This window comes from Leptosomus discolor, chromosome 7 (assembly GCF_034619465.1).
Source record: "Leptosomus discolor isolate bLepDis1 chromosome 7, bLepDis1.hap2, whole genome shotgun sequence".
NCBI lineage: Eukaryota > Metazoa > Chordata > Aves > Leptosomiformes > Leptosomidae > Leptosomus > Leptosomus discolor.
The window spans coordinates 21,545,218-21,833,575 of NC_141397.1; the positions used below are offsets into that span (position 1 = coordinate 21,545,218).

At 39.1% G+C, this 288,358-nt stretch overlaps 7 protein-coding genes across 8 annotated transcripts in view; 5 read left to right on the plus strand and 2 right to left on the minus strand.

Annotated features, from left to right (window-relative positions):
- LOC104343580 (prostatic acid phosphatase-like) overlaps window positions 1-8,399 on the plus strand; it is a 14,003-nt gene extending 5,604 nt beyond the window's left edge. The window contains exons 5-10 of the mRNA XM_009947503.2: window positions 1,465-1,563; window positions 2,682-2,777; window positions 5,346-5,478; window positions 6,731-6,813; window positions 7,663-7,773; window positions 8,247-8,399. Coding sequence (XP_009945805.1) covers window positions 1,465-1,563; window positions 2,682-2,777; window positions 5,346-5,478; window positions 6,731-6,813; window positions 7,663-7,773; window positions 8,247-8,399 — 675 coding nt within the window. The remainder of the gene's footprint in view (window positions 1-1,464; window positions 1,564-2,681; window positions 2,778-5,345; window positions 5,479-6,730; window positions 6,814-7,662; window positions 7,774-8,246) is intronic.
- An 8,993-nt stretch (window positions 8,400-17,392) lies between these two features.
- On the plus strand, window positions 17,393-36,603 carry LOC104343579 (prostatic acid phosphatase). Its single transcript, XM_009947502.1, has 11 exons — window positions 17,393-17,506; window positions 23,383-23,478; window positions 24,880-24,966; window positions 25,894-26,046; window positions 28,645-28,743; window positions 30,244-30,348; window positions 31,357-31,489; window positions 32,806-32,888; window positions 34,704-34,810; window positions 35,377-35,546; window positions 36,485-36,603. The coding sequence occupies exons 1-11, from the start codon at window positions 17,393-17,395 to the stop codon at window positions 36,601-36,603; spliced, it is 1,266 nt and encodes a 421-aa protein (XP_009945804.1).
- Window positions 36,604-65,018: 28,415 nt separating this feature from the next.
- On the plus strand, window positions 65,019-115,560 carry DNAJC13 (DnaJ heat shock protein family (Hsp40) member C13). Its single transcript, XM_086468720.1, has 56 exons — window positions 65,019-65,086; window positions 69,437-69,512; window positions 70,001-70,150; window positions 70,501-70,542; window positions 71,671-71,871; window positions 72,983-73,189; window positions 73,287-73,382; window positions 73,531-73,622; window positions 74,434-74,600; window positions 74,702-74,781; window positions 74,861-75,030; window positions 75,893-75,992; window positions 76,240-76,347; window positions 76,886-77,041; window positions 77,776-77,832; window positions 79,117-79,238; window positions 80,433-80,508; window positions 81,493-81,588; window positions 81,739-81,882; window positions 83,058-83,072; window positions 83,579-83,661; window positions 85,259-85,412; window positions 87,604-87,707; window positions 87,782-87,941; window positions 88,994-89,056; window positions 89,386-89,487; window positions 89,650-89,754; window positions 90,153-90,355; window positions 90,822-90,906; window positions 91,386-91,540; window positions 92,475-92,520; window positions 92,740-92,894; window positions 93,503-93,704; window positions 94,425-94,540; window positions 95,386-95,464; window positions 96,038-96,173; window positions 97,310-97,494; window positions 98,949-99,023; window positions 99,221-99,340; window positions 100,226-100,405; window positions 101,748-101,915; window positions 102,546-102,659; window positions 102,993-103,109; window positions 103,660-103,837; window positions 104,914-105,005; window positions 105,331-105,430; window positions 105,888-105,962; window positions 106,111-106,223; window positions 106,630-106,799; window positions 107,172-107,214; window positions 108,151-108,324; window positions 109,351-109,530; window positions 109,770-109,910; window positions 110,402-110,545; window positions 111,368-111,467; window positions 114,711-115,560. Exons 1-56 carry the CDS (start codon window positions 65,019-65,021, stop codon window positions 114,806-114,808), a joined length of 6,738 nt encoding a protein of 2,245 aa, XP_086324846.1. The 3' UTR covers window positions 114,809-115,560.
- Window positions 115,561-116,853: 1,293 nt separating this feature from the next.
- Window positions 116,854-148,723, minus strand: ACAD11 (acyl-CoA dehydrogenase family member 11). The gene is made up of 20 exons (XM_086467545.1): window positions 148,572-148,723; window positions 146,471-146,570; window positions 146,111-146,236; window positions 144,313-144,474; window positions 143,672-143,836; window positions 141,929-142,076; window positions 141,097-141,218; window positions 139,951-140,057; window positions 139,686-139,809; window positions 138,044-138,121; window positions 137,510-137,648; window positions 137,290-137,397; window positions 136,032-136,130; window positions 123,124-123,190; window positions 121,553-121,638; window positions 121,283-121,354; window positions 120,266-120,420; window positions 118,245-118,361; window positions 117,688-117,797; window positions 116,854-117,216 (listed from the first exon to the last, which is right to left on the minus strand). The coding sequence occupies exons 1-20, from the start codon at window positions 148,706-148,708 to the stop codon at window positions 117,102-117,104; spliced, it is 2,337 nt and encodes a 778-aa protein (XP_086323671.1). The 5' UTR covers window positions 148,709-148,723; the 3' UTR covers window positions 116,854-117,101.
- On the plus strand, window positions 132,050-133,117 carry ACKR4 (atypical chemokine receptor 4). Its single transcript, XM_009950575.2, has one exon. The coding sequence runs from the start codon at window positions 132,056-132,058 to the stop codon at window positions 133,115-133,117; it is 1,062 nt and encodes a 353-aa protein (XP_009948877.1). The 5' UTR covers window positions 132,050-132,055.
- Window positions 148,724-149,098: 375 nt separating the features above from the next.
- UBA5 (ubiquitin like modifier activating enzyme 5) lies at window positions 149,099-157,517 on the plus strand. Of its 2 annotated transcripts, none has more exons than XM_086467868.1 (12): window positions 149,099-149,259; window positions 150,377-150,422; window positions 150,515-150,604; window positions 151,725-151,834; window positions 152,262-152,348; window positions 152,689-152,773; window positions 153,587-153,691; window positions 153,869-153,996; window positions 155,211-155,346; window positions 155,824-155,899; window positions 156,677-156,783; window positions 157,353-157,517. In XM_086467868.1, exons 1-12 carry the CDS (start codon window positions 149,114-149,116, stop codon window positions 157,434-157,436), a joined length of 1,200 nt encoding a protein of 399 aa, XP_086323994.1. In that variant the 5' UTR covers window positions 149,099-149,113; the 3' UTR covers window positions 157,437-157,517. The 2 variants fall into 2 exon arrangements, with proteins under 2 accessions (XP_086323994.1, XP_086323993.1); XM_086467867.1 differs by having other exon boundaries at window positions 149,114-149,259; window positions 152,689-152,788.
- Window positions 157,518-161,588: 4,071 nt separating this feature from the next.
- On the minus strand, window positions 161,589-189,989 carry NPHP3 (nephrocystin 3). Its single transcript, XM_009961902.2, has 27 exons — window positions 189,636-189,989; window positions 189,135-189,260; window positions 187,711-187,861; window positions 186,069-186,221; window positions 184,597-184,730; window positions 184,185-184,345; window positions 182,102-182,249; window positions 181,459-181,533; window positions 180,741-180,920; window positions 179,208-179,311; window positions 178,428-178,542; window positions 177,339-177,482; window positions 176,687-176,784; window positions 176,111-176,213; window positions 175,422-175,504; window positions 174,246-174,384; window positions 173,293-173,457; window positions 172,685-172,782; window positions 171,718-171,840; window positions 171,184-171,373; window positions 170,800-171,041; window positions 170,317-170,392; window positions 167,486-167,613; window positions 165,025-165,265; window positions 162,962-163,087; window positions 161,973-162,088; window positions 161,589-161,769 (listed from the first exon to the last, which is right to left on the minus strand). Exons 1-27 carry the CDS (start codon window positions 189,987-189,989, stop codon window positions 161,589-161,591), a joined length of 3,954 nt encoding a protein of 1,317 aa, XP_009960204.2.
- Between the last annotated feature and the right edge of the window lie 98,369 nt (window positions 189,990-288,358).

Sequence of the window (288,358 nt, forward strand, 5' to 3'; positions counted from 1 at the left end):
AACCTATGGTAAAAACCTAGGAAAAATCAGGAGTGTACAGTATGAGTCCTATGTTGGGAGAGGAGGTTTGCACATGTGATGCAAGATAAATTGTGTGGGCTTAGAAGTCTAGTTAGCACAGTCTGTGATGATAGGGGAATCAGGTTAAATAGGCCATGGAGCAATGGTTCACACTTTGGGGTGATGAGAGCATGAAGATGGAGGATATGGAGACATGTGTCTTCCTGTTCATGCACACAGCCTGGCGTAGAGTCAGGACCTGTTTCTGACACTGTCACAGATGTTGGTACCCCAGTCAAGAATACCTGGCCAGTATCAACACCACTAGCAAACTCAGCGAGCAAGTGCTGCACCTCATTCAGATCTAGGGGAATAAATACATTTATTCAAACAAACCATAAAGTCATGAACACACACACACACATTTTTCATACTTTTTTCAACTATTTGTTTTAACTCTACTCATCTTTACTACATATACAGGCTAAGCTTGAGACCACATGTATCCTACTACCCAAAAGAAGTGTTGGCCGTTTATTGGTAAAGTCATGCCCGTTCATGAACCTATGGTTACAATTCAGAAATGCTTCCCTACCTTCTGGAATAGATAGATCATATTTCTAAAAAGATAGAAGAACTGCTGTGAAGCTTTCCAAGCTAATTATCCCTTCAAGACTTTTTAAAGCTTTAAAATTCTTTTAACTGTGGGAATGTATATAGAGAGCTTTATTACTGCAAAAAGGACAAAAAGCACATAAGAGAAAAACACTGAGAATATCTCAGTGTGAAATTTTGTTTTAACTTTTGTTTAAAAGTTAACACAAAAAAACTTCAAACAAGAACAAACTCAGTTTAGCTTAGATAAATGGATTAAATTCTTAAGTTATCTCAGTCACATGTAACCTTTAACCTTCATATGTCTTCAATTAATGAAAGACAAAACTGAGTTACAGAAACTTCTCAAGTTTCTACAATTTAGCTGAACTAAATGAAGCTGTGGTAAGTCCCCTCAATACAGCTGAGTATGCACAAGGATTCCTATTGCAGTCCAGCTGCTGCTTGGTAATTTTTGGCAAAAAGGTGACAGCATGTTATAGAAAGTCTGAACACAATGAGTGAAATCCCCTGCCAAGCACAAAGCAGTTCATGAGGGCTTATGTTAGTCTTCTGTCAAGGGGCAAATTTCATCTCATGTAAATGAATCCTTTAACTTTGAACTACTGGAGCTCTTACTCCTCTAAACATTTAAAGATTATTTTGTAGTCATCAGTATGACGGTTTTCGGACCGACTCTTACACTGTTACAGTCCTGAAGATAAATATCCTTGAAAACTACATTCCAAAATTATTTTTCAGCTTGTCCTAACTAGTGCAGCCAATCAAAACAACAACCCTGCAAGGGTATATTGAATTGCGGAACAAGAAGCACATTGCCTAACTAGTGTTTCACAATTTTCTTTTCAGTTGTTATACTTACCTTTCTCACACTGCCCAAAATACAATGAGCTTCTGAGAGAAACCTATGCAACAAGGGATTTTCAAAGGCAACTCAAGCGGTACAGGGTAAAGTATTTTCAGTTCGGGAAATCTAATTTAAAAGTACCACTTTATCAATGTTATCTAACAGGTAGGTTTAAAAAATGGCAGTAGATATGCTCCTTCCAGATCTCTAATCTTCACAGCAGATGTAGATGACATACCAAAAAAATAATTACAACATTATAGATCCAGCTAGACTGGGCTATTCCCATCAACTGAAAATTGCCAGTCATAGAAATGATAAATTATTGATTACCTTGCAAAAACCCAGTCCACCTACCTTCTAGGAGAGCAGACAAAACAAAAACTTAGATCAAATCAGTGCCAATACCTCTCAAATCACTCCAATACCTCTCTCTCTTTACTCCCATGTAAAGCAACTCCTCTGACGTCTCTGTCTGTGTAACTCTGCTAGTTCAGATTCCTCTTCCACCACAAAATACTCACAGCTCAATTCCCCAGATTTTCTGTAACAGCCTCAGTGCTTTCCCCAAGTATTTGTTGATGTTTCACACACGAAGTCTTCGTTCAGGTGCTTACTTATGTTTCATTCTTGCCTTTGTAAGGTATCCTTTGTTTTCTTTCTCCACCATCAAAATCTTTGCTGCATGTAATCACATGTCTGTTCTGCTGCAATCTTCTTCACAGATTTATTCAAAATGACACTATCAAACTCACCTGTTTTTCAATAACCTTTAACCACTGATCTCAGCCATCTATCTCTGGCTCTACATCTGGGCAATATATGCAAGTGAATAATAATTTCCAGTTTTATCTAATTTATATCATACCTCCCTTCTGCTCAGTACCAATGTCAGAATAATTATTTTTATCACACCTCCTTTAAGCAGTTTTGGGATTTTCTGCCAGACTTCCTCACATAGCTCTGTGTCCTCTTTACCCCCTTCTGAACATTTGCACCAAGCATAAACCACCACCATACTTCAAATCTGAACACAGATCACCGCCCTTGTCTAGATGACTAGGCCGAATTCTCTTACCACTTGGCAATGGTTCATTGCTTAGAGTGCGAAGTGCAAAGACTACCATGTTTCTAAAAACTCCTATGTAGTAGTATGGCAGCGTGTAGAAACGATGTAAAAAGGCCCTGTGTACTGCAAGTTTGCTTTTTTTTATTCCAGCCATTTCTGAAGTTTTTAGCCACTCATACAGGATACCCATTGAAGAAGTTGAACACTGAAAGAATTTGGAAGCTCTCTGACACTTTACAATATGAGGTAAATAATATAAAGAAAATTCCCAAGGTCCAATAGAAATACTTACACTTCCTAAAAACTTGTTTTAGCTCTTAGTTCTACTGTTTGTAAGATATCCAGAGGGTCGGTCTGTGCTTCCAAGCTTTTTTGAAACACAGACAGTTTTCAGTTTCTTCCCCAGAAACTCTCACCTAACGTCAAACTTGCAACTGAAAATCCTGTAAAGACTCTGACTGTGTGAGACTGATGTGGGTTATCCACCAGTGTAAGGAACACAAACCAATGGCCTCCCAAATTCAAGACCCTGTGAGTGACTGCATGTGGAGAGTTAGGGAAAAGCATACCTGTGGATAAAATTATCTTGTTACTCCTCTAAACCCCATCACAGAGATACACGGGATTAAAATATGTTGTTGGCAAAGAAGCATAAGCATTCTTCCAGAAAGATTTTATGCAAATTGTATAAACAAGAGAATACCTTATTTTCATATGGACAGTAGTGGTCAGAGTATTTTCAGGAATTAAGCAGCCATTAGAATGACACAAATCACTATTTGTGCAAGTTTGGGAGCCTGTTCTAAGCAAGCGGACCAGGCACATCACAAAGAAGCACGGATTTTATAACAAAATGGGTACTGTGGCGCCCAACTGTCATGGGTATTTGGTCCCACAGTCTGGTACCTCTGACTGGGATTTCAAAAAAATCCTGGGTGTCTTTAGTTAAGCAACAAGCCCCACTTCACGTCACTTCAAAGTCTAGGCTTATCTCAGCTGAAGCAAGTGAAAATTGCAGAGTCTTGTGTTAAAAAGTTATTGCTGCAGGCAGCTTTTGCTACAAATGTTTTAATGCATAATTATTTTTAAACTCAAATATTAATGATAAATTTGTCATCAATACTGAGATATCCCCTAGAAAACTGACGCAATTTTAAGGTGGATTTCACAAGCAACATGTAATATTTGGGTGCTAATAAGTTTACCTTCTGTCCTGCAGTTTCTGCAAAGGTTCAACTTTGGTCAAAGCAGTCTTCAATGGAATTTTAGCCAGGGCCTGAAGTTAAATGAAATGTTAACATGTTGGGACATCTCACTGTAACTGTGAGGTCACCCTTCCATATTTTGCAAATGCAGGATAGCTCAGGACCACAACTTTTTATTTCAATTGTTATATCATACTGAGAAAACTGTGTCACCACAGAAATGTGCAAAATCGACAGCTCCCATCAGGGATCTAGCTAAATGCTGGAAGATAAAACCCATTACTTGGGTTTTTCCTTCTAGTGTTAGATTCGATGAGCTTTGGTCTTTCATACTACTCAGTGGAGACTCTGGGGATATCAATTAAGACATCTGCCCTAAAAGCCACTCTCACCCTTTCAAGCATACAAAGAGAGCTTTCTTACCTATATTTTTTAATACAATTAATGAAACTACAGTAGCATGAATCTCTTTGTATTTGTTACTTTTGGCTAAGTGTCATCTGAATTTCAGGTAATTTGGAGACAGGTGCTTGCTTGCCTATAGCACTGTCTTAAATAGCACACAACTAGCCAATTCTTTCCTCAAGACACAAATCACATTTGTTAAAAGAGAAAGTGATTGTGACCTGAGCTGGTTTAACATGTTCTATTGTTCCACTTGTTTAAACAAATCCTTTAAATAGTTGGCATTTTCCTTAGTGCTTTTGTTACAAGAAAACTCTGTGTGGTGAACTCCGTCCAATGGCTCACATTCACAGTGGTTACACTGCACTAAAGGAAAGATACCAACTTTGTTTAAATAGAAATTCAGGGTAGTGGCTACCAGGAATGCTGGCCGTATCTTCCTTTCTCACAGTTGCGACCATTAATATATCTTGGGCTGCATCCACAAGGAAAGACTAGTCCATTCCACTTTAGCTTGAAGACTGCGTCAGTATGCAACAGACCTGATATAAGTAGGTAGGAATTCCATATATATACATAATCCCTATACATATACCTCATACTCCAGTATATCTGAATTACAGCTATACATATTCCTATCTGATCTCTGGATCTCAGAGCTGCCAGCCCTTAAAGTCCTGACATCTATATAGGATTTGTTTCAGTAAAGATCTCAGGATATACCCCAGTAGATGGCTAAAGAAGAAAGAGTCATAAAGTGATTTTTTTGCACGTGAACACTGCATTAGCAATTGGCATAAATAATGCCAATGGTTTAACCTAACATGTTCCATCGTTCCTCTTGTTCAAACAGATCTTTTAAGTAGTTGGCATTTTCCTTAGGACTCTTGTTACAAGAACACTCCCTCTGGTGAGCTCAGTCCAACAAATAACGCCAATTGCTTTTTGCATAATTTTTGGTATTGTATTTCCTCTTCTTGTTGAACACTGCCCTTTAAATTTGTTTTAAGCAGTGTGATGCTACAAATAGGAATTCCACAGCTGTCTAAATGCAAAATACAGTCATTATTTTATTATAAAGAGAAAATGCTACTTGAGTGAAACATTCAGAATTTGTTCTGACAAGAATTTTGTGCCAGAGCAAAAAACAGTTAGCAGCAGGAATTCAATAAGGAAATCACTATGTTTTCTTTCTTCATTGTAGGATATTAACAATTACACTTTACCTGTTTGGGCTACTCGTGGTGTCAGGACCAAGCTGATAAAGCTCTCAGAATTGTTATTGCAGGCGGAATTTGGGTTCCACAAAAAAATACAAAAATCACGTTTGCAGGGAGGTAAGCCAAATTGTTACCTCATTTAAAACCAAGAGTAGAATGGGAAAGAAGAAAGGGTATATAGTAAACATTACTACCAATTCCACAGTAGAACTATGAAAGATGTCATGATGTGGATATTGGTGGTCAGCACTGAAAGATTCTGATTAACGTGAAGAGAGATGGTGAGGATATGAATCACGAATATCCTAATCCAACATTATAAAGAAGATATCATTTTATTTACACCGTATAAGAAATGCAAATGTGCAGATTCTTGCTGAACTGAATCAAGTCTGAATTTAACGTAAGCCACCATGCTTAACTTACCCAAAAATTATTATTTGTAATAATCTCTAGGATGGTAACTTTGTTGTCTAACAGTCTTCATATTCCATTACTGAGAATACTAAAATGAGATTATTACAATGCTTCTAAACTTTGTTTTGCTCAGCAAACAGTAGCTGAAGTTTAAAAATAGTTTATACATTTTAATCACTTATTCTCCTCCATTCATCCACCGTCACCTTCTGGGCCTTGTTTTTGTTTTATATGAACACTGTACAGTCAGACTTTATGAGCTATAAGGACAAATCACATAGAGGCATGGATCAATTTGCTTGCTTTTTTGGAGCTTCGACTTACAAAACTAAGCACAAAGTTCAAACCTCTGGTCTTGCTTTACTAACAATTGTTATTAAAAAATGTGCCAGTAGCTGAAGACAAGACCTGTGTCTAATTCTGTTAGCATGAACAGATCTTATTTTAGGATTCTAATTTGTGGAGTTGCCAACCTCATGCTAATATATTAGCACAGCGATTGATTTAATTCATATACTTCGTCTTACAACTTTTCAGCAGTTAACATTAACAAAATACAGACAACCACATAATTTAATAAGGCCCAGACTCCAAAGAATGTGCTCTTTCTTTTTCTCTGGAAATTAGGAAGTCAATGGAGTTACACACAAAAGAGGGTAGCATGTCCTACCACACTCTTCTTACACTGTTCTGCTGGCTCAAAGCAGCTGTGAATACACTGTTTGAAGGTATTGAGGCTATTAGGGATCCCCAAAACATTTTACACAGAAGTAAAATACGCCCACTGTTCACATAAAAGGTAGTACCAGAATTAACCAGGGCACTCCACACAAATTACCTATAAAGTCAATTTGATAAGTTGAAAGACAGATTGTGTTAAAACAGCAGTAAGTGATACAGATGTTAACATAAGCACCCCTTTCACTGTCATTGCTTCCCCATTTTCTTTCAGGAATTCTTTTAAAAACTATTCTAAAGCATATCTCAAATGCTCGAAAGCCTTCATACCAGCAAAAAATGGTTATGTATTCTGCGGTGAGTCCTTTCTGTTTCTTTTATGCACCCTTTCTGCAGTTATTAAATGCAAGGAAAGCCATGTATTTCCTTCATGAAATACAGCTACAAGCAGTTTTTATTTGGTAATCCTTAAATATCATTGCATTCTTTCCATTCTTTAATGAATAGATACTACTTTGAAATGTGTAGCATTCCATTTTCCACCTGATGTCATGCCTTGTTTCATTGTAATACTGTTTCGATTGAGCAGAGAACTGGAAAAACCATGCCTCATGTTTTACTGAATCTCTAACACAAAGATAATTTAGAAGCAAACCTCCCGATTCCTGCATGTTTTTCAGATGCAAAAGGAAAAAAAAAAGATGAAGTTAAAGTTAGTTATTTTAGAAGGTATTATGAAGGCAGTTACTCAATTGTGACTTTATATTTTTGTTTTGAATGTGCTAAAACTGTCATCGGAGAAGGAAATTTTTTGATTGCTCTTAGTAAAAAGCTCCTGTTTCTAAACTGCAGTTAGCTTGTGACCTATCAGCCAGAAAGTTTACTGATCTAATCTCAAATACTGTTTAACATGCAAACCCACTAGTTATTTTCACTAGAAATTTTAACAGCTCCTACTAACTTTGGTAAGAATTACAAGTGATTAAGGCTTCTGAAATATTTACATATATGTACACTTTATACATGCAGCATTTCAGTTTGTACAGCCATAAAAGCACAGTATTTGCAGAGGGCAGAGGGCGAGTATTAATAAGATCACATAAGTAGTGTTAAGTGGACAGATAGTATGTTGGACATATTGCTAAATAACAGGTACATGCAACCATTTTCAATAGGCCTCTAGTTAAACGTTTCTTCTATTTACAGCATGCAGCCACCATTGTTGCCTTACAGATGGCACTCAATGTCTTCAGTGGGAAATTGCCTCCTTACAGTGCCTGTCATTTTTTTGAACTTTACCAGGAAAAAAATGGGCAAGTATCTGCAAGCTGTACTGCTAACATATACTTTTTCTAAAAAGCAATTTGCTGAAAACCCAGACTAATTTAACTGGATACACAAGGTTCACTACACAGGAACACTACAGCATTATAGATTGATTGTAATTACTATAATTGGACTCCATTTAGCGGTTATTGACAGTAGCAGAATCACAGCACTGCAGTCTTGAAAACTCTCTATATATTGCTTCATTACAGGTTTTACTCTACCTTTTTTATCTATTTAAGTCCTTGACTCTCTATCAAAAAGACAAAGTACATGCAAATTGGTGTTGACTATCTATTATTGTTTAAAAAGATCTCTTCAGAATACTAGTAATACATATTAATAGCCAGACAAATAAGCTGGCTAAAATTTTGTCCCAAAGTACAATCACTACAACATGGAAAGGCTGTGTGGTTCTGCATACCTAACTTTATTTTGACCCTTCTGTATTTTGAAACAGGCAGTACACCATAGAAATGTACTATCGGAATAATTCTTTGAGAGATCCTCACCCCCTCACTCTCCCTGGCTGCAAATTTCGCTGTCCACTGGAGAGATTTACTCAGTTGGTGTCCGCAATCCTAGCACACTATTGGACAAGAGAATGTAGAATGTAGGACATATAAAGAGGTAAGTTAAGTGCTTTGGCCACATGTACCCAAAAGTAAAGTCAGGATGACATCTTCTGCCAAGAGCTCATTTGAAGTAACAATCACTTTCATAACGGTCTGGTAAAAAATGAAAAATATTCAGATCCAGTAAGACAGAATTGTACCCACAGCCACAATTTCCACTCCATTGATACATTTACCTACTCCAGCCCAACCTTCTGGTGAAATGGAGTCAAGGCTGATTAGACTCTAGGGTACTATTTTTCATGGAGGGGTTTGTTTTAATACAATCAAAAAGACCTTTAGTTACTGAGGAAGCAGATACAAATGCATTGAATTATAACAATTGACCTTATCTTCTCTAACTGTTGAGTATTTATCCGAGCTGATTAACAACATTATGCATTCCCTTGATTTTAGGAGACATTCAGAAATCGAAACAGATTGATATTGAGTAGTATACCCAACTGGTACTTACCAGAATGTCAAACACATACAGACAGACATTGGCACACTAACACATTCCCTAGTAGGTTGTCTATATCTCCATATTAGGATGTCTAACTTTTCATTTTGACCACTGATGATATTTAGGTTTGCAGAAAGAGGGAACAGGAAAGCAGAGAATTACATTGTCTCTCTTGTCTCTAGCTCTATATTCCTTAAGAGAGATGAAAAGCAAAGAGGCCTCAGGATTCAAAAGTGTCCCCATTTTTTTGATGATCAAATGTTGTACCTAACATTAAAAAAATCACATACGGCTTTCTGAATCACTGATGTCAGGAAGAATTTGAAATGTCAGAGATTAGAAGTATGCAGGCAAGCCAGCTCACCTGGTTGCAAATAATTTCCTTGAATCCATGAACAGACTGGAGATATTTTAGTCAGTATGAATGAATAATTAGAAAATAATGAATCACTAAATACATTTCTTCACTATACTCATTGCTCACAAATTCTTAGGAAAGCATAGCAGGGAATTATCACATTTAATTGCAAAATGTAATATGTCAGGGGCAGGGGGAGGTGGGTTTTGATGATTTGTTCTGGCCAAGCAACTAATACGGTCATGGAAGATAGGGATTAATACTTCATGTTTATACTGCGGTGCTTAGTAAGCTAAGTTTGGTGGAAATGAGTTCCCCTCCTTCATAAAGCAAATTCTGTAACTGAACAAGTAAATAAGAAAATAATCTATTATATAATTGAAATTTGGCATTAATAAAGACACAAATATTTAGCCTTTAAGTTCAACACAAAGTCTGCAGAATTGTTTCAGTTCTCAGATTTAAGTAGAAGTTATATGCTGTCCAGGCATTTTACACCAAGTCCAGCATCACTGCTCACGACTCTTTTCATTCGTACTCCTGTGCACTACAAAAGAGATTACAACCACAATGACGCTCCAATCAAAATATTTGCCATATTGTCATATCAAAATTTGATGCTTTCCCCTATTTTATCCTGGTTCAGAATGATTTAATCTCAGCAACTATTGGGGCCAGATCCTAATTTTGGGGCTCATAACTCTTTCCCTGCAGGCAGAAATTTTAAACTCTTTTGTGCATGAGTGGCACATGGGAAAATGCCGAGGCACACTGCCCCTCAGCCTGCACAGTGCAGCACACTGACAGAGGGACAGCACTGTGCTAAACCACTGTGCATTATCAATCCTCAGTGAGTGCAGATAGGCTGGCACAGCTGATCTTTAACACCAGGAAGCTAAATCAAGCTGAAGTGATGCAAAGAGTTTACAGGTTACACGTACATCTAACATACACAACCCAACATCACTGATTTCAGCTGTTTTCAGCTTTGTCAAAAATAATCTCAAATATTGTCCTTTGCTAATGCATATGTTAATACTTTGATTATACATGTGTCAGAGCATTTGATGAATAGAAGCCCATAAATGTAATTTTTTCAATGAAATCCAGGAGTGTGACTGAGCTCAAAAATTTGCCTTACATAGCTATTCCACATGGAGACATCATTTCCCAAACATAGAGCTGTTTCCAGAAAATGCTTAGTTGAAGTTCCATGGAGATGACTTATGTCTCCAGTACAGGGAAATGCAGGGGTTAGGCAAGTATTGCTATTACAGGTCACATAAGAGAGTAGCAGTATTTGAGGGTGATATAAATCAGAGCCAAGTTCCTCCACATGATGATGACCACAGTGTGGAACATAGGAAGTGAAGACAGCTCAGCATATTTCAGGAGATAAAATATTTCTCTGTGCTCTTTTTGCTCAGGAAGGTTTCAGTGTGGATTGGCTCACCATTTCAACAGACTTTTCCTAATTCCCTCAAAATGGGAGAAAATTTGTTAACTCTTCTGCGCATAGTCTGATCTACCCCCTTGTTGAGGTAATATTAACAGATTTGCCATATTTTCAGAGAATGAGGCCATACGCTAAGAACAATTCTCTCTTTTTGTCTTACCTTTAGGTGTTCACTCCATGATCTTCAGTGTGATCAGCTTCATGAAACTCCTCCCACACTGTGAGGTGACTACAGTTTAACATTTCTCATTAACTTCCATCAGCATGACCAACAGTCTCCTGATCTCTGTCAAAAGAAAACATTCCAAAGTACAACAAACCAAAACTATAGGAAGCAGTGATTTATGCTTCATGAACATTTGCTTTATTTTACCAAGTGTTAGAGTGCAAATGCAACACAAAACCAGAATAATTTTTCAAGATCTATTCATTCCAAAGTGACTTCAATAGAACTAATTCAATAATGTAATTGTAGTTAGTGTTTTGAAAGGCTATAGCCTTAATCTACAGCAAAATTGGAGAATACCTCAGAAGGAGTGTTGCCCTCTTTTGAAGACTGAGATAAGAACTACCAGAATTGGTGAGGGAAGCAGTGCTTCAAATGCAGCCCCCAAAAGGAGGAGTCATTGCAGCATCATTATACTTTATTTTGTACAAGAAATAATGAAGCATTTTACACAAGCAGATCCCAGAAGTTACAAAAATGAGGATAATGGCTGTTCGTTTACCTAAGCGACGTCTTTCTTCTTCTTTTCTCTGTCTTACACATGCACAAATACCCCACCACTATACAGAAGGAACATGAGACTTACGGCAAGACTGGACCATGGATATAGACCTGAGAAAAGCCTACAAACTACCAGGCTGGCTACCTCGAAGACCTGGCAGGCAATGGGCTGACCCAACAAGGCTTTCAGATATTGAGCCATTCCATCTCTTTCCAAAGATATAGCAAGACCAAGTGTTAATTTTGAGAGAAAAATAATTTGTGGTTTCAAATAGCTTTTCAAACGCCTTTCTTTTGTTATGTTACCTTGATTGTATACTCTGATTTGATCATATAAAGTCTGTGCTTCAAGAAAGTTGTAAATCCATGATATTCTTGACATTAACAACAAAAAGATCTTACAACACAAGATAAAAAAATCCAGAGCTACATGCTAGTTAAAACATGCAGAACGTGCTGGGCAATCCTTCACTAGTTACATTTCCTAATATCGCTATTGTGAAAACAGTTTGTGTTCTTACTACAAAATCTGGATCAGAACAATAAGATGCAACCAACATTTGAGAATAGCAGACACTTCTTTGCTCAAAGAACTAGCCTTTCCTATTTTTTTAATTTTCTCACAGTGGACAGGACCTTTGTCAACAGCCTTGTTTCCCGTAGATCATTTCAAAGAGAAACAGAGTAATAGATGAGATGCAGAAAATTTTGACATTGTAGCTTCCTTTCCTTGGACGAGGATTTTAAAATGGATGCTAAGCCTATGAAATATATATTTCTTATTAGAACTACAGCATAAGCAGATAACTGATACTTCATAAGCTACAAAAGAATCAAAAGAATTAAAAAGATCCCTTTCCCTGTAGCAACAACCAGAGTTTCAGAATTCTCACTGTAAAAGCCCATTCTCTTCTCAGCAGGGCCCAAGCAACAATTCCTGCACTTCTTAAGCCAGCATAGGAAACATAGTTCATCAAGAAGAGTTGTAGTTAGATTTCACAGCAAAGAAGTTCAAACACAGAGACGGAAATAAATTATTCCCTCTAGTGAAAAAATGCAACCCCTTTTACCATAGCATCCAAACAAGGTTAAAAAAGTTTTCCAACAGAATGAGACAATCAGTTCTAGCTGCTTCTTAATGCAAAGAAGAACAAGCTTGTTTTTTCCATGCTACCTTAATATCCATAACAGACACCAGCAGAAAGCCTTCCTAGGTCTGCCAACCCTCATAGGAGAGTTAGTGCAAGTTACTTATATGATTCATCTCAAAACTATGCAGCTGGTCATCACACCCCCCTTAACAACAAGTAATTTTAAAAATTTGCTAAAAGAAAGCAAATAGAGAAGAAAATTTTTAAGACTTCATCTATATCGGTATTAGACTTCTAACAAGACTGTAGCCTTGGCTGCCAAAAACAAATTTCTAAGCATCCTCTCTTCTGTTCTGAACCAGTTACTATTTCTCCTTTTTCTGAACTTGTGCCAACTTGTGTTGCTTGAGTCACTTTTAAAGTTTTGTTTGCCAGATATTTAGAAGTGGAAGTTTAAGAGCAGTAAAGGTGGTCTCATTCTTTTACGGTCAAAGGCAAGAGTAACTATTCTGCTGGTTTACTAGACTGGACAAGGGTCCCATAGAAAATGCAATACAGAGCTGAGACATTCTTTATGATTCTCTTTAGCCTTCAGTTCCCAGTTCCTTCCCTCCTTCCTCATCCAAATCTATCTCTCAAAAATTTTCAGAACTGCATGAAGACCCTTCTTCTGTCCTACAGATCTGTCTGATCTAGGGGCCTTAGCCCTTCAGTTCAGCTATGGAAGTGCATCCTAAGTTTGATATTTTAAAATTTGATTTCCAAACTAAGATACTTCTGAATTATTTTATTCCCTCATCCCTATTCAGCAGAAACCCCATTACACACATTCTTTATAATGTTTTTTGTTCTTAGGACTATCACTGTAGAAACACAGAAAGGAAGACTTCCTTTATACCTTGCTTACTCCAAGGAAAAATAAACGTCAGTGTTCACTGAGTCTGAAACACCAAGCCCAGATCTTGTTGTATGGATATAAATTGTGGATGTCAGTGAATAAATAATAAAACACTCTAAATTACGTTTTTCTACAACTGCATCATCTGACTCCATTTAAAAAATCTGTCCTATAGTTTTTTTGCAGGTATGAAACCATAAACAGTTTCATTTCAGTTCCTCTTAAAGAAGAAATGGGCAAAAAAAATGAAAGTTCAGCTTTGGAGTTATTTAGAATGCATAGGAAAAGATTTCATGCTTTTTTAATATACCGTGTTGCAAAAGCAGGACCACACAAAAATGCAACACCCTCCCTTCTTTCACAAACAATGCATAGACAGTCCAGTCATATTTTAAAGAAGACTTGTTATAATAACCTGAATAGTCATAGATGCTGTAATATAGATGAGATGTAGCTCATGAACATTTTTTCCTGTCATACACTGAAACAATGTCAGCAAGATGGGGAATGAACAACAGAAAAGCAACAGTAATTCTGTGCTGCCTGGGAAATGTGGCACTGGACTGCCTGGACTACAATTTTCGTTCTTTTCACCATCTCCTTTTCTCTTTGGGTTATTTACTGAGCTGAGGGACTAGCTAAAAAAGAAAGAAAGAAACCCAAACTTCACAAATATGGATCAAATTAATTGACTAATTTTGATTCATTTCACAAGTGTTATAAGTAAATGTTCCTTCTTTTTACTTAGGGGTCTCATGTGAGATGTGGCAGACGCAAGTTCAAATCCATCCTTTACCAAAAGGACCTGACTCTATATCTTCCAGAAAATAAAATCACCACCAGGCTGCAGAGTTTCAGAGAAAAAGTGAAGATGAATAGTGCTTTCTGCCTCTTTCTCACTGCTCTTTACTTTGTTTACATATTTCCTGGTGTACAAATTAGGCTTCCTATGTGTTAGGCAAACATCTTAAACATAAGACCAGAAAGAAGTTCTCTGACTGCCCAGTAATCAAGTGAATATTACAAATTTGGGACAAACTAAGAAATTATTAGAAGACACTGAGCAGACACTTTCTTTCCCCCGTCTCCCTTAGAATAGTAACTTTGTGCTTAGGGCATTTTCTCCTGTAGTGCAAGATGTAGGTTCATGTCCTGTCACCAGCCTAAGTAAGTTAATTCTTCCTGTATCATAAATTAACTCCTTTGACCCTTCCCATTCCCCACAACTGGGTGAAAATCACCCCAACACAGGACTGCAAGACAGTATTTTGTTTCTGTCGTAAGTGCTTCAAAATGGTGATTAGAAAATGTGTCACTTTGTTTACCAAAACCCAGATTTTTATTTTCTTTCTGTTTTTCAGCTCAAAAAAGCTTGAAAAAAAATGATTTCAGATAAATCCAAACTAGGTTAAGTGCTGATCTGCAAATTCAGTCAGTGACAGAACCTGAGCTGTTTCCCCATGTGAGCAACCTGGTGCACGAGTGCTGGCAGCAGTTTCATACCCGGCTGCCTTGACTGCCATGACTTCCACCCTTTTGGTGTGCAGGTTGTACTCCAGCAGCAGCAGTTATCTAAGGTAACCCTCACGTACATTAAAGCGTGGGCTCTTTTGCAACCAGTCCACTTCAAAGCCCATCTAGCTATGCTTCAGCAAGCCTTCCAGATAGACACGTGCACTTAAAATGGACACTTGTGTTTAAGTTAATTCTACTTCATGCCATAATTTCATAACTAAAATATATGCTAATAAGCCAAATTAACGTAAACATGCTTCAAATTGTTTAGGTCCACTTGTATTATAATGCTTGGACAACTGTAACTAGATTGATTTAGGATTTTTTTTTTTTTTGAAGCAACTTTTCCTGAAAAGGGTAAGGATTTAATTGTTGCAGAGTATAACAAGTTTAGAGCTGCCAAACGCACAGTGGAAATGGAGACTATCCAAGACAAGCAAGGAAATTTCCAAATTAAATACATGCTACCAACACATTTACAGATTACCTACACGATTCCTGCAGAACCCTATCTTAACCACTACGTCACATGAATGAAGGTATTCTTCCATTTTGGAATATGTAGAGATTTATTTAAGATGCAGTGGTGCCTATACTTTTGGGCATAAAATAAATTCACCAGGAAAGTATACATACCAAAGGGAAGAGTGAAGCCACAGAAAGCAGAACTATTTATTGTATGCTTGGTCTCAGGTTGAAATATAATTTTTCAAGATACGTTAGCAAAGGTTTTTCTATAAAATGAAGTTGTTATATATTTTCAAACATTCCTGAATGATGCCATCCAGCATCACAAAAAAATTGAGTTCAAGTCTAAAGTGAAGTTACTACAAGGGTTCCATAATAATGAAACTTCATTAGTCATAGTCACTCATCAAAGAAACACAATAAAGCAGCAAATCTTATAAAGCTAATCAGTTATGAATTTCATGCTAAGGACTTAGGAAGGACAAGAAAAAATTCGGAGAGCCAGCAAAGATTACTTGATCCAAAAATCTTAGGAAACACTTATCTATAAAACTATATAGATTAAAAAAGCAGGACACCCATTCTTGATTTTTGAGGCATATTAAAATATTCTAAAGAAAGTATATTTCATGACCTGCACTCTTAAATAATAGAGGAAGATGATCAGCTTACATTTGTTTTTGGAAAGACAAAGTATTATATATTTATGAAGTATGGATTACTCTCTTACACGTTCTGCATAGGCACAATCACACCAGGAGAGACCAAAAAGGAGGGTGATGTGGGACATAACAGTGGAGGAAGAAAGAAGTTCAATTAAGTGCTGAAAATTGGGCATGGACTGACAAAAGAGACCTCCTCCCTTCCACTCCCATCCATCAGATGAAATGGATACTTAAGGTCATTCACACAACTTAAAAAGAGTACTTGAGGCTTAGTGGGGTTTAGGGCCCTAGAGATAGTATTTCTGGTAAACGGTTAAATACCTGATGTAGAGAACACTGAGAAAGCTGAACAGAAGACCTTGAGTCAGGTTTGAGTATGACGGGAATCGGAGGACTCAGACAATACACAGAGGACCTTAAGTTTTAACATTTAGAGAACTCTGTTTATAGGTCTCTGCAAATTGTAATTAATTTACTCAGAAAATCCTTATGAAATCAAGTCTAGAAGTATCGTTATTCTTATTTTATAAAGAGGAAGTCATCAGAGGCAAGCTGAGGAATCTTCTCAAAGCCAGTGAGCTACTGTCAAAAAAAGTGTTCTTTATCAGTAACAATAAAAATATGAGCTCCAGGGCTTGTTCACAAGAAATGTCTTAGAGAATTAAGGCCAAAAAAGAACTTGACATAAGCATTTACAAAAGAAGAAGTATAAATATACTCCAAGGAAAAAGAAAAGCAACACACACAAACTGAGGAGTAAATAACTGCCCAGCAAGAAGCTTAAAGAACATAATTGTTGCAAGATTTATTCAACTATTTTATCTGAGGGACTGGTAATTTTAACCCACATGAAGTGTTGTTTGAAATAATTATTGTAATTTCACAGTGACAATGTAGAAGAGTAAAGAAAAAAGGAGGGGAGGGAAGCTGAAAAGGGACCAACTGAGCAGCAAAAGAAGAGAGTATTGCCTGGCTCTTTGTTCCAAGTTCATCCTTGTGGCCATGCTATAGCCTGGAAAAATTCCAAGCTCTGAGAACTGGAAACAGAACAGGTAGGTTGAAACATTAGAATGTTAAGCAACTCCTTCACATTTTAACCTTGTTCTTACACTCCAAAAGACAAAAATATCACCGAGAAAAAGGAAATAAATTATGATTTGATTAAATACAATGTAAACAGTAATTTGAAAACAAAGGGCAATGTAATTTGTTGCGTAGTCACACAACATTCCTCTTGGATTTGAAATTCACCGGCAGCAGATCCGCCCCTTTTGAAAGTACAGCCTGACGTCTGGGCTGTTCAACCTGAGCAGCTGCTGGAGCTACGAAGTCTTTTTTCATCCTCTGCCAGGATGGGAGTGCTATGGCTTCCCAACCCATCTAGGATCCTATGGTTTTCTTTTCATATTATCCTCATTCTGCTTCAACAGACTACTGCAGAAAGAGAACTGAAGTTTGTGGTTGTAGTAAGTAGATTTGTTTTCTGTTTTGTTGCGGGGAATACAGGGAATTTGATGTGGCTGTCAAGTCAAAAAAGGTGTGCAGCTGCTTTGCCTCTTTTTAGACTTAGAAATAACTACTGCTGCCCTTTTGCTTACTGAGTTCAAAAACTTTACTTAAAGAAGATAAAAATGCCTCTAGTTATAAGAATTTTCATCTCCTAACCCCTAGTTATTATTTCAAGGCAACTGAACAACTTAGCTTAGTGGTAGACACATAGTGCACAGGAGTCAAGGGATCTGAGGTCTAAGTTTACCTGTTCTTGCTTAATTTAGCTGACACTAATGCATAGTCTGAGAGCTGGAAATTATGGCCTACCTTCTCTGTGCTTTTAAGCTGAAGCTTATGATGTTACAGAAGTTACCACAAAAATAAAGGTATTTGCCATTTCCGAATGACTGAATTGGCACAGCAGTATACTGAGAAACAGAAAAGGGCATTTTTATGTAGAGATTTGAGATAAATGTTTCAACCTACAGTTAGGTTGAAAATTGACTATAATAGGTTTTTTGCTGGGCCATTTCATATTTTTAAGTAACTGGACACTACTTCAATGTCACTTTCCCTAATAGCTCAAGTAAAAGAGAGGTGAATTCAACGAAATAGTTTGAATCATGATGGTTCCATCATAGTCCTTTTCATTCTACTTTCTTTTTTTAATAAGAAGTAAACTGATAAAGAGTAGTTAGTCTAAAGGAGTATCATATACAGTTTTGGGGACTGGAATTCACATTTATAAAAAGGAATTTTAAGATCTTCTTCCACTTTTCCCTATTTGAGACATTACGGGCACATGTAGATAACAGACAGAAATACTGTATCCAAAACATAACATCTAGCTCCAGATAAAGTATTTCATACTTAGTTGTCTATTGGCTGCATTGTAGATGTGCCACTAGGAGAGAGGCCAGAGTACACAGGAAAAACCAGTTCCTGCTCCTGCTGAGGCTTATTGCTCTATCAGACACTGCACATGTCAGGGGCTCAATGCTAATTCCAGTAATGTTCTGTGTATAGCAATATACTTAAATGTTGTTTCAATGGTAAGGGGAAGAACTGGACACTCAGATGAAACAAGGCAGTCAGCAAGCCTTCAAGAACTAACTCTTTGAAGGGAAGGAGACTTTTATTGAATTGCAGCTGTTATTGTGTTCTAACAAGCAATGGTTTTGCAGAAATAGAGGCTTCCTATCCAAAATCATCTGCTCCCCACAAGTATGCAGCCATCTTTCCCACCTGCCAGGAAAAAAAATAAAAGCCACTTTATTTATAGGGTATCTTATCACAATTAATATTAAAATAATAGTAATTTCGTTTAAACTGTCTTCCTTTTATTACTGGTTTCTATGTGTTCAACGGAACTTTACCTTCTGAACTCAGTTATTGAATTTTCATGGGAACAGAATTGCTGGCATAAATAAATAGGACAGGAATAAGCCCCAGAACATTTCACAGATATAATGGGATATAATGGGTGTATGGCTGCAGTCAAGGTAAGTCCAAAAGGCATCTTTCTGAGAGAATTCAATAGCGGTTTTCAAGCTGTACTTTGTAGATTGCTATGTTTTCACCTGAGAGTATTACTGCATTGTGAAAATGTGTCATAATGACTTGTTAAAACTTTCTTAGCAGAATTGCACAATATAAAACGCATCTGCAGGGGAGAAAACACAGACAAATGTTCCTGTTTGCTCACTTCTAGAATTGTGCTATGCTCTGGGAAAATTTTGCTGTGCTCTGGGAAGGTGTCTTGCTGTCTCCTCGTGATTTCCATCTTTGTGCTGATTCTGTGCATTTTGCTTGTTGGCCACAGGTCTTCTTGGCTGAAAAGCTCTAATTCAAGCCAATTTGTCAAAATGCTATTTTAATTTTCTTTCTCATGTGTTAACATCAGCCTTCACTATAATTCTTGTGCACTGAATTTAAACTAGATATAAAAGAAGAAAACAGGAAATATGTGCCATCGGTTACCCAAGTAGAAATGAAATACTGATTTATTGCCTCTGTATAAAGAAGTTCTGACCTGTGACTTCTGCTTCCACACAGGTGCTCCTTTCACCTGTCATATATAAAAAGAGGTGTGGTTTCTGAGGTACTGTGATTCATCATGTCTTTCTTCTTGTAACTCAGGATAGGAAGTGTTGACTGAGCATGTTATCTACTTGTCTAATCAAGCTAAGCAGTCTGAAACCTTGACTAAACATGCTCAGCGTTTCTGCATCTATGGTTCCCCTGAATTGGCAGCATGACTGGTTCTGTTTCTCTTGTGTTTCTTCATTGTTACTGCTGGCTTCAAAACAAGAAATCTTTCTGTTTGAAGTTGAGTCTGTCAATAAAAATGTCTGTAAGAGGCTCACTATTACTCAGAGACAGACAATTGACTGCAATTCATTGCATTTCTGAATGAATATGTTATTCAAAAGATGTATAGATGTGGTGCTTAGGGACACGGTTTAGTGGTGAGCTTGGCAGTGTTAGGATAATGGTTTGACCCGATGACCATAAAGGTCTTTTCCAACCAAAATGATTCTACAATTCTATATACTACGCATGCTGTATTCTCAGTTCACCCTCACCTCCATGCCGGTTTTTCTCCAACATCATTTTTCACCTGACAACAATGGAGGCAAATGCTGGCCAAAGTCTGAATCATGTGGCCATTTTGATCTGAAGTGATCACCTTCACAAAGTTACAAAGAGTGAACGGGAGAACCCAGATGCTAAATCAGGTTCAAGTTGTATTAGAGTTGAAGGAAAGGGTATTTAGTAACTATCCGTCTACTGCTTTTGAGAACTGACTGAGGTGAAGCACTTCAGATAGAAGTGCCAAAATTAAAGTATCAAACAGTATATTTGCTTTTTTTGTGTCCATCCTCCTTGCTCTCCCTTCCTTCTTGATTTCCAGTGTCTTTTCACCTTTTATGATGTGTCCTTGTTCCTTTTTTCTCATCCTGTCGTGTGCTATGCCTTCTGAAAGGACAGGAAGACAGTCTGTAGGCCAGGAGTAACAGATGCTGCACCGCACATATTTTTAAATTAATTTGAAGGATTAGCTCCTTCTTAAAAAATCCAATGATGAGCACTGAGAAACACATATTGATGAGCAACATAAGCTTTGTGCATTTGTACATTTTCTTTCCCTAACAGTATCAGGTGTTCTAATGAAAAAGACAAACTTCCAAATACAAAAGCTGTTCTTCAAGTTTTAAATTAAAAAAAAAAAAAAAAAAAAAAGTCTCCTAAAATGTAGCTATGACTGAACAAGTTAACCTTTTAGGTGAAATGTAAGTGGTTGTTCATGAGGTCATTGTTTTATTTCCAACTGCGACCGAAGCAAGGTCATTTTCAGAAGTAGCAAGAAAGAAGGAGGTTTGAGCACAAACAAAAATCTGTTGGCTGAGAAGCTTAGTCCTTCAATTCCTAAAACCAGTGTTCTGCCCTTAGAAGTATTTGCTTTTTCTTGCCATTTCCAACTTAGTGTTAATATCATATTTATATGTCACTGTGCAATGAAGATGCAGAAATACAAACAAGGAACCAAACTTTTTTCTATTTTGTGTGTACTTAAAGAAGCTGGGCTGCTTTTTAGAAGAGAACCTCCACTGTTTCCATTTCTTAAGGTTATGAAGAGAGAAAATATTTTTCTTTACATCTCCTGCTCCCACATATATTTGAATATCTTTTGATCTTGATCTCTTTGCCCTCTCACCTCTGTTCAGGTAAAATGCTGCTCTGTTCTGGCTTATTGAAAGTTTGTAGGGGCTGACTGTTGTGATAGTGAAATACATGCTGAGGGTTATGTTGCACATTACATATAAAGCATCAGAAACCAGTATTTAAAATCTAACACATTTTCAGTAATTTTTCACTAATAAAAAGCACATATTTATTGGCCAAGTGTTGATCCATAACTACATATTGCCTAAAAAAATAGTCACTTACTTAATCATGTCAGTCAGTTCGAGCAATGGTCAGTTACTCATAAAAATGCTTTGCTGTGAAGCTGGATAATTTAACAGGAAAGTATGCAGCTACATTGTAATTGGGAATTTAAGCTTCATTCTTTACAGAGGCATCATCTTGTTCAGAAAAGCTGATGAATCCTACCTGACACCTATGTATGTTGGCATGTCAAAACACCAAGGAAATAAGCACTGACACAAAAGTCCCCCTCACTGATTTTTCTTGCATGCAACTGATTCAATCACCCGACAATGTAGCTCATTACCCATTCTCCTATTCCGTAGTGATGCACTAGAAATTATTATAAAGAACCAACTCAGATTCCAGATTAGTAAGAAAAGACATGTACAGAATTAAAAATTGCATAGAGAAGCAAAAATAAAATATTTAAGAAGATTTTATGGGCTGTTTTGCTGTACTTGAACTCAGAAAAAAGGGATAGATTTTTTTCTTCAGTGAAATTCAACTAGCAAAGCAAAAAAATAATAAGCAGTTTTCTACGTAGTTCTAATGGTAACATCTACTCTAGCAAACCCTGCTGTCTATTGTAGAAAATGAACAGAGGGAGAAATCCAATTATACTTGCCTTTAAAGGATGGTATTTTCCATCTCTAAAGTACCTGTTCTAGCACAGCTTTGTGCACATTAGTACAGAAGGCTGATGAAAAGGGTGTGTGTTGTAATTAAAACATTAAGCCACACTGCTTGTGTTTACTTTAAAAAACATAAACATAAAACACCTCCCAGTGGGAGTGGCAAACTAACTAGCGTGTATAAATCTCTCTGATGTTTGGGGAAGAATGACATGGCTCAATGAGGCAATGGAGAGTATTAATTATAATCTAGCTATATAGCAGTGAGGTATAAACGTCATTTTATGAACAAATATACCATGCTTCCACATAGCCATTTTATTCTGCAAAGTCAGGAATGAGGTTGCTTATGTGCACATTGATACAAGCAAAGGTAACTTTTGCAACAGTTTGGATCAGCATCCTGGAAGATTGTCTGGAGCCCTGTGAATTTGTATTCCAGCATTTGCTTTCAATGTGAAATTTTTTGTGCCCACCCATGATACAGTTAGGAAGGGTAATTCAGAGGTTTTCGGAACTATTTAGTCTAGGGTTGGCACTCTCTTTGTCTGCTGGAATAAAAAACTAAAAAGTTTAATTTAAGGTTTCTGATGTAAAAATCATATGATTGATTGTATCACACTAATATTCACCATGCCAGACTGTCCAGGATAGGAAAGTGACCAAACTTTGTTCTCACTGAATTTAACAGAAAAACATCCTACAGACTTTCAAAAATATTTTCATACGTGTATGTAAAAGTACTAATATATGTTGAGTAAGCTAACAGTGTAAATGTTTATACTTTTTCATCTTTATATTTTAGGATGATGGAGAAATCAAACATAAGATTGATGTGTACATGGAATTACTTTTAAAGATACTTCTATGAAAAAAAGGAGTTACAAAAAATTTCAGGTGTCAATGCCAAAGTAATTAAATACTCATATAAGCACATCAGTAACTGGTTTAATATTCAGAGGTGCTGAGTGTCCAAAATTCAGCCAGATTTCTTGTCTAGGTGCCTAGCTATGGATGTAATCTCAATATTAACATCTTGGTTGATTAATTTTATGTTCTAGGAGGAAGAATCATCAGGCTTGTGCCCACTAAATTTCTATATAATTATACCTATTTTTCTGTGTAAAGAATGTACTCCAGTCCTACTTGACTTGATTTCTGCAGACTCTCCAATATTTTAATTTGAAAAATGGCACTGGAAGTATAATGTATGCTTGACTTCTAGCTAGGTAAGAAAGGAATGTTAACAGTAATTAACTTGATTTTTTTATTGGTAATATTGTTAGGTTTTCCGACATGGTGACAGAACACCAATTGTAAACTTTCCAACTGATCTACACAAAGAAAGTGAATGGCCCCAGGGATTTGGACAACTTACCAAGGTACGTTGACTTTCTTAGAAGAACTTATATATGCTACTAAACCAGGAAGTGGACAGAATTTTTCATGTGTGTCTCAGAAATATTAGCTAATCCCAAGTATTGATAGTTGGTATTAGCAATACCTCGTAATTCATAAACACTTTTGCAATATTATTCATCCAACTACTGTTAAACTGAAATCTTGTCTATCATAGTTTTATAACTACCTTCCTAAAAGCAACAACTTCCTGGTAGTGTGTCAACATTCAAACAAACGGCAAGTTTAAACATTGATTATACTCTAATATTGATGAAGTTCTAATGACCATTAAGCATTAGGCCCTGTGACAGGGTAAAGGAATGACACTGCCCACCAGGTCAAGTGATGAGTCCACATCTCATCATTCGGCTGGCGACCACCTACTCACAAAACAAGGGAAGTCCTGCAGGAGAAGGCTGCTTCTGGGGTCAATACATTTTCTAATAAGGTTGTTTTCAGCGTAGAGTTTCACTAGGAACATACTTCTTGCTCTGGCATTTCAACATCAAACCTCAGCTCTTTAACTGTATTTGACATATGAAATTCTGGAGCAAAGAGAGGCCAATGCATTTCCTAATTTTCCTAATAATACTTCATCATGGTGCAGAAGCATGAATCAGATACAGTTCAGCATTTAGTGTTTGAAGTGAGGCTTGAAAGATCTATAAACTTCAGACATCCAGACAACACATTAATATCCCCAGGTACATAGCTTACGTTGTAAGAAGAAAAAATGTTTCTGCTTTGGCACAGATTTTTCTGAGACCTTTTTGCTATTTTCTTATCTTTTTGGCAACAGTAGTAAGAACATATTTCTCTGACAGCTAAAAGTTTAAAAGTTCATCTCAGCTTTGGAAATGAATAACAGAAAAGACAGTGTGCAATCTGAGACAACTGCAGGTGAACTAAGGCAAAGATGGAAGGATGTTACTTAAGACGTGAAATGCAAGACACAAATATATCAGGTTGATCAAATAGCAGAGCAATGACAATAATAAATACTAGGTTATCAATCATCCTTTCTCAGATGTCATTAATTGACATACATTGTAAAAAACAATGTTGATCATTAATACTCCAGGAGTGTCTACACAGCTACAGCACTGTGGAAACAGTATTTGTAGAGAATCAGGTGCCTTGCCTTTCTTGTAGCAGACATTGGAGTCTTAACATTTCAGAACGTATAATTTTTTTATCGATATAAATGAGTATTTCTGTTAAAAATTCTAGATCACCTACAATATATACAGTACATTATACAAACGGGTTTTGATCTCTTAAAAACCGATTGCTGAAGACAAAAATGAAAATAGAAAAAAATTTCTACATTAAGATTCTCCAATTACTTTAATCTAATATCCCTTTGTATGTTTGCCCCATAGACTGGAATGCAGCAGCTATTTGAACTTGGACAGTACGTGAGGGAAAGATATTCCAACTTTTTGAACAGCACATACAACCGGCAAGAGGTATATAGCAGAACTGTCTGGAGGACATTTCTCTGGCATAGTGGAACTATGCTAGATGAAAGCACATCATCATAGTCATTTCATTAATGGAAAAATTAAGGTAATAGAAGAACATTTTTGAAAGTCAGACTTTTATGTCAAGCTAAAAGCACAGACTAAAGTAAAACTTTCAGCTCCTACATTCAGTTTGGGTCTTCCACTGCCCAGTTTTCCAGGACTGAACAGCTCCACACCACCGAATGAATGGGGAATTTGTCTGTACTGACTCAATATTGTTCCACCCTGTTGAAAGGCAAATGCATATCCAGTCATGTGATGTGTCATGCTCACATACTTCATCCTGTAAAAGAGAGGTCTAACAATTGTTTGGATGTGCTTGTCATACAGTAGAGATCCATTGTGGGGAAGATACCACTGCTGTTTTGGTCTGTACATGATGGATGCATTGATGGGAAAGACTACAGCTTTGCTATGCTTCCAAGAGAGGTTTACAGTTTTAAGTGCCTTCATTCCTGAGGTGGATCCACCACATAGCAGGTGGATCACAGAATCATTTAGGTGAGAAAAGGCCTTTAAGATCATCGAGTCCAACCATAAACCTGACACTGCCAAGTCCACCACTAAACCATGTCCCTGAGCGCCACATCTATATGTATCAATGTTCCTCTGACTCTCAGAAGATGGAGAGCTTCCTTATTTTAAATCATGCTTTCTTATTCTTCTTAGTTCAGTCTGAGGGTTAGATTCCAAACTGAAAGATGCTTTGGCAATTCCACTTATGCAAATGAATTAGGGCCCTAGAAAGGTGAGTCATGGTTTCACTGTCTCGACTTTACTCAAAAACGTAAAACTGAAAAGGAGAAGCCAGCGAAATTCCTTATTTATTGTTTCCATTTTATTTTTAACTCTTTGCTATTCTATCTTCAGTTTTACATCCAAAGTACAGATTATGATCGCACCATTATGAGTGCCCAGTCATACCTTTCTGGCCTCTTTCCACCAACTAGCAGCCAAATTTGGAACCCTGAGCTTCTCTGGCAACCAATTCCAGTTCATATTTTTCAAAAATCAGCAGACCGGGTGAGTACTGGCTATATACTTCCTATAATGCCTTAAACTTTCCCAGAAGCAAAAAAGAGAAAAAGGGGGAAAAAAGCTAAAAAATACTTTCTATTCTTTTTGAGCTCAATCTAATAGAAAACATCAACTGCAGCTACTGGCTGACAAGCATGTCACAGGTCAACTGTAACAGCTGCATGAAAATCCTCCTTCTATAGTTGCAGACTACCTGCATTGTCATCCACACTACCATTTTCTTCAAGGTACAGCTCTAACATATCTCCTGGCAAGGACACTTTTGAACAGTATTATAGAGAGATTGTCCTAAACCTTTACAAATAACAAGCGCTTTCCTAAGCACCAATCAGTTACACAGACCTCCTCTCCTTGGCAAGTTTGTTCCATAGTTTATTTGAGAAATTTCACCAGCCACTGTAATGGCCTCTCAATGATTACTTTTGTATTCTGGTAGCACTTAGGCACCTTAATTACAGACAAGGGCCCTTTTATGCTCAGTACTATACAAACATTTAATGAAACCCTAGTACTTGCTTTGTGGTTCATAAGAGCAGACCTACCTGAATGACAGGTCTTGTAGCAGTTTTGCTGTATGCAGCTCTCCCTGGCTGATTCAGGTTTAGATTTTAATTTCACTGGCTCCTGTGACAAGGACTGTGTAGGGGACAGTGTGTTGAGCAAGGACGAAAAGTTCTTCAGTGTAACAAGAAGAACAGCTAATTTTCTTCTGCCTTTGAGGACACAAGTTGACTTTAAGGAAATGTATACAAAAATCCTATTGAAAAACTGCCTGTGCAGTCACCACCATCAGAGGATGGGCTCTGTCATTAGGGAGTGGCCACACCTGCCTCCCATTGGCATTCCTCCATTCTTGGAGGCTATGCTTGAATGCAGGTAGGGGAGAAACTGTTTCCACAAACTGGATTAGGCACAATGTGATTCAGCTTGAAACTTAACCCTGTTCCTCAACAGAAAAGAATGCTGCCACAGTTATTTAAATGTGGAACACTAGGGGAAGTTCTTTCACTAGAAGAAAAAGCATCAAAGTGGTCAGAGCTCTGGCCAAATACAACCTCAAAGCCCTTAGGGGAATCACAGTTCAGTGCAATAACCTGTTTGGAGAAGGCAAGCTCATTTGTAGGAATCTCTAGTATCTCATGACTGAAACACACTTCTGCAGCAACTCAAAATTCCTGTTAAAATGCAAACCACCTGGAAAAAACATTGTTCCCTCGTTAAAGCAAGCAGATGTTTGAGGGTATTTTCAAGCCCTAAGCAATATAAAGTGGGAAATTGAGGCCAAGTGCAGTCCTGTAAAAAAAACTAATCACAGTTCATTTTTCAGCCACTGAGATCTATCAAAACCTGACAGGCAACAGTATTGAGTACTGCTTAATGAGGCCAAAGGGAGTGGCTTAATTAATAACACCTAGAGGGGGATAATTAAGCCATACAGCCAGAGAAACATTTGTTATTGTGTAATTAAACAACATTCTCCAGTTTCATATTGCAGCTTTGAGACTTCACCCTCCAGTGTGCTGCTGTCACATAAAAAATGGATCCTTGGAAATCTGTCCAAGTGAGAGTGTGCTAGTGTCGGTGGCTGCTGCAAGCTTCACATTGATAAATCAAAGAGAAAAGAGACATGCTGGAAGTACAGTCCGCTAACGTTTGCTCCAAGACAGAGTAAACCTTCCTGTACATACATAAGCCATAGATACTGAAGTCAATTTCTCCACTGTATATTAAGTCAGTTCCTTGACATGATTTGTATGGTTATAGGATAATATTAGTACTGAGTCAATAATGCTCCAGTGATGTGACACAATGTGCTGAACCAACGCAAGCTTATTTTGCTCATCATAACTTTTTATTGAAACTTTATGCTGTATCAGGTATCATCTGTCCTGCAATTGGCATAAAGCAGATTTGCCAGAGTGCAGTGTTCGATGGACAAATAGGTATTCACACAATATGTACTATCAGGTGACCTCGTAATGCATACGCTTGGAGCTATTAAAAGTGAACCATATCCCTAAATAAAAACAGAACCATTAAGCTCATAGCTTTTTGATATTTCAGGAGCACAATTTACTTGCCACTCTTGTTTCAAGTTCTGTCCGTTAAGTGGTACTTAAAATGTTTGACACAATACGCTGCTTACCTCCAAAGAGATGAGAGCAGGATGTGTAGATGCAGAAGCAATTCAGATTCCAGTACCAGGTGGAGTCAAGCTGCATGTGGGGGGACTCAGAAATTAAGATGGAAATGGTAGTTTTTTAAAATTCCTGACCATGGACCATGATCCATTTCTCAAAACAATCCCCTAACAGTAATGCATAATTGCTTTTTGCCAAGATCAGTTAAACTGAGGGAAATCAAGCTATCATAGCCACAAGAAGCCACTGAAAAGCCAAGTTACCACAGTCCATTGCTTATATTAACTGAATTAATGAACAAGGTACCCACAAACTGTTATGAAGTAGCTGTAGCATGGCCATGAATCTATAAATATTACGTAGCAATATCTCAGCAGTAGAAAAACTCGAAGTGTGTTGATTAATTCTAGAACTATTTTAAGTTTTACTTCTCTTGTTTCAGAGGTTGAATTTTCCTCTGCTTGACTGTCCCCGTTTTGATGAACTTCAGAATGAAACACAAACATCTAGCGAATTTCAAAATAGAATACAACCATACATGGTAAGACAAAATAAAAAGGAAATAAAATCTAAGATGAAGGAAAGTAACTAAATGTAGAAGGTACAGAAGTGCATTGTTTGCTTTTGCTAAAATGCAAAAATAAATAAATGCAAAAAAGAAATAATCCTGAGGACTCTCTTAAAATAATAAATTTAGGCTAATACAATCAAAAAGTGTGTTTTACATGCTTATGCATTTCTCATACTTTTCTATATTGATCTTTTGAAATGTGAATTCAACATTAATTTTCTGAGACTATTTAGAGCCGCATGTAGTTAAAGTTTCATGATCTAAGGGAAGAAATTTCTAGATGCAGCAATTTCCAGTTTTACAGGGTGGCACAAAACCAATTCTAAAAAAATCCAATAAATCAAATGGAAAAATGGGAAGATTTATGCCTTCCTGCTGTGTCTTTCTGAAGCTGACACTATAACAGGTAACTAAAGCAAACCCAACCAGGTGAACATAGTGACTTATGTAAATTTCTCTGAGAAGCATTTCAGATCCGTAACAAGACAGGCTTCTAGTTTGGCCCTGACACAAATCTTCACAGTCAGAGATGCAAAATTTCCCATTCCAGTGCTGCAGCAGGATGTAGGTACAGGGGTGCTATACTTGCCTCAAGCAACCAGTTCTTGTGGATAATAATTGCTCTAGATAGTGGTTACTGCTGTTCTCGTTTGCCCAACCATGCACTTTGTAACAGCACTACTGCACAAATAAAACAGTGCTCTCCTGTTCCTCATACCCTGGCTGCATCTGTACACATTATCTCAAAGTCACTTCAGGCTTACTGCTAGGGCTAAACCAAACATTTTCCTTTTTGTTGTTTCTTTCTAAATTTCTGCTAGCTCAGCTACTCTGATCAGACTCACTCATCTGCAATGGGAAGTGAAATATGACTTCCCAGCTATCTTCTCTCTCAGCTACTATTATGAAACAGTTAATGTGAGAATAAGGGATATTAAGGAGTCCCTTTATTCTTCTGTGGTATCGTGTAGCAAGAATCCCTATGGAATTTTTGTAGAATTATTACTTAGATATTCAGCTCCCCTTCAATGGCAGAAGGAAAATCTAGTTTCCTTTTCAATTTCTTTTTGCCTCATCCCGAGTATTTGTCTCAGCTCTTTTTAGTTTTCTGTTTCCTCCTCATCTTTCTTCTCATGTTCCTTTTCCGTTAGTTCCTTCGTCTTCCTTATATCTGAAGGCTTGAGGTGACTAAGGTAGCCTCCTGGAGCAATCAGAAGAGCGACAGAAGAGAGCAGCAGAGAGAGCACCAGACTTATCCATAGCAGGGCTGAGAAAAAGCAGTGTCTGAAATAGAAATTAGTACCTTGAAATGGTTATAAAATGAAATTTGCAACCAAAATCTTCCACTACAAGGATTTCACCTGTGTAAAATTAAACAGTACTGTGTTGCCATGTTGGATGCTAATGAATCTGTATGCATAAATATTCCATATGTATTTGTGGTATACTCTTCACTTTTTTTTTCCTCAGGACTTTTTACAAACAGTGGCAGTTAACACAGGACTTGAACTAAATCATCTTAAAATACTGGACAATTTCGAGCTCTGGAATACATATGATACTCTACACTGTGAGGTAATAATAAGGTAATAGAGGCTGAGAAAGAATATAACTCCTAAGCTAGGTTTCAGTTAAACCATGGCAATGTGGTATCATTTGCCTTTTTTTTTTTTTTTTTTTTTTTAATTTGAATCTAAATTCTAATTTACTGCTTTGGTAAAAGATAACCCAAAAACATGGTTTACAGCTTGGGAAACTGTTGTTTCCATTTGATGTTTTGTCCTGAAGGACTGGTACTGAAATCCATCCCCTTTATTCCCTCATTTTCCTTCCCGATATGCTGCTATAGAATTGTTTGAGCACGCTGCCTAGGATATATTTAGGATTTTTAACAAGAAAATTAAATTATTTGCTTTAGCATTCAACAGGTAAACATCAAAATAATTAGATGTCGAAAATAAGAGGTAAGATTATGATCTACCAGGCAGAAAATTAGGAGATGATGATTGCTACCAGCGAATAAAATCAGACTGGCTCCAAGCATGGAATGATTTCATTTGGCCCAGCCGTTATCAGCAGCACATGAAGGCTGTTGAACATATCCTCCAGACACTGAGGCACTTAAACCTTGTAAGACACTGTCACTCTTACAGGACTGGAGAGTGACACTTGTCTGTAAAGGGCCTTTCATGGAACTGGCATCTGGACAACTGTCAAAAAGACAAGAAAAGCTGGAGCTAAGTTATACCCTGAAGACCTAGAGGAAAGGAAGAGGATAAGACATGTCTGCAATCTTTCGTACTAGCAAAACCAAAACCATATATTGCTATAGCAAGAACACATTATACCTACAAGGGATCCCTTCACACAGCTGTTTCCCCTCTTCCCATTCACCCACTTTAGGCCAATCCCAGTTCCCAGAAAGGGTATTTCAGGGCACACTAATGTGTGAAACCACACTGGACAAAGAACTGCAGGGCAGCCTCAGAGAGTCTAAATGTAGTAGAGTGAGGCTGGGCAAGAGGATGATGGAAACCAGTAAAAGAAAAAACATTCTTTTTTTTTTTTTTTATTTATCACTAGGATATTCACAATTATACTCTCCCTGTATGGGCCACCAAAGACGTAATAGACAAGATGGAAAAACTGGCAGAATTGTCCTTATTATCAATATTTGGGCTTTATAAAACAGAAGAGAAATCACGGCTACAAGGAGGTAAATCAAAAATGCAAAACTCTCTGGAAGAAGGAGACATTGCTTATGGTAACATTCAACATCATGTCACCTTACTCATGCAAAATTGTTGATACAGAACCTTGATTGGTAACTATGGACATTGGATGTTCTATTAAGCATCAAAATATGTTCTGAACACCGGCATTTACATGGAAGAGATATTGAAACAAGGTGTAAACATTAATCTCTTTAGTTATCCCATAGTTCTTAAGGGATTAGGATTTTAAGAAAGATTATAGACATCCAAGGGAAAAAATCAAGCCCTCATGGGTATTAGGTTAGATTAAGTTCTGTTTCTCCAATGTTTATTCTGTTTCCTGAACTTTATTTTTCCCTTTGATGTACCGGTTATATATTGTGCCAAAACCTTGGCAACACATCGGTAGCTCTTCAAGAGACTGATATAAAGATGCTCCAAATCAGTCTGATCAGAATAGAAAACGAGTTAGAAAAAGTTATGTCTGTAGTGCAGGAACTGGGACTACTGTTTAGGTCCAAAACTGGGGTGCATAGGCTATGCACATTCTGACACTACTTCAGGACACAACCCAAGCATTTGTCATGTGGTTCCCAGGTGTCCCTGAGCAGGAAACCCAAACAAGTGAGCCTGAATATCTGCAGGCTGGACTGTTTGGGGCTAGTCTTTGTAATGCAACTGCCCTGCAGAATTATTAGCAGCCTCATCATCTGGGCATATGCATCACTGGATCAAACCTGCATTAAAGCCCACCAGCTGGTAGGTGGCCGTATGATGTGCTCACGACTTTTTTTCTAGTGTTCACGGGCACACCGGTTATGCCTTCTTTCCCTAGAATGGTATAAATTGTGCGACAGGAAACTTTTCCTGCCCTTATCCTATTGGCTTTAAAACATCTCCGGTCTCGAGAAGGAGTGCAAAAGAGCTGTGGAAAAATGAAGAACTGATACTGTGTGACTTGTTGGAAGTCAACAGTTAAAAGTATTTCTTCAATATCTAGAGAGGAAGAGGCTAGCACAGCTGTAATTATTGCAAGAGTCCAAACAGACAAAAAAATGATGGAGAGGTCTCAGCATAACAAAACCAGAAGTGTCATTAGCCCCAGTTCTCAGGATAGTTCTAGATTCCTGTAAATCCTGCCTCTTCACTTGACCTGGATGATGAATGATATATTTTACCTCTGTAATATGTAAGCTAAAAAATGTGTATAAGGCCTGAGTAGATGTCTTCTATTTGATGCTCAAAACCTTTCGCCTTTTTCGTTTCTATGCAAATGTTATATCTTTGTTTTCCTCTTCCTTGTTCCCATTTTTTTAAGGTGTCCTTGTGAATATAATTTTAAATAGTATTAAACAAGCTGCCAATTCTTCAAAACAGAGAAAAATGGAGGTCTACTCTGCAGTGAGTATTTTCATCTTTCATAAATCTTGCTATGACTTTATCAGTAAAAGACCCTTAAAGGGAATAATCAGAGTCTCCCTGTAAGTTAAATGAAAGAATAACATAATACAGTCCAATTCAGCTAACAAGCCGAACACCAGTCAGTACAAGATCACAGCAGGAGGATGGATCTCACCTCAGTTTCAGTCAAACTATACTTGGTAAAGAAAACTATGTATTTTATTATGCATTTTTTATGCAACTTAATTATGCAGCCTCTATAAGTTGCATCCTTCCTTAAGTGCTCCTAACCCAGAGATTTTGGCACATAGCAGAACTTCAGCTGTGCCTCCAAACTCTTCCTCTACTTAGAAAGGGATGATACAGCTGTGGATTCTCTTTTTTTTTTTTTTTTTTATCATTTTAGACGATGAAGAGGGCCATTTGGGTGATACCAAGATCCACTTAGCTCATTCATTATCCTGTCTCTAACAATGGCCAACAGCAGGGAAGAATGTGAGAATAATGCCAGCACAGAGTGATGCTTCCCCTGATACAACCTTCCAGCAATCGCTGGCTTAGGAACTTCCTGAGATAGAATCTGTGTCTGTGTGTTTAATAGCTCTTGACAGACTTTCTTCCATCAATTTATCTAATCACTTTCTTAATATATTTATACTTTTGTTCTCTGCAACATCCTGTGGCAATGACTTGCGAGTTAAAGGAAAAAAAGTACTTCCTTATTTTTTTGAAACTTAATACTGATTTAGCTCCTTCCTAGCATTTCTCTTGTGAGAAACAGGGAATAGTCATTCTTTATTCACATTTCCTGGGTCACACAGGAACTTACTATTTTCTGTCACACCTCTTCCATCTTTCCTTTTCCAAGACAGAGTCCTACCCTATTTAATCTTTCTTCATATAGAAACCACTCGATACCTTAAATCTTTGTTGTTGCCTTTTCTATGTGTTTTCTAGCCCTACTATATTCTGTTTGAAATGGAAGAAGTGCATCCAGAATTTTCACTGCTGCTTTAATGCCTTAAGGCCAAGTATACTTTTATTTTTGAAACTGATTGGTCTAAAAACTTCCAGATTCTGAATAACAATTAAAATGTAGCTGTTAGACTGTAATATAAATAAGCCTAGCAAATATATATATAAAGTTGCTTGCAAAATTTAGGCATCAAGGTGTTTGGACTTCCTCCCTTTCTCCGGCTCCTCCTCCCAGCATACCCTGCAAAAGGAGGGATAATGGGGAGAGGAAGAGACTGCACGTGGGTGGATAACTGATTCCATCAAAATAGAAGCCAACCTGAGATTTTACTGTATCAGTCCAAACAGAAGGAACAACAATTTTAAAAGTTCTAGAGTTTGTGTGGAAGCGAGGAGAAAAGTCTTTGTGCGCAACTATTTGTCTGGTAAACTATCTAAAAAAGAGTACTTGTACCTCCACTTGAAATGCCATACTACCTTACGCTGCCTTAATCTGGCCTTGGAACCGAAACCACTCCTGAAGGAAGGAGTAGCGAAATGCACCAAAAAACTAGATTTATTACTCAGACCATATCTTGCTTTCCCCCGGTATCCCTGACTCCAAAATATTGCCAGATAGTGTAAGACACATACCGCAATAGCTATTTGGAAATGCCCCCTGCTGTCTGTAGTAAGTAATCTGTTAACATGTTTTTCCCAATGGTGAATACAGTTGAATTTACACAGGTTTTGTTTTATCTTGTTTTTGCTCCCTCTCTACTCTTGTCTCATTACTCTGGATAAATGGTGGTTGACTTAACTGATGTTCAAGGATGGATTTTTTTTTTTTTTTTCCTATAGCATGACACCACAGTTGGGGCCCTTCAGATTGCTCTCAATATTTTCAATGGAAAACTGCCACCATACGCTGCTTGCCAGTTTTTTGAACTCTACCAAGAAAGCAGTGGGCAAGTATCTTCTTATGTACGCAAGAACAAGGAGTGTTTGGAATTTGCTTCTGCCTTCCCCAAAATAATTTTCCTTTCAAATATTATGAGGAGATACAAATTCAGGGACTGATCAGTCCACAGGCACAGTTATATTAAAACTAGGAAAAATTATGTTTGCTGGATGTGCATGTACTTCTGTGCTTTGAAATATAGGAAGAAAAGCAAAACAGGCCTCACCAGCTGGAAGTAAATGGTAAATTTTCCTGATTCTTCAAATGATAGCAACAACATTTCCCAGACATCTCATAAATTCCAAGGTAAACCAGTTGGTTTTGAAGAGCCTGGTGCTATTGCTATTCAAGAAGACTTCAGAAGGACCTTTTGAGCTGACTGGTGATCTGTGCAGTAATGTAACTAGCTTTGGCAAAGTGGGCTTTGCAGATGTCTTTCACAAAGCCTCCATTCTTGAAGAACAGGTTCCAGAGTAGGGTATTAGTAGGTCTATTTCCAACATTCAGTCTCTAAACAGGAAACCTTCTATTTAAGAACCTTTTTTAAAAAATCTTTTCAATGTTGTTGATCAGGCGATACAGCATTGAAATGCATTATCGGAACGACTCTTCAAAGGATCCTTACCTCCTCACTCTGCCAGGATGTACCTCTTCTTGTCCTCTTGAGAAGTTTGCTGAACTAGTTTCTCCTGTGATTACAGAAAATTGGTCAAAAGAATGTGGGAAGAAAGACAAAACGAAAGGTAGTGTAAGAGCTTTGTATTTTCTACGTAAGACACGGAGGCAGAAATTGTATCAATGGCTCCAAACTTTGCACCTTTCACACAACAGATAGATCTCCCTCTAGCAAGTATGGACCAGCTTTACTATGGACAGGGAAAGCCAACAGAAATTTCTCTGAAAATGTGAAGAGTAGACTTACCCACCAGTGTGAAGGCGGTGCTATCACTAGCATATTCACATAAGGAGCTACTTAAAGGCCATGGCCAAAACTAGAGCTCCGCTTGTTGAAAACGTCCAACAGAAATATGGGTGTGGGTGCTATGCAAGGAGTCCTGTGTATGTTGGATGCATCAGACCTTCGGTAGATGCAACACAGAAACGATTTGTACACTCACAGTAAGATTGATGCGTCTGTATTTCTGGCATGTGTACTATGTATTGAGGATACCTTAACCCCCACTGTACAGACAGTGTGCAGCTAATCCATGCAGACAGAGCAGCTATTTGCCTCGGTCTACCAACAGATGACAGTCGGTAACCTCTTCCTGCCTTAATATTATTTCCAGGAGGGAAGTGAAGGGCAAGGCAACGTGCTACTTTCCAATAGTGCCGGTATTTACCCCTTTCTGCATATATTGAGTGTTTTGCTGATCCCTGATGAAACTCCTAGTTTGCATTAACTACACATCCTCCCTCTTGCCCTGTGAAAACCTAAGAGTAAGATTTACTCATGCACAGGAAACTAACTACGCATTTCCTAGATCTAAGTACATGTTCTTATACTTGCATTGCGTATGCCAGTAAATGCAGGCCATGTGATCTTGCCACAAATATGAGCAAAATTTAAGTATATTTCTGTTGTACTTATTTGTAATTAGACTGTTACCTCTGTATCCAAAATGATAGACATTTATGTCTTTCATTAACTCCCTTCTGTTTTATTGTTTCTCCTTCACAGATATTTTTATCGGATTTGACGTTGCTGTTGGCTTGTTGTTCATTTTTGACATTGTACTGCTCTACCTCCTTTATCATTATGGACGCTGCAGACGCAGAAACAATTACCAAGACGTTTAAAGGGGAGGTAAAGAAATGAAAGAGAGAGCAGATAGACATCAAGCAGTCCTTTAAGTTGCTTATATCAGTTTGCTCTTGTCAAATTCATCTCCAAAGCATATTCAATAAACTTGAAGAGCTGAAGTATCTGCGGCCTAGCTCCTAAAAGACTAAACATCTGCAGTGAGAAATACTGCAGAAATACGTTATTGTTAAGAATTTACTTTTGTAAGAAGAGACATTTACCCCAATTTCTATCTTTAGGTTTTCCACTACTATTAATTACTCTTAAGTCAACTAGTGGGGTGAAGGGATGCTATTGCCTATGTTTGGTTGTGGGTTTGTTTTTTTTTGTACTGCCTGTTACTATTTAGCCTTCTGCTTTGATCTTACCCTGCTCAATGAGTCTTTCTTGAAAATCAATTCTTAATTCTTATAAATGGCTATTTTGTTGATGCAAAGGAAGATGTTTTCTGTGAGCAGAAGCTGCAATTACTGCATGAAAAAGATTCATACCAGCACTTAGGCATACTGTTTACTGTTTCTGCATTTATTCATGCAAAATTTTCACCTTGGCCTTCAGCTAATATAGGTCTGCAGCCTGCTTTTCAAAGGAGTTATGCTACTATAACTCTCACCAAAATTAGTAGAAACTAGGGGGGAGCTCTGTCACATATCTAGGCACCAAGCAAGAAGCTTAGTGCAACAGGATCTTGGTCAGTGTCCACAAATTCAGTAACATGGATAAGTGAATACATTAAAATCTATTTTCTGTTGCTATATAGTTTCCTATTTTCCTGAGCTCCCAGTCACAAACAATCCTTTGCTCTGAATCTTTTCAATGATGCATCTGTTCTGTCCTGCTTCAGGTCCCTTCTAGAGTCTTATTTCTTTGAGCCACTCTTACAATAAGTCCTCAAGCTATCACTCTGTTCATCACCTTTCATTTTAATTGACAACAACTCCTTTAACCCCTTGCTCTGTTCAAAATCCCTTATGACAGCAAGACATGCACTGAAAGTAAGAAAACGATGAGCCTGGTTTTTCTATGCTGGTCTCTTCTGTGTTGTATGTTTTGTTTAGGTTGTAAGCTCCTAAGAGCAGGGAATGTGTTTCCAGAATTTCTCTCTATTATCATAAATCATAGTATCACATAATATTGCTGTATAAAATACTGGTGATCGTCATATGTTTCAAGGGCTGAATCAAGATTTTTTTATCCTGTAGTCCTGCAGAGGATACTGTGAACTACGTTGCTATGGAGAAGCCTTTTTAAAAATCAACTAAACAGACAGGTGCCAACAGCAGCTTCGGCCCAACAGATATAATGACCAATCATATGCTCAAGCTAATGAGTCCTGTTCAGGTGCAGAAGTCTAGAGAAAGCTGAGAGATGGAGGTGCTTAGCCCAGGCACAGCATCACATCAATAGGAATACATTGCTTCTGGACAGACTTTGATTCACATCTGTGGCTTGCAGCTTGGAACCCAGAAGCTTTGGTCAGCTACCACTGATCTAGAGATCAGCCCTCAGTATTACAGATATGGACACATTTAAAATGTGATGTAGTTAGATGTATTGATATTAAATACCATAAATCAAACAGAATAGCAGAGGCTTGTGGGAATACAGCACTTTCCAAATATCATTGCAATTTCCTGTAGTAGCTTCAGCTACTGAGGTTTCCACATTTTGAAGCACTATTTCCCACTCAGTAAAAAGCCTCTACTAGTACCCCCGACATTTCCATTTGTTCTATTTTTGGAAATACCATAATCAAGTGATGGATTTGATTCTTACATGGTTCTGTTGTATAACAATCTGGGGCAAAGCTGTCAAAAGCCGTCAAAAAGATGAAAGGCTATCCTTAAATCAGATGTTTTGGATGTACAAGCTTCATATTGTAACTACTAGTTCTGATCCTCAGTGCAAAAACTTAAAGGAAAGTTTGCATTGCAGTCAAAAGTATTACAGCAGCTCTGGGAAACAAGCCTGAGTTACTATTGGCAGTGTACTGCGAAACTGATCCTGGCTCCTAAATACATATATACTCAGTGATCACCTGATGCTGAACTCTGTATTAGCAGTGCTGCTGGTACTCATGTAAGGACAGATTGAGTATGCCTTTTATTAGAGGCAGCCAGATGCTTAACAAGTGAAGATGTATCGTTGACCGATACTGTGCAGTAAGAACTGTTTTTCAGATATTAGAAAGTCAGTTAGTTGCACTCCACAAGAAGTACAATGGGGTATGTTTTTTCCAAGATTGCTTCTTATAAAAAGAGGTACATCCAGACAAGACCTGAAGTGTCTGAGTGTGGCTTATGCTACTCAAGCCTAAGCCATTACAGAGAACTTCAGGACACGAGGCAATTCTAGCTGCGGCAGGAGCTGTCATGAAGTAATTTTATTGCATGGACACCTTTTTGTTAACAGATAGTCATACTTGAAAATGCCGATGCATTCTTTGAAAGCATACAGTGAACACAAGTTACACAGATTGTAATTGATAAGTTCAGACGATGTAACTTCAGAATTAATGAAGGTACAATAAAGACATTAGTAATGTAGGTTCTGAACCTCACTTATAGTAAAGACACTTTGTCTTGCTGTGATTAAATCAAGTAAAATTTCTCCAGTGGAATAAAAGGTTGTAAGTGTCAGACCAGCTTGTGGCTTTTTTAATTTTTCAGCCATATTTACAATTTGCTTAGTATAACCTGCAGACTGTGATTAGAAAGTATCTTGTTTCTGAGCAACTTGTAGCACTGCAATAAAGTGCATTAAAGAAACAATTCAACATTTGCAATTGCATTTGAGTGAAAAATAATGGAGCTTTCAGTATGCCTAGGGTCTCTAAAAAAATGTGAATGTTCAGGTTTGCTCCTTCTGTAAGAATAGATTTTTAAAGCACTGATGCTTTGACATGAATAATGCTAACGTTGATGACACCAAGCTCTTCCATTTGCCCTCTAGCAGTAACATCATCTGCCTCTACAATAATTATGATAGCAACTAGAAGCACTGCAGCAGGATTTTCTGGTGCATATGGTAGACAGTAGTGCACACACAGCACTCTCCAGCTCAGTCAGTAAAACCTCCTCTTACTGAATTGATTTCATTCTGGAACTTGTTTATTCACAGTCATGAGTATTGCACACACTGGGTCAGCTCAGCATAGCTATCTGACTTCCAGACTGACACTGGCTCAGTCTGGAGCACTCATGTTCATTTGTACCTGTAATGTAGGGACATTTGATCCAAATTATATTATTTCTTCTCACTTAAATACATTTTCTTAGGTGTGGTAAGAATAACAGAATAACAAATACACTGTACTAAAAAAAAAATAAAAGTCTGTTCAGCCTAAAAAATCTTGAGTTTGGATTAAACCTCAAAAGACAAAGGTTACATTTCTAAATGTTAGTCCTCAAACAAAAAATGCTAAAAATTCTACTCTACAAAGAAGAATAGAAATGCACAGTGATAGAATTGAGAGTGATGACGAAGGTTAATCTCAGGAATACAACCTTGGCCCTTATGAATGCATGCTGAGGTGATGTCAGCAATATTGTATTCTTGTCATGAAATAGCTGAAAATACTGCAATCCTTAAAGCATGTCCTATAAAGAAAAATGGGGATGAAAGGTGGATATTTACCTTCAAAAGGCCAGCTTTATTGATACAGACAACAATGCTTCTTCATCAGAAGTTGGCAAGCATTAACAGTCAGACAAATAAACATGAGTCCCTACTGAAATAATAACAAATAATTTGAACTGTTACATCACATGGTCTCTTCTATGACTAGGCAACTTAATTTCCAAAGGGATTTTTAGCACTAGCAAAGCCTGCAAGGCCACATCTAGGAGATCAGATAGAGTTGGAAAGACAGTTAAAAAGATACGCCCAAAGTCCAGTGGCGTTAATTTCTGTAATTTCTCTTAAAGTACTACTTCCTCTCCTGAGACTGATAGCACATTCCCATATTCATCCATCCTGCCGACTGAGGTTCCAGTGATCTTTTAATAAAACTGTAGAGAGAAGAATGATAGCATTTATCAACTCAAAATAGATAGTGGCAAAAGAAAATGGTCCTGGCTCCAACTCTTTCTCTGTATTTAGTCAGAATCATGTCCATGTCAAGAAAATATAATTTCTTTGTGCTCTGGTTATGGCAGCTAAAGCACTTACCCTCTTCCTACAGGGAGCCCTTGACTTCAAAGGGTGTAGCAATTCTGCTAGCTCATCTACCCTATAAACTACAGAAATAAAGGTTGTAAGACGCAGGATGATCACAAAGCCTTTTCTTTAGGATGATGAGAATTAGAAGGACATATGGACTAAAAAACTTGTAACTTAAGGCCCAAATAGGTAAGCACATGTCCTCCATTCTCTAAAATACTGGTCTTGACAGCAGTTGAATCAAGAAATACAGGAAGACTAGCAAAATTCTGTAATACTGACAATTATTGAGCTGACTGATAACTTTTCCAGTACTTCCTGGAAGTGGAGCTCCTCCATTCTTTCCATTCTAAGGTATTCTCAGAGCTTCTCCTGGCTGCTTTTCAGGAAGCAGCAAGAGCTGAAGCAGATCTGAAGCTTACTTCTTGATCAGAAGTTTTGAATCACATGCACTTAAGATTAAAAAGGATGTGATTTGTAAATTACTGTTTGTTGTATGATAGTTTCTCCATTTATGAAATTAATACAGAAGTACTTTTACACTACAAACCACCTCCTCCAGGGCAGAAGAGTTAAATGAACAATTCAAACATGGCATCTTACACTTATAAAAAGATGAGAGCATTTGTTACCGATATAAACAGCCCTTCATGAGAATCTTGTTTATCCTCTGTAATATCCTGGTGGAAGAGAGCTTTACAAATCCATTTATGCACAAAACCCAAAGACTTCTTTTTTCTTGGTAAAGGAAGATGTGGATCAAAACCCACCTGTCCTCATTTCCCTGGGACAGAATCTTAGGCAAGCCATGGTGTACAGGCCATTAGCAGTTTCAAGCCAGCCAGGTGCTTAAGCTAGGAGGCAAAAGCCAGGGCAGCTGACTCAAGCTGGCTCACACTTGTGTCCCATTCCATACATATCACGCTCATTATAAAAGGGGAAGTTTGCAGAGAAGGGTGGGCAGTGGGTTGGTGGGCTCCTTGACTCCTCTTCTGACTTCTCTGCTTCTTGAGTGTTGCCATCCCTGGAAAGGTTTGTTCATCATTCTTCTTCTGAGGGCCACTCTACCATTTACTGTGAGCACTGTACATTCATCAGGCTGATATAACTTTGTATATTTTAACTTGGCGCTAGTATTAACATTAGTTCTGCTACTTAATTAAATCTTTTTTCATGTCAACCCATGGCTCTCCTCTCCTTTTCCTGATTCCCCTTCTTGGCTGGGGAGGGGTCATCAGGTGATAGAGCAACTGCTAATAGTTTAGCCCCAGACACAGGCAAAATGTAGACCACACCTTAGTCCATAAGCTAAGACCCTTCAAATCTCCTTCTGACAAATGAAGGCCTAATCTTCACTTCAGTGTTTGCAAAGATAGAGTTGGCAAAGACAGAATACATTAAGCCATGCTATGTGGGGGGTAGACAATCTCCAGCACAGTTACTGAGTTCTCTTCTCTTTTATGACTATTTGTGCTCACTTCTGAACTACTGGTAGGTTGGAGGTGAAGGACAAGAAGTATATTAAATTGTAGTGAGCAATACAAGTCACTGTTGCTTATTCTTACATGCTTTAACCACCAAAACTATTTGGTTATAGGTGTGAACCAAATGAGTCTTTAATCCCCTCAACTCTTCATTCCACCTACAACGCTCAACCCTAGCGCATGTACCAAAGCATAGTTTCTATTGATTTATATGTCTCCCTTTGTGACCACACGTTCAGTAATATCAATATTGTAAAAAAGCCATTAGCCGAGTTGCAGCTGTCTCTATTGGTCCGGTTGATATTTCACTATGATTTGAACACCACTTCTCTGTAAAGAAAACCATTCTCCACCATGAAGTGCTGTTGCCGTTAATGACTGTCTCACTTGGCCTTTAAGAAGAATCCTATTTTCTGCAGTATTGCAGGCAGAGTACAATTACTTAATAGCGGCAAGCATCTCTGAACAAAGTGCTGGGAGATTTTCATAACCATAGCTTGCATTATCAAAAGCAGATGAAGCACTCTAAACAAACTTTCTTCTTTATTTCAGTGAAGTAACTGCCACTTTGGAGAGTGCAAATGCACTCTTACTCTTTCTGAGTGTGTCATTTTATAATGACTTATCTTTCTGGTTTAGGATGTAGTTTTAGAATGTAGTCCTAAGTATGTTTGTTATCAGAGAAAACACAAAGACTTACACAAGGCTCTTGATGATAAGTCTTGACTGTTCAAGAAACAAACCAAATATCCTGAAATAACAATGATAAACTCTAAAAGAACTGCATTGCTAAGACAGAAGGATGTTGTGGACTTTATCTGTTCAAAGGAAATCACAAGACAACTGGAAATACTATGAGAACGGTCATAGAATAGTATGATTTTGGGAGGTTTCTAATAATAAAATCCAACACTTTTGAAAACGAGCTCTTCCGTCAGGAAATTATTGGGATGGTCCTGAAGCTATTCTTCCTCTTCTTCTTGGAGATGTTTTTGTTTTCCACCATGTGCTTACATGTTCATTGGGCCCTAGTAAATGTTTCTGTGACAGGTCCAGTCAAGATCCGCCCTAAGTCTGAATAAGTGTCTATGAGGGAGGAAGGAGTGGAATCGTGCATAGCTGGACACCCCATTCTCAAATCAATCTTTAATTTATATGCTAAGCAATTGATGTAAAACTGATAGCAAGCTAACACTGCAAATGGAAGGGAACTCAGACAATTTGTATGTTTCATGATGTATAATTTGTAAAGTTATTCCATCATGTTTTAAGGAAGACACATGCAGGAAAATGCATCTTGAAGACTAATGACATAACCTTAGTCTAACCAAAGCATGCAGTAGAAATGTTAATAGCCTGAGAAGGAAAGAAAAAAGAAAAAAAATTAAGTTTCTGCATACCCATGTGATGTCCCAGTAACCATTAACAGAGCCTAAAGGATCTGTCTCAGAAGACAACTTAAATACAGAAGCAGCTGATGAGGTATATTTTTTAAAATAGTATAATCTTAATAAAATATAATTTACATAATGTTTTATTATTTTGTAATTTTATAGTGCTTTTCCCATTACAGAAAATCTGTTTATAGATTCTTTTGCTTTCAAATCTTTGTCTGGTGACAAAACCAGTTCTAGATAATCTGGTAAACGCTAAGCATACAATTCCATCAATTGGATCCAATCTTTCCACATAGTGGATGGGCAGCTCCCCCAAGTGTTTACCAATCGTTGAGTTGTGTGGTTTTCAGCAGTCTTTGGGCAGTCCCCTACTTTGATACAACAGCCTAGCCCTAGGTAGGTAACAAAACATCTCAGTATACACTAGATAAGAGTCCTTGGCAGGCAGCAAAATAACAGTGTGAAAAACAAACGTGATGGGAGAGACAGTTTGTGGAAGCACCACAAGCTTCCCTTGTAATGAAACACATGAGACAAAAGCTAAGGGACAAGGTATTTACCCAAGTGCCTTAATTATTGGCAGTGGGGCAATGTGGAAACCCCTCAAAGTGAATTCAAGCTTGAAAAACAATCTGCTAAATAGAGAAAAGAAGATTTGTTCCAGGTTAGCATCACTTAGGGAGAGGAAAGCATGAAAAAAAGCTTTGTCAAAGGACTGGATCGCAGCTTTTTCAGTACTGTACAGAAGCTACTTTAACGTGATAGTCTGCTCTGATTGGAGAATACTTTAGACACATCATTTATGTCACATGTACATAGAGAGCATTGGTTTATCTGTAGACATCTTCAGACATAGTAATCCATGTGTCGAACTCTGTTTTGGTTAAAAAAAATGTCCTTGAGGTATCTGGAATTAAAAGGCATTTCTGAGTAGTGAGTAAACGACAGGCATATTGTTCTCTAGGAGTGGCAAAGCCATGAGAGCACTAACTTAGCACGAGCAACGGCAAATCCTCCAAAGGAAGATCAAGGTCATCCAACTGCTGCAGGGCAGGGTAAGCTGCCACAGTTACTTGAGGAACTGATAATGCAGGGTGCATACACACAACAACCCCTCTCCTGGCAAGTCTTTACCGGACCACCCCTGGCATGCTTTATAGAAGCAGGCAGTCCATTTGAACGCTAGGAGTCTCTCCACCTTTAAATCTCTCTTTACATCACCTTTAACTACAGCCCCGTGGGCATTAAGAAAAGCTTCAGTCACAATTTCCTCCTGATTACCGGGAGCAGTCTGCCACCTACTGCCTATGCAAGCTGTCTGTGTTTGCAGCTTTCCACCCAAATTGCAAGCAAGCTTGTTTTAAATGGGATTTAGCCCACTTCGGTGCTTTAGAATCTGGAGCCAAGGTCATCTTGGATGTTAAAAGGGCAGTTCTGCTCTCCCCGAACTAAATTTTTTAAACGAGTGGAAAAGAGATTGTCAACAATTTTCTTCTAGATCATGTACACAGGAAGTTAATAGATGTTAGCGTCAAATGAACAGACCTTGCTGCCTCAGAAAATAAGACTTCACTATACACTTGGTTCAGGGATTAATCAGTGATTTTTTTCACAGACAAAAACTTCTGTGCGGTCATATTCAACGGCTAAAATTCAGAGGATGATTATGTTTTTCTGACATTCTGTGACCTTAATCTGTGTTATGTAAAAGGAAGGAATAATTACATTGTGCTTGACAGATCAGTATCTCCCTGGTACTATGTGCTATTGTTTCGGTATCTTCTACTCTACTGAAGTGGTGTGTGACTTTTTTCAGTTACTTTCTCTAACAAGTTAGATGCGTAGCATAGCTCTTTCTTCCTTTTTTTTTTTTTAAAAAAAAAACAAAACAAAACCAAAACAAACATGTAATACTATAAGACAAGTACATTAACTACTAGGTTGAAAGCATTTGCTTTAAATCAGTAGCACCAGATTTAGCTAATTGTTTAATGTGTTCAATGACCTTGCATGTCTGAAAGCTATCGTTAGGAGCCTTTTTAATCAACAACTGAAATGTTCAAATTAATTTTGCACAAAATAATTGATGATAGTAGGGAAAGGAAAGTATCTTAAGTCAAAAAAATAAGAAAAACAACAAAAAACCAACACAACAAAACAGTAAAATTCTGCATTGGGATGCCTGAAGCCAAGAGCTGGCAGGAGCTGGATGTCAAAGGAAACAGAATCCTGTGTGATGAGCTTGTGCAAGTTAGAACATTGTCACAGCCAGCTTCAGTTTTTCAGTTTTGCTTTTAATCAGCAAAGTCTGTGTTGCACCACTGTTTACTGGTTGAACTGAAATCAGTTTAGGGCCAGACTGAACAGTTTGTCTTCTATCTGCCAAGTGCCAAGTCATCACTGTGCTTCTGTCAAAAGCTCTGTTAGTTTTGCTAACAAACGTGAGTGCACCAGATCTCTAAGCACTGGTCACAGAGAAAAACAAGTTACACTCAAAGACATAACTGCTAGACACTTTTGCATAAGAAAAGAGCAGAAAATACGAATAAAATACTTCAGCCTCTCATAATGACTACCAAAATGCTTAGTTTATTCAAATGTAATAAACTAACAATTCAGTTTTAAGCTAGGGCTGTACAGAATATGTTCTGTACCTTTCTTGACTTCAATCTTCCCTGTGCTTACAAAAGTTTTCTTGAAAGGGGTCACATCACTCCAGACCATAAGATTCTCATTGGACATAATTAAATCAGCATATCTGGTGTTATGCAAAAAATTACCTCTTCATAAAAGATTCAGTTTGAACATGCACAGTGCCTTTTTTGGTAACAAACCACTTATTTTGCAGATTGTGGGGAAAAAGTGTAAGTAAAAAGGCTGAGCAATTATGAAATTGAATTATATAGTCATAAATTTTATTCTTGAGATTCCAATAGCAGAAGAGACATAATGAACAACGAATTGTCGAAATGGAATTTAGACTGAGAGCAAACATATGAATTCTGTGTTTGTATGATAAAGAACATGTTTCTTTTCATGGCTGCTATAACATCACCTCAACTAGGGGACACTTCAAGCATTTTTATACAACTTAGTCTACCTTCCTCTCAGGTGGATAGCATTTGCTTGCTGGCAGCTAGTAAAACAAGCATACTAGCTAATTTCAGTTCACTATTAAGTAATTTATCAAACAACTAATTCATTCATATAATCCAAACCTATGTTATTAGTCTAACACAATAATAATTCAATATTTTCCAGAAATTAGGAGGTGTAAAAAGAGATATATTCAAGTTTCTTTTCTTACACACTTCTCTGCTTTACACTAAAAATGGGACAGCAGAAGTTCAGCGAAATTTGGCCAAAACCCCAAGCATTAATAGTATCATTACAAACTAGCACTAAATAAGATTACATAAGTATCCATATGCTTATGCCTAAAAACAACAGCATATGCCTTATATACCATTTGATGGTCACGATCTGTGTCAAAGCAAAGCAAAAGGAGTGGGAAGATGATATGGGTAATACACCGCCTGAAATGGATGCTAGAAATGGTGTTTACTGTGTGCATTTCTGCCTTGCTTGTTGTGCTTTCTCAGATTTTTATACTTCTGCTTCTATTAATTCGGCCAAATGGCCCAGTCATTTGATTACAGACAACTTTAAGGATATTAAAGGAGAAACAGTTTTTCATCATCAGAAGCAACACTTCTGAAAGCTGAAATGCTGGTATCCCTGCAATACCAACAAATTGGTAAGTGATTCAATGATTCAGTCATAATGAGAAAACCAAAACCAGCAACAACATGAGGAAAACAAAGACAAACCTGTAAAGACCAAAAAAAAAATCTACCAACCCAAAAGAAAACAGACATTTCCAAAGTCCTGCTTCTGCTTATCACAGAAAAAGGGAAAGAGCCTGAAAACTATGCTGACTGATTCTCTTCTTATGACTCACTGTGCCTGGCATTCTTACAGTGTAGATGTCATTCAATAACAGGGGAAAGACAAACTATTAGCTTCTCCGTGTCTGCGATTTGCAATGCAGTTCAGCATTATTGCAGTATAGTGCTACACTCTCCTGTTGTTAACACGGATGTAATCTGATTATCACTGTAAACAGCTCATAACATGAGCTTCATAAGCACATCACCTGTGCCCATCTCCTCTGAACCTTCTTCCAAGGACAGAGCATGTTGCCTGGTGATGTTCCCCTTCCTGGTTCAGACCAGCACTAGCGATCATTGGTGTAGCACACTGATCTTAGCACATTCACCACATGAATGACCAGGCTTTTGTCTGTGCTCAACAAGTGTGAGAACATATGCTACAGGGAATACCAGTGAGCCCACATCCATGGTTTCAACCCTGTTGTTTTGCTCCTCTGTGTCATCATTTGCATAAGCACCAGCAATGATTCATGTGCCAGAGACAATGTTCCAGATGTCCCATTTCTTAATCTGCTGCTTCTTCCTGCCAGGCTGAATGATCTGGTTCACGGTTCAGCCTCCTGAGTGTGCAACCGAAAGGACAGCAGCCACTCACCTCTGCTTGTCTGGATTCTCCTTGCTCCAGGTCTCATTGGTGCTACAGATACAAGGTTTGTGTCTTGTGGGCTAGCTGGAGCTTGTTGGCCCTGTAGTACCAAGGAGATTTGGTGGCTGCCTGTCCTGTCCTACAGACTCTGGTCTGTCCATGGTCTGAGATGGCAAGAGGGTTTAGTGTTTTAATACCAGATTCACTTATTTGCAGATATTTGACATTATGTTGGATTTTGATTTAGAAGAATGATACAGCAACGTGCTGAAATCACAACATAAGCATGGTATAACAGCCATAATATACAGTAGAATCACAATACAAATTGAATCCCCGTGCCAGCCTCTGACATGCTCCACTGACACAGAGGAAGGTTTTGTCCTAATTAATCGTCCCAAACCATGGAATGGATGAAAATATAATCTGGAAATGTTCAGATAGCCTGCACAGTGAGGGATTCTTAGTATTTTTTTCCTAGCAGTTTGTGTTCTGATGTTTAATTTCTAAGAATGAATGTTATATTTTTTTCCCACCTTAAGTCCCAGCTCTCATTTTAGCCAGTACTTCTGAAGGACAAATCTTGTACTTCACTGAAATCAAGTCCTGAAAGTTGTCAGAGGGAAGAGGAGAGCCTACATGATGTTGGTCGTTATTTCAGAGTCAAGGGTAATTCTGCATGACCTTTCAGATCTGAAAACTGTCTGCATCAAGGAGGAGGCACAGCTCACTTGAAACATCTCCCAGGATCAAGGCTTTTTCTGGCTCCATCAGGAGTTTCAGGTTTAAATGGCAATTAAATCAGATGTACCTTGTACCATCAGCGCGTGACATGCCAGCTCTGCTGTGCAGAGACAGGGTGGCTTTGTGTGCCACCCCTTGTGGTGGGAATTTTCACCAGGATGTAAAGCTACACATGTTAATACAGTTTAAAATACCATTGTTGATTATTTTTAGGCATTCTGACTTGAGTGAGGTGAAAGCAAAGCCACTACAGATAATTTTCAATTTTCCATGGTAAGAAAGGGACAGGGAGAAAGAGCAGCCTAGTAAGATGTATGTACTACAAACCATATGTACACGAAGCTATGCTAACCTTCGAAATACTTGTAAACAGTTTCTGTGGAGAGCAGGGGCAGCTTTTGAGCAGCAGCATCCAAATGTGGGGAGCAGCAGGTGTTGTGCATCCCATTTTCTGTGCCATGGTGCTGGAGCCAGGGGTGTCTGATGAAATCTCATAATGAAACAGTTGAATGCTTTGAAAAGTTGAACACAGCTCAGCAAAGCAGATCTGAACCAACGTGGACTGCCTGTCTGCCAGTAAACAGATAATTACACTCTGTTGTTTAATTGAAATTTAGGGAAACTAAAATATACTTTGGTAAAATCAACCATGAAAATGCGTTCTGCTTGTGGATGCTGCATACAGGGGATCAAGCTGTTGTTGGGGGTAGGAGTCTATCAGGTGTACACAGATAATGCTTGAAATTAAATTTTTATAAAAAACAATACCGCTTCCACATATTATGCAACTTAGATTTTTTTTTTAGCCAGAAGTCTTTTCATTGCTGCTGTGGTTATTGGTAGTTCCTATAAATGGATTAGAGTTGGGGAGTGTTATAAGGCCACGAAATGTTCTCTTGTTTTTGCAAAACCCCCTTGCAGCTGTATTATTCATACATGGTTAGTTTCCATTTTTCAGCTACCAGTCATTCTAAATGGTAAAGTGCATACTACTGGGCTATGGGGAAAAAAAAAAAAAAGTAAATCAGAAGGATTCTTTAATTTCTCACAAAGCTATAATTTCAATGGCTTGGCCTGCAAGTTATGTCATCATCATCTCCTCTGCTCTTCTCTGTGCTTCATGAACAATTTTTCATCGAGGAAAGGCTGGATATTCTCAAGATCATTCTTACTCTTTGAAAACAGTAAGAATTTTCTCATCTCTGAGGCATTGTGGGCAAGGTTAATAATTCCTGTTTGTTGCTTTGTTCACAATTATTTCCATTGAGTGTTACAATCTCACTCTTATTTCTAATTCAGGGATTTGACTCCAGGCCAGGGAATCAGAGGATTAGTACGTACTTTTTTTTCTCTATATGTTGTACAGGCTGCAGTGAGGAATCAAGCACATGTAAATGACTCCCTCATAACTGCCACTGATGAATACAGCAATGCCTAAGCAGAGAACCTGTTGCTTGGTTTTCAGCTGTCCTTTTGGTTTGGATGACCAGATTTAGATATCTGGAAGGCACTGCAGCTATAGATACATTTGAGGAATCTCCCTGAGTAGTTCTAACCAGAAAACCCCTCTGACAGAAATTTCCTACTGCTCCCATAATCCACTTTGCTCCTGGAAGACTCTGAACAGTGTTCAAAGTCACTTTTTCGGAAGGTGTGTTTTCTTTTTTGTTACCTTAATTGCTGAACATAAATCTTGGCCGCTCTGTTGACCTCCAGTTTCTCAAATTAGTAGCATTCCTATTCCTGAGCTAGTATATAAATGTAACTTAGTAACTTTCTACAAGAATCAACCTTTAACAGATAAAGTGACAATTCAAAGTCTTAAGTATTTGAATTTCATAAGGCAGGAGCATGTTCTCAAATATGTAAGGCGTGTAAAACATGACATGGTGTCACACAGATCAATACATTGAATAAGGCTGCAATGTACACTAGCATCTGGTTTCGTTCTACTGTCCATAAAAAGACACAAGGAGAGAATCAAATACCAGTTTTGCTTTTTACAGGAGTGTGTTCTTGCTAAGAGATACATGATTTTTAAAGCTTGTGCTAGGATACTTGGAAATTGTACACAAGAATCTACAGAAAAAGAAACATTAATGTACTTTCAACCAGTCAAAAATAGAAGCAGAAGGATGTTGGGAAAATAAATTAATTCATGTTCCTGGAGTACTCAGACAGTGTACTGAAGAATGCCACAGAAACCTCAATACGAAAATTATAAGTCCTTTCATCTTGTGGAGTGAATAAGGCAACGTTCCCATGGAAAAAAAAAAAAAAAAAAAGTGGTATGTAAGCATGCAACTATTTGCAAAGGCAATCTTAATCTTCTGGAATTTTTTAACTCTTAAAGTATTTTAGTTTTACAATGTCATTATTGCATAGTTGTTTATGTGTGTAGATGTGTAATTCTCCAGGTTTATGTCTATGTTTAGCTTGTTCCCAGGGCTGAACTATGACAGTTGCTCTATCACCTGACAATCCCCTCACCAGCCAGGATGGAGAATCAGGAAAAGGAGAGCAGACTCGTGGGCTGATGTGAAAACAGGCTTAATGAAATAGCACCAATATAGACAAAGCTATACAGAGATATACTTGGCCAAATAAATATGCAGCCATCACAGTCAAAAGGAGATCAGTCCTCAGGGGCAGAGAGAAACCAAAGGAGAAGCAAAAGGAATCCCAGCAGAAATCCCATAGGAGCTCCCCTTCTTCAACAAACCTTCCCCCTCTATAATGACCATGACATTACAGTATGGGCTACACCTGTAGCTCACTCAGGTCAGCTGCCCTGGCTGGCTTGAAACTGCTGATGGCCTGCGTAGAACGGCTGGGCTGTGATTCTGTCCCAGCCAAACCAGGATTTATTTAAAAAATCCATATAATTATGATGTAGGATTATATCATATACTACATCCAGATCTGCAACACAGATCTCTGACAAGAGAACTAACAGTAACTAGCAACTGAATTAAGTTGACATCCACTAGAGAGGATGTTAAATACATTTGGGCATTAGGTATCCCAGCTGAAGTCATCCTGGAGAAACTGTGGGTTCTATTTTAGCAGACTATTGTGGATACTGCTTCTTTTGCCGTCTTTTTTAGCCTGTTGCTCTGCTAAGCCCTTTCTCCCTCTCCTTGCCTCTACACTTGAATCTTCCTAGCATCCTATGTTGACACAGCTCCTGTTACTTACAGTATTACTCAGCTCAGTCCCTGTCTCCTTCCCTAGACATTCCCAGTCTTTCCTCTCAGCTATTTGTGTCACTGTCAGTGTTTCCCTATGCCAGATCCAGGTGCTTCTCTCTCTCTGCTTCTCCTTTTACTTTCCCTCTTTTGTGAGCTGTCTGCACCAGTCTTCTTCAGAAAAAGTCCTCTTCTCCCTACATAAGTGCTTCTTCTGTTCGTAGTCTACTTTTTTTTTTTTTTTCAAATTTTCCAAGATCATAGCCTCACAGCTCTTCCCATCTTCCCAGTTTTCAGGTCTAGCCTGTTGAAGCTAACTGGTCACTCCACTTCTCCCCTCTCAGCTGTGCCAAGATCTTATCCATCCGACGATTCCCATACGCAAAACCCACTCTTACCACAATGGCCTCAAGTAGCACCTACTCTCCAGTTCCAGTCATCCTTTCCTATGCTCCAATCTCTTCTTCCCCTAGGTCCCTTGCCTTTCTTACAGTCTACTCCTTCTTCAATGCTTCTCTGTGTTTTATGCTATTCCACTGCATGGGCTGTGTGTCAACAGACCGGGACATCTTCAGTGCCTTCTATCACAAAATGGTCCCCAAGAACCAGATATTTCAAAGAGCAGTTTATCTTAAGCAGGCTCACAATACTAAGATGAAGCGCCCACAGGATGAAGTAAGTATTTGGAAATTTTCATTTCCTTATCAAGGTTTCCACTGAACATGTGTGAACGGAGTTTTTTCAGCTGTACGCAACCTGGCTAAATGCTGTCAAAAGAGGAGGTAGTTAGTGACTTTCTCTAAGAAGCAGTTGCTATTTTCTTTTACATGCAATAAACAATGTATTTCTTCTTCACTTTTTTCCTTTGAAAAAATATAACCACACATTTTTAAACAATGTAATTCTGTTAATAATGGTTACATCATTGTGCATTGCTATTAAGGTGCATGAAAAGTCTCATTGCACTACAAATGACATCTGAGATATTAAGTAAATCTATTACATTCACTGTACTTAACATTGGATGTACCCACCTAAACTAATAAAACTGGATTGCAACTAATATTGAAACCTATCTATTGGAAGGTAAAAGAGTTAAAAGATAATCTTCAGATCATCTTCAAAAGACACACCAAAAAGACCGAGTTATACAGGGCTATGGGTGGATGAAGAGATCAAAAGCTAATACAGCAGTATTTACTGCGCACATGTTGATGCCAAGCCGAAAGGATTATCCAAACAGAACAGAAGGGCTTATTGTAGCCAAAAGGAACAGTATGAACATGAACAGAGTTTAGCATGAATCACTGTACTGAAGATGCTCCTCATTAATAATTCAACAAAATTCAGTAACAGTATCATGAAGCTAATTAGCTTAGGCTGCTGTTATTATCATCAAGCTATTAGCTGAGATAACAAACAAGTTATCATCTAACGAGTCTATCAGGAAACATAAAATTATTAATAGGGAGCATCCAGAAGTTACCTTTCAATTAATCTCACAGAGATGATAAATTATCAATATTATCTGCATTTATTTTTAGACAAAATATGTCAAGATACATAAAAATTTGATGTGAGCTTTGAACTGCTGGCAAATGGTCAGCATAGTCTTAATGCACCTTTGGGATAACAAAGAGTAGAACAAAGACTGACGCAGTCATGTGGGTCTGATTCCCAGAAGGCCCTCTGTGTAACCTGTATTTTGGCATCTGCAACAAATTAGGAGTAAAAGTGACAAGATCCATGAGAGAGGTTTTCAGAGGCATCTTACTTTATTGGTTTCAGGTGGGACTTGTATGCCTACCTCCCCCTTCTCCCTTCAAAAATCTTTCCATTATCCCCTAACGGTCAAGTCCTATAATTAGGCATCAAAGTGGTATAGTTACTGTTATTTGGTGACCTAAACAATATAATTATTAAGCATCTTCCCATTTTAATTACCCTAAATTTATACTAAGCTGTGATGTACCACTTAGACACAATCTTTAAGAAGACTGGATAGATCCCCGTCACTGCATGGCAGAAAAACAGTGGTTGTCTCAGAGTGGATGGTCCTGCACCCTCCTACACTGTAAATACGTTGTGACCCAAACCTACTAGGAACTTATTTTCTCATAAGACAAGGAATGGTGGAGGAATCTCTCCTTTCTCCAGAAAGCTGACACAAAATTCTGCCCCATCATTAGAGACAGTACTGGGGAAGGGAGTTTGTCCTTTTCTTGCTGTGTGCAGGCTGGGTAGAAACTTGTTCTTTGTTATTGCTACAAACCATAACATACGTGTTTTAAAAATAATAGGAGCTCTGCTATTATAGGTTGTATTTACAATCATCGTATTTACTGCTGCTGCAGAGAACCCTAGCATTGGCTTGTACTGTATCTGTACTGTAGTATGCTTGAAGAATTCAACCACCCTAAACCACAGTCTTTCAGACAAGGTGCTTATCACAGAAATAGCCAGTGGAGTGTTAATTATTTAGTAGTGGACTGGAACTCTTCAATCCTTTCAGATTTCAGTAATTTGATAGTAAGGAGAGACCTTGTTCTTTAGATTGGAGGTAGCCTGAACTCTTTTGCAAATGACTGCATTAAACTGATAAGGTCAGACTGACATTTGTAGTACTTCTTCAGATGAAAGATGAAGATGGGTTCGCTTCTCCAAAGTGAATTGAAGCAACTTAACTTTTTATCTTTCAGGAAGGCATCAAAACCACGTTGTCTTATTATTTTAATAATGAGAATGGCTCTAATATGGCTTCTGACTCTGCAAGTGACTGGGAAAACTAAGGGTGAAACACTACCTGTCTCACAGCTAATAATAAAACTGCCATTGATATTATCAGAGGGAGGATTTCGTTCACCTTCTTTATAACAGCTTTTAATAATAAAATTGTAAACTTTAAAATTGGAAGGCGGTGTTAAAAATACAATTTTTGTATTAGAGGCTTTCCACAAACCTTTAGGTAAAGAGAAGAACAAAGCTGTATCTCTAAAAATACCCAGTGGTATAATTTCAAAAGAAAAAAATGACCAAGAAAACTAGAATACCGTCATCTGCACACAATTACAATTTCATACATACTTTACAATTAAACAGTTAGGAAATCCTCATTTACTTTAATTTCTGAAAGATATTTTACCTTGTTGCACAACATCACTTCCTGCCTGAACTGCTAAACGTACTTTCCTTGTTTGCTTTCTCTCTGAATAATTTTTAAATTATTATTCCGCTTTCTCTCTTATTTCCTCACTCTTAATGTGTAGTGTCCTTTCCTTTTAGCATTCTTCTGCATTATAAGCAAAGTTAACATCACTATGGACACGAAAGCATGTCTAAAAAATTAGAGGTAGTGTATACAGGAAAACAGGCAGGTAAACACACTGTTTATTACTGAAATATTAGCTTTAGCTGAATAAATATACTGAAATATAGTCTATGTTGTCTGATTAAAATCTGGCTATGAAAATATTGATTCCTAGTTTCTTAGACCAACTTCATTATGCAAATGCCATTCTTTGGTCTCAAGCAATAAACCTCTAACAAGCTGTGGCTTTACTTGGTGTGTTTTACCTACCTATATTAACAACACACACACAAAAAATATTAAAACAAAATATAACCCCCCCCCAAACAAAAAATCCTCCAAGCCAACTTATCAAGAAGAACAGAAGAAAATCCCTCCAAGCCCTTCCAAAGCTCTTCCATGCACTCAGCCAGATAAACTCTTCTGAATCATATCACCTCCCTCTGAAATTACATTTCTGCAATTCCTAGTATGTTAATAAAACATTAATTTTTTTTTTCACCCTCAGAGTTCTGCAAGCAAAAGTACTTTTATCAGTTTCCTCAGAGTAATGTTATTTTCCCAATAGCACTATTTTACCATGGTGCCCCAGATTCAGAGGACTAGAGTTATCAAAAGAATGACTTATTAGTATTTAAATATCTTGTGTAAAATATAAGACATGAAGGATAGTTTATATTACAATGAAAAGGATATTAAAAATAGCAATATACTGCCTGTGATTTTAATCTTATTTCTTCTGCAAGATAATTAGTTCCAGTTATAATTTGTTCCTCAATTCTCTCTTCATTTTCAGACTTTAAGAAAATTATTTTAAAGGAAAGGCATGGTAAGCTCACGTGTACTAATGTGTGTCATATTTGAAAATATTTATGTCAATCTTTAGGCGTTTTAAGGAAATCATGGCAAGCTGTTATAATGCTGCTGTAGTTCACAACTTTTTTTGGAAATCTGGTATCCAGTACAGAACATGGGAAGTCAATGGAGCACCTGAGTCCTGTCACAACTTTTGAGGGCCGTTAGCCAACCACAGAAATCAGTGGCTCAGCAACATTAATATGGGATTTAACATTATTTTTACAATCACACAAATAATATGCATAATTATAAAGTGTAGTTTGGGTTTTGATTGTTCAATGTGCCTTCCACGGCTTGATGGCTTTGATGTCTCAAACAGGAGACTACAAGTTAGAAACACCTGGTATGTAATTAAAGCAAATAAAAGGATTATTTGCTACATACTTCTGTGATGAGCACGGAACCAGGATCAGGCCTCAAACCCGCAGTGCCGGGATGCCGCCGGCAGCGAGACCCCCCCAGTGCTGCGGCTGTCCCTGCCCCAAAGCTGCACAACCACAGGACTCCAGGGGCTGGGCCCTCAGGAAACCGCCTACTAGCCCCACAGGAGTCGTTCCAGTCGAGACCAACACAGGCTAGACTCTGCTAAAGCACCTCAGAGAGCACAAGGGCGAGCAGAGACACCCTTAGCTCCGGCCCGCCGCCGCCACAGCCCGCCCTCAGCCCCTCACCGCCGCGCTCGAGCCGGCCCCGCCCACCCCTCCTCCCTCCCAGGCCCAGGGAAGGGACGGCCGGACTTTGCACCCCCCGCCACGGCATTGCGCATGCGCGCGAAGCCACGCCTACCCCTCCCTTCCTCCCCTCCGCGCCGGTTCCCGGCAGGGCAGGGCAGGGCAGGGCAGGGCAGGGAGGGGCAGGGGGCGGGCAGAAGGAGGGCGGGGCGGCTTCGCGGCGGCCACGGGAGGGAGGGTGTCAGCTGACCGCGTCCCGTGACGGCCCCGGGCGGACAGCGGCTGCGCCGGGAGGGCGGTCTTGCTGCCGGAGCTAAGATGGCGGCCTCCAGCGCCAGACTCTGAGGGAGTTGGAGAGGTGTAGCGGCTGCCGCCTGGCCCGGTGCAGCGTGAGGGCCGAGGGCTCCGCTCAGCGGCCCTTCACCCTTATCGCTGGCAGCGGCGGGAAGCGCAGTGCTGGTGGGGGCAGGTCTGGGCAGCGCAGGCTCCCCGGCCAGGTAAATCCCAGCGGCGGGGGAGGTGAGGGGGCGGCGGTGGCGGCCCCCGGCTCCTTCCACAGCTCCGCGCGGAGCCGCTAGGCACCGAGGTGCTGCTCGAGGCTGTGTGGGTGGGGGGCGCGCCCGGCCGCGGGGCTGTGAGGGAGCGGGGGCAGGGCTGGAGCAGCGCTCCGTGCCGCCGGGGGGCAGATGCTTCCGCCGGCGAAGCTGCCCGCTCCTTGCCCTGGCTGTGGCGGAGTGAGAGGCGGGCGTCGGGGGGCGCCGGTGGCCCGGAGCGGTGAGCAGCGGCCCGGATCCCCAGGCGAGGTACCTGTTTTGTTACAAGCCACTTTCAAGCCCTTTTCTTCCTGTATCTCCGAACAGAGTAGAGGCTTGGGCTTTTCTTTAGCCTCAGCTTGCCTGGTGCTTCACTGAACGTGCTCTGCACCTGATGCAGCTTTTGTAGCCGCGGGGCAGAATTTGTCCTCTTCCCTAGCTGAGCACTAGCGCGTCCATTAAGAAAAGATACCTTATTTTTCTCCTCCTGGCCTCAGGTCAAAGTATACCATCATGAGATGCTTTGGGGAATAATTTATGAAGAGTGGGAGAAATGAGGAGGAGACTTGCTATCACAGAGATGAGATTTTTATTCCTTTTTTGAGTGGTAATAGCATGGCTGAAAAGCATGAGCAGAACTAAATGCATCTTTCAGAAAATCTACCCTTAATGTGCTTATTTTTTCAAGAGTTTTTAAATTTCTCCTATGGATGCTTTTCATCTACTTTTCATTTTCTGAAAATCAAAACAAGTAGGCATAATAAGTGGTTTTCTGTCTGCAGTGAGCAACTAATGGTCTTTGGGGGAGATTTCCTTGTCAGGTCGCATGGAGCTTGCCCATTATTAGCTGTGTCTCTACTGAGGGCCAAGCTCTGGGTTGTAAAAATGATGTCTTGATGCTCCAGTTTGGCAGGGGGAGGGTTTTTTCTGTTTTCAACTTAGCTCTGAAGCCGAGGGAGAGTTTGAGCATGCTACTTGGGTGGAAACATAGGCGTATAGTTTATTTGGAGTCTTCCTATTAATGCAGTTAGTCTGTGCTCTGTAGCTGCTTTTGAAGTTTATGTAATCTGAAATGTGTTTTCCTTTTTCTCTCGTGCTCTTTCACAAATAAGTTCTACAGCAGTGAGACTGAAAAGATGAAGTTGAGTAGCTATCTATTTTGTTTCCTGTTACTTAGCACTGATTAAATAATATTGTATTTCAGAAAATATTCCTTGTTTTAGAACTTAAGTTCTTTGAAGTCAAAGCTTTTTCTTACTAGTTAGAAGATTGTCTACATAGGCTACTTGCATGTAGTGAGATACGTAGAAAAGGAGGAAGGCTGTCGAAGGGACTGCTAGTGACTCTAGTTTCATCTTTGAATTGAGTTAGGAAGATGTTGTTCAAACAGGCTGCCAGGGCTTAGTTCAAAATAACAGGACCAGAATTATAGATATAAAAATGATGCATGGCTCTAGCCTGCTTCAGTTTACAGATATGCATCTTGGTCTAATTCCTGCCTGCTGTGGGCAGCCAAGTGCCAGAACACTTACCAGAAATTACTGACTCCTTTCCGTTATTACTCTCAGGTTTTTTTCCGTTTGTAACAAATTTCTAAGTGTTTGGAGACTCAGAGCTGGTTATCTGTCCCTGTGTAGTATAGACTTTCCAGAAACTTTACCTTGTCTTTTAGCTTTGCTGGAATAAATATCTAGAGATTTATTTCATATGTTTTGCTCACTCCTTTGGGTGTCATGTGGTATTTTTCATAGTTTCCAAACATGTATTTGTCCTGAGGGACTGAATCACTCTGTATTTCCAGATTTTACATGGTATGCTGGGGATTGGTCTTAAGGGCAAGATCTGTGTTTCAGCCTGAGCAGCTGACTTTTCTTTTAACTTGTGTGTGAAGCTTACTGACCTAATAAAACAATTCTTCAGCTGGCATTCAACTGTATCTTGAAGTGTTAACCTTCAGCTGTTTAACTTCTCAATTAGCTTCCAAAAAACTATTCTCATGCAAAAACAAAGCCTTAACAATTATCCTACTTCACTAATAAAAATTAAAATAGAACAGTATTCTGAAGAAATATGACAAGATGGCTGAACTTTGACTGAAAGGACCACTTCTCTCTTCCCCCCCCCCCCCCGCCCCCCCATTAGTGAGCAAACCCTTTTGTTCTGATACTGACCTGTCTAGCTGGTGAATCAGATTGGTTCATTGATACAGCAGAATGCTAATGTAGATGGAAAATTAAAAAATGAGTATAGAAGATTCTGATTATCCTCAGTGAAGAATGGGAGCAGTCAGCTGGAGGATGGACACTTATGTTGTCACCAGCATTTCTGGTAGTAGTAAGGTTGAAATGCCCAGCCTATTTGCATCCCGGACTACAGAAGATGGTGATGCTGCTATCACTGAGGCAGGTTGTGCTAATATATTTTAAGACTCTGGTGGGTCTTATGTCCTTCTCCTCTTACAAAAAAAAGGGTTGCACAACAGATTAAGAAATTTATTTCCACAGCTAATTAGAATCAGAGAATAATTTGGGTTGGAAGGGACCTTTAAAGGTTGGCTAGTCCAGCCTCCCTGCAATAAGCAGGAACATCTTCAACTACATCAGGTTGCTCATAGCCCCATTCAACCTGACCTTGAATGTTTCCAAGGATGGGGCTTCTACCACCTCTCTGGGCAGCCTGTGCTAGTGTTTCACCACTGTCATCGTAAAAAATTATTCCTTATCCTGTTGCAACAGGCACTGCTGAAAAGTCTGTCCCCATCTTTCCTGTAGGCCCTCTTTAAGTACTGAAGCCTTCTCTTCTTCAGGCTGAACAACCCCAGCTCTCACAGCCTGTTCTCATAGGAGAGCTACTCCAGCCCCCTGATAATTTTTGTGGCCCTCTGGACTCACTCCAACAGGTCCATGTCTTTTTTGTGCTGGGGGCCCTACAGCTGGATGCAGTACTGCAGATGGGGTCGCATCAGAGCGGAGCAGGGAGGGAGAATCAGCTCCCTCGACCTGCTGGCCACACTTCTTTTGATGCAGCCCAGGATGCAGTTGGCTTCTGGGCTGTGAGCACACATTCCTGGCTCATGTACGGCTTTTCTTCCACCAGTACCCCCAAGTCCTTCTTTCAAGGGCTGCTCTCAATCCCTTCTTACGCTAACCTGTATTGGTACTGGGGATTACCCTGACCTGGGTACAGGACCTTGCACTTGGCCTTGTTGAACCTCATGAGGTTCACATGAGCCCACTTCGTGAACCTGTCCAGGTCCCTCTGGATGGCGTCCGGTCCCTCAGGCGTCAGCTGCACCACTCAGCTTGGTGTCATCTGCAGACTTGCACTCGATCCCACTGTCTGTGTCACTGATGAAGATGTTAAACAGCACCGACTGTTTAATTAAGCTGTAGTACTCCAAGAGCAGTGCTGTTTAGGGAAGATGGAAGAGTTTAGTGTTTGTTAAAAAGAATTTGTCCAAGGGAAAAACTCTGCCACTTAGTGCACACAGTAGTGAAAGAGACAGGTGAAACCTAGACAGTTAAAACATCTAAGTGCACAAAACCTCATCTAAATAATGCTTTTAAAGCTACAGATGAGTCTATGATTGGAAATCAGGCACTGGACCTTTAAGCTAAAAGGTAGATCTGTAGAACTACAGATTAATAGAACCTGGGGGTTCTTTTTCAGTGACTTGCTCTCATTTCTTTCTAATTGGTCCCTGTCTTTATCCTCTTGGTATGTGTTTTATCTGGAAAGTCATACTTGAGCTTGATGTGAGTATCTGTCCCTGTGTGGCATAGATGTTCCAGGAACTTTTACCTTGTATTTTAGCCTTGCTGTAATAAGGTTTTTAAAAAGAAATCTCAATTTCTTATCAGCGTTTCTCTTCTTCCTTCCCTCAGTGGAATCGAATAATAATTCTGTTTGGAGCTCTGAAATATTACCTTAGCTTAGGTTAAACCTTCACTTAAGATAGATATGGAAGCTTTGTAATAGTAGAAGAATAACACGATCAGGAAAAAAGTCAATCTGAAATTGCACTACACTTTGAACCCATGTCCAAACTTCTGACTTTATTTAAACTGAGGGATACTTATATGTGATTACAGCTATGCCTATTGCTTTGATGCCGACAAGGTCACAGCTTTGTTTCTAACTCTTCAAGTGTTAGTTTGAGACTGACTTGTCTCTGTTTCCTGAAATAGATTTTGTTCTCCCAGATGGTAATTTGTCTGAAGAATGTGAAATCCTGGGAAAGTAGAAAGTGTGTGCAAGTTTAACACAGCTTGTGTAATGTACCTATTCATGTAGCTTAAACTTGGAAGGGGGGGGAATCCTGGCAGCAGTTCAGGCCCTTTAATTTTAGGGGCTGCTATTTCTGGCAACACACAAAAATGTGGTTTCAACTCTATCCCCAAAAGCTGTTTCACTGCTGCCTACAGTACTACAAGAACCAAATAGGAAAGTAATATCCAGGCATTGGGGGAGTGCTTTAGTTAGGCTCCCAAAAGAAGTTGCAAGTCATGGACAGTGTTTTGCCTGCAGAAACTTCAGATTATTTGACTAGCTTTGCATTCAGCATGCTCTCTCTCTCAACCAGATGAAACATGCTTATAAACTACTTTCGAAGTACTTGTTGGCTCTGTGCCAGTAGAAATAGAACAAGTGAACTAGGTGTTTCTCTAGTATTAAACCTTTGAGAGGTGTGAGTATGGGATATCCAATAGCTGTGCCACAGTATGTTCTAAATACTTCTTTGAACTTGTGATTTTGTATTATCAGGTACCCCAGGACACGAAGATGATCATTAGAATTGGGGCTTTATTGTCCTGGATGCTTTTATGAGTGAAATAAAGAATTTATTTGTGCCATTTTTGTGTCAAGCCAGTTAACTTAAAGGTATTTTGAATACAGGAGGAAGAGGTAAAGGTGACAATAATAATGTTTTCTTATTTTGGGAAAATGATATGACATGACTAAGCAGGCCACTATAGCTTACACTGGCAATCTGACGAAACTTGTTTATGGAGAGTCAATGGTTATACTATCTCGGGTGCTAAAATTACATTTTAGACAATGAAGTAAGTGTGATGCCACACTGGTTCTCCAAGAATGGGTGAAGGAAGATAACTTTTTTATTTCTTCTAAAATGTCTTTTGTCTGAACTATTTTTTTCATCTTGCTCTTACTGTGGAACCAAAGAGCTGAAAAATGATTGCTGGACTTGAACATAGCTGCTCAGAACACTGGGCTATTGTTAGTGTTGTTCTCTGTTGAACTGCAGGAAAATGTGTACAAGAATTGTTACTAGATTTTGGCATGTATTGCCTCTATGCTAGTCTTCTCAGTGGGAGAGAGTTACAATTGCTATCCAGAAGCACAGTGAGTAAAGCATCAAAGTTTAGTGATTTTAATAGTTTTAATCTAAACAAAAAAGCAGTCTAGAGAATTTGTCACTTCCACTGCATGTACAATACTTAATGTATCCGTATCCTGAATCTAGTTAGATGCTGGTGTTAAAATTAATGGAAGCAGCTGGTGGTTCATAAATGAATGTTTCTCAGTTCTGTATTATTAAGACTAGATGTTTGCAAGTGTGAGAACGCCTCGCCTTAAATACTGTAGAGCAAGTGGTGTTCAGGTCTGTGAAGCTTTGTAGAGCTGGTCAGAGAAGTCTGGTGTTGGTGAAAATGGAATTACAGAGAAATACATCTTATCCTATAGTTGGTGGAGCTAGTCTTGTTATAAGCCTTTTATTTTATTTTTACTAATACATTAGTTAATATCAAGAAAATGGCTCAACAAGGGAGGTATGAAGATGAGTATCTGGCACTTTGTTCTGAAAGCTAACTTTAAAACACAATTATCAGTTCTAAAGTGTGCTACTATACAGTAAGATCTGTGTAGTTTGATGAGTGTGGTGATGCTTGTCCATGGCAATGACAATACAAGATAGGTCTCAAACTGGGCAAAATGGAGGACTTCAGGAATAATGCTTTTGAGTATCCTACCCCTCATAAAACTTTGCTTCCAAAACCTGGATTTAGAGAGTTTAACTTACCACAAGTCTGTGAGTTGTTAACGCTGAAAACTTAACTGAGATTGAGTCATTGAAATACATAAATACTGCTTTTTTCTTTTTCTGGAGGCAGTACCACAAGTTCTGTTCAGTAGGTAGTGATGGTTTTGCTGGTTCTTCACCTGAGGGAAGGAATTCTCAAGTTCATTTCAGCCAGTCTATCCATTCTTCATGTTCATGACTGTTACAGTCATTGCTCAGAAAGAAAATAGCCTGAAGTTGTAGAGGGTAGACATTAGCAAAGAGCTAATGTTACAGGTGATCCATCTCAAAATGAGAAATCTTCCTTTGCCAAATGGAGTTAGCTGAATGTCGAAAGATAACTAGGGTTGTAGTCTAACTTTTAGTGGGGTACTGACTGGGGTTGGGTTGCTTTAGCATTGCTTCAGGCAAGCTGTGAATATGAATTCTTGCAGACTAGCTTCTTAAGAGAGTGATATTTTGGGGATGCTACCACATTAACGGTGTGAACCTGAGAGTAGCACCAGTCTGTAGTGGAGAGCAGGGAAGCTTGTTTTGACACATTTGAAAATAAAACTAATGCCGTAGCAGTAAACTGAGAATGACAACGCCACTCTTGCAACTTAATCAGGCTAAGTCCACTTAAGTGCCTTGTATATGTACTAACAGCAAAGTGAAGTAAAAGGGAGGTTAATATCCCAAGTACTCAACATGTATCAGTTTCAGTCATGGAAGATAGTGTTTAGTGTTCAGAAGCATTCCTTAGAAGCTAGCAGCTCCTAAAGCAATGATCCAGTCAAGCAGTTGTGGGCAAGTTTCACGAAATTCCTGCACGTGTTTAGGGAATATCTATTCATGTGTGAAATAAGCATGTCAGGATGTTAGCAGTGGGATTGCTTAAACTTTTACAGCACAGAAGGGGTACTTAGTCAGCTCTTTAATCACAGTGCTTGGCTAATAAGTAAGTTTCTCAACTTCAAATTCCATTTCAGACTGGAAAATAAGCTGTTGTATCTGTCCAGATTTCTCCTTGCTGTTTCTTTTAAAAATGGCAATAGGAGTCTGGCTTAGCTGGAGTAATGGATGCAGGGTACTCAAATCATTTTGATATTATAACATTTTCAGGAGTTAACTGTTCTGGCAATGACATAAAATACACTTGAATCTGAATTTGTGAAGGTGCAGCAAAAGTAGTGTGATTTGCAATAGGGCAAATAGTAGGGCATAAATTACTCTACCCTGGTACTGTTAAAGAGTAACTGGTGTAACAAAATCAGTGGGGAAACTAATAATTCATGTTCAACTTCATGTGCAACTTAGTCTATGCATTGTCTGATAAATGTAAGTATTCCTAATATTTTTTGTGTGGAACTGACAAAGCAGTGAGTTGATTGTTTAAAAACAAAGTCTTTTTGTCTTGAAGTGTATTGATGATTAGTGAACTTTGGTTTTAAGTAAAAATGAGTACTAACAGGATGTCTCTCTTGTTTTCAGGTCTCGGCACAGAATGAATATAATTAGAGAAAACAGAGATCTTGCTTGTTTCTACACAACAAAACATTCATGGAGGGGAAAGTAAGTAGTTTAAAGTTTGTTGCTTTTTCTAATGTTTTGTATGACATTTCTTCTCTCCATTATTGGGTTTAACTGCATAGTTCCTGTGTTGATGGGTGAAAATTGAACTAAAGGCTGCTGCTGCTCAGTCTCTGAACTGACTGTATCTTCACTGGAATCAGTCTGGGTTTTAAACATTTCATTTTAGCCTACCTCTGCATGTGTTACCACACTTCAGTGTAGCTGAAGTGTACCACCTGACTTAGCTTCTGAGTCTCTTAAACTTACTATATAAACCATTAATTTTAAAGGGGAAATGTATCTTCTCGGAACAGGTTCTTGGAGGAGTAGTGTTGTATGTTCCTCAATAGATGAGGGTTGCTAGTTAACACATATGCTTAATATGTTGTGTGATAGATTATCTGTTAAACTACTAACTGAGATTATTTGAAGACTTCTGTTTCTAGAAATAAACTTCATCCCTAATGGGGGTCTTGGGCCTAAAAATGAATTTTCAGTCATACTTCTGTCTGCAAAAGCTAGGGAACTTCTAATAAAAATATCCATTAAATTATCGTAACTGATATCTGTTATACTGCGTTTGAAGCCACCTGTTAGGCGTGCTTTTTAAAGCTTCATAGGACTTTCTTTGGTGTCCTTACCCACTGTTCCTTCTCACATGCATGGTATGCTGTGGAACTGGGATTTTTCCTCACTACCTAAACATCAACAGAACAAAGAGGGTATGTTGTCTGCACTTCAGGAGCATGAGTACTGCTTTATTCTAATGATTGTACTAAGAGGTGGTGTCCAAATCTGTCATTTGACCAGTAAGTTGAAACTCGATTCGTGTTTGACTGTCTGCTGACAGATACTTGATGAATTCTTCCTATCAAAGATTGGGAATGCTGGGAAAGGAAGGAAAGGAGGATGGGATTGCAAGGAGTGGCAGCCACAGATCTTTCTCAGTGCTGTGAAGAACCATGAGATTGCTTCAGTGTCTAATCAAAGAACTCCCTGTCTTTTTGTCAGTAAAAATTAAAGCACTGGGTAGTTCAGAGTCCACACTAGACTGACCAGCTGTCTGAGGGCAAAATCTTTCTTCTACTCAGACAGATTTTTTTTTTGATTCAACGTGAAATAAATAGTTTAATATTTAGTTTCACCTCATTAGAATTCTAGCTAATACTTGTATAAATTGAGTCTTACCTGAGTGAAGATCCATGCATTTGGATTTGTGTGGGCATGGGTGAATAAACTGTTTCCTTTAATAATAATAATAAGGTACTATGTTAGGGTAGAACATTATAACAGTTTGTCCCTCTTAGTCTTTCTGTGGCCCAAGAGAAAATATCTGGTGTTTTACCTCTGAAGTTCCTGTGGCATATGTGCAAATTTAGTGTGCATGTGATTTGAGCCCCTTGGTGAAAATTAAATACATAAAACTCAGCTTGCTTCTCTTGCCCAATGCCTTTCATTAAAGAGCCTGTTCCTACATGACGTAAGTGCTTGGAGTAGTATGGTCTTGAACTTTGGTGGTAGTGTTCTGATAAACTGTGAAGTCTTACAGAACTTCAGTCTAAAGTCTAAAACGGAGGGTTAGTTTGAAAACTCAGTGTCACTTTACATAATGAAGGGGAAAGGACTATTTAGTAAGTAGTTGTCTCTTGGGTTGCAACAGAAGCTTATTTGACTTTTAGTAGGCTTATATTTGAATACTTAAGGCTACTCAGTTGATAGTTAAATTCTCAGTAGAATCTATGGATAACATAAAATAAAAAAGCAGTGACTTAATATGTAGTGGTAAATGAGCCTGAATCACTTTGACTATTCATATGATTTGTCACTTTGCTGAAGATGGGCTGTGTGTGTGACAGTTAAAGCATTTTCTAGTAGTACAGATGATGGTGCTCCAGTGTCAATCTGTAGTTCTGTAAAATTAATGAATACTGTCTTTCTTTTGAATGGGGCATAAAATTTGTCTACCAGGTTCATCCTGATTAAAAAAAGTGTAAGTTCTGATTTCTACAGTGCTTTGAAGAAACTAGTGAATAGGCAATAGTCTTTTTACTGGGAAGAGGACTTCTGCTTCGAATTCTTCTTAAAACAGCCTTGCATTAGACTGTACTGCAGAGTAGTTTGAGAGATAACTAATGGTAAAGTCTTCAAGGCCTGGAGGTATAAATACCTTTCCACATATTTAAAGGTGAAGTTCTGGACAAGAGTATGTTTAGGCCATGTGTAAGAGTTCTGAGTCTTCTCTGCTCATGCAACAAGATGGGTCTTCTGAATTTCCCTAGGGAGAGGAGGTGAAGGAAATGGTAACTTGGTAAACATGCTGTTCTCTCTTGTGTTCCTTGTCACATCACATATTAAGAATGCTGGATAATAAATATAATTCCTAGATCTTGAAATGCTGGCTTGAGCATAAGGGGAGAAAAGGAAGGGGCTATAATGTTTGGAAGCTGGTCTTTAATTAAGTGTGATCATTGCAGATCCTTATTCTGCCACAAAGCACTGTGAAGCTCTGTATGTTGAGTAAACAAAACCTTAAAGAACTAATAAGGTGCTTTATTACTTGTGATGAGTTTAAGTTCTTTAGAACAGCATAAACTAGCCTTATTTGTAAATCATATAAAAGACAGAATACCTGCCTAAATTGTGCAACAAGAGGAGAGGGAACAGTTGGTTTGTTCAAAGGATTTTCTTATGATCTAAGAACTGGAGCATTCTTTGACAGACTGAATATAGTGGAATTATTAGCAGCTGCAGTACCTTCAAATGTTCTGCTTCATTACTGTGACTTCTCTTGACCTGCATCTTAAATAAGGAAAATTCAACTACATGGAAAAACAAATAGGTTTTTCAAATAGAATAACCATCTTGTAAGGTGCCAGATCACTTCAATATTACAGATTTTTCTAAGCTTTGAGGATTCAGCACTTGCTTTAATTCCTAGATAAACTCCTCTGGGCCAGTAATGGAAAATGGTAGGGAATGAAGTTTGTGAGATGGACTGACTGTGTCAGACAGATACTCTTGACCTTGCTATTATAAGAGAAGGGAGGATAGGTCAAATAACACGAGGGAGCAGCTCTGAATGTATCTGAAGCCCGTGCAAAGTTTGACCTTGTACAGAAATGATGGCTGGTGCTGCAGACCGGGCAAGTGAGAGAAGGGACTGCAATACAGGAATGCCAAGAAGGAGGGAAGAAACAACCTGCTGCTTGATGCGGTGTTTAGTATGGCACACATCCAGATTAGTTAGTCAGCCATCTGGTTGATCCTATCCTGCTCTTTCCCTAGCAAACCCACAGTTTAACCAGAACTGAAACCTAAATTGCTATACTGAATCAGTTTTAATATGGATAGCTTGCCAAAGTATTTTTATTTGGTTGGAGAAAGGCATCCATGTTCAGATCCTGTTTCTTTGGTCAGAGAAAACTTACTAGAACTGGCTCTGGTTCAGGTTTGGCTTGACTTTCTGGGCAGGACTGTTTCCAGATAGAAGTACCCTAGAATAAGAAGTTTGTACGCGTAGTAAGGGATTTGTAATAATTACTCTGGTTAGTTATGTTGCAAAACTTTCTGATTGAGAAATATGTAAATAGTCTATAAAGAGTTGTTTTGGGGTATGCTGTAAAGATTGTCTAGGAAATGAAACCGTGGTAAGACTTCCGTTTCACACTTGACTCGTATAAATTTCTTGGCTTTAGCTGCTGCTTGTTTCTGGTATGCCTGAAATGGAAGCAGCTACCTTGCTACAGCTGTTCTTTAAGCACTGTGGCAGTTAATGTATCTGTGATATTGATGTGTAATGACTTGCTGTGTATTGAACTATAGCTTCAGTGATCTGAGTTTTCCTGAGTTTAGTTGCCTTGGTTTTCCTCAAGGTGAAGAAAATTAGGCTTGGCTATAGTAACAGTTTGACTTGTTACAGTATTGCAACCAGGTGTGTAAATTGCATTAGTTCATGTTACAACTGTTTTTGAGACAGCTTCAGACAGATGCTTTAGAGTATTGCAGGAATATCTTTTTTTCCTGTCTGTGTAGACTTTTTAGAATTTATTCTGGTCTGGTAGTGCCTTCCAGTGCAAGTTCCAAGAGTCTTTGGTCCTGACTTAGCTGATAACTTAGGAAAAGATATGCATGAGGAAATACATTTAGTAGTATTTGACTTGTATGTCCCCTTTATGGGTATATAAAACAAAGGAGTTTAACATATTGTAAGGGTAAACTGCAAACTAACAACAAAGAAAACTCCTTATCCATTTCCTGACAATGACTTGTATATAGCTGCTTAACATAACTTTTGCAGTTCAGCAGGGTTTTTCTGTGACTTCTGGCAAAACTAACACTTCTGTATTCTAGGTATAAGCGAGTCTTTTCAGTTGGAACCCATGCCATCACCACATACAACCCCAACACACTAGAAGTTACAAATCAGGTAACTATCACTTTTGAAGTTGATTTCTGACTTACGTTCATGATTTGGAGTGAATAGTGGCATTCAGTTTTCAGAAACTATCTAGTCTGGTAAGATCTCAGCAAACCCAGAAGGTATGGTAGCTGCTACAAAGGCATGCATAACAGACAACTGGGATTGCCTTCACTCACTCTACAAATATCCAATGTTTTTTTGTACTTTTAGGCAATTTGTCTTTATGGGCCAGTAAGTAGTTGTTTGCTTTTGGATGTGCTGTTCCGAGTGAACTGGGATAAGTTTGATCACTGCAAGGCTATGTCCGTGAAGGAAGTCAGGACGCTTACATTGCAGAGTATTAAATAGGAAGCTTAAGCTAGAGCTGGCACATAGTTTGTTAGCTATTGTCTCGTTACAACAGCTTAGTTGTTACAGGTACTAAAGGTTTTTGAGTGGAGGTGGTGTAGCTTTAAAATTGCTAATAGTAAAATTAATTACTTTCAATTGTCTAGTGGCCTTATGGAGATATCTGTAGTATTTCTCCTGTTGGAAAAGGACAAGGAACAGAATTTAGTCTCACTTTTCGCAAAGGGAGTGGAAAAAAGTCCGAAACTCTTAAATTTTCCACAGAGCACAGAACGGAACTCCTTACAGAAGCACTGGTAAGATTTTTGTATTTTTTTCTTCAAGGAAGCAGTATGTGCTTAGTCAGCTGCCACAAAAGGTGATGATTACTATGCTTTCCTTCCTTACATAAAAGGTAGGAAAGCAAGTTGTCTTTTGAACTGTTATGTTAATGAACTTGATCTGGTGTCAGCTGCAGCAACTAATGCATGATTCTTAAATAGTGAATAAAGCTACAAATACTGAATATATTAAACTGCAGTGAAATGTGAGCTTTCAATGAGGCTTAGTTTGAGTCCCTTAAAACAGGGTCAGCTTAAACATAAACTTTCTGGATAGATTTGCTATCATATTTGCCTTCGTTCATTGTTAACTTTTTTAAAAACAGAGATTCAGGACAGACTTCTCAGAGGGAAAAATCACAGGACGGGTAAGTGTCTGACTTGTCTGGAGCATGTGCAGTTTGATTAATTGATATAAAGACTTAAACTTCTACTTTGTTCGTGTATGTTATGTTTGTGCCATATGCAGTACCTAAAATAGCTTTTGTAAATTTGGATCTGAAGTCTTACTTTGAGACAATTAAGAGTTTGTTCAAAAGCAATGGGAACCTTTTCCAACAGTAGAATATTTGAGCTCTCTTCACTTGGACTGAGCCGTATGGGCGTACACTTATAGACTCTGAATGTTACTGCTGAAATAAAGGGCTTTGTCATGTAACATTCCTATTTGGAGAGAAGGAAGAAGAAAAACATAAGCTTTGATTCATTATTCAGTGTTTACTACTTCCAGCATGTTACTTTCTAACTTTAGATAGTTTTCTGGATAACATCCCAAACACTTGATGTGGGAATATTGTTTCCTAGGAGGATTTCTGTAGGTCAGATTAAAGACAAGGTTGCCATTGAATGAATCTTGGTAATACAGTAATAAGCAAAGCAGTATACAGAGCTGGACTTTGTATTTGGTTTTATGTCTTCTGGTCACAGAAGACAGCACTTAAAGTAACTTAAAGCATTGCATAGAATAAATCTTCAGTGATGAGCATAGTAACACTGCTGGAATATGGGGGTCCCCTTTGCTTTACTGTAGGTTAGAACTGACCTCTAACTTCTGATTTCAGTAAGTCTGTATTTGTAATGGGATATGACTGCAGGAGATGAAAAATTTGCACTGTAGTGATAAGTTTACCTTAATTTACTTTGATTAGCTGAATAACAGCATTTGGTGCAATAGCTATTTCCTTGTCTAACCACAGTGCGCATGGTCTGTGAGTAGACCACCTTCTACAGCAAGAGAAACTTACTGGCTGTTTTGGAGTGGTTGTTTTGGGATTACTGTTCTGTCTTCAAAATGCGTTGTTTAAGCTGTGACTTCCTTCTCAGTCGGTAGCTATTTTCCTTTGATTCATAGTGTTCTTCACTTAATGCTCTTATCTATGTTAAATGATATAATTTTTTGAACTTCACACCCACACTGCTTACTAGCTTGGAAGAGAGCTATTGCTGCGTAGTAAAGGAGTGTGTGTGTAGATGTCTAAAAGTAGCTCTCTCTGCAGAGGTATAACTGCTATAAGCATCACTGGAGTGATACGAGGAAACCTGTGATTCTGGAAGTGACTCCTGGAGGTATTGACCAAATTGATCCTGCAACAAATAAAGTCCTGTGCTCTTATGACTACAGAAACATTGAAGGTTTTGTTGATATTGCTGGCTATCAGGGAGGCTTCTGTGTCCTCTATGGAGGATTTAGTAGATTGGTGAGTACTGAACCAAAACATCTTGGTATGGTGCTTAGGATGGTTATGTGTACGTATTTAATAATGAAGCATCAACATAATTTGAGGATACAAGTATATGCATCTTTGGGACTCAGCTGTAGAGCCTCAAGGCTTGCAGACAGGTTTTCAAACCTTTTTTCTACAGGGAATTAGTTAAAACATTTGAGAGCAATGTGTGGGGGTGGTTTTTTTTTTTTTTTTTTTGCTTATTGCACGTTTAAAAACTACAGAGCATGAAATACCTGGTTATTTATATTTGGAAAGTGAATACAAATGCGATGTGGACATGGAGTTTCCAGATATTTCTCAAAGTTACAGAAGTGACAGGCAATGTTACTAATGTACCTAACCGATGGAAGGATTGTATTCAGAAATGGATTGATCAGTGGTGATGCTTCCTTTTTAGACCTGTGATCTAATCCTCAGCAGCTGTGTTTGGGAAATACTGCTATGTAATGTTGATTTTAAAATCTTGAAAGGATTTCTGTGTACTATACTGCAAGCAGTTGAAATGCATCTTTAGGAATTAATTCATGGTGATCAATGTAAATATACCTGCCTGAGTCACTACTAACAAAACAGGACTCTATTCTCTAGATCAGGGTTTCCACATCTTTTGTACTGCAGCATGCTTTTCTCTGCCATAAAACTAGCAATACGCAGTTGATCCCCTGGAGCTGCCCTAACCTTGCCCAGCAAGGCTGGATAGCTGTCCTTACAGATAGCAGCTGGGGCTACCACTGTGGTTCTCTGGCTCCTCACTCCTGCCAGGCTGTCAGGATCTGTTGCCAAGGGTGGACAGGGAGGTTATGCAGACCTTTACTTTAATGGCTTGCTAGTGTGTATCAGGTTATTATTTAGGAATAGCTGCTATATATATACTTTTTTTTTGAAAGGCAAATGTAAACTTAATAGTGGATCTCTTGTGTAATAAATACCCCTTCTCTTTATACAATGCACTTGGCAAAGGCAAAACCAGCTGCTGGGAAGATTCTCTGCTGTTAGGACTATAGTGGAGGATTGTTAGTGGAACTGTGATTTCTTGAGGTATGCCATATTTTTCACCTGTTTTTCTTGTCAAAACTTGCAGCACCTGTTTGCCTCTGAGCAGAGGGAGGAGATTATCAAAAGTGCAATAGAGCATGCTGGCAACTTCATAGGTATCTCTCTGCGGATAAGGAAAGAATCCCTAGAATTTGAGCAATACTTGAATCTTCGCTTTGGAAAATACAGCAATGATGAATCTGTAACGTCTTTAGCAGAGTTTGTTGTTCAAAAAATAACACCTAGACACTTGGTAAGGGTGTCAAACTGAACTTACTTGGTTCCTCTTAAGTGCTAAGAATTCTCTTTCCTAACATGCCTTTTTGTTGTTGTTTTTTTTTTTTTTTAAGGAACCTGTAAAAAGAGTACTAGCTCTTACAGAAGCTTGCTTAGTTGAGCGGGATCCAGCTACCTATAATATTGCAACTTTGAAACCTTTAGGCGAGGTAAGAGGCAACATTTCTCAGTACCACTTCAAGCGGACGCTCTAAAAGATAATAGTAGGAATTTGATAGTATACATAAGATGACCTTAATTTGTAGAGTAGATAAATAACAGTGCTTCATGAATGTGATCCTTATCTCTTATTTTTAGGTATTTGCAATAATATGTGACTGTGAAAACCCCCAGCTCTTTACCATTGAATTTATCAAAGGGCAAATTCGGAAATACTCGTCAACAGAAAGGTAACTGGAGCTCCTGTGGGTTATAAATTCAAATGGAATTTGCCATTGTAGTGCTTCTTGTTTCTCAGTTTCCATAAACTCTGACCCTTGGAAGTGTTAGCTCAAAGCCTTGCTATTCTAGTGGTCTGCCACTTACAAATCGAGATTTGTTACAGATCTAAATTTCTCCCCTTTACCTTCATACCAACTTTAAGCAAATCTATCTACAAGTTTTCTGATGAGCATGTATGGGAGTTGGACAGTTAAGTACAGCCTGTTTCTCCAAAGCAATGTTCTTCTGAGTATGTTGTATTTGGTTAAGCAGTGTGTCTGAGACAAGGAAAGAAAGCATGTTTTAAGTGATATGGAAATGTGAAGGCTGTAAACCTTTTGAGCTGTCTGCTTGGGATGGTCTTAGTTGATTCTATTTAAAGCAACCAACAGAATAGTCCCTGAGTGGGCTTGCAGTCATAATGCAGTCTAATCCTGCTAAGTGAGGTTTTACGGAAAGCACAGGGATGAATTGGCTGGGAACATGTGTAACTCATTAACAGATAATCTAGAGTTGATCCCTTTAGTGAAAAGCTGCAGCTGGCTATACTTGGGTGTAGGACAACTCTGTTCTTACAGTGAATAAAAGAACACTTGAAAGTTAGTAACTTCTTCCAGATGAGTAGCTGTTAGCACTAGTGTTAATAAGAGACTCCAAGTATTGCTGACTTTCATTCTGTGCTTGTTTGTGGGGTTTTTTTGCCTATTTTTCTTACAACTTGGTTCTTTGGCATCACTTTTCTGATCTAAATTGTATTCATATGCATTTCTTCCAACCCAGAGATTCTCTCCTGGCTAGCTTGTTGGATGGAGTGAGAGCTTCTGGTAATAGAGATGTCTGTGTGAAAATGACCTCCACACACAAAGGCCAGCGCTGGGGATTACTCAGTATGCCTGTAGATGAAGAAGTAGAGAGCCTTCATCTGAGGTTTTTGGCTGCTCCTCCAAGTAAGCTAATGCTTATTACGTGGTTTTATAGTGCTCTTTAAATCGTCCAGATACTTAGTCAGGTACTGTGCACTTCACTTTTTTGTTATGTCTTCTTCTAGATGGCAACTTCGCAGATGCTGTGTTCAGGTTCAATGCTAACATTTCCTACAGTGGGGTACTACATGCAGTTACGCAAGATGTAAGACTAAATCCTCTGCCCGTCCTCTTAAGATGTTGTTAATGCATAAAGATAGTAATAATTGTTATTTCTTAACTAGGGTCTGTTTTCAGAAAACAAGGAGAAACTAATTAATAATGCCATAACAGCATTGCTCTCACAAGAGGGAGATATTGCAGCATCTAATGCAGAGCTTGAAAGCCAATTCCAAGCAGTAAGAAGACTAGTGGCTTCAAAAGCGGGCTTCCTTGCCTTTACTCAGCTTCCAAAGTAAGTGAGAAGTCTCCGCAAGCTTGGAAGTAGTAGGTGAAAACGGTCATTGAGCTTTTGGTGATGTCTGATCTTTAAAACTGAGAATTGGAGTTAAGCCTCACTTCTGAAACAGACTGGAAGACTGTACACGATTGCTTCCAGTAGTACGAGGCTGTCATCAGGCTTTAATGTAAATTGAGAATTCCAAATGATCATTGGTATGTAAAGCTGATTCTTCCTTCACTAAATACTCTCTGCCTTGAGTCAATTATGATTTAATGTTTTTCCTGGTGGAAAAACTTCTAAAATGCACCTTTATCTTCCTTCAAGTAGACAGTTCTTCATTCTTAAAGTATATTGATGCTATTGCTATCTTCAGTTCAACACAAGATAAAACTTGATGTTAGGAAGTTGAGTTGTACTCCTACAGTAAGTACAGGCTGCTTGGAGTTTGTATCTTAATTGGGTAACATAAGGAAGCAGAAACACTACCTGATGTTCATCTGGAAATGAAAAATTATTTGGAATATTTCTGACTCTGGACTATGAGGCAACTGAATGATGTGAAGAGTAACACATGTGCTTAGTCCAAGACCTTTATAAAGTTCTGTTTCTCTGTGAATAGTGTCCTGTACTGTCACTGTCCTGTAACTACAGAAATAGGTCTCTGTTTTGGTGAATGTGCTCTGGGCATTTTGTTAAGTGAAGTCAATATTAATGTTTTCCTACCAGGGAATCTCAAATTTATGTAGCCATTAAGGTACTGGCTTGCCAAGTGCGATGGGAGCAGGATGCTTTAGGCCCCTAAATGGACTTTTATCTTAAAAGTGAGATTTCTGTTTCCTCTCTCATCTTGGTGGTTTTGCTTTCCTTTCAAAAGATTTCGAGAACGATTAGGAGTGAAGGTTGTGAAAGCCCTCAAAAGGAACAACGATGGAGTAACCCATGCCTCTATTGACATGCTTTGTGCTCTTATGTGTGTAAGTATTAAATTGCAGATTCTTTCACTTTGGAATGTGTGAACTTCCATCTACTGGAAGATGTAGAAATAGGGACTGCCCTTCAACTTGTGGTATGCTCAAACATGAAAGAACTTGTACAGTGATTTCCTGCTGAACTTGAAGTAGGATGTGCTTTTTATGGGTTCAGAGTGTGGCTTTTGGACTATAGCTGTTAAGAACTGAGGGTTGAAATGTGACTGCATAATGAATACTTTTTTTTTTGTAGCCCATGCATGATGACTATGACTTGAGGCAGGAGCAGTTGAACAAAGCTTCCCTTCTTTCTTCAAAGAAGTTTCTAGAAAATCTGCTAGAGAAATTCAATTCCCATGTGGTAAGTCAAATTTTGAAAACAGATAGCTTCTTTAAGTGCCTTTCCTAACTGCTATGAAAACACTTCTGTTGTACTTGGATATATCTTTGAATGTATTTGTACCTGCAATTGAAGTGCAGAAAATACAGCCATGTCTGGCACTGGAGCCTGTCCTAAATAGGTTTGGATCTTGACACGTTAGAATGTAGCTGTCTGTGCTGCACAACTTGAGTGTCACACAACTGGCTATTCCTTTTAACTAAAAGAATAGTATAAACTGGTACCTATGGGATTAAAACTAGAAAAAGTAATTTGTAGCACACCAGTATACGAGGCCATGAGTCTCTGATATGTTCTAGGAGCCAATACTTCACCAGAATATTACCATACTCAGAGTAATGGCGTATTTTAAACTTGAAATTTTTGTTTGCAGACTGTTTCATGGTATGACAGGAAGAGCACATTCAGCTTCATGAGAACTGAAAATAACTTGCATGAATACTCTTGGGCAGGGGAGAAATGCTGTATCTGCATTACATACCTGTCTTCCTAATTTCAGGATCACGGGACAGGTGCCCTAGTAATTAGTTCACTTCTGGACTTCCTGACATTTGCCCTATGTGCTCCATATAGTGAAACTACCGAGGGGCAGCAGTTTGACATGTTGTTGGAAATGGTGGCATCTAATGGAAGAACACTATTCAAGCTCTTTCAGGTAATATTTTGTACTTCTTATATTATTACTAGGGGCCTTGGGTAGCCGGTGAACGCGAATTTTTTTCTTCTGAAAGACACATTTGTCTGCTGTTCATATGGTTAATATTCCTAAACCTTTTCTGCTTTGAGTTTTTTATTGACCTATTGCTTTACCTTCAGATATCAGATTGAGGTGGTTATTCTATAGCGAATGATATGCCAAGTCATTGTAGAATAGAATGCCAAAGACCTGTTTTCTAGAAGCACTTTAAAATGCCAGTTAAATATTAAGCTAGATTCAGTAGATGTCCAGATCTTCCTCTCTTTGGAGGATCTGCCACCTTTTTGTTTCTCTCCTAGTAAGTGAGAGTTAAGAGTTACAGGAGTAACATGCTCTTCAGTAGTAAACCTATAAGAATTCTAGGGTTTTTAGCTAAAATGTCAGTGCTTCCCTTCTGTAAAAACACTATGCTCTTCTTGGTTAGTGTCAGCTTGTGTCAGAGTTTCCCCAGCATTATTCCAGCTCCTGTGGGATATACTGCTGTTCAATGCCAAGAAGGGCATCTGAGAGTTGCATGAGAAACTGTCGGTTAAAGGTATAGGGTAGGAACTCTTCCTGGGGCTGACTTTCACAAAACTTTTGCCCAGAACTGGAGGTAGAACAGCCACGTGGATGAGTTAAGCAAACTGAATCACAGATGATCTAATCTTCAAATTTTGCATTTGGGTAATTTTGTCAATGTTTTGTTTTAGCACCCTTCCATGGCAATTGTGAAAGGAGCAGGTTTGGTAATGAAGGCAATAATAGAGGTGAGATTTTATCAGTGTTACCTGGAGTAGTATACTAAATAGGTATTGTCTGTTTTGGCAGTGCAGTTGCTTACCAATAGAAGTTTGTTGTATTGGTTTCTGTTGGGGGGGAGGGAGGGAAGGTGAGGAACAGAACACCGGCTTAATTGTGAGTGCTTTAATAGAGCAACTTGCTTTATTGTACACTTGGGGGTTTGGAAGGCATGTGAGTTGGGACGTTAGGTAGTGCCTTGCATGTTTTCATACTGCAGTCAAGATTTGGCTGTTAATGTTGTCTGTAGCTCAGTCACATACCTCAGAGCCACCAGACTTCTCCTGCATGTTAAAGAGGGTCTGTCAAGGAGGAGAGGCCGTATGTCCTGGGATGGACTGCCAGATGGAATGGAACTGGGATTAGCAGGCAGTAGTGTCCCAGGGCAGACTAGTGATGTCAGCCTCTGTTGTTGCTCTTTCTGCTTCAACAAAGGATGAGTTGGCTTTTTTAGTTTCCATACCACATGATGTATGGGCCAAGTCCATACTTCTCAAGAGCTGCTCATGGTTGTTGCAGGGTGACCTTGCTAACTGACTCTCGACACTTCCTGTGTTGAAATTCAGGGCTTAAGTTAGTGCCTCACTGTATCACAATGGCTTATGCATCTAGTACTTTCTTGGAATGGAAGTGAATGAACACTTGAAATAGAGGTATTATGAATCTGCAGGTTTCCACTGATAAACCTGATAATGTCAGCTAAAAGTTGTTATGCTGTTTATTACAACTCCTGTCACTTGAGCTATAGTGGGAGATGGGCAAGTATAAATGCAGCAAAAACTTTTTATTCATTACTTATTGCAACTAATGTATCTTGTCTAAGTGATAGTCTTATCCATGTGGCTGTCTAAACTGAGCAACACCAGTTATTCTTAGATGGTTACTGTTGACCAAAGTCAAGCAATAAGAAATTGGGACTGTCATTCTCTGTTTAACCCTAATTTGCGACTGCAGTGTGGAAATGGTACTTGTAAATGTACTACCAACCTCTTGATTGATGATGGGAGACATGCATCTTACCCTATCCAGTTACTGTCGTCATAGCTATAACTACCGATTGTCTGGTCTGTGGCTTTACTACAACTTTAAGTTGCTGTTGAGAATTTGCACTTAAAGCCCATCATACTATAGCTTCTGGCTTCTGGATTAGTTGATGTAATTGATGGTCAAGAAGGCCTTGGAACTGTAGACTAAGATAAAAGCAGCTTAACTAAGATTCTTTCTTTAGTAATCATCTTGCCCTGTTTCCAAAGGAAGGAGACAAAGAGATTGCTACCAAAATGCAAGATCTTGCCCTCAGTGAAGGTGCCTTACCTCGTCACTTGCACACTGCTATGTTTACAATAAGCACAGATCAGAGGATGCTTACAAATAGGTATGTCAGTCTCACTTGATATGATGTTTAAAAGTTTTACATAATGGCCTAGCTAACATTATAAACATTGGGAGGTCAGGGAAGAGAGCTTGCAGTTCTTTAGGAGAATATCTTCTTCAGCAGACGGTATGTTTAAGTAGAGCAAGCATCAGCTGAGACTGCAGCCACTTGGTAGACCTTTTGCTTATTTTTTTTGCTAAAGTGGGTCTTGGTTTGGTTACTTATTAAAGTTTTGATTTTTATTTTTTCTGAAAACATTCAGGGAAAGGAAAGGCAAGTAGTATGTCTGGAACTTGTAAAAAGGTTCAACTTGTATAATACAACTGTAAAAATCCTGGTGTGCACACCTCAGACATCTTGCATGCAGTTAAGGTCACGCATCCCATCTGAGAGAAGTCTTCTTACACAGAAATCATTCCCTGAATTCAGCAGTCAGTAGAACTTGTGAGGTCTGAGACTGGGCCTGAGGGTGTGCTGGGGAGGATGAGTGATAATTCAATTATTTTCATACAAATACAGACTACAGAAGTTCTAGCTGCATGTTCCTGAAGTGCTTAAAGAGCTGCTAAGCAATATAGCGACAAGAGATACTTATTGCCACTGTGTGTTGTCCAGGAGAGCTAGTGTGAAACTATGAAGCCTTCTGTCACACTAGTTCTGTTTGGAGCTACTACATATGACTTGCTTGTAAGCAATGCTTCAGTTCAGTGCGGTAGGACACTAGTCACAAATGTTGGCAGGAAGTGTCAGTTGGCATAGAAGGCAGGCTCCCCAAAAGGCTTTCCTGGCCCATAACTGGTATTAAGAGCTTCAAGTAGAGCGGTTAACAGTTCTTGGTGGCTTCTAGACTCTTAACTTTAAGTGTAGCTTAAGATTGACTGGATAAACTTACACTTGGTTATTAGATGATTAGTTTCTGCTCTATTGCTCAAGTGTTCTTTTGAAATCTAGATCAAAAAGCATGTGCTGCTACTGTTCCACTAACTTCACTGGAACTTCTTAAAGGCAACACTTTAAAGCATGCTAAGCATATACTTGGTCTGGAATGGTATAATGCTTTGTGCTCTTAATCACTCAAGAGCATGAAGCTCTTGCTCATCTCCATTTCACCAGCATGGTAAGGGTGTCAGTTTAATGGTTTAAGTCTGTTTAAAATACTAACTTGCAGTTTGTTGATTTCAATGGCTTTTTCAGGCAGTTAAGTAGACATTTGGTTGGCCTCTGGACAGCTGAGAACAAAACTGCTATGAACTTGTTGAAACGTATTTTGGTGAGTAGAAGTGGGATATAGAGTAGGGGAAGAATAAAATCCAAGAGCCTGCAGTATTAGAAAACTTAGGATAGTCATATAGTAAACATATTCCCTTTTCCCTCCAAGGGGGAAGTCTAGCCTGGGAGATCAGCAGTCTAGCATCTGCTGTTTAAAGGATATTGATGGCTAATACAAAACATCTTGGATTCTTAAAGTATTCTATTACTTTCCTGCCACTTCTTAAAATGGTGTCCTAATTTAAAAATAAGGTGTCTGACTTCTTTTGCTTAGTAAACATAGTCTGTAATGCATAGTGCCAGTAAGAAATTAAGGCAACAGTTCTGTCTGCTTTCATGCCTGTCCAGCTTTGCTTATAATATAGTTAAATTTATATATTGTCTGATAGTGCCCATGTTCTTTCACCCTTACAGCCTCTTGAAAGGTTCTTGCATGTGTTACTTCAGTGAAACTAGTTCAAAGCATAGTGTTGTAAGGAATTATTAAATCTGGAAAAATACTGATTTTCAAAATAGCAGTCTCATCATTTTTGGCAGAACAAACTGTCTCAATCTTGGTCACTACTTTCTGGACAGCTTAGTCAAATGAGACTATCTCATCTCTAATGTCATGTGCAACACTCAATCCATATGAGAGGATGTGGATGGATTCTAGTGTTACAGTATTCGTCCCCTTCAGTAGTGCTGTGGGATCAACTCTTTCTTGCTGCAGTCCTCAGCTTCATTAAGTGCTCCTTTAAGAAATGGGATCTAGGCAAGAGGTCTGCTGTGCTGAAGCTAATTAAGTGCCTCAATCGAATGGTTCTATTGGATGGTGGCATTTCACTAATAAAAGCAAAAAGCTGCTATAGCTTTACATACTTGCTTTAGAGTAGGATATAAATTCTGTTTTGAAATACCTTAATGTAAAGAAATTATCTTACTGCCTAATGGTTTCCGTTCCATCAGCCACATGTGTGTTTACACTGGTTTTAAATGTTTTTAGCCACCAGGTTTGCTGGCATACCTCGACAGTGCTGATCCTGTTCCTGAAAAAGATGCTGATAGGATGCATGTTAGAGATAACTTAAAAATCGCGACTGTAAGTAAATGTAGCTGTCTTACCTCTTCCATTATATAGATTTAGTCTTCATGACTTTACTAATACAGACACTTGACTATTGCATTGACATGCATCAAATGTGTTTGATAGACCTGCAACTGCAAATAACTAATAGGGTTTATTCTGTAGGATCAGTATGGCAAGTTTAATAAAGTGCCGGAGTGGCAGAGACTGGCTGGAAAAGCTGCGAAGGAAGTTGAAAAATTTGCCAAAGAGAAGGTGGATCTAGTCTTGATGCACTGGAGAGATAGAATGGGCATAGCTCAAAAAGAGGTAAAAGTATTTGAGACTCTTTGTTACAGCAACTTGACTAAGTGTAAAGAGGAACACCTCCAACTCCATGAGATCGGAGGGAAGTTTGACAGTAGAAGTGTAGGAATGTGAGAAGCTTCATAGTTCTGCTTCCTTTTAGCAAAGTCTGCGCCTCTTGCTACTCTTCATCTTGGGTTAGAAATGGATTCCAGAGAGAATGTAAAGCAGACAAATGGATTCCTTCAGCATATGTATTAAACTTTAGCTTGTTCTTGCTTTAGCCAAGCTTTTCAAACTGGACTGCAGCTTATGTGCATTTCTTCCAAGATAATTATACAGGAGAACAGGAAATTCCTTGAAATAGGGCAAAACCAGTTTTTTAAACTACATTTGGAAGAAACTATGAATGTTCTTTGCATCCAAAATACGTACTTTATGCTAGTGGTATTTTTACTTATGGAACCTGCTTGAAGAAGCTTAGTGTTGCCTTGATTATAGGTGCTGCAGTGCTTAAATTGCTTAAGTCTGTACATAAAACCATGGTTAATATTGAAGTGGTAAGTGACTGTTTTGATCTGATACGAGAGGATAGCTCAAGCACCACTTGAGTTCTTACTGTCGGTCTCCTTTTTCCTTTAATTTTATTGTCGTGTCCTGTATGACAGTCTTATGAATTGTTTCCCTTAACTTTCTGTAGTCCCTGACTGAGCTTGTTTTTATGCATTCTGGAAATGAAACAAATTCTTATGTAAACATGGAAGGATGAAAAGAGCAATGTAATGCAGATCATTGAAAATGCCTGTCTGTACTTGATTTGATGTAACAATAAGCTTTAAATTAAGAAAACCTTAACTTGATAAATCTAGATCAAGTTGGGTGTAGACTGGGTGCAGAATTTTGACAGGTAATATTTCTGGAATAATGGTGAACTAGGTTCAGAATGAAGTATTAATGGAGAAAAGTGGAAAATAGTGGTGGAAGGGCAAATTGCACTTGAAACATTTTTGTCTAGATACTGAGTTTAAACAATCATTGTTCTGTCTGGAGTTCTGAGCTGTTTAATTTCACTGTAATGTGTGCAAGTGTAGCTTGGAAAAGGTAGTAGCAAGTTTGGTATTACCACTTTGAATTACTTCAGTGGCTGTGGCTTGTTAAATGTACCTTTTCTTTTTCTTCCAACTTCCCATCACAATCAGGACAGAAACAATATGGTGAGTCTGTATATCTCTGCCAGTTGTGTGGATTACGTTGCTCAGACTTCTGCTTGCATGTGGTACCTCATGTAGAGTGTAATGTTGATTCCATGCTTGATCAAACTAGGGAACCTTTCAGTGGCCAAGTCAGTTTTGTGACTTATTTCTGTGACTTGCTCTAGTTATTTCCTTTAAAGAGCAAAGCATTCTTGAAGGTTTCCCCTTCCATCAGCTTTGGAGCTGGTGAGTGCTTACGGTGGTGATGGGACCTAAGCTTTTCTCATGGATAGCTTGCTTCTAAATGAATGACTTGTTAAATAGCTGAAAGTTTCTCTGGCATGATTTAACTTGGTGTAAATAACACTTGTGAAAGTCTGTTGCTGCTACTTGTTAGAAAAGGAGACATTGTTAATGAGGCTTAACTTAGTGTGGCTTTGAAAGGAGTAAAACAAGCTTTTTATTTTAAAAGGGGAAAATGGAGAGTATCTGTTTCTACTAACTTCTTGAATTTGACTCCTTTGCAGAATGTTATTCAAAAGCCAGTGATATTAAGGAAACGACGCCAAAGAATAAAAATAGAAGCAAACTGGGATCTTTTCTATTATAGGTAAAATACTAAGATTCGTATGGTGCTCTCGGATACAAGTTATTACCTGGCTGGATGTTTTGGTAGCTCTTCTGAGTTGCTGCCTGCCTTGAAACAGTACAGTGCAAGTGCTTTGTAACAGGAACTTATGAAAAATGAAATCCTAAGGTATTCTTAAGGATTTAGTTTGTGTTTGGGAAAGGGGTGAATTTAGAAGGCTTCTCAAATGTTATCAAACTACATAGAGTCACAGAAAGGTTTGGGTTGGAAGAGACCTTAAAGACCACCTAGTTCCAGCCCCCCTGCCATGGGCAGGGACACCTCCTACTACACCAGGTTGCTCCAAGCCCCATCCAGCCTGGCCTTGAACACTGCCAGGGAGGAGGCAGCCACAGCTTCTCTGGGCAACCTGTGCCAGTGTCTCACCTCCCTCACAGGGAAGAATTTCTTCCCAATATCTAATCTAAACCTTCCCTCTTTCAGTTTAAAACAGTTACCCCTCATCCTATCACTACAGTCCCTGATCAAGAGTCCCTCCCCACATTTCCTGTAGGCCCCCTTGAAGTACTGGAAGGCCGCTATAAGGTGTCCCTGGAGCCTTCTCCAGGCTGAACAACCCCAACTCTCTCATCCTTTTCTCCCTTGAATCAAAAGGAAGAGTGGATGACAAACTGCAGGTGTGGATCTGCATGATGTTGAAGGCTAAGCAAGTAATACTGAAAATCATTGTAGTGTGGTGGTGCATCAACCTGTAAGCTACTAAAGATGCTTTAACTTGAAATGGAATAAAAATGAGCTTAAGGCAGGTGAAGAGAAAACACATGGATACTGGATTTCAAATAGCACCTCAGATCCTAAATGTAGTTGCTCACCTGTGAGTTCTTACAACTGTGAAGGTTTACAAGGGAAGGGCTTCCATCTGAAAAAAGATATTATCACTTTCCTTTGGCTAGCAATGTTAGGTTAAATGGACTGATAAAGCTTGACTGTTCAATAAACTCTATGAAAGCAAACTTGGAGGAGTTCCATAAATATAACTGTTGGATTTGGTGATTAATGTTTCTAAGGGTCAAATATAGTCTGTTCTGGGCAGGTGTTGCATGAAAGGAAGATTCACATGCTCCTAAACTTTGAGTATTAAAGTGCTGCTCTCAGCCGGTCTCTGGATCTAAAGGCTCTTTAACTGCCACTGAAGAATGTCCCCTGACCATCTTGTGACACTTGAGACATCCACTTCTGTTTTCCTGCATGAACTACTTTTTTTAAAACTTACACTTGGTGTGTGCATGTCTGCTGCCCTGGGTTATTGTTCGCTTGTAGCCCTTACTGGCAGATACGATGAGCAGCTTACACGTCTCCTGGTCATCAACTAATATGCAGATAACAAATTGAGACACAAGGGATGACAACAGGCGTGCTTTAGTCTAGGCTGACCTCCATGGCTGTGAAAACACTATGCAAGTGAATAACCGTGGTTACTGTAACAAACTAGAGACTGCTACTCAGTGCCTTCTAATTAAGGTCCACTAATGCTAATATTCCGTAGGTTGCCAGCTGAGTCTTGTCTGCCTTTCAGATAATGTTTTGAGGGGTTTAAACTACATAACTTTTTTCGTAGATTTCTTCAGGATCATGCTAGATCAAACTTGATTTGGAACTTCAAAACACGGGAAGAACTGAGAGATACTCTTGAATCTGAGATGAGAGCATTTAATATTGACAGAGAACTTGGTAGCACTAATGTTATCTCATGGAACCATCAGGAGTTTGAGGTAAATGACCCACTGCAGGAGAAATTGCATATGTAAAATATGTCTACTTAAAATGTCCCTTTTCTGTCTCTGACTACATGAGTGAATATTGTGTTGACAATCCCTGACGACAAGCTAGAATTCTTTGGGGGTTATGGAATAAACTGCGAAGGCCTGAGGCTCTGGACAGGTGCTGTTGTCCAGTGTCACTGTGCAAAACTGAAACCTCTTTAGCATGACAAATGACACTGTAGAGCTGAAACACTGATCAGAACCCTTGATGTATTCTTGCATGAAGAGGAAAAGAGAAGAGTTGGTGTTACATTGTTTCAAGATAAGTCAGACTTATTCTTGAATGTGCTCAGTCAGGCTTGTTTTGGGTAGTTCCCCAAGTCACTCCTTCCTGACAGCAAGTTCTTTGCCTTTACTTCCATCATGTCTCAGGGATCGTAAGGCTGTTAAATACTGGGTTGCCAAACCACAAATAGGTTATGTGGCTAAAACCATGCTGCTCTCTAAATTGTAGATTGTTTTCACATTCTAGGAACAGCAGTACCAAAGTCAAAATAGCCTTTCATGCTTCTGCAAAGCGACTGTTATGGTCCTAATTGGCTTTCTCAAAACAACTTGCAAGATGTTTTCAAGTAATGTGCTAATAAACACTTTCAGTGCTCTACTCTTATCTCAGTGTTGTTATGGTTTCACACAGTTTTAATTAATGTGTAATACTAAAGCCAAGCAAGGCCACACTTGAATTCAACTGTAAGATATTCTTGGATATTCCCAATGCCATCTCAGTCACAGTACAGCTTTCTAGTTGAAATCTGAGCAGAGGGCTACTAATGAAACACAAGCTGCTGCCTTTGAGGAGTTCTTAGTAGACTGCTCTGGCAAATCAGAAAGAATTGCAAGACATCAGGCTAATGCTTTAGGAGAAAGAACTATTTTATGTATGCAACTTATCCCTGTCACACAGCTACAGATTACTTCTCACCTTGGTGCAATAAATACTTAAGTTTGGCGTTGGATTGGTATTTCTTGCGCTGGCATTTAGCGATTGAAGTTTTCTTAGGGTATGGGTCGGGCACAGGACATCTGGGCACTGCAGTGTCTGCTATCCCAGCTCTTATCTCTGTACTTTAGAAATGCTACCTGGGGCAGAATCAAAAGTACAGATCTGAAACTTAGTAATACAGGCTTCCCACCTGCACTTTGCACTTCTACTGGAATGTATCACTAGCATTCTTGCAGTTACAGGCTGCATTCAGTCCAGGATACTCTGGGACTGGCTTGAAGGGGCTTCTGTAACATCTTTGAACAGCTGCTGTCTCAGAGATTTGCTTTTAAATATTTTAAAGAATACTTTATTGGGCTGTGCTGTAAGTATTTGAACTAGCCATGTAGTGGTGACAGTCTTCTCTGTCAGCTGTGGAACCTGTCACTTTGCCGAGGGGATGGTGAATTGAGATTGCTCTGGAAGTGTACTAGTTAGTGGGAGGTCTTTGTATTGTGTGCTGTGGTCAAATCCCTAGCTAACTTTATGTGGCCTCATGACAGTGGCCTGCGAACTATAGATAAGAAACCGCTGTAGAGAGCGGCTTTTGTGGTATGTTAGAGGTACCTCAGAATGAGGTGTTTGCCAAACGCTTAAAACCACTGAGCATTGAGGCACGTGGTTAAATTTTATGTAGTTGCGCTGAAGTTAATAATGGCTCTCATTGTGCAATTTCACTTCAGCTTCTTGGTGTGTATAGTGGTGCCTCTAGGCTTTTATTACCCAGTATAACAGCAAGTATAGCTAGTAATTAACTCATGCTTATGTTTCATACTTGTAGTAACATTGAGTGAAATACCTTGCAATGGAGTAACTGCTTATTAAAGCTTGAGTCACTGAATGCATCATGTATTATCCAAGTTTAGTTCATAAAACTAGCTGATACTAGAAACAAGTTGCTTAAAGGCTGGAAGCTGGGATTTCAGTAAGATGAGAAACTATTTGTTCTGGGGAGCAACAATAGCTTGTGGCATATGCTTTGTAGATGTGTGTTTCTTTAACAGCAAGCTTGCAGATTTCAGTCTTCCTCGGACTGTAGGAGGGGTTGCTAACCTTGTTGAGTTTATGGATGCAAGCAAGTACAGTATTGTTATGCAAGCAAAAGCTTAATGAAGGAGAAACAATATTTACTGTTAAGTAACTTGTTCTGTGTTACAGGTGAAATATGAGTGCCTTTCTGAGGAAATAAAAATAGGGGATTATTATCTAAGATTGCTACTGGAAGAAGATGAAACTGAAGAGAGTGGAGCGATCAAAAAATCGTGAGACATTATTAAAATCCTATCTCGTTCCCCAGGTCTCTGTTTTCTTCACTAAAATCCCATCTCTTTCTTAGATATGAATTCTTCAATGAACTCTACCATCGCTTCTTGCTTACCCCAAAAGTGAATATGAAATGCTTATGTCTGCAAGCATTGGCCATTGTTTATGGAAGATGTCATGAAGAAATAGGACCATTTTCTGATACCAAGTACATTGTTGGGATGTTAGAAAGGGTAAGAATTACTTAAAATTACTTGATCCAGTAGTTAACATACAGCTAGTCCAACGCCTGTTCAGATACTTCAAGTTTCTGTGAAACCTCAGATTTGGTTTTACGGAACATGAAGCTGCAGCATGAATACTTTTTGACCCCCCATGCTGTTGCCAAGTGTTCCTAGTATCTCCTCTTGATTCAGTTGAAGCTTCACTAAAAAAATTGCTGATCGTAAAGGTATTTCAAACTAGTATCTCTATATCTGGATTTTATTGGCCTTTACAGGTTTTCAGGCTGTACAGAAATAGTGTGAAGGTACTTTGTGTGAAATTAATCTTGTGCTTGCTTTTGAAAAATGCAGAACCATAAAGCTCTTTAAGAGGAGAACCTTGTTCCGTGTCTCATTATTTCAAAATACTGACTTCAAGAGTAGTAGCCACAGCCCCAGGCCAAATGAAATGGTAGCTGTAGATGGGTACATGTGATGGAGCAGATTTTTAGTTGGTAACTACTTTGCCTATTAAGTGTCTCTTAAGTTATGTCTGACAACTGATTCAGCTTGAAAAATACATTTCCATGCAGTCTGAAGAAGGGGTTCTTTGCTAACATCAGTATGGGGTTTAGATATGGCTGTTGTTAAGTGAAATTGAACCAATGCAAGTCTCATGTTACTTTGCCTTGAGTCTTGATAGTCTCACCAGAGATGTAACATCAAAGACCCATTCTGTCTGCTGGCTGAAAGCATTCTCTTTTTTTCCTTGTATTTGTGTTAACTGGCTCATGGGGGAATCCCAACGCTGTCCCTTTAGAACAATGGACTTAGAAGAAAAGTGGGTTTGAGTGTCAGACCCAGAGCAACAAAGGGGATAGAGGACAAGAAGTCCTTTCCTCCTAAGCAGCAGAAAGCTACATTTATTAGCTGTGCATGAAACTGGTCACTTAATAGTCAGCCCTTTTATCCCCGGCATGAAAAAAGTAAATGGGTCTTTGCAGGTGCAACTGTATTGGCTTTTGAGGGTAACTTCTAATATGCTCTATCAAATACTAATTTGTTCTCTTCTGCTGCAATAGTGCACTGACAGGCTTGAGCGGGACAGACTGATACTGTTTCTCAACAAGCTGATCCTTAATAAGGTAAAGTGGACATGTACACTTAACAGTAGTTTAATGGTCTTTCAGCTGTATAAAATGGTCCGAACTAGTCTTTCAGGGTTAACGAGCACAAATTTGAGTCTTGAGGAAGTCTTAAAACAATATTTGATACGGCTTTCTGGGATGTGGTAGTTATTTACTGGTGAGAAAGCTGAAGGAGATGTGTAGATATTGTGGTGATTGTACCGTTCTAGTCACTTTAGAGAATGATTTGACTTCTCGTGTTCACTTCTTACTTGAATAAAACTGTTCATTATTTGTAACAACTCTTAGCTAGAAAATACTTGTTAACTCAGTTCATCCATTAACAGAAAAATGTGAAGGATCTTATGGATTCAAATGGCATTAGAATCCTTGTAGATCTTCTTACTCTGGCACACCTTCACACAAGCAGAGCTACAGTCCCTCTGCAGGTATGTGGCCTTTGTTTTTTACTACTCATGCCTTGCTTTGCTAAAAGGACAATTCTTAAAAAAAAAAAAAAAAAGAAAAAATCAATGTCCTTTTCACATTTCCTGTAGAAATGTGGTATTTGCAGTGAAGCTAAAGCTGTTCTTATAAACATCAACTTCTAGAGCAATGTGATTGAGGCGGCACCTGATATGAAGAGGGAAAGTGAGAAAGAATGGTACTTTGGCAATGCTGACAAGGAAAGGAGTGGTCCTTACAGCTTTCAAGAGGTACCTGTCAGCTTTAAACTCTCAAACTTGACAAATTATTTTCATCCTGGTGACTGGCTGTGTTTCAGACAGTGAGAGGGGAAAACTGTAAGCGATGCTGTATTCTCAAAGTAACTCGTTTTTAAATAAGGATTAAAGCTAGATAAGAGACTTGATGTTGGGCCAAGAACCACAGCCTTTTTGGTAAGACTGCCTACCCCTCCATGCCCCAATTATGCTGCAGTTAATCTGTCAGCTTTTACTTCATATTTTGTAACAGTTATAAATATGTTGGAATTTCATGCAACTATAGTAGTCTGCCATACAGCAGTTAAAAGGGTGTCTTGAGTGTGAATGTTCAGGAGCAAAGGTAACTCTGAACACTGAATCAACTAAATTAATCTGTAATCTTGCAATAGATGCAGGAGCTATGGAACAGTGGAAAGCTGACTTCAAAAACACGTTGCTGGGCTCAAGGGATGGATGGCTGGCGACCATTACAGGTCATCCCTCAGCTGAAGTGGTGCTTGCTTGCCAGCGGCCAGCCTGTGTTGAATGAGACTGACCTTGCCACTCTTGTACTCAACATGCTCATCATAATGTGTGGATATTTTCCCAGCAGGTAAACACTAATTTTCATCAGAAGTGGTTAACTTTCTCTGGCAGATGCATAAATTCTATCTTAAAGCTTTTTCTTAGAAACCAAGTAGTACATTAATGAACTGTATTAAAGAGCCTTTTATGTAGTAGTAATTAATTCTGCAGGCAAATGGAGAGTTTGTAGATGAGACAATACTAATATTGTGAAAAGGACTGCAAGAATGAATGCACAAGGTATGTGTGTTTCTAATGCACAGTGGTGTAGCCGTACTCTTGCAGGCAGGCTCTTGTTTAACTTAAACAAAGCTGCTTTAATGCATGACACTAAACCGTACTTATGAAGTCTAACAACAAACTTCAAAGTTAAAAAAAAATGACACTGGGTATGATCTCAATAGCCTGATACGTGTGGTTTAATGAAGTTGTTCATTGGTGACAGAGAAAAAGGCCCAGGTGTGCTGACTGCTGTGCCACTTAATTTTTTTTAGGGATCAAGACAATGCTATTATAAGACCTCTGCCTAGAGTGAAAAGGCTGTTGTCAGATAGTACTTGCCTTCCTCACATCACTCAGGTAAGTAACTCTTCCAAAATATATCTAAATGAGTAAAAGTCTGACTATTATCTTCCCCGTATGAATACTTTAAGTGGGAAAAACACATCAAATGATACCTGTAACATCCTGCATATCTCTGGACAAGCAGTTACTGATTTTGGTAGGGGGGTGTTACAAATTTCATGTTGATTCAGCTAATATCTCGTTAATTTTTCATCCTTAGAGATACTGAAAAGCCACCTGGATGTGGTCCTTGGCAACCAGCTTTAGGTGACCCTGCTTTTGAGCAGGGGTGTTCAACAAGATGACCTCTAGAGGTCCCTTCCACCTTTAAACACTGTGATTCAAACTTGTTATTTTTGGATTGAAATTCTTTAACTAAAATTCTTAATAGTTTACTGGCTTGTCCCAATACTGAATTAGTTACAACTTCAATTTTGGCTAGGTAACTTGCACTGCTCAAGCAGCTAATGTAAATGCTTGTGTTTTTATTTCAGCTATTACTGACTTTTGATCCTATCCTTGTGGAAAAAGTCGCTATATTGCTGTTCCATGTCATGCAAGATAACCCTCAGTTACCTCGGTTTTATCTGAGCGGAGTATTCTTCTTTATCATGATGTACACTGGTTCCAATGTACTTCCTATTGCAAGGTGAGGAAAAAGAATAGCTAAAAATACCTCTTGACCAGTCATGCTCAGAAGGACTGCTGCTCTAAATGCTCCAGGGAGCGTAGCTTGCTAGAACCAACATAAGCTTGCAAGCAAACGCCCTCTAGAAGAATCACTTCCACATGGTCTTGTCAGTCACTAAACAAGTGAATTGCTTATGATTCTGCCAGGGAGTCTGATCATATAGTACTAACAGTACAACCAGGCGTGGCTTGTTGTAGAACAAATCGTTACAAGTAGTACAGAGTAGTAATAGAGGCTGATGATATGCTAATGTAGCTTTTGATATTAAGCAGCTATCGAAAGTGGTGGAAAAATCCAGTAGCCTGTTTTAGTATCGAAGCCTAAAACAGCTAAATCAGTCTGTACTGTCCGACACAGATGCACTGCACACGTAGGTGCCTGTTGCAGTTCATTCCAGTACTCTTCCCCTAAGTTCAATAGGTCATAAAAAGCTATCGTACAATTCCAGTCTCTTCTGTAGCAAAACGCATTGGGAAATATTGCACATTTACGTGGTGACTCTAGTGTAACAGGCCTGTCAGCACTAGTGCGAGATCATCTTGTTTCATCCCTGCCGTGATGATCTAACAATGCAGGGAGAGGTTTGTAGAGAAAGGCCGTCTGTGTCTATCAGCTTCACTTTTTTTTTGTGTGTGGAGAAAAGCTTTCAGGAACAAGACTTTCAAACAAATGATGAACATAAGGCAACACTTACAACATGGGAGTGCTTAAGTTGATGGACTTCCCAAGGTTTTGAGGAACTTTGTAGAGAGATTCATTCAATTGTTGCTGTTACTCTTGTATCTCAAAGCAAATGTATGAGACTTGCCAGCTGGGCTGTGTTGATCTGCTTATCTTTCAAGGGTGCCTTAAGTATCAGTCAAACAGAAAATAACTGCTGTTTCTCTTCTAGGTTTTTGAAATACACACATACAAAACAAGCTTTCAAGTCTGAAGAAGTGAGTAGATTGCAAAAGTAACTACCTCTGTTTCCAAATAGTTTTGTGGCCACCTGTAGTTGTTTTAACAGCACTTGATGCATGTTGTTTTTGACTTCTCAAGAGTTAGAATTTAAGAACTGTAAGGGAAAAAGGGGAGGATTTTTTTTTAGATCTCAAGTTGGTTGGCAAGAATGGATTCAGATTACCTTTGAGATGACAGTGTGATCTCTTCTGTAGACAAAAGGTCAAGATATAGTTCAAAGAAGTATACTTGGACATATTCTTCCTGAAGCAATGGTGTGTTATTTGGAAAACTATGAACCAGAAAAATTTTCTGAGATATTCCTTGGAGAATTTGACACTCCAGAAGCAATTTGGAGCAATGAAATGAGGTAACTGTTTTCGGTCAGAGGGATGTCTGTAGGGAACTACATCTCATGCTGAAGAAGTTTTGTCTGACATTTCTAAAGAAAGCCAAAAATACGTGGATTCCATGGTGTTATTTCTTCCCTCTGCCTCCTGCAAGGGCAATGTCTTGCATCGCCCTCTGCTTCTGTCAAAAATAACAGGGTTGGGGAGGAAGGGGAATATTTCCCTGAACATCTGACAACATGCTTTATATCTGCTTCAAGTCCCTTTCATGAGTGGAGACTTCACTATTTATGTGGACTGCTTTATCCTTACTGTACTTATTTATTACCAGCATCTATCTAGGAGATGTACCTCTGATATTACAATACATTTTTAGGGTCTTCCAAAGAGTAAAGAGGTGTTGAGGGAGGGCAAAATGGCAGTTTACATTGTTTTTAATAAACTAATTTTCATGGCGTTGAAATAGCTTTAGAACAGAATAGGACTGAATACTGTTCTGAATCCCTTCTGAAACGTGGGGAAACTACTAAGGAAAATCTTTTCAGAAGAAATCATTGAATACACTTGAGCAGTCACTGAGGATTGAGCACTGTTTGGCAAGTGTTAAACTGAACTTTGTAACTTTTAGGCGTCTTATGATAGAGAAAATTGCTGCTCATCTTGCTGACTTCACACCTCGTCTTCAAAGCAATACAAGAGCACTCTACCAGTACTGTCCTATCCCGGTTATCAACTATCCACAACTGGAAAACGAGCTGTTCTGTAATATTTATTACCTCAAGCATCTTTGTGATACACTCAGATTTCCAGACTGGCCAATTAAAGATCCGGTAAGTAAGAAGCATTTCAGGATTCATTTAGTTCTTGATCTTCCAGAGTCCTAGAAGTGGGATTTGTAACAAAAAATAAATCAAATGCTAGGTTTGTTGCAAGTAACCAATTGATCCTAACTTTCGGTTCATAAGCAAATGTGTTAAACACTTCTTTATGTTGAAGCAGAATAGTCTTCATGCCATGTAGCAACCACATGTTAAGTGTATCCTCCTTGTGGTGGCTACTAAAAAAGCAAAATAAAGTATCCAAGAAGCTTTGGATAGTGTTTCAATGAACCTCAATTGATTGGGTGGGTGTGGAATCCTCACTCTTGGCTTCTTATTTGTCCACACTGGACAAGCAACTGAGCTAACACGGTATCAGTACATTAACTGAATTGGTGAGATATTTTTGGTTCAAGTCTATGGTCTAGGTCTGTCTAAGCAGCTTTGTTGCAGTTTTGTAGTATCAAGGTTTGAACTGCATATCATTTAAGTGATTCTCCCTCTTACATAGACATTTTAATCTTAAGGTGCTCTTATCTTGAATAAAATATAGCACTGCAGCGAAGCAAAGTCTTGATCACTTCCTGACTGGAGAGCTGGAGGGGGAACAGGATTATGTCTTTGAACTTAGGGTGATGGGTGATAAGGATTCATTAATAAAGCAGCACTTTATTAAAAAAGATGACTTGTACTGGTGTCAGCATAAATGTAACACTAATTGTAATTATTTAGGTTAAACTGTTGAAAGATACACTAGAAGCTTGGAAGAAGGAGGTAGAAAAGAAGCCACCTACGATGTCAATAGATGATGCTTATGAAGTCCTTAACCTTCCCAAAGGACAAGGCCAGTAAGTTGTTATCAGAGTTCAAGGTTGTTGAAGTACACTTGCATAAATTCCGTACACTGAACACACTGAAGTTTCTTATCTCAGTACTTGCAACCAGTTAGTGGTACTGGTTCAGTTATGTCTAGCACCCATTTCTTTCACACCAGAAGACTGCTTTATCTAAAAAGAAACAAAGCTTGAAAATCCAGCTCCATTGTTTGAGAGAATAATTGTAAGGTGTTCAGATAAACTGAAACTGGAGAAAAAAAATGCTTTGGGCTGTCCTTCAAAGCATTCATTAGGCTGTTCTACAGGACAAGCAGTAGACTCAACCACAGCGAGCAAAGAATATGGCAGAACTTGAGTCTGTTCAATGTGGAACTCTCTTTTCTCTGATCATCCTTCTTACCCTGCCAAATACTGTCCTTTTTCTTGGTGATAATGTCCTTAGGATTTTTTACGTCCTGGTCTCGTCACTGGTTTCTTACTTCAGGCCTCTAGAAAAGAACTGACAGCACTTTGTATTTATACTTCAAGAACAGTGCCCTTGCTACAAATCACTTGAACTGCTAATTTCTACCACTTATGCCTCATTTTAGACTCCTCATTTAGAAGATTCAAGGACTTTGGGCTCCTTCTCATTAGTATATGCAGTACAAGAGATGCTAAAATAAACTTCTTTCTGTTCTGTGACCACATGATTACTCCCATTCAGTGCCAGCTGATGAAGCAGGGTTTTCAAATGGAAATATGAGATCTTTGTAGTTTTCACTTAGTTGCAATTACTATTAGTACTGTTGTCAGAATCTAGGCTTGTTTTTCTGTTTTTTTTTGATGTTAATGTAATAGGACTTGTTTTCTTGTAGGCATGATGAAAGCAAGATCCGGAAAGCTTATTTCAGGCTGGCACAAAAATATCACCCAGACAAGAATCCAGAAGGCAGGGTATGTGCAGCACAAGTGTATGGTGTTAAAGTGGGGACAAATTCAGCTGTTGTGTGCTAAGAGTTATGAAATGCCCACTTAAATTTTCTTTCTCCCTTTTAAAGTCTGTGTCCTAGATGAATCGTAGAATACAGATTAATGTGACAGGTGAGTAACTGATGTCAATCAAGGGACACTAGAATTTCTACAGTAAATGGAGGTACTCAGACCAGACCCACATCTTGGAAAGCATCTGGTTTAAAGGGTTACGCAGGACCTAAGTAAGATGATTGCTCCCTGTCAAAGACAGACTGCATCCCCTGTACATCCTTACAGTCAATTAAACTGTACTTTTGTCATGGAGGAACTGACTTCATTTGAGTCTCTTGCCTGTGGCAGAGTTTAGGAGACAAAAGAAAACTGATCTGTGATTAAGGTTAATCTGAGTACTTTCTGAAGTGTAATAAGGCAGCAGAACTAGTGTTGTGGCTAATAATCTGTAATGCTTTCTTTCACCTGTATCTAAACTGATGCTGTGGACTTGTAATTAAGGGGTGTTTAGAAACTCTTAAGACTATTCCTCTTTATTTGCAGGATATGTTTGAAAAAGTTAATAAAGCATATGAGTTTCTATGCACAAAGTCTGCCAAGGTGATAGATGGGCCAGATCCAGAAAATATAATTTTGATCTTGAAAACTCAAAGCATCCTTTTCAACAGGCACAAGGAAGGTAAGGCTGCTGTCTCACAAGAATGTTTTCTGCTTGTTTCTTTAGTGGCCGTTGTGGTCATTTTAATCTCCTGTGTTCCTGACTCTGTGTTCTGTTGATCTGGTTTCTGGCTTGCCACAGCATTATATAGCTGTGGTAAAGGGCTTCAAAATAGGACTCTTCCTTCCATGAAATAAATTTATCTGCAGTAAAACTTAATTCAAAAAAGCATGAATAGCTCTTTGAAATTTTCTGCTCTTATACAAATCAGTTTGAATCTTCCTTTATATGTAACTTACACTTACAATTCAGTCTATGCAGAGAACTCCTCACTAATATGCAGTCACCCACATGGCAGACTCTGGGTGTAAATGAGATTACACTCATGTGGCTGTTACAAATGAGAAATTCTGACCAGAGTCCTCTGGTGGGAGTGCCACAACACTGTCTCTGTCACAGCCCAGTTGAGAAAGAGATGGGTAGAGTTCCCTAACCCGTGTCCCTGGCTGGCAGCTGCTGGCATGTCCAGGTCTTGCAGAGCCCAAAGTGTTTTGCTGTGAGTGTTACATTATCATGGTAAACTAAGACCCTTCTGTGCAATCATAGCTCTGTGGAGGCAGTGACAGTGACTACATTAGTGTAGACTTGCATAAATTGGCTTGCAGTCCTCTCCATACTGCAAGAGGAAAGTGTTCTTTGTCATGGCTGAACCCTAAAGGAATAAAAAAAATAATTATTTAAAACATATGATTGCTGTGTCAAACTGGAAGAGGTCCTTATAGGCTTATTGTTAGACAATCCTGGCTGAAGACAGACAAAGCTATACTTGGGTTTCTCTGGAGACAGACAAGCATCATTTGGAAGGCTGTGAGTCTGGGGGCTTGCTGAGCTAGATAAGTAATTTTTAACGTTTTTTAATCTTGCATGAGATTCTTTCCATGAAGCTCTGACACCTTCTAGCGTGAATGGTCTTATGTGACAAGGAGTCAGTTGTGTGAACTGCTCAGTCTTGCTCCAATTTTCCCGAGCATTGGCTTTCTTTAACTCCTAGTCCTTATATATCTGATATATATCTTCCACTGATAATTACCCAGTGATTTAAATTGCTTGGACTCTGCATATATGTGCACTTTGAATTTTTTTTTTTCCTCTTTCAGAGTTGAAACCTTACAAGTATGCAGGCTATCCTATGCTGATAAAGACTATTACCATTGAAACATCAGATGACCTTTTGTTTTCCAAAGAATCTCCTCTGTTGCCTGCTGCTACAGAACTTGCTTTCCATACTGTCAATTGCTCAGCATTAAACGCAGAAGAACTGAGAAGAGAAAATGGAATTGAGGTAAATGGAAAGAAACTTAGAGATGAATTTTTGTAGTCTAACTTTTCCACAGCTGAAAATCCTAGATCCTCAATGGACATCAGATGCAACTGAGAATCACTTTTGATCTTATTGAAACACTTGTCCATTCCTACTGTCTCCCTTCTGGATGCAGTAGGAGAAGCGTCTTGCAGACTATATGCCTTTCTGGACCTAGGCTTGTCTGTTGAGCTGTGGATGGGCAAACTGCATATGATGTTTCTCTGCTTCTTTACAGAACACTGTTGAGAGTTTCTGCAATCTGTATGTGAAAGAATAGATGAATGGGAACAAGTCACTTGAGCAGAAGGGCTTTTCATTGCACATAGTAGAATCATAGAATCATTTAGGTTGGAAAAGCCTTTAAGATAGAGTCCAACCATTAACCTAACACTGCCAGGTCCACCACTAAACCATGTTCCGTAGTGTCATGTCCACATGTCTTTTAAATACTTCCAGGGATGGTGACTCCACCACTTCCCTGGGCAGCCTGTTCCAATGCTCGATAACCCTTTCAGTGAAGAAATTCTTCCCAATATCCAATCTAAACTTCCTCTGGTGCAACTTGGGGCCGTTTACTCTCATCCTATCACTTCTTACCCAGTAGAAGAGATCAACCCTCACCTCACTACAGCCTCCTTTCAGGTAGCTGTAGAAAGCGACAAGGTCTCCCCTCAGCCTCCTCTTCTCCAGACTAAACCACCCCAGTTCCCCCAGTCGCTCCTCATAAGACCTGTTCTCCAGACCCCTCACCAGCTTCATTGCCCTTCTCTGAACCTGCTCCAGCACCTCAGTGTGTGTCTAGTGGTGAGGGGCCCAAAACTGCACGCAGTATTTGAGGTGCAGCCTCGCTGCTGAGTGCAGGGGCACAATCACTTCCCTACTCCTGCTGGCCACACCATTTCTGATACAGGCCAGGATGCTGTTGGCGTTCTTGGCTACCTGGGCACACTGCCGGCTCACGTTCAGCTGGCTGTTGACCAATGCCCCCAGGTCCTTTTCCACCAGGCAGCTTTCCGGCCACTCTCCCCAACTCTGTAGTGTTGCGTGGGGTTGTTGTGACCCGAGTTTGGGACCCAGCACTTGGCCTTGTTGACCCTCATACATCTGGCCTCGGCCCATCGATCCAGCCTGTGCAGATCCCCCTGTAGAGCCTTTCTGCCCTCAGGCGGGTCAGCACTCCTGCCCGACTTGGTGTCGTCTGCAGACTTATTGGTATTAGCTCACACGTGGGAATGCTATTGGCTCCAAAGCACCAAAGGCTAGTACCAGCACTTGCAAGGAGTTTTGCCCCTACAAACCATTTGAGCAACCAGCAGATTTTGTCATGTTTCTCTTCAGCCATTAAAAATGGGTTTAACAGCTAATGTTTTATTTCTGCCAGCCTTTATCAGTTTTTGTCGTGACTGAACTTATGCATCATCTAATCCTCACAGGTATTGCAAGAAGCATTTAATCGTTGTGTAGCAGTCTTGACTCATTCTAGTAAACCAGATGATATGTCTGTACAGGTAAGTTGTAGCAACTTCGACTGATTGTATCAACTTCTCAGAAGACATCATCTATTCTAGTATATGTAAAATATGATAATAAATATGTGTGTATATAAAATATAAAATACTGATACAGCATTATGTATAGTAAAAAACAGGATTGTAGACATGCATTTTCCCTCCACTTGGAACCAATAAAATACTGGTTTTTGCAGGTATGTGGATATGTTAGTAAGTGTTACAGTGTAGCGGCTCAGTTTGAGGAATGCAGAGAGAAGATTACAGAAATGCCTAACATCATTAAGGACCTCTGTAGGCTGTTGTATTATGGCAAGGTAAGAGCTCCTTTCCTTTGCCTAAATGGGTATTAACTCTTAAATGTTTAGGGGCTTTTAAGGGAGATAGGACAATTGCAGAGGCTGATCAAACCCACCTGTAAGATCCCAGCTAATTGTTATGGGATACAAAATTCTGCTGCCTTGTTCTCAACTTGTATTTTAATCCATTTAGGGGACTTAAAATGCAATCGCTATAAAGATTCAGCTACTTTTGCCTTTTAACTGACATGTCTAGCTGATTGGTTTACTATACTAAATCAGCAGATAAAAGTACTGGAGCTCAATTATACTTAAGCAGATAGATTCCTAAATCAGCATTAACTCTGGGAACAGTATTCAAGATGTTTTGTTGCCATTTAGCTCTTTAGAACTTATGTCATGTTACATAAATGCTAAATTTTGGCTGAATTAAGAAAAGAAATCTTGTCTCAAACTTTTCATATGGTGTATGTGAAAACAGAAGACTACAGAAAAAGACTGTAGAAAACAGAAGACTGTAAAACTATACAGTATTAATTGATGTAGATGCTTGTGTGTTCTTTAGTCCCTGCAGAACACCCATACTGCCATAAAAAGCTCACCTAGGAATATCTGCCACCTTCTTGAACTGTTTTTCCAGCAGTTCATCAATGTTCCTTTCTAATAATATGAAATAACTATTGAAGTACTCTTCCTTTGAAGGATGCTGACTAATTAACCATGTTTTTTGGCTATCAGACACTTAACTTCAACTGCAAATGTTGTTCTGTGTACTTCATTTTTCACCTCTGTGTTGCTTAGTACTCTAGAATTAGCAAGTTTTGGCTTGAAGTCTTTGGTAAGGAAGTCAGTTGGCTTTCTTTGGTCACATGTACTAAAGCAAACTTTTTTTCCCTCCCTCAGAACATACCACGAGTAGCTTCTTTGGGAGTAGAGTGTGTTAGTTCCTTTGCCTTAGATTACTGGCTGCAAACGCACTTGTTCCAAGCTGGAGTTCTCTGGTACTTACTGGGTTACCTCTTCAACTATGACTATACACTAGAAGAGAGCGGTATTCAGAAAAGTGAAGATTCGAATCACCAGGTAATGTTAACGAGGTGCATGCTTTCAGACACCAGCAGCTGTTGCTTGCCATCTCTTATTGTCAAAATAAGTGTATTCAGATACTGGTTAGAATCACTGAATGACATAGAATCACAGAAAGGTTTGGGTTGGAAGGGACCTTAAAGACCATCTAGTTCCAACTCCCCTGTCGTGGGCAGGGACACCTTCCACTAGACCAGGTTGCTCCCAGCCCCATCCAGCCTGGCCTTGAACACTGCCAGGGAGGGGGCAGCCACAGCTTCTCTGGGCAACCTGTGCCAGTGTCTCACCACCCTCACAGGAAAGAATTTCTTCCTGATATCTAATGTAAATCTCCCCTCTTTCAGTTTAAAAGTTACCCCTTGTCCTATCACTACCCTCTCTGACCAAGAGTCCCTCCCCACCTTTCCTGCAGGCCCTCTTTAAGTACTGGAAGGCCACTATAGGGTCTCCCTGGAGCCTTCTCTTCTCCAGGCTGAACAACTCCAACTCTCTCAGCCTGTCCTCACAGGGAAGGTGCTCCAGCCCCCTGGTCATCTTTGTGGCCCTATGAAGGATGGGAATTTGGAAGGGGATTTTTGAGTAGTAGCGTAAATACTGTTGTTTGCGGTTTGTTTTTTCTTTTTTTTTAAAGAGTCGCTCATGTTTTGAGTTCAAACATTAAGCTGCCAAAACCTGCAGTTTCTAATAGACTTAATGCAAGAGATTTTTATCTGCAGTGAACAGTAAAAAAGTAAATTTGCGCTACCAGAAGGAAAAAGTCTTTTTTTGTATTTTTTTTTTCTCTTGAGATTCAACTGAAGGAGTTGTCTAGTGATATCATGACCTTAACCTGAAATGTCTCCTTTAGGACAATATTGCCCCTTTGCCCTGGCTTCACACTTCTATTTCCTTAAATAGTGACCCTCTATGCATGGCATTTCTTCCTCAGCTACCGGATAAGATGAGCTTTGAACAGTCTGTTGTAGTTACTAACTCTTGTATCACTGTCATAAAAGGCTTATCGTGGTGATACTTGACTGCTAGACGGAACCATCGCCTAGTCAGGAGCTATTACATTAAATAGCTTCTGTAGCTTTCAGGTAGTCTTGGTGCCCCAGTTTTTCTGCTTATCAGTGCTCATGTCTTAACTGCATTTATTAAGCCCACAATGCAGTGATCATATTGTGCTGTTCTGCAGCACCTAGTGTTTTATTAGACATCAGTGCATAATTAGAGATACAGATAAATGGAGAATTCTGTCTGTTCTGCTGCAGAAGTGTTGGACAACTCTTTCTGGCTATTCTGCTATTTCTTCAGTAAGTTCTAGGGGGTTTTTTATAACTGTCTTCATATTTTTTAGGAGGTAGCAAATAGCCTTGCTAAGCTCAGTCTCCTGGCCTTGAGTCGTCTTGGAGGGTATTTATCTGAAGAACAAGCTACACCTGAAAACCCAACAATCAGGAAAAGCTTGGCTGGAATGTTGACACCCTATATTGCAAGGAAACTTGCTGTGGTCACTCCTACTGAGGTGAGCATCTGTTGGCCAAGACTTTCTCTAGTGATCTATGCAAGGAGTACCTGGTCACTTCTGAAACACTGAGCTGTCTTAGACAACCCGAGAGAACAGCAGTGTGATTTTTTTTTTTTTTTAAATATTTTTTTCTTTTCTTTGCGGTTGGGGTAACTGCAAGGAAAAGAGCTGTTCTAGCCTCAAACGCTATGAATGGGAACAGTACCCTATAGAGTGTTTATAAAATAAATGCAGGAGCAAAGAAGTTGTTAATTGTTGAAGGCTTAAAGATACAATGATGATGGAGAGCAAAGGCTAAACTTCTCTCTTTAAAAGTGGTGCCAAGGAAGTCATCCACAGAGAGACACTGCAGATACTTGCTGCTCATTGTCAAAAATAGAAGGAGAATCTGAAGAATCTGTGGCTTGAAGCAGAATAAAGAAATTAAAATAGAGATTGTACCGTACCAAGTAACTTAGACATACTGTTTTTCCAGTATGTGGGAAACTTACACTTTTAACTTGCATATGAAATTGGTCCAGTTAATGAGATCAGATTAAATAATATCATGAAACACGCTGATTACTGTGCATAATGATCCAAAATTGTTGTAAATGTGTTGCATCATGTAAATTCCTTATTTCTTAGACACTGAAGATGCTTAACAGTAACACAGAGAACCCCTACTTGATCTGGAACAATGGGACAAGAGCTGAATTACTTGAGTTTTTGGAATCTCAACAAGAAAGCATGATTAAGAGAGTAAGATACTCTACTTTAAATCCCACTACTTTTTTTTAATCTGTTTTGTGTTTTCGTGCATCCACTTGTAATGCAACACTACAGTTAATGCTAGTATCCATTGTTGTCCACTCCTCAGTCACTTAATTCATTGCCTTGTCTTAAAAGGAAAACAAAACTCTTAGCTTTATTCTTGTTTATTTCTTGTAATGTTTGTCTGTCTTGAGCTTCTGACTTTTGCTAAAGCTTTAAGTTTTCTGTTCAATACTGTCCATTTCGTTATTGCGTTATAGCTTTACACTTTTGACAAGGTTATTTTCTGTCTGAGCTTGTGCTGCTTATCTCTGCTTAAAGGGTGATTGTGACAAGAGCTATGGATCTGACTTTGTCTTCAGTGACCACGCAAAGGAACTTATTGTGGGAGAGATTTTTGTTAGAGTCTACAATGAGGTCCCTACCTTCCAACTGGAGGTGAGATGTCGCTAAAACCTTCCTGTTGGAACTAGTATTTGGCATGTTACTGCTTCCTCTTTATCTGTCAGTGCAAACAGAATAGAGAAAATACAAAGTCTTGGGGGAAGTTCCTTAAACATGATCAGAATGTTATGGGATATCTCTCTATTGGAGCAGAATAAATTCAAAAAGAACAATGAGTTTGTCCCAAGACATGCTGCTTTGGGTGTCTTAATGCCTTTTCTCTACAAGCTTGCACTGCAGACACTCAGGTCGATTCAGTGATTCCAGAAGGCAGCAATCCTGCCTGGGGCTTTGCTGTCTATCTATATATGTGGACAAATATACACCTTAAGAGCGCTGTTGAAGTAGCAGCAGCTTTCTGAGGGTATGTTTAGACATAAGTAGGGTTAACGTGCTCCATATGTTATAGTGATCATAGAGAAGTGTTCCCTGTCTGGAAGAAAGGGATATGTGAAATGTAGGAAAAGTTATTTGGAAACACTTTCTTCTAGTGTGAATACTGTTGCATCACACAGCTAAAAGTGCTCTCATCTCTGATTTAAAGCTTCCTAAAGCATTTGCTGCCAGCCTCCTGGATTACATAGGCTCACAAGCACAGTACCTTCATACGCTGATGGCAATAACACAGACTGGGAAAGTGGAGTCCAATCAACATGGAGATCGGTTACGGAGAGTTGAAATGGCCCTGGAGGCTCTGAGAAATGTGATAAAACACAACCCAGGTAGGCTTAAAACTGAACTTCCCTGATAGGCTTGCTTGTGGACAGCCTTAAAAAACATGGACCTCTGTAGTCTTTATCTTCCAGCGAGAAGGAAGCTTGTTTTGCTGGCTAACAGACTTCAGCATTGTTGTTAAGCTATATAGGCTTGCTTGCTTTTCTTTTCCTGGGTAATGTTATCAGTAGATGTATTAGTTTTGTGTGAAATCCAAGCCTTAGGTGTTTTCTTTTCTGAAACATTGGGTTTTAACTCCTAATTCTAGCCTGCTGTTGCCAGGGAGACTTGAACCTCTTTGAAGGGTTACAGAAAGTTTCATCCAAGAGTCTTTAGCTGATTTTTAAGCTGCCTTGCATCAAAAAGAACCTTCTTGAGCTGAGTACTGCATACTAGTAAACACCTAAAAACATGTCAGGGCCTTACTAAAGCAGGAGGAGAAGATGCTCTTGAGTGGGCAGCTAATACCAGCAAAGGTTGATGAGCAGATCAATGTACAGACTTGAAAGGCCCGAGACACATGATTAGGATGTTTTCCTACTGTATTATGTGTTAGTTCTAAAAGCAACTCATGTTACTGCCGTGGCGTCTCATAATGGCTGGTTAGGTTATTCGCAGACTGGATTCTCTGTGTTTGGCAATTATAACCTGAAGGCAGCTGTTACTGCTGCAGATAGCAACCCTGCTCTGAGCTGGGAGAGTCAGAATGGGCAAGTGTATTTGAAGACAAGAGGTATTGATGATCAGTGATAAATAACTGAACTTGCTTCATTGTCTCGTCAGAAGGCAAGTAACTAAGTAGTCCAAGAACTAGCGCAGTTAGTTGTCTTAGTCTGAGGAAGTATCCTCTGCTTTTGAAATATTGTTGACCCGAGACTCTGTGGAAGCTAGATTAATAGACAGGACTTAATAATTTTCTAATTCTGTAGCAGGTCCTGTCATGTAGGAGCTGTGCTAACTACTGGGGCAGACTATATACAGACGTGTAGTCTTTAACAGCTCTATAGGGAAACGCGGGGTTGGGATGGCCTTCGGTGTACGCTTTCGTGAGCAGGAAGAGAATAACTTGTTTGGTCTCTTGCAGGTTCTGAGTGTGAATGCATAGGTCACTTTAAGTTGATCTTCTCCCTTCTGCGTGTTCATGGAGCTGGCCAGGTGCAGCAGTTGGCTCTGGAGGTAAAAAACAAACCAACCCCCTTGTCTGGATAATATATAATTAGCATAAACAAACCTGATTGTGTAACTATTAGAGTAGCACCTAAAAAGTATCAAGATTGGGGTTCCAAGGTGTTGGTTCCTCTGTGGAGTAACAAGTGATAGCTTCTTGCCTGTGTCTTTGCTCCTTTCTCTGAGGTGACGAGACAATTTGGTGGCAGGAATAAATACTGTAAATAGTCGCTATACTGGCCAGGGAGGTGACTGACTTCAGCATGCACTGCATTTTCTGGACAATGTCTAAACAGCTGGAATGTAATCGAGTGTTGTTTCTGATCTTTTACAGGTAGTGAACATAGTAACAAGTAACCAAGAATGTGTTAACAACATTGCTGAGGCAATGGTTCTTGCTAACTTACTGGCACTCCTGCATTCCTTACCTTCAAGTATGTTATAATTCTTATAATTCTTAGTCTTGCAAGGCAAAGGGTTGCCAACCCGGAAATTAATTAAAATGAGCTTACTACTGAGTTTTGGGTTAAAACTGCATTTCAATGGAGATGAGTGAGAAAATGTTCTATGTAACCTATTTGTCTTAAATGTGTGAGCTGAAACATGAATTGCAGGTATTCAAATTGTGTTGGAATTGTGTAGGATTTCTTTGACTAATTCTTCTAGGGGATTTGGGTAGTAAACATCTAATTAAGAAGCTATGCTGTACTAGAATGTATGATTGATTTGCTTAACGGACTGTATTTAGCCAGAAATTCCTAAGCTTGCAATTGTCATAAGCTTTATTGCTGTTTTGGTACAGCTTTCTGTTAAGAGCAGTTTAGTTTATCTTTGATTAGTTAATAGTCTATGTGGCAGGCAGACAGTTCTTAATACTTTTTATTTTGACAGGTCGGCAACTCGTCCTGGAAACTCTGTATGCTTTGACATCTAGCACAAAAATAATTAAAGAGGCCATGGCAAAAGGTACAGTATTACATTGAAAGCAAATGTTTCTGCAGCACTGGACTTAAAGTAAATACAGTAGCCAAATCTCACAATCAATGTGGAATTGGTGAATTCATACTACTTGTGACCAGAAAAAATGTGAAAGTTTTCCTATCTCTTTGTACAGGTGCTTTAATCTACTTACTAGATATGTTTTGCAACTCAACTCATCCACAGGTCCGAGCCCAAACAGCAGAGCTCTTTGCCAAAATGACTGCAGATAAGCTGGTGGGTCCAAAGGTAAGAACTTTAACAGCTCTTGTTGGAACTCTTGGTATTACCTGCCTCTAAGACAGAACAAAAAACCCCTCTTCTGTGACTGAAACATTCATGTGAAGAGCAATCTGGCTTTTTCAAAATAGTTAACTCTCAATCTGTGAGCAGACTTGTAGAAGCAGTTGTATTTATTGTAACTACTAGAAGCAGTTTGGTTTCCATTTGTCATTACTTTAACGTTAGATACCTAGATTTCAGACCTGTCATTGGCTATCGCTACTTAAAATGATAGCACTATTTTATTTTGTGGTGGTGTGTTCTAGCAGTTGGCATTATAGCACTACAAATAACGGGACTTCCTGGAGTTCTCCATCTTTCTGTCAGTTTGTCTTATGGTATACTAAATGTCAACTCTGTTCATCCTTTCTAGGTTAGAATTACACTAATGAAATTTTTACCTGGAGTCTTCATGGATGCCATGAGAGACAACCCTGAAGCTGCTGTTCATATCTTTGAGGGAACTCATGAAAATCCTGAGTTAATTTGGAATGACAACTCCAGGGAGAAAGTATCAACAACAGTTCGAGAAATGATGCTTGAGTACGTGGAGACCTACTGACTAAGTATTTCCTTAACCAAGACGCTCTTTTAGTGACAGTAAACAGAGTTGCTGTAGGAGAGCTGTCAGACAGAGCTCTGCCTCTAAAAAGTAGAATCCTTGCAAGCCAGACTTCAGTGAAAAGAAACTTGTTGACTCTTTGTATGTTGTACCTGTAACGCAGTGACACAAGGGCGGTTTGTGCACAATCCAGGTATTTGCTCACTGCTGTAAGATTTGGGAGGGGGTTACAGTGCGGAGAAAATGGGGTTTAGAAACTGGAACTACTTCAGTGCTGGAGGGAGAATGAGGTGTCACGTAGGGAAGATGACTGCTTCTTTTACTGCTCGTTAAAACTTACTTTCTTTTTAAAGGCACTTTAAACTTCAGAGGGACAACCCTGACGCTAACTGGAAGGTAAAAGTATACTGTTTCTGCTTTGAGTGCGTCCAGGGAGACTGTAAGCCAGCTGATAATACATGCATGTATATAACTCTGACAGGTTTTCCTCTTAAGGTCCCACAGGAGCTCGCTGCTGTGTGAACGTAACTGTTTTAATGCTGAATTGATGCTTTCATTACTTCTTGTACCTTGAAATCAGGCACTTTATTGGCAGTGGTTTTGCCAGTAATACTCTAAATTTTCTGATAGTTCAGGTCATTCTAAAACTTATCAAAAGTCAGCAACAAAGGAGAATACCAGTTTGCTGGGAAAAGTCCTGTCACTTATTACGTAGCTGTAGTAAACTAGCTCTTGGTTAAATGTTCAGGAATGTTAGTAAGCCACTGAATCTCAAAAATTATTGTCCTGAGCCATTCCATCACATCAGGTCAATCGGTGAGATGTTTCAGTCTGTAGTACTTGCCAATATCGGTGAAAGGCCAGGCATGACTTCCTCCCAACAGTGGGCTAGTTCAACATTAAAACGACTTCTGAACACTTGCGGGTTGGCCATTTCGATGCAGGTGGAAACTGGAAACTTCTGTAGTTTGATGGTGAGAAACCTTCCCCTGAAGTGTGTGGGAAAGGAAGGAAAGGGCTGGTTTATCAGCCTCGTTGCTGCTACTTCTCTTGAACTAGTGTTTACCACTAGTATAGATGTAGGCTCTGTTACTTGTGTTCTTTGAAAGAAAAGCCCACTGCGGTAGTACTGCCTGTACTGTTCTTCCTGCTCTCACTTCTTACCTCACGTTTCTTCAAGGTGAAGTGTTTACTGGTCTTGCACAGCTCCATTTCAGAGAATCCAGTCAGTTCAGTGACCCTTACCCCTTAGTCATGATGTATGTTAGAGAAACAATTGCAGCCCTCTCAAATACCCTTGCCAATAACCCCTTCTACTTTACAATTCAACAGCTGCCTGAAGACTTTGCTGTGGTGTACGGTGAGGCAGAAGGTGAACTTTCAGTGGGGGGAGTCTTCCTGAGGATTTTTATTGCCCAGCCGGCCTGGGTTTTACGGAAACCAAGAGAATTTCTCATTGCACTGTTGGAAGAACTTACTGAACTACTGGAGAAGAATAACCCCCATGTAAGATGATTTTTCTGATTCTGCTCTTTGAATTTGTTTAGCACTCTTAAGCTACTAGTCTTCTCGTGTCTGATTAACTTAGATTCTCACTCATTCTTCCCAACATGAATGATCTTTTTTGTCTTCTTTCTGACTCTGTAAAAGCATGTAGATATGTTTAGGCAACATCTGAACATGAGTCAGTGCTTTTAAAGTCCCTGAAGCCACAGAACCAGCTTCAGCAAGTCTTAAAGGCTTATCTTGTGGTAGAGACGAGGCTTAACAAATGAAGTGTCCTTAATTATTCCATGACTCGCCAACCTGAGAAAATGGCACTTGTTCTACACTGCCTAAAAATTTTCGGCTCTTGACACTTCTGGTGTCCTCCTGCAACACTGACTTCTCACTGGTGTAAATTGTGACCTATACAGTTAGGCTGCCACCTAACAATTGGCGTAATGTGGTAGAACTAATGTTGCAATTTGAATGAGAACAACGTTCAAGTCAGTAACTATTACTAAAAACTGAATTTTAAACAGTGTTCAGGCAGATTCTGGGTTAAACTTGCAGGGAGCGGACTGACTTGCAGGTCAAATAAAAGACATCCTTGTAATAAAGACGTGGCAGCAGTTTGTGAAGGCATGCAGACTACAGCGCGTGTGGCCAGTGCTGCTGCACAGACTGCAGAAACCTTTTAAGGATTCGGGTGGTCAGCCTAAACATCCATGCTGTCGTGCTTCCACGAGCAAGTTAGCACGTGCTGCTGTGCACGTGGCGGCTGCAGCCGGACACTGGCTTCTCTGGGTACTGGAAGGAGCACTTAGAAATTTCTGTGTGATCTGCATTCAGGAAGCTAGTGAATGTCTGCCACTGTTGGAGCTGATCACGTTCTTCAAAACTTCTTGGTTTAACAATTTCAAAGCAAAGCGACGTGATAAAAGCATTAGGGAGAAAACCTATAACAGAGCAAGTGAGAAGTGTTACTGTTATGGTGATACATGAGGCTTTGCTGAGTTATACTTTCTGTTGGTTTTTGGCTTTCTGCAGGGGGAGACTTTAGAAACCATTACCACGGCAACTGTGTGCCTGTTCAGTGCCCAGCCTCAGCTAGCTGATCAAGTTCCTCCACTTGGTCATCTTCACAAGATAATCCAAGCTATGAATCACAAGAACAACGCCATTCCTAAAAGTGCCATTCGTGTCATGCACATACTGTCTGACAATGAGGTACCAGATCATTTAAGTGCTCAAGGGGAGAAAAAGCATAACTGAAGTTGTTTGTATTGCTTAGTAGCGTTCCTAGAAGGGCATTATTCTAATGATAAATACTGTGTTCCAAAGCTAATTAATGGGAAATTGATAGATTAAAGATGATGAGAAATTTGTGGTCTTGGCTGACCATATCTGCCATAACTGTCAAGCTTAGCATAAAATAAAGAACTCTGGATGTTTTTGTGTCTCTATAGCTTTGTGTTCGAGCAATGGCATCATTAGAGACCATTAGCCCTCTCATGAATGGAATGAAAAAGAGATCGGATATAGTTGGTGTAGCCTGTGAAGCACTTAATCGGATGTTTCAGAAGGAACAAAATGACTTAGTAGCCCAAGTAAGTAGCAGATTCTCAGACTGTAAAAATGTGGTATTTTTATTTTTGGGTATCTAAACTGTTCATGAGAACAGAGGTACTGTTCAACTTAAGTGTCCAGGAAGCTTCCCAGAAGCCATCTAATGAATGTGCTTTTCGTGTTGGAGAAGTCAGAAGTCAGTCCTTCATCCAAAATGCAGAAGCGTCCAAGGATGTTACCCAAGTGCTGAAGCTTGATGCATAGGATAGTGTTGGCTTGTGTCTGCTGAGAAAGCATAACGTAGGAGTGCCAGCTAGTTCCACTGAGCTTACACCTGGATGGAGCAGAACTGCTGGGCAGCATCTTTGCTTTCTATTCTATGTACTTACACAGCTCAGGAAAGATTTACTGGCCTAAACGTACTTGGTAATAGCTGTTGGCACTTTCGGTTCACACTAATGCTAGCGACGTGAAACATCTAAGTGGAACTTCCTAGTCCCTGTGAAGACAACTCATTTGGGTATGTTTGCAGGCTTTGAAAGCAGATTTGGTCCCTTACCTTCTAAAGCTGCTTGAAGGTATTGGTCTTGAAAACCTGGAAAGCCCATCTGCAACAAAAGCTCAGATTGTTAAAACCCTGAAATCCATGACTCGCAGCCTGCAGTATGGAGAACAGGTGAGTACTGACAGGTCCTTACTGGGCTTTGTACACTTGGAATATCAAACTCTGAACGCCCCTTGTTCAATCTTACAGCTGTCACGTGCGTCATTCCACCTAAAACGTTAACGTCATGTAACTACAAAATTGTTATGAGTTGGAACATCTCCATCTTCTTGTGCAGAAGTCACTGGCTCAGTTCACGTGAAGAGCACTAATAAAAAAGACAAATCCCAAGTGCAGAAGTGTTCTGTAAGCTAGAAGGCTTCTCCTGACAGCTCTTCAGAACTTGTGTTAGAAATGGAAATTGCTTTTTTATTTCCTGGATAAATATTGTTGTAGACAACTGCAGCAGTGTCAGGGATGTATAGTCAAGTTGCTAAAATTTGTCTGAGTAACTGCTAGTTCTTGGTCCCTTTCTTTTACCCTTGTGTCGAAAGGTTCCTCAAGGGGAGTGGAACTGGGGATAGGTCGTTCCTCCAAGTTGGCCCTACCTTGCTGTAGTACAGGAAATGTCCGGTTCTACCCGAGCTCTAGATGCATGGCAGTTGGCTGCTTGCAGGGTTGCTTTTCCTTGTCGCCGAACTGGGGAATGAGGGAGAGTCGAGCTACTAAATGACTACTTTGTGAGCCTTCTGCATTACGTGACCACCTGCACAATTCAAATGGAAAAGCACGCTGATACAGTCTCCTTGGAAGTGTGTGATTCCATATCGCAGCCTAAACTGCTGCCATGCTATTGTAATCCTTCAGAGAAGTTTGATTCTAGAAAACGAGTTTGTTCCCCTAGCGTTAACAAATGTCACTTGCTCACTGTGTTAATCTCTTCAAATACTGTAGGTAAATGAAATTCTGTCTCGCTCTTCTGTGTGGAGTGCCTTCAAGGATCAGAAACATGACTTGTTCATTTCTGAGACGCAAACAGCAGGATACCTCACAGGTTAGCAACCCTTTCCTATTTATGTCCTGAGTCATACTGAACTGTTACTTAATTGTCAGACTTGACTCTGGAAATACTGTTTTTCCTCAGGATCTAGTGCCATCAAGTGGCCTGAACATTCCATGCTGTAAAAACCCAGTAAGCTTTTAAAGCACTTGACAAAAGCCAAACTTCTTTGTAGTTGAGAATGTCTTTCTCTGGATAGTCTTTGCTGTACCTACTTCTAAAATATCAAAGCAGTGGACACTGGCAAATCTTGCAAGTGCCCTGTAGTGATAAATCAGAGAAGTAATTGGAACTCGTGAATGACAGTAACTGTCCGTACTTCCTCAGGATCAGTCTACCTCAGTTCTGGAGCAGATTGTTTTCCCAGGCTGGGGGGAGGAGTGAGCTTTCTTCACAATCGCTTGGACTGTCTGTATTGACCGTGCCGTGGGAACGACGCTGCTGCAGCGCTGGGCACGTAGCTGCGCTGTCGGAACAGTGTGACTGTGAGCAGCGCAGCACAGCGCGCGAGGCCACCTTCCAGGTGGACTCGGTGCGCTGGCGGGAACGAGCTTGCGGCAGGTGTTTGAACGCACCTGTGGTGCACGCCGGGCGAGTCACCCGCTGGTGCCACCGAGACCGAAATGGCACCCGGGGGTGCCTCCGCAGTCCCACTAGCAGTGTAGAAGAGCGTTCTGGCTGTGTGCAGCACGTGCACAATAGCAGCTGATGTAAACTTCCAGGCTGATGATGGCACGGGGTGGACGTAATCCTAGAACGGTTACGTCATAGCAAGTCAAATTCTGGTTCTTCCTTCACTCACGTGCAGCACTTGGTAGCCACATCCTTAATGACTACAGTCCGCTGTATCACAGTCCAAAACTCCGCCACCACAGACTGCCTGCCGTATCTGAAAATGGTTTATGTCCTGACACTGCAGCACCTTTGTCTAAAGCAGCACACGATGCAGACTTTTGGCTCCTCAATAGCCACCTGCTGGCCCATCGCTTGGTCTTAAAAGTTGAGTCTCCCCGGTAAGGTTTTAAAGTCCTTTGTGGCAAGTCAATGGGAACACTTCGTGTGCCACATGGACCTTTCTCAGCTAACCCAATATAGGAACCTTGGTAAAGCCTTTGAGCGTAACTGGGTTGATGAGGTATAAATCAGATGGCCGTAGACAGGGGAGTTTTCCTTAAAGAAACACTAGCATGTAATCTGAGAAAATGAAGCAAGAGCCTTTCAAGTCAAGAATTAGACATTCTAGAAGCAGATGCTTAATATTTTGAGAGCAGGTATGTTGCAACTCTTGGCGTGTTTTTCCACCCAGGAAAGACTCTGCTTTAGCTCTGAACAGGAGTTGTCTGTTTATTGTGCCATGCAGTGCTGCTTTGACAAAGAACACTCGAACACTTGATTCAGTTGGTCCTGAATTTCCTGGGTAATTCATAAACACTGTAAACTATGAAGTAAATGCTGGCTGAAGACTGGCTAAGAACTGAAATTACACCAGACGCTGTCAGGCTTGCAACTGGGGGCACTGTAGCTATCCAAGTGCCTTAAGGCCTGTGCTGCATTTAAATTGCCTGATGTTTAAGTGCTTGCAGATGGAGAATGAGGGTGCTGTATGAATGCAAAGTATAGATGGAAACAAACCATGAGCTTTATTTTTAACCTGCCTTATCTTGTATTCTGCCTTATGTCTTGCTTCAAATTGCTTTGCTATTTGCACTTCCCTTGAAACTTCCCTTGCTTATTTCTCTTCCCTCAGGTGTCTCTTCTCCTTCCCTTCTAACTGGCAGCAGTCCCCTTCACCTGAGAAGTGGGCTTTAGATCTGCTCTGCCAGGCAGCTTGCTAACTTCTGTGTAGCTCTCTAAAGCAGGTAGATACCGTCTTGCACAATGCACGCTGCGCTTGCTGCGTTCCCAGTGATAGATGCATGTTGTAGAACTGTAGCGATGCGTGTTCCCAAACTGCGAAACACCAATAGACTTGCCGCCTCTGAGCACACAGGAGCAGAAAACTAACAACTGCAGTGGCTGATACTTGCTGGTACTACAGATCAACTAAACTTCTGAAGTACGTTAGGGATCCTCCATAACGGAGGAATAGCTTGAGGGACAAGAGAACTAGTGGAATTTCTGCACTAGGACATGTAAACGTGGGTCTGGCTCTTGGCTGGTGCCACCGATGGGCTGGCAAAGGGAAGTTCCCCCTCTGCAGCCAGGGAGCTGTGTTTTACCAAAGGCACGGCTGGCTTTGCTCTCGCTTGCAGTGGTGTAGGACTGTTTGTGAGGAGACAAACCATGCTGGGGTGTGGCTCCGGGCTGTGGTGTGAGAAGGGAGGGTTGGGCCATGAATTGGGAGAACTTACTGAGGATGACTTTAGGCGGGAGAGTGAAGGACCCAGCAGAACTTACCGTGTAGAAGGCCAGGGTAGGCTGAAGGTCTGATACCAAGCTGATCACTGTCTGGATGCAGGGACATGCTGTGGGTTGGCAGTTTTCTGCAGTCACTAATTAGTAAGAGCTGCTGTTGAAACACCTCGTGCTGCAACATGAGTTTTTACTGCATTTGTTGAAAATTTCTGTATGACTAAACTTTAAACTCCAGGCTTCTCCCTTTGAGGGAGGGGGGCTTTGTCTGCAGTGCAAAACTGACAGCCCCTGGAGTAACTGACATAGAGACTGATTAATGGTGAGGAGTTCTGTACCTCCAGCGCAGAGTTTGTGTATCCCAAGAGCGCTGTTACTTTTTCTTACTGAAGGCACAAAGACCTGCCTAGACAAGCATGAGGCAGTTCTGCTCGTTCACGGGGCAGCCTGTTGAACTTCCTTTAAATATGCAGCTGGGAAAACCTTTGCAACACTGAAAGCATCAATGTGGAGCCCAGCAGTACCTGCGTGCCTGAGCAATGTCACTTCTGCAGCAGGTCCCTTCCTTAGCAAGGCAAGGCCACCCCTGCTTTATTGCCGCTTCCAGACACTGCTAGTGGTCGGGGTTCTTTTGAAACTTGTTCGGCACATCAGAATAAACAATGTTGAGCAAGTCTGAGAATGGCCTCCACAAGCTATGCGGTGGACTAAGATGCCTTAGTTCCTAGATTCCAGAGAAACTAAACAAAACCTCTTAAAAGTTCTTGTTTAAGGTGTCTGGTTGACTTAGATGGTGTATTTGAGTGGTACCAGAGGGAATAAAGCTGTTCAATTGCTCTTTTGAATCAAAACGAAGCATCAATATTCTGTTTTTTTCCCCCAAAGGCCCTGGAGTTGCTGGTTACCTTACTGCAGGGACGACATCATCTGTAATGCCCAAAGTACCACCTCCGGTAGACAACGAAGTGGGAGATGTCAGTTAAGGACTGGACATCCTTGTGAAAGACACAAAGGCAGACTGGCCAGTGACGAGGAACAGCACTTTCCTCCAACTCATTGAAATGAACTTACTGCCTTTCCAAGTGTTTAATGACAGTGTTATTCCTTTTTCTATGACTGCTTGGGTTTTTTTATTAGGAAAAAAGTCAGTGATTCTAACTGTCACACTGTAACACAAGAAAGCACTCTGTGGATCAGCTGAAATGGGTACACAAGAATTTTTTCTTGTTGTATGTAAGCACATTTTGTTCCTTTATATTTGTTTACAAGACTGTGAATCAAACTTTCCTAGTTTTTATATTTTATGAATTAGTGTGACTGGAGTTGAGCTACAGTCTAGAGGAATTGGCCTAAAAAATCACTCTGACCTCACCGATTCCCCACTGAAAGGGCATCCCTCCTTTTCCCAGTCTGATGTGATCACTCCCATTGAACAAGACTTGCAAAGGGTTTCTCCCTGCACCAGTTCACTGATGTCCTTAATCATTAACATTATTTTCTTCCTGAGATCAAACAGCATTAGACATTTGTATGTATAACTGGCTTGACCAAATTGACAAAGCTTCAGCAAAAAAACCCTTAAAGTTGACATGTTATGTAAGAAATTAGTGTAATTGTGAAATGTTCTATACATTATCCAGTATATAAAAACTTTCTATATTGAGTGTACATTATACAGATCATTCATATGTACATAAAATTTTAAAATAAAGGGAATTAAGAGCCTTGTTAATGAGATAAAAGTGGTGTTCTTATGTAGCTGTTCTTTGAAGGTGTGGGAAACAAGGGTGGTCACAGACCTTAATTTGAGTGTGGCTAAGAGGGAGCCTGCATGGTCTTGCTTGGAAAAACACTGTCCAGTTTTGACAGCCTGGAGCAGAACCCCCAAAGCCCAGGTGCTGGTACAGTGCAGGCTCTTTTGTATGTGAAATGCACTTCAGCCACTGGCTTGCTCATGTTCTCAACTTCCTAGGAAACATTCTTGGCAGGAAGCAAGAGGAAACTTGAGATGGATGGAAATATAAACAGTAATTACTGCTTTCTCAAAAGGGATTATGATCTTGGCTTTCAGTAGTATAATGAATTGATAGGAGGTAAGAAACTTCTTTGTGGAAGGCTTCCAGTTCTAGGTACTCTGGAACTGTAGCACTCAGACTGACTTCAGCAGCTTTAGCTGGAACACCCCTCAGGGGAATGTTGGCCATAGGCTTAGGGACAGAACTGGCTCCGGTCTCATCCTGAGGACTGAGCCAAACAGGCCCTGTTCTCTCTGAGCTCCAACACTGTGGTGGTTCATGCAGAATGTGAACACTTGTAGCCTTAAGCTAATTGTTGATCAACCCTGTATAGGCTGAAAAGTGATTGTCCTAACGTTACAGCAGTAGAGCTGCTGGCGGTGCAGTATGCTGCGATGTGCCTGCTGCTGTACGAACACGTTCTCTTGTAAGTAACCAACATCAAAGAGGGTTGTTACAGAATTAGAGCTGAGGAGCTCTGACCTCCGAGAACTTCGCAAGGATGTAGTGGGCATCAATTGCAGAGCCTGGTTTGGTAGCAGAGGAGCCCATGATGTGCCCTGTGCCAGTCACTGCTGGTTGCAGCCAAACCCTCACCTCCTCAGAGGGAAGGTACCACCTGTGCTCAGACATATTTAAGAAAGGGTGGGAGCAGCTGGTGCCATGAGACAGGCGGAGGCTTGTGAGGATGCAGAAAAAGAGATGCAGAAGGAAAGATGCAAGGGAAGACCAAAGGGGCATCTATAAGGAACAGCATGAAATCCTTAGGGAAAAGGAGGGCAGCTGAGAGCAGGAGCCGGGGAGGAGAGAGGTTGGACTGCAGCTGAGCTTTGGAAAGGGAGAAGAAAGGCATTACCCGAAGTGTTTAATTGTCATTTAATTAAAAATTAAAAGCTTATCCTAGCTTGCCATGAACTAAATTGGGTGAAACTACTTAGTCAGAACTGCTTTGCCTACAATAAAAGGATAGAGTGCTTTGGCTCAGAACAAATAAAGCACTGTTAGAAATAAAGACCTGTTAGAAACCGGATTTTATTGAGTGTTATAAAGAACCCAGATGAATTCTGGTATTTACATGGAATTATGCAAATTTTTAAAAGCAAGCCTCTGATTATTAACTGTAATTGTTACAAGTAGAGTGAGAGAATATGTATTGCCTTAAGCTAGAATCAAGGCTTTGTATCCATCTGATTTTACCTTATTGTACTGAACAAAATCTTTCCCAAGTCTTCCCTCCGTTTGAGATGGCTTTATGCTGATGTTACATTTTTGCAGTCAGCTGCTTTGACTGATCAAGCAGTTCCCACTGTGCAATGGTTGAGAGATGAACTTCGTCAGGCCCATCTGCCAGGCGCAGGGTCCGCATATAAGCAAACCTGTGTTGGAAGAGCTGCATTAGGGGTAGGGTTCGAGTCCCGCCACAGCAGCAAGCCAGGCTGGCAGCGGCAGGTCTCAGCACTATTTTTGCTGCAGCCATCCTTGTAAGAAGAATCTCTCTGTAAAGAGCTTTTGTGCAGGAGATACATCAGCCCAATCTTCCTGGCAGGGCTGAGATGTGTGGGCTGGAAATGCCGCAGCCTTCCTTCTCCCCGAAGCCATAAGGGATAAGACTGAGCTTTAGACACAAATCCCCTATGCTGCTGATAAGAACTAGTTTTGGGGTTTTTTTTTTAAGTGTAAGGCAATGCAATTGCACTGGACTTGAACTGTAAAAGCAATTGTTTGAAGTTTTATAGCTTACAGACCATTCTTTCAGGTTACCTGAGGGTGAAGCAGCCTGTCCTGGTGTTATAAAACTCTCTTAAAAGGAATGCTTTGAATCTACAGGTAAGTCTCCCTTTACTCACATAGAAGCCAAAGGAAAATCCTGGGAAACTCCAGCTCCACCACACACTTGGATTGCACAGTCAATCACTTTAAGCACAGCTCGAGGGACAACCACTTTGGTCATGGCTACCTGTAGTTAGAAGAGAACTCACATTATCAGTAAGTTTCATGAGCCAGTGAAAATATTTATCCAACAGCTCTACTGAAGATTGGTATCTCACAGTACATTCCTTCCTCTTTGGACTGGATGAGAGCTCCATGGTTCCTGTTCCCTCGGTAAGGTTACACCCTCCAGTCACCCAAAACTACCTCATCGTGTTGACATAAGTGAGCAATACTTGACATTCTTTCCATTTTTAAATGCTTTATCAGATTGATCTCAATGTTTTTAACTGAGAACACTTTCCAATCTTGTGACGATCAAAAGCACATCTGAAGGCTATTTTCAACATGAAGTTATGCTCTACAATTAGATGACTAATGTTTAGCAATATGTTTTAGCTTGTATTTCAACCAGTTGAACGCACAGCTATTGCGTCCCCCGAGTCCTCGCCTAAGGCTGCCAGAAAAACCTTACCTCTTTTCTTGCTTTTCTGTTGCCCAACGTGTCGATCTTGCTGGCTGTTTTCAGCGTAAGCAGTCGCGCCTGTTCTATGCTAAGGCGGCATTCAGCGATCCAGTGGGCAACAACTTCCTGTGAAAGCAAAGCCAATGAGCAGCAGTCAGTCAGTGCCTCTGGGCATGTCTGGGTAAACCCGCTCCAAGGAAGATGCCCCTATGCCTCAGCATGTGCAGTCACTCAGAGACACTCTGGTGCAAATTAAAGCTAGTTCAATGCCTGTAATCTGAGGAAAAAAGAAAACAATTGACTGACAGAAATACTAAAGATAGTGCAGTTCTTTTCCTGTCAGGAAGGAGGAAAAGGGGAAGAACTCTGGATTCTGGCACGCTTCCATTTCCTGGTCAGACCCACAGCTTGCTAGCCATTTTCCTGAAGCCCTTCAAAGCCTGCTTTTTACTCTCTGCTTTCCTTTACTGCTACCAGGACTCACAACCCTCTCTGTGCGCAACATGCTGCAGCATACAAAAACTGGGGGTGGAAAGACAGAGGAATTTGTTCTGTTGTGCTAAACTACTGGTGGTTGTGAGTACACACCCAGGTGAACAGCTACAGGGTGGTGCCTGCTGCATCTGTCTTCACATGGATGATAAATTAGCAGCTCCCTTGCTCCAAATGAAGCTAAGGTCATGGCAGCCCTTCCCGGCTCCTCTTGCCTAACTCCCCTCTGCAGCAAACATACCACAGTTAAAAAAAAAAAACCCAACCCTGTTTATGTGACGCTTGTCAGCACAAAAGCTGTGTGGAGCCTGAGCCAGCCTCGGGCACACGCTCCTGCCTGCACCGAGGATGCTGTAGCCTTGGCAGCCAAAGGAGGCACGAGCAAATGTGCAGCACTGGCTTCAGCACAAAGTCCGGGGGCTCTGCTTAGCTCATGGCGGCAAAGGCGGTGTGAACCCGCGGGGGGCGTTCGGATACACTCTTCTGCAGCAGCTCCCGGGGTTTAACTAAGGGCTGTGTGGGCGGTGGTGACAGTCAGCCTGTTACCCAAGGCAGCCAGTGGCCTCACCTCTCCCTCAGCTGTCCTACAGCTGTGAAGAACCTAGACTGGCCACGCAGCTGGCCTCCAGGTCTTGCCTGTGGCTTCATCAAACATCAGTTTGATTTTAACAAGCAGCCGAGAAACAGAACATGCCTCATCCAGCTCTCATTAATTCTAGGTTGTAGTCATGAATGGAAGTTTGGCAATGACATGACTGGAAAATGGATGTGTAAGATTATTCCCTCTGAATCTGTCCAAACAATTTTCTATAACCTGTGCCAGACACTAATTCAGTTTCCTCTTTCCGTTGCCTTTACTTGTTTTTTCCAAAAAGTCATCCTATCTGCTGGATAAGGCTGAGGAACTCTTGAAATGTGATAGGCCAGCTACGCACTGCTGATGGGTCCTATAAAAAGCAGACTGTCATCTTTTTATTATTCTAGTGAGCGAGCTCTCACGAAACAGTATTTCAATTCCAGAGCAAGATAAGACCAAAAACCCCAATATGGCCGTGGTTTGGTCTGTACTTTCATAAGTACAAATAAATTGATCAGAGAAGTAAAATTTTTAGTCAAATTTAGACCCTTGAGTGGCTCTGGTAATCATAAGCAGAGATGTCTAGGTGATAACTTGGATACACAAAACCGGTGAATTCAGATTGTAGCTACAAAAACATAAGCTGTGAGCCTGAAAAAACACCCGTCCAAACTGATCAGTGGAAGCAGAAAAAAAAGCTTTGGTGACAAAATCTGTATTCAGATCCAGCAAAGGATATCCAACTCATTGCAAGGGAAGAAAAGTCCCGTAGGTTATAGTGAACAATGGGAGCCTCGCAATGCGACTTTTTCCTTTGCCACCTGAGGCACTATGAAGAGGAATTCAAAGTTAGGGCACATGTATTGCAGTGTCTGTTATCAGAGTCACAAGATTCTGTGTGGGCAAAACAAAGGGTGATGTCTAGAACATGTGAATTGAGACAAAGAGGGAACATGCTTACATGGTGATACAGTTTCTTCCCAAAAGCCTCTCTCTGTGCTGCGCGCTGGCACATTATCTGTAGAGCGGTTTCAGCTGCACCAAGGGACCTCATGCAGTGATGAATGCGGCCTGGCCCAAGCCGACCTTGAGCTATCTCAAACCCCCTGCCCTCACCTGGTTGGAAAGAAAAACAGGCACTTGCAGACTCCTTGACTCCCTCCTGAAATGATCCATGGCTCTGAGCAGAAGTGGCCTCGTAACACCAGAGCTAGAAGCAAGCTTCTTTTAAAAGTTTGTTTTGCGGAACTGTGGCTTGTTTACTCTGACTAGAGCTATATTGAAACTGTTAATAACACTTACAGCTCTAAAGCACTAAGATTGTTTATGAGAGGGTTTGATTTATCTGATTTAATTTAAATGTTATTAATCTTACATTGAAAAATACATCTGAGATCTGGGTGAAGACTTTTGAGGCTTCCAGGTCCTAGAGCTACTCAAGAGAAAAAGCTGTTTCAGTGAAATAAAACTAACAGAGGAAATAGAAGAAATCAGGATCTATAGCAAGTGAGAGAAGTAGAGCAAAGTTCTCCCTGCAGAAGATCACAGTGCTGGTCTGCTCATTCCTTCATACCTTTTCTTTTCAGTTCTGCTAAGTCTGCAGGCACCCAGCCTTGGATGGCCATGGGTTACAGCAGAACGCTCCTTTTAAAAGTTTGTAAAGCCTATGAGAACTGGTTTGGGGGAAAAAATGCCACTGACAGTTTCTGCTTTGCTCTACTCAAGGAAGTGATTTTCGCACGACAGCTACAGCTGCCCTGCTTCCTTCAGTCACCTTTCTGCTCTAAACAAGTTACATTCAAGCAGCAGGCAGACTGTGAAAGGACAAGTGGGCTTCCTCTTAGATGCGTTTGAGACCCTGGCTCAACTGACCACAGCTGTTTACAATAACTTATGGTGATTCACAAAATAAACCACCGTTTCATAAAAATCGGTTCACTGCTGTATGTATTAAAAATGAACGAACACTGAAACTCACCCAGTATTATATTGGAGACAGGTACTCGCACATCTTTAAAGTGTATCTCAAAATGTCCTCCATGGATCTCATCTACAGGGAGAGAGAAAACACAACAGCAGGGTAAAACAGAGGAGGATAAAAGTACAGGCCTTCATTTCCTAACCCCTTTTTTTTTCTTTATATGCATTTTACTGATTTATTACATATATAATATTCATTAGTATTACTGCAGCTTCTGAGACAGCTAACAAATTAATACACATACAGCTGATAAATATTATCACCTACCCAGGTAGCCAAACACTGAGAGGGGTCTTATCAGTTTCAGCCCTGGAGTGTCCATGGGAACGATAATCATACTGTGCTGCTTGTACCTGAGCAAGACAAAATGTTACGATTAACTTTGAGCCTCCCATCTGTCCCCTCCCGCCACTTGTTTGATTTTCTGTCATCAATTTAGCACTCACATAAAGCCAATGTTGAGATTCACCAACACCGCCGGCAGCCATCCTGCCCACGCGCAGGGTGGCACGCACGCTTCAACACTCCCTGAACCACCAGTCAACAAGTAAAAACGTACTGCTGGCATCTAATGCGCCATGACCAAAAACCTACTACTTCTGCAGTTCTGTGCAAGTCCTTCTGTATTACCCAGTCCATTCCCCACCCCCGCCTTTCTTTTTCGTTCTCAAAACATGTTTATCATCATCATCATCATCTTGGCTTGCCTATAGTTCAGGAAAAGAATCCCCAGGTTTAAATTCCTTCAGAATATTTAAGGTCAGTTATTAGTCACACAGAACTGCTGGTGACATCCCAGGTCCCTGAACTCAGTCTCCAGTTCTAGCAAGTGCAGTATCATATAATCCCCTCCATGAACTTCTGTTCAGCTTGCAAGAGCTCAACAGATGTCACTGTCTGTAGAGCCCCTGGACAAGCCATCCTGCATGCTGTAAGCAAGTTACTGTCTACTTCTCAATGGGACCTAGCCAGACCTAAAAACTTAAGACAGTCAGTGGAATTTGGGCTAAAATCCAACTTAGAGATATAAATGTTCCAATTCTTTTGCATTATAAGCTGTGTGATTTTAATGGAACCAGTCATGAAGCATTTTATTCATCACTTGCATAAGTTTTTGCAAAAGGCGATTTTAGTTTGGTAGTAAGAGTTGAACCACATATTTATTTTAAAGAAGAGGGAAGTATTATATTTACACAGATAGGACTGGAAGGAGTAGGTCTGAGTAAAGATGTGCAATGCTCTCTGCTCACACAATTTCACCTAACAAATATCCCATGTTTCAAACTTAACTTTCTATACCTACAGAGACCTTTGTGAAAAACTTCAGGTCTCTAATGTGCCACTTGCACTCATTCTGTTCAGGGTAGCTCCAAAAAGTTCTGGTTTTATTATCATCATTTAAGCAAGCAATTCTTCTTCTTGTTAATTGTTTTATATACTATACTTATGAAATAAATCATAAGTCAGAGGTAGTGAACAACTGTTGCAAACTAAAACTAATGTGACCAAGATAAAGTTAGTGAACCCCCCAAAATGTCCTGACCCAATTCATCATACGGCTGCACAAACACAGAGCTAGTGCAAGGGAGGGGGGAAGCATGCCGATGCAAGCTGGTAACAGTGAAAAGGCTGGGAGGCTTCAGTCATCTGCAGCTGACAGCAAAACTGGAGCTTGGTCAGCAACAGACACATGCACAGGTTTAAAACTCCCCTGTAATTCATGAGCACATCCAACTGATCAAGGCAATTAATGGTATTTCACTTAAAATTTTTGCAAGCAGTGACTCCTCCAGGAAACAGGTTTTAGGTAACTCTGAATATCTCCTAGGGATCCTTACCTGGATGCTGAGGAGTTTTTGGTTTTGCCCATTACAATCGCAACTTTGCAATTTGGGTTCCCAGCACCTTAAAAAGGTCAAAAACACAAAAAGAGATTTCAATATAAAAATCTCAATGTAGAATCAAATTAAGTTTCATATAAATAAATCTTACTGCCTTCCTTTCGTGATACAGGAGCAAAAGCAGGCGATCTACTTCTGTGTTTACACTCTGAGCAATCAGACTGAAACAAAATACACCTTATTGCTTAACACGCGAAAGGGAGCAGACTTGTGGGGAGGGGAACAAGGAAAAGCCAAACATTCAAACCCTCCAGGATCCAGCTCCATCTTCTATTTCTATGAGAAGAGAACAAGAAGGTACTTGAAAGGGAATCCAACTACTTCTCTCTCTGTTTCAGCTAAGCAAATAAGCGTGATACAAAAGCACACCTCAAGGTGAGCTGCTGCCATTTGTCAAGTAAAAGGGTAACGAGCACTACAATTAGCAAACACAGACTAAGTAAGCACTGCAGTAAGCAAGATACTTAAGTATTGGGATTCTCGCCAAGAAGGTGTCCCTGCTCGGGGAGGGCAATAACTTGAACTATGGGATGGGTGGACCAGACTGGCCCTCTGTCCTCCCCAAACAGGGACACCTTCTTGGTGAGAATTGCAATACTTCATTATCTTGCCTATTGTAGTGCTTACATAATCTATGCTTGAATTAATCTATGTTTGCTTATTCTAGTTCTTACTTGTTATAGTGTCTACATGGTTAGCAGTAGTCAATAGAGATATACACTAATATCTTGGGATGACATTTATATTTGTGAGACACAGTGCATTTATCAACGGCAATTCTGAACTTGCTACATCTGTCACCTTAATAAATTACCTGTATTTGCAACTTTGCGAAACTGTTTCAGTGAAAGTCCCTGAGAGGGCTCTGACAGGCAAACGTTGGCTCTAGTACGGGGTTTGTGAAAGTGTCCCAGTGAAAATCCTTTGAGGGCTCTGGGGCAAGATTCATAAGAAAAAAAGGGAGTCTGGAAGTTATACCCTTTATATATCAACACCACATACACCTTTAGACATAAACCATCGACCAGGTCTGGGACTAAGGGTGGATGTAGCTGCACTCAGGCTCCTCTCTGAGAAAGAGTTTAGAGAGCAAGGGGGTCCACTCTGAACCTCGTGACACAATGGGAGGGTTTCCCTATTCTCTGTATTCTTAGACATAAACCATGGACTGGTTCAACGGGAACGTTTTCTCTACTCCTCTTCCTTAGACATAAACCGTTGTCCAGTTCAGCAGAAGGGCCTCCCTCAACCATGTATCAGCCTCGTTACCCTTTATGAGAGACCATTTCAAAAGTAAAACATCTTAAAACTATGAAAACTGGAAGATCTCTGTGGGAATGAAATGCTGACCACATAATAACCAAATTAGGCAAATAAGGCTATTCAAAGGGTTACCACAATGATTTCGATACTTCTTCTGTGGAATTAAGCCTTTTCCCCTTTTATGCAAATGATTTTAGTTTGCACTTCAAAGAAAGATCTGAGTAGAAGTCGTTACCTCAAGATAATCTGCTCCCATTTCAAACCATTGATAGCACAGTACATTTTAATGTACAAGTCCTAAAGAGGGTTCTACCATTAATAAAAATTATATCTTATTTCCAAGAGCCTTATTCCTCACTATCTTTATCTTTAAAGGTTTCTTAGCACCAAAGTATGCTCTTCTTCCTTTCAATCTCACACAGACAACAAAGGGAAAAGGGGATGGGATTATACCTGACATATACACCAATCAGTAAATTTTTTATTGCTATCTCAATGCAGATGACAAGCTTCACAGAGATTTAATTCAATGTATGATCTGCACCAACTCAGTTTGTTTTGAGGTCAGAAACACAGATGACTTTTTAACGTCTCTGGCAGCTGTCTTATCACAAGGTTTCGGAGCCTCTCTCTGGTCTAGACAATACAACCACCTGGCTTTGAGCTCAGCTACTTCCTCTCACGAACAGCCACTATGACGGCCAGGAAGTGGGAGAGAGATTTATTTTGTTCTGATAAACACTGCCTGTTTTGAGGGCCAGACTGCTGGCTGTTTACTTTCCTCTTTTGCAATACGCTATTCATCCTTTGTTTGCGAAGTGGGGTTATATTTGTGGCCCATGAGCTGTACAATGCTAATATCTAAGTGAAAAGCTGGGGTAGGAGGAATAAATCAGCTTGGGAAAAAAAAAAAAAAGGTAGATCTCAAACAGTTGGCTCATTTGGGGTGACCAACCCCAAATAACACAACATACGCTTTGCAATGTACTACCCTGCAAAGAGAAATGCTATACTCATATGGGGTATTTGACTCTTCATCTTTTCCACAGAAGGTAAAGAATTGCCCCAGTGGTATTTTCTAAACCACATTTCTCTTGAAGTGAGGTTTACAACAAAAGGTATTTTGATTTTCTGGAATATCTTCAAAAACTGTTTTGTAAACATAGAAGTCACATCCCTGCTTCAAAAAAAGGCAAATTTCACCATGAAAAAAAAAATCAGAAGAAGCTTTCATGTTGAACTTAGTGAGGAGTTCACTGATAGCTAGACATCTGGTTAGAAGCCCTAAATCATTAGTACAAGTTTCTGGAAGACGAATGAATACTTTAATTTCATATGTACTTTTTCCCATGTGAACACAGCAAAGGAAGGCAGTTTCCTGGCCTTTCCACTCCTTAGAGTCTGAGGTCCTGAAAACCTGAAAACATGTTTTAGGCAACTCTGACCCATAAATGCCAGAAAGAAGTTCTGATCTAATGCAAGACTCCAAAAGGCTCCAGTGCTTTGGAAGAAATGTAGACTGCCTGGATGGAATAAATCTCTCATTTGTAAATGGAATTTGATATTACTTACAGAATTCAAAAAAAGCTGCAGGAAGATGGGGGGAAGAGTCAGAGAAGACAGTCATTTTGGCAGGAGTTAGAAGTAGTTTTGCAAGAAACTCACAATTGAACAAACAAAAATACTAGAGATTTTAGAAGGTCAGTTCCAAGCACATTACCATATTGATACGGTTTTTAATAAGCATTTTCATATATATGTCTGCACAACCTGTCCAAAACTTTGAAATCACAATGCTGCTACATTGGGAAACATCGTAAGTTTAACTAATGTATTATATTTTTTAACTCTTCATGGGACTCACATAGGCAAAGACAATGATATTTTAAAACGTGCTTAGAGGGCTGACCACAACCATATTAGAAGCCTAACCTTCACTGTCTTTGCTTAAGATTACTGATCTTCACACAACCAACTTATAAAGGTTCTTTCTGGCCCAGAGTAGTAAATGTGGCAGAGACATGGACAGTACAACCTTTAGTCAAAGCTGACATATAACCTGGTTTCTGAAGACAACAGCACTTAACTCTTGCAATCTCGTTATGTATTTTTCAGTGTCCAGCCCTCAAATTTTTGGCCAAGATGACTAAGGCACGACAATCTACTACTTGAATGCCCAGAGTACCTATGACTCTTGCCATGTTGACTGCTGCACTGGTGAGTCCAGGGGGTTACCTCTCTCTGCTAAAGATGTCTGTGGTGACATCAGGGACTCGGGCAGCTTCCTAGAAAGACACTGATAAACACACATGCCAGACTCTCCTACAAGAAGAAACTGGTGTGAGTAGGGCAGATGGCAGCACGGTATTGATTGTTCTAACATGGGGATCTTCTAATGGAGAAAAGGGGATCCTCCAAGTGCCTGCAGTAATTTCTATCTGCTAGCAAAATGTATCCCATAGTTTTATCTCATCTTCTCCAGATAAGACTGCTAGGCATCTGGTTTGCATATGGTAAAGATCATAATGTAGCTGCAAGCAAACTGGCTACAACCAGTAAAGACAGAGACAATGCTGGGGATTTGCAGCTAATCAGCTAGGGCTACAGAGTCCTGCCACCGAATGTGGCTGCTAGGCGTTCCCAGCTAGAGCTCACAGTCTCAGACGGTGCCAGTGAGAGCAGCTGCTGAGTTTAGGAATGGGTTTTTTCCTCACCTTCATCCCACTTTTAGAGAGCCACAAGCACTTCTTAGTGAAACAGGATCCACCGTCATTTTGCATTCACTCTTACTAAACAACTTTTGTTATTTTTAAGTCTATAGGGCCATACTGAAATGTAGTATGACACAACAGTATTATTTCTGTACCGTGACTGGAAGGTTCTGTCCTCCCTGCAAAGTTAAGAGGAGCTGAAGCACTGTAATAAACAGCACAGGATTTACCTGAACTGCCTTCCTACGGCCTGCCCACGGGACCTCTTCGGCACTGCTAACACAACCATCTTTTCTGCAGGCAACACACAGAGGTATCTTCCTGGGAGCTTTCTCAGTTCTAGCCTGGTTATGCCATCTTGTTGGGGACCATACTGACACAAAGCCTACTCGGAACTGAGAGATTCACTTATACATTCACTAAAGAGACAGAGCTTAGGCCTCTAAGAATGACACAACTTGCGAGAAGCAAGCGTGCTGGAAGCAACCCAAATGCCTTATCTGCCACTGTGAAGAACACCAGTGAAGTACTGTGATAACTCAAGATGAAAACATTGCAGAAACATGCACAAATACTGCAGCACTTTTCTCTAGATGCCAATTCCTCTTCCAACTCATTTTTCTTTCTTGTTGTGAATGCACATGAAGCTACAAGTATGTGGAAAACATCTGCCTGTAACATTCTTAGCTGCCTATTTTGAAGAACCTTTCCTTCCACATATTCCAAAATAGTTGAAGCACAGACAGACGGCTAATCCAGCCGCGGCAAGTGCGTAAATTTAGAGAGTGTGTCAAAAAGCAAAACCTAAACTCTAGTCTGTTCAAAACCTCTCTCTGTGGTTTGGCATCAATATTGTATTTACTGAAACTCATTAGACTGTGACAGGACACAGGATAATTCAAACAAAATAAAAGCTCTGGAAGATCGTAGATGGCTCCTGACACTCTGCACAAGGTACTCTTGCACAAGAGACCAATTTGAAGCTGTAGATATTGTGGAAATTTAAGGAAGATCCAGTCATTTTAGGAATTCTTAGCACAGGTAAGCCCAAACCTCACCGCAGAAATGCTAATGACTGCATGTAAACTGCAGAACTTCATCTTTCCTTTCCTGTAAAAGTCTTGACTCTTTATGATGCAGACAGCATACTGCAAGTAGATGAAACTTCATGGATAGAATAGCATCTTTCTATTTTTCTTCTGCAGTATCTACCTGGCTTGCAGTTTCTGTAGAATTATTATCGAACACTAACCTGGTTATGAGTCTGACTGGTAACATTCAAGTCCCCGAGAACTCTCCCACAGGATCCAGGACTATCTGCTTATACTCTGGTCGACAATTTACCACTTGCTTTCACATCTTTTCCCTATCACCTTCCTGGTTTTGTTCAATATCACATAGTGAAAGAGCAACCTCCCCCATCTCACAAAAAGAAAACTCATCTTTCTATTGTATCCCCAAATAGTTACTTAAAAAGAGGATATAAGGATCCCTTAAAACCTTATATAGGCAGCCATCAGAAGCACAGTAGTGCCCTGAGGAAAGAATATACTGAGTCCCTACAGGTCACTGCCCCAGACAGACCTCCCCCTCTTTCTCTCCTTTCACCTTTTAAATGTGTAGTTTGATAAAAGCCAGTTGATAATGTAAAAAACTATTTGGACTTTCAGGAATAAAACAACCAACAACACAGTGAAACAGTTAGAAAGTCTCGACCTTCCAAAGAACACTCACATTCTGGTTGGAACAGGGAGGAATGTAGGAAATGTACGTGTTCAACATGAGAAGAGTTTCCAGGAAAGCAGGATTCTTTTTTTTTTTTAAACTGGCAAGTCAAAATGAAAGTGCAACTGACTTCCAGATGAGGGTGTGGTGCTTGAAGACAAAATGCAATGTGTCAGCCCAATTCAGATCATTTCACTGAAGCACACATATCTCTATTGCCGTACCTGCTACTAGCCTGCTGACAAAAGGTTAGTTTTGTTTTAATATTTACTGCTCTGTATATTAAATGTGATATACTTATCTTGTTTACATAGAGAAGAGCTAGGATTTACTTGTAGTTAAGTTGGCTTTGCAGAGAGACATAATTTCACTAAGGCACACGCTCATTTCCAGTCTTAAAATTAAATCTGTTCACTAGAACAGAATACTGCTTAGTTCTTTAAAGAAAAAAATCTGTCTGTTTAAATTAGGGTTATTAACTTCATTCAACATGTATTCGTACAATCCCATGTCAAGTTTAAACACACAATTTGTATCTAAATAGAAGGCTGGAGTAAGTCTGCAAGAAAACATGCAAAGCTGTCTGTTAACGCATCTATTAATATACCTCCTAGAAAACAGTACTTGAAAAAACAGCTGAGGTTCTGAACTGTGTGGGTACTTGTGGGCAGTTTTGTCCGTGACAAGATTCCTTCCTGCGCGTATCATACTAAGAAGTCTCCAGCTGCGAGATGCAGCGTGCCCACAGCAATTTGGTTCTGTAAGAAATTCCACATGGGCATAAGGCAGCTCGCTGTGCGGGATGGAGACTAAGCTAAGCCTCTTCCACCACTGTTCAGCACCTGACTCCCGTGGGACTGCTCTGCTTTATGTAATGGGCATGTATACGTCTGCCTGAGAAACAACAGGAATGACAAATCTGAATAGGTATGTTAAAAACACAATTATGTTTTGGCTAAGGGAGAAATACCAACAGTTGCATTTTAGATAACTTTGTTTCTGTCAAGAACTCAGGTCAGCCAAAAGCGTACCAGACAATGGAGCATACTCCTTGTCAGAGGCAAACCACGTTGTGATATGCAAACTTCTTGAAGTTTGCACTGAAATGTTTATTGTTTTGCTTTCAAGCAAATTTGCCAGTGATCCAATTTGATTAAGCATTCTCAGATGGGTTCTGTGGTGTTTTAGACCACAACAAAATCTTTTCATTAACTTTTAATTTTCTTCTAATTTTGGCTTAAACCCTCCCCGCAACAGTTTCTCTTCCACTAAAGAGAGAAATACATTTACTGCTGCTGTCTGAATCTCTCCTTCAACTACCATCAAGCTGCAAAAAGATTACTCCTGCTGAAAAATCCTGCCAACACAGCTTGTTAGACACAGAACAGACATCCCTTGCCAAAGTAATAAACAGTACTACCGTATTTTTCCATTCTGCACACCTCATTTAGGCAACAGTAAATGACCGATTACAAGGCTTAAAATAAGAGTAATCACTGTTTAAAGTTTAATGGGAAATGTTTTGAAATGTTAACAAAATAACCCAACAAGATCATTAAGGATGAAGCCAAACCAAATAGTGAATTTCTAACTAACACACTTTATAAAAAATTAGATAGCAAATTAACTGGAAAAATGAAAAAAAAAACCACATCAGAAATAGAAATTATTCATATGTCTCTGTTCAATCGGTCTGCATCCCTGAATATGAGATCAATCAGTCACTTATTTTTCCTGGTAGACAGAATACATTAAATTTTTTTTTTTTTAAGAGATACCTTTTATAATACAGGTTTGGCAACCCTTAATTTAAACCCTTGTCTAAAAACCAGAAATGCTATTTGGAGGTTTTTCCAGCCTGAAAAAAGCCAAGTTGTAGCTCTGGGGAAGAATATCAGTTAAGACTCTGCTTTCAGTAACACTAGCCTCAAATTCTGAAATGCTGCAGATGATGAGAAAGGGGGATGTTTTTCATTCTCAGCTACTTTTTGCTACTGCTGTTAAGAAATCTTAATCCCATTTATTTCAAGAAAACAGGGCACTGCAGGACTGTAGTTTACAATAGAAAGAATTTCAGCAAATTATTCAATGAACTCAATTACAGAAAAAGAAGAAAATACTGTAGGACCTGACTCGCTTAAGACACAATCTGAAGATACAAACACAAACTCCAACCCTAAGCTGGCAGTGAGAATACAGACTTAGTATTTACAGAGTAAATCTGTCATGAGATCGTACTTGGAAAAAACCAGCAGAGCTTCTGAACTGTTTGGGTACTTGTGGTCAGTTTAATATGTGGTAAGATTCCTTTCTCTCATGACATCCTCAGAAGTCTCCAGTTGTAAGATGCAGTGTACCCACAGCAATTTGATTCTGTAAGAAATCTTCTGCTTGCTGTGTAGGATGGAGACTAAACTAAGCTTGTTCTGCTGCTGTTCAGCAACCGACTCTACTGCTGTGCTTTATGTAATTAATGGGCATGTGTATGTGTGCCTGAGGAACAAACAAGCGCACTTTCCCTATATTATACCCATTTCTCAAATCTGCGAAAATTTATGATAGTAGGCACAGAACGCTACTGCTTGCCTCTCAGCTTTAATCTGCTAGTATTCCTTCTCCACGCGATTGTAATAGCATGTACAGCCTTCAGCTGGTAGCCCTTGGCTTTGCAGAGGCTGCAGAGAGGAAGGTGTCATTTCAACCCTGTAAAGGTACAGACAAATTTATTTTGCAGTGGAATACTGTCAAACATCAGTGAGTCAGAGTGGTTTAAGCACTGATGGCTCCTCAACTGAAATGTGGAAACCAGCGAGGTGCACTCCAAGCATCTTGCAATCTCAAACGCTAAGGTTAATGAAAGCATTTCAATTGAATTCATTTTACTTTGCATTGCACACATGAATGTTGCCAGTCACCCCATTTCATGTGAGAATTTGAGACGATCTGTTCTGCCTCCATCACTGTGTAGCTCTACTTTGATTATTCATGAATGTATTCTTGATATCCAACTTCTTTAAATTTGAGATGTATAAGCAACCCTGAGCAAGGGTTTTAGGTTTCAACAGAAATTTTAAAACTTAAACTCAGTGTTATTTCTTTGGTGTTCCCTTGTCCTCCCTTTTTTTTTTTTTTGTGTGTGTGTGTCTTGCAGGTTTGCCATTGGCTGGGATATGAATAACTCAACTGATTACTGGATTGAGAACGAGGAGGATGATCTCAACTCTGTTATAGATTATAATACATATGAGCTTCTCTGTGAAAAAAGTGATGTGAGAAAGTTCAGTAAATTATTCCTCCCCGTGTTCTACACATTGGCTTTCACTGTTGGAGTCGCTGGAAATTCATTAGTGGTTGCAATTTATGCCTATTGCAAGAAATCAAAGACTAAGACAGATGTGTACATCATGCATCTAGCCATTGCCGATTTGTTCTTGCTCTTTACACTCCCTTTTTGGGCTGCAAATGCAGTGCAGGGATGGGAACTTGGAAACTCAATGTGCAAGCTCACTTCTTCTCTGTACACCACGAATTTCAGCTCTAGCATGCTGTTCCTGGCCTGTATTAGTGTGGATAGATACAAGGCCACTTCTGAATCCCGGGGTCATAGAAGAATTGGTAAACACTGCAGTGTTACCTGCATCTGTGTTTGGCTGGCTGCCATTTTCCTCAGTATCCCTGAACTGATATTTAATCAAGTCAAGAAACACAATGACAGGAATGAATGCCTTTCTGTATTTCCAACAAACATGGAAACACTCTTAAAAGCAACCATTCAAATCCTGGAAATTATCCTGGAATTTCTGCTTCCTTTCCTAGTAATGCTGATCTGCTATTCAGCTACTGCTCGAGCAATCTTTAGATCGGCAAATGTTAAAAAATCTAGACCTTTCATGGTTCTGCTGGCAGTAGTGGCTACTTTCATTATTACCCAGCTACCTTACAACATCGTTAAGTTCTGGCGAGCCATAGATATCATCTACATGCTGATTACTGACTGCGACGCCAGTAAAACCATAGACGTTGCACTCCAGGTCACCAAGAGCATAGCTCTGTTTCACACCTGCCTGAACCCTCTTCTCTATGCCTTTCTGGGTACCTCTTTTAAAACGCATATTACGAAAATTGCAAAAAATTATGGATACTGGAGAAGACAACAACAGAATGGAAGACCTGAAGAAATTTCTATGAATTATGAAGACCATACCGAAGAAACAACTAGTTTCACTATATAGACTATAAATTGTCCATTACTTTCAGTATCTTATATAACCATGGGAATTATTTACTAATTCTGGGGGTATTGTTTCAGCAGCTGTTTCTCTGAATGTCAACTTTCAGATGAATTTCTGAACCTGCAGACTAGCCAAGACACTACAGTGCAGTTCAAAGTGGAATATGTTGATCAAAATTAAGCATCAGACAAGAAATAAATACTGAAACTCCTAGAAACAACTAGAGATATTTACCAAAAAACCAGCAACAAAATAACAACAAAAAAAACCCCACAACAAAATCCAAACACAGAAAAAACCCTCAAGATTTAAAAGTGTCACAGTACTAGGCAATTAAATAGCTGTGTAAGGAACAATCTGTACGTGTCTAAACATCTAATCAAAACAGAAAAAGAAACCATCTGCAATAAAACAGCAGTATAAGAACTTTTGTACTGAAAGTTAATAACCTTGTGTATCTCTAACTATTTTCTAAAACTTTAGAACATGTGCCTAGCAAATTGGTTCCATTTTTTTCCTCAGCTTTCGTTCCATAGATACCCTTGCAGCTTGAAATGCGGTATAAGTTAATGGCTGAGACCTGAGAGAAAGAGGGAGTCGGGGAGAAAGCCATTCTGTTTCGCCATATGCATAGCAACAACGACATCCTCCACAAAAACTGGTAACTCCTTCTCTGTATCTACCAAAAATTACCTTTCACATCTCCTTTTCTGCTCACCCTAAATTTCAGCCAGCCCAGTGCCCCATGGCAGGCACATTCTAGATCTCTGTAAATGCTAAAGTAGTGCAGCCAAAGCATTAGCAGAAATGTAAGAAAAAGTTCAGTTAATCTTCAGATACAGGGCCCGGAATTTCTAGTCAGTATTTGTAAAATTAATCAAACACTGCAATAACTGTATCTGCTAAAATATATGGAAATACAATAAAATCAAATAATATAAAAAGTGCACTGGCTTTCATTTATTGGTATCTTTATGTTTGTTTTGTTTTAGTAGGTACTGACATCTCTCATCATAGGCATTTATCAACTGGCAAAGAGTAGAGACCTTGCTTGATGAACGAGAGGGGCTCTGACTCCATATGGAGCTCACGGTTGGTGGGCTTTAGTTTTTCCACAGAGAGGTACCAAGGCTGTCCTCTGCCACAGTGCTGGCAAAGACTCCAGGAAAACAGCAGTTTTCCATGACTCTCTGGAAGCGTTTCAGATATATTGACATTAGTTTCCAAATGAAAAAAGTGGTATTACAGCATACTGTCCCTGCCCTCAAACATCCCATGGGCTCTCACAAAACGCCTGATCTACAGCTTATGAAAGCCAACAAGAATCCCTCACTTTTACACATTGTTCCTAGTTGCACAATTATGGAATGCAAGAAGCAGCTCTAAAATTACAGACAAGAAACAACAGTAGCATAAACAAGGCACAAGCCTCTTCTCTATGAATGACAAAAGCTTACAAAATTTCTGTCCAGTATTTTGAGAAATACTAGGACGTGAACAGCGAAGTCAGAAGTGTGTGTCGGATGGTCTACACATATACCATAAAGCTGAGATATTTCGGCCATACTGGATTTACTGCAGACATGCAAAGTACCAGTGCAGAGCATGGTAAGAAACTCCAGTTCTTTCACAAAGCAACTGACTCCTTGCATGTGTGATTTATGAGTTGTCTTCACAAATACAGAGGGGTTGCACCCAGAGTGACATTCTGACCAGGTCGTTAGGCTTCTGGAATTCCCAAACAGCCAAGGTCCTAACGTCCCACTCAGAATAAAAAGGGTAAAAAAACCAAAACAAACCGAAAACAGAATTTCCAACCCCCCCCAAAAACAACCAGGCAGAAAAGGAGACTCTGACAAAGGCAGAGCTACATGTGTGTCTCAAACTTTGTGAAATTGCAGTGCCTTTTATGCATCTGTATGCAAACCTGACTGCCCTAATTATTATTAGAAATAAGAGAAAAAAAAAATCATGCTTACTCTCTTATGTTTACTCTTCTTTTTATAATTCATATAACTAATTTTATGAATAATATTTTGTGTATGTGACCTCCTACAAACTTTCCAGTTACTTCCTTAGGAACTGCAATGCACAGCTGGGAGACACTGACCCAGAGCAAAGGTAGCAGCCAGCAGTTAGACTCTCAGGTCAAGAGACAAGATATCATGCCCCCTTTTGCCGCCAGTTTTGCAGTACTAGAAAAGAGAGCGAGCCCTATCTTCTGGTGAGTCTAGGTAGTGCACAGGCATGTATCGGTAGATAGCTGCCACACTCAAAGGTACAGAAATGAAATGTTCAAGTTTCACTTGTTAGCAATTCAGTTTATTTAGTTGGCTTCCAAACTCCCAGGGAATGATGATTTTCAAGTTGCTGTCACGTATGTTTTGGTAAAAAAGCAACAGTACTACAGTATCAGGGATATTTAGCACTTACAGTACAATCCATTGATTTTTCTGGAAAGTATAGTATAAGAAAATCACCTGTAACAGTCAGTTCAACAGCATCACAGGTTAGTTTAGAAAGTAGCCAAATTTTACTGTAACTACACAGTATACTCAAACCTCACACACAAGCTGCCAAAGATAGCTTCATAAATATGAAGTTTAAAGGCTACAGCCATAAACATGTACGTTACTTGATGCAAAGAAGGAACCTTTAAAGAACAATAGCAGTATGCATTCTGTAATTGAAGTTCAGTGGTTCCAAAAAAGGCTCAAAACCCCAAACAGGCTTTGAGTCTTGAACTTTGCTTCATAGAACAAAAGCTCGATTCAGCTCTTTCCGTTGTTCTGTTGCTTTTACTCAAGAAGAGACCATTTTCCATCTCAGAAATGGGGCATAAGTATTTTTGTGTTAGCAATTCTTGGGAAGAATTTTAGACTTAGCCATTCTTATTTAGGCTTTCCATACTTACCACTGCTCCACCACTTCTTGCCATTGATCACATAACTGTTTCCCTCTCGCTCAATGCTGCACTGCATATTGGTGGCATCACTTGAAGCCACATCAGGTTCTATGTTAAAGAAAAAAACAAAACCAAACCACTGCATTAAATATACAGGTAGTACTACCTCCACAAATATAGGGATCTAGGTATACTCTATTGACAGTAACAATGTTTTGCTCCCAGTAGAAAAGCTGTTTTCAGAACCTCACCCTGCTGGTGGTCAAAGGCTTTCTATTTTCCAACAACCTGTTATTCACAGACTAAACTTACTTGTTCTTGGGCTTAGACTACCCTTTATAGTCAACAGCTTTCTTCCTTCCCTGATGTTTTTAAATCCCTTCCAATGTACTTATAGATAATAGTCATACCTGTCCTCAGCCTCATGGCTCTTCTCAAGTGAAAATACAGAGATTTAAACTACTTTTGCGATGGTTTATAAAATAGGTTATAGAAAGTTGCCAGTAAAATGTTATCAATGTTTCTTTGGAACAGGAAAGATTCTTCCTCTCTCCTTTCACCCTCAACTTCTTTTACAGGCCATCTTCTTTAAAGCAAAAGCATCTCCTTCCTCTTGGGGAAGATCGAGAAACAGAGTTTGCAAAACAAGGGTCCAGCTCTGCAAAGCTGAGGTCTCTCAACTCCTGCTGACACAGGAAGATCAAGATTTTGACATCACATACTCAAAAGCTACCTTCCTATATCAAGAGCCAGGCCCTCCAGTGATGCTGAATACCACAAGTTTTCAAGGGCAAAAATGAATATAGTGCTGAGCTACAGACATAAAGCAAGTGCATCATATGTTTTGCAAGTTATCTTCAGGTTATGTCTTAAAACCCCTAACTACGACATACTGCAAAACTACACAACTTTGTGTGTTTCTAGAGAACTCCAAAGCACACTACAAAAAAGGTTAAGTTCTATTGTAAATCTGTTTGGTACAATAAAATGTATTTTACTAGTACTAAAAATAAATTGAAAATATATGGAAAGCAAATACTAATTATTATAACCATGAAAAATGGTAACTATCAGGGAGGGCAGCAAGGGTGCTTCACTTTGCATTCGCACCTCATAGATGATTTCATATTCAAACACATCCACAGATACAGTGGAAATTTCTGTATCAATTCATTGACACATAACAACTTGCAGGTTTGTACTTTTTGCATATGCCATGTGAAATTTTGGCCAATTGCCTCTAACTTTCTTCTGCAGAAAAATTTACCTGTCATGCAGAAGCAAGAACTAATCTTCCCCTCTAGGAGAGGCTCCAGCCACTCTTTCTTTTGCTCTTCAGTCCCGTACATGTGCAGGACCTCCATGTTTCCAGTGTCTGCAAGAAATCAGCAGTCACATTTACTTCTTGAGAGACACGACTCGTAAGGCCTAAGAAGCCCAACTATTTAATGCTGTCAGTGTTGTAGTTACAGGATAGGGCTGCTAACCTGGCGCATGACAGTTGAAAACCTCAGGAGCAAAGAAGCATTTCCCCGTCTCCTCAGCTATTAGTGCGTAGTCCAGCTGGCTGAGACCACTGACAGCTGGGAGAAAAAGGTTCCACAGACCTTCTGCTTTGGCCATTTCCTGTTGAAAGAATCAACAGAGAAAAACATTACCAATAGATCTTAAAAAAAAAATAGAATTCTAGCTTGCTGTCCATTTTCTTCCTTCCTGCCTAACATACTGTCCAACATATCTGATGCCTTTTTTCAATAGCCATTTTCAATAGGTACAGTCTTTGCCTTTGACTAAAAGTTCAGCCATACCCCTCACAGAACTCGCTTTTGCTTTTCTCCTCTCTCATTTGTATCTCAGCCCCTTTTGCATACCTCCTTCTCCTTTCCTTTCACTGCTCCTCACACTGTTTCTTTCCACGCAGAGTAACTTCTCCAGCAGGATATGCCAAACATTCTTACGCTCTATGTCAGTGCCTGTTTCTTTTACTGCTAGAATGCTCAAGAATATTTATTATCCCATACCTTCAGTCTCTCAAGCAGTGGTGGTTTCTTCCATTTCTCCTCAGTATTTCCATGTCCAGCATAGTATTTTATTATTTCCTTAGAGAAACAATTTAAAAGATACTGTTCAAATTAAGAACACATGTAACATTAGTAATAATATAGTGTCTTTTCCAGCCCTACAACCCCAGAAACCAATTAAAAAAAATATTCAACACAGGTTTTTATTATACAGTTGGTTGCATTATAAAATTAAAAATACAATTGAAAATAAAACTGAAAACTATTCTTTTTGCAAGACTTTAAATGCATAGTGAGGATGACCCCAATCAGTACCTTATTTCATACAGGAAAATGACTTGAGGTGGTTTAAAGCGTGTGATGATAACAGTGCAAAGTCAGTGTTTTCTGACGATACGAGTAACTGTTACCAACTGGTACGCACAAGAGGCATGAACCCAAAAGTAAAACAAATGAAAGTCCGATGTGCTGACACTTAAGATTCAGGTTTCCCATCACAACATTCAGATATATGAGCCAGTTAATCTTTTTTTAACTGAGAAAAAAACCACAAAAATGACATGTTCTTTTCCTGTCAAAATATTAACAGATTATGTAAACAGTCATTCCGAGCACCAGCAATTAGTACTAAGCACCATGTATTCAGGAATCCTAGTATTTTCACAAGCATGTTTTAGCAAGGCACAACACTTCAAAGCTGGCCCAGAACTACTTTTAGAACGAGTAAAAGTAGTGCCCTCTTCTGAAAAATCATACAATAAGACAAATTCTGAAGTAGAATTTACAAGTCCTGATTCATGATCCCTGTTACCAGAAATAACTTACAAGCACAACACTACTCATCTGCAAAACCTACATGGCTATTGGTGGCTTTTTTGGTTTTAAAGCAAGTACTTTAATTATTGCAAGGCCTCCTGGACAATTCAAAACTAGTTACAGAGAGACTTTTAAGAAACTTTGCACATCAACAGCTTCTGCTCTCAACCCCTCCTTGTGATCAGCAGATGCATTCATAAATCTTCCAGATTAATATGTTCCCTGCACTTCTGCCTGAATGCAAAAAAAAAGAAAAAATCAAAAAGTCGAAAAACCCAATTCTGCCACAAAAGTCATCTGTGCTTCCATGAAGCTAAAAGTTGAACCAGCTAAATGTAAAATCTCTAATTTCCCTAAGCTAAGTAGTAAAATGGCTTAATCTCATTTTCCCTTCCACTAATTAGGGACTTCATGGGTATTTCATGACCTGATTTCAAACCTTCACTGGTATTATATTCAGTAATGAGGCTACACTCATACATTATGGAATCCTACTTTTTGTCATAAAAGTCATACCTTAAAAATGAAGGCAAGAAACAGAAACATTAAACTTTGTACAGTTAAAACCAGCAGTTTCCATTTTTTAACTGAGTGTCTTTTGATTTAGTACATAAGGGTTCTAGGGTTTTGTTAGTTTTAAAAGTATTTTGGCAAATACCTTTAAAGAATAATATTTTGCAATGCCACAAACAACACTGCATAAAAATAAGGCTGTTTTGAAAAAAAAAAAAAAAAAGACGGCCACAACTTCTGTACCTACTTTTATATTTTATACATTCTAGTCATAAAATGTTCATTTTTAAATATGCTTACTAAAAGCTTTTACCTTCTCAGCTGGATATATGTGCTGCTTCATGAACTGTTTGACTTTCAGCAAAGTTTCTTGGCCTCTCCTACTTTGATAGAACAGCTCTCCAGAAATGCTGTGATGTGTGCTGCTGAAAGATGACCTAAAGAAGAACATTCAATGCAATAACAAGTAAGACCAGATTTTCCTTCGTAATAACATAAGCTGCCTTATACAGGCATTTAAGTGAAAACATTATAAAAGCTCTGCCTTGCCTTTGACCAGCAGTTTAGACCACTCTTACCTTTTTGAAAGCTCTAACCCTCTCTCTGCCAAAGGTTTCACAATCTTACCAAATTCATGACTATTCTCTGCAGCAGCATTTCCAATAAGATATCTAGCATATACACCCTAAAACCAAAAGAAAGGCATATATGGTATAATTATGCACTTCAAATTGTCTCTCTAATAGATTGGTGATTTCTTCAACTATGAAAGGAACACTTAAAAGCACATACTCTTAAAAGGAAATCAGCTCCCAGACAGATTTCACTGGGATATGTTAATATTGGTTTTGGTCCATTGCTGATATAATGGAGACACTTGGTGCACAAGAAAAAAAAAACAAAAACAAAACCAAAAACATACCACAGCTAAACCGAACTAAAGGCAAATCACAAAAAGTAGTAGAGAAAAAAAAAAAAGAAAAAAGAAATCTCTGCAATTGATACTGCAAGCAAGCCCAGCCTGTCCCTTAAGCCAACTGACACCAGTATACACATATGATTATTATCCACAACTAAATTCCCCACACGCACACTCTTACTCCAAATTAGTACCAGGTAGCTTACCCCACATTTAGTATGGTGATCTCATGCTGCAACTCATTAAAATATACTTATGCCCTACAATGGCTGATTATCTAACTAAACAGCTACTTCTGTTGACAAGGAAACTTATTTTCTCCTATAATGACATCTCAAGATGGGCCTCCTATGATCATAATACGATGAGTTCACAACACACCCTTTTTCATCTGTGGGTGGCACCAACAGTATCTTATTTATCTATCCTATCTACTTTCATGAGAGCCGCAGAAACTTAAAAAGATCTTTGTTTCTCTGTAATACAGGATTTAATTTAACCAGGGAGTGCAAAATCACAGTGACGAAATTGCCTACATACTGGAACATCAATAAGAAAAATCCACATATCCGCATTTTCTTCATTTTTAGCCTACTTTCCTCAGAAGTTAGCTATATCTAACGCAATGTACGTTACGTAGCAAGAATTCTTAGAGAATTATCAGTCATACTGCTTCTACAGGAACAAATGGAAATACAATGTTGCAGTAATTTTTTAAATACTATTCACATTTTGAACACGTATTACCAACTACAAATACTCATAATAAAAACATGTGACATTTCAGCAAATGTGAGTGTATTACCTGGGATATTGCTGCTATTTTAAAATATGACAAAGCAAGAAAAAAATTGAAGTTGGATAAAGTAGTGCTAATACCCTGGCAGCGGCAGTAAATGGAAACCAGTTCTTCAAATGAAGGAGTTTCTACAAAAAACCAACAGAATATTTTAGAATACTCTACATTTTCTATGATTTTTCCATCTTATTCTTCAAAAATTTGAACAGCTTTTCAGCTTTCTAAGATATTCTATTTACATAGCAAAACCCATGATTTATCATTTCTCATGACCCAAGTGTGATATGGAAAGCCAAAAGCAAAGAGGAGTTGTCAGAATTCCAGATAAGCACAACACTTCCTACCGTCCCTCACCTCCACTCCAGTCAGTAAGTTAATTTGACCATGGGGCTGTGTGTGTGGTATGTGCCTTTTTTTTTTTTTAATAAATGATAAATTTACATTTAAATTGCAGTTTTCTTCCGTTATCTCTAAGAAAGGTTCAAAATAAACTTTTACAGAAGTAGCATTGCAGTTTTCTTCCGTTATCTCTAAGAAAGGTTCAAAATAAACTTTTACAGAAGTAGCATTGCAGTTTTCTTCCGTTATCTCTAAGAAAGGTTCAAAACTTTTACAGAAGTAGCATACCATGGCTGAGCCACAGCTTGTTAAAACAGGACTACCTTAAATCTCACCATCAGCATGTTTCCTACAACGAATAAAACTATGGAAAAATTATTTTCAAGTGCAAAATGATGTACTTACTAATTTAACTTTTTTATTATTGTTTATAAATGTAACATATCAAATAGAAGTCAACACTAGAAGTCATTTCAACACAAAGATTACAGTTTCATACCTATGGCATCTTTGAAACCTAAGGCAGTTCCTTGACCTAAGTCCTTAATAGATGTAGGCCAAAAGTAGAAGAGAGTGGCATATGCTAAATCTGCTAAAGGATGACCAGCAGTTGAAAGTTCCCAGTCCAGCACTGCCAAAACACGAGCCTTAAACAAAAATAAAAACCTCAAGTGAATGCTAGACAATAAATTCTCTCCATCCACAAATGCACAACCCACTTAATATCCACCAGCTTTATTCAGTTACTACGTGTTCAAAATTAAAAAAGCGAGCTGTACCCATCTACAGCAAAACCAGTTCCTTTTAGGACCTACATAAGGATCTGCATAAAATTAATACTCACATAGCAGCAGAAAACTGGGTATTTTTCCAATGAAAATCTGTTTTAAATCCTGCATTTTTGAGTAGTGTTCTTCCTGTCAGAAACTTCTAAACTCTTCTAGTCAAAATAAGACTGAATTAAAATATCCTAAGGAACAGTAGTATTGAAAGGTTTTTTTATTTCCAGTCCCACTGCACAGATACTGTTGCACAGTCCTTTTGAACAGATACTCATGGACAGACCATGCACTAAAAAACCTAATTTATCACAATATTATGCAGAGATTAACACCTATATGAGGAACTGAATTTCTTAAACAGGACAGTCAATCACTGCCCAGACAGTGACACAAGCTTCTGCTGCAAGAAATCTTGCAATGGTGTCTTCAGCTGGATGGGCTGAGACTCCCCAAACTGTCGTTCTGATGAATTCCTACAATCCAGCTGGCCTGTCATCCTGAACGACCCCTCCAGCCTACTCATGATCTGTGGCTACTTGAACTATGTGCAAAAGACTTTCCTATATGGTCATTCCTGCATATACAGGAACAGTTTCTACAGATCACTTAAAATTACCTCTGTACTGTTTGGTCAGTTCTTTCAACTACTTGAACAGCTGGGACAGTCCCCGAGACTGACAGATTCTCTGCTCAGGGAGTCAATCAGCACATTTAAGCCTAAAAACAGTGTCTATCAACTGATCTACGCACAACAATGGGAATCTCGGGGATATGTGGCTTTGTTGTGAAGCAGGCATTGCAGAGTCTTGGTCATAAATCCCAGGCATATCTTTTGGTCACAACGCAGCAAGTAGCATGGAAAAAAATAATGAAAACGCAATTGTGTCGACAGACAGGTAACACAGGTTTATTTCCACAAACTAGGAAAAAAAATTTCTTCCTTTTCCTTAAAGAAGAATGAGGAACTCTGAGGGTCTCTCAGATCTATGTGTGCTCCATAACTAAGCAGCTTTGGCAGATGTTTCTTTGCTTCCACTAGTATCACATATCATGCATTCGGATCCTGTTCCAAAAACCACTGTCGTTAACTGAAGCCATACCACAGATTTCAATGGGCTTTGCATCAGTTACTTGTGTAGTTTAATGAAGTGAGTCTTCAGTCCATCCTCAAGTTGCACTGAATTTAATAGGACTTATGCATATAAAATGTTTTGGTCTTGGACTTGGAAGTAGGGACTAGAGCTAATGAACAAACCGAGTAACTAGCTCCTGCAATGAAAACGAGGACTGTATCAGGTACTTGAACACCATACAGACAGTATAGAGAAGAGTTCTCTACTGTTCCTTTCAAAGATGTATCATGTACTAAAACACCCACACAAATGTCCCATTACATGGTAGGAGTACAAACAAATGGAGGACCAAAAACTACCAAACCTGTACAAACACATTTCGAATACCTCTGTTGGGTGGAAAATGATGTTATCTATTCTAAAGTCCCCATGAATCAGGCTTTCTTCATTATCATCAGGTGGCAAGTTATTTGCTAACCACTCAGCCAGCTTGTTCATGGCAGGAATATCTGTATGAGCAGCTGCATCATACTGTCTTTTCCAAGTTGATACCTAAAGAAATACAAATGCTTCAACAGATTTTCCAACCAATTCACACATTTTCCAAGAGCACAAAATTCTAAGCACATGCTTCTGGGCTTTGACTATTCCCATGTTACCTGTAAATTCAGTAAAACCCACTACCTTTGAATTTGCAAATGTGAACTGTGAGATCAAAAGATGCAATGAAGACTACCTCTATTTTCTATTCCAATCCTTTTTACATAGCCCAAATCCAGTATTATTCCAAAACCAAATGAATCTAACTCCCCAAGTACAGCATTGCAGAACTGATCTGAGTGTAGTAGTAACTTTATACTGTGCACAAATAATTGATTCTGTGTAATTCTGTGAACTAAGTGAAGGCATTTAATAGCTAAAATATGATGGATACTTTTACAAGTCATTAATAATTAAGAATTTATCTTGCAAATCAAATAAATCTTCAAAGACCTTACAAAACAAGGTAATTTTTTGAAGAGCTGTACCTGTCTTCTGCAGTATCCTGGTCCTCTACCATATCCTTGGAGACCCAATGACTGTAAACCAAAGGAGTGCAACAGGGCCAAAGTTTCTATCATTGCGATATACAAAGCAGAACGCTCTGCTGGGCCCACTTCGGGCAGGGAGAGGTCTCGGAAGATGCGACCCTAGAAACACCGTAAATCAGATATTTGGTGGGATGTACGCATCGGACGAAGAGAACTAAAGCTATACATTTCAGGAGCAAAACCAAATGCAGTGAACCAACACTTCCTATGCAATGAAAAAGTCCTTCCTCATATTGTAGTCCTTGCCCAGGACAGATGAAGGAATTCACAGCAACCTCAGATTATTAGTATGCAGGATATCTACTGGAATGCAATTAAAATAACAGATAAATTCAGTAGATGAAAGTCTGAATTAGAGCTCAATCCAGACATGAAAGTACCAGGAAAAAAAAAAAAAAGTTGCCATATTGTCTCTAACAGCTAACTTCCAGAAAAAATATCAATGAAGACCTTGGGGACCAGCATAGAGGTGCAGGCAGGGAGAGGAGGGGAATGGGTGGATTGTACGTACAGAGGCAAACCACCCAAAGAAGTTAACTTGCATTCTCCTTAAAAGCAGTTTAACACGTTTAGAAGATGGGTTTGGTTTTCCATTTTCTCCTTTCATTTTGACCCTGCCAGTAACAGACTGGAAAAGAAAAAACAGACTCTTCTTGAAGTTTCTCAGTTTCACTGGTTCGCGAAATGGCTTCCATATATTTACACAGCTAAAGCATGAACAGAACTTCTTTGCTGAAAGATCTGCATAACAAAGCTAGAAATCAGATTTTGTATTGTGTAATAGCTTATTCAACACAATCAATGTATGATTGTTTTCTGAATACGCAGTGTTTGTTAAAAACAGGGCACTGCTGTCCATCTTAGAACAGACAGACTGTAAATTTACATCCTTAGAAATGTAAATATATCAGCAAAGTTTCTCATTAAGGAACCACTTTGTTCTAGTTGAAACCAGAAAAATTCTCCATCTTTAATGTAGGAATGTTCTTTCAAATTCTTCATAGCTTTTACATTTTATTATTCTTGATTCATGATTTTTGTAGGAAGGTTAATGAATCTCCAGGAATTGGCTCATAAAGTCTAACATTTCTAATTTCCTAGTGAACCTGATGATAAAGTAGGATGCGATGAAAGGGAAGAGGCCTGAATTCAACTCCTCTTCCCACAGAAAAAAAAGACGTGATACAGCAGACTTACACTCAGAATCACCAAAATCTAACAGAAATAGTATCAACTCAGCTACAGCACCCCCAGAGTGATGGACCACAGACAGAGCTATGCCATGTTCTTTCCGAAACTAGTGCTTGAGCTGGAATCCTGCTAGGTGTTCAAGAAAAGGTAATTGTACGTAGATTACTATCTTCAGTACTAAACAGGTCCCAGGATATCCAAAGACTCAGTATAACTTTATAGCCTGACTGTCTCCTTCTGACTTGCGTAGGCTTTTCACAGAAGCAACACTGCCTCATTTCAAGACTTCCTTCTGAGAGCTCAAAACAAGAAAAAGAGGCTAAATACTGACCTGAAAATTTCAGCAAAGTGGGAAATAAGTCATGGAGAAGCTGAAATCAGCAAGAACCTCCAATAGCTAGCATTTCTTAAAAATATTCAGGATTATTTATGTTTATATCACATAGCTTAGTAAATGCTGAATAAGGCACCAATAGAAAGGTTTTAAACAATTTAAAAGTAGATTGTAGCAGAGAGAAGAAAAAAATCACACTGGAGGACCAACCTGCACATGCTGCATCACATAAAATTCTGTTCCAATAATAGAAACATCACTGCAATACAACAGGGGCTTCGGGACTGGAAATCCAGCTGAAAATAAGGCTTTCTGCACACGGTATTCTCTATCGACCTGAGGAAGACACAGAACTTAGGTTCAGTGAAAATCTCCCAAACATAAATGAGTACAGGCAATGACAATATATCCTCTTAAATGTTTAGTTATGCGTACAGCACAGAAAACTGGAAATGATCGAGCAATTCACTGCAGTTCTGGACATATTCAGTGGTGTGCTGCACCACCATGTACAGGACTTATCCACCTGCAACACAAAGTGTTTGGTGCCTGCTGAAAGACGCTACTTACCTTGTGAGCTCTAGGTAAAAGGGGGCCATGGGGCTTCTTCCTGAGCACATAAGCCTGCCCACCCTTCTGAAGATAAAAGGTTGGATTTGACTGGCCTGAGCTACAAAAAAAAGGATTATAATTACTTACGAATTCAAGTACTTACAAATTTTCAAACTTTTAACAGAAATGATGCAAAACGCACTTTGACTTGGCCTGAACAAAATGGAAAGACAGAGGAAAGGGTTCTTCTCAAGAGTTGGGTTTGGGTTGTTTTTTTTTTCAAATATAGTCCTACAAGGATACAAGTAATAGCCCACAAAACTGGAAGTCAGAGGTTCTATTCCTATGTACAAGAAAGATATCTTTTTTCACTGCAGAGAGGTCACAGGTACTCAATTTGTTCTCCTGTGAAACAGATATCATTTACCTGTCCTCCCTAAAGAGACACCATTAATGTTTCCAAGGGATGCAGTAGATACTAACTTTAAAGCATTCCGATTTGCAGGAAATTAAATAGAGCAGAATTCACACTAGCCCATAATTGTATTTGTCCTTTGGCAAGCTGCATTTTGAACAATGTAAGCTCTCCAAACAACTGGTGAATTTTAGCACCAAGGCCCGCTGTATGCTGATCATCACATACATACGCTATGCTTAAGGAACTGCCTATACTAACAGTAAAGTCTGAAAAAATGAATGCTGCAGTGCCAAAGAATCACAGAAATTAGACATTTCAATCACACATTTGTGTAAAAGAGAAGGACAACCTAGTTAAACCCGTCACAAAACCTTGTCCATCATAACCCAATCGAGCTCATAGATTCTTATTTTCCTCCAGGCTCTGTACTAATCTACATGCCTTCCTCTCCTCATTCCGGATTATTTTTAAGATGCATTCTGACCTAGTCCAATAAAAGATTAGACAACTATCAGAAAATCAAAATCAAGTGAACTTTTGCCCTCATTTTCCCCATGACATTTCCACTCTCCCTGAGGCAGTTAGGGCATAGTCTGTAATACAGTTTAACAAGTATGCTGCACAGACAAACACTCTGCCCTGCCCAACAGAGATTTAGATTGGTTGAAGCCTTGAAGCGCAGCCGCAAGACCAATGAAGTAGTAAAAGCATAAATACTGACAATATTGTAGCAGATGTTACTATTGGCTACATTCCTGAGGCCCCTCCTAAAGTCTCCTCAATTGAAGTACATACGGGGGTCAGAGCACAGATGAGGATTCAATTAATGTTTTGTATTTGCATCAGAAGACAATGAAAAATTGTTAACTGTTTCTTAGCGATACCTGCAGATAAAGCAGCCGAGGCCATGTTTACAAAGAAATTAATACTTATTTTTAGAATAACTTAACTTTAATAGTTAGCTCCCGATTTGAAGTCACACAACCATACCAGTAATTTGCTGAATGCACATGAACTAAATGTTCTGTGCAACAGTGGCTTTGGATCCTGGGTGTAGCAGTTCACTGGCGCACTAAAGTGCTCTCAAGGCGTTAATGGGAATCTCAGCACAATGTATGCTGTTCTCATGGATTTGCTTACCTGGCTATAGCCTAAGCCTTTTTATATTGATTTCTTAAGCCATGCATGTGCTTCCAAACATTATTATTTGCTATGCAATTAAAGAGCAACCAGATAAATTGAGATTTATGAGCAGGCAATAAAACAACTGTGCGTGTACTCCAACAGAGCACACCACGGAGGGCCAAACACACCTTTTTCTGAGGGCATCGAGAAGTCCACCCAACACATCGCCTGCCTGCAGACGGCCAACTGCGGCCACAGGGTCTATCTGGGCCAAAGGTCACCTCCGCCGCCACCACGAACTTTGCCTTCTCCAGCCGTTCCCTCGAGGGCCGCTGCCTGCCATTACCAGGGCAACGCTCCCCCCCCCTCCGGCCACCTTTCCTGCCGGGCAGCGAGCAAGCCGCGACCCCTCTCCTCACCCCACAGAGGCACGCTTCGGGCAGACGCCCTGGCTCTGCACCTCAGGGCGCCCCACGGACGAGGGCCCACGGCGTGAGCCCATGCCAACAGCCATGGAGGCGGCCGCCGTTCGCCCCTCACGGGTAGTCTCGGGGCAGGAGAGCGGCCCCCCTTTACCTGTACTGCCTGACAAACAGAGACTCCGCGGGCTGCCGAGGGAAGCCAGGCAGGTGGCTGCACAGGTACCGCTCTAAGCTCCCCTGGTCGAAGCGGTGCTGCCGCCTCACCTCGCTGGTGCCCGGCTCTGCCGCCATTCCCCCGTTGCGCCGACAGCGTCCGCCCCGCACCCGCCCAGCGCGCCGCTACGCTACTGGCGGAGTTGCCCCGCCCGCCCGGCATCGCCGCGGCAACCGGAGGAGGCTTGGTCCGTCAAGGAAAGCGGTCCCCGGCGCCAGGACAGCGGCGCTCTCGGAGCCGGGTGGCTTCTGCTGGGGGAAGGCAGCTCCCGGGAGGTAGTTACCGCCCCGGTGGCACCTGCCCTTAGTCACCGCCAGAGCCCGCACGTTGCCCGCCGTCGGCGGCAGGGGACACCCCCCCCCCCCCCCCGCGGCGGGAACGCGACCTGAGGCGCCAGCGCGGGCAGGGGACGGCGCTCCCTGCCGCTCCCGGAAGCTGCCTCAGACAGGGAGACGTGTCGCTGCGGCGTCGGCGGCGCTGCCATGGCGGAGCCGAGCCGGCTGGAGCGGCTGGAGCGGCGTGTGCGGGAGCTGGAGGAGGAGCTGGCTCGGGAGAAGGGCGGGCGGCGGGCGCCGCGGGCCCGCATCGAGAGCATGAGCCCGGAGGTGACGGACTCCAACCCCTACAGGTGCGGGCGGGGTCGGGGGGGCGTTCTGCCTCACGGCGGGGTGGGGAGGCTGCGCCTGCGGGGGTTGTGGGGAGAGGGCCGGGGGCTGGGTCGGGGTGTAGCGGACGGGGAGAAGGTAGGGCCGTGGGGTCTCGGCCCGCGGGTTGGGACTGTGGGTCTGGGTGAAGGGGAGAAGGCGCGTGGCCGTGGTAGGGCCGGGCGGGGGGTGGGTGTGCTGAGGAGGGTGTCAGGACAATGCGGGAGGCAGGTGCTCTGTGGTGAGATGTTCTCAACTCTCCCACCTGACTGGGCTGGCAGGGCTGTTTATCGGCGTTACTTTGTATTATCTTGCCTTATGGTACCGGGAGAGAGGAAACTGTGAGGCTTTTAGCGGAGTTTCTGATAAGTGGATCAGGTGTTGGTATTATATTGAAATCTTATTCTCATTCCTCTAACTTACTGATTTTAGAGTTTGGTTTAGAGGAGTCTTGAGCATCTGGGACCCTTTCTAATGCTCAGCGGGTTCTGGACATCTGATGCTTTTTTGTATGTTGTTGTGGGTTTTTTTTTTGAGGATGAATTGCTTTAATACAAGTTGATAGTTGTACTTTCATTGATACTTTCTATGAAAAAAATGCAATAGTGGGGTAAAACATTACTTTAAAGTTCTTCCAGCTATCCTCAGAACCTGATGTTCTGTAATTAATTGTTTTTAAAAAATGTTGTGTTGCAGTTAATCTAATCAAATTGATCAGAAAACAGCCCAAGAGTCTTCACTGGCCTGCTGCCATATGGTTCATTAAAGAGAGAAGTGTAGGCTTTCATTCTGTAAATCAGGGAGTAATTTACAAAAATAGCTGTGGGTCCTCCTGATTTCATTGATGTTACTCATACATCTGAATAAGGATATTTCTTCAGGGTTAGTACTCCATTGCTGTTGCTAATAGGAAAGTATCTACTGCCTCGTTTAGACTGTACCTAGCTGGCGATCACAACTGTAGTGAAAACAGCAGGCTGGAGTTTGGTGCTGGGTGGCATTATTTTTAAAGCAAAAGCGATTTTAAATATCTGAAAAGCAAAATTGCTATTAGAAATGTAGAGAGTGTTTTCTGTATAATGTTGCTGTTTTTCTTTGTAGTCGCTTGATGGCGTTAAAAAGAATGGGAATTGTCAAAGACTATGAGGTAGGATTCTGTCTGCATTAAAACAGCCCAGCGTGTTTTCCCTGTGAGGACGGCTTTTGATATATTTATCTGTATTTCATTTCTTCCAACAGAAGATCCGTACCTTTACAGTTGCAGTAGTAGGTATAGGTGGAGTTGGCAGCGTGACTGCTGAAATGTTGACAAGGTGTGGCATTGGTAAGGTAATGAGAGTTTTCTTCTTCATAGTAAATGGACCAGTTGTGTTTCTAAAGACTTAGATTTGATTTCACTCTGTTGATTTTGCCCAAATAAAAAAGTACTGTGAAGAAATCATTTAAGAACAGCACTTGCGTAACATCACAAATGAAGAGTCTGTGTTTTTCTTAAACTAGTAAAATTGGTTTACTTAGGGCTTAATCCTGTATCATATGGATGGTTCTTGTTTGGATGCTTGTCTTCTCTGTGCTCTTATTTGAGCCCATCTACCTAACCTTCACACTGCATTATTGCCAAAGGGAAACAAAATAAAGAAAAAGAAGGGGGATAACACACATAGAAGATTAAGTCTTGTGTTATGAGATCAAGTTGATAGTCATGAAATTGACGTGCAGTAGATGTCAAACAGATTTTTTTTTATCACAAAGTGTTGGTTATGTGACAGACTTAGAGCTAAAAAATTAGCAGCAGTTGAAAGTAATTTGATGTGTGTATAGATAATAAGAACCTCCGGAGTTAATAGAACAGGATTTTTCTTTAAAGGAGGAATTTGGGGAATGGCTTAGATGATTGTATTTCCAGGCAAAGCCTGACCATTTGCTCTTGGAACTTTAAGAAGTTTCTTAATTATTAGGTGATGCAGTTTCCTACTGCAAAGTTTATTCCCCCATCCTCTGAAAGAGCATCTCCTGAAGACCAGCATCTTGGGCATAGACAAGGACATTGAAGAGTTGATTCAGAATTCAGTCCCTGTATTATGTAGGTATTTTAAGTGAATTGTTTTTGAAGAACTACCTGCCCAGACAAGTGAAAGAAATTACACATTTCTAGTCAATGTCATAATGACAAGTAGGAATGTGGTAACAGAGTTGATAGTGTTCATGTAGATAATAAGTTGAATATTCTTAGTTTAGATCAAATGAACAGATTGATTTTTATTAAGAGTGGTTTTCGTGACTTAATGGATCAGTTCCTGGTGAATGGGAGTTCGAATTCAGTCTTTCTTAGTCAGGGTTTTTTGTTGTTGGCTTTAGAATGAGTTGTGTTGTTTAAAATGCCTTGCCATAGTGCTCTGGTTGCAGAGTCTTTGGAGATTCACATATGTTAATACAATCTTTGTTGTAGCTGCTTCTCTTTGATTATGACAAAGTGGAATTGGCAAACATGAACAGACTCTTCTTCCAACCTCATCAAGCTGGATTAAGTAAAGTGCAAGCGGCAGAGCATACTTTGAGGTATAACTTAGAGAAAGAAGTGTGTACCAAAATGTATTTAACCTGGATGCTGCTCCGGGAAACTGATGTTTCATTCTTAATCACTTGCAGAGTGGCATGATCCAATTTAGAAATTTGAGTGTAAAATAGTTGTGAGAGTGATTGATACTTTAAGGACATTTTTTGTACTGGCCAAAACCTTCATGTAAGTCTACTTTTTAAGTACAGCTAGTTTTGCTCAGAAATTTGGTATAAACTACACCACTTTGATATGTTGTGATTTTTTTTTTTTTTTCCTTATCTAATCTGTGAATTTTTGACAAATATGGGTGTATTCTAGACTTCAGACTGGAAGCTTAAGACTGTAGCAACACTTGTGAAGTTAGGGAGTGGAATGCAAGTTATCATTGTATTTATTAACATGGACTCATATTATTTCCTCCATAAGGAATATTAATCCTGATGTTCAATTTGAAGTACATAACTACAACATCACAACACTGGACAACTTTGAACATTTCATGGATAGAATAAGGTAAAATCTCTCACCTTCTGCTGGTGTGTGGCTCTAAACACAGCCTCACATTTTTATTGTTGGGTTTTTTCAATTTTCCAGTTGAAAACCAGTGGGAAATTGATACATATGAAGACATTTCTGCTTAGACCTTTTCTCTAGAGTTGGCATTTATTTCTACTGTTATATAGTTACATTGTATATTAGCGCATCTTAAGATGCGAGTTGTATCCTGTTCTGCAATCGCACATGTTGGAAATGCACTTCCCGTGTGCTTCTGCACTCTAAAGCAGCGTGTTGATTGCCGTGTGGTATCCTGTTCTGCCAGCAATTTCACGCAAACTCCTGGTACTCATTTCAGTAATGGTGCACTAGAGGAAGGGAAGCCTGTCAATCTTGTTCTAAGCTGCGTGGACAACTTTGAAGCTCGCATGGCGATTAACACGGTAAGGCCGTCAAAGGCGTCAGCCTGTGGCATTGTTTTCTCCTATAAATGTTAGGAATGTGGGGACTAGACAAAAGACAGGAACTTATCAAGAATCTTCTAAGAAATTTCCTCCTTGATTTAAGAAAACAGAATCTGAGCCTTTACCCAGTTCTTACAAAACACGTTTTACATGTATAAATATAATTGTAGACTTTGAAGTTGCTAGTGGCTAATGGTTAGTAAAAGAGTTAAGTGTTGTCAGCCCTCTCTGTCTTTTCAAATTATTCTGTTTATGTAATGGTATTGTCAAAGCCTGGTACCTTAATTCTTGCAAACTTTTTAAAGACTGTATAGCTAATTGTATACTTCATATGAATTTTTGTATACTAAAAATGTCTTAAGGCATAATCAAGCTGTATACCTAATCAAGCTGTTTTTCTTTATAGTAGCAGCCAATGTAGAGTATGTGCCAAGCACACGTGTTCTGTTATCCTTCAGCTAACTCGATCTGCAGACTGCGTGCACTGAAGGTGCAGATACGCTATATCCATGCCACTAGAAGTAGTTTGTGCAATTAGATTCTGTAGTGTGCTAGGAACTGGGTCACTAACGCCTGCGTTTGGTCAAAAGTCTCAGGTCCTCGGGAAAGCACAAAGGGCTGGCTTCATGAGGACAGGTTTAATTTGTCCTGTGATAAACAATTTCCATTCTACCTTTTCATGTTCCTTTTTTTTGTCTTAAAGCAGGAAGATCAATGTGTTCAATCACTGTCAAGTTACAACTTTTTCTTCTCCGTTAAACTTCTGATTGTGTGTATTTCTGTGTTTATAAGGCCTGCAATGAACTCGGACAAATCTGGATGGAATCTGGAGTGAGTGAAAATGCCGTGTCAGGACATATACAGCTCATCATACCTGGTGAATCTGCTTGTTTTGCGGTACGCAGTGCTCTGCTGAATTGCTCATTTGTCTCTTAAAGAAGGACTGGGATATGAGGATGAGCTGGCCAGTGACTGATCCTGGCACAGCTGGTGGAGTAGCTTAAAATTTTGTGTAATCTAGGGGGGGGGGGGTAATACTTTTTTTTTTAAATGGAATTTCTTTATTTCCCTCAGTGTGCTCCTCCACTTGTAGTTGCTGCAAATATTGATGAGAAAACATTGAAACGAGAAGGAGTTTGTGCAGCTAGTCTTCCTACAACTATGGGTGTGGTGGCAGGAATTCTGGTACAAAATGTTCTGAAGTAAGTAACTATGTTGCTATTCAATGTACAGCACCCTAAGGGAAAAAAACCCGAAGGAACATTTTGTAAGGATGGGTCTGGTTCTTTTTATATGTTTGTGGCCTGTTTCCTAAAGGTCTTTGCATCCTTGGACGGGGCTGAAATATGCACTGCTTGAATCACTGATGTGTTTACTTTAGAGCTGCTGTTTCTAATAGAACTTTTCAGGGGTAAGAAAGTCTTCAGTTTTCCTAAGAATTTCTTTTACTGCATACACACACACTCGTTTTTTTCTTAGTTCTACATTTAAACATGCTCCCATTTGACATTAAATTATACACAAAACATGCTACAGTGCTGACTTGTCTTTGAAATTTTATACGTGGACAAAGACTAAGTAATTTCTCTTGAAGTGTTTATATTCTCAAAACCTGAAGTGAATTAAAAATAGTTATATAGCAACATGACGTATTTTAATATTTTCAAAAAATATTGTCACATGACTCCAACCGCTAAAAGAACTGCATGTATCAGCAAGGAAAATACTTGAACAATGTTGTCCTCAGTTGCAAAATGATGCACCATGTCTTACAAGCATCTTTGAGAACAGGATCTTATTTAGCCTGGTTTTAGCCTTACCTTGGTTTTGTCAGCTCTCCAAAATTTCTAGTTACAAAGAATAAAAATACTGTTTGCAAGTGTGCCTACAAACCACAAAGCTCCATTTTCAGCTGCGCAGATAGCGGTGCTCTATAAAATTGCATAGCAACATGTGTTTTTTCTTTAATGAAGAATGCAAACATTGCAGTTTAATTTAAATATTTATTTTCATTGCAAATCTGACCCTACAGTAAAGATGATTAAACTGGTTCTGAAATGAGCTGTTGAAAACTCTCCCACTGTAATACAGGGTACCCGCGTGTTTCAAGGAATGGATTAAGGCACAGGAGAAAACTGCTTACATACTACTCTAAACATACTTTTTCTGAGCCTGTGGCTGACTTGTTTTGAGACACTTCTGCCACAAGAGGACCTGGCTCTGTGTTGATGCAGTTACGCTGTTGTCAGGCGACTACAGCTTATTTGAAGACAATTACAGTAACTCTTTACAACTTCACTAGTGTGAAAATGTATTCTAAAAGTTTTTTGAGGAGAAATTATTCCTTGTGCAACTGAAGTTCTGAAGTTTTAGGTTTGCACCTGCACATAAGGGCCTGCTTTCTGTTTGTTTCTAGATACCTGCTAAATTTTGGTACTGTGAGTTATTATCTTGGTTACAATGCGATGCAGGATTTCTTTCCAAGTATGTCCATGAAGCCAAATCCACAATGTAGTGACCACAATTGCAGAAAACAGCAAGAAAATTATAAGGTAAAAATGTTTTGGTGGTGTTTTGTTTTGTTTTGTTTTGTTTTGTTTTTTTTTCCCCTGAAAGTCTGAAGAACAAAGCCAGCTACAGATCTGTAGTAAAAGGAAACTTTCATTGCGACTCCAGTTTTCAGCAGCCTTGTCTTCAGATGGTTGCATGTGTTTCTAAAACTACAGTACTTAAGAGTTCTCTTAAAGCAAAGGGTAGGCAGAATGGCTTGCATTCAGTTAGGTAACTCTTTCTTCTGCAGTAATTGCTGAACCTTTCTGGCAGTCATGTATTTTTGAGTGTTAATGGGTTTGGGTTTTTTTTTTTAACTTGCAGGTATTCTGCCTTTTTATGCCTAACAAAGTTCTAAATAGTGACTGCATATTTGAACTACTAAAAGAAGTTTGAATATTAGATTTGATCTTTGCTCTTGTTGAAAATTGGACTATCACATCTATTATGCTTTTTATCTTTTTGTGGTTTTCCTTCAGAAAAAAGAAGCTGCACAACCAAAACAAGAAATAATTGAACAGGAAGAAGTAGTAGTACATGAAGACAACGACTGGGGTAAGTAATAAACTGGAGACTAATTGTGTTCCCAGTACTGAGATTCAATTGAAGTCTTTGTTTTGGGTGAACACACTGGAGGTAGATAGACTTCTTAAGGTTCCTGTTTTTTGTAACTTGTACTGCGTAATTACCGCTGGCTTTTCACAGGTTCCGATGGTAACGTTACCACACTTGATGATGTATTTTTGGTGTAATGTGCAGGTTGTAGGCTCAAAATGTAACCACTGTTTGAATAAAAAAAACTTTCTCAGAAGATGGTCTGAAGATATGTAAGATGTGAGAAGATGTATTTGCTGTGTGTTCCTCTTAAATCTGTAACCAATGAGCATTTGTTGTTTTCATAACGGCTGTGCTGAGGCATCTGATGGATTTTTATATTCCTCTGAGGGCTTTAAATTAGAAGGAATTGTCTTAAGGAACAATAAGTGTGTGTTATATAGCCATTTCAAGAATGGATATATGCATTCTGTTTATTACATGATACAGAAAATAATCTTAGCTTACCACTGGGAGAAGTGTCCTCACGATAAGACTTAAATGGTAAAGACAAGGAAGTCCTATAGGAGAGGTTACCTGTATAGAACCATTTCATACATTGTAAAGGGGAAATCTTGTAGTGATAATGGAATGAAGTAGTTGAAATCAAAGGTGTTTCTGCTTTTAGCTATTTTTCTGTTTCGAAAAAGTAGCTGCTGTTTTGCTCTTTACTGTGTTAACACAGTGATTAAAGAACTTTTTCTTCTAACGGAGTTCTCGATCCCTTTTAATGCAAAGGCATTGAATTAGTATCAGAAATTTCAGAAGATGAGCTGAAGGCTGCATCTGGCCCAGTACCTGAGCTTCCCGAGGGAATTACTGTAGCATATACTATCCCAAACAAGGTAATGTATTTACTCTTTATCAATTTTTGAAATACACGTAGATTCAATTTGTAATACTGGCCGGTTTAGTTACCCTTTAAACCTAACGTGCCATTCCATCTTGAACAATTCCAGTGAAACTGTACCTCTACACCCGATATGTGCCTTCTATGGCCCAGTCTTGTGTTTCTGTGAAGTACGTTTCTTTCAGTGTGGATGCTCGTGTGAATGTAAGTTTGAGGTGATAGGAGTGAATGTATTTGGGGGGTGGAAGAAGGGAAACAAACATGAATTTCTCTGTTGATATTTCTGTGACTAATTTTTACTGTGTTTATCTTGTAAAAGCTCTATGTAGTCAAAGAGCAATTGGTGTACCTGGGGGACACAGTATCTGTACATATTGCAGCCAGAACATTCTAACTCCTAGTCAGAATGGTTTACAATTTAAGCTTATAACCATTTAGGCCTAATCTTGCAACTGAGTGCTTGGTTCTGGGAAAATGGTGTGGTGTAACAGCAAAAAAGCTTATTTGTGTGGGGGTTTTTGTTTGCTATTTTTGTTGTCAACTTTTTCCTCCTGTTCCTAATAGGAAGAGGATTTGGTAACTGAGGAAATGGTAGCAGAGTCTGAAGAAAGCCTAGAAGAACTCATGGCCAAAATGAGAAACATGTAGCAAAACAAGTATCAAGTGCAACTTTGGGGACTTCAGATTGGCATTGGATTTTGAGACATCCAGGCTTTTCTTTTTTCTTTGTACCTCCACTGAAGCTTATCTTTACACTTCTGATGAAATGGAACTGTTACAGGGGCAGGAAGGAAACGCTTCGTTTATATTCTGTTGTCTATTCACATCTTTAAGATACAGAGTTGTGCTACTGTAAATTTTGATTTCTCAGCATTGCTAGTGTTCAGATATTCAGCAGAAAATAAAAGATGGATCAAGTAACAAAAGCAGGCATACCACATAATATGCAGTGTCACATGATGAGAACAGTCCATAATATAGGACAAGTGGAAGAAGAAATCTGCTGGAGTGGACTGAGTAGGTCAAGGGCAGATGATTGTGCCTCACTTATGTTGCTCCTGGTTTTCCAGGCACTTGTACTCATCGTTGCTCACTGGTCTCTGGAAATTCTTGGCATGGATCGTGCTGTAGCTACTTTGTCTGAGTAACAGAACACTTCAGCCTTTTCATCTGCCTTAAATATCTCTGGGAGGGAATGTTTCTTAAACTTCCTTGGTTTTATCAATGTTTTACTACTGCTTATTCTTAAATAGCTGCCTGTGTGTTTTGTACGTGATGATGCTTTGAGTATGCTGCGACAAGGTGAAGTCTTTTGTTAGTAGATAATTATACTAGCAGACTGGCTATTAGCAGGCCACTATTTCAGCTGGCAGATGCTTTTAATGACAAAATCTGTATGAATTACCAGCAACATTGGGAAGAACAGGAGTCCCTCTCTTTCTCTTCAAATATTTTAGTTGGTTATTAGAAGTTTAGCTATAATTCTGATCTGTCCTCGTCACAGGGGCTATACTAAGGAATAGAATTAATCTGAGTTTGCACAAGAAAACTTCTAAAGCTAAATGCTCTAAACTTTATTTAGTGTTGCAAATATCTTCAGTGGAGTAGCTAAGCTATTGTATTTGTCTTGTAAATAATGTTTGTGCAGTGGTATTACCTTCTAAATTACCACAGGTCAAACTGACATGTAAACCTACACATCCTGTAGTGCCAGTACCCTGCACAACTGGAAGTATCAATTTCAAATATTTTTAACTAGTGTGGGTGTCCCATCCAGAACTTGATCATTATTTAAATTTGGCTTATAAGAATAAATTTCAGTCTCTGCAGTGTTAACACAAACATTTACAACTTGGGCTGTCCAAAAAACCCTTCCACAGCATGATGCAGCCAACACAGAACCAGCTAGTCCTGGCAGTAGCACTACCCAGCCAACAGGAAACGAGAGTGATATGGGGGAAGTGCTTCTGGTTCTTAGGGCAGCTGAAGGAATACTTCATTAAATGTTTGATTTCTAAGCAATGGTTCCAAACTTAAAAATCTGTTTCCTCCACAGCTGGCACTAGAATATATCACATAAAAATCACCTCTGAAGCTGGTGAGGGAGGTTTTGGGTGTGGGGCATTATACTGTAAAATGGAAGTATGTTTTTTGGATTGAGTTCCATTTTGGAGAAACTAGGTTTTGGAAACAAACTCTACAGAGGGATGGGAATTAGAATGATCAGATCATTAGAAAGGTCTCACTGAGTCTATGTGAGCTTGATCCAAGTGTCAGTTTCAGTGTTTCTCTGACTTCACCTTTCTGTTGGGAACAATAAAAGTGAGGCACACACCTGGCTCTAGAGATCCTCAGGCAAACGGCTGACTCGCTTCTGCAACAGCTCAGTTAATTTTGACTCTTACCTATTTGGCTGATGTGACTGCTGTCACATGATTGACAGCTTTACAAGAGGCAACTGTTTACAGTTTTAAAACACAGTTTTAAGAGCAAAACTTTTGTAAGCCCACTTACAGAGTATGCCAAATGGTTCTCATCTTACTTTCAGACTTTCAACTTGTATATACAAGAAGAATTTGAAATAATTAGAAAATACATTAAGATGATTGTGTGTGCCAATGGTTAAAATTATTTAAAAATAAACAGCATCAAAAGCAAGCAGCTTTAAGGATTTTTTTTTTAATCAAATAGACATTTACAAGTAGAATCTACTCTGACTATAAAAGATAATGGACAGTTTATGACTTCTTTTGTTATGAACTAACAAATTAAAGCACATTGCAATTGTTTAGTCCAGCTTTATCTGGCAATCTTATAAAAGAACCTTTCCATTTTTACAGTGTATAATGAATATTCTGACTGATTAAATCTCCATTGAAACTGGCGACACTGTTTTGAAGTAGAGTTCTCCTACACAGAAGTATTACTTGGCATACACCAGCTATACAAATTACCTTTTCTTTAATGTCTCTGAGGTACAACCACAAATACGTGAATAACTGTCTTGAGTGCTGCGACTACAGCTGTGTAAGCTTGTGGCCTGCAAGCCCCTCCACTATGACTCATGATCCTGTGTTACTTTCTGCACAAAGTTTTCTTTGGGGTGACAGGGTCAGCATATTGATTCCTCACTGTCTTTGCTAATGGACTACGGATGGTTGGGATCTGCTATGTTTAGGGACTGATTTTTCCTCCAAAAGCAAGCCTGCAACCCATGAATAACTTGGAGAGACGTCACTCAAGGGAAGAATAGTAACAGTTCAGAACTGGAAATCACTAAATGGGGAAAGCCTGATCTAACACTGAAGGTCTAGAAAGCAGCTTCTTATTTAAGCTAGCAACGTTAAGAAAACTCTTTAGGAGAGCAAGACACATTGTTATATGTGTTAAAATCAGAAGAGAGGTGACAAGCTAGACAGACATCTAGACTCAGAGCACTGGCTTTAGAGGAGGGAATTGCCAGGTCTGAGAAGAGCAGGCAACAGAAATATACAAGCTGAGAAGGCTGAGGGTTTGGGTGGTGGTTTTTTTTTTTGTTTGGTTGGTGCTCTTGTCCTTTGTGGGGGTAGTTTTTTGTTTGTTTGTTTTGTTGTTTGGTGTTTTTTTCCTTTCGTCCCTCTCCTTACTCACTAACAGTCCTGCAAAGAACTTTCCCATCTTCAAAACTTTTCAAGGTGGTGGGAATACAGTGGAAAAACTTGTTTTGATTAAAAAATCTCTAAAAGGGAAAAAAATACTGTGGAAGGTAAATACCTCTGAGGTAAAGGCCATTTGCATTTTTCAAACTGGGTCAAATAAATCTTTACCTCAGTTGCTTCTGAAACATTATAGTGAGGTTTCGATTAATTCTTCACTTATAAAAAATTGAATGTAAAGCCTTCTTTTAGTATGTATTTAAATTGATTCATGGATTTATGCACTGAATGAGAACACTCTGCAAACTGATTCTTCTAGATGACAAGGGTATTAAATACAACAGGCAGGTAGACTTGATTAGCATCTCTTTATCTGATGGCAAACTTTTGCATCACCATTTTTTTTCCAGCTAATACAAACATTACTTGTATTTTAAGGGTTTCAAGGAGATTAAATAGTGAAAAGTATCGCTAAAGGGTTAACAACAGGGAGTCCAGTCGTAATCTTCCTCGTTCTGATTCCTCCCAGGAAGTATTTTTACCGAACACAGTTGAATCTGACAAGAGCTTCAACTGTAGGTCATGATACGTTTAGATACATTAGCTCCCCAAGGAAAACAATTATTTTTGCACAAGACCCTTGAATGTAAGTTTGCTTAAAGCTGAAATCGCCCTGCAGGTAAAGCTTTGGGTGGAACAGTATTTTGACTTTTTCAAAATTACTGTCTCTTTAGAAACAACTTTAAAAGCTTCTGAAAAGGCTGCAAGGATTGATGAAACAAAAATACACAAATTCTCTAAGCCAGGATATTACAACATAGAAATAGGAACTGCCCCACAGAGTATATACAACTGGTTCAACTGAACTTGTTATGATCCTGGCACTTAGGCTAAGAGGTATCAAATCCACAGTTTGGTATTAGCTATAACGTGAGCTAGCAACTAACAGGCCTACCTATGTACAACGAAAGCAGCTCACTTTGTACCATACAGCGTGCAAAGTCAACACGAAAGGATTTCAAGCGTAAACATTTGTTTCCCTGTCATTCATGAAGACGGGTGTCAGTCCCAAAATAGTACATTATCCTAGGAAAAATAGATTTGTCTTAATAATTTTATGTCTGCTTTAAAATAGCAGACTGCCTTTTCTTTCAGCAGGTTTATATCACCTTTGTCCATGCTCCAGAAAAACGTTTGGTGATAATGCACTTTTCAAGCTGAATGTATCTCCACTCGATGAGTGTCGAGAAGTTGCTTTTCCACCTATCAGCGAAGCCTCTGCTTCTTTTATTTCCATAGCTCTCTTGTAAAGTTCAGCTGCCTTCTCAAAGTCTCCCCCTTCATAGCTTTAGGAAAAAGTAAAACAAAGTTGAAACAAGCAAATAAAACAAGTCTCAATTCATTTCAACTGAAACACACACCATGCTAGCCACAAAGCGTACTTATGGCTCTCTACTTTCCTAGTAAGTACACAAGTCCACGATGTTTTGTTTCATCCAGTAATTTTTATAGTGATTTGCTTTTACAGGGCTAAAGCATGTAGTCTTACCTTAGCACAGCCAAGTTTTTCAGAGTTTCCCCCACCCGAGGATGCATGTGACCAAAGCTGTCTTCATATATCTTTAATGCACGTTCATAAAGAGGTAAAGCTTCAATCTGCTTTTTCTTTGAGTAGTAGAAAGTCGTGTTACAGATGTATATTACATTTGCTATTCTTTTTTTTTTTTTTCCAACATAGTATCAACACATTCTAGATGCAAAGTCATGCATATTTAACCAGAAAGATGTTCTGAGTTCTCGATGCTGTTGACAGATGAGGATGATAACTGAGATTGTCAAAGCAATTGGCTTCCACTTGCAAATGCAATTCCCACTAATATTGTAATAATTAGGGTCTAGACTTCCCAGGCAGTTTTGAAAATCTGAGTCCTGAAAGCTTCCAGTTACCAAATGCTCTTTGATTTTACCTGAGGCAGCTTTAACCCCTGTTTAAAATCAGATACGCAGACTGCAGAAATACTGAAAACAAGAAAAGAAGCTACAGCTCACTCCTATTGATGCTAAGTAAGGAATCTGTTAAGTTCATTGCAACTCCTTCAAATTTTCTATCGGCTGTAGACTAGAAAGCCTTCTCAGATTTTTGGTTACAGAGATGCAGTTCATCAAGGTGGGCACTCTTCATAAATTTCAAAGGATTATGTTTCCCTTGGAGTCAGTGGTGGAGCTGTCTTCCACCATAACGTTTAACCGCCAGATCGCTGGAAATGCTGTACTCTAGCTCCAGTCTTCTAAAGTGGTTGGGCATTCTGAATAATCTAAAGAGCGTTAGCCCAAATTGCCCACAGCAATTAGCTGTTCCCTGCATACCTTTTCCTTGCCAAATATCCTTTCAATTTTTAAAATTTAACCTAAAGATTTGCAAGTCTTATAAGGAATTTCCCTTTTAAATGTGATCAAGTTTCTTTGGTATCATTTGGGTACAAATCGTAAAAAAGCCTAAGACAGGAATAATAAACATGTAAGACATGAGAAACTTACCATCTGGCAATAAAGAACAGCTAGATTTACCAAAGCAGTTGCTACACTAGGGTGTTTTGGCCCAAATGACTTCTGTCGAATTTCAACCGCTAGTTCGTACAGAGGAACAGCCTTATCAAGTTTTCCCTAGAAATAACAGAGGAAAAAATGATTCAGTTCTCTTGTGTCATAATGGCAACAGTATAAACTATTTTAAACAAAAAGCCTTAGAGAAGTTGTAACTGTTTCCAGAGCAAGAGTTTAACTTTGGTTAATTCATAGTATATTCTGCACAGATTGTTTATCATGAATATTTATTAGGACCTAATTTTCCAAAACACTGAGCATATTCAGCTCCCAGTTAATGTATTGTTTCTCGGCTATGTCTAATCTCTTTCAAGTTAATTTTTTCCCCATAAGTGTCTCACTGAGAAGGCTGTTAAAAACAATTTTTTGTTGTACTTTTATCCAAATCATTTTCTCCATTTGTATTTCCTCATCCTGCCATAAGTGAGAGCACAGCTTATTTTTTGTCCTAAAGGGCCTAAGTTTTCCTAATGATACAGGAATGGGAGTGTAGCTGCCTTAGTTTTGAGCAGTTTTCTGCTTACTGAAGTGGTGTTCGCACAGTCTTCTTTGGAACAGCCGCAGTGTCCAACTCCATTTCAAGTGCCTGTTGCTTCCCATTCACCATAGTGAGGCTTTGGCTTCTTCACTTTGGTTTCTCTAAAATACCCCTCTCACAATCCAACTAGTTTTACTATAGATTTTTTTCCAGCAAATCTGTTTTCCTCCAAATATGAATCTGCTCACACATTAACTGGATATACTTCTGAAATAGGTTTAGGCTTCTATTACTAGAATGTGAATTCCCATATTTAATAGCAATTAGCAATTAAATCTGCAAACTTCCATTGTATAATGGTTCCCTGTAATTGCAAAGTTCATATCAAATTTTCTCCTTATTTTTTCAAAGCATCACCATGCCACAGTTTGAAGATGATCAGTAATTTATCTGGAATAAATACTTATCCATAAATAATGGTAATTTTCTGCATCTGATTCGTGTCCCTTCTCTTCCTCCACTCTTGCCTGTGTCACTAGTTCACCATGAATTTTAATTTGTGCTCCTTCAAACTAGCAAAGAGCTTTTTGATGCAAATATTGAGTGCTTTAGCAGTTTCTAGAAGCATAAAAATTAGAAGCTGAAGTGAGCAGAGAATGTGTGATCCAGAACAATTCCATGCACATAACAGTGTAACTGTAAGCAAGTAACAATTATTGAGCAAAAACACAGGAGCATTTGATCCAAGAGGTTATCTTCAAGGACTCTTTTTCTCTTTGAAGAATGGTAAAATGTGAAAATACAAAAGAAAAAAATTTCTCGTCATCCTCTGAATTTGATCTTGGTTCAACAGCTGGAAACCTTACAGCACTTTTACACTGGTGATATCAAATGGTTAGAACGACCATCTTCAAACACAAATATTCATAAAACATTTTGAAATGATGAAATGCAGAAGTTCATACTACTGTTAATGTTATTCCCTGCAGTGCATTTTGCAGGGGAGTAACTCTCATATTTCACTGAATCAACATAAGCTGGAGGTGGCTCAGCCAGACAGTTTATTTGTAAAGCACTATCTCATGAGCCTTCAAGTTACTCTCAATTTGACTGTAAAGTTCAGGTAAGTTGTGTAAAAAGAACTATTCCTACACACTAAAACATGATTTTTCCATTAAGACACATCTGACCAAACTCTCATACGTGGATGTCACATAGCAGACAGTGGAGAACTCAAATACAGCTGGGAAGAATAGTAGCTTTTAACAAAATCAGAAATTCTTCATGGCGAATACTGAGCATACAGGACACTGAAGACATTGTTCATTAATAGCTTTTCTTTAAGCAACGTGTGTTTTGAAAAACCTGCTGGGCTTTTTGGAAACAGACTAAGGCCACTTGGCTACATCTTTTATGCTTGTGTGTAGAACATCAATAGCTGACAAAAACTCCCACACCCGACTCCTTTTGGATTACAGTTAACTTACGTGATGAGAAAAGGTAACAGGCTTATGCTTACCATTCTTTTGTACAGCACTGCCAGGTGTTTCACAGTATAAGCCAAGGAAGGATGATCTGGAGCCAGTGCTCTCCTCCTGATGTCTAAAGCTTTTTCATAGAGTTCCTCTGCCTTGTCATAGTGCTTCTTCTCATTGTACAAGGCTGCCAGATTGTTCAAAGACTGGGCGCAGTCTGGGTGGTCGGGTCCCAGCACTCTCTCTCTCATTTCCAAGGAGCGCTTCAGGAAAAGCTCTGCTGTCCTAAAGAACACATTTGTTCAGCGATATTTTAAAGCTGGTAAAATCTGTACAGGCTGAAGTGGCTGTTTGAAACAGAACAAACTCAGCCTTGGAAACTGCACAGATACTGACATCTGGTAATGGACTTCCCTCGGAATAAGCAAATGCCAGATAAGCGATTCATTTACGCAGTGAGGAACTACACATTCTAGACATAGGCTTGCCTGCATAAGAACATAGATAGAGAGCTAGTTAATATATTCCTGTGCCCTCCTTTAAAGGCCTGAAATGCCAGTCTAGCAGATTTCAGCAAACATTACACTACCCCAACAGCTGCTCATTGCTTTAATTCAATCTACATCTTCAGTTATAAAGTAATCCTTCCTTATTGAAAACATTCTACTGACTTCTGGGAAACTCCTCATAGCAGTCATGTACTCCCATGGATAAAGCAGTAATGTAATGTGAGGTAAAGGTTCAGAACACACCACACATTTTTCAAGTAACTTTAAAAAACATAAAACGTATCACAGGGTTCAGCAGACAGCTTTCATACCAATGCAGGAGAGACTGGAATGGGTTTATGTACGTCATGAGCTAGATTCTCATAGTAGAATGTGTCTAGAAGCAACAAAGTAGAAAAAACTCTGTGTAATGCCACCATTGAAGCATTTCCCTATCAAAAGGTATTTTATCTCACTAGAGTAGCATATTACTATTCCATTACAGATTTACAGCAGTGCCTCTATCACAAACAACGGTTGATCCCCACATAACACTGGCAGCATCCATTATAACTGAGCAGTTTGTTGTCGTGACATACACACAAATTCTGTGTGACGCTATGCCCAAGAGATCTGCTTAGCAAACTGGAAAAATCCATTTTGCATTAGAGGGAAAAAAAAAAAAAAAAAAGACCGTTTACACACAGAACTGTAGATTCAATTCTGGAGCTCTCAGACAAGTGTAAGAAGGTGTTCACTCTGTGTAAGGGCTAGAGGATGATGTGTGATATAACATGTAACAACTAAAAGTGACACACCTTTGCCATTAATTTCATTCTAACTGCACGAAAGGATCAAAATTCAATCTTGCTGATTCAGAACAGAAACACAGTATCCATTTAAAAAATTACTTAAACCCTCACTAGGACAAAGTTTATACTTTTGCTCACCTATGAAATAGCGGAGATACGGTTGATCTAGAAGTAGATTGTGTTGGACAGGAACTACATATGAATTATGTGGAATATAAAATGATCTTGTGTGAGATTAGATAGATTCACTCCTCTATAATCACTCACTTCGGCATGACTTCATGAGGGCAAATTGATGAAAACCCTTGCATTTCCAACAACTGCTAAAAATCAATTCCTTCGCTATAAAGGTCCTGCATCTAACAGAGATTCTCTGTGCAGATCCTAAATTACGATACACTTCTGTAATTATCCAACAACTATTGGTGGCATAGACACCAGATATAGGAAGACTGTAAAAATACTTCCAGAACTTACTCTGTGCTTTTTTTGCTGTGCACTTTCTCTCTTCTCCAAAAAGGTTCCATTCAGCAGAGTGGGATTTAAGGTGACTTTACAATTCCCTCACAACACAATGTTAGACTACTCTGTGGACTGAAGAAGTTGGTGTGAAGGGTGGCTGACCATGCAATCGGAATTGCTCTGCACCATCTATTCCCATTCTTCAACACCCCTGCTTATCTCTGTCTGCTTTTAGAGCACCTTTGTGCTGCTCTGTCCTCATTTGCCCTTAAAAAGGCCAGCAGGGTAAGAGCCAGAGGATTACAAGCACAGTGAATATTTAACTCATGATTTCTTGTAATACTGGCATTTTGAGCATTTTTCAACAGAAAACCAACAATCCTGCTGTTCAAGGATGAACACTACAAAGGAGGGTCACAAAATAGTGAAGCCGATCAGGAAGGCACATAAATTTTGAGAGGGAACTGGTATTTGCAACAAAGGCTAGCTTAAATTTAATTGTGGAACATCAATTCTGAGTTCAGGAAACACACTGACTTGGTAAATAGTCACATGCTAACAGCACCAACTCTAGAAACTATGACTGAATTTCACAGTAAACACAAACCAGTAGAATGAATCAAGGACAGCACTATAATGAGTATTTGATCATGTGTCTACATTTAAAGCTAGTTTTCAATTCTTTGCTTTCATTTAGACCTATGAGAACACTCAGCAGACATGTCACAATTAATAAAACTTACTCAAGATTATTCTGCAGGTAATAGAGGACTCCAAGCTCATTGAGGGTTCGAGCGTTATCTGGTGTATCCCTGCCTAAGGTGAGCTCTTCCAGTTGCAGGGCTCTTTGACGCAGGAGAGCAAAGCCACACTACAGCAAAGCACAAGGTAAGGTAAACTGATCACCATTACTTTTAAAGCACAGAACTGAAGACAGAAGATGAGAAGACTCAGTTTGGTGCCAAAGGAGCACAACAATACTACTTAACTTCTGTTTTCAAGCTGAATGGCACACATGCATTCTGCTTCTTTACAGTCTAACAGGATTTTCACCAAACATGCTTCCAGGAAATTTAAGTTACTGTGGTGTTGTACAGCTCTGTTTTCCCTGTATCATACACATTAATTTGCTTAAACTCTGCAGGTCAAATAACCAATTCAGATCAAATTCTTAGGCTTGAAGATAATTTCCTATCCTAAATGCCATATAAAAATACACATAAAGTATTACTCAAGGCTTTACACGGATCTTTGTAAAACGGGCTGCCAAGCTAATCAAAGAATCACAGAATGGCAGGGGTGGAAGGGACCTCTGGAGATCACCTAGTCCAACCCCCTTGCTAAAGCAGGTTCTCCTAGAGCAGGTCACACAGGAACACGTCCAGATAGGTTTTTAATGTCTCCAGAGAAGGAGGCTCCACAGCCCCCCTGGGCAGCCTGTTCCAGAGCTCTGTCACCCTCAGGGTAAAGAAGTTTTTCCTCATGTTCAGATGGAACTTCCTGTGCTCCAGTTTGTGCCCATTGCCCCTTGTCCTGTCGCTGGGCACCACTGAAAAGAGCCTGGCCCCAGCCTCTTGACACCCGCCCTTTAGATATTCATAAGCATTGATAGGATCTCCTCTCAGTCTTCTCTTCTCCAGGCTAAAGCGCCCCAGGTCTCTCAGCCTTTCTTCGTAAGAGAGGTGCTCGAGTCCCCTCATCATCTTCGTAGTCCTCCGCTGGACTCTCTCCAATAGCTCCCTGTCTCTCTTGAACCGTATAACCCAGAACTGGACGCAGCACTCCAGATGTGGCCTCACTAGGGCAGAGTAGAAGAGAAGGATAACCTCCCTTGACCTGCTGGCCACACTCTTCTTCATGCACCTCAGGATACCATCAGCCTGTGGACAACCACAGGGGCACGTTGCTGGCTCACAGTTAACTTGCTGTCAACCAGGACTCCCAGGTCCTTCTCCACAGAGCTGCTCTCCAGCAGGCTGACTCCCAGCCTCTACTGGTGCATGGGGTTATTCCTACCCAGGTGCAGGACTCTACACTTGCCCTTGTTGAACTTCATTAGGGTCCTCTCCACCCAGCTCTCCAGCTTGCCCAGGTCTCACTGAATGGCAGCACAGTCTTCTAGTGCCATCAGCCACCCCTCCCAGTTTTGCACCATTAGCAAACTTGCCGAGACTACACTCTGTCCCTTCAAATGGGTCGTTGCTGAATATGTTGAATAAGACTGGACCCAGTACTGACCCCTGGGGAACACCACTAGCCACAGGCCTCCAAACGACTCTGCGCTGCTGATCACAACCGTCTGAGTTCTGCCATTCAGCCACTTCTCTATCCACCTGTCCACTCATCTACCCCACACTTCCTAAGTTTACCTATGGGGATGTTATGGCAGACAGTGTCAAAAGCCTTGCTGAAGTCGAGGGAGACAACATCCACTGCTCTCCCCTCATCTACCCAGCCAGTCATGCCATCACAGAAGGCTATCAGGTTGGTCAAGCACGATTTCCCCTTGGTGAATCCATGCTGACTACTCCTGATAACCTTCTTTTCCTCCACATGCTTAGAGATGACATCCAGAATGAGCTGTTCCATCACCTTTCCAGGGATGGGGGTGAGGCTGACTGGCCTGTAGTTTCCTGGGTCCTCCTTCTTGCCCTTTTTAAAGACTGGAGAGACGTTGCTTTCTTCCAGTCCTCAGGCATCTCTGTTCTCCACAACCTTTCAAAGATGATGGAGAGTGGCCTAGCAACAGCATCTGCCAGGTCCCTCAGCACTCGTGGGTGCATCCCATTGGGGCCCATAGACTTCTGGGTGTCCAGTTTGCCTAAATGATCTCTAACACGATACTCCTCAACCATGGGAAAGTCTTCCTTAATGCTTACACGCAAAGTGAATTACAAGTAAAAAGTTCAGACATTGTTACATGCTCTGCCCATTCTTGATCTTTGCAGCCCTAATAAAAATATTTATGCAGCAGAACTCATTACAAAAAGGGACAAAATCTTCATGATCCAAATTAATTTATATTTAAGCACTGTGTAAATAGCAACATTTTTATGACTTTTCACTACTTTCATTAGAGGTACAACTAGAGCTCTGGAGTTACTAGCTGAAACTCTTACAGTAAAGGTACTGCATAACAAACAAACCCTTAGCTCAAGAAGGACAAGAGGAACTCTGTATCTGAAAAACATAGAAGAAAAAAATAGGGGAAAACTCAGTATGGCACCTATATTATTACTGGGATTATCCATTGCAGTAAGCACTGTGTTCAATAGTATTTGTAGGATAAATGCCTGTTATTCTGGAGAACCTCTTTTTTCATTGCTGTTTGACAGCCAATTGTATCAGCAGTAATTCTGCACCCCCAAAGCCTATACATCCCCTTACTTCTTTTCTACCTCTCTGAATTCCATACCAGTTGTACTGATTCATCTGCAATTTGAGTAGAGTTGAAAGGACAGTTACCAAAGCAACTTCACTACCTAAGCCCTCAATTATCAAAAGCATTTGAGCATCAGATAAGCAGAGCCACAACACACTCTGCATTTTTATTAAATATCAACCATTTTCTTACCAGACTGCCTTTCCGCCTTGCTGCTTTTTGGCGTATTTTGAAGGACTTCTTCCTCAGTTGCTCAGCTTGTTCATATCTGAAAACAGTTATTTACAGCATTAGAAAGAATACCAAATGTAGCATCATTGGGTATTCTGGAAAGCTTTTTAGTTACTTGAACATACAAATCTGAGGAGAATTTAAGACTCTTGAAGAAATTCACACTTTTTGTCAAAGATAAAAATATCCAAAACGCTTAGGACCAGAAAATGCTCATCCTTTGTCTCTAACTTGTTAGAAGCTTGTTGGAAAACGAAGCACAGAAGCTGGCCCCTACTGGGTGGCCTGCTACGAGAATACAGAGGAGATGCTCACGGTTGCATTGGAAGTTAGGAAACTCTAAAAAAGAGCCAAATAAACATTCTGGCTTCAGGAAGAAAATCTTTGTCGCTATTCTTGTACCACCCCGACATGAAAGAAAAACATCAGTGTAGTTAAGCTTACTTGTTCTGCTTTTGGTATAAGGTTGCAAGTGCATCAAGTTCACGGGCTACCCGAGGATGTTCAGCTCCATAAGCGTTTTCAGAGATTTCCAGTGCCTGTTTATACAACTGCTCAGCATTTCCAAACTTCTTCCACTGAACATAAACTCCTGCCAGCTGGTGGAGTGACTGCGCCACCCTTGGGTGGTCTGGATCCAGTGCAGTCTCCCGAATCTCCAGAGACCGCTGCAGAGGCGCTACGGCCTGTAACAACAAATTTCAGAATATGATGGCAGCAAGCAACATCCTGTATGCTACAACAATTTAACAACTGCAACAGAAAGCACACACTGAGCTCTCCTTAATGTGCCTCCTTGCTATGACAACAATCTCTAAATGTACTTACCTGACTGAGAAGACCTAGGTCCTTAAGAAACCGTCCCAGGGTCTCATAAAGATCAGCCAGGCAGATCATATTTTCCTCTCCCTCACAGCTTTTTTCATATTCTTTCAGAGAGTCAAAATACTCAGCTGCCATAGAGCTCTTATCTTTCCCAACCAGCTGCCAGTAACTCAGCAATTCTGCAAAATGTCCCCTGTTTTAACAAGGAAATAAGAAGCTCATCTTATCTCTGATAGCCCTCTATTCAGACTGATGCTAGCTTAGAAGAAAAGGGCCATATGCACGAATTTTGTCTTTATGCTACAGTGTCTACAGAGACAATCCATGGAGACTAATGCTGTTCAACAGCAGTATTTATCCCTTCACCAACCCCCGGGTGTAACAGAATAGGAAAAACAGATTATTTATTTGACAACTGCATTTAGCATTTCAGCCTCTACTATTTCAGTTCCTTTGTATCTGTCATTGTCTGATTTATATTGACAAAAAATGACTTTGAAACGTTTAGAACTGCCAAAGCAGTGGCTACCTTTGTACCTTTTGTAAAGGTTTTGGGATACAAAGAGATTCAAAAGACACTTGTGTAGCTTTTGCTTATCACCCTGCTGCTGGAAAAGCCAGGGAAGTTCATCTGCACTCCTCCAAGTCACTCGGTCTCGACTATTGAAAGAAAAGGAAATCAAAATTAAAACTCTTGAGAGGCCTAACAGAACTTGTCAATTTGATGTGAAAACTACACAAGCATACAATTGTCATACGTGAACGTCTAAACAGACAGACTACTATAAGACCTATGTGCTCTATTTTCTCACACCTTCATTTTAATTTCACCTCAGAGGGTGCTGGAACCTGCAGGTACCCCACAGAAACCTGCTCCTCCCTCCCATTAAGGGCTAATCTGTGCCTGCTAGCAGGACTGCAGCCCTGCAGCAGCCCACTGCCCCTCTGTGTCTCCTTTGCCTGGCACACTGTGACCCTCTTGGCGTTCTGTTATCCAACAGTTGATGCTCTGAGGAGCAGTAAGCAGTAGCCCACAGCTGGGACACACCAACTCAGGACTGTAAATGCAAATCAGTTGTCGAGCTGGATATGAACTTGTAGCTGTTCAGCTGTTCTACTGGACCTCCTCTCGTGTATGTGCTAATTGCATGCTGAACGCTAGTGGTCATCTGCTGCTTCTTCAAGTTCCAAGCAGCCTCAAATTTCCTAGCATTTACTGGGAATTAAAAATCTACGTGGGAGTCACTTACCACAAAATAACTGATGCAGTATAAATTCATGCCGTACTTTTTCACACGGTAACTTTATTACATACCCATTCCCTCCGTAGCCCTCAATCTTTTACAAGATTAAAAAGCAACATATCAATAATAAACTGCTAAACTGACAACTAAGGTTTTGCAGAGTTGTTTTGCCATAATAATTTACTAAACTGAGTCAAAGAAGCTGAATCCATCACGCACAAAGTCTGCAATTCAGCACATCTTGAGTAATTCTGACTTACCTTAGCTGCATGGTGAAATAGTCCACTAGTTTTTGTCTATAGGCAGAAATAATGTTTTCACCTTCTTCCATATACTCTAGTCTCACCATCTCCCAAGCCTGAAAGAGAGTATAATTCAGAGAAAGGGAATGCACTTAATTTGTTTATTAAGTGCTGATGCCACACAGGGTGCTATGCAAGATTTCTTTACGAAACACATCTTGTGTTGTAGAACCAAAAATCTTTTGATGACAAAGGCACTACAAACAGACCATCTGACATCACAGCAAAGCTCTGGTTATTCAGATAATATTACCTTCTCCTTCCATTCTGCTTGTTTTTTTGTGGAACCAGTGTTTTCTAGGACACATGGAGTTAAGAACTAATAGAAATTTCTGAAGGTTTGAAAGGCCAGGTTTTCAACTGTTGAACACTACTGACCAATACCGGTATCACAGCTCTAGCAGTTTTCAAGGTGATTCTAACATCATACCAGATGTTAGGGAAAATGGATGCGCAAACACAAGATTATTATGGCCTACCTAGTTAACAATAGAACTTATCCAAAAAACAGCAGGAGCTTACGGCGTGGAGTTTCACTTGTACATGTTTAGAACTACAAAATTTACCTGGAGGTGCTGGAACTTCAGCAAACCACAGCCATATGTCAGCAAACACATTTTGTGCAGGCTGTGAACGAGTGAGGCTAACAGTGCAGAAGACAGTTCAGGATAAAGTTCCATCAGCTCTGACTCACTCACACCATTGTGGCTAACACCAATGACACACAGTATCTACATAAAGCATAAATATTATTTTACACAGTTAGCAGTATGTGCTGTAGAGCTTATTTACACTGAAATTCCAAGAAAACTACTGTTATCACTGTGTATAACTTTATATGCCAAGGGAAAAAAAAAAACCTGCCTACACAAGCCCTTTCCCCCTTCTGTCCTCAAAGAACAGTCCTCAGTGCTAATGGATAAATATTCTCATAGATAGAGCACCAAATGGGACAAACAAATGGCTCCTTAAACTTTCGTATAAAACACTGGGGAAAAATAACTCCATTATCACAAGGAACTTCTATGTAAGTAAAATATGCTGAAGGTCTTATGCTGCCTGCACCAAAGAACTTCCAGCGATTGAGTATCACGTCCTAATCACAACAAGGGAATTCTGCAAAGGTAGGAAGAGGAATCAGAAATCTAATAACCGGTGCCCTGTATTCACAAGATACCATGTTTTCATTATGTTTACTATGCTCAATGTAGTTAATCATTGGATCAGGGTAATGATCAGCAAGGAAGTGCTAATTCTATATCACATCATAGTGGAAAAGTTCCATTTTGTTTTGTGAGACAATGACTTTTAGCTGAAATTTAACATAAAGCAGTCATATGTTCTATAGTTATACAACAGATATAGTTAGATCAATAAAATTGTCCCTTCTATTCTAATAACACAGTAATCTGAATCATATAAACCAACATAAATTTATATTTAATTTTAACTTAAGAAAAACTCTTTACAGGAAAGAATATAAATTTTCTGCAGAAACAGTGACGCATTCTTTGCCTACCTCTCTCAAAAGACCTTTCTCTTTATCACTCTGCAATGATTCTTGAATTGATCTCAAAACAAGCCTGTACAGTGACACTGTGTCTTGACATTGGAAACACTGTTGAAGGGTTTCATCAATATTTCCTGTATTTCCAACACTGAGCAGACAGAAAAAAAAGCACATGGTTTGGCATACTAAATTCGACTGAGTAAGATTAATTGAAATTACCAAAGAGCTCTGTCTCAAAAGTGCTCTGAATTCCTACTGGGTTTAAAAGGTGCACAGCACCCAGTGAGATTAAAGACAGAAGAGGTGAATTCCTGAAGCCACTTTCTGTCTTATTGTCTGATTTTTCTAAATAACCGCAACATTTTTATTTAAAAAAAAGTACATTGCAGTGTTTCTTCCTCCAGCAGGAGCACAGAATAAGAATGTCAGGTTGGATAAAGATAAAACCACATGCTGTTGTTTCATTTAATGCATTTACAAAGCATGTTTTCAGGAGCAATGAAGCTTTCTAGAACATAGAACAGAAACAAAAAACAATGAAAATCAGTCACCCAGAGTAAATTATCAGTGTATCATCTTCTGGGATTCTCCAAACTAAATATGTATCTTCCTCCACAAGATGAAGTCTAGGTTAATAATAATAAGCCAATGTACTTACTAAGTATTCTCTTGCACAAGAGGGAAGATTAATTTTCTCCACAGCAGGAATTACAGAGCAAAGTATCATATGCAGGATGTCAAACTAAACAGTTGTTGAACTTCCTTTTAGCCTTAAAAATCTATGAGGCAAACTATCTGGTACATCAGTAAATACAACAGACCTGAATCAAACTGTTTAACAAAACAATACTAACATTCTCCAAATGCTTTTAAAAAGCATTGAAGCAACTGACATACCCAGAAAGCAGAACAACAGAAAAATAAAATAAAAACAGAAGAGCTAAAACCAAACAGATACAATCATTTGTATTCACTTAGCATCAAAATGACTATTGTATACTCTCTGATTTTTCTTCCCATTGCATTCACAGTCACTGAAGGGGGAAAACTTTGTAAACTGCTCCAGTTTTTTCTTTAAAAGATTCATTCCGTGTTAAATGAATGTATTTCAAAATGAGAATGAACCTACTTGAAGTCTTCTAATCTAGTGATGAGCATTATCATTTCAAGACCATCTCAACTTACCAAGCAATGGTTTTGCCCAAGAGAGTGACATACAAAGCATTGCAAGTTGTGGCAGAACGACAATGTCTCTCAAGCTTCTTCTCCTACAACATTTTAAACAAATTCTGTGAGCCAACATGAAATTAACCACACCAACAAAATGTTCACTGTTTGACAAGAAAATATAAGTTCTAGATATGCTTCTATGTGTAACATCTGAAAACTATGACATGATAACTAGTGCATAAAATACTGCACGTTTTTCTAGCTATAGGAGCATACGAGTGAGTCTCCTTTTGAATTTAAGATGAAAAGAGTTAGGATCTAACCATTACATCTCTCAAGATGAGGATTACCTTACAGAATGGGTCTCTAAGGCAAAGATGTAAAATACCTTTTTCCCCACTCTGCCAATCATTGTTAGACTATCATGCAATCCTAAATCTTCTATTATTCTAAACCAAAAGAATATGTTTACAGCAACTGCACTGTTTTTGTGTCAGTAATTTATGCTGTTCCATCTGTGTTTCAGTGCTATGAGCCACGGGGTAAAGGTAAAAATACTCAAACTGCATGCGATCTTGAGCAGTAGTATTTAATTAGCTAAATATAATACTTTCTTTTGGCAGCTGGGCTTATTTCATCTTTTCATGTTTTCATTAAAAGTTATACTACAGTAAGGTACTTTAGAAGAACTACAACAGACATACCTGCTCTTTAGTCAATTTAACGTTTGCAGAATTACATTCTGCACTAATGAGAGATTTGACATCTTTGGAATTGAGTGGATCAAGATGAAGAGTGGGCCACAACCTTTGGTAAGAGAGAACAAAGTCACATTCAGACCTTATTAAACAGCACAGAAAAGGGGAAGGAAAAAAAAAAAGTTCCAGAGCTTTTTAAAGTTCTATATCAAAGCAGTAATTGAAGCTACTCCCTACTACTAAGAAATTCTAGTCATCACAAGCCAAATTCCCACTTCAGTTCTACATCATGGTACTGCGGTTCTTAATGTGCATCTGACTGCATTTAATAGCCTCTTTCATATAGCCATGTGGATAGATCCGTCACAGTAAAACAAAATCTGTTTTCCCCAACAGCTAAAACCTGTCCTCACTGCAGTTACAATAGAGAAACTTTTGTTGTTCTCAGTGGTTCCAAAAGCTTATCCTATTAAATCTCCAGGTCTTGACAAATATGGCTGTTTGCTCTTAGACAAGTAACTGTAATTTATAACAGTAATTCTAACCCAGGCTACTTTGAAACATCTCAGAAATATAACATACCTCCAAGCCTGTGGACATGTTTCTACATTGACTGATACAATCACTCTCACATTCACTGGCAGTGGATCTATCAGCCACTTCATATGCTTCTCAGCTTGCTTAAAAACAAATTTTGGTTACTTAATACAAAGATTGTCCAAAACAATGCCAGAAGTTGATACATTTTATTAACTGCACAGCTCAGTGCAAGGAGTCTTAAATTCTTCAGTGTCCTTAAAAATTGTTCATGATCTGGTTCTTGAAACAGTACTAAATGATCCACTGATATGTATCAGCATGACTGTACACTAAATAAAGCAGATAGAATACTATTGTTGACATGTTCACCTCATAAAGACTTGGCTATTTACAGGCCAAATAAGTCAGCTCACAGCCTGGAATCTTCGGATAAATAACGTAACCGGACTGCTCAAAAATTAAGGTGTTAAAATAAATTTAAAAAAAAAAACCAACCCCCAAGCCAACACAAAATTTATCTATAAAACTGAAAGGCTATTTTAACTCATCTGCACTTTCTGCAAAGCTATTTTCTACATATGCTCTTTAGAGCAAAGCAAACATTAATATTTCTGTTACATAGATATAGCTGAACCTATTACAATAGTCAAGGTTTCCTTCAGACTGACAAAGGGCAAGTATTTTGAAAACATACCTGTATTTGGTCAATAGAATCAATAATTATAATAATGCTGCCTTGATGACGTGCAGAAAGTTTTTCCAGCCAGCGGGGAAACTCTTCCAGAAGTTTAGCTGGATCCAAAGTCAGAGGTGACACTAACCAAGAGTGCTGCATAAGCTGCAGAATTATAAACATATATAACAAATTCTACCTTAAAAATCAACTAGAATAGTTGAAAGAAGTTCTATAGACACAAGAGGAAAAAAAAAATACTAAACAAGAAAAAACCCAACACATGATTTTGGGGCAATTTTTCTAGTCAAGTTTATACAGAATTCTAGTATACAGTTTATACAAATCTAGTATACGTTCTAGTATATGTAGAAAGCTGGTATATGCAGAACAAAGAATACTTATTGAACCTGGCTAAATTAGAGATCTCTAGAGAGATAATCCCAGTTTACACAATGGACAAGGAATTTGGAGATTTAAAGGGCTTAAAAGTTGCACAGGTTAAATAGATGCGACTTCTAAAATAGATGAGAAAATTTCAAGAAGAGCACAATTGATTTCTTTTTTTCTAAAGGTTTTAGTCCTGTGATGTCCTTAGTGCCACCCTGTGAAGGTAAAAGCAAGCACAGTCCCTGGCACAAAAATGCTCCTCACTTATTCCCCACATATCTAACACACAATTAAAAACTAAATTAACAGAGGAGAGACACTAGTCTAGGAACAATACGGTGCCAACTGGTGAATACAGCCTCAGGTTTCTAAACACATAGACAAAAGGGGTACCACCTGCCTCTCTCATCGGCCAGATGGCCGGAAATTTTGGTAGAAGCTTATGTGGTTTTATAAACCATCAATATAGGTCACTGGAAGCATAACGGCTAATACCAATCTATTATGAATATCCCAGAGATACTATTTAATTGTTCTGCATTCAAGGTATAGGATCAGATTCCCCCCATTCTATAATGTCTTACATTTGTATTACACTTAACTGATACAGAAAAACCTGTAGAAAATGCCATCTTTTGACATACACACACACACACACACACACACACCGGCGCTTTTCAAAGAATCACAAAAGCCAGGGTATGTAATAATACAGCATACCTTTAAAGTAAGGCGTTTAATTATCAATGCAGATTCTGAACTAGTAGACATGGGCCTCCCAACAAAGTGATAAAGAATTAGAGTGTTTGGTGAATGCTTCTGTTGCAATTGAATCCTAATGAGAGAAGTAAACAAAAAAGTACTTAACAGACCATAATTTTGCAAATGTTTCTCAAATAAAAGTGTCTGAGCTAGGTGTTCCATGTTTATCTTACAAAATAGGATAGACAGTTCCTGTGCTATAATCACAGTTTTTATGTCAGATTCCACTTTTGCTTTCCCCAATACTGATAGCCATTAATAAGTGCTCTGCCTGGGCCTGGATAGTCATGTGTCACTAGGCTTTTAAGAAGTAATGACACTATCAATTTATTTTTACGTCAGCAAATTTTGTCATAGCCTACAAATGACCATAAACCGCATTTCTATGATAAATTATTAGGTCCGATCTTGCCTTTATTTCAGTTAAAAAGACTCCAAAGGACCCCTCCTGTGTATCAGAGAAGAGCAACACTATTGAGCTACTGAAACCACATATTAATGCTCTGCAAAGACAGATCTGTAGGGTGTTGCAATTGGAGTCAGGGAGATGTTAAAGGCAGTCCAGATGGAATTAGCTGCTCAATTATTACAAATCTTTCCAGGATGCTTCAATAACTTCAGTGCTTTGTAAATGCTCCCATTTTTATTTCTAATTAAACTGATATGATGTTTGAAACGCAATGGAAAATTTTTTCTTAAATTTCATTCACACACACACAAAAAAATAGCTTAAACTACCATTTTGACAGAAGGAGAGATTTCCCAGACCCTGGTCCTCCTGATACGAGCAGAGGTGGAATTGGTGCTGGTGCTGCTACTAGGTCATTTAGACGTTCAAAATACTATAAAAAAAAAACAACCATTACAAATATTCCACTGTTTAAGGGAAAAACATAGTGCTTGGTATTGGAAACCATCTAGATACAAAATGCATGTACATATTTATTAAGGTAAGGGAATAACTACGGAAATGGAATATAATACAAATGGAAATAAATTTTGTAATGAAACACTTAAACCACAGAATTTATTATCTTTTTTAAAGAAAGTGTAAAATAAATAAACCTTTTTTTCAAAACTCTATTTAAAAATGGAACTTCCAGTGCTAACGAACTGAATTAGTGTTACTTCAGTAAAGCAATTTGGTACGATGTTTTTAGGCTTCCTCGTCTGCCCTTTCCCCCAACTGCTTCACTGATGGGATATGATGGCCAGGACAAAGCCTTCAAAGTTGCCATCTGCCATGAATGATATTTTGAGGCACTAAGCACGCGAAAGAAAGGCTTTCTTTCACCACATGAATGCCCAAAAATGTTGTAGCAGAATTCAGGATGGCAAAAATAAAACCAAAAACCACCCTCGGGAGAAGTGGTTTGGGAGAATATTTTTCTGCAAAAAAGAAGTGGAGGAGCATTAAGATATACATGGGTATTTTTTCCTATTACTACTTTCTAGAACAGTAAAATAATAGAAAATTAAAGATGGCACAACCCTCCAAACCATTGCCAATATATGAGCAGTGAAGTAAAAGAATAAATAGTGGTCCCAACAATTCAAATACAGCAACACAGAAACCGCATGCCTATGTTACACGGTAATGTCAAGGAATGTTGCCCAAGTAAACCGGCACATCACTTTCCATTACCACTTCAATGTTTTATCTTCCTACTTTCATTATATCTTGCCTACATATAGCTGTTCCTGATATATTTTTTAAAACATTTCGAATTCAGGGTATTTCAAGTAATGAGTAAGTACTGAGCTATTCAGGAGGTCTCTACTTCTAAGTTTCCCATGCTCTTCTCACATATGTATGGCTGCATGATGAGACGAAATCTTGTCATTAGTCATCTCCAAAAGACCTAACTCCAGGTGTCAAGACGGAGCTTGGATTTACCCAAAAAAGACCAACAACAACAACAACAAAAAAAAAACAACAAAAAAAGACGACATTCAGAGCCTTTTCTGTTGACGACCGAAGTCTAGGAGGACACCTTAACTTCTGGCACACCGTTATAGTGCTTTTCTCCAGTGCAGGAACAATTGCTTCTTCATCAGTGTCATTCAACAACAAACAACACACAAACTGGCATTTCTCCCAGAAAATAAATACACCATCTAGATAAGACATGGCTGCTTCTAGCCTAAGAAGTAATAGCCTCAAGAATGATCTCAGACACAGGTTCTTCTGTAGAAGTACATCTTGCCTATCAAGAGACGGAAATGAGTGATGACTTTCTTTCCATCCATATACATTTCCAACGTACTTACTTTCTCAAATCCCAGCTCACATGTTGAATTAGAGGCCTGCTGGAAAGCTTCCATCTGTTCTTGTTCATCATGTGCATCCCACAATACATCACCAAAAACTTCTTCTTCAGGAGCAGTGGACTCTTCCTTATTACCCAAATCCTTCCCTTCTAGTTCTGTCACTTCACACCCCAATATATCCTAAGCAAAAAGAAAATTACATGGAGAAAACGGCAACTATAATTCTTGCAGGCACATTTAGTGTTAGTCTCAATTCCACTGCATATGAGTGCAGCTCTACTACCATCAATATGCTCATTTCCTTTTAGGCTAGCAGAGATCATAAATCAGCAATTAGATGAAACCAAGTTAACTCTAAACGCACAGGTCTCGAGACATTGGTTTTAGTCTTCTCATAGTGGAAGCAACTCACTACAAGGAAAGATAAGGAGAAAATGGGCTAAGCCATCTTTCCTTATTCTATGATAGGGATAAAGAGAATGTAGGCTACAAATAGATGCCCTTCCCCTGTTATTTCCGCTTCAGTCCGTAAAAGCACTGCTCAGTTTTGGGTTTTATCTTCCACTTGCAGGCTTCTTTGCTTGACAGGTATTAATGATAAAATACAAAAAGATCCTCTGAATTACATCTAGGTAGCATATGGTAATCGCACTGCCACCATTTAAGATCATAAATCAGAGTGGCAACAGAAAAAGCTGAAATGCATCATGTACTTTACCTGCTTAATTATCTTTTCCACACAATTATAAATTTCATATGCTCCTTCCTCCACACCTCCCATATGATCAATCACCTGAAAAAGTAAATGGCAAAGCATGAGGCAACTCCAAGTCCAGTTGGGAACAGTATTTAGGATTTCCAACAAAAACATTCCGGAACACATGGAAATTCCATTCAGTTGCGTTCCTTAGGTAGGATTCACTTCGCCTATGCTTTTAAAAGCTGGGCACCTAGTTTCAGCTGTTCTCAACAGTTCTCTCTGTAGAGGGAAACAAACAGCAACTGATCAATTTTCAGATGGGAGAAATCTCTCTGGATGTGCACTTCTTTCTCTGCAGTCGCTACAGAGGGACCTGAGATAAATAACTTTGCCATTTAAATGGCTAAAGAGGTGAGAAATTCTATCCTTAGAGCACAGGGTTTTTTTTTCAGTGAAAATGCAGTGGCTTTTTTTTCTCCCCTGCTAATGAAAATTTCATAACATTCATAAATTTCAGCTTCATCAATCTGTTCATATAATGAGCATCCAGAGCAATGAGTGTAAAGCAATTTCTCCTAAAATCTGGGACTATCAGCACTCAATGTTGTTTATAACAGGAAAGTAAGCCTTTTAAAATTCAACAGTCTTTAAAATGCCATACCTTTGCTTTGTTCGCATAAGAAATTTGTTCAATTAACTGTTGCACTGAGACTGAACTGACTCTGCCATCCTCCTTTCTGCGGTAAATTAGCCGGGGTTTTTCTTCTGGATTTCTCAGGAAGGCTTCCTCACAGTCCTCCAACAAACAACTAGATTGGAAATCAGCATTCTTGTGCTATATTACACTGCTGCAGTAAACAGTTCAATCAACACAAGCTCCAAAGACAGGTTTCACTGCAAAACCTAATTCAAAAAGTCATATCTATTTACAACAAAGGGCAAACAAATATTTCAGCAGAGAACTTAAGATAAACTCTGAAGCAAGGAACAGCTGAGAGAAATTTATGCTGCTTGTACCAAAACCACTAAAAACATTTCTTAATTTTTATTATTATTGCTTTGTAATTAAAAGCTGATCTTCCTGGCATACCAATATGCAGAGTGAAAAGTAATTTTCTTGTATGGAAAGAACATGGATTCACAGCTGATTAACAAGCACCATATATGAGCTCTGCCATCACTTATTTGAAGGCTCTGTTCTACTTCTTGACCGTTTTAGGAAAAGTCCTTTAGTATTTGTCAGATGTAGGATACTGTTTTCATTCAGAGTAGTTGAAAAGGAGAATTACACACCTCCAAACTCAAAAGCACTTTGTATTTATCTATGTGAATGATATCCATGGGTATCATTCCCAGCAATCTGGTGCTGTTCCACAGAAGGAACTATACAACTTGGGGATGCTGACAATAGCAGACATGATCTCTCAAATACTGTGTTCTTTATATAAGCACTACAGTTTTCATCATAGTTTTTCTAAGAGAAACTCTCTAAATGAATACTGTTGCCAGGAACACTCCTTTGTGGTTTGGTTTTTGGGTTTTTTTTTGTTTTGGTTTGGTTTGTTTTTTGCCTTGCGTATTTCGTTCCTCTTGGGACCTACATACACAAAATTGGGTTATTTGGCTACAGCATCCCCTCAGAGTGCCAATACACCCACAGCAGCTGACATTATCTTTCTAAGAGCATAAATGTATGGCAGCTCTAGTCAGATTCCTTGATAAAAACAAATCAACATTTTCTGTGGTACCCGGTTCCCTGAAGCACTCCACTGTTTTAAATCTTAGCTACTAGTGTTTAAAGCAGCCTTTAATTCTCTGTGGACAGATGTTTTATTTACAGAAACAGGAGGTCTAGGTAATAGAAGTGCTCTAAGAATACAACAGTATTTTAAATACCTAGGAGTTCAAAATTTACCCCTAATATGAAACTTGATGCATACCAGTGTGTTCAGATTTTTGCATTCACACAGATGTTTTGGAATGACCACTCTGTGATACTTAATATTATCTTTTCTAATTCCTTTTTCTCTCTTCTTCAGCAAAAGGACACCCCTGCCTCCCCTGAACATCAAATCCAAACTCCGCCCAAAATTCCCAAATGCATAACAGAAACAGTCCTAACATAATTCTAAACACATCCCCATTTTGGTGTTTTTCATTTAGTAAGTCGTGTTTCTTCTTCTAGAAGGTTAGGAAATTACTCACTGAACAAACAGAACACATTGCATCACCATTAGTCATAAAGCATCATGGCTTCAGTAAATTAAGCTGTAGAATGCTAGCATAAGGTACCACACAGGAAAGCCATGAAATCAGTCCGAAAAATAGCCAGAGACAGAAAATAGTATGTGACAGAATAAAATCAAAATACTACAGACAGGTGTTAAGGCTAGATAAGCAAATATAAAACACTGAGAACCTTCACACCAGCCATCTTGAATTCCTAAGACTTCAGCAATGCGCACGACAGAGCTGCTCTTGGAAGGTAAAATATTTCTGTATTACAAAGACATATTTCATGGTGTATTTTAAGAGAATCTGTAGCTACAAGAAAAAGGAAACGATACAAAGCTGATACACTCTTACCTGTCTGCACTAGGAAACCTAAAGTTTGAAGAAGTATCACTTCGAAGATACTAGCTTAGGAAACGCACTGAGCAAAGCATCACAGACATTTTAATAAGCTATTCACACTGCATAAATCGCCAGTTTCCATTTGCTTTACCAGTCTGGAAAATACTTACCTTGGCAAAGTTAAATGCAGGAGCAAAATGACTAATGAACTTTTTTCAATTTCCCATTTTCTGACATCATTAAGAGGTCTTTCATTTTCTGCTGAAAAATGAACAACTTGAAAGAAGTACCCCATTGTTTCACAGACTGTTTGAAGTTTTGGTGAGTAGTTCTGAAAGCAGATTCGAATAATGATGCCTTATTACTAAATCTGCATAGCACTAAGGACCTACTAGATAAACCTCAGTTTCCCTTCTCTAGGCAGTTTCTTCCCCTGAAGTCCTTAATAATATTTTCAGTGACTTGACTGAAATCAGGCTACACTTACTAAAGCTTTCAACAAGTATTAGACAAATCTCTGGATAAGTATCATGGTGGAAACAAAACAGCATATAAGTTAGCATAAGTTTGTGAGGTACTCACTCTAACGAAGATGTCCACTTCTGGTTGAGTCTCATCAGTACTAATAATAAAACATCTCACTGTGTTACTCCACAGAGAGTGGGAAAACAGAGGAGTAACCTGTAATAAACTGGTGACAGCAGCATCCCAATCATCTGCCAATGAAAAACAACAAAATGAAGTCTAGAGATCTTCACATCTGATTACACTGTTTAAGTTGCCACCTTTTAACATTATGAATACTATATTTTATTTAAAATAGTAAAATTTTTACTCAACCATTTTAATTTTATAAATTTGAATTTAGAGAACCCATATCATCCGATAATGTCACGTAATTTGATAATGTGGCAAAACAACAGTTAAATGTATTCATATTATGATTACAATGATATTTCCTTCAAATAAGATTGATGAAACGTATCCCCAAAATCAAGCTGATAGCTGTAACAATATGCAAGAATAATAAAATCACTCATAATCAAACATAATTTTTCCTCCAGATCTACATGTATTTCAGTTAGACCATGCGAATAAATGACAGAGAAACACTATGGGAACTTCGCCTTCTTGAGATAAAATCCATTGCTTTCTGTAGTACCGTATGTCAATTCCCTACAGAAGCAATGAATTTTAAAACATTCTCAGGTTCTTCATTTCGTGGCTGGCCATTCTTTCAAGATAGGAATAGGTTCTGCTTTCAGTACCACATGGGATGATGAAAGGCTTAGTGTATGAATCTCAGCATCACAGAGCAAACCCTCCTCTCCCACTTTGCAGGCACAGACTTCTGAATCAGAGCCTGAAGGATTGCAGAAAAAAAAGGAGAAACTGCCAGCAAAGTCAACTATATACAGGAGGGGTTCCAGGGCCAGGACAACAGAGGGGGAGGCCAGAGCACCGGAAGACAATTTTACAAGAGGTCACTTGGGAAACAAAGTTCAATTGCAACAATCACTGACAAGAAAATACCTAACACCGGTTCACACAGCAATGCACACATCCTGGTCTTGCAGTCAGACTTCCATAAATGCCCCCCCTAAGCAGAGTCAAAACCCATGCAAATTCAATGAAAGAAACAGAGATATAGTTTACTCTAATACAAACGTAACGTTCATACTCAGGAAGTATAGACTTTGAATATGAATGGAAAAAAAAAAATGCCAGCAGATATTGAAAGAAAGATCACTTATCTTCCTTAGTTAACATAAGCAACAAAATGGTATTTGGTTTACTCACAACAAAGCAGCATTCACTGCTGTTTGCTAAAATCGCTGCTGCCTATACTGTGGTCATCATATACATTAAACATACCTTAGCATGTACAGCTACAGTTCCTCTTATTTTTACAAAGAACAACTCCAAATAACCCTTCAGTCAAATTACCCAAGAATGGACAGAAAAGGAGCTAAAAAGAATAGAATTACTTGAGAATGGATCGACAAATGACACACGCCCCTATAATCCCAGCAAAACAAACCACCGTGACTTACCCCTGTTTATATTTGCAAATGGTCCCTCAACATCTATGGAGCTATGAGCAAATTCAGGACCTCTGAAAGACTGCTGAAGTTGCATCATACTACCCATGGATGGCTCACTTCCCAAAGCTCCTCCATTCCAGTATTCAGATTGTGCCCCAGTAGCTAAGAATCAGAAAACAAAAAAACCCTCTTCATTGTCAGTAAGCAAGGTAAATTATCAGTCTTAAATACTCCAGCTGAAATCCACTGCCACATGCCACTGATCATATTTTTTTCCTCCTTTAGCAGATTTGCTCACACCTTCGCGTGCTGTAGTTCTAAACGGGCACTTGTCCAAAGTTAATGAGCAGCCCTGCTGCTAAAGGATGAGGCTATTTGCCAATATTTGTTATTATATAGATTGCTCGCATCTGTTGGGTTCAAATGGTGACTTGCATTACAAATCAGGAAAACAGTTCACCGTATTGCTGCACATGACAAAATTGACAACTTTTGTTCACGCATGTTCCAGCACTGAAAAATCATACAGGGGCTGTAGATCAGCATTGAAATATATTCTCTGTGCTGTGTAAACAGCTTTTGCAGTATCTCTTCATAATATGCTTCAATTACACTTCTGACAATCAACATATGACTTTCAAGACACTAAATAAATCTTGCATGGAGAAAATCAGGAAATTGAAAAATACGTCAAAAAAGGTAAAGGGAAGCATGAATCCAAAAATTAATGTGACACAAAAGATGACAGAAAAAATAAACACAACAAGACTGTCTGTACCACTAAAGTTCATCAAATACATAATTTCTATTCAAAAAGCAGATGACCGTATTTTGAAATGTTTCTGCTTTTAATGATTGTTATTTATACTCCTGCCAAGATATGATGGCTGATATATCTCAATAAGCAAAGGTTAAGCAATAACACTTGTGTGCAGTTTTTCCTCACTAACCCTTCGTGGTGCAAGAAGTAATGGCGGCCATTCTTAAGAGTGTTAACGTGCTGTCTACCACTATTACTGCTCTGTTTTGAATCAAATACAAAGTCAGTGGACTGATGGCATACCTATCTGAATCCTTTCCATGTTATCAAATACTTCTCACAGCATACACAAGGTTTTGCCTTTTATGTTATTAAGTTTGCTGAGGCTTCCCTTTCAAAAATTTCTTCAATAAAATGACTCTTCTGGTCAGTTCATGTTTGTTAAATATCTTGCTCTGCTATTCTGAAAAGCACAGCAGCTGAAACTGGCATACTTCATCATCCACAGACAGTAAGTCTACCTAAGATTCCCTCTCATTTCAGGTGTGCTTTTTTGAACCTTTGGAACATGATCTCTCAGATCTATACTCAGAAAACTCAGAAAAGACTAGAAAACTCTGAATTGTTCATGGGACAACTAAAAAAAAAAGTCCAAGTTGCTGTGTCTAGAGGTCTATTTTCTTCAGCTACCCATTCATAAGACCAGAAACATGGGGTTCCCACAACCAAGTTTGTAAATTCAGCTGCTTTTACCCTTTAAACTACTTTATATTGCTTTTCACCTGGATTAATAAAACTTTTTTCAAAAGAACATAAATATTTCTCTTGTACTTTACTATTCAGAGATTTCAATTAAGTTCCAACATAAAATGCTGGGGATTAAATTCTTACCCGTAACATCTGTACAGTTATCGTCAGAATCAGACTCTTCAGGATCAAACACTTGGATTCCTTGGGCCTGGAGTCTCTGAAGTTTTGCTTCTAGCTCTCGTTTGGCCCTCAGTAAGTCCTGAATCTCATTTTCTTTAGTTTCTCTAAAAATCTACAAGCAGAAAAGAAAGAAAAGAAAGAAAGAAAGAACGAAAAAAAAAAAAAGAAATACAAACCATAAATCTTTCAAAATTCAGTATCAGTTCCTGAATTCATATTATCTGCTTTCAACTGGAAAAATACGTTTCCAGCATTCATTTAGCAGTCGAAGGCATGAAAATGTGAACAAGAAGCCATCAGGAGCCTATAAGTGAGCAGGAAAACCTAGTTCTGATCTATTTTTAAAATTTGACCATTTTAATCCTTAGCATACTGTTCTGAAAGTTAGAAGCCTGCATTAGTATGGGAAGTTCATTAAAAATGGCAAGTAACTCACTTCACCTTTTAAAGTTTATTGTCTTCTAAAATCACTACATGTAATAATTTTTTTTCAAAGGTTCCCTTTTAATCTTCCTGGAATTTTTTTACATTTACATATCATCTTGTATTTAGTTTTTATTGCTGCAGAAATTTAAATTTCCTAAGATAGAAAGCAATCAAGTATCTCCAGCTGTCCTGCTTGTAAAATATTACCATCATGTGGGGAAGAAAACACGAAGACAGATTTAAATTCAAAGATATGAAATCTTCAGTTCTCATTTTTCTAAATAAGGTTAAAAAAATAATCCTCTTTTTATATATCTGCCAAACATTAACACCTGTTACTATTGAAAATATCAAGAATCTTGAAAACAGTGCAAAACCAGGACCTATTGCCCTGTTTTGGGTGGCAGAAGTATCACCATCTGTAGTAAGGGAAAAGCAGAAGCATCGGCTTGGCCTTTCAAGTCATCCCTCCACAAAGTGCAAAAGTTTTTGTCTTTAACTGGCTGTCATATTTTAGCAACCAAAAGAGATGCACCAATACACACTGTCTTTAATGTAAGCTAGAAGTATTAAACATTACAATGCTACATATAAAATTTATTCAGAAATAATGGAACAGTGTTTATATATTCCTTCAGCATGTGTCAGTTTGCAGCCCATGCTTCCTTGTCACTCTCAAACATATTCCTGCAGTCAAATAATGCATCACCGTATATTCTCCTTTTAATATTTAAAAAGTTATTTTCTATTTTTTTTCCTCATAATTTTACAGAGAGGTTTTGGTAGGATTATCTTAAAGGAAATAGGCAGCTACAGCTATGATACTCCAATTTTTATTTTTTTTTACGGAGAAGTCCTCATGAAAGCTGTAAGAGAAGAGCTCATTGGGGGAGCGTGACCAAGTGACATCTATCTTCTTTTTGGCCATTTTTCCAGGAAAAGTCAAGTCCAAGCCATACCTTGAATTGTCTTTTGACCTTGTCTCGATCATGTTCAAAAGTGGCAGCTCTCTCCATGGCTTGGTATTTAGCTTCCAATGCACTTTCTTTCTCTCTAAGTATTTTTTGGTAAGTTTTCTGAAGGGCCTGAAAACATGTAACACACCATTCTTCTGAGTGAAAGCAATTGCTGATGAAAGGTTTTAGGCTACTTTTCAGGTCTGCCTACAACATTATCCCAGCACCCTACATCTCTCTTTACTCTAGGGAAGACAGCCACGCACTGTGCGGTCCCCATCCCCAGAGGCACACCTTGACCTCACCCCGATGGCTCACCAGGATGGCACCTGGGCACCCACCATTTCCCCAGCACCTTGCCTTCCTCGGGAAGGAAAAGCCATCGCACCCATCACTCCCTGCCACTGCTTTCCTGGGAAGGAGGACGAGTCCTTCGCAGCCTCCCACAGGAAGGCCCTGTCTCGCTGCTCAGCCCCTCTCATCTGAGAGGGCGGCAGGAGCTACCTGCAGCTCAGCACGAAGCCGCTTGTTCTCCCTGTCCAGTTTGGCCTCCTTCTTCACCATGGAGGCCACTTCGTTGTTCTTGCTCACGCGGAAGATCTCATACTCCTTCTTCAGGCGCTCGTACTCGGCCACACACTCCAGCTCCTGCACCGAGGCTGTCGACTTGAAGCTGGCCCCGATGAGGCCGCCGGGCCGTGAGGCCCCAACGCGCCGCAGGGACCCGCGCAACAGCCGGGCCTTGGGCTTCACCTCCACCGGGATCTCGCAGGCCTCCCCGCCGCCGCCGCCGTACGTGTCCTCGATCACCTCCCCCACCCCGCCCGCCGGGCTCACCAGGGACGACGCCGTCCCCATGGCCGGGGGACGCCGCAGCCGCGCCCACTGCCGGCTGAGGCTTTAACACCGAGCGGAGGAGTCGGTGCCTCCGGCGGACCCTGGCGGCGGGGACATGCCCGAGGCGGAGCGTTCCCAGAGGCGGCTGCTCCTCGCCTCGCCTCGGCTAGCGCCCCTCACCGCTCCCCCGGCCCGGCCGAGCCGGAGGGCCCTCCGAGCCCGCGAGCCACGGTCCGCTCCTTGCGGCGGCCGGACGAGGAAGGGAGGCGGGAGGAAGCCGCGCCGCGGACCGCCTCCTGCCCTCTCCCCGTCCCGCCCCGTCCCCCGGCGGCTCCCTGAAGGCCAGGGAAAGACGGAGCCGTGGGGGCGGTGAGCGGGAGGGGCCTGGCTGCGGCGGCCGCCGAAGGGTGGGAATCTTTCCCTCTGAGGAAACGTGAGCGGTTTTTTTTAGGTCTTTGCTTTTAAGAACAGGAGCTGACGTGGGCGCACGGCAAACCCTCCCGTTCCCAATGGCATCATCTCAGCGTGCGCCGGGAAGCCTCAGCCCCGCCGGGCTCTGCCACCTGGCCGGGCAGCGTCAGCCAAAAAGCGTCCCTTTTCTCTGTCACTTGCCCCGACGCCCGCAGGCTGCGCCGTGCCCAGGCTGGTCTGCGTGTTTATAACGCGCGGTTCTCCTCGGCCGAACAGGGGCACGCAGGTTGTGCCCCAAGCACTTCTGTGGTAGAGACGTTGTGGGGAAATTATCTTTCACCACCCTGAAACTGTGGCCTGTGAGACTAGTTGGCAGCCTCCGAAGACGACATGAGAAGTGATGGTGGTGGGTCCACCAACAAGTAAGTGCCATGTCATGGCGCCATGACACACCCAAGTGCACCTTGCGCTGCCTCTGGGCCATGTTTGAAACTCATGAATTCTCTGTTTGAAGACCTTCCCTTTCAGGAATAAGTTGTAGATTATCTGCCCCTTAAATTATCCCAATGCCTCTTCCTCTCTGTCCTAATGCCTTTGTCTGTCTCTTCAAAATCCCCTGTCTAGTTCCATCACCTGTGCTGGGGATTTCAGAGGACCGGATCTCCAAGGCTGAGCAGAACATCCATTTGTTCCTAAATCTTAGAACCTGTCATACTGTTGGTGTGAATAACAAAAATGTCACTACTTTAAAGCAGATTTTGCCTCATGCATGTGCCAGGTTTGTTAGCCATGACCGAGGGAGCCATTTCCTCTTAATAGGAGGGGAAAAAAGTCTTAGAAATGTCTTTCCAATGATATATCCCTGAATTTCTAAATCGGTTGGAGGGGGAAATTACTTTTGTACAACAGAGGAAAGGTATTTTATTTCCCTGTGTAAAAACTCGGGGTTTGGGTAATATGTGCTGTTTGCCCTAACCTTACCCTTTTGTTTTCATGAGGAAAAAGTAATATCTTGTCTGAATATCATTTATGGTGATGTATTCCAGGTAAACCCCATTTCAGTGAAAAAGACAGATACACAATATGTGACAACTGTGGCCAGAGGAAGGATGCTACCGTGTTTTCCCTAATATTGGCAATAACGTAGCCTGCACAGTATTAGGTGGTTCAGCAAATGAGTCTGTAATTCTGTAACAAAGCAAGGCTCTTGAATTTTTCATTTGCATGTTGGTATGAGGCTGCTTTGCCACTCCACTGCTGTTTGAGCTCTGGGAATAATTGAAAATATGTTCATGCTGCTGCTTGAGCTGAATTGTTCTCATATTCTGAGTTTGTGAAAGTCAAAATTTCCGAGCTTTAAGCCTAGAATAAAAAGTGTAGTATTCTAAGAGCTCCTACATTCCTTCTAATAATCCACTTGACATTAACAAATAGATTGGAAGATCTGTAAATGCTGTTGCTCTAATGCTGCCTCTGGGTGCATTACAGAATTTTTATGGATAGTAGACACTATATTAACACAACCTTTCTAAACAGAAAAATTACACTGCTTCCCTGTTGCTTCATGGATTGGTTTTCTAATGTTTAGAGATTAGAATAGCTTGCTTCAACATCGAATTTGTAAATTAACAAAGATTGCTTTAAATCACCAATTAGGACAATTCAGAAAGAAATCCAACTGTTCATTGCACGGATGTTGGAAACAATGTCTCAGAATACCTGAGGATGAGCTGTCTTAACTTTCAAAATTGAATTGACCAAGAAAATCAATCAATGGAGAAAATATCATATCAAGTTATTTAAAAAAAGTTTTGTCATATTATGTTACTTTTTTAAGCTTCAATTGGAGCAGCCCAATCCTTAGTCCTTTGAGGACATTGATGCTGGGTGAATTGTGCCATGAAGTTCTTCACTGGTCAGTGAAGACATTCAGGATACTTGAGCAGATTCATGTTTAACGTTGCTATTATTTGCCTAATTTAGAAAGGTTATTAAGACAATCCATGTGTATGATGTGGTGGGTTAGCCCTGCCACCAACTAAGCACCCACTAGTCGCTCACTCACTACCCCAGCCCAGTGGGATGGGGAAGAGAATTGGAAGAACAAAAGCAAGAAAATCTTGTGGGTCAAGATAAAGACAGTTTAATTAGTGAAGGAAAGAGAACAAAGGAAAAAAAAACCCAAGTGATGCCGAGGTTGTCACACACCACCTCCTACCAGCAGACTCATGCCCAGCCGGTTTCTGGGGAACAGCTACTTTGGAAAGACTACCCTGAAGTTTTACTGCTGAGCATCACGTTATATGGCACGGAATATGCCTTTGCTCGGTTCAGGTCAGCTCTCCTGGCTGTGTCCCCTCCTGACCTACTCATTGGTAGGCAGAGTGAGAAACAGAGAGGGCCTCGATGCTGTGCAAGTGCTGCTCTTCAATGGCTGAAATGTCGGTGTGTTATCAACACTAGTTTAGTCACAAATCTGAAACACAGCACCGTACAGGCTGCTATGAAGAAAATTAGCTCTATCTCAGCCAGACAGATGTATTTGTCAGATGAGGACCTGTAATTTGTAGAGCTCCTTCATGACTTCAGCTGTGACAGAACCAGACTGCTTTCCATCCCTGAATCCACATAATGAGGAATACAGTACATTGACTGGTCCTCTGACAAATTTACTCTTCTACCTATCCCTTCGGGGTCGGTATGCAATCTATCCTTCTGATCAGCAATGGTACAACTACTCTGCCAATGTTTGCTTCCTACTGAGACTATGTTTATTTTTGTTGTAGTTATCACTTAGAAGCCCGTGGACTTTCGTACTTTATAGCATAGACAATTTTGTGCAAATATTCTAAATACTTTATTTGCTGTTACTTAAAATCTGCTGGGCTACTGTTTAGAAATATTTATATGGCATTTGTAGGGATATTGTTTTTGTCTTTGATATATCCATTATATTACTACATGATTTATTGTTGAAGTTTCTTACTCTTGACTTTATTTCATTTCAGGAGTTGTTGGTGACTGTTAACAAACAAAATCTATAGACCTAAGGATCTGTCCTGCAAAGAAAAGTACAGCTGCAGGAACTGCCCCTTTGAAAGAAGGTTGGTTTTTTACATATATTATTAGGTCCGGCTCAAATTTATCAGATGTTCATTTTATGAAATAATATATCTGATATGTTATTACCTATGTATTCCTGTAAAATTTAGTGTACAGCAAGATGAGAGAAAGCTGAGGAAGATTTGAAGATGATAGATCGCCACAGACTGACTACCCATCAAAAATAAGAGTTGCTATGATTAGAATGAATGTTGACAATGACCTGAAAGCAAAATATGCTTTAAATGAAAGGCAGCTGGTCACATTTCTATACCACATCCTTTTTGTTAACTCAGATGCTGGAGTGACTTTTAAGGCTATCTACCACAGGCATAAGCAAAATGTGTTAAAAGCCCTTCATAAGTCACTATTAAATTGTTTGTGCATGCACTGAAACAAGTTGATAATTTTTTATGATCTCAGTCATTACTCAGAAATATGTGTCTGAGGGAACATGATTAAAGGAGTTCTATTAAGGACATATAGTGAAAAGATGTAGTATGGTAATTTCTAAAAGATGAGTTTTGTCCTGGATTATGTACGTTCTACTTCCCTCTTTTTAGAGATTGAAGACCTTGCTCTAAAAGGTTGCTTGTTTTGGCTGCTCTTTATTAACTTGTTGGCTTTCCCCAGTACTCTACCCTGTGCAAGAAGTACAAGCCTGAATAAGCCAAATGACTGATCTACTTATTCAGCTTCATTCTTTTATATAACATGAGGCCTGATGTAAAACACAATGAAGTCAGGCGGGATTTTTCAATTGAGATGATCTGTTCTGAATCTGGTACTCAAGCTGTTCCATAAAAGCCTGAAAGTGCCAGATCTTAGCTCTGAGCATGAGAATTACTTTGTTGTCTCTGCCCTGTTGTGACACCTGAATTTTGCTCATCTGCATGAAAGGCATCTCTCTGTCCTCCTCTGAGTCCTTCATGCGAAGTGGCAGCAGTTCTGTGATTCACCAGCTGCTACGGCTGGTGTGTAGGGTTCTGGGGCTGTATGCAGCTGAGGGAATATCTGCTAGAGGGTGGGGAGGTAGAGGCCTTCTTCGCTTTTTCATATGACCCAGCATGGCTGGGTCTATATAGATCATTATGGCTGACTTACACCTTGCACAGTCTTTCTGTGACCTAACATGAAATTGCGTAACTGTAGTTCGAGTAATTTGAGGTGTTGTAAGTGAGTATAGGAGACAGAGTAACTTAAGAAACGGATTACTGTTCATCATTAGTTCAACAAGCTAAAAGTTTACGTTCATAAGGAAGACTTTGTTGTCACGGTCAAGACAGACAAAGCGACAAGACAACAAATCTTTTTGAAAGCCTATTAGTGCAAAAGCCTTTATTGCTCTCCTTTCTGTTCATTTTATACTCTCTTTTCCCTTAACATTCCCAGATGTGTCTCTTTCTAATTGATTCAAAGTTGTTATGCAATCTTAATCATTTGTTATTTGCACAGTTCATTATAACTCAGCTCTTCTGCCAAAAGGACATGTATGCCTTGTCTTGTGGACGACACTTTCTCAGGACTTGCTTATCTTGCAGCTGCAGCTCTTCTTGCTCCTGTCTGTTCCGTCACAGGTGGACTGGAATCCTCTCAAGGTCAAAGTCGTCCTGTCCAGGGGCCTCAGTCCAGCTGAGATCCCCCACACTTTGTCATTAAACTCAAGTTTTAGTAGTAGGACTGTGCAATTGAAGTCTGAAGAAATGTGCTGAAAATCCCATCTAAAATCTTAAGATAATTTATTTCTATAGGCATGTTTATGAGAGTCTCTAATGCATCTGCTTTTTCTTTTCAAACTAAAAATAATACAACATACAGGTTTTTAATGATAAACTACCTAACAAATTCAACTTTGGGACATAGTTCTAAGTTCAAATAGCTATTGAACTTACTATGTTTCACTCAATAACTTTATTACAGTCTCTCAAGCTGAGATCATCAGCTTCTTTCAATAATCCATTTTCTGAGAGACCTGAAAATTACCCGGAGCAGAGGTGATAAAAATCGTAATGAAAAAGAGGACATCTACTTCTAAATGCTCCCATAACTTTACATGTCATAGCCCTTTGCCACTAGAGGTCAGCAAGACCTCAGGAAAATGGAGTTGTGTGAGGCGTTGGGAGAAAATGAGAGCAATTGTTTACACAAGAGGGAAGATAGTACTCGTTCAGAAGTTAGTTGCTTCTAGCTATAATCGAGCTGCTTAAAGCCTTGAGACGGTTTTGGAAGATGTTTCAAGACAAAATACAGAGGAGACAGATAAGTAGAGGCTGACGTTTTAATGTAGTGGTTTGCTTATCAGTCATAGTGTTATTTGAAAAGCACAATACTAACTAGTTTTGAGAGCCATATACTGTTTCCATTAAATTCATAGGTGCTGCTCTGACAGGGGGGGTTGGACTAATGATCTCCAGAGGTCCTTTCCAACCCCTACCGTCCTGTGATTCTGTGAATCTTCTGCTTCTACACTTACGTGTTACTGTAACCTTATTTGTATTTGTAACTTGTAATGCAAGGGCTCATTAAATGTTTCAACATAAGCTATAGGAAATGGATTCAGAACAATGCAATTCATAATCAGAACTGAACTTTGCACCTTCATGTCTTCAGTATGTTAGATAACATAAACTTCTTTAATCTGTATGGCAAGTGTTCCATCATTCGTGAATCCTGTTCATGTTATCCCCTTCTCTTCTTGTTTTTCATGCTAATTAGGATGCAGGCGCAGTGTACAACATTTGGGGGTTTCCGAGGGGGTTCTGTCCACTATAGATAAGGGAGTGGACCTCCTCAAGTCCAGAAACACCCCTCTTCTGCAGGGTTTGTCCGTTTGGATAGGGGAGGTTGGGTAGCCGCTCCAGCTGAAGACCCCCTTTATCGATCACCCCAACTAAAGTTTCTGAAGGAGAACACTGCTCCACCCTCCTGTCTCCAAGGAGGGAGCCCCACTCCACCTTCGCAGGGCTTGTTCCCTTCCTGGAGCAGTCTGTACTGCAAAGCAGGCTGGTTTTAGGGCTAATACATAAAACTTGCACTGTAAACCAGGTTTGTTCAAGACATATACATAAAATCTGCAAAACAGGTTGTTTAAGGCAAGAAAAATCAGACTGTCCTTTACAGCAAGTCACTCAGTGACATTTCTCCATTGAAAGTTCAAAAGAGGCTTTGAAGCAACCTTAGTTTGTCATATGTCTGAATTGAGTTTGATCTGAAAATTCCACAATGAGTTATAATCCTGGCAAGAAGAAAGCTTTTGAACATCCATCTTATCAGCACTGAATCATCACTGAACTGAGAAGGACATCTCAGATTTTGCAGTCTCATGGTCATTTCATGCCAGGGCAATTGGACTAATACTCTGTGTGGTCACAGTGCTGAGGAACAACTAATCTTGTTCACCAGAAAAGTGGGGTGAAAGGGAGGGAAATGACCAAATAAACAACAAAACTGAGAGATATTAATGACAAGCAATTGCTGTTGCCATGCTCTTTATTGCTTCAGTCTAGAGCCACAAAACTACGATGGTACATAAGAAGGGATGAATATAGAAGAAATATTCTGAAGATTGCACCTAATAATTTTTGAGATCACTTAAGAGTGCTCTTTACAAAACCTTCCTGTGCTAGTGGGAATGGGAAATTCAGTAGGACCTACCTGAAATTTCCTGAGTACTTTCATGTTGTATTGTTCATACCCAGAATATCTGCCTTCTTGGCAGAGCCGAGTGACCCAATAGCTTATCCTGATCTGGATTTGCAAATTAGGCATCCCAAATCTGAACAAAAATTTCTTCAAAAGCACATGTGGAAATGGCGCTGCCACCCAATCCGAAAGGTTGATACTTGAGTAGGTTCACTGGCTTCTTTAGCCTGCAGCAATCAGATCCTGCATCTTTTGCTTCCCAGAAGGGTGCCCTGACCAAGAGGCTGTAGGGAGGACTGCTCTCCAACCTTCTGCAGCTGTCTGGGGAGAGATAGTATGTCATACAGCAAAGAGTGCATGGTTTATGAAGCCAGAGAGAAAGAACTGTAAGGATCATGACTCTCTGATTCAGTGATTGGGACTCCTGCTCTCTTCCAGCAAGCTAAAAAGAAAAGTCTTCTGTCTCCAGATGTAATCAGCTATATCCAGATGAGATTGAAGAGAGCTCTTACTTCATTTTAGATGTCTGATTCAGGAAGGCACCTGACATCTCGAGAGTGATCAGGTATAAACCAGCCATTCTTCATCATTCCTTTAGGTAACTATTGTCTCCATCCTTCGGTATTCTGTCTGTGGTCAAGTGTGACTCTCCCCCTGTAGTGTTTAGAGAAGTCAGGCATTTAACATCATGGATTGCACCATCAGGGCAAGAAGCTTAAGATTTTGGTGTGACAATACTAGAAGATGCCATACCTAAGTCTCTTCGTAGAACAACCTTTATTCAGTGATGTAAATGGCTGCAATTCACTAAGGTATCAATTTAGCAATGTCCTTAATCATGCCTAATCTGTAAACATGTCAGTATTTACTTTGGTATCCAAGGAGCTAATCCCTTCCTGCCATTTTTTCTTTTATTGTCATGCACAAACAATTTTGCTTTTAGGAGTTATAAGGACAGTCACATAGATTTTTTTCTGACTTGATCAAACGCGGAAGAAATTATGTTGATATCCTTTGAGAAGAAGGTTGTTCAGAAATCCCCATGTTGCTAGGCTAGTGGTAGATGTGCCCACAGAGGCATGGCATGTGGGATGCTGAATCTCAGCTTTAAGAAGATACATACTAGAAAGCTTCCCAGAAGTTCTTAACACGTACATTTGAAACTCTGTTTTCAGCTCTGAATGGGTCCCTGTAAAGGCTTAGATGTTCTGAACTCATTCCTTCCAGAGGAAGGTCCTTTTCATCTAGCTAAAATTTAAATACTAAATTCCCTTAGTTTTTGATTGAACCCTCCAGTTTTATTTGTGTAGCTAGAAGTGCTCAGTGTTGAGGAGGGCTGCTGTATTTTATTATTTGCCCTGTTGAACAGGATACCATTTCAAGAAATTAATCTGAATAGTGTGGAAATTGCTGAAATGAATGAAGAATCTTAGTATTTTCCATGGAGTTCATGTTATGAGAAAGAGCATGTAGTTACTTGTGTGCTACATTAGTTCTGCATGTATGAGCTGAATCTGACAACCACATGGTATAGAATTTTATCTCTAAACTGTTATGTGGCATATTTGTAGAGTCAGTTTATACAGTTTCCTGAAAATTTTTTTTTGGCTATTGAGCTAGCAGGTTTATTTAGCACTTCATTGTTGATTGTGTTTGAATTCTGTATACGAAACGTGTATTGAAACCCAATGATGTTTCTCTTTTTATAACTGCAGCAGATTCTGAATGTCCTGAGGCTATAACTGACTGGCACACAGAGAGATTAGATAACTATTGCATAGTAAGAATGGCTGGAGAATAGTGGAGCTGCATATACTCCTTCACACATATGTAATTTAAAAAATGTGACTCGAATGAAGAAAGGCTTTGTGGTCAGATATATTATTAAAGTAAGTTATAGTTTATTTAAACACTCTGGAGCTGTGCTGTGGCATTGCTGAAATTAGAACAATGGCCTGTAATATGGCAAAAGGTCTAGCTAATTTTTCTCTGAAACATGTGAGGCATGCCATTACAGTAACTCTTCTGGGAGTACTTTAGATTGAAGGTGTAAAGGTCTGTGATTACATTCCAGGTTCATGCCACAACTCATCTTACTTCAGGAGTTTTGTAGCAATGAACTATGACTAGAGAGAATGGGAGGAAGGAAAAAAGACTTGTCTGTAGTGCATACAGCAGAAATGTGCACTTGTGGAGTTTTTCATGGTATGTTAATTGGTACATTGTGTCTTCCCATTTGGAGTGGCTTCAGTTTATGACTTGTGAATATGTATATGTATCTGGAAACAGAGCATATTCATTATTGGATAGGAAATATGGTTGTGATCTTGTGAGCTTCTGGAATTCTGGGACTGGGGAGTATCTCCACAGTCTCAAGTGGTACAAGTTCCTATCAGGTCGGTTCGACTGGTTGTTGTATAGCAAAACATGTTGAAGATTGTCCTCTGTGCACATGCTAATTAGCTCCACTGTGAAGGAACTGGTGTTTTTTAGCCTGGAGAAGAGGAGGCTGAGGGGAGACCTTATCGCTCTCTACAACTACCTGAAAGGAGGTTGCAGTGAAGGGGGTGTAAGTCTCTTCTTCTGAGTAACAACCGATAGGACAAGAGGAAATGGCCTCAGGTTGCACCAGTGGAGATTTAGGTTGGAAAGTAAGAAAAATTTCTTCACTGAAAAGGTTGTCAATCTCTGGAACAGGCTGCCCAGGGAAGTGCTTGAGTCACTATCCCTGGAGGTATTTGAAAGAGATGTAGCCATGGTGGTTAGGGACATGGTTTGGTGGTGGGCTTGTCAGTGCTGGTTTAAAGGTTGGACTTGATGATCTTAAAGGCCTTTTCCAACTTAAACTGTGATTCTATGATTCTATCAGCTGAAGTGCAGATCTGATCTGATCCATATGAGATAAACTGCATTTACAGAGCATGCTCTACAAGCTGCTGTGTGCCCATAGTAATTGCGTCTGGGAAACATGACAGCTCCATTTTTACATAGCAATTCTGTTTGTATGTGTTCTGTACCTAGAGCCACAGCTTCTCTGCAGTACTCATAGAGGCATTTTGCAATTGCATAAGATATTACAAGTAAACATTACTGAAAATGTCTTGAAGACTTCAAAAGAAGGGACATACTGCGTAATTGTTACTTCATTTCTGAAAAGTTGTTTACCGTGCTGTCCTTTTCCTTCCACAAACTCGTTTTTTCTCCCTCCCAGGCTTTATTTCCATCCAATTCCACCTTTCACCATCTTTCAGCGCATGCGAAAGGAATAGTAAGACAACCAAACAGCTACTAGTGGGGCCTCTTCACTCCTTCTACTCAAGTACAAGTGATGCAACAGCCAGACAGTTTTCTGCATTCCTCCAGGTATTGCTCCATGCCACAAGTCTGACTGCTGTCTGTGCTTCATCCTCTTAGCTCCTAATTCAGTCTTCTGCATGTTTTTTGTTTTGTTTTTCAAGAAACACAACTGTGCTGTGTGAAGAGACATCACATATGGTAAAAGAAGGGGAAAAAGATAAGAGATTTCTTTTTGGCTTGGGGTCAACATAGATGAAAGTATCTTCTGGCAACTGGAAGACTGCAGTCTCTTATTATCTTGTCTGTGGCAGGAAGCAGAGCACAGGTGCTACAAATCACTGGGAAAAGACAATGCAAAGTGTTTGGTGTGAGGTACAATCTTTAATACCTGCTGGTATCTCAAGTGTATTAGAAAGCTGTCTTTGCAGTCATAAGGACTGAACTTTTTTTATAAAGCTTCTGCTCTGCACAAAGAAAGTATGCTGCAGGAGAAGAAAGACCTAACTATTGAGAGCAGTTTCTAACAAAAAGTATTTTCTGCATTTTTTACTTGTTTTTTAAAGACCTTACATATTGACTTCAAAGGGAAAATATGCTACAAAACACTTTTTCAACATATTTATAAACAGCAAATAGTCACTTTATTCTTAAGCAAGGTAAATAAAGGCATGAAATGCATAGCTCAGATCTGTCAAAAAACATACTGCCTTTAAATCAGAAGAAACATTTCACACTGCGTCTTCAAAACAATTTTACTAGAATTCTGTCCGGCAATGAGACTAGTCTTGGAAACAGTAACTGCCTAGCGTTAAATTGTTAAATGTCAGAGCTGGGCTTATGTTCACAATGGAACTAAATGATGAACAGCACCAATTGAATGACCTTTATTGAATAAACAATTTGTTGCAGTCTCTGGTGAAGCTTTTCCATTGACATGACTTTAGATTAGGTGATACGTTAGAATAAACACTACTGATATCTAACAGTAAAGGAAACATTCAAAATATTACTTTATTTTCCCATCCTCCCTAAAGTCTGTCACTTCATTCTTATGCACCTGCTAAAGAAAAGCCCATGGCTACTTGAAACGTTCAGAGATTTTTCTGAAAAATTAATCTTCATGGAAGAGAAATTGAGAGTAAGGGCAACCCCTGTTCTTCCTGGTGCACTTATATTGTGTACACAGATGGTGGAATAAACTAATTATAGTTTCTGGGTTAAGGGCCAGCTTGTGTCAGGAACTCAGGTAGCAATGAGCTTTTCTTTTCCCCCGTAATACCTGAATAGCTGGCACATGAACTGGGCACAAGTACCTTTGCTTTGGGGTATCATGACAGTGCTTTATCAGTGCATCAGGAGCACTGAGGTGGGTATTCATATCTAGTAAAAAGCAAACTCAGGTGCTTGGTTTCAGAAGCAAATCTTTCCAAATTCCTTCTGTTGGCAATGTGACAATGCCTTTTGGGAATTGCATTCTAGGGTCCTTAGCCATGTTCTCTGCAGGATGTGCTAAGGAAATGAGGCTGTGTCTCTTCTCCTCCTGTTGCAGTTTAGGGCATGGTATTGACACAGAGTAACTTGCTACCCTGAAGAGGATGCTTCAGTGTTTGGATTCATCTTTTCAAAGGCCAACATGTCTTTGGTCAGCCTGCAACATCGAATGGTGTTTAAATGGCATGGTTTGTTTTTCTGAGTATAGGCAACTGTATATTCCATATGAAGTGTCTCCTTAGACACCAAGCACTTTCAGAAAGGTGTGAAAGCAGAATACCAGCCTAAGAACACAGCTCACAGACAAATGATGAGAGCACAGATGGGATGCAGTGCCTGAAGCCCACAGGGAATGAGCAGCAGAACTGAGCATACATTTTCTTCGAACATGGTTGGGTAGAGACTATGTGCTCGGTAGTGGGTTCTGATTTTGTATTTCAGTGCAGTCATGTGAATTTTGATGAGGTTTAAGGAGCTGCCTGTTTAGATAGTCACACCTTAGGGAAATTTTCATATGCTAAATGTTTGAGTATCTTGCTCTCTTATAGCATGTTTCTATTGTTATCATGGGAGAAGAATTGGAGTCTTCTTTTGTCAGTTATTTAAAATGAACTGGCAAAAAAAAAAAGGGTATAGTAAGCAATCAGGTCTGTGCTAAAAAGTTCACCTCTCCAATTCTGTGCTGATACATGGGGAATTTACTTATACCCATGACAAATTCAACAGAGAAAGTAATCGGCCCTTGTGTGTGGTACAGAAATTATATCTTTGCCAACTTCAAACCTATCAGTAAGTTTATCAGGTAAAGATAATTAATGTAGACATGTTCATGCTTCTGATATTAATCTAGCTGTTTAACTCCTTTTATAGGTTTGCTCTTCATTAGCTGTCATATGCATAATTTATCATCTAGTTTTTCAAAGCACAGAATTCTGTACCTTGGGCCCCATCTATCTTCCTTTTAAATTTTGCTATAGAAAACTTAAGTATGAAGAGGATCAAATCGTATTGATGCATAAACCTACACATAGCGAGTGACTGAAAAAGCAGTATATATCCCCTGCAAACCTATATTGTCACTTTGCAGGATTCCAGCTCTGAGGAAAGGACATGAAATTGTTTTTCCAGTGAGTGATGGATGTATATTTGGTTATCAGAGATATCTAATATTCATCTAAAATAAACTATGCAAGACTTGGTATATTTGGCAAGATGCTTGTCAGTGTTCAAGGTCATGTGGCTGTGTGACCTACTATAGCTCTCAGAACAGCTGAGGTATTACAGGAGGACAAAAGGAGGTAAGAGTAGGAGGCTGCAGGGGAGTGAAGGTGGAAGTAGGAGCCTGCCCTGGGGCAACACGTTTAGATGTAAGTGAGGAGGTGAGAAGCGGATATTAACACCGCTTCATGCAGCTACACTTCCATATGGTTAAGCAGCTGTGTGTTTGCTCCTCTCAAAAACACATTTTCCTATTACAGTTTGGAACCAATTCATTCAGAGATGCACTCCAGGATGTAGCATAATGAAGCAAAGCCTTGCTTTCTGCTTCAGTTGTGATATTTTAATTAAACACCAGGTAAAATATTAAAAAAGCTTTTAGATTACTTAGAAGTCTAACTCACTTTTTCATCAGATTTCTTAAAACAATGTTGAATTGGTCTTAAACTCTACTTGAGCAAGTGTGAAAATGGGGCCTAAATAGCTATGTCTAACATATACTAGTATTTCTTTATTTTAAAGAATCCTTGTGTTTGTTAGGAAAGGTAGAAAATGAGAAATATTATTGTTATGCTCTTCCCTTAAATCACTTAAACTGGTTTGTGAAGCTGAATAGTCAGCAATATTATTGGCAGAAGACAGTAGGAAATAAACTAATAGTGTAAAGGAGAAACCAAAGGGAAAAGATATAAAGTGCCCTGAAGAATTATTTTTCTTAATACATTATTCTTTCCTAGACTCATAACACCACCACTGAGCAGATTATTCCGCTCTTCATTTAGGTGAATTAAAGGCCAACATGATAATTTATGCTATTCAAACCGCAGAACCTTACCTTTTAAATCTTCACTAGTGTCTGTTGTAAACACTGTGTTTGCTTTTTATAAGAGTTAATTTTTTTTGTGTGTGCTACTTGGTTTTCTTTTATTCTTTCTCTTAAGTCACTCTTTCTTTGCTATATGCTTATACGCTACTTTATGCTACATATATGCTACTATATGCTACATATATGCTTATATGCTATATGCTACTATGCTTTAGCTAAACATTTTAAAATAATGCATATTAAATAGATTTTGAAATTGAAACATGAAATAAATTTATAAGATTTTAGGAAGACTGTGAAAGATCAAATGCAGTTAAGAGATGTTTGCTGACACGTGTCTTTACTGGGTGACAAAATATGCTGGATAACAAAATTATAAAGAATTATGACATTATGTAGTGTTTGGATTTGAGCTGCTCTTCCAGGGTTTTGGTCCTGAGGTAAAATACATCCACTTCAGATGTAGTTGCAACAGCTCTTGTTTTGATCCGTTTCCATCTAGTACAAACATTACTGAAGCATCTGTGTACACATATAGGTAAGAGTCACTCATCCATGTCTTTTCTGCAAAGCTGGTACAGTTAGCAGTGCTGGCAATCCACAGCCTTCACTCTTTATGCATCTCATCTTCTTCATGTGGGAGTAATTCCTGCAGATCTGACCTAGACTGAAATATGTGAGGAGAGGACCGAACCCAAACAGTACCAGAAATGACATCTCCCCTTGGAATGTAGCTGTGACAGGGAAGGACTTTCTACTGTTTATGTTCCCACTCTTGCAGAGAAAAAGCACAGTGTGGATGTAAATATCTGTTCTACATATTCTGGAGGAGGGATGAAAATTAAAGTATAGCATCACACATGGCACCATTTTCATCACATTTCAAAATTCTTTAGGAAACCACATACTTCTACTTATCCACTTCTTTCAAGAACAACTGTGTCAAAGTACTTGAATTAAGATAAAAAGCGTAGCTGAATGTCCATTTTGCTTAGTCATATTTTGACTCAAAAAACCTGATGTTTGTCAAAAAATATTGTACTGCATCACATTTCTAAACCCACTATTCATACAGCCATATAGATGATATCCAAAAGGAGAAGTTTTAATCTTAAGGAAGTGACTCCTAAATGTTCACTAAGGTATGTTCTCACTTTGCAAGCTACTTGTGAAGAACTGTAGAACTTTTTGCAAAATAACAATAACCACTAGAAAAATCACTGAATATAATAAAAGATGTGAACAAAGACAACTGTTTTTCTTTGAAAACTGAAGTAAAAAAATCTCTCCTATCAAAATCTTAAAAAAGGAAAGTAGGATTACTTCAGTTACACAGTTCACATCATAAATGTTCTAAAGAAAGTGTAATCCTGTGTTAATGCAGCTTCTTTAACTTGACAGTACAAGGTTTGATTTGAACCCAAAAAGCCTCTTCTGGAGTTTTAATATCTCCCTGAATAAGCTCAGAAAAAAAAAGGGAGGTTCTGCAAAGGAGACTTTGCACGAGGCTTTTTTAAGCCTTCCGAAGGAGCTTTTGCAAGTTTCATGCATCAGGTTTTTTGTGTTTGCAAAAGCCCGGGATTGTCAGTGTATCTTTTTTGTCACTTTGAGCATATGCTTATAAATCTCTTTTAGAGTGACTGATGATAAACTTGGCCCCTATTCCTGCAAGCAGGAATGTAAATACATCAGAACTGCATTACTTAGGATGGCAAATTCTGCATCACTTGAAATTTTTTGGTCAGCATTAGATTTCTTTTAATCACCTAGTTTCTTTCAACCATAAATTTTGGACTAGATTCAAGTACTGCTCTGTATTACCTAGGAGAATTTTTTTTTTTTCCTCAGTGTCAGGTTACATGATTGTAAATTCTTTTCAAATCTTGAAATATTTTATTGTTCTCCACATGGACACTGGATCTTGAAAAAGAGGGAGGGGATTGAGGAGGTGCTGTGGCTGTGCAAGTTGGAAACCACTACATGAAGGCAGAGGACAGAATGTCATGAAAGGAGAAAAGAGTGAAATAAATGAGATAAAGGAGGACATAGATGATCATGCAGTTTCAGAAAGCCAGAGGAATGAATCTGACAGACCACAAAAGCAAGCACAAGGGGCAGAGTTGATAGAAGAATTTGCTACATGGCACATTTTCGTTCAGAACGAAGTTCTGCACTTAGGTGGCCAAGACTTCAACTTCTCAGGTATGATGGTTCCATCCAGTGTAGCTGGATTGGTTCCATCTTTCTTTTGCCTGCTACTGATCAAAAGACAGGAAAATGAAGACATTTCTGAGGTCCAACAGGCTACGAAATGCATTTTGAATAATGCAGCTACTTCTATAATGCAAAATGAAATTTATCGGCTTCATTACTATGCCAAGTAGCTATAAATAGATCTTGTCATTAGATAACGTAACAGCTGTGTATTTCATATGATTTGTTTTGCTGCTTCTGATGGCAAACACTGCTACATCATAGTGCCAGACTGATTTCTATAAAGGGATTTCTAGCTGATATAAAACATCATTATTCCACTGACTTAAATCCAGCTATGTCTCTGTTTAAGTTGGAGGCTTGGCCAAAGCATTTGGTAGATGGTGCCAAGAAGAGGAGCAGTAGAATCGAAAAAAAAAAAAGTGAGTGATAAGTGATCTTGATTTTACAAAACACTAATCTGATTTCTAAGTGAAAAAGTTACGAAATGCTAGATGCACACTCCCATCTCATTGAGTATCTCATTTAGTTTTATGTACGCTGACCACAGGGTCCTGTAAAGGTAACATATGATTACATAGCTTAATTCTACTGAGGGAAAGTCTTTCAAATGCTTTTTTTGTTTTGCTTTATGTCAAGGAATGGCAATAAATATAGTTGTCCAGTGAATCTGAAAAACAATCTGCTGGCATGTTTTGTAGTATCAATAACTTCACAATGATAACAAAATAGTTCAATTATTCTGTTTCCCATCGTGTATTAATAGAGATATATTAATTGAATAGAGATCTATTATTTGAACTGCTGGTTTTAGATCTGTATCAACTCTTGTTTTTTCCCAAAGTTTCCAGCAAATTGGAATCTGAAGTTTCTATGATTTCTAGGTAGTATCGAAAGGCTATTTGATAATTTAGGTAACAGTTGGTTATTAATTTCTCCAGATATTTCTGAGTTTTGAATCAAATCTACCTGGGGTAGGACCTATGAACAATCACTGATCATAGGAGAAATAACGAACTGCAGTGAGTTAAACAGCTACAAGTTATATCAGCCATAGAATGAGTACCCAAACATGAAGAAAGCTTAAAATATTGTTCCTTGAAGGCTCTGGCAAGAAGGAAAGAGAAGCTGTCATACTACTGCTGCTTTAAGGGGCAGATGAACCAGTCCGTGAACAGTTTCTTTAAAACTCTTTCTACTTCCAAAGGCTTCAAGTGCAAGTGTCTAAGGAGTGAGTTTCTCATATGTATACCTGTCCTACTGGTTTCTAGGGTGCCAAGGACTTGGAGTCAGGTGAGGATACAGACCATCATTTCAACCCAGGGAAGACCATGTCAGCAGCCCCACTATGCAGTAGCTTGTAACAATGTCCACTACTAAGAAAACAGCTTAACTTAACTGCATAGGCTAATTGACACCAAATAATTGGGTTACTACATTGATTAAGAAGAATGGCTGGAAGTCCTAAAATTGCATGAATACTGAGAGCTTTTCTTTGTTGATGAAGTAGATCAAAATGAAGATTCCTGATCTGCATTGACTTGAAAAATTAATGATAGCTCTACAGAATCAAGTGCCAGCAAGAATATATAAATATATATCTCTCTCTCTCATATGTTTGGACATCTTCTTTTTCTTCTTTTCAAATTTAGATTTAATTGTGTTTGACCACAGTCAAGGACAGTGTGATTTTCAAACCTTTCTAGTATTACTTAAAAGAATATTGTCAAGTACTTCCACAGATTCTAATTTATATTTCTGGTTAACCATATTAGAGTTTTGACAGTTGTGTTTTTCCTCTGATGATTTTATTCTTTTTGAAAACTTTTTCCGCTGCAGTCTGTATGGGACAAAAGCAATCTCTGTGGCTGATTGTTGAGGTACTTCATTTCCATATATTTTAACTGCGTGGAAAGAAGAAGAGTTCAGCCACATCATAAAACAAGCTTCTTCCACTCAATCAAGACATTCAATAGCAAGCATGTAACAGAAGGTACAAGGGCACTGTTATACTTTGGGCTTATATGAGTACATAACTTCCCAGGGGACAGGAACAGTTGAAGTAGAGGCTGTCTGTAGTGTGTAAAATGAAACATATGCATACCACCTTTGGAGGAAAAAGGTCTAATTTTACTTTGATTTTTAGTGCCAACAAAGAGGAACCCAACCAAATATTTGAGGCAGCTGTCACCTCCTTAAATGGCATACAACTGTGGATAACATAAAATTAAAAGCAGATTTGTTTAAAGACAAAAAACAAACTATGAAACTGTTCCCTATCAACTGTTCTTTAGCCCTATGTTCTTTCTAAGGTACAACAATCTTTGCTGCTGATGTCTTCAAATAGAGAAGAAAAGTGAACTTTGAGAGGCATGCAAAGTACCAAATTTGTAGTGTTGTTTATCAGAAGATGTTGAAAGACTTCTGGGGAATGTTCGCACCTCTTTTACAATGAGACAGCTTCAGTCTGAGTACTTCCCTATTAAAGTTGTGGTGTTGTATAGTGAGAAATATGTGAATGACAGATAATGTTTACTGAAAGAAAAATTTTTATGCTTTCTATCATGCTGAATAACTTTTTTCACATTTTTAAATTATTATTCTGCATGTACTGAAGCCCTGTGTTTAGATATGATAGCTGTGATATTTCACTACACAGTATTTTAGTTGAAATAAACAATCTAATTTAATACTTCAAATAATATTTGCTAAGTATCAGAAAAGCCACTGTGTTATACATGTCGCCTTGATACATGGGGATCAAGTATTTTAATAAAGTACCTTTTTAATTGAAAAAAAAAGAAATATCAACTTTACAATATTTTGAAATTCTGAGCCTGTGCCTATAATGGCATAAATTAGATGGACCAACAGCCATTTGATTGCAGTGCCTTCAGTTTTTTTAAAAATAGTTTGACTTAGGGAGAGAGCTGCAATTTAACATTCACACACTTAGAGCATAGGAAAGAGAAACAAAACCCATTTCACTGCCTATCCAGTAAGGCAAGTGCTGTTAATGCAAAATTTGTACAGCATCCCTATGGAATTACAGCAGTGAGGCCTTGACCCTCAACTGGCTTGTGATAGCTCAGATCTCTGTATCCGTGAAAATCCTTTTTCAGTCATTGGAGTACACCTGAGTGCTTTTCTCCCAGTTTATCATCTGGTCTATATGTTTTAACAGATCACAAAAATTTAACTGAATAAAATTAGTCTTAATATACTTTACAAAGATGGTGCAGGTTAAAGAAAAGTTTGATTTCACAAAAATGACCCTGTTAAAATAAGGTCAGTGTGAAACAGAGTTTTTAATCTTGGTTCAAGCAATGATGAAATGAAAACAATGCTGTGCTTGATTTCACGTTCACCATTCATATGTTGCTTTTTCTGCTTCCAGAATAACATTCAGGATAAATAGGCGATTGCACCTGCAGGCGGAAGAAATCTGCCAGCTTGTATCCAAGAGTGGAATTCTGCCTCTGCTCTTTGAAGGAAGACATACTGAGCACTTTGCCATGTGCCTAAAGATACAGTTTATTTCGGCTTCACTGTGCTCTCGAGGTTCAGCCACATAGATGTCTTGTTTATCTACACTTGCCTTTTGTGTTCTTACAAAACAATGGGTCAAATAGCATATGTAATGTGTATTCAGCAGTAAGCTACAATACCTAAGCTTAGAGAAACATTGAATTACCCTCGTTTAAAACCATAGCTTGTATGGAAGAGTATATATGCAGCATCTTCCCCATTTACAAGGGCGCATTTAGGAAATAGTTGGCCCTATGTTTGTTGTGTAACATTAAACACTAAGAAAAGGAACTATATAGATTTTCAGATCCAGATCCTCAGACGTAGAAATACCTTTGAGAAGCCAGGCTGTAGTAGTAAGAGTGTTGCTATGCTATAGGACACATTTTAATAGGTGCTGTGCACACAGAAAAGAAAAATTATAAATTTATCCTACAAATTAAACCTTAAATACAATCAACGTATTATAAAATGGATGTAAATGAAGACCAAAAAGGGAGGACAAGGAATCAGAGGGTTGGTTTTGGTGTTAGCACACCAGCAATTTAACCAGTGTTGCAATTCTGTGAAGGGTGCCTAAGCAAAGATAGATATGAGGAGAATAGTGAGGCAGCTATGCAGATATTGATGTTAACAGATGCCCAAAGTATCAAGGGACAGCATGGGAAGAAGCACAAATTATTTTACTGTTTGCTTGCTTGCCTGTTCATTTAGTAACTCAAAAGTAGTGATCAGCTGCTGTGTATGAATACTGATGAGAGAGATTTGGTGATTAGTAAAAGAAATAGAAGGGAGAGATCAAAAGAAAATGTATGAGTGTCTTAGTTTTAGTCACATAGATGAGTGGATGTCTGTGAGGCAGAAGGAGGCAGTTGAGTCCTTCAGTTTAACTCATGTTAGTGAATGTTAATGGGTGAGAATATGGTTGTCCAACGCATTCTTAACCAGTCTCTAATGTTGGAGCTTCTGCAACTTATCTACTTGGTCTTTTTCATTGATTCACTACCTTTGTCGCTAAAATGTTGTTCCTAATGCCTAACCTGAATTGGTTTTGCTGCAGGTTGAGCGTCCCCTTCAACCCTCTTTATAAAGATTGGTGCCATATTAGCCACCTTCCATTCTTCTCATGAAAAAGTAGTGTAGTCGCTTCAGTTAATAGTTCAGCCACTGATGGAGGTAGGATTTTGAGCTAGGTACATATTAGTTTGGTTCTTAAGTTTACTGAGATTCAGTTTCAGTGTACATTCACATTCCTTTCTCCTTTCCCTTTGGAGGACTGAAAACACTTCCATTTCATAAAGGATCGTAGAATCAAAGAAAGAGTACCACTTGGATGGGACTTTTGGATGTCGCCTTGGTTCAAACCCCTGTTCAAAGCAATGCTAACTTAGATCAGGTCACTAACAGCCTTGTCCAGTTATAATATCTCCAAGAATGGAGATTTTGTGGTCTCTTTGAGCATCCTCTTTCAGTGTTCAACTGCCTCCATGGGGACGTTTTTTTCCACTATATCCTCCTATGAAGTTGTTAAAGACCAGATGCTTTCTAGTTCAGTCTCCTCCAGCAGCTGCTTCCTATTATTAGAAACAAATATTGAAGAGTATTTGTGCATAGTTCTTTTTGGCCAATGCGTTTCAAGAGCTGACTAAACAAAACATGTTCCTTCCCCAAGAGATATCTGGACAAATGACATCCCTCATTTCGACCACTCAGTTTGTTTTGAAAGATTTTGCAAAAGGTCTACAGAAATGTTAATTTATCTGATTTTGCTGGTTTGGTTTAATGAATAAGCTTTCCAGAAGAGATCCCTGTTCTTTTTCCTGTTCATTCTTAGACTTTTTGTGGGTTCATCTACATTCCAGGCTTCAGAGCAATCCTCCATGTGCAAGCTAGCATCACCTTCTATCTTTTCTCTCTTCTATCTTCCTGAAACAAGGTAAATTAAATCCAGGACAGCTGACTGAGTTATACTGTTGGATCTCTGCTTTGTCATTTATTTCACAGTCCTGATCATATGCTAAGATTTCTACCACCTCTTGATTTTTTTCCCTTAGTATGCAGATATCTAAGATGATCAGTGATTTGTGCCATTTCTTCCTTTTGTCCTTTTCATTTCATCTTCAGCCATTTGTTCTGTCAGCATTTCTTTTGCCCATAATGTTGGATAACTGTTAGTAAAACTGGATTACAATACGATTTTTAAAATATCAAATTATGAAGCAGAGCAACACATTTCTCACAATATTGTGTAGAAAACAGGCTGTTTCCATGGAATGGGTTTTCTTCTGAAATGACCTGTAAGCACCACAGTTTATAAGAAGGAGCCACTAAATACCACAAGTGCTGAGACTGTAATGTAAAGAAAGATTACAAAAGAAGAAGTTATGTGTAAATGCATTGGAAGTCACGGTGAGAATTGATATCTTGTGTTCTGAAAGGGTGATCATGAAGAATACAATGCTTTCAAGCATTTATTACTCTATAAACTACACCCAGAATTTTAAATGAAGGGCTATAATCCTGTGAGATTGCAATGTGTAGGATGGATAAATTGAATTTATACGTATTTATTTCCAAACATAAGTGATAAAATAGCTAATATCTACTACACAGTATGAATTGCACTAGCTTTTTTATTACAGTTAAGGGGAAAACATGCCAAAGGAAGGAAAATAGCATAATTCTTAAGTTTAGAATTATGTCTATCAGCAGGGGAAGTAGTCTAAAACAAAAAATACTTGCTTTAGAAAGTATTTTTGTCTATGAATGTGAAATGAGAAGGTCAAATGATCCCGTGGCCTCAACTTTTGTTTAGTAGTGTAATGTGTGCATTGTTGGCTCTGATATGCAGGGTTCCTGTGATGAGAAAACATAATTATAGAAAACCAGAATTTGAGTACTGAAAGTTAATGACCTTAGTGTATTCAGAGACAATTAAATTGAGATTGTTATAAGGCTATTTTTAATAGCTGCTGGACATTTGCCATTTGAGAGAGGACTCCCAGTAATTACAGGGCATCAGAAGCCCAAACAACTTAAAGAAATTTAACCCATTTTATCCATTCTAGGTGTTGTCTGGATTCATTGCTGGTGAAATCATCTGACTCCTAGTTCTCAAAGTTAGATGGGGTTTGGCTGGAAACAAATCCCTGTGAGTGCAGTGCAGAGGGTGTTGACCTGTCTCTGCTCCCGTTGGAGTCCAGTAGGAGCAGAAAGATTTGGCAATTAGGACTGGTCTGCCTCAAGCTTGGCTAAGGAACTCTGGTCAAAATACTTAGGGAGTGTTTTTAGGACATTACAGCACAAGGTGTCTGCTTTCTGACTCACCTTTACTTCTGCAAAGAAAGTGCTCTCCAGATAAGGATTTGGAGTAACCTTTGTTTTTTCTTATATTCAAAAATAGTAACAGTATTATAGATAAACAACATCCTTGTAGCTAATGTTATTGAGGATATTCCATCCAGGAACCTTGTTGTAGACTAATGATACTAATTGGATGTCTCAAGGCGACTGTCCAGTGACTGTTGAGGATAGCTCTACCCTTGTCACTCTCCTTGGCCTTCACATTCTGAGTGCTTCCTTCTAATGGTCTTCTACTGATTTTGAATATCCTCTGTTCCTGTACAGAATAGCTTATATATGTAATATATACACATAATTAGGCTTCACAAGGGGAAGCTTCTTCTAACAGTTTAGATAAGAAAGGCAGTTTATTCTCCTTGCAGAAGTGGTCTTTTTATTTCCAGCTTTCTTGCTTGCTTTCTTTTTATTTCTAGCTGATCTTTCTTCCATGTACCAATATCCATTAATCACAGGTGTCTGACTCTTCTGGTTTGAGTGTGAAAAGGCTGTTGTGGTCTGCTGTCTAGCTGCTCAGAATGCATGTCTTTTAAAGAGCATCGCTCCCTTAGAGTCTTGCAGACTCTCTGCTGTTGTTTCTTTCCACAAGCTTAGTGATGAACAGAATTCTGGATCAGCAAATAAGTATTTTCTGATAAATTTAGTGGATTGCTGGGATAAAATCCTAATATTATCCTATAACATTTCTTATAAAGAAACTGTCCATGTCTTTCAACGTCTACAACACATGCCAAATGTTCTTTTTGTCATATCTTACATATATCATATCTGTTTTGACCTGACATCTTGATTGCTCATTTATACTGTAACTGCCAGTAAATTTTTAACAGATACAAAAAAAAATCTTATTCTGTACTTGGTATGTCACTATCTTATTTATGTGCAGCAAATCTTATTTTAGATATTCATGATACATATATATATTCTCGAGAAAGTTATAGATATGTAGTTCAAAGGTTTTAGAGATAAAGTAAATGGACTAGAAATTTGCTGTGATGTACCTGTGTTACAGAAGGAGAAGATTATTGACTTAGCAAGCAGTTACTTATTTCTGTCATTCCAGTATATTCTTAGGTAATAACTAAAGGAAATGTCAGTTTTGCACCACTGCTTCAATTTTTGGAGAGTTTTATATTTCAGCCTATCTTCCCTTCTCCCTCAGTTTTCTTTCCCTCCTCTGCTTTCCAGTTTGGGGTGATATTTTGTCTTTGAGATCTAAGACAGCATATGGTTTTGAAAGATTGTTTATATAAAGCAGTAGTTTGTAAGGATTCTGTTCCTCACATAGCTAGCCACCTATCACACACATGTTAATATATTGTCACCTCTTTGTGTTTCCTGTGAGCAAGTGAATGAAATTGCTGTGCTTCTAGTTACAGAGTTACATTGGTGGAAGACTGGGGAGAGTTTTCCCTGTTTCTGTAAACTGTCAGGAAATACTTTGTGGGATGATTTCAGCTTTACTGTAAAATGAGTCATTTGCTATAAAATGCTTCACTCCTGTTGTAGATTATTATAATTGGATATAAGTAAGAGATTGTAACTGAATTAGGAAGTTACATTGCCACTGAAATTGGCCCTGTGACTGACAGTGATCCATAACTGCTATATGCTTTAGGATTTACAGCAAATTTTCTTTGTCAGGTCAGTTGTTACATTTAGTTCTCATTTTAATTCTTGTCCTTCTGAGGGCCATTTCAAAAATGGCACTGACTGTTTTCAAACAGCGTCCTGTGTTCTGGTCTCTGATGAAACTATAGTACTTACTTTAATTGTTTCATGGAATGGAAGCTTTCACTTACACAGTAATTGTATTTTGGCAGTCCGCAGTTTTAAGAATGCAGTGCACGTAAGGCTTCGTTTTTCAGGGAGTGTGCTAAATCATCATCAGATTGTAACTTAATCATGGGTACTGCCATCAACATCTTAGCTGCTTCCCTAGTTACCAACCTGTAGCAACAATGTGAAGGCAGAATTTAGTCCTTACACTTCACTATCTTCTGAAGCTGATAAGAGCAGTTAAATTAAAATAGTCTATTAATTACAATGGGGAAAAAAAAGACTTGGTTTTTCTTGAGGGGTGGGCTGAGCCATACCACTTCTCAGTTATCAGTCTTCTTTCTTGCATGGTAAAACTAATCCTCTGTGTCACTTTGGTTTGTAATGTATTTCTAGGCTGACTGCTATATGTCCCTTATGATGTCATGAGTTCAAACCCATTATTGCTCTGTTTCTGCAACTACGTTCATCACCATTTTGCTTTTTGGAAGGAAGAAGACATAAAAGTAATTTTCCAAACTCTCATGACTTAACACTTCAAGCTTTGAAACTCAAACCTCTCACAAGGGAAACAGAGAAGGATAATTTCTTTGATACTTTCCCATGATGAATGCTTCAAAGAAACTTTATTAGTGAGAATTAAAACCAAAATTTTTGGTTGTAGTCTGAATAAAAAAGCCATTCTTTTAAGCAAGAATGTATTTTGAAAGTCAGTGCAACTTTCAAGTCAACAGAGACAAGTTCAGTAAAACAAATTCTGAACATCTGTTCTTGGCAGTTGAGATGAGAAAAAAGACCATGCATATATCACAAGTGACCTTAGTAATATAGTTGTCTGGATAGGGACTTCAGCTGTGGTTCAAGTATTACATTGCAAAATTTAAGACATGAACATGAACTAAAACTTAAACTCAGAATTCTTATTTCATTTATTGTATGCTTTATAGCTGCAGCAATTAAATTACAGCATAAATTAAACCCATAATTTATCTAACGATCTTTAGATAAATCTTTGTGATTCTCCTAATTTATGGAAATAAATTACTTATGACAAACGATGGGATGAAATGTGAAATGTGTTTTATCTTCTCTCTGGAAAAAGTGAGAGTTGTAAAATATGAAAAGGGAGTTCCACTCATCCTTTGGTGTTCTCTTGTGTGTGTGGTTGTTAGATAGGACAGAAACAGGTAATAAGCTTATTTTCAATAATTTTTTGGCTAATCCAGTTTCCATATGTGAGTTAAAAGCCTTAGCTGTGTATAGATCTAAGAAGCAATAATTTGCTACTTACATATGAACTGTAGGATGCTTCTTAACTTTAAGGAATACTTAAGGCAAGAAGAAACTGTCATGAGTAAAATTAAAATGGTATAATGGAGCATTTATTCTACTGGAAAGAATTTTGGTATTATCAAATCACTTAGTACACTGGGGGCTTTCACAACACAAATAATAGGAAAAGTAGAAATTATTACTTCCACTTGCCTTTAACTAAGAAAAGTATTAGATTTGGATTTAGAAATGTTTTTGCAACATTTTTATTAAGTAATGACTTAAAAAGAACTCTGAGACTTAAAAGTATGAGATAAATCTAGTCACCATGTAATTACTTTACAATTAGATTAGGAATAAAGACTTCATTACAATTTTCGTAATATAAACGCCCACAAAATATTTAGATATTTAAGAGCTCAGTCACTAAAATGATCTAGATCTCATTTACAAGACTAGCGCCTTCAGCTTCTCTCTCTTACAGTTAAATTATCTTCTTCAGTCTACTGTGAGATAAATCCCTCTGAGATAGCAATCTTGAAACTATTCTGTGTTGAAACTTAGCTTGAATGCCATTAAAATATGTAGAGGATAATTTTCTTTTTATCCCACTCGCTTGTACCAGCAACTGTAATTTTAAATTGTAATTCCACTGTGTCTCCTAGTATTGACATTTCTTTACTTTGTGTGAAACATTATCCTGCATACTTATTCTACTTATTCAGTATACTTTGTGTTAATACAGGAAATAGCATTAACACAGGAAATTAGTGTGTATTAGCTATTGAATTTCAAATTCACCTGTTAACTTCCTCATCTAAAAGAGGCTATAGATGAACAAAACACCCACCTTCAGGTGCATTTTAAAATAGAATTTACAAGTCAAAAGAGTCTTGCATCTCCTTCCGGTAACTCCATGAGCTTTCAAGAAATAAAGGCAATGATGAATACTTTCATTTAACCCACCTCTATTCATGCAAATGCTATAATTATAAACATTTTGACCATTTTCATGTACATTACACACCATATATACCGACACTATAGCGCATATAAATCTGCATATATACACATACATACTCTTTTATACATACCTAAGATATTATCTATATAAAGAAGGTATAAAGTTTTAACATGTTTCCTTCCAAATCTCAAGATGTTAGAAGAATTTCTGCCTTATCATTACAATCAAATCTATTTTGATGTACATGGATACATATCAGTTAATGAATTTTAGTCACGTTTTAACGTCAAAATTAGTTCCAGCTCTCTTCCATTTTCTTACAAAGATTGTTACATGAATAGGCTGGTCCAAACTACTGTCAAAGTCTGGCTGTTTGAAAATCTAGGATTGTCATGCATCTTCAGTCTAATCTCATTTCTGATGTGATCTGGGTTACAATTCTCAGTAATCCAGAACAAATCCTTCTTCCAGGAATGTTTGTTCAGTTGGCAATACACAAATAGTAAGTCTCTCAAAAATGTGTGGCTCTCTTGTACTCATTTGGAATTATTTTGATAAAATATTGGAAGAATTTTTTATTTTAAAGAAAAAGCTGTGGGGTTTAAGGTCCTTTTTTACTGACATACTGAGTTTCCAGAGCATAAAAGTGACAATCTGCACATGTAGATTATACACAATATACAAGTTCTATCTTTTCCTCTTGCAACCATATGTTGATTATTTCTGTTACAACAATGATCAGCTGTATAGTATGAAGTGGTATAAAACAATTGCAGTCCATTCATCAGCGTTACTATTTTGATTTTGATCATTCAAACACACTCTCAGAAAGAAAGGTCAAAAGGCAATAATATTTTTTTGTTTGTTTTAGGGACGAGGATGTTTGTATCTGTTTGCAACAAAGAAATGAGTATTGGTTACTGCTTGCAGCCTTTGCAGCTGCCTCAGGTTGAGGTGACAGGAGGGCTCACAGACAGTAATGATGGTGACATGAGGTCTGGTGTTTCAGAGGGGACGCAGTCAGCCCGCACTGAGACAGTGTGTCCCATATGCACTTGTGAACATCAGAAATAAAATGCAGAGGTATGTGTCATCCTCTTGAGGCTGTAATGCCTTCTATTCATCCAGTACATTATTTTAATTTGTGAAACTGTCCTTAGGGCAATGTCAGGAGTTGCCAAATGCAGCTGTCAGTCAGAAAATGGCATATAGTTCTTAGCTGTATTTACCTGAGCACAATGGTAGATCACAAGTATCTTGTTGGAAGACCTGTGAAAGGAGCAGTTGTTCGTACACCAAATTAAGTAGATCGTGGCACACAAAGCTGCTTTGTTTCAAAGCAATACAATAAAAGTTCTGCCTGTATTCGTATTGCCCTAATGTATGTTGCCACTGCTTAGCTATTTAGAATATAAATTTCCTTTAGTTCAAAAGAGGAGGAATTAAAATACAAAAGGACAGGTCAGGGAAGGAGAATATGTTCTAAACATAGTTATAACAGGAGGAAGCCTGGTGTATAAACACCCCTCCAGTAATTAATTGAAAATAAATAGTAAATGCCTTAGGCAAGGAGGGATCCTGAATTCCTCCTAGAACAGAAGGAAATTATGTTATCCTGTTATATTTCACACTTCTGAAACCTATCTAGAAATTGAGACATCTCCTAAAATTAAAATGCATCAGTCAGAATCTAAATCCTTCAACACTAAACTTGAGAACCATGAGTCCACATGGTCCTCAGTGAATACCAGTAAGTACAGATACAATTACAAAATAACATGTTCAAAGCATATGAAAGGCATCATATTATATATATATATATATATATGTATCTCAGCAACCTTACAGTAATAGTAAACAAGGAATTAGCTGAACACAGCAGTATGATTTTAGCTCTTAGTGGGATTCTCTTAATTCAAACAAAAAGAAGGGTGGCAGACTTGGAAAGATACACCTCTTCCCATGTATCTGAGGAAGCCATGTACTCACTTGAGACAAGAGCCATCTATACTAATCTCTGTGCCTCTGTGTTAGATGAGGGATATCTTCCTTTCAGTAGGGCCCTTAGTCCTGTGGCTTCACGAGAACTTTTCTGCCTATTTGTATTGAACTTGCAGCTGCACAAGGAAAGGTTCTGGGTGGAAGAGTTGCACAGATTACTTTGAAAATAGCCATTATCATTGCTACAGCTGTAGTGGAGCACATGACCATCCTTATGGACCTGGCCTCTTCATGAAAAGTGTGAAAGGGTGGTGCCAGAGTCAGTATCTCTAGAGAGGCATTCTAGAGTTGCTGCTACCATGCTCTTAGAAATTGGCAGAGCATTTACATGTTCTGATGTTACACTAGAAAGAACGAGTTAGACACATGTTCTGGGGCAGGTAAGCTTGTGTATTTACATTATGAATAAGAAACTATTCAGAATTTCCTTAACATGTATCAAAATATTTAAAAGGGATGAATAATTTTACCTAAAGATTTTAAACAAAATGCCAAGCAAAGCACAAAAAATTTTCTCTGGAATTGGAGAGTAAATTATGTTGTCAAATAGGAGTTTTGATCCAGGAAGAACTGTGATTCTGTGTCCAACCACTTTAAATAAATCAATTCTTTTTTCTTCATTTCCTTCAGTTCTGAAGTTTCAGTACTCAGAAAAGGTCTGTGTAGTGGTTTTGAAAGCGACCATACTTCAGACCAGAAATATTCTTTTGTTATGGTCTCCTGCTCCCTCTGGGGAATATTGCACTGAAAAACTGAGGATTAAAACAACCTAATTGAGAACAATCTAGTATGGGTAACAGGTAGGGGGAGAGTATTTTGCAGATTTCTTCCTTGCCTGGAATGATGAAGGGCTGGTAAACACAGCAGTGAACAAAGACAGAAGGAAGTACGAAAGATTATAATACAACAGCCCTGAGTGGAGAAACAAAATCTGAGAGTGGGAAGAGACATTGGAGATGTTCTGTTCATTTTTTGAAAGAAAGGGGATAAGAAGGGTAACAGGGGAGTAGGGGAGACTGTGTGGTCCAGGCACTCAGAACCCTTTTAAAATTTTAATTAAATGAAGCAATTAAAAAATCTTATCTAACAAATAAGTAATCTACATTTGAGTATCATCTGTTTAGTGGGGTATGAATCCATGGCCCTCAGGGAATATAATAAATCCGGATGCTGTCCATGAAACCTGATGTTTCATTTGGATCTCAGTCTAACTGAGATATGTAAAATCTCATGAAGACAGACAGCTCCCCACTGGCTCTGCATCTGAGGAAGGTTCCTGTGCAATGCTTTAATTAAGGTTATTTATTTCTTTATTATGATGATTGCATTTTAATCTCACACGAAGCACCCCAGGGGTGGAGGTGTAGGTACCTTATAAAGATTATATGACAGTAAGTAAAGGGAAAATGTTGCCATTTTACAAGATAAACCAGCAGCTATATACTTTTGATGCAACTTAATAATGAAAGCAGAAATGCTTCTTTAAACTCTCCCACAGCTTTGCAAGTAAATAACATTATCTTATTAGTGTTCTCCATTTAACACAGGTGACTGTCAGTGTAACTGATAGTCATGTCCACATCTTAGCTTAACTGATACACTAGCTAGCCATGGGGAAGCTATCCGATGTGCATGTCCACTTGCAAAACTTAGTGGGACCTTTTGTGTAGGGTCAGGGTAGACATTAATGCTTCCAGTCAAAGCACAGTCTGAATAAATCCCTACTAGGGGAGTAGGATGGGGACAAGAGCAAAATAAGGAAAAAAATCCTGCCTTATGGCACTAAGTCCCTCAGCCGCTTCTTCTCCAGGTGTTTCTTGAGTGTGTGTTTAGTAAGTGGACAAGGTATAGGTAGCTGGAGGTGAAACCCGCACTGTACAAAGGTAAGCTCTGGTTGTAGGGCTTTCTATAAGCACTTTGTGCTACTATTGGTGTCTGAGCTAGTCCCTGTATGTGCAGGCACAGTGACTCCATTTTGGAGACACTTGAAGTGTAATGCAGCAAAAGTTCAGTATATTCACTGCTACCAGTTTTCAGCTGTTTAGTTATTGCTTACAGTAGAAAAGACAACTAATTAAGGAGTTAGTGGCTTTAATCAGTTACTTAGATACAAGACCTGTTTACTTACTCTGCAGGACGCTGGTCTTAAACTCGGCAGGAGTCATGGCATCTGCAAGGCCCTGACTGTGCTGTTCTCGGTTGCCTGAATATTTTTAAAGTGTATGGGAAGCATCGAAAGGATACAGCTAGAGAAAATTTTTAAAAAGATTTGAGCTTTTTATTGATTGATAATTTATGGAAATGGTTTCTGAGCTTGAAAAAAAAATTACTTCACCAACGATTTTATATTTCTCAGAGATTTTATGATTTTTTTCATCATCATCTCCCATTTGAAATGGAGCTTGTTATTAAAGCACCTTTATTTGGTTTATTGGTTTGTGCAATTGCATCGTCAAAAGTTTCAACATCACTTTGGGAACCGTGTTCACTGACATTCAGTTTCTGCTAGAAGTAGAACAGACAGGGAGAAGGCATCATACTTAGCAGTGGTCAAATCTACAGCAGACTGCATTAGCTTTAGTGGGAGTGGAAGATATGAGCAGAAAAGTCACCTAGGCAACAACTTTGCTAGTCTGAACTAAACTGACTCAAGGCAGTCAAGGACAGAGGTGATGCTTAAAGGAATTTATGCAGTTACCTTAGGTAATGGTGGTGTAAACACAATGTCCAGAGCAGTGGCTTACTCATCACTCTAGATTAAGAGTGCAAGATGCTTAGGGAAATAAGCCTCAGTGTTTTGGTAGGTCAGGACATTTCCCTTCAATCACATTTATCCCTTTGCAGCAGTACACTACATATACAGCAACATGCCATTCCCTTGCTTAATAGTACGTCTGCAACCAATGATGCTTAGTTGTGTCAACATGCACATGTCTTTCTCTTCCTGATCTTGCTGTGTTTACAGGATTGGAATAGTTTAGGAATTTGGAAGAGGTGGAAGATAGAGCAACATACCAAATATATTGATTGCTGAATGCCTGAAAGTTTTCCTGAGGAGAGCATTTTAAATGAGTTTGTGGGGGGACTAGGTTTGTGTGAGCTGAAGCTCTGAAGACTGTCTGGCTGGGACAGTGCCAAGTTCCCTGACCCTGGTACCATGTGTTTGCTATATTGCCTTTGGGCCTGTCTCTGCTTTGATGGAAGTGTTCTTTCTGTTTTGTCTTAGCCACTATCCCACTCGGGTTTTTCTGCTGCAGGGTCAGGATTTTATACAACTGTGTTTTTGTTAACTGCTGTAATGATTTCATTATGTTGGTAGTAGTTCTGTTTCATATCAGAATGCAAGTAAAATGTCTTGTAATGTATTAGAAATGCCATGGTAAATTACATTAACTCAAAGTGCATTTAGCATATGTTGATGTAGTTTGTCTTTCATTAGAAAGACCTTGAAGGGTCAGATACATGAGACATACATGCTCAAGGTGGAAATTCTTTTGAAAAAGCATATGTAACCCAGTTTAACAGCAGGTCAGCTCAGTAAGAATAGATAAGGCATTTTCTATATGTAGAAAGAGTGCAGAATATATCTGATTCTTTGTTATTCTTCTAGGTTTTTTAAAATCCATCTGTAACCATCCACTGAGTGCTCTGGGCACTCTCTATGATGGATTAAGAATTACAACATAAGCTTTGACAAAACACTTCTTATAAGTGTATCTCCATTTTCTCACAACTTCCTCAAAAGCTGTAGAAAAGAAGGAGAAAAATACAGGCTGGGAGAAAATCAGTCCATTTGGTGTCTAGGAAGTAACTAACTAAAGAGTTTTCATGATCCTGTTGAAATAGTGCCATTACAATTGACATGTTCAAGAAATACTCATAGAGATAAGGTCAGGGCCTATGTGTGTTTTGAGGGAAGTGGTTAGATGCAAACAATTTAAATAGGAAAAGAAATTATCCAGAAATGGTGGGTATAATTTGTTTGCTCTGTCTTGCAGACATTTTTTTTAAGACCTTCTGAGGCCCAATAGAATATCAGGTTTAAGCTTTTTCTGTAAGCTACACTGAATTACCTACCTAGTTGTGGATCTGATGGTCCTTTCTTCTGCAGAGATACATGTAGCTGGAAACTTCTGTTTAAAGTTTACCTTTAAGCTGAGAACTCTTTGTTCCCACTTTTCAATCATAATACTTAAAACATTAATAACTATTTTAAATCTATATAGATATAGATACCAAGTCTTCAGCTTTCACACTTCAAACTTAGAAACAAAACTTTGCAAGTACCCACAAGTTTGCAGAGTTTGACTGTGACAGCTCTATGTCTTGGACGTACGTTTCACTATCTTCTTGTAAGTGCTACATTTAAATCCTCTAAAGTCCATTTTCTCTTATCCGTTTTGATAGTACATGAACATGACTGTCTATGTTTAAAACTATAAACAGAATCTATTTCAGTTCAATGCATCAAGGTTATTTTGGGCTAGTCTTCCTTTTGCCTGTTTTTCCTTTGTGCTGTGTGCCATTGTCCTGCTTTAGTAATGTCTTTACAAAAGACATCATTCTGTTTATGCGGTCTTTCAAGTTTCTGCACTGATATAATTGGCTATGTTAAATGTTAGGCACAGGAAAGCCTGCTCTTACTGTTAGTCACACGTTAGATTCCAGATCCCAAAGCTACAAGTTTTCCCTTCTCTGTATCTTTTGAGCTTAAAATTCAGCCATATATATGATATGGATATTAAAGAAAGATTGGAGGGAAGGAAGAGTTTCTACTCAGAAGTTTTTATTCCAGGGTGCTTGAAGATCCAGTTGCTAATCAGTGCTTGTTTGTGACAGACACAACGCACATTACACAAAAATGCAAAAGTCTTCCAGGGACCAGAGATGTTATATCACAGAATGGTTCGGGTTGGAAGGGACCTTAAAGATCACCTATTTCCAACCCCCTGCCATGGGCAGGGACACCTTCCACTAGACCAGGTTGCTCCAAGCCCCATCCAGCCTGGCCTTGAACACTTCCAGGGAGGGGGCAGCCACAGCTTCTCTGGTGAGAAGAGAGAGACCTGTGCCCATGTCTCACCACCATCACAGTAAAGAGCTTCTTCCTAACATCTAATCTAAATCTCCCCTCTTTCAGTTTGAAACCATTACCCCTCATCCTATCACTACACTCCTTGGTAAAGAGTCCCTCCCCATCTTTCCTTATAGGCCCCCTTTAGGTACTGGAAGGCCGCTACAAGGTCTCCCTGGAGCCTTCTCTTCTCCAGGCTGAACAACCCCAACTCTCTCAGCCTGTCCTCAAAGGGGAGGTGCTCCAGCCCCCTGGTCATCTTTGTGGCCTTACTCTGGACTCGCTTCAACAGGTCCATGTCTTTCTCATGCTGGGGGCCCCAGCAGGTGGGATCTCACCAGAGCGGAGTAGAGTGGGAGAATCATCTCCCTCAACCTGCTGGCCACGCTTCTCTTGATGCAGCCCAGGATGTGATTGGCTTTCTCTGCTGTGAGTGCACATTGCTGGCTCGTACTCAGTTTTTCAGCCACCAATGTTCCTTTCTAAACATTTAGTAAGTAAGTCTAACGCATACCCAGGTAATAATAAATTAATTACAATTGGTGGGATGAACAGTGACCATAGAATGAGAGTTACTCATTAACTCTCAAGAATTCTGTATGAAACCAGGCACAAACATGTTTCCACAATGATGTTCAATTCTTTTTGCATTTTGATGCTGTTTTGCTAAGTAGTTCCTTGGCTGGAAAACCAAGATAATTTGGTGTTTTCCCACTGTTCATTCCAGAAAACTCAGACAGTCAGAATATCTTATGCAATATCATATCCTTTATATTTTCTTAAGCCTGAAAGTATCATTTTATTTCCAGATGAATTTGTCTGTAATTCTTTTTCAGCAGTTCATAAGTATTTTGTTTGGTGAGCTTTACTAAAGAGCATTGTCAGAGAAACAATTGTGTGTCTTTTTATTTAGCCCTTATTTAGGTAAGGTCACTTTTGACTTGTTAAAGATTGCCAGGTGAAGAACTAGTTGAGGTATTTTCAAAGATATGACAGTGAAGCTTGTTTGAGCTCTTGTCTTTGCCAGCACTCCTTGCTTTTGCATTGCAATCTCCTTTGGGGAAACCAGGTTTCTTTGAGACAGGTGTTTGTTTTTTTTTTCTTCTTGTGCGATTGGCTTGAGGGTATATTCTGTTGCTTTCTGCAAACCCAGCTGTGTGTCACTGTTGTTTTCATTTTCTCATGTTGGACTGATCTGGAGATGTTTTGCCGATTGTGGTTTCTGTTGTATCCTCCCAGTATCTGTTTTCCAAAAATGTAATTTCTAAAGGTAAATTTATGATTGCTATATACATAGAATTGCTGTAACAGACTGCTGAAATCAACACTGAAAAGTAAAATAGCTGTCATAATTGAGATATGTTGTCCTTAGGAGTCATGATCAAGTAGAGTGGTAGAAATATACTTAAAGTTACTGATTTGTATTAGTCATCACAGAATTGATATTCAGCAACAAAACTGTATCTACCTGAATGCTGAAAACACTAGCTATACTTCTAATTGTGAAACCATAGTTCAATATTGTCATGCTTTTCAAATTCAGTGTAACTTGGCTGGTTGATTGGAGCTGGTTATACATTCTTTCACAAAGCAAATATGTAGCTATAGATACATGTCTTCCTGAAAGTTTAGAAATATAGCCATATGTATGGCATACTAAGTGTTATCAGATTTTTTAAATTTCTATGAGAAGCACAGAAGATTTAGGCCTATATCTTCTATAATTTTTATTAGTGTCACTGTTTTAAAAATAATAAATATATGACTATATTCAGAACACAGGTTTGTCTTTTTATGTGAATGTTTTTGTAGTGACAAGACTACAATCTATGTATCTGAAATAACAGCAGGTTTGCCTCCCATGTGCTATTGGGTAAGAAGACGACACTTTGAAGATTGTAATAATTTTGGCAAAAGCTATTCTGTTGAGCAACATCACAGTGTATGGAAAGGCTACATGCTGTTATGTGGTGGTGTTAATTGGTGTATAACAATGAATGCATTATAAACATCTTACATTCTTTGGAAGTACAGTCATGCTATGTGTTTGGTGGTGGATGTATTTAGAAGATTAAATAGACAAGCTTTGAAGAAGTTCAAAGTGGTTGTGGTTTGAACCACATCTAACAATGATGTGTACCTTACCTGAATTAAATTAGCAACCAAGAAAATAGTTTTTTCATCCTGCCTTCGTTGAAAAATCCTATTAGAAAAATTTTTGAAGTAGCATTTGTACAGGGTTGTTTTGGGAGAAAGAGGGAAACATGCTATCTAGTAAAGATGATTTTTTTTTTTTAATTTGAGTTCTATAAATCATTTTTCAGAGTCTTATTGATGTGGATCCTTTTCATTCCTCATGGCTCTTCTGCCATGTAGGGTTAGTCTTCAGTGAAATCGGTGTTGTGCAGAATGGATCACAGAGTGTGACTTCATACTTGCATATTGCTCTGTACATTAACTTCTCATAACTCTGTTTCTTCTTTCTATTACAGAAAAATATCATTAGTAGAAGCCATGTGTCCTGCATAGCTTTACTTTATTGTTATGTAGCATGTTAATGCTAGGAGCAAGGCCTTGATGGAATTATTATAAATAAGACCATATGCTTATATGAGTATTTCTTAAACTCTGACAATGGGGATTGCTTAATTCCAACAGTCATCAATCTGTTACAAAATTTAGTATGTGCAATAGATGTGTAACAGAGGATTAAAGAAAGAAACTTGTAAGGAAATCCATGGACGTGTAAAGAAATAATTCTTGTTACACTTCGGATTGAAGCTGTTGTACAAAGCAGTTGTCTTTCCGCTCAGTTTAAATGAAGGAGCAGTTAATTACCTTTTGTTCAGCCATAGTAAAAATAGTAGAAGTTGAACACAGGCCTGGATAAGAATGAGCAGAAACCATTTAGGCTGAAGCCTTTTCTTGGGAAATGATAAAGCACATACAGGAACTAGGACTGACTGGAGAAAGAGAAGGAAAAGGAAAAGTAGCTGAATCAAAAGCAAAGAAGCCAAAGTCACAATGACCTTTGAGAAATTGAGAGAGACAGTCCTGGGTTGAGTGCTCACTGCAGTAAGGCAGGGAAATCCTTACTGGGGTTCAGGGAAACAGGAGTTTATACTCCTATTGTATATAAATGAGGTTACATTAAAGGCTTCTGTGCTTCTATTATCAGTTTTTCCTCTCCAAGGGACTAATCTGAAATCTGCTAAATCTGAGTAACTCTTTCATCCAAGAGATGGGCAACAGTAACCTGAGTCAGAGCCTGACCAGCTGGTGACCAGGTATTCCAAGGCAGTCTTCTACTAGTAGCTCAGCTGAAGTGGTTACCAAGAATAGTAAGCCATAAGAAGACATTCAAAAATGACATTCAAGGGTATTTTGGAAATGTGTGTATCTACTTGTTGTCTTGCTTCCAGGATTAGCTGCTTAAGAGTCAAGATGAGCATTTGGATGATCTAACAGTTCCCGCTGCAGAGTACAGATAATAAATCTGCAATTAGTAATTCGCGTATTAAGCCCATTTAGGAGGCCAGCTATTTTAAAGTTAAAAGTTGTAATGGCAGGGAACTTTCCACAATCTCTAGGCTGCTCTGCACCAAATCAAATGAGCAAGGGGTGGGGAAAACAACGCAGTCTTAATTTTCTAGCCTCATTTTTCAGCTGTCAGAACTAGTTACAGTTTTCTCTTAGAAACTGAAAAATGCTGACAGTATAAATGGATGGATGAGATTTGCTATTCTTGTAAATGGATACAATTCCATTGAAACTAATACAGTGCCACCAAAATTCCCGGTAAATATCATTACACTGTTAAGGTTTTGGTATGTTGTTTGGAAACATGACCTTACCTTTGGGTTCATGTGAATGATCAATTTTATTTGCATTTCTTCCACCTCTTTGCCACCTCATTCCTGTAATTGCAATTGAACCTGTCTATAAAAATATTTGAATAGTCAACATGGTAATTCGCCAGCGTGAGGAAAACTTTGGTTTAGTAAAATGAGTTCAAGTTAAGTGAAGTCTTCTTTATTTTTCATCCTATGCTTGCCAACACTCAGAACTTTAATACCTTGAAAAATAATGGTACTAGAAGACCGAGAGAATCTATGATTGATAGTAGAAACATGATTGCAATAGTGTCAGTTTCCCACAGAAACAAAGGGAGGGACTTTTTGAAAACATATTCCAGGTTAGCCTTTCAAGTCAGCTTTCCTGTCATCAACACAGATAACTTGACTGTCTTCTTTCTGAGCTAATCCTGACATTTTTTCCCCAGTCAACCAAGCAACATCTTTGGCCTCACACAGATCAAATCTAACTCTGTATGTTTCGACATAATAAAAGTTGAGGGCTGCATTCTCTGCCAGCATTACACTAGCCTAGAGGAAAGCACAAACACTTTTGTTAGCCAGGTTGCCAGCAAAGGAAATAAGAGTTAAGATGCCTTTGGGGAAACCTGGAAAGCTATAACAATGATGGCCAAGAAACAGATTTGTCAAAATAAATGGGACGTATAAACCAAGTAATAAAGACATAAACCAAAATTTACTTAGACCAAGAAGTGCTGAATATGAAATGACTCAGTTACTTGTATTAGATATTTGTTGCTTCATTTGTGCAAACCTTTGGCTTCCGTTTTCCTACCTCAACATTTCAATATTTGTTCCATTTTATACAGATTCCTTTAGGAACAGGGCTTCATTAGAGAGGCAACATTTTTCATTGTAAGACTTCAAACTGTACTTCAGTGATGCAGTCTTTTCAGTTCTCCACAAACTACTTCACTTTTTTCACCTCTTCAAGTTACCATTTCAGAAATAATTGAGGTAAAATAACTTGTCAAAAAATGCCCATACGCCAGTTTGTAAAGGAGAAATAATAGATATTACGTATATGGCATCTAGGTCTTTCAGAGGCAGCGTCCCCTAGATGCCGTTTCTGCCCTAACAATAGCATAAGGACAGTTTAAGAGTTCTATCGCATTTAATATTTTCTGTATTGACAATGTCTTTTGTTTGTATCAGACAGTGAAGTAAATCCTTTTGTGAACATGAAACCTGCAAACAAAGGAAGCAAGAGAATCAAGAATCCTGGAAAAAGAAGAGTTATAAAGTAGTAGTGATATAGAAGTGACCAGAGCCCCAAGCTGTAAATTGCCAGAAATCCATTGATACAACAGGATAATTGCAACAGATGAGAGTCTGGACACAATTTTTCCAGCAAACTTTTCTTATTGTAGTTATTATGTTTGAGGTTTTTAAAATCCAATACTGATAAAATTGGCATGAGTCTGACATTTGCTGCTTATTTTTCCTTATAAAACAGATCAACTACCCATATGTCTACATAAGAGACAAATCTTGTACAAACTGTAAGCCTGTATCCAGACAGGAAAATGAGCATGTCTTTTCATCTTCAGTGTACGCAGAGATGTCTGGAATTGAAACAGACACTGAAGAAAAGAGACAGTGACTAAGTAATTCCTGTGTTTCTATTGTTAAGATCCAGACAGCTTGGTCAGCAGTCAATACAAATAAATTCCAGAAGGGAATTACAATCGAGACACTAATGTTCTCCTATTCAGCCCAAAAACATCATGGAACTCTATTATTTCCAACATGTATCTCCAGAAATGACGGGTAAAAGGAAACCAGAACCCTAGTGATGATGCCAAGATGAGAATAACTAGCCATGTCATCTTTTCTTTTCAAATGTTAATTTTATTTGGAGACTGTACAGTTTGTGATCTGTTATAATTCAGTTGTTTTCTTTGGAAGGGATTAAGTGGAAATTATTTCTATAGCTTTCTTTAGGTGATTATGAAAATATTTTTTCATAGAAAATGACCTATTTTTTGGTTAACCTAAGCTTCTGGGACTTTTATTTTGTACCTGGCATTGTGGTATCTTAAGACTACCTCAAAAGTGGCTAAAGAAGTTCCACACTGGGGTAGAAGTTTCTTCCTGACTCAGAGACATGCTATTTGCTACAGTGGATGCTGAAATATGCTGTGTTTCGTTTCCTCTAATGTGTTGCTTTGCCTAGGAAAAAAATGCCAGTTGCATGAGAAGTTGCTTGTCGGACAGGATGTGCTGACTCAAGGAAGTACAGAAGTTGCAGTTGCTGATTACTTACTACAACTTGGTTCATCACAGTTCTTTTTTAAAGTTTTATCAGACTCTTTGCTTTGGTAATATATTGTAGCACTAGTTAATACCGTGTCTATACAAACCAAGTATTTAAAATACTGTCAAGTGCATGCTACTTGTTTGATATTGCGAGGCATGCTAATTGGGCCTTCTTTGAACATTTGAGAACTTAATATATGGTGTTTGATTGACTTGTATCTGAATGTCCAAACTATGACCTTACCCAAAGATCCAAACGTGGTAGATTCTGCAGAACTAGGAGCAATGGAATCCTCTCTCTGTGTTGGCTTCGGAAGGATGATTGAATATCTCTGGCCTAAACCATCACTGCCATCATGTTAGTGCCCCTGGGACTGCTGTGAAATACAAGTCATGGGCACCTTTATTTTAGGGGTGGTGCATGGACTCAGTATTTTTTGATGTCTAGGGCCTGAGGGATGGACTAGATCTGCTGGTGTTCCTGCTTCTTTTATTCTGGCATAGTCTATTTGTTTCTTTTTTTCCCTCCCACACTGGCTTTTTACATACAGTGAAATCCTCTTTGCCTTTTTCTTTTGAATGTTCCTATAAAGGTTGGGAATCATTCTGGAGTCTTATTTTTCTCTACCCCTAATTTTTTTTTCTTGAGGTTCTTATTGTTAAGAAAGGTCCTGTGACAGTCTCTACCTGTCTCTAAGGCATACCCATATTTTGTCTTTATTCTATTTCTACTGTGTCATTTTTGGGCATGAGATCACACACCTGCATGTGAATGTGAGGATGCACCAGTGATTTAGATATTAACATTATAGATTTAATAGTATTCTGCATTTCCTTCTTGATGCAACTTAATGTCTTATCGTAATTTTAGGTACTGGCTGCATACCGAACAAGTCTTTATTCAGTTCCCCTTGATGTCTCCTTCCTTTTTTTCACCAGGATCTTACAACTAATTCAGAAGTTATCAGTGAAAATGAGTAGTTTAAATTGTTCTTTCCAATGTGCACTACTTGCTATTTTCTACAGTCAATGTAACCTGGTGAGCGTGTCATGCAATTGCTTTGTTATCATAGGTCCTTGTGGAACTCTTCAGAATCGTTAGCTCAAAGGTTCCTGAGCATTTTATCCCGCTGCCCTTTCTATCTATATAGCAACATGCAACTCTTTAGCAGGAGTTAGAAGATCAATATGCTACCCCAATGGGAAAGTCTTGTGCAAGCTAATAGAAATCAAACCAGTAGGTTTCTACATAACGTTCTTATTAAAAACACATTTCTTTTATTAAAACATGACTTTCTTTTCTACGGATTTTTGAATTATGCCTAATATGTCTTTACTTTTGGATGAACTTTAGTTGACAATTCAAAAGGATAAGATACTATGGAAAATTTATGTTTTTCTAAATGTCATTGTATAAGTATCTTCCATAAGAGTATATCACAATTGAGACTAAAATATATTAATGTGTTTGAATGACAAAACGTACGTTTCATGGAGAAAATCAACAAGAAAATGTTTGTAAGTTTTAGAAAGGCCCTATTAATAGGTCCTAGAAATAGAGATAAACAGAAACAAAATATTCCTAGAATATGATAGTATTGAATGATTCCTGGCTTGGTAGATGCTGTTTTAATCTTGATTCATTTGCAGTATATGTGTGCCCTTATATTTGAAATATTGTTAGTACCATATCAAATCTCATGTTACTCTTGGCTTTTGATGGTTTTCTGTCCATGGTTAGAAAAGTTGACTTGTTAAATTTTTACTTACTTGCAGTTGTTTATCAATGCTTCTGCTCTCACTAAGCTTTTAATTAATGATAGAAAATATATTCTATTTTGAACTTTTGAATTAAACAGATTTTTAAGGTATTTGTTTGGGGTTTTTTTTGAAGCAAATGTTTAGTTTCCATCGTAAATTGAATCTGTTCTGGTTTTGCTGTTGCTGCTTGTCCCATGTTCCAATCTGTTTGCTGATTGATTCAGGAGAATCTTGAAAACTTTTTAAACAACTCCTTGAAATATAGTTGTATTGCTATATTATTCTAACAATGAAAAATGAAATTTGCCCAAACTCAAAGCTCTATTGAGTACTGGGTTTAAATAAAGATTCTAGTCAATTTACTTCTGCCCATGCAAGCCTATGCATAGTCGGATGAAGTTATCATCCAGTAAACCACTTGGAATTAATGTAGTTTTCTGGGCATTTGTGGTCCCAGGGAGCTACATATGTCAGTAAGGCTATTGTTGCTCTTTCCCTACTTGTGCATCCAATAATAGATTAGTAACAAAATTATATAATCAATTTTATTAATATTTTCATTACTTAATTATACATAAAATCAAATCCCAGAGGTTTTTTTTTTCTATGGAGTCATGAACCTCCCATCTCATCCATATTTATCACTCACACTAGAAGATTAAACTCAAATGCTTGTGTGGTACATGTTGCATATGTAAAAAGGAATAGAAGAAGCTAGAAATTAGATCAAAATGGTGTTAATTGCTAATAAATGCAGGATGTGCAGCTGGAGTGAAATTTTGTTGTTGCAGTCCTGTTTGCAGGTAGAGGCAAGATTCATGTTATTTAGATGTTTAACAGTATCTCCAAACTTGGTTGCCTTTATATATTCTTTCCATTTTCAGTGCTTCAAAATGTGGAGGTGGAAAATGAGAAATGCAGATTGATGCCCTATCCTCTCTGTCATCATTCTTGAGATAGCACAAAGCTGTGGGAGAATACTGCATTTGACAGAATCTTGCTGTTCATATAAGATATTCATTTGCTTCAAGTATATGTTAGGAATATTATATGGAAAGGTTCTTTCTTACTCCAAATGCTGGCTATCCCCTTAAAATAATATCAAGATGTAGACTGGGAACAATATCATTTCTCAGACTGTCAGATTTCACAGAGCACAAATACACTCCCTCTGAAAAATCCATGCGAGATGCCAGTCAATTCTTTCAGTAAAATAACCGTCTGCTTGCCCGTTGTAAACAAAGCACCAAGCCGTATTTCACAATCGCATAATAGATGGAAATATTTTTCTTTGCTATTTTAAATAACAGCCCCACGAGAACTCCATTCTGTCTTTCATGATTAAAACATTTCTACAGAGGGAGTTACAGACTGAAATCTATTCATTATGGAAACTATTTTCATGTTGTTGGAGCTTTTATGAAAGATTCCAAGTTTCCACACCATTTATTAGGCAATAACATCACAAGAGAGAAGCCCCAGGAATACTTTAGATTAGAAGAAATCTAATAAGGACCTTCAGAATTGGGGTGAACATGTTGTGCTGGTGATTTGAAAAGGTTTCAAAGAAATCTTATCATGGCTTTAGAAAAAGGGAATAATCCCCCTTCCCCTCCCTCCTATACTATCCACTTGGACCAAAGTCATATCTTTGCAATTAAATCTAAATTATTATGAGTCATATGGTGACTTTCCATTCAGTAATGGGAAACAACAAGGATGTTGGAGCCATAGTCAGCGAAAGGATTCACTGAACTGGAAAATGTAGTTTTGACTGTAAACTCTGAATCATTTAAAACCTATGGAGATGTGATGATAGGCTTTGCTGGCATTTTATGGAGAGGCATTTAAAACTGTCGTGTGCTTTAACAGTAATTTTTCTGGAAGATACAGCAACCGAACAATGTAAAAAAGTCCAAAGAGTAAAGGAAATAAAAGTGTGGTTTGTTTTGCATTTGATTGCCCTGTAAAAAAGTCAAATGTAGACCTGTGACCTACTGGGCAAGAAGCCCACATCTTTTTCCAGGGGAAAGTGATGATTTTTTTCTTTCTGTGACGAACATACCAAAATCCAGGAAGACAGCTGTGCTTTTCATTTTATCAGAAAATAAAGAAGGTAATGGGAAGTTTCTCCCTTGGTTATTTGTGTCTACTGTGACTTTAGAGCTTGGAGAAGAAAAGAACTGGAAATCCTTTGTGCCCAGAACCAATGCAGAGTAGGACTGATAGCTGTTTTTTACGTTGTTATGTACTTTAGTCCAAGTCCCATTGTGCTTGTGAAACCTGTCAAATACAAGTGATTTTCTGATGGTAGATAGTTGTCTATGTAGAACTAGTGGAAGCCTACTAATTCCCTGAAATTGCTCAAGGTACTGAAGAGGGCGATATCCTTAATACACAGTTAATACCTTTTCCTTAGCTGTGTTAGTACAACTGCCTTGTCCAAGCAGGCACTACATTTCTTTCTTAATTTTATTCGTTGTATCTTAGTCTAGTTCTCCAAAATCTCACAATTTCCTTTAGTTCAGCGGTTGTTTTCTGGTAGAGCCACCACCAGTAATTCTTAAACAGGATGCAAATCATACACAACGTAGAAAAAAATGGGTTGAGCCTATGTTTCACATAGATGATTTTGTTTTGTTTTGTTTCATTTTAATGTTATTATTAAACAATTACTGTTTAAATGCTTAAGATTTTCAAGGACTCAATAAGAGAGATCAAGCACTTTTTTTATCTATTGCCTCTGGCTTCACCTCTTGGAGTTGCTAATCCATATTTATTTATTTGCTTTTACTTTTAGCATGTGGTCAGAAAAATGTCTGCAAAATCATTTTGAAGAGCTTAATGTGTGTGCATGTGTGTGTTTGTGTCTGTAGGGGAATATATGATGGACCATTATTAAACCATAGATTGCAATTTCATTTCTCTTCTTCTGTGATGTTCAAAGCCTCTACAGATAGGAGCTTCTTTTTTGTTAGTATTCACCGGCTCTGAATGCTTTTATCCTTATTAAAGTCTCCCATAAGCAGTAAATTTCAGAGTCATCTGAAAAAGGTGATGTTTGATAAAAAGATTCAGTATTTTTCCAGGGTTAGCTCAGTGGCCAGAAGGCTGCAGTTACCCAGCACAAAGCATTGCTGTACAGCAATAGCTGCACTAGATCAAATACTAGAGATTATATAGTTGCATTCACCTAAAGGAATAGCTGTGCTAATTACCATTGATGAGACCAGTAAAACATATCTATAGCATGAGACCAATACAACTGTCAATAGGAACACCTGCAAAATTAATCCAGTCAGGAACCTGCCATTAGCAGTCAGAGGCTCCCTTCAGCTGTAACTGGTGAGTTCCTGGAATGGATCGGTAATTAGCCAAATTGGCAATCTGTTTCTTCGGAGGAAGTAACAGTGCAAGGCAGACTGAAAGATAATAGAGAGATCTGTTCTTTCACTGTGCATCAATGCTTGCCATTCAAATCATACTTTTTACTTCAGTATCTCCTAGCACTTTAATTTATAGCATTGTTTATTTGCATCTCACCATGGTTTTTTGTTGTTTCCATTTGCAAAAGTGCTAGAACAGTAGTAGAATTACTTAGATTTTGTTTTGAAAAATAATATAAATAATAGTTCAGAAAAGGTGAAAAATTCACGTGGAAAATTTTCTGATATTAATCAGGGTGGAAATACCTTATTTGATCAGTCAGTTTGCCCCTTTCCATGCACAATGATACCTTATCATATAAATACCAGTGTTGCAGCCATTTGAATTATAAATTGATTTTATCTTTCCCTGGATAGACTATTCCATGTGCTGGGAGAGCCCATGAACTGAAGGTATGTCCACTGCAGAGGGAAGACAAACCTGGACTCACAATAGGATAGTAATTAATTTAAAGTTGATCAAGTTAAGATTTTTGAAAGAATGATTTTGACCTGGATCTAGACCAATTTGAGTTCATTTGCACTGAATGGAGTTACTACTTATTCACGACAATGAAGAAGAGGAAAAAAAAAAAACAGGAAAAGAAAGGCAAGAGAGGATGAAAAGATAACAAACACAAAAAAGAGAAAGAGTAAGGGAGAACTGGAAGGCTTTTGAACCAGATTTTGAAATAGATTGTATCTGGGCCTAGGTAGAGAGCGTGTATAGAGAAATTAGGAAGAGGAGGTCATTACACAGAGATAACTTCTAGGACTTTGTAAATGCAAAATTAAAAATCAAGTTGAATTGTAAAATGTGTAACAAGTTTCACGGTGCTCTTTACTATCATGCCCTTTGAGCCTAAGACGGAATCTAGCTGCTCAGTGCTCGAGAGTTCAGAATATTCCTCAGCAGCTGGTTGTAAGACTGCAGAAAACATGATCACAAATAAATGGAAATAAACCCCAGAGTTTAAAAAGAAGCTTTTGTTGCAAAAACCTTTCATTCTGAAAGCTGTCAGAGATTGAGATGAGCTGGAGAGATGACAGAAAGCTTGAAACAATAAAAATTATGCTCTATGTAAATAAGAATTAAAACTCTACAGCTCCTCCTTCAAGGCAGACGTAGAATGGTTCTAAACAGGTCATTTTTGTTCCACATAAAGTCACCAAGCACCCTTCTGACTAGCGTTGTCCCCTTTGGCATATCAGTCCAGTGCTTAAGAGGATAGAATATTTAATTCTTAGAATGATGTGTTATTGCACAATTACATTAATTTGGAACATCCATGCTACACTTTTAAAGCCTCTGGTTTCTTAAGTCCTTCTGAAATGGGAACAATTTGTTTATAAAATGCAGGCTTCATTAAGAGAAACGACTCTTTGTAAAGATATTTCCTATACATCAGCATCTTCCCTGTGGCAGCTTAATTACGGAATAGCGTACTTAGTTATAACTAATTTCTTATTTAAGAATGAGGACACAAAATTAAACTCACACCAAAATAAAGACAACCTGCAGCTGGCTAATTTTGTTCTCAAGGGATAAAAATTCACAGACTAACTAATAAACTTTATTAGAATTTCCCATTCTGTTGCTAGAAAGAAGAAAGTACTGCAACTAATTGGAAAGTAGTGTGTGTGCTGGTGAGTTATTTGTCTCCATAGCATGTATCACATTTAAATAAATAGTGTTTCAGCAAAGAAACGCTCCCACAATGAGCTACATAATAATCCCTTACATGGTAGGTGGACAAAAAGGCCAAAAGGTAAGTTAGAATTTCCTTGTGGAAAAGCAGAATCTGCAAATATGTAGGTGACCTCATCCACCAAACTCAAAACAGGTGAGTATGGTCATGTCTTCCTGGAGATCTAGTCTGCTCTCTGAGCTATGAATTCATTTGCAGTTAGAAAATTCATAGTGACTTTCTAAAAATGTTTACATGCACCACTAGGAGGGGCAAGAGCAGAATTAGGGGTTCAAGGTAGAAGAGGTCTCTGACTTGAAACAATCAGGGGAAGCTACCACAAAAGCAACTAAGGACCTGGAAGGGGGTTGTACGCAGGGCTCCTGGTTTTTCCAGTATGTCCATCCCATGATTAGTTACTGCTCTTCTATAGGGTTGACCAGAGTCAGATGCAAATTCCTATTGACATCTCTGAGTCTCCCCAGACCCTTCAATTAATAGGCTTTGTCCTATTGATCATAACGGGCTTAAAGCCAGGTCCTTTGTTTTTCTGAATTTGTATTTTCAAGCAGGAGCCAGAGAGGCAGATCTGTCATCACTAATCCACAGAATACAAAAGTCTATGGAGAACTTTTTCATTACGCTTTGGGTCTCTTGCAATCACCAGCAACACAGGTCTCAGAACACTGTGATATGATAATTAATGCTTTAAGTCTCAGTTGTGAAAAAGGAATGATAGCTAAGTGAAATGGGGCCCAAAATCCCGATAGAAAATAAATGTAGACCAAAGGTTTCAGATGGATTATTTGTGACTTGACATATGGGGTTTCTTTCATTTAATTATATAATTCTGAAATCCAAATGTCCGAATGAACCTCCAACGCATACATTTTCAGTTACTGAGACTTAGGAATTCTGTATCTGAACTCTGCAGGACAGCCCATTTCTAGAGCTGAATCTGATCACCTCTCTGTGGCCTCTCTGAGTACTTAGAAGCATATCTTCCAGCCAGTAACTGTTGATACCCTGGGGTTTTTTTTGTGTACCACCATATCTAGTGGCACTGCATCTAGCAGTATGCTGTTTCCTGTCAGAACTTGGCTGGCCTTAAAATAGTAATATCATACAATCTTTTATGTCAGAAGGACTCTAGGAGGGCATCTGGTCCAACACCTCCCACACCAACAGCTTTCTTAAAGTAGGGGTAACTTGCTAGCAGAAAAGATCTTGTGTGGAAAACAGTTTATATAGCAGTTCTGGAAAAAACATTTTGGGTACAACCCCCAAGAAAGGAAGGTGCTCAGCATCTTACAACGTTAGATCTAGGATTGTTACACAAAGTGAAATTTATTTGAAGCAAACATGTTCACAGTATCCCAAGAAAAGTGACTTTCTACTCACAACCAAAATTTAATTTTTTTTCATCAATTGATAATGGTGGATTTCAAGTAAGTGTTGTAAACATGAACTAGTAAGTCTGGCAGGTAGACCCATCTTGAGAGTATACATAAAAGAGATCCTGGTATTTTAAACACATCTGATATATTTTTAAAAATGATATATCTTCAAGTTTCTGAGTAATATCTTCAAGTAATTAAATAAGATACAAAAGTGAACAAGAAATATTATCCAGCATAAACAGTATTAGCTATTTTATTTTCTTCCTTTGATATGTTTATTAAAATAATCCAAGATGCAGAAATTGTCGTGTGTAACACTGTAACTCCCAGCAAGATATCTATGTTTTATTAGTTCAATAAATCGTTATGCTGTTCATTTTTTAAAGGGTTTTTTTTTAAGAGAATACAAATAAACTCTGATCTCCGGTTCCCATTTCTAGACTTTAAGAAACCTCAGTAATAGTCCAAAACTATGAGTTGATAAAAATGGAATGCAAAGACTATTCATTGTATTATCACATGAGCAGAATGGGCGTTCATGATCTCTGCATTTTCATTAGAACTGGAAGAGAGTGAGTTGATTAAAAACTATAAACTACTTTATAGGAAAAACTTACACAAGGTCTATCTTCCCTCTCAGATTATGTCTTAAAGTAGGCAGCCAAATATAAAGCTATTCATCGTCCCCTGCCCCCCCCCCCCCCCCCCCCCCCCCCCCGCACCAGCATGAATCTTGGGATAGCTTAAATACATATGTTAGAGTTGAAATCTTGGCTGTAGAACTAGTTTGTCCTTCTGGAAGGGACTGATTGCGATTCCATCTGAAGATGCTCAGAAACCACAGGTTCTTACCAGCATAAAGCCTTGCTAAATGCACATTGCATTTGCAGCCTCCATACAATTCTGCCCGCCAGGACCTATGCAATTTCTGCATAGTTATTTGTTGTGCAGCAGTTGCCTATCTGTATTGCAGCAGTGATGGTCTTGTGAACACAATGAAATTAGTTATAAATTAGCTAGTTTGGCTGTCGCTGCCAGGCTCAACACTGAATGACAGTTTAGGTTTTTATTTTATTTACTGGGTGCTTTCTGTGGCACAAACCGAGCTCCATGTTATTACAGCTACACATTTTGAAATTTCCTACCTAGCTTAAAATTAGCTAACTGATTAGTTTAAACTAGCATTTAGATATGTACCTAAGCTGTCATGACCATTGTTACAGTGCAGAGATATCCTTCTTTGCACAGAGCCTGTTTTGATAGGTTTCTAAGAAGGTGCAGAGACCTTGACATGACCTAGAATCGTGCCATAGGGTTTCACAGGAGTTCTTTGCCAGAACACGTGGGTACTCGGGTTGTACTGCAGAGCTAACTGCCTTTGGAGCACGCATGCTCTTGCAGTGAACACGTGCCTTTGATTTCAAGGGTACTTACATCTTTTGATGAATGATGCTGTGGATCTATAACCCTTTCTAGGAACTGTATCTGGGAATGTTTTCTTATCCAAATAGATCTTATCCAGCAGAGTGTTATTGTGAAAATAAGTCTTCTGTAAAGATACAGAAATCCCACCTTTGAGTACTGCTTTGCAAATCTGAAGATCAGCTGGGGATATGCCATCCTGTTCTAGGTGGGTTATGAGGTTTTCACCATTATATGCAATCCTCCCCATCTGAATTAAATAGTCAGATAAGAAAGAAATTATGTCTTCCTTTTCTCATCAGTAAAAACTACTGTAAAATGAGGTTTGGATGTATGAAATATGTTCTCACATGAATGTTTTAAGCCTAAGAAAATAACTGCAAAACACTTATTAAGCAACAAGGATTCAAAACATGTTTGAGTGTAATTTGTAATGATTAATTCACAGAAAAATTGACAGACATTTTTGGAAATTCCAGAGTTGCCCTTACATTGATGATTTTTCTGTCTGAATTTGCAAAATATAATTTCTTTTAAAATCTTTACATGAAGAGAGGAAATTGATTTCTGATTTTAAGGGAATGATAACACAAAGCCATTAACTAGCTTTTTAAATCTACAGTTCAGACTACAACTCTATAAATCTTAAAGTTTAATACTGTTTTAATTTCAGAACATACATAATTTCTCCTTGCAAATTATCCATTATTAGTGAATCATTCTCTACATGGTAGGCATTATAAAACCTGATATTTGAGAATGGGTGATTTTGACTTTCTGGCTGCAAGCTTTTCATCTTCCACCATATTTACTTATTCCTGTGGGATTCTGAGAACCTCAGCTCCCCTTGTCTTTCACACAAGTGAGCTCTACGCATACTTAGATTCTTTGATTAAAAGTTTGTTCCTTTGTTTGCTTTGTGCTCCCAAAGGCTTTGCTTCCAGGCAGCTCACATTCATTAAAGACTCTGTGGAAAACACATGGGACAAACTTAATTCAGCAGTGCCAGTCCAGAATAGCAATGTATGTTCAGTGAGAATAAGGTGCAAGGCAGTTGGCTTCTTGGGAGTTGTAAACCGTCATCAAGGTCTTCAGAGGTAGGTGCATTTGCTGGAGACAGCACTGCCTATCAGGGGATATTGGATCTCTCTTCTGTAGAAACACAGTGATTTTAAAGGTTACTGTATAAGGTGAAATCATAGAGTCTCTTTACCCATTAAAAACTATCACACTACTCTCAAACTATAAACAGTATACAGCGTAGTCTTCATTCCATTGCTTATTTCAGATAGTTTGGGGTTTTTCTATTGTATGTAACAGAAATGGGCTTTGGTCCTGATTCTGCATTTACTGAGGTTCATGAAGTTTTGCATCTGCTTAAGCAAGGGCAAATTTGATGCCAAAAAAATGTGTATTATTTGATGTATTTAGTAGTTTATGTACTATCTAGTGTAATAAGTACCTCATTGATAGCTAGCAAGTACTTTTATGTGTAAATTAGGAATGAAGTATAATGCAATTATTAATCTCTGATCTAAAATATTTACATTTCGTAACTGAAATACAGCTGCAAGTGTGATTTGCAAAAAGCTGTCGTAAATGCTACTTAATTTTTTAAAAATAAGTAGGTACCAAGTAGACATGCAGATTTCCTAATAAGGTGATTCAGCAAAGAATGTTTGATCTTGGTGAAACAAATTCTGCATCTATTGCCCAAGTGACTTTAAGGAATAGAACACTACAGAATTAGGATATTCAGTTTTAAATGTAAACTTTATTATAAAGTTCTATATTTTCCCTTAAGGGCTGGAATTTCTTTCTGTGGAAAAAAGTAATATAATATGATATATTTTAGATAAATATGTTCTAAGTAGTTACACTAGAAACTGCAAAGCTTTTTTAATCAATACGCAGGTATGTAAAAAGTATACACAATATACATAAAAAGGGAAATTAAACATCCATATGTATACGTAGAAGCTTTTGATGCAGTTTTTCCATGTTTGCAGAGAAAGAGATTTTTGCAGCTTGTGGCAGGACTTATTAACCTATAATCCAGCCTTTCATTTTCCACCTGGATCCTCGGCAGCATAAGATATGGCTCAAAATGAAAGCTGCAGGAGTCCAGACTCATGAGGAAACAGTCAGCAAATAGAACCTGAAGACAGACAAAAGCTTGAAGAATCCTAAATGAAAAAAAAAAATCCCAACAAAAACCAAAAACCCCAAAAAGTGAAAAAGGAAGGAAGACAACCAGTAGGGATGCTGACAACCACCGGTGCTGCTGGGGCTGATCTGCCAGTCAGGTCACTGCAGAGACTTCTAGTGCATACTTTTTTATCTTGGTTTGTTTCATAGGTATTTTTTTTACCTGGTTACTGAAGAAAGATGGATTGAGAAACTGCTCTTTCTTCTTCTCACAGAAAGGAGAGGTGATAGAACATGTTGTTTCAAGCCATTTCTGAAAGAGAAGGAATTGGAGTTTGTTGTGTGTAGTTTTAGGACCAGAGGGAATGAAGTATGAAGCTGAGATCCTTCTGGAGTCAAAAAGACCTTGTTTAGTTTTTCATCTTATGACATGTGTTGGTTTTCTAACATAAAAAAAAAAAAATCCTTTAAATATACTGCCCCAAATACATAAGCTGATGTCTGGAATTTCCAGCATCTACACTAAAAAAAAATGTGATGAAAAGCACAAATATCACACTGTTTCTACTTTGGAAATTTTTTCAATGTCTATGGAAGCTATTTCTCCTCCTGATATTATTGAACCAGCCACTTTGATGAGTTAGGCATATGCTAGTGCTTTTGTCCTGCTGCTCTACTCCTAAAACTAGGTGTTGTTTGTAAGCCTATTCCATTTTATCTGGGTTTCAGAGACACTAAAGCTGATTTTTTTTTTTTTTTTTTTAGTCAGAAGTTGTATCACCACCATGGTAAATTTAAGTACAGAAATAGCAAAAGCTTGGTTGGGTGGCCATACTTTGGAAGGATCCAAAAGAAATCTGTTGTGTAGGAACTGCTGGGTGACTTTGATTACAGGTAATATTGGCAAAGAATGAATATGCGGTTAAGCATTTCACTTCTCACTCCTCATTCTAATACCATAAGTCAAAACCTCAGGAACAAGTCACCGAAACTTTTTATATATTGCCAGCTAAACTGAAACCGGTACTGCCTTTAAATTGCAGGGATGATTGATATGGCCAGTTAAATCATAGCATGCTATGTGCATCTGACATTTTTGAAATATTTCTCTGCAGTCCCACATTTGTCCTGTTCTCAAGAACAAACTTACAACTCCCATGCGCTTGGACATGATATAAATAAAAGGAGAGAGTGAGCTTGTAGGGAGAATTCGAAGTAATGTAACTAAGTTTGCAAAGAATCTTGCATGGAAAAATTACACAGAATTTAAGACAGGTGAAGACAATAATATTCTTAGAATTTAACTGTTTCATTCATTTCTGAGTGGTGAATGATAGCCTTTGAATATATGACCAGTGAACCTTTTTCTTGGATGCCAAGGCAAGAGTGTAATTTTCCATGAGTGAAACCCCCAGAACCTTCAGACTTTCAAGTTGTTTGCTCAACATGTGTACAATTTAAGAATATATTTTCATCAAAAGTACTCTTAGTGTCAATGAAGACAGAGTAACCATTACATACAATGTATCTTGAACATTTAATTGCTTTCTCAGAGCTATTTAATATTGAAGAAAGTATGTAAGGAGTCCTAAGAGCCCTTTTTAGCAATTCATTTGTTTTCTACAGTTTATTTCATTCCCTTCAGCAATTGCATACGGTTTTGCCATTCAGTTATGTTTGGTGATGACAATTTACTGTGTTCTTAGGGCATACCTTACCTAAGTGAATATGGGTGAAAGGTTTTTCTTCCATGCCAAGAAGCTATTTTTAATGCTGTGGCTGAGCCACAGCATCATGATATATTAGAGGCCAGTAGACCAATGAAGATCTCCTGATGCAGAGTAAAGCTTGTGAAAGCAATACTAAGAAATGTTTCTTTCTGCAGAAGTGTGTTGTTGGATACTTTGACAATCATGTCAAAGAGTCATCCTGTTGGAAGTTTCAAAGTGCAGTTGGGCTGTAATCGTCATCTGCATTTGCTGTTTTCTCTACTTTCAACATCTTGCTCTGGTAGAAAAGCACTGTCTTCTCCAAAAGCATTGACTTCAGTCTCCCATGGCTGGTCATTTGATGAAATGGGTTTATTATGTGGGCTTCTGAGTGAGAAAACAAAAACAGCAATAAAAAGCAGGCAGATTGGCAGTTGCTGTGGCAATTCCATCTTTTGTTAGAGTTTGATATAAATTTTAGGAGCTAGGGGAAATGCTTGGAAATGGTAATTAGTTTTTTTGAGGGAATGTAATTTTCAATTGTGAACAGAGATTATAAATTCAGCAATTTAACTGATACAACTTGATTAAGGATTCTAAATTTTATATTACCTGTTTCTTAAGGAGAGAGGATAACAATTGTATTGTTAGCTGCAATTCCAGTTATGTAGTGTCAAATTTTATTTCAGATTATTGACTTATTTCAAGTATATTGGTGAGAATTGTTAATAATATTATCTGAGCAAACACAAACCAAATAAACTGTGTTATTTGTTGCAAGAGCTCCATTAATTTCAATATAAAACACGGTGCTAAAATAACTTAGATTTTCCCAGAACTTGAGAGTGATGGTCTCTGGGGAAGTTCCTGAAAATGAGATAAAGTTGCAACTATGTGGTATTTATCTATACCATACATTTAGTAGATCGCAAAGGACTTCCAGATTGGAAGTTTGATGCTGAACCTCATTTTCTGCAGAAGGAATTTCTGGTGACAATGTACATACTACTGCTGCTAAGCTTATGAAACACCTCTGGGTTTTGGGTAGATTAATGGTGTATGCAATAATACTCTTCCCCATTTATTATTCCAATTACACTGGCTACAGCATGGACATCTAAAGGCTTTTATTTATATATTGCTTTCTTACTCTGAGACTCTCCTTATATTAGGCTTTATTAAGCATTTTCCAGTGATAGATATTTTTATATTTCTGAGGATGGATAATGAATATATTTAGTGGTTATTTTGGAAGTGTAATGCCCAAAATTCTCTGTAGAAACTGCAGCACAGCCAGAGCACACTAGTTGTATATCACTTTGTATTTGTTTCCAATACAATTAATTTGTAGGTGATAATATTTGTTCCCATTAAGAGCAATAGATTCATAGAATCATAGAATCATAGAACAGTTTGAGTTGGAAGGGACCTTTAGAGGTCATGTAGTCCAAACCCCCTGCCATGGGCAGGGACCTCTTTAGCTGGATCAGGTTCCTCAGAGCCTCGTCCAACCTGACCGTGAATGTTTCCAGGGATGGGGCATCTACCACCTCTCTGGGCAGCCTGTGCCGGTGTTTCACCACCCTCACTGTAAAAAATTTCTTCCTTATATCTAGTCTAAATCTGCCCTCTTTTAGCTTAAAACCATTACCCCTTGTCCTATTGCAGCAGGCCCTGCTAAAAAGATTGCCTCCATCTTTCTTATAGGCACCCTTTAAGTACTAAAAGGCCACAATAAGGTCTCCTCAGAGTCTTCTCCTCTCCAGGCTCTCTTCCTACCTTCTCTTTTAAAACCAGCATATGTTTAAGAAATTTTAGACTTTTAACATTTGGGAATAGCTGCATCCAATACCCTGTATTTTCTAACAAAGATGTAACATTGAGAAATATCCTCGCAATGAAATTGTCTCACTGCTATGGCTGTAAAGACAAAGGAGATATTCTGGGTAAATGTTCTAAGAGAAGAGTGGAGAAGACAGTTGTTTAAAGATACCCACAGAAAAAAGCATGGACTCTAGCTAACAGATGAGTCACAGGATAGGCTGAAATGAACCTACAAATACAGCCAAATAATCGTCCAGATTATTTTTTCTTCAGGCTCTCTGCAAGAAGATTTTATGTAAAAGTCCATTGAAGTGGTACGTTAATAGTAATTTTTAGAACCTCATTTTAAATAAACTGTCATTGCACTTTAAAGGATATTTTAAAAAATATATGACAGCAAGACCCTGTCAAATATTATTTTATGCCTCTGTTTCATACCAAAGTAGTATTCCAAAAGGAACTTCAAAAGAGAGGGATACTCTAAGTCACTATCTTCCTATTTTGATCCAAGAGATTATGATTTACAAAAAAAACCCTAACAAACAAACTACAACACAAAGAGGAAGAAATTAACTAATTGTGAGAACGAACACTTTGAAGGCTGAACATGATTTCTTTCTCTCTTGTTAATACTACTGGCTTCTGATTCACACAAATGAGAGAAAAAGCAATATTCTTGTGTGCTTTCATTAAGAGATGGATAGGAGTACGGACACCTGTGTAGAGAGAAGGCTCTTCATGCATGTGGATGCATTCTCACTCTGAAGAAGTCTGCCTCCTTATTGTCACCAAATGAGTAAAGAACCTCAAGCCTTTACCTAAATGGTTAAAAAGACAGTGTAAATAACCTGCAGGTGCTGCATAGAGTCATATTTCTGAAATTAAGGGATATTATAATAAAATCCCCATATGCTTGCAGTATACTTAGAAGTTTTCAGTGAGGACTAGACAGCATTCTTGGAACAACTAATACCCACTTAATATTTGTTATGGGATATTAACTAACCTCAGAGATGACCCAAAGCTGCGCATAACCTGCTTACATGAGTTTTCATACCTGGTCTGCTCTGTAGGGAATGTCCAAGCATGACTGAGGGCTGCACTTGCCTAGTAAATGACTTCAAATGTAAAAAAGCAGATGTGTTCCCTCCTGGGGACTGTGAGATGGCAGTGATGAAGGTGTTATAAAGCACTTTGCAGCTCTGAGAATCCATTAGATCTCACAAAGAATACTTCTCCAATAGAGATCATCTGGCCAGAAGTCTGCAGCAGAGTTCTTAGAGCTCCTAGGGAATTACTTTGCATACTTACATGTCTAGACTTTTTGAATAATTTGTATTGTAGAGAGACACCTCCAAAATGAGTCTAGAGAAGTATTTTCTCAAGAGTCTGAGGAGGAAAGCATCTATTCAATTGTGTTGATTAGCATTTTATTAAGTTTTCCTGGTATTACCAGCCAGGCAGTAAATTTATATTGGTTATATGCCATACTCCATTGAAGCAGGTTAGTACAGTGAAGTACACAAGTGCCAATATCAGGGAGAGCACTTTGTCCTCTGGCTGTCTGCATTTCAGGTTTCCTCACCAACTGGAATATATACAGGAATGCAAATTTTCTTTCTCTTTCATGGTCACAGACTGAACAAGCAAGTTTGAAAGGTTTTGCAATATTCACACTAGACACAGAAGGGCATCTTTAAGCCTATACAATTGTACCAGTGTTCTTTGCCATCTGTCCCACCTGAAGGTGCAGAGGTGAAAGAGGCCAGTGATAAGATAGGACTGATCTAACAAGGAGAGCATAAAAGTAGCCATAATATTGGAGAGTGAGATTTCATCTCTACAGTCTCTGGCTCTACATGAAGCACTAAGTCCTGATATTGAAGACTAGCCTAAACCTAGTAACAGGCCATGCTCTGCAGAGGTACTCAATTTAGGGTTTTAAGAAACTTGGCGAGAAAGTATTGAGTCTTTTCAGTCAAATGCAATCAGTTGCAGAGGTTTGTAATTATTAATCCTATCAGGAACACAACACATGTAATTGTCATGTTCCTTAGTGTCCTAAAATCTGGCAAAGCAATGCTCCCATTCATTGAGATTGACCCTGTGTGCCATGACAAGGGATGGAAGCATTCAGAGCTGTAGCCTGCATAAGCAAAGTGGCTCAAATCATTCTGGCATCCTCTGTAATGGAAAAAGAGATAGAAGAAGAAACAGTGGGTGAAGTGAAAGAGCCAACGGATGGAAGAAATAGAGCAGTAGGAGGTGTTCTGGAGCATCTAAATGTCTTGATGCAAGAGCACCAGCTCCATGACATTATCCTTCCTGCCTTGGATAGTGGAGGTTGACAGAGTGAGACATGGATTTTAGCAATGTTGGGGGAAACAAAGCGGGAATAGGCAGCATTTGCACAAAGGCACATACTTTCTGGTGATTAAACCTTTTTAGCTCTTCAAGTTTCTCTGTGATAATGTAATGCTGATATAGTTTGTCATACCTTTACAATGTGATAAGCTTGGAGAGAGCAGGGATTTCACAGTAAAAGGAGGTACAGCAAAAATGCCTTGTAAGGTTCACACACCATATATCACTGTATTTAAAAACCCAAGTAATTTTGGATGATATCTTACATTTTAATGTATTAGGTAAAATATGGTTCATGGTCTAAAATTAAACAGCCTAGGGTGATCATATGGTAGAGGATAAAATATTCATCTCATCATAATTACAGAACTTAAATATTAAAGATTGAAACCTAGTAATGTTGCACTTTGAAAAAAAGATTGTGTTGTGAATCTGGAGGGTTATGTGAGTAACATCGAATCTAGGATTTTAAAATATTTTTTCCTAGCCTTAATAAATGCATTTTATGTTGGATTCAACTTTTTCCTCAGTAAAACAAGCAATCTAAGCGTTCTTTCACTGAGTGGTGGCATCATGGTACAGAGAATTTCCATATTAAAATGTACCTTACAATTGATATAGTTTTATATGATGTATACAAATTTGAAATATGGTGGATTTGCAATAATACTACCCAAGTAATGGAAGCAAATGCTCCCCTCCCCACCAAACACATACAGCAGAAAACCCCCTCAAAGTCTACATAAGGAAGATGTGAAAAATAGCCTAGAGAAGAGTAATCAGAGGCAATGTAATATCAGCTTTTAAAGAGGTAAAATGTTGCTACAAGAAGAGACGTTCTGGGTCCATCCACTCTCTTATTGTAAATGTAGTGCTCTCAGTGGACATAAAAAAGCCTGTAATTTGTACCAAAGAACAGTAATCCACCTTCACTATGAACTCCCTCACCTGTTTAGTGGATATCTTAAGTACAGTGGTTCTAAATTATGATGAGACTACATGGCTGGGAGCTATCATGGAAAAAACATTGTTATGAGAGAACTAGAGAACCTGCTTAACTTCAAATGAGAACAGTTCCCATTCTACCTGTGATTTACTATTAACTGCAATGACATTAAGTTTTCCTGACTCAATAGTTTCTGAAGCACAAGTTTCTGGCTCTCTATGGCCATGACAAGCCATAATAACATTGTAATAGGATTTTAGATTGGAAAAAGGAATATAGGCAGCAAGTTCAAATACCACAGGGCAGGTTCACCGTAAGAGAACATGTGGCTATAGGCAGAAGATCAACAAATCAATATATATGCAAGCATAAACTTAATTCTTAATTGCAACATTAAAATGCTTGTAGAGGAAGAGACACAGTCAGATAAGCATAAAAAACCCTAAAGACAGCTATTGCCAAACACCCCGGCCTTTTCCTGCCTCTTTTCAAAGTCTAGAAGGAATGGTTTAAACATCAGCTCTAGTAGACAAATAAAAATTATAACAGGCATTAGATGTAGATTCCTTCCCTCATTTTATCTTTCCATTATTGCAGACAGAAGCTGTTACCCTAGAGCACACTTGTTTAATTTTACTGCATTTGTGATGCTTCCTTTGAATCTTTTTGTCATGTGAGCAACTTCTTCAGTAATAGCATAAGCTTCTGTGTCTGTTTTACACTCTGAATCTCATTAGACAGATGACACATACCTATCTGGGAGGTCCAGATCAGTGCCCACTTAATAATAGGTTATATTTTAATGGTCCTTTCTTTCACTTTGCAGTATTACTATTTCATGGTTATAGCACCCAACAGTGATAAAGAGAAGCCAGGCACAAGGCCTTGTCAGGAAAAGGTCTCTAATTTTAAAGCATTTTGATTATAGTATGGGCCAAGAACTTCCATGAGAAGGTTTAGGTCCGTGCATAATTTTAGGCATAATGAAATTTGTATGGATGGGAGGAGGGTAGAATGAGAACACACAGTTGAAAAGGACTCTTCAGATAATCAGTTTATTGAGCTAATGCATGCGACAAAAGTGCATAGGTGGATTTCTCCGTTCTCTGCGTAAGGTATTTTATTAGCTATGTTTGTGCTATTCTTGTCAACTTCAGAATTGTTCTTATAATCAAAGGTTGGATGACCAAACCTCAAGTAAATTATTTAGACATACATGTGATGTAGTATACCCTCTCAAAGTAATTAATGTAAGTAAGTAGTGCAATAAATTTGGAAAATCTTTTGATCATACCTGCAGAAAACATGTATTGGTTATATTCTACCTGCATCTTTGCCTTTTTTATTTTATATTTTCTAATTTGCTCCTTTGTTAGAGAAAGCTAAGGTTATTTGTACAACTAAAGACAAGCTTTGGGGTATTTCAAGCTCCACTCAGCCGCAGCTGAAGAGAAGTTTATCTTCTGATAAGATATCTTGGAAATGTATTTCCCAACCTTAAGAAGGAAATGTTCAATAAGAACATATGTAGGAACATATATGCGTATATCCAGTTTTGAACTTTTAAAACAGCTAAAACATGTTGGTTTCAATTGGCACTGAGTATTGGGTTCTGGTTCTGCAAATCTGTAATGTTATATTATACATACATTTAAATAAACCTGCAGAAAGTAATGTATGTATATTACTTTTTGTAAAAGTAATGTAAATCAGAGTTCTGACTTGCTTTCTAATTTGAGGAGGGGGAGAAATATTCGGTTTTGTTGGGATTTTTTTAGTATTTTATATTGGCTGTCAATCAGGTTGTCATCAAGTGTAGTCAAATATGATGATCTTTCCTTCAGTCTTGTCAACAAAGCAGATGGCATTCTACTCTTCATTGTTTCTCTAGTTTTCTGTTCAAAATGCTGTATATTAGATGAAATTGAACATCTTCCTTATATCAATACTGATTTTTTTGGTAATTAGATATTTGAAAAGCCTTCGGCAACTTTGCCTCTATTCTTCTTTTCTGCAGAAGATGCACATGTGGCAGTATTCCTGCTTCTGTGCCTTCTCCATAACAGTTGATGTAAAACTTGATCTCGTGTCCCATTAAACACATCCAGCTGTTAAATAATTAAAAACTGGCGGTTTTTAGGGCTGTATCCAAAGCTATAGTTGCAGCAGCAACAGCAAGAGGGAAACGATTGCACAATCTCTGTTTATAGACAGTCCTTTGACTTTTCCCCATCCCATACCAAAGCAGGTAAACTGCTGTTAATCTTAACAGCAGCAATCTGAACCGGAAATGAGACCTTGTCCATTATTTATGTAGATGCGTGGAAAGTAGATAATCTTTTTTTAGCATTAAATTGCAAATTCAGAGAGAGATATGCTGGATTTGTGTGATATGACACAGAAAAATAAAACTTACTGCTCTCCCAACTTAACACATCAGATTCTAAAGGCATAAAAGTGGTTTTATTTCCTGCATCCCCTTTGATTACCTCCCTCTTTTGGTCTTACCTGTTAATGCATTTAGTCTCCATTGTTTTGCAAGAGACCAAAGTAAAACTTGGGTATACTATCCAGATGGACCAAGGAAACTATAGGCCCTAAGCCTCCTTTCAATTAAATGTAAAGGAATAATTTAATTGAAATCAATGACATTTCCCTGGTGTGACACCTGCTGACAGCTAAATCTAGTGAAGTAAGAGATAGTTGATGGATTTGTTGTTCACTGTGTGCAGTGGCAGTACCTGCTTTTCTGCTGCCAACATCTAAATATTAGGCCACAGTAAAATCTGCTGCTTGTGTGGCTGCCATTGCAAATCTGCTGCTTTGGTAGAACGGAGAAAATAAAATGACAATAAAGTGGTTGTCTGCTACTGGCAAATTTTAAGGAGTTCTTATTTATCAAGAAGATACATTCTTTCCCCACTCCTTCATGGTGTTTTTGGTTCCCTCCTTCACCCAGTGTCACTTTTAAAGCCTTGTTTCCTGAGTGATGGTAGGAAGATTAATCCTTTTGCAAAGAAATAAGGACAACTTCCCTTAAATATGCTCTGGGCTGCTTTCTCTGTTGCCATCACTCTACAACCACTCTGTATGAAATAGTCCGTATTTACAACCCAGAAAGACAACTTTTTGAATGTGTTGGAGGCTATTTACCCTAGAAAAATAAGCTAGCATTTCCATTTAACTGCTACTCTGAAGTCTTCTCACTTATGTGCTATGGATCATTGTCTGCACAGAAAATCACACTTAAAAAAACAGGTGAAAGGGCTGGATACACATGGTAAATGCAGAGGAAAAGTGCTTCTTGCATATCTCAAAGTGCTTTCTGAGGATGCTGATGTAAACTCAAATGGAAAGTCCAGTGTTCTAAATGTCAGCAATGTAGCACACTCCCAAATATGCCTCCAATTTTAATTTTCATAGGTAATGCTGGCTTTCTTCTGCACATCACCTCACCCCCAAATGTTTAGATTTGATCTTGTAGCTTTTTAACTCAGTGTTGTCCCTTTTCGCTTTCCTCAGGGAAGCTACACTCAGGAGTGTACAGTGGAGTCACTTAGTTCTTTTTTACAAGGTGTACCCTGTAAGAGTATATTGTTATCAGGAAGATATTTTTCTACTGCATTGCATGTTTTTCCCCATGCACTACTTCCATTACAGAAGAATTCATTAGCTGATTGACTGCTACCTCTTTCCTCACAGAGGCTGGTAATGTTATCTATCAGCTCTCAACCTAAATCCCAGTCCAACTCAATGTTGTGTGATCATGAAAGGGCAGGCTAAGGCTATATCTGTACTGAGGGATGCGAGATCAAGCAGGAGAACTACTAATTCCTTATGTGCAGCACTATGTCCCTTCAAGAAAATAAGTTGTTAGCTTCCTCACACACACAGTAGGGCATATCTTCTAGTAATGAAAACTGACATTAATCCACTGATATTACTGGAGCTATTTGGATCAAAACCAATTAAAGACCTGGCCCTGTAACCCTGCTTTTCTGTGCTTTGTCTCATGGAGAGGCTTCCAGTCAGAATCCACTGGCAGCAGAGATGGTTTGTCCTCACTGTTCAAAACAGAAACATCTCTGTGAGAAGCACTAAACAGAGCAAGGCTTACCTAAGCTGCAGAGGCCATTGATACGGGCTTCAACTCCCTTGCTGCAGATGTGCATCGACTTAAACACAGCACAGTGCCGTATTATGCTGCTGTATGCTTTTCAGAAGCCAATTGCTATCTCGACCAGGAACCCGAGCATGTGGAGCCACCAGGTCAGTTAGAGCTGTAGTGGGAAGCACTGAAAGTAAGGGTTACATGGCCGAGGTATGCTATGCTACTATCTAGCATTTAACTCCGACAGGGGATTACATACCAAGGAGGGAGTCACCTTTTCTGCTGCTGTCTTACTGCTGCTGTGAATCAGCAATGAAAAATAACTGCTAAGAGATTTGTTTAGGCAAACTGCATACAAATTTCCCCTAAATTATAAAAGAATGGTGATTTCATTAGTCCTTGTATGAGCTGTGAGTCCAAGGACAGGTTAAAAAAAACCTCATGCAGATTGCTTATGACTAAGCTTTTTTTGCATCCTTTGTAGGCTTCTGATCTCTAAGGACAACTAGGGTTGTCATATGGAAAATAAAATGAGGTTCAATTGCTTTCCTGTCAGAAAGGTTTGCTTAACTCCATTCTAGTGGGTGCTTTTGCCTCATGGCTTGGGGCTGTTCACCGATTGAATCACATAAGTTCCAGAAACATAATAATCAGATTCATCTTTTATCCAGTCTTTCAGGATTGATAAACCATTTGCATTTGAAATGTTAGTAAATTCTTAATCCACCTGCATAATTTTAGACTGGCTGCAAGGTTACCAACTGCAACCTTTGGTATGCACTTAGACTTCAAACCTATGTTGTTAGTGTCATTCCTTCTCCAGGTGTATGCAAGTTACTTAACCAGTTCCGTCGGTTTTGTAACAAAAACCAGGTTATGTGTGACTATCGTAGATTTGCAGATGATGACACAGAGCATATTAGCTGAACTCTTGCTTATATTTACTACTTAGCAAATATATTCTGCTGTAGATTGGAAATGTCCTTCTCCTTTTAAGTTTCCTTTATTGCAACCAGAGCAGATGTAGGCTGATAAACATAAAAGGCAGACTGCAGGATGTTAAAAGGTCTTGAAATAACATTTAGAACCTGTATAAAATTACGTCATAACTATCACATATAAGGTGCCATATATCCATTTTTTACACAACTAGTTTATGTTTCATACTTTTAAAAGTCCTTTAGCTAAAAGTTTTGAAAGCAAATGCCTATAATCTGACATTTACACCTATATTCAGACACATAAATAAAAGTACATGACTAAATACATAAATAAAGGTACATGCCTTGGTATTCCTTTAGACTCACAGCTTACATGATGACTGGTGATTTTGTAAATAACATTTCTTACAGACAAGAAGGTGACCTTTCCCAGTATCTTTGGCAATGTCTAGTAGTGGATGCTTTAGAGAGAGTATTAAAAAAATGACAGGCATATAGTGACACTTCTATCAGTACACCCTCCCATCTTCTGTCTGTTTTAACACATAGGGGCACCTCTTGGGTTGGAGTTTGCATCTGTAATAATATTTGATAGCCATTTAAGGATTTTTCTTACATGAATTTATCTAGTTATGTTTTGAGTCTCTTCATAAACGTGTTCTCCTGTGGCCATGAATTCCACTGCTGAATTATTTATTGTGTTAAATTGTTCTTCTCTTTTGTTTCTTATTTGAGTCCCTAGCTTTAAAAATAGTAGTGTGGCAAGCTCAATCCCTCCTGGTCTCTAACTATTGCTTCAATATTTTAAGAATTATTTAAGAGTGCAACTTCCTCTTGGAAAAAAATATGGTTCGTATGGTTCTCTTCTTTCTAGTGGTTCTTTAGTGCTAACCAGGTTCCCTTTCCTCTCACTTTCCTTTAGTGCTAACTAGGCTAAACTTTCCTCCCTCCACTAGCTGCCAGGAGGCAGAAAATGACAGCACCATATGTCAGTTTGTAATGTTCCCAGGTGGTAGGTAAATGATTTCCAAACACAGGAACAGATTGGTGATGTTTTAGACTCCTTGCTCTCTAAGGAAAAACACTTTCCATATAGTTCAGTGTTGTAAAAGCAAGTCAATTTCTTCAAATATTCTTAAAAAGTTGTTCCTCAGAATGCTAAAATTAGACCACACCTGAACATTTCAAATAAATTAGAATAAAGAAATTAATCCTCAGTAAGAGAATGTATTGCAGAAGCTCATAGATCTCTTCCCTTTCTAACTTCTGTTATGCTGTCATTCATGTTTTTAAAAAATTATGTTTCTGACAAACAGAAACCCTCTGATACCTACTAGAAATATGTAAGCAGCCTCTTAATGTAAGCAGCCTCTTAAAATGAGGGTGGTATTTGCTAACAGTACACCAGTACCTTTGAAAGTTTACAAGGATTACCTGTCCAATCTGCACAGCAAATTTTAGCACTAGGTGAGAAATACATTTGCTGCTGGCCTTAGGCTGCCAAACCTACTATTCCTCCTTCATGAATCTCCTTCACATTTGTGCTACCATTTCAAACTGCTTGTTAAGGAGAAGATCATTACAGCACAAGTATGTCTTCAAACTTTAAACTGTTCTTTCTGCTAGGGAAAAGGCACATTTGGGTAAAGCTGAAGGTAAACAGGATTCCAAAGTGGCACATCATGGTTTTCCTCTTCTTAAAAATGCCACAACTGTCTGAAAGCTAGATCTCTATCAATCTTACCAGGCTAAAAAAGGGGGCTGAAAGAATTCCTCACCTCCCTATAGCATATACATCCCTGAAGTTAGTTTTCATTTTTGGAGGTTTCTTTTTAAAAACTTCTGACTTTTTTAGAAAGAAATAGTAAAATAGAAATGTGCTGATTTTGATGAAAAAATATTTGGACTTTTTTAGCTTTGGGATATGGGCTTCTGCAACAAGGGCACGTGAGGAGAAGAAAGATCCCACAGCAGCTCATAGCCACTAATCGAGGCACTTGTTCAGGATAAGAACAGGACTGGTTAAATCATCATTACGTTGAATAGAGAACAAGGACTCAAGCAAGTGCTAACATAGCCTATGAGTGCCTGACGCTGACATGGTTGGCTTTTCCGGGACAAGTGTCTCTCAGACTCTCCAGATTCAGTTACTGTGCTTTGTGTAAGAACTCCACTGCTCTTGGCACCGGAGTAACAAACCCTTGTGATGGATGGTTAGATATCTCTCGGTTAGAATATGGGAGACTCAAGTTGCTCTTCAACTCAAAAAGGGCAGGACAGTGGAACTGTGCCTGTCACATGTAAGGTGTTGTTTGCCCTGACTTAAATAGTCTGTGTTCAGCATGTCTCTCATTCTTCCTGAGAAAATATTGGCAAATTCTTTATAACTAGAGCAGCCGAAGACTGAAATCTCAGAATTTTTCATGCATTCAGGTTTCCTGACCAGCTGTACAAAAGCATTCATTGAAGGGCCTTGCTTTGTAGAGGCAATAGGTTTTAGTTATATGGTACTTTTAAGAATGTGAAAAACACTGCGGTTTATTGGAGAACAAGAACTGAGCATTGTCCTTATAGTTAGTGCTGCATCTAGATAGAAATATTTTACTCCCTAAAAAGGTTTCTAAACAATGCAATGAAGATGTCAAAATATTTCTGTAATTTATGTGGCATATGCAATATGGAGTATGGCATAGATGGTCAAGTGGTTCAATATGGGATGCTACTCGTGACTTCAGCACTCCAGAGTAACTAATCCTTCCTCTGTTCCTACTGCTTCTTAGCACATTGCCAATCGCATGTTCTTTCTTCTCCGAGTGCAATACACTAAGATATTTTCCTGCTTCTCTATCAATCTGCTTTAATCAAAATATGAAGCCAATATGGTTAGAGTCACATTTTCAATCCATTGTATTAATGGGTTACAATTGTTCAGCACAGATTCTGCTCTTTCCTCCGTAACTTAAACTAATTCTTAGGGGAGATCCAGAATAAACTTGTATCTTCAGTGAAATGCCAGTGATGTCTGCACAATGGTACAACAAGGAATGAGAAATGAATGATACACAATCATCTTCTGAAAACAGCACTTGGCATTGCTCAGAATTAGCTGCTGGCTGTTCAGATGTTATAATTTTTACCGAGTACAGTAGTGGAGGTCATTGCATTTTTTATCAGTGTCTGCATGACCATGAGATGAGAGTATAATTCGGCATCACTTCATCAGAAGGATGTCTGTCCTGGTTTACAGCTATTATTTCTGTCCTGTGATATATTTTTGAGCTTTAAGGTGATCAGATTTCACTTAGTATGTAGACCAAGGGAAAGCTGGCAGCTTATAGGCAGTACATGAAACACTTGGCATCTACTGAAAAAGAAGTAAAAATGAATTCATTTTTTTCTCTGCTAGTCTGCAGATGGAAAATGTATTTTTCAAAGTATTTCTGTGTAATAAAATTCCAAGGTTTTATTTAGTTGTTTATCTTTCTTGTTTTCCTTATAATGTTTGTGGAACTTAGTCTCTTCAGATATTTAAAATACAGAGGTAAATTAAATGAAATTTTATACCAGCCATGCACTGTGATTTGGGCTGAGTTGAAAAATCTGAATCTGGTTTCACATCCAACTCTCCCTATGAGTCAAAGAAATATGACAACACTGGAATCACGAATTCTGGAACAGAATAAAAGGCAAGTATGGACATGGAGGGAAAATATCAAATTTAGTTTCAGAATTCGTATCTGATATTTTGTTTCAGGTCAAACTCCCTTTCTCTCTCTCAAATTTCAATTCAGAAATGCAGGTATTGCATACCCTGTTGTTAGATTCCCAGAAATGAAGCAGTTCTTGCTAGCTGCTTTCCAGTTTTCATGCTTTGCTTCCCATAATAATTTTCAATAAATCTGCAATGCAAAGAGAAACTTGATATTTAGTGTAGGGATAAACTTGTCTATTGCTACCAAGATACAGAATTTAAAGCATGGGAAATTGTGTAGTCTCACTTCAGCGCATTTTGCCATTGATGATATCTCTCAGTTTACGCCTTAAATATTAGTGGTTGATGAAAGCTGGATCAGAACCTGAAGTCAGTTCTCATTTTTCATCTTTACTTAGGCAACCTTCTCGGGAAATTGATGTGATATAAGTAAGCAGGAATTTAAGCAACACTTCATAATTAGGTCTGTTGGAAAAAGGAGCAGAGCTCCTCAAAAAGGCAGAGCCGGTTTGTGTTATCTCTTAGCTGGTCCTGGAAAAGCTACTCCAAGGGATGACACATCTCTCTTAGTCTCATTCTCATGCAAAGCCAGTGAAAATGCTGTATGTTGGATAAAGCAGTGAAGATAAAGATAACAATAGAACTGTGAAACAAAGCAGCAGGCCAGGTGCTGAGAAAACAGTCTGGTTTTACTCCATTTGTAGACAAAGCTGTGACTGACTTTAATCATTTCACTTGTACTAGGAATTAATTAGGACCTTACGTTTGACCAATACTGAATAATCACTCTTAATAATCTACAATGTGCAACCTAGTTATACCATGGGAAGAGCAGTAATAACTACAAGTTATAAATAACTTGGTAGACAAAACACGAAGACAGAGACCTCTCATTGTGTTTTTATATGAAATCACTACCTTTTGATCTCTTTTCCCTTTGATTTCTTATTGAAGAAAAGATAGTAATCTCACATTAATATACTGCCTTTCACCTCAAAGCACATCAAAAAGGTGTACACACATAGTGGCATGTGTGTATAATGTCTGTGAGTTTGTGTCTTACATAAATATGAGGCCTTGTATTTAATAGGAAGTAGCAAGGAGACAGGGGCTTAGAGGACAAAGTGGAAAAAAACCCCAAATAACCATTTTAAATTTGCTGGGCATTTGAGTCCATAGAATAATTACCCAGGTTGGACTGGTTCTGGGAAAGGGATTTCTGAGCTTTTTAGGCCATGTAGCACTCAGCATTTCTGGTTTGCCAATGCCAAGCCATCAGCTTCATAATATAGTTGCACAGATTGGGCACAGATCACTTACTGTGGCCTCCATGACACTTGAAATAATCCCATCAAAACCATTGGGATTTTCAATGATCTGCAAAGGCCAAAAGGATCAGTTTTGTTTCATTATCTGGATGACAATCACGCCCATCACACTGATTCGGTGCAGCAACTGTTGCAGGTCCTGTGGCTTTGGGCTGAAGCTCCCACTGTCAAGTATAGTGCTGGACTGATCCTCCTGAGCTTGTGATAACCAAAGCCATAGCCTCAAGTCTGCCGTAGGAGAGAAGAGTAGAGAATGAAGGAGCAGTAGTCCCTCCCTAGAGCTGATTGCTGTGTTGTGGTAGACATAGCATTTAGGAACAATTTTGTGATTCCTTACCTTCAATAAGTATTATACAGGTACCCTGGTTTAGCTGGGACAGAATCACAGCCCAGCCATGCTGGGCAGGCCATCAGCAGTTTCAAGCCAGCCAGGGCAGCTGACTCGAGTTAGCTACAGGTGTAGCCCACACCGTAATGTCAGGGTCATTATAGTGGGGGAAGTTTGGCTGAGAAAGGGAGCTCCTGTGGTGTTCCTGCTGGGGTTTTGCCTGCTCCTCCTCTGGCTTCTCACTGCTCCTGAGGAATGGGTATTCATTTGACTGAGTATACCTCTCTATCTCTGTTGGTATTGGTGTTATCTCATTGAAATCTGTTCTCGCTTCTATCTGTGGGTCTGCTCTCCTTTTTCCCAATTCACCTTCCTGACTCGTGAGGGGTTGTTGGGTAATAGACTGACTGTTATAGTTTAGCCCTGGGTACAGGCTGAAAGTAGACAATAGGGCAACCAAAGTAGAGGAGCATTACATAGCTCAGAACAAATGGCCTGAGAGGTACATGCAGTGATGCTAATGGACAGAAAAAGCAGCTGTTGTTTTCCTCATGATTAGAATAGAAGCAACAATGCACGATCACTCCAACAAACACACCAGAACATAGAAACCTTATGTTACATATATTAGGGTTCCTTCTTACTCTTCTTCAAATATTAGAAATAAAGAAGGAGGTTGTGTGGAAATAATAAATGGAAAACTTTGCAAAGGTTGCCAATGCATAGAGTAAGCAGACAAACTTATTAATGGAAAATGATGTAGTAGTCTGAGGCAAAATGAGGAAGGCAGAGTCTGGGATTGCTTAGGGAAGGAACGCTTTTCAGAGTGTGCTCAGAGCCTTGCAGAAGTGGTCTGAAAGCAACATCGATATGCATGGAATATAGGCAGGGAGTTTACAGTTTGACGAAATCTATCCCAGCCCTTCTTCCTTCTCTGAACTTCAAAGAAAACATCATGTGTTACTCTAATGAATAACAGGGCTAGAAAGGTGAGCAGTAAATAACATTTTTCTATTGTCCTAGAATGTAAATCATGCTTTACAAATCCTTTTAGTTTTGGCTATGTCTAATGCATTATTGTGGGATGGTATAAGCCCTGCCAATGTCAACCTTGGTTACAAAAAGTATTGATTTTCTCAGATGAGCCATTTTGGCATGGGCAGTGGTTGAGCCAGACAATTTTCCCTAGGGCCCAGAGTAACTGTTATCTCTGAACTACTTTTTAGAGTTGCTAATTTGGCCTTATACTATGATCATAATAGCCAAGCTGTTTGGTTTCTTTTTTTTCATTAGCATCATGAATAGCTCCCTTTGTTCTATAATACTACCAACCTGGGACCTACTTTGGAACCAGTTCAGTGGTCCAGCAACTCGCCATAGTCTTTTGCATACTAAGTATCTACTTCTTTTGGTAAGACCTCTGCTTTAATCTGCATGGTAAACATAAGATTGAGATTGACAGTTACAAAAAAATCTTCAGGCTTGTCCCCTACCTGGACAAGAATTTCTTGCTTTCACCAAGAAAAAAAAAAACATTATCTAAAGCAGTGGGCCTTCAGTGATGACAATTCCTCTGATTACTGTGAGGGTAAGGACTTATTGGCCAAATTTCTTGAATTTTAAATAGTTAGACTCAGAAATAGGGTGTATTTTTAGCTGAGAGTTAGTAAAAAAGTTTTAAATTATCTTACCCCTTGATGATACAGTATAGCATCCAGAGGTTCCTTCAGGCCAGAAGGGTTTTGAAACAATTCATCAAGGTGAATTTGTAATAAGGAATCAATAACAGTTAGTGGCAGATGAGTGGGGGCTTAGGGACTTTGTTACACGTGGGGAACTAGGGGGCACAAAATGTGGGGAAATGTCTGCAGAGGACATCTGTAGCGCTTATTTTTATATGTTCCCAAGTACTCTGCTTCTGTGGTTTCATTCAGATGTGATAAGCTGCAATTAATTCTGCCTTTGCAGAGCTATATGCCCCTCTGGGATTTTTTGCATTACTCATTATTGAAAGGTTGGCCTTGTCACTTGTCTACAGAGTGAAGTTCACACACCTCTGGATCTCCTCTTCAAAACTGTGAAAACCATTCTGCGTACAATAACCAGACAGTATTCCTACTGTCTTTCTAGCTGTGAGTACAGTGCTTTTAGAGAAAGAGGTTGTGAAATAGGCCACATATGTCTATCATAACTGAATTAGATGTCTATTTCATGCATCCCTATTTATCTCTAATACTTTAGCAAGTGCTTGTTTCTTGGCTTGGTTTCTCTAATCTATGACTTTTCTTCTTCAGAAAGCATCTTGGATTTTGTCCTCTGTTCACAGGTCTTTTTCCAGACTAGTTTCTTGACATTTCCAACACTTTCTGTTTATTTCTCCCCAGCTGTCACACCATACCAATAGATTCATGCAGTAAACATCTCGACAATAGAATAACCTGAGAGAATGTAAATGAGCACAGAGCAGCTCAAATTCTGTCGTGATCCCAATTTATAAGCCCAGAGATCTACAGATTTGGACTTAGATCACAGTCATCTCACAAAGAAATTTGCAGCTGGTTGTGTGTACCAATACCTACTCTATAACAATCTTCATAAGTAACTAAATCTATTGTTCGGTTTTGGGGAAATTCAGTGTTATCGCTCAATCATTTTTCTTGCTTATCCCCCCCCCATTTCCTAGATAAAACCCGGAAATGCCTTGCCAATAAATCCTCATTTGAAATGAATGTGCAAGGCACAAAAGTACTCTGTGTGTATGACAGAGACAGCAAAGCTTTTGGTGAATGGTATTAAACCAGCTGATACAGTTGGGACAAACAATTAGGCTTTTCATGTTTGTGCCTGGAAACTTTTCCATTTTCCTAACTGTACCATTTGATCAAATAAAAGGATGTGCCTGTCCTACAGACCTTGCTTTATCAGAACTATTACAATACTTTTTTTATGCATCATAGTTTCCTCAACTCATGACTTGCTAGCAAAGCAAGCTCATATGCAGTAATTAATCTGGCACTGCAATCCTGTCAGCACAGGGGAAACTTGAATGACATGAAGGAGTGGATGTGAGAGACTAAACTCAGAAACATCCAAATGATTCACTGAAAACTAAATGAAGATTAAAGAATAGATCTGTTCATCAATACTGAGACAGCAGTGAAGGAATGTGCTTCAGTAATGATCCAAAGAAACAACAAAATACAACAGTCTATTAGGACTGACAGGAGTTAAGAGTAGAAGAAAAAAACGCAGTGAATTGCTTGCTGCCTGTATTGGATCAACAAGTGAGTTATCCAAACAAAGATGGAAAACATAAAGTGAACTGATACTTCTTTTTATGCCTGATTTTGCAAAAACTACGTGCTTGACTTCTGCTGAGCACAACCTATTTATGACCATGCTCCTGCAGACTTAGTGGAAATTTCCCTGTAATCTCCTGTTCATTACAGCATCTGGCCTTCCATCAGGACCGTGCCTTTCTATTCTACAGTAAAGCAATATGTGCAGTCAGGTACTTGCAATGTGAATAAATGTGTCAGAATCATGACCTTTATTTTTAGCAAAGTAGGTAAAAATTAGGGATTTGAGCTATAGCAACCTCTTTTTATCTGAAATGGTCTGTGCAGTTAGAGGTCATTGTAGTTCCTCTCTGATTTTATAAAGTTTTATGTAAATTTGTAGTAGAATTATGTAATTCTATGCAATGAAATCCACTACTGCTTTCATGCTGGACAGCTAGCAAATCAATAATAGCATTCTGTGTGTGGTAAATAATTCAAAATTATTAACACTATTGTGTTAATAGTGACTGATGTAACTAACTTCTTTTTGAATATGAAATTCCTCAAAATTTTTTCTCTTATAAAAACCTACCCTATTCTTCTTGAGAGATAATTCATTCCCATTTTTCTTTAGTATTACTAATACTTTGCCCCAGATTTTTCAAATATAAGACAAATAGGCAGCATTCTCAGAAGCATGCAAGTAATATAAATGTTTAAATACTAATTTCTGAGGAACAATTCTTAAAGTAACATAAACACAGCAGACTGGGAGGACAGAATTTTTATTTTAATAACCAGGATATAGAGGCTGACAAAGTTAAAATGAGAGAGATGGAATTGAACTGCTTCTGGCTAGTAAAGCAAATGATATCTCACCTGTATTTTTCTGATAAAGAAATGCATAAAGACTGTCTCACTTTATCAGCATGTTGCCCTTATTTCCAGTGGCATATACTGTACATTGGATTAGGCAGAATGTCACACTGAAACTCTGAGCCTCTAGACTCCCCCGTGTCCTCTTGCTGTACTACTTTAAAATAAACCTCATTCATATCAACATTTGTAAATCTATCCAGGTGTTGAAAAAACCTATGTCTGTTTTTTTTAATTGTGTCTTCCCTCACCTTATCTTTTCAAACAAGAGTAATGTGCAGAAAAATACAAGTGTACTTATTTATATTTTAGTGAACTTGGGTAGCTTTTTAAGTAGCAAGAAACAGAATCCTTCTTCTAGCAGAAACTGTACCTTGTCAAACAGGAAATCACTCCCAGGTCATCCCCTTGAATCATCCCAGTTGCTAAAAATGGTGGCGGTGAGACGAGAAAACTTAGTATTACTTTTGTAATCAGGGGGTCTGATGAAAATGGTAAGAATTGTTTGCTAGAGTATACTCTAGGTATACTTTCTTAGGTAGCTTTTTTTCATTAAATTTACCTATACACAAAGATCTGCATCTTTAATATTTCTGATTTAAAAAACAGTCTTGAAAAGAAAATTTTATTTTAAGCAAAATGCAATGAAAACTAATCCTCAAGAGGAAGCTGTCTGCTTCAAAGCCAGTACCAGACACATGGGTTTTTTTGCAAGGGCATGATGTCCTTCCAGATAAAAAGATGCCTGATACCTTAAAAAACTTTCGGGAATTAGCATCTTCTGAACGAACAATTTCTTAGTTTTTCTGTACAACACTTAGCATGTTGTTGGTCCTATGACTGACTGGCGCAGCTCCATGCTATTTTTAGTATTTCCTTAGACCTTCATTGCTTTAGTTTTTTCACATTATGAGCAAAAAACCTAACTATTTGCTGTCTGCTATAAAGTTGTTAACCAAGGCTGTTTGTGTCATGCAAACAGATGTAACTTCAAAATGTGATGCAAGCAGTGGGCTGTTTCCCTCCCTGATTTATATTCTTTTTATTTCTTAAGTCTTCCCTGCCCTTAAGCCACAAAGTTGGACAATTACAATTACACTGCAAAGGAAACTATCTCTAACAGGTTTTGATCTAATGCAAAAGACTCTCAGTTTCCATTTTATTTCCCCTTGTATTCAGGAGCATTAGTTATTTATAACAAGGTGATTATTTTTAGGCATTCTGCTGAACAAGATGGAAGAAAACAGGTAAAGAGAAGGTAAAATCACTTTTGAAGCTAACGGAAAAAAACATTATTTAGAAAGCAAAATTCTGACTTGTGTCTGAAAGAGAGTTCCTGATCATTGGAGTCAACAGCAGGGCTTATATTGATGTCAGCTGGACAGTACCAATGCCAAAGGTCCTGTGATGCCAAAGCAGATGCTGCATACAGGTTAGAGGGGTTGGAGGGATACCCCTATTATTAACAGCATGATCTTTCTAGCTTGTGCTGTATAGCACAGTTAACCATAGTGACTACTGAGATATACTAAGGCAACCACCCGGAGTAGGAGCAAACTTGCTTACAATACAGCAAGAAGATATCCTTCTACCTGTTACATTCGCCCTCTTCAATAATGAGTTCATGCAGAAGGACAGATTTTGGCGTTTTTTAACCAAAATTAAATCAAGGCTCAAAACCAAATCTGATTTTTAACTTTCCCAACTATAGAGCTCATAGAATTGTGCTCCAAGCCTTTTTTACAGTGATCTGAACTTCAGGTCTGAACTTCGGCCCAAAGTTTACTGGTGGATCCAGGGGAATTCGTTCTGGAATTTACCTTCGGTAACCAGGCAAAATGCTTTTCAGGGGCTAGAAAAATACAATTCTGTAAGTATACGTTCTACATGAACATCTAGCACATTTATAAAGAGTGCAAAGGGATGAGAGTGCCAGTAGCAGCAATGGAAGTAGAAAATGACGGTAGATCAGCATTATGTAAAGCATGACTGTGTCTTTAATTTTTAATTTATTTGGTCTTTATAATTTCTGGTGGAGTTCAGAAAGTCATTTGACCAAGTTTGTCTCTTTAGACTAAATTTTCTTTTGCCTGGGTGTACTCTGTTCCCCATATACTCTTTCTTGCTTTGGCTAGGAGAGCTAGGAAATAAAAATCTGGAAGAAACAAGAGAATCAGTGCTAGTTTACATTAATAGTGATGGAGTCAGAGCTGACTTTAACATGGGTGATGTGAGAACAGAGATTTTTTTTTTTTTTTCCCCCGATAGCCAGACAGAGAAACTTTTGTGATTGGAGAAACCTATAGTGAGTAATGAAAATATATATATGTGCATAGATGTATGTGCTTGCAACGACAAAGAAAAATGGGTTCCTTTACCACTTATTTTAAGAAATGGAGAATTGCAACTCTCCATTAGGTAAAGCATTTCTTGGTGGAGATGAATCAACAAGCAAGGAGATGAATAAACAATGGCCTAGCAAGCCATTGGTGAAGGTTGAACAGGGCTGAGATGATGCAGGTGCCACGCTGAATGGCATTATAAATCAAATCACTGGTTGGAAGAAGTTGATTATGGGCTGGCTAAAGTTTGATTTTAGTCTGTGATGAGGCTGAGGAGATCCATTAGAGGCTGGAACGCTAGAGGAAGAAGGGGTTTAGAGATTTCTTATTGAACAAGTAGTGGAGGATGAACCGCAAAGATTCAGCTGTCTGACATGAATGTACTAAATAATTAAAGCTGGCAGTTGTCTAGATTGAAAATGGTTACATCAAGGCTGAAATGTGGTCAGTGTCTCCTAAAATAAATTCAGAAAGAGAAAGGGAAATTTAAACTTTTGAATACAAACACGTGTTGCATGAGTACTAAAGTTCCATGGACAGACTATACTACTGAGTCTTCTACAAATGTCCTTTGTCTTCTGTTCATTTCTTCATTCTTTCCTTCAATCCTTCCAGCATTAACTGCACTGGGAAAAACCACTCATGGTCCTTGTTTAAGACAAAGCAAACTGGAAAAAGAACAACAATGACACATACGCATTCTGTTCAACAGAATACAGCATTGCATTTACTTTTTCCTTAATATTATTTTTGAATGGCAGCTTAGGAAAAATAAATTACATACTGAGGTACTACTCTCACAGGTGCAAAATTTAGTAAACTGTTAACTGCAAATCTGTTAAAATTTTCCCTGCTCCATTCCATGCACACGACTTAAGTTGAAGCTCAACATACTTAAAAACTCGGACATAGTCCTGAGGCAGTGAGATGTTCTAAGTACTCATACTTCTTCCCACTTTGTTATTACTAGATTATTGCTTTCTCATTCTCCTATCTTAACTTGTATGACTTGACTGTTCAAATAGAAACTCATTGACTTGAAAATGAGCCGCATTCAGTTGGCTTTACAACTTTTGCCTCTGAGGATAATTTTTAATAATGTAAACCTCATGAAACCACAGATATTTGCATAGGAAGAGAAAAGAATGAGGCAAGTATTTCCATTTTGTCTTCAAGAGATCAAAGGGTATGTAGGGACATTGTATTTTTTTGTTTCTGTGTCTGCAGTTCTTAACCAAATGCTTTAACACTTCTGAATTCCTTATTCAAGCAAAATTATTAACTTCAAAGTCTTGTAATATGGCCATGGGCCTGTAAAACCATTAGGATCATCTTGGTTGATGTGTTGCAGGACTGTGAATTGCTAGAGGGTGGTTAATAACAAGGTTGAATTTAGCATTTGAAACAGAACCAGACAGATTGGAAACCTCCATTTTCCATGTGCAGCGAGGAAGTTACAGTGCAGATGGGAGCACTGTAAACTCTTAAATGGTCTAAGAAAAATCCCTTGCTTTTGAGCAGAGAAGCTTGCTACTAGTGCCAAAAAAATAGTTAATTCAGGCATCCTAGTGAAAGAGGACACAGACACTACATTGATTTGAGCTGCAAATCACAACATTTATTTGCTGATGTACATTGCACACACATAATTTGTTGTCTATGCTGAGAATTCAAGGCATGGCACAACACCCCTAGTGAGGGACTCCCATGTCCCATTTGGGTTCATTGTTCTGAGAGAAAGGAACCCTGCTCCTGTCAGTCCAGGCTCAGCATCTACCAGCCTGACATTGCTGCCACAAGGCTGGGTGGATCACTACTCGAAATTTCACAGCCTGAATACATCTATCTTCTTTCCAAGGATTGGTCTGTTGCCATCCCAAGGCATTAGATTCTGTTCGTTTCAGAGTGTGACCAATGTGCAGACAAACACCTTGAAGTGTAACACATCATAAACAAGATCACCCACATTTAGGACCTCCCTTTGTGCTGATGTGAATAAGAAGCCAAAACATTTGTGATCCAGGAAAACTCCTACATGGCTTTCGTAAATATCAGCAACTGTACTAAAAGGACCGAGTAACTTGTACTTGCTTTAAAATGAAGACAAGGTGGATGGTGTGCTTGCTTTCTGTTTTGTATCTTCAGAGGTGATGGAGCTTGCCAGTAGGCTAAAGACTTGCTTACAGGCATCTGCGAACCTGTCGCCCCACGGCTGCATCTGGTTGACAGTGGGAGGCTTATTGAGTCCCCAAGGAGTGGTCTGACAGTGGATCACCTGAGCCCAGTGCTCTCCCCAACACGAAACCAGCAAATGGCACTTTTTGAGACTCGTTTCTCTGATCATGATGCTGTGCCTGGCAATTAATGTCAAAGTTAATTAATATAGCTAATTCATACACATTAGGAGATAGATAAATATCTACTAGAAATGCAGCTGCTTTCAGCATCCTCTTTTATTAATGTTACCAAACAAAGATCAGCTGCCAGTGCCTTACAGTTGTTACTGACCTGGGATAATATATAATATGTGAACTGGGGCTTGAAACTTATATTATTTTTCCTTTACCAAACCTCTCTCTTTGCCACTCAGTCCATCTTCACGTTGACAAATGCTCTCTACCAATGCCAGTGTGCCCTGCCATGAACAACTGCTGCCTTCTGTAATATTAACAATTTCAGACAGCATAATTTGCACAGTGCTTAAGAGGGTTTGGTTTGTTTGTTTTATTGACATGTAATAGAAATAGATGAATAGAATCTGGCGTTGACTGATCAGAAGCTTCTTGCACAAAACACAACACAAAATACAGCGCAGTCTGGATTGCCCCCAAATTAAATTACTGTGTTTCAGAACTGATGAGGCAAATCTAGGATTTGATGGAGATTTGTTTTGCAGACCTATGGGCTGGTCTTTCCAGAAGTTTGGAAGAGTCAAGGGAGAAAGTCACACACACCTGAACCTGTAGGAAATTGATGGGCAGAGGTTGTTTAGGAGGTTGGCCCTGTAAAAATGGCTGAGAACCTTTTGCAAGCATGAATGAAAGCAGCAAATGGTAGGCAAAAGGAGGATGGCAAGTGGATGAAAAACAAAGAAGGTTTTTTTCCCCCTAGAAGATACTAAAAGAAAGGAAAAGCTTTCTCTGAAAATGATCACTCATTTCCTATTTATGTAGTAAACAAAAGTCTAACACTCTGTGGACAAAAACAATCAAAAGAAATCAAATACTATAACAGTATTCACATGCCAGGTTTCAGGTGTTTCAGTGCAATGCATACTTTTACTTTTTCTTTTTTTCAAAAAAAACAGCCATGTTCTATTTGTTTTGTAATCACTCCACATTTATTTTTAATAATAAATAAAAGGCAGTTACCTTAGCCATATATTATATTTAGCTGAAATACTTCCAGACTTCTATTGTAAGTCATATTTAGAAAAAAATACCTTCTTTTTCTATTCCTTGACAAACAGAATTAAAAATACTGTTGTCAGGACATGGAGACTGTTGTGGAACCCTTCTGGAAAGTTGTTTTGACCAGGGGATTTCCAGGAGTCACATCAGCAGACGAGTAATGCACTAGTGAATCAGAATCCTACAGTATATTTTGCAAGCAAATGCACTTAATCTCCACAAAATGCTAACTTTTACATGGCCGTATCAATAGCCTTCAAAAAAGACCTGTTATATTGTTTTGTTAATGCAGTTCAAATACTTCCATCCAGCTGTAAAGAAGAGATCCAGTAGGCTCTAACTGGTTATTTTCATGAAAACAGAAATATAGTGCCATAATGGCAAGGAGGTAATTTTCTAATTGGATCAGGGACAGTACAAACAATTTTTATCAGACATGTCTCTTTAAAGTCTCACTTTCTAGACTTGTAAGTTATGTGACAATTAATTTTCATTACCAACTAGTCCCAACCTTTCAGATTGGAAACACATGAGTTTTCTTTTCCTTCTCTCCCCAAAACACACAGTTCAGATTACAACAAATAACAGAGTTTATTTTACTTTTCTTAATTCAGAGAAATCTAATAATGAATTAATCCAATCCTTTGCTAGTTTGGAAACATTGTAGTTTTAGGGATTTTTACATTTAGGAATAAGAATTCCACTATCTTTTCAGGGAAATTTTTAGCTTAATAGAACCCTTTGCAATTTACTGAAAGTCTCTCATGTCTGCTTCTGAAAAGTTCTTTTACAAGTAAATGCATGCAACCAAAACCTGCTGTGTGCTACTCTAAATCTGGACAGAACAACTCCAAAGGAAAAGAAAGGTAACTTAGGAGGAAAAAGGAAGGAAAATTTTACCTTACCTGTGTTTACATGACAGATGGTGAGCAGAATCCTGGGTAATCTGTTAGTCCTTGTGAGTGAAATCAATTAAGTTTAGAAAAGCTATTTATTGCCAGGGAGATTAAAAAGTAATTAGCAATTATAAAGAAATCTGCAAGGGTCCTAATTATAATGAAGCAATAGGTTTAGTTGCTGGACTGGAGGGAGGTTCTAAATACAAGGGAAGTTTGTATCTTATCTGTTGTTTGTTAAGAAAATAGCAAGTCTTATCTTTTTGCTATTAACAGTGGTGATCTCTGGAAAGGCTTCCTGGATTTTTATCATGATGCTGACACAATAACAACAGCCCTAATACCAGTTTATTAAAACCCAACTGCAGGATTAAGTACTTAGTTAAGAACATTTAGCAGCAGATAGGAAAAGAAATGAAGATCTTGCTACTGTTGTGTCTCATATTCTTTCACAGTTAATCAAAACTTTTCCTGCAGCTGCTTTTAGTTTTATGTAGTCATTTATTTGTACAGATACAATCATGGGTTTTATCCTCTGTTTCCAAGGTACTTCTGAGAATAATTTAATTGACACCACTAAGTCTCTACAAGGTGTACATCTGGGTCCCACAAAATGATTCAAAACTAAATTCTGCCTATTTGAGCCACATAATATTTTCATAAGTTCTTGCTGTAAGCCAATCTTTTTCTTGTTTGGAAAGTCCATTGTTTTTAGGTATGCAGATATTTCTAACAAAAGCAGTCACTCAAACTTACGTGAAGAAAACTTACTTGTGGAGAGCTCTCCTGAGGGAGGATGGCTGGATGATACACAAATGCCCAAGCAGCAGTTTTGGGGTGCAAGGTGAAGTGGAAGCTCTGTAAAGATGCTCTGAAGCAGCTCCCAGTGCAAAGCAATTTACCAGGGATCTTTGACTGCTGGAAAGCATGTATGAAACTCCAGCATAAAGGTGGTCATGGAACCTTTTTTTCAATCATACGGACATAAACTAGGGAAACACCTAAGATGAAGGAACAGGCAGCAGCAAGAAAACCCGCGAGTTTATGGTACATGTTAAATTGTGTGGTTTGCTGAAGAGGCTTAGTCATGCCATATAGGGAGGTCTTCTCGGTCACTTGCTGTCCAGAGTGCCTGAGTTTCTTCCTTGCTGTGCCACTGTTGTTATTCCTGACTCCGATAGACACACGGTAAATTGGAAATTTAAGCTTCCACTGTTTTGTTGTTATGTGATGACCCTTCAAGACGACATCTCCTGCCAGTAGAGATTGCTTAAACAGTAGTAGGAATTCTTTATGGCTGAGGGCTTCTTCAAATTAGATTTCTTTGTTGACATGTTGTAAGAAATGCTTTTCTCCATGTAAATACTCTCAGATGGCTGTGCTGAACAAAATATCCCTATTTTTACTTTAAATTAGCAGTGATTATCCTCAGAAATGTGTTTCATTAAGACAGGGGTGAGGTATGTATATATCCTCAACACCTCTGGTTTTGAATAGTCTCATGTCTACATTCAGCCTGTACCTGGGGCTAAACTATCTCTATCACCCTGTTGCGTAAAATCATCAGATTTAAAATGTTAGAACTGTGAGTGTTTTAAAATCTGTAATCATAGAAACTTCACCAGATGATTGCAGTTTAGAAACTAGAGAAACTTGAAACCTGTTATGCACCAGTGATGCTGTTTGAAAAGCCCTTACCCCTCTTATTCTGATTTGAATATCAAGAATTCTAATTAATGGATATTAGTAGGGATGACTAGTGATAATTTTAGGTAGATCAGTCTCAAATAGAATAAATTATTAAATATAAAAATCTGTATTACTTTTGCTGCTAGCATGCCTCTGTAAAATTCCAGACCGAAGGTATTCACTAACCAATAATCTGTTAGTGGTTAGAAACAAGGACAGTATGTTGTAGTCCAAGATGTCTGCAAGACAGGATTTATGATGGTACCCATTGTGTATAATCTTTGAATCATGACCAAAGCAGGTACAAGCCAAGAGTCTGTGAGCCAAGGGCACGTTCCCTGACCATACTTGGTCAATTCGAGGAGTGGTCAAGACCTCCGACTCAGGATCCACCTACCCAAATTACACCACCTACTCAAAAGAGAACAATAGAAGACTAGGACAGAGGCTGCGTGCTAATTTGCATCAGAAGTGAGAGAAGAGCCACCAATCATCAAGAGAATGAAATTAAATATGTATTGTATAAATTAACCATGTATGAATTTACTGTATAAATATCTGTTGATTGCAACGTGCAGACGGACATCTTTGGGAAGGATCCCATGTCCTCAGTGTGCATTGTTAATAAAGGATGTCTCTACTTATCTAACTTTGTGTAGATAAGTTTTTCTTACTCACTGCAGATTTGCAACAACCCCTCACCAGCCAGGGAGGGGACTTGGGAAAAGGAGAGTAGACCTGTGGGTTGAAGTGAAAACAGATTTAATGAAACACCAATACCAACAAAGGTATACAAAGTTATCCTTAGCCAAATGAGTATGCAGCAGTCACAATCAACAGGAGAGCAGTCCTCAGAAGCAGGAGGAACCCCAGCAGGAATCCCACAGCAGCTCCCCTTCCTAGGCATGACATTACAGTATGGGCTATACCTGTAGCTAACTCAGGTCAGCTGCCCTGGCTGACTTGAAACTGCTGATGGGCTGCCCAGCATGGCTGGGCTGTGGTTCTGTCCCAGCCAAATCAGGACATCTCTTCAGCACATTTGGAAGAAAAAAAAAAAAAAAAATCCATATTTTGAAGCCTGATATGTAATATTTAGAGGATAGAACTAAAATAATTGTGACAAGCACTGAAAATGTCATATTCTAGTTTACTCTTTCCAGTGATGTACTCCGTGCTTTTCAGCAGAATACTTAAACAGCTGCAGTTTTACCCAAAGGACAGTACTCTTCATGGCTTTTGAATTCTTCTATAAGGCTTAAGGTTTTTTCTTTACTCTCTGAGAACTTTTAAAGCTTTGGTAATGTTTTTGTTTTGTTGAAGATTTTGTGGTTTTAATATATTGATACTTTTCCATTTTAAATTATTCTTTGCTTAATTAAATGCTTAGAGACTTCTGTTATGTTCATGCAACCAGCACAAGAGCAACTTTCCCCTATCAACAGCTACCTTTTTGAGAGCCCATCTTGATTAATATGCATTAAAATTAAATCTGTGAACACTTTCCTCAAGCCCTTCAATATGTAAGCAAGTTCTATGAGTAAATGACTGGCATTCATATCTGATCATCTTTTGGTTCTTCTGCCCTTCCCTTTCTCTCCTTTACAAATTTTGGAGTGCTATAAGATGATTGTGAGAGACAGAAAAGGATGGAAACCCCCCAGATATGAAGTTTAAGGTTTTTGAAGTTCGTAGACTTGATGTTAGACTTCCAAGACCACATATACAGACTTCAGTAAACGTTGCTCAGTCTTAGAGCTGCTGGTATTTATAACTTCTGCTTAAGCAGATGAATGTTCAAGATGCCTGGAAAGCGGGCTACTTTAAATATTTTCACCATGGATCTGGGGACCCAATGTTAAGCTTAAGTGTAAATACAAAAGACAGTAGTAAAAGGATGTTCCACTGCCAGCTGTTACCTGAACTCCTTATCAAAATTAGTCCCGTGAATGCAAAATGAGAAGTATTATTTTTAAAACTTCCTAAAATGAGTCAGGCCAGTGTTGTGGTCCTAAATAAACAGAAGTTCAATATTTTCCATATTCTTCCCTGTATTTTTACTGTTACTTTTACTGAATCTTTGTGAGGTCTTTCCTTCTTTCATACTACCTTATCCTTCTTAGCACATGAATAATTTCATGACTTTGTAAAGACCTAGAGATGAATTAAATTTTAGATGAAAGGAAAAGAGATTAATAGTGAAAAGGAAAAAGCTTTCTCCTTTGAAAATGTGACTTTAGTACTACAAATTCACTGCCAGTGCTTTTCTGAGAAGTATTTATGATCACAGATGTTTATAAGCCAAGACATTTTTGTAAAAAAACCCTGTGTGTTTAAGGCATAGTTTAATGCACGTAAGGAATATATCCTTAACAGCTCATCTCCAGGTTTTATTTTTAGAACAGTGCCACAATATTTTAGTATCATTTATTAAAAACTTAATAGGCTGTTAGCATGTAGGAGGAGAGGGATTACTACTGTACAGCTCCTGTAACAGGGAATAATTATATTTCTTCTAGAATAAGAAGAGGGTGGAAAAACACTGTGTAATAAGTTCTGTATACTTTTCCTTCCAGTGACAGACTGATTCAGTTTTTAAAATTGCATGTTTCTAAATTCCTGCTGGATGTTTATCACCCACCATGTGACTGGTCTACAGAGAGAACAAATGGTTACAGTCATGGAGGGCTCATCTGTGGTCCCCCATGGCTGTAGCTCTGAAAGCTGGCAACAGAATCACTCCTGCACTGTCCAAGAGAGCAGCCTTGGTGTGGCATATTTTCAAAAGAACACTGAAAAATTTGGTATCAATTAGTTTGCTGGCTCTGCTTTTGTAAATTTTGTTGTTTGTTTATATTGTATCCTCTATCACTAGCTAAAATTGGGAACTTTTTTGAGTCTGTGTGCTGTTTTTAAAGAACGTATCTATCTCAGGGAGCTTGAAGTCAAAGACAGGAGAGAAAAAGAAGAGCTTGAGAAATGGCCTGGGTTGAGAAATGTGCTAGGTTAGTGGCAGGCTCAGGAAGAGAAACCTGGCTTCCTCTGGCTCCTACATGAATGTCTTATTCATGCTGGGTCAGTGTTGCTTGTGAACCTCATTCAGACCCCTTGAAGCTGATGGAGATATATCAGGCTTCAGTTCTCTTGACTGCTAAGGAGTACTTCGAGGACAAAGAATTCATGTATATACCCTCATTCATTCCACTTTACAACTTCCATCCATTTTACAAAGACAAATTTTACTTTGTATCTAAACCAGTTCAATTTGGATTCTCTATGCACTGAAAATTGCCATTTATTTTGGTTTGGAACTCTCTTTTTTATTTTTCATTAGGTACAAGGATGAATAATGTCTTGTGCTTTTACAAATCCTGTGAGGATTTTGAAAATTTCTTATAACTATAGTTATAACTTCAAAATTAATTTTGTTCCAGTGAGAAGGAAATTCCAATCCTTCTCATTTGTTCTTTATAATTACTTAAGAATTATAGTGCCTCAAAGGAGCCAAGCTTGCTGGCTTTTGATCAGAGACAAGTCGTAACCTCTCTTTAAACTGTAGATCTCTGAAGAGGCTGAACCTTAATGTTCTTTAGAAAACATCTTTTAACCTGTGAATAACTGTTGCTGGCTAGTTAAAAACAAACTACTAAACTGCCTTAAAGTGGTTAACGTCAGGTATGTTAAACATAGACAGACAAGTGATTTCTCTGAAACACGGGTTTCATATGTGGTCTGTGTGAACCCTAGGATAATATTTTCTCACCAGCTGCGATTTCCTCCTCAATTGGACTAAGTAACTATAGAAGAAAAAGCTTTTACAGAACAAAATTATTTTAAAAGGTTATCAGAGTTGGTGGACATTCTGCCAAACAAATCCCCTCTGTGTAGAGCGTAGGGGTGCTTTTTAACTTCAGACTGTTACCTTGTTCCATATAGGGCAGCAGGAAGATTGGGCAAACTGATGCTCCTTTTCTCTTTGAACCTGGACTGTGGTTTAATTTCTAGCAAAAAGAAACCTGTTCTTGCTGAGCTAATAACAGTTACACCATTTCCAACACTGCCTCCGCATCAGGTTTACTGTCAGAGAAGGATACAAAGCCCTCTGTTATCTACCACCAGTAATATCTCTGCTACTACCAAGTTCACTGCTAGCAAAGGTACAGTGAGTGCATAAAACCTGGAACAGGGAAGTTTAAAGGGTTTGTGGCAAGCAAAGCTTCCTCAGGGAGGACATGCTTGATCTCACTGATTGCTAGAAAGCACTGGCTATTGCAAAGCTGAACTGGGCATTTACAAAGTTTTCACAGTCCTTAGTTGGGCACTTAATGGAGATGGAAAGATTTATTTCACGTATGCAGACCCTTTGATGCCAAACATTGGAGCAGTAATTCTCTCTCCTGCTCTATAGCTCTAAAGGCTATTGACTATGTTAAGGAGTCTTAATGCCAGTATAAGCTGGCGATCAGTGTATTTAGTTTGGGCATTATAAACTGGAGTTTCCACAAATTGGCAGACATAATTGAGGATGCTGATCGGAGAAATTGTCCTTATATCTATTTGCTTGTCATATAGGAGGCTGGGAATCTTAGACTTCCTATTCAGTAATGGGTTACTCCATTATTACAGCTCAATTAGCACATTTAGCCTAAATATTTTGTATTTGTATTATGAAAACGTAACTGACTACAGATGTTGTTAGTTGTTGGTGTGTGACAGACTCTAAGCCATTCATTTTGTTATTAGTATACATCAACTAAAGGGAAACATTGGGCAAAAGAAGAACAGAGAAAGGAAAGCTGTAAAAACAGGGCAGTGGTTGATGCTCTTGCACTGACAAAGGCAAGTCCCATTGAATAATCCATATTTCCAATGTTGATAATATTTTACCAGCAGCAAGTCTTTCTTTAATTGGAAGGAAGACTGCAAAGCCTCTGGAATGAAATGCTGAGCAACCAGGCAGCTGAGGAGACCTTAATTGCAGTCTTTCAATGCTTAAAGGGGGCCTGTAAGAAAGATGGGGGCAATCTTTTTAGCAGAGCCTGCTGCAATAGGACAAGGGGTAATGGTTTTAAGATAAAAGAGGGCAGATTTAGACTAGATATAAGGAAGAATTTTTTCACAGTGAGGGTAGTGAAACACTGGAACAGGCTGTCCAGAGAGGTGGTAGATGCCCCATCCCTGGGGACGTTCAAGGTCAGGCTGGACAGGGCTCTGAGCAACCTGATCCAGCTAAAGATGTCCCTGCTCACTGCAGGGAGTTGGACTACGTGACCTCTAAAGGTCCTTTCCAACCCAAACTATTCTATGATTCTGTAATTGCTATGACCCACCATGCATGCCTGAAGCTGTGTGTACCACCTTCCACTCTAAAGTCCTGGACTCCTGACACACTCAACATTTTGACTGAAGTAATAAATAAAAAGTAAGGTGGCCTACACTGGCATAAAACAGATGTAGCAGGTTTGTATTGGCTCTTAATAATTACATAGCAATAGAAAACCCAGGGCACAAAAAGTAAGTAAAAAAAAGGTAGGATTTTTCCCTCTATTGATGAATATAGAAAAATACAAACCAATAATGATTATGGTTAATGAGGGAAGAGGAATGAAGGCTTAAATCTTTCCGTGAGCAGTAGTGCGTAGGGTAAGGCGTTAACCTGGAAGAGGTGTGGGTTGGGCACTGTTTCTGGATCTGCACTTCTGAGGCTCAATTTCTCTTGGCGTGGCCACACCAACGTCTCTAGAAGGGTTCCCTTGCCTACACGGAAAATCGTAATTTGGTGGTGGCAGATTTCCTCTGGGGGTCTCTTCCAGATGGGTTCAAAATGGTAAGAGTTGCCCCGAAATAAGCCCTGTGTAAATAAGAGGGTACAACACTGTCCGAATTTCAAGCCATCCACAGCCTGTAGCAGAAGAGACTGGATGGCACAAACGGCTGGAGCAGCCACCTGTAATTCCATTTTAGCGCCGCGTTCCTACCAGCTGCTTTTGTTGTGCACTTAACCTTCCCACCCTGGCCCCCTAAATACCGGACTTCCCGTTTCGGCGCAATTATGGCTAATCCCGCACAGCCCGTGTCAAACCGCCCCTAATCTCCCTCGCAGGCGCCGCCGCAACAGCGGCTCCTCGTTTACATTCGCCGCCCGCGCCTCGCCCGCCGCTGCTACGCGCTGCCGCCGCGCCCCCGCCCGCCGCAGCCGGGGACCCTTGGCGGGGAGGCCGGGCCGGCGGGAGCCCCGCCCGCGCCGCCGGGGGAGCACCAGCGTGCGGCGGTGCCCGCCCGCCAGCAGCGCCGCTCGCTCCGCAGCGCGGGGGGAGCCGCCGCCGGCGCCGCGGCGGAGGTAAGCGGCGGCTGCCGGGGCTGCCGGGCTCAGCCGCCGGGGCGGGTGCTGCGGGGTTGGGTTCGGCAGCGCAAGCTCTGGGGTCGGGGATGGGGGGAGGATGGGGCTCCGCTTCTGGGGCGCGTTTGCTGAGCGGTTTTCTGATGCTTCGGCTTATTTTATGAAATGGGATCTGAAACTGCCGAGCAGGCTGTGCTGGTAGTTTAAAAAGCGTCGCGTTGTAACTATGTTCCTGCATCTTAAAGGGCTCGTTTATGTGTGAATAAGCAGTTTTGGGGTAGGCACGTAGTGAAATCGTGTATGGGTTATTCCCACTATTTTCGAATGGGTGGGAGCTGCGAGGGAAGGTGACATTAATATCTCTAGTTGCATGAAAAGCATCGTATCCCTTGTAGAAGGCAGGGTTGGGGTTTTTTAAGCAGGATCTACAAGGTGCTTGTCATGAGCAGCGAGCATATGGTTGCTGAGATGCATATTGGTAATAGACAGCTGAAGGCACGAGCCTGCTCCATATCGTAACGGACTGGGAGCCTGTGGCTTGCGTTTTGTGTTTAAAGTAGAACGCTGCATGAAGGACGGCATCCTCTTTTAAACAGATCTTGAAGCATAGCCAATTGAAAAAGCCTGTTGTAGCATTATGATAGGCAGTACCTTTTATCTAGGCAGTTTATGGAGATAGCCTTCATATATTTCTCTCAAATAGTAGGAGGGGCCAGATGACTGTTTCAGGAAAATATTTTAAAGCATAGATTGAACAGATAGGTTACAGCAGAGCTAAAACAGCTATGGATAAGTAATTAAGGATTGAATTGACATCTACAGGAAAAATTGGGAAGGAAACTGAACTATGCTATGAATAAATGGCCGTGCTTGTGCAGCAGAACTACAAAATACATGATCGAACAGAGAAAATCCACCTCTCAACTGCAGAAAGCAGTCAGGCATTCAAGGTCTATGGAGGGAGTCCTTTATATGGAGAGGCTTCTGTGGAAAAAGCTGCTAATTAAAGCAAGTAGTATCAGTCCCTCTTCATCCTACTGACAATTTAACATTTAAAAATGACCCTTTGACTGCCTCAGGAGGTAAATCAGTGATGGGAATGTGCTTCTGATGAATGAGGCTGTCCTTTTCCAGCTGGCTGGGGGGAGGGGGGGGGGCAGCAAAATAGTAGATTAAGGAATGCAATTCAAAAGCAAATTCTTAAAAAGCTATAATTTTCTCCTAATGCTTTGTAGCAGTACATCTAGAAAGCAGATGCATCTGTTCAAATCTGTATTAAGTTCTGACTCTTACATGTGCAGAGTGATTTCAATCAGGTAAATTGCAGGAATAGATAACAGAATAGTAACAGTGATACTACCTGTATCTGAAAATATTCTAGTGACTTAAAACCGATATTAATTAGACCTAAATCCATACAGGCAATTGGCTATTGCCTACTACGCTGTTGTCCCAGAGTGACCTATTCTCCTCTAGTTTAAGTAGCAGACTTACTGTAGGTTCTAATCATAAAGTAATCTTTGATGCAGATGCGGTGAAATTACCAGCTATTCTGATTGCGGTGGATCATGCCACTCAACTGTGTGAACCCACCTATTCCTCTAAAAAATATTTGTTACTTCTGAGGATTTAAAAACTGCAGAAATACCTTTAATCCTATTAGGACTGATGTAATTTACTCTACTCTTGTAAACTGATGTTCTCTAGATTAATGCCAGATATGGAATAGTTTGAACTTTAGTCTTTCCGCTGGAGAGATTAAAGAGGGAGGGAGAGCAATTACAAATGTTACAATGGTAGAGATGCAATTATGCAATTGTATACAGTATCTGTAGTTGCAACAGCATAAGGCAGAATAAAATGAAACAAGCTTATTATTGACAAAGCCTTTTGTTTCTACTAATGAAGCTGATGTGCCAATATAACGCTAGAACAGCTGCAATGATGTGCATATGTTAAAGACATCTTATGCATTGACACTGACTGCCTTAAAAAGTTTGAAAACACTGGGCAATCTTTCCTCTCCTGGCAACAGGAGGCAATATTCCTAAGTGCTTGGGCTGTAGTGTCTGCTGTGGTGCTGCCTTCCCTTGGAGGTTTTGCCAGGGCTGAGTTTTGCGTTAACAGAAATGCACAGTTTGCATTTCTTCATAGCCTGCAGCTGGCCATAGCAAGAGTTTAGCTAAGCCGAATCTTCAGTGGGCATGCAACAGACCTCAGCTGCACCAACAAAACCCAACCAACTCATGGTCCAGTCTAGCTCCTTGCAGCTAAACAAATTCTCTGAGGATTCTAGCTAGACCAGAGGTTTTTGCCATGCTGTGAACTGGATTAATCAATTGCCAGGTAAATAGAGACAATTAATGTGCACATAAATTCTAGTGTATGTACTTGCAAATGATTTATTCTGGTCAGAGATAACGGATCTGCGAAAAAACTTTAACTGAATTGTTTTGTTATATCCTTGTTTGTGGAATATATGAACTGGTATGCTTGGCTGTATTTACTAAACAACTAACGCATTAATAACCAACAAGTTTATTAATAGATCATAAGGTTTTGCACCCAAAGCTCAGCTGTGTGGTAGAGCACCACTAAAGACAATATGGTGTCTGCAACAGATCTCCTTCAAGTGATAGGGTGTGAATTATGACTATGATGCTGAAGATGATTAACTTAAAATCAGTAGAAATTAAAAGTGAACCAAGAACTATCTTATCGTTCCCTGAATTATTCCAAGGAAACCAGTAAACAACAGAGTTACTGTGGGATAACTGCAGATGACTCGGCTGGAGGCATGTGCTGGCCACAGTAAATATACAAAACAGGAAAAATTAAAATTGCCATTAAGTTTCTAATTAACAACCACAAAAGAGGGCATCATAGTTTGCTCTCTTGTCTGATTGAAGACTGAGTTATTCTTCAAAAGAAAAAGGAGCAAGACCAGATTGTAATTTTAGACCTACTCTGCAGCCTGTTGTAAATAAAGCTTTTCAAACTTGAGTTTGAGATACTAGAACTCAGAATGTTAAGGTTAGAGGTGTTACCTATAGGTCATTAATGATAGGAATATGGTAAATGTTGCAATGAGGAGTGGTGGGATATGGGAAAGAATGACCCATCTCTTGCTCCTCGCTGACTGAGCAACAGGGTTATGCAGAACACTTAGCCATCTCTGAGTAAGAACATGACACATCTCTGCTTGATACTGGGTAGTCCTTGCCACTGATGACAATATATGTAATCCATTGTTAAAGTACTCATTGTGGCCTTTGGTTTGCTGATAGCATTCCCTGAAAGAAGTACATGAGCTGGCACACTTACCAGTTTTCCTTTGCAAAGCTCTCTTGAGCACTGGATTAGGGTCCAACTTGTTCTTTATTATGGAGGTGAATTCTCTATGCTCTCTCATCATTCCTTCTGCATTAGAAAGCAGGTTTTGTGCAGCGTGCTCTGATGCTGAGGAAAAGGTTTGCCAACTAAAATTGCTTTGGTAGTCTCTGTTTGGGAGAATGATATAAAGAGCGAGACATAAATAGAATGCCACAAGTGGGCAATGCATTAAGTGCTGCAAGCAGAACTACTGATCTTACTGCAAGCAGCAGTGACCACTGGAGACATTTCTTCTAAGAAAAGCACAAGAGGAGTTGTATGATTCTCAGAATAAGGATTATCTCTAACGTCTAGTTTAATTTTCAAAGTCGTTTTTTCATCAGTCCTTTCCATCCATAAAGTGTAGAGACATCAAATCAAATTCTTGTCCCACTGTTTAGGATCAAGTTTTCAACTTAGTCATGTCAGTAACACATGTGTTAAAAAAAAAAAAAAATTAAAAAAAATAGGAAACAGGGCTCTGTTCACAGGCTCACAGAATGGCTGAGATTGCAGGGAACTCTGAAGGTTGTCTGGTCCAACCCTCTACTCAAAGCATCTTAGAGCAGGCTGCATGGGGCTGTGTCCAGCTGGGTTTTGAATATCTCTGGTCTCTGGGGATGGAGAGTCCACCGCCTCTCTGGGTGACCTGTACCTGTGTTGGACCACCCTCACAGCGAGAATTTCATGTGTTTAAATGGAATTTATTGTGTTTTGGTTTGTGCCTGTTTCCTCTTGTTCTTTCGCTGGGTACCCCTGAGAAGAATCTGGCTCCATCTTCTTTATTTTCCCTTTTTTGTCACAAGGACATGCTTCTGATTTATGGTCAACTTGTCCACTGGGGCTCCTAGGTCTTCCTTTGCAAAGCTGTTTTCCTAGCCAGTTGGCCTCCAGCCTGTACTGGTACAAAAGGAGAGGGAGGACTAAACAAGAAGGGAGGAAGAAGATAAAATGACAAAGAGAAAAGGGTAGGAGAAGTAGTTGGGAGCATGCAAGAGGAATGCAGACAACTGGAGCCAGTATGCTGATTGCAGCAGGCTGGTTTACCTCAGCCTCATTGTAATGCTATTGGGGGAAGACCACAGTCTTGAATGTCAATCCATAGCTGCTCCTATGCTTGGTAATTTAAGCAGGATTTAATGCATCCTGCAACTGTAAACAATGAGGTTAGTATGAATCAAAAAGGATGTGTGAGTTTTGTTCTGAGGTTGGTATATAAGCTTCCAGGGCAGCCAGAACGCTTTCCTTTCAAAGGTCTTTGCAATGGCATAGTTCTGGCAGTTTAGCTATGATTTAATAAAAAGTTTGGCTGAGCAGCTCGTGTTGCTTTATTAAGCTCTGTCTATTAAGGCAGACTTTTCCAGGAAGGGCCTTTAAGTAAAGCATCACAATGCCTCAAAGGAGCAAACGTAGTTTTATGACAGGACACTAGTACAATGTATTCGTTGTGGAAGACATGGGGGAATTGTTGGTGAAAGAAGGCTTCTGTGGTCACTTAAAGGATCACTGGCATTCAGATTGTAATCCAGCAGTAGTCCTCTAGAATAGATGATGCAGGACTACCTTTAGGAGTCCTTTATGATGGTCCTAAAATGGAGGTTGTGCAATAAGATTGGCTTTGGGGTTTCATGTGTATTTGAGCATATAACCTTTCATGTTTGGAAATAACACAGGTGTATTGGGAGTTTTTCATACCTGAGAAATAGTTGCAGCTTTGTCTTTATCATTGGTCCAGATCCACATCCGCAGTAAACAGGTTGATCAAAATGAATGGAGCAATACCTGTCTGCCCTTTGTGTGCCTTGCCTGTTATGTTTTTTCTTCCAGAACATTGAAAGTTACCCAAGACATATAAAATAGAGGGATTTTGCTTGATGAATGGTGTTCCTATTCAAAGACTTCAGAAGTGTGATCCATGTGATCTCTGCCAAGCTGTTAAAGTGACATCTTACAGCATATTCTGCAACTTCAGATTAGAGAGGTGCAGGTAGGGTACTCTCTCTGTACATGAGCACACATGGAAAAACTAAGATTAGCTTTTCATATGGTAAGATTCTAGGAGGTAGAGCTAACATCTGTAAGTGGAGTTGAAATCACTTTTACATATTGCTAATGCTCCTTTGCTGAGCTTTATTTTTTATATCTATGTAGATTAACAGTGTAACTGAAATCAGGGCAGCAGCTAATCAAGACGTACGTTACCTCTCAAACAGCTCCCTCTGCTTTAGTTTCTGAGTAAATAGTTAAAAGTGTATCATGTAACAAGACACTTGAAGACACTAGGAGTTTTGTTAGTTAACATGCACTTTCTGTAGTTTGTGTAATGCCTGTCATTACGTAGAAAAACACTGTAAAATAATAACAGCATTATATACAAAGGACTAGTAAGAGTATACATCCAAGGTTTGAATATAAAATAATATTGTAGCATTCTATTTATAATGGTAGATTCAAGGGGATCTCCTATTCATTTCTGTTTCTATCAGCATTTGAGCAGAGCCTGTGCATCATGAGGGTAATTAATCTTAGTGATGAACCAAGAAAAAGCAGGTTTAGATGTCTCTCTCACTCTTTATCTTGCTTGCTGCTGTTGACTCATTCCTCTTTGTTCTCCAATACAAGCTACCTCATATCTGTCCCTGCAGTCACATAATTGACATGATTGCATACACAGAGTCCTTATTCTATAGGAATTTGGCATATGACAACCAATTTTTCTATTGAACTGTAATCAGTTCTTCAGCAGTATTGTGGGAGTGGTACGCCATCAGAGTTTTCTTTGGCATGTGCCAAAGCCTGTCCCAAATGTCCCTTTTCTTAACCTGCTGCCTCTTTCTGCCAAGTTGAGTGATCTAGTCCATGGTTCAGTGAAGTGCCTCTTTGGCACACCATCCAAAGGACAGCAGCCACTCACCTCTGTCTGGCCCCTGCTTGTTTCAGGTCTCCTTGGTGCTACAGGAACAAGGAGATTGATCACCTTCTCACCGAGATGGCTGGCCATGTAGTGCCAAGGCGGTTGTCTGTCATGACCTACAGGCTCTGTTCTATCCAACAGGTCTGAGATGGAAGGAGAGTTTAATGTTTTAATACCAGTTTTACTTACTTGAAGATATTTGACATTATGTTGGATTTTGATTTAGAAGAGTGACACAGCATTATGCTGAAATCACAACACAAGCATGGTATAACAATTGTAATATACGGTGGAATTGCAATGCAAACCGACTCCCCATGTCAGTCTCTACATGCTCCGCTGTCACGAAGAGGAAGGCTTTGTCCTAATTAGAGAGGTCCCAAACCATGGATTGAATAAAAATGTAGTCTGGAAATGTTCAGATAGCCTGCACAGTGAGGGATTCTCAGTATTTTTTTCCTTGCAGTTTGTGTTCTGATGCTTAATTTCTAAGAATGAATGTTATATTTTTTCCGTGTTAAGTCCCAGCTCTCATTTTAGACAGTACTTCTGAAGGACAAGTCTTGTACTTCACTGAAATCAAGTCCTGAAAGTTGTCAGAGGGAAGAGGAGAGCCTACATAATGTTGGTCGTTATTTTCAGAGTCAAGGACTCTAGGGTAGTTGTGCATGACCTTTCAGATCTGAAATCTGTCTGCATCGAGAAGGAGGCACAGCTCACTTGAAACGTCTCCCAGGATCAAGGCTTTTTCTGGCTCCATCAGACTTAAATGCAATTAAATCAGATGTACCTTGTACCATCAGTGTGTGACATGCCAGCTCTGCTGTGCAGAGACAGGGTAGCTTTGTGTGCCACCCCTTGTGGTGGGAATTTTCACCAGGATGTAAGGCTGCAAGTGGTTAATATAGTATAAAACGTCATCACTGATGATTTTTAGGCATTCTGACTAAAGTGAGTTAATTTTTAATTTTCCATGGTAAGAAAGGGACAGGGAGAAAGAGCAGCCTAGTAAGATGTATGTACTACAAACCATATGTACACGAAGCTATGCTAACCTTCGAAATACTTGTAAACAGTTTCTGTGGAGAGCAGGGGCAGCTTTTGAGCAGCAGCATCCAAATGTGGGGAGCAGCAGGTGTTGTGCATCCCATTTTCTGTGCCATGGTGCTGGAGCCAGGGGTGTCCGATGAAATCTCGTAATGAAACAGTTGAATGCTTTGAAAAGTTGAACACAGCTCAGCAAAGCAGATCTGAACCAACGTGGACTGCCTGTCTGCCAGTAAACAGATAATTACACTCTGTTGTTTAATTGAAATTTAGGGAAACTAAAATATACTTTGGTAAAATCAACCATGAAAATGCGTTCTGCTTGTGGATGCTGCATACAGGGGATCAAGCTGTTGGGGGTGAGGAGGGGTATCTGTCAGGTATACGGGTAATGCTTTATATGCTGTACAGGCTGCAGTGGGAAGTCAAGCATATGTGACTCCCTCATAACCCTCACTAATGAATACAGCAGTGCAGAGAACCTTTTGCTTGGTTTTCAGGGGTCCTTTTGGTTTGAATGACCAAATTTGAATACCTGGAAGGCACTGCAGCTATAGATATATTTGGGGAATCTCAGTGTGATTCCTTGAGTAGTTGTATCATAAAAACCCCTGACAGAATTTTCCTACTGCCCCGCTAATCGACTCTGCTCCTGAAAAACTTTGAACAGTGTTCAAAGTCACTTTTTTGGAAGGTGTGTTTTCTTTTTTGTTACCTTAATTGCTGAACATAAATCTTGGCTGCTCTGTTGACCTCCAGTTTCTCAAATTAGTAGCATTCCTATTCCTGAGCTAGTATATAAATGTAACTTAGTCCCTTTCCACAAGAATCAACCTTTAACAGATAAAGTAACAATTCAGAGATGCAAATTATGCCATATTTTTGTACAGTAGAGTGTTTGAATTTCATGAGGTAGGAGCATATTCTCAAATAGGTAAGATATACCCATATGAAATGTTCAGTTCTGGAAAGTCTGCAAGGAAAACCTAAAGAATCCTCTAATTTTGCTCCCAAAAATCAATAACCTACAGAAACATTGTGGTCTGTAATCCATTACACTGAAAGCTCTGGAGAACAATAGGAGTCACATGGCACAGAGCCATATATCTTTAAGTTGAATGCCTTGTAGAATTAGATGAATAAACATCTTGGAATAACACACTTACTTCTGTAAATTTACAGGTCGCGTCAACCGGCAGATTAAAAATAAGAAAACAAGAAGCTGGAAGAGTTGCTATTACCAGGAAGATCCAAACCAATGGACTGTAAGGAAATAGATATGTTTGAAGGCATCTGCTCTTCCCATTTGAAGGTAAGGCACAACAGGATTTTTCTGCTAATTTGTTTCTCTTCAGTGCGGTGCAGTTCTCTTGTGGCGCTGCCCAAGATGGCAATGGAGGTGTGTTCCAAAGCTTGTTCAGTCTAGTGGCTCACTGCTAATAACTGTGGCCTACAATTAATGTATAAATGACTGCATTCAGACCTGAAAAGGCCTCAGCTTTCAAAAGGCAATGACAAATGTGGACCTCAGGGCCTGTAAAATTCAAAGTTTTATAATGTAAAGTATATGTTCAGATAGCTCTACAGGTTGTCTATTTTTAGTGTGTGCTAATAGGACACCTTCCCACTCACCTAAGGCATCTTTTTTTATGTGCTATTAATTGCCGTAGATGGAAGTAGACTTGAAACTTGTACTACTTAGTGCAGGATCTTAATGAGGAGAAAATGTCTCTAAACTGAGTGCTGGAAAATGTCTTTAACTGGAGATGCAAGTTATGTCATTTCCTTTGTATAGTCTTGGTGCTCTTTCACATCCAGGATTGATATATGGCTTGGTTACAAAAAATGCTGCATTTTTCTTTTCTCCTATCTATTCCAATAAAAATTAATTACACAGATTTTCAAAAACTTATTTGGAACTGGTAGAAACAGTTGAGAAAGACATGAAGCAAGCTAATCTTGAAGTAAAATTTCTAATTTCCAATATGGTGTAGCTCTGCATGGCTGGAGGATGGCTATGTAGGACTTCTTCATGTCCTAACAATTCTGATCAACACAAGATTGCTATAGAGCAAATGAATAACCACAACACCAGTTCTGGATTACTGAGGAACTCGAATCAGGCAGATGTGCAGTTGCAAAAAAGGGGCAGTTAAAGCTGGTCTTAGCTGGTGTCTGCTTTAACCCAGTGAAGACTTTCAGATGAAGTCAGTGTGACACTGTTTCTCCATTTTCACCAGCCAGTGTTAAATGATGGGACCATCTGTGCTGGGGCAGTGCACTGCTGTTGCTTCTGTTCTGTACGGAAATACTGGCCACCAGTGTTATCAGTCTGCCATTACCACAAGCATGAGATACACTCCTCTCATTCTTCTTTTGTGGAAGAACTGAATTGAAGAGACCCTCTTCCTCAGGTGGGGAATGTAACAGATGGTGATACTGCGTCCTATAGAAACAGGAGGTGCTCCCTTGCATGCTGAAGCAACAGAAAGGAAATGTGTGAAGTATTTAGAAAATGCAAAGATAAGCAATAGCAAATACAAGGAAAACCTCGTTCAAACTCTTGAGTACTTGGGACATTCCAGTAATTTTCCATGATTGTTGTTACAGAGGAATGTACATAGACCATAAAACCCTGTAAGATCTGATCTAGGTAGCAGACACTTCTCTAAGAGTTTTGTTTCACCTGCCAGATGCTTGTGTAACCCCTGGTGTCCACACACAAGTGCTCCAGTGGAATCTGCATTGCTACCACTTATTGCCAGCTTCCACGAGTATAAATGCTGGCCTGGTCTGTGCTTTC

What these genes read in the sequence shown, in the direction of transcription:
- LOC104343579 (XM_009947502.1), top strand. Translation starts at nt 17,393, where the DNA reads ATGGGAGTGCTATGGCTTCCCAACCCATCTAGGATCCTATGGTTTTCT. An exon ending in GATTTGGACAACTTACCAAG is followed by an intron (nt 23,479 to 24,879) that starts GTACGTTGACTT and finishes TTTGCCCCATAG; the next exon opens with ACTGGAATGCAGCAGCTATT. An exon ending in GAAATCACGGCTACAAGGAG is followed by an intron (nt 31,490 to 32,805) that starts GTAAATCAAAAA and finishes CATTTTTTTAAG; the next exon opens with GTGTCCTTGTGAATATAATT.
- DNAJC13 (XM_086468720.1), top strand. Translation starts at nt 65,019, where the DNA reads ATGAATATAATTAGAGAAAACAGAGATCTTGCTTGTTTCTACACAACA. An exon ending in CTTTGAAACCTTTAGGCGAG is followed by an intron (nt 73,383 to 73,530) that starts GTAAGAGGCAAC and finishes TCTTATTTTTAG; the next exon opens with GTATTTGCAATAATATGTGA. An exon ending in ATAACTTAAAAATCGCGACT is followed by an intron (nt 81,589 to 81,738) that starts GTAAGTAAATGT and finishes TTTATTCTGTAG; the next exon opens with GATCAGTATGGCAAGTTTAA.
- ACKR4 (XM_009950575.2), top strand. Translation starts at nt 132,056, where the DNA reads ATGAATAACTCAACTGATTACTGGATTGAGAACGAGGAGGATGATCTC.
- ACAD11 (XM_086467545.1), bottom strand. Translation starts at nt 148,708, where the DNA reads ATGGCGGCAGAGCCGGGCACCAGCGAGGTGAGGCGGCAGCACCGCTTC. An exon ending in ATGTGATGCAGCATGTGCAG is followed by an intron (nt 144,475 to 146,110) that starts GTTGGTCCTCCA and finishes CGGTGTTTCTAG; the next exon opens with GGTCGCATCTTCCGAGACCT. An exon ending in TTTCAACTGTCATGCGCCAG is followed by an intron (nt 137,398 to 137,509) that starts GTTAGCAGCCCT and finishes GATTTCTTGCAG; the next exon opens with ACACTGGAAACATGGAGGTC.
- UBA5 (XM_086467867.1), top strand. Translation starts at nt 149,114, where the DNA reads ATGGCGGAGCCGAGCCGGCTGGAGCGGCTGGAGCGGCGTGTGCGGGAG. An exon ending in CATTTCATGGATAGAATAAG is followed by an intron (nt 152,349 to 152,688) that starts GTAAAATCTCTC and finishes TACTCATTTCAG; the next exon opens with TAATGGTGCACTAGAGGAAG. An exon ending in ACATGAAGACAACGACTGGG is followed by an intron (nt 155,900 to 156,676) that starts GTAAGTAATAAA and finishes TTTAATGCAAAG; the next exon opens with GCATTGAATTAGTATCAGAA.
- NPHP3 (XM_009961902.2), bottom strand. Translation starts at nt 189,989, where the DNA reads ATGGGGACGGCGTCGTCCCTGGTGAGCCCGGCGGGCGGGGTGGGGGAG. An exon ending in ACATGTCCACAGGCTTGGAG is followed by an intron (nt 176,214 to 176,686) that starts GTATGTTATATT and finishes CTCTTACCAAAG; the next exon opens with GTTGTGGCCCACTCTTCATC. An exon ending in CTGTTCTTTATTGCCAGATG is followed by an intron (nt 162,089 to 162,961) that starts GTAAGTTTCTCA and finishes TACTACTCAAAG; the next exon opens with AAAAAGCAGATTGAAGCTTT.